The following is a 288,358-nucleotide window of genomic DNA, read 5'->3' as shown; positions in this document are numbered from 1 at the left end:
CAATCAGAGGCAATCAGCCTTTTGTGCGGCACCCACAGGGAAACCTTCAGCCTGTTAGTCCCCCTCTGGGAACAGAGATTTGTGTCCCTTTTCATAATGGTCCTTTGTTATGGTCCTTGTAACAGGAGCTACAATTGTTCCACAGCTTTAATCCAGAGAGAATGACCACCTTGAAGCATATTAGTTCTGCCTAACCAGCTTAACATTTCTAAACAGATTTGGTTCAAGTAAAAACCCTAGCTGTTTTGTGGGGAACAATAAAGTTGTTTCCCATTTATTCCAGAATAAAAGCAGCTTATCAAAAACAAGTTTACAGGGCAACTTCATTGTAAATAACTCCTTGATGTGCTTTCAAGATCCCAAAGAAGGGACTTAGGGAACAAAAAAAAAAACAACAGCAATAATAACAACAACAACAACAAAAAACCAGACCTCTTGCTAATGCCAATTTCTTTGCTTACAACTACAAAGTGATTTCTTTTGTTTATGGCTTCTCATCCTCTATCTGATTGATAGCTAATGAAAATCTAACTAACCCTTTAAAGCCCGAGTACAGTTTCTTTTGTGAAGCTTCCCCTCCCCAATCAAAACTGTATGTCATATTCTATAAAAATATTACATGACACTGGTAGAATTCTACCACCAATATAACCTGCCTTGGGGGAAATAAAGGTAGGTATTTAGGTGAGGCATGTACAGTTGACTATGCTTCCTTTTAGAATAGAGAACAATAAATTGGGGGTTGGGGGTACAGCCAGCTAAGCACACATAATACTACATGCAAAGACCCCCACAAGCATCCAGGTTCAAGCTCCACCTCCCACCTGCAGGGGGGAAGCTTCACAAGTGTTGAAGGGGGTTGCAGGTGTCTCTCCTTCTCTCTCCCACTCTATCTCCCCTTTTCTTTTCAGTTTCTCTCAGTCCTATCAAATAAAAAATAAGGTAAAAAAGAAAAAGAAATAAATAAACACCAGGAGTAGTGGATTCATAGTTCCAGCACTGAGCCCCATTGTTAACCTTGGTGGCAATAAAAAATAAAATAAAATCTGGGCAGATGACCCCACCAGTGTATCCTGGGGCCCCGCCTCCCCAGATCCCTGCCCCACTAGGGAAAGAGAGAGACAGGCTGGGAGTATGGATCTACCTGCCAATGCCCATGTTCAGCAGGGAAACAAAAAAGCCAGACCTTCCACCTTCTGCATCCCATAATGACCTTAGGTCCATACTCCCAGAGGGTTAAAGAATAGGAAAGCTATTAGGAGAGGGGATGGGATATGGAGTTCTGGTGGTGGGAATTGTACCCCTGTTAGCCTATGGTTTTGTCCGTATATCCATTTTATAAAATAAAATAAAATAAACACAAAATCTTTTCTTTCTTTGGAATCCACCTGCTGCAACATAATTCCACAACCTTTCTTGCTTCCTCTTCTTGGAATGGACTTCTCTTCCTCAAGGCCAGACCACTGGCCTAACCAGATTCTGTAAATTCTCACATCAGACTAAAATATCTTTGCTGCTGATTCACCACCTCTCAAGATGAACCCAGGGCTCCTCTTGATGCATTGTCCACCAGAATCTCCTTTACTGTAACTTAGTGAGTGAGATCATGATTGTCTGTGCAATGCTGGTTTTCACCATTGGGAACCCAAGACTTGTATGGACGGACCACTTTGAGCTCACGTCTGTATTGCAGTAGGCTGGTATGCAGTGAGCATCTTGTGTTATGGAATACTCTAACTGTACTGGAGCTAGCTCATCTGGTAAAGCACCCACATTACCATGCTAAGACCCCAGCTCTGACCAACCCTGACCATCACATGGAAGCACATGGAAAAGCTGAGAATGAATAGTGATGAAGTGGTGCTGTAGTCTCTCTCTGCCTCCCTTTCTCTGGAAAGTGGTAAGATGGTGCTGTAGTCTCTCCCTCTCTCTATGGATAGTGGTGAGATGGTGCTTTTGTCCCTCCCCCCTCTGGATAGTGGTATATGGTGCTACAATCTCTCTCTCTGGATAGTGGTGGAATAGTACTCTAGTCTCTCTCTGGATAGTGGTAAGGTGGTGCTGTAGTTTCTCTCTCTCTCTCTCTCTCTCTCTGGATAGTGGTGAGATCATGCTGTAGTCTCTCTCTGGATAGTGGTAAGGTGGTGCTGTAGTCTCTCTCTATCTCTCTCTCTGGATAGTGATGAGATCATGCTGTAGTCTCTAGATAGTGGTGAGATTGTGCTGTAGTCTCTCTCTGGATAGTGGTGAGATGGCACTGTAGTCTTTCTCTCTCTCTCTCTCAGGATAATGGTGATATGGTGCTGTAGTCTCTCTCTCTCTCTTTCTCTCTCTCCTTTCTGGACACTGGTGAGATGGTGCTGTAGTCTCTCTCTGGATAGTGGCGAGATGGTACTGTAGTCTCTCTCTCTCTGGATAGTGGTGAGATGGTACTGTAGTCTCTCTCTCTCTGGATAGTGGTGAGATGGTGCTGTAGTCTCTCTCTCTCTCTCCCTTTCTCCCTCTCTCAAGATAGTGGTGGTATGGTGCTGTAGTCTCTCTCTGGATAGTGGTGAGATGGTACTGTAGTCTCTCTCTCTCTGGATAGTGGTGAAATGGTGCTGTAGTCTCTCTCTCTCTCTCTCTCTCTCTCTCTCTTTCTTTCTCTCTCTCTCTCTCTCTCTCCCTTTCTCCCTCTCTCAAGATAGTGGTGGTATGGTGCTGTAGTCTCTCTCTGGGTAGTAGTGAGATGTGCTCTCTCCCTCCCTCCCTTCCTCTTTACTCCCCTCATTTCTCATCCTCTATCTGGTATTAAAAAGAAAAGAGTTTGCCAGGAAAAGTGGAGTAGCAAGGTCTAGAAGCCCTGGTGGTGGTAAAGTGTTTAAAAGCTGCATTATAGAGAACAGATTTCCATTCTTTCTAAAGGGAAGATGGGCTGGAGAGCAAATACAAACATGTCACTATAAGATAGTGTGTAGGACTGAGCACCTAGAATCTCTCTCAGAGGAGGGTGATTATCAGATGAGCTCACTGTGGACAGAACTTAGAGCCAAGATCAGAAAGGGGCACACAAGTGAACCTTGGATGGGGTTTGGGTATGAACTCTATGGAAGAAGGACAGGAGAGGGCGTGGTGGAGGGGCACTCTCCTGAGTGTGATGGTGAGAAACCACCCAAGTTAAAGGGGAGGAAATTTCACAGAAACCAACTATGGCAAGACATGAAACTGTGATCATGTGCTCACAGCTGTACTGTGAACATTAACTTCCCAATTGAAAGAATGAGTGAAAGAAGAAAGAGAGTAAGAAAGAAAGAGGAAGAAAGAGAAAGAAATGAAAGGAGGAAGAGAGGGAGGGAAGAAGGAAGAAAGAAAGGAAGGAAGGAAAATAGGAATCACATGTGTATCCATGATACGTGAATATGTTCATAGATGTGTGGAGGTAGTAAGAGAGACTGATAACAGCCCAAGAGGCCCATGCTGTCACCACCAGCCATGCTCAGCTACAGACAAAGGCCATAGGTGTGGCAGGAGAGGCAGCTGTGAGGGATGCTCAAGGGAAATTGCAATGAACAAAGAAGTTTCAGAACAAAATTTAAATCGAGATTTTTTTTTTTTTAATGAGAGTTTTTCCTGTGTGATTGAGTCACTGATCTCAATCACAGAGAGAACACATGAAATGGGGACTTTCTTTATAAATGTCAGTTTATCCCAAGAAAAGGGTAAGTTTCTGTTTTATTTTCAGAGCTTCTCTAGTGTCTGTTATGTCTAGAAAATAACCAGCTAGAAAGAATTGTTGTATCAAACAGAAATATTCTAGGATTGCTCATTCTGCTACCCTTAATTTGTTTTTTGCTTTGTTTATTTATAATGCACTGTTTATATGTCCCAGACCCTCTCACCATTCTTCACCAATAGCAGTTCACTTCCTCCTCAGAGCCCCCTTGCACTGCAGGGTGTACCATGTCCCAGCATTAGGAGTATCAGGATGAAGCACAGAAACACCATGGAACTTATTCCAGGTCTTGCAACTGGCCTGCCCCTGACGGCTGACAGGACAGAGGACGGTCAATGCCATCCTCATGATACTCTGTGTCAGTTTCCACTCGCCTCCAACCTAAAGAATCAATTTTTGGGAGGTCAGGCATGGCACAGCTGGTGGAGTGCACACATCAGCACGCACATCATACTATCTAAAGAGACTCATGCCTTTCATTCAGGAAAGGTAACTAGAGTTATGTGATATCCTCTCAAACTTTCTCAAAAACAAACAAATAACAGAGTTGACTCAGAGAGCACTTAACACTGTATACATAAAGGTGCCACTAACTTATTTTCTGTGATTTACAGTTACTTAGCTACATTGCTACCATTACTGCTTCCAGTCAAGTAGCTTGGGAACAATCACTTAAACTATCTGAATCTGTGAATAGGGTGATGGTGCAGTCCTTGCTACACCTGGCAGAGAGCAGGAGTTGGTGATGCCATCCCTACTGGCAGGCGGACTCATCAGAAGCTGGGAAACTAGTCTGGCCAGCACAAGCTATAGGACTCACTTCAGAGAGGGGAGTGAAGTCTGGTTTTATGCCAAATAGAGTTGAGGTGGGATACAGAGTTATCCATGTGTTTATACCCATACCTAGCCACTAGTAGATATAAAACAGGAACAAAGAACAGTGGCGGAATCTGTTGCATTTCAGTGTACGCTCTTCAGTCTTCCTGATTTTTAATATACATACATACATATGAATAGAGCTTTTATTATTATTATTTTTATTGACATCAGATATGTCACTGATGCTCTGTGTCTGCTCAGTGAATCCACAGCTCCAAATGACCTGAATTTCTTTCCTTTCCTTTTTCCTTTCTCTTTTTTCCTTTTTCATTTTTAAGGATTTTTTTTTTTAAATTATTTAATAGAGACAGACAGAAATTTAGAAGGAAGGGAATGATAGAGAGACACCTGCAGCACTGCTTCACCACTCAAAAAGCTTTCCCTCTGCAGGTGGGGACTGAGGGCTCAAACCCAGGTCCTTCTGCATTGTAATATGTGCGCTCAACCAGGTACATCACCACCCAGCTCCCTGTTTTTTCTTCCTTCTTTCCTTCCCTTCCCTTCTCTTCCCTTCCCTTCCCTTCCCTTCCCTTCCCTTCCCTTCCCTTCCCTTCCCTTCCCTTCCCTTCCCTTCCCTTCCCTTCCCTTCCCTTCCCTTTCTTCCTTCCTTCCTTCCTTCCTTCCTTTCTTCCATTTTTATTTCTTTCCTTACTATCTTTCTTTTCTTTCTCTCTTTCATTAGACAGAACAGAGAGAATTGAGAGAGGAGGGGGAGATAGAGAGGGAGAGATAAAGAAAGACACCTGCAGACCTGCTTCACTGCTTGTGAAACTCCCCCTGTGTAGGTGGGGAGCAGGGGCTGGAACCTGGGTCCTTGCTCATGGTACCTAACAAATGCTCTCTACAGGGAGAGTTACTTCCACCTTAGATCCTAAAGAAAGATTTTTTTTAAAGTATTACAAGAATCATGCATACCCATGAAGGGGAATGCACAATTGGGATACATATAACTATACATATTCATGCATCACATATGCAGAAAAATACAGACATCCACAGGGGCATTTTATGGTAATGGATGACCAATGACCACCAGTCAAGGAGGGTCTCTTTACATAGTCTCCATTGATCAGACTGAAGGAGAAACAGAGAAAGTGGGAGGGCACCACAGCACTGACGCCTCCTCTGATGTGAAGGGGGCTGGACTTGAACCTGGGTATTGAACCTGAGCAAACAGGGCCACTGTGTAGGTGAGCACCAGCCCTGGTCTTGCCCTTCTTGTCTTAGTCAGGATTAGTCTGTGTGCACCAGATTATGACCATAACCATCTCCCACCCTGTACAGGGACTTGATCCTATAGTGTATTAAAAAAGGCATATGGAGTCTGCAGTCCTTGACCTGAAGATGTCTCTCAGGAGACAATGATATCTGAGACCATTACGGAACAATTGTAAAGGTAAGGAGGGGGGAGAGTCCCATACATTCATTTCTCTTACTTGGCTGTAGTTGTAAGAGCTGACTAGCCTAGATGCATAATAAGGTGTCCTGGATAAACTGGGTTCTCTGGAACTTCCAGGCTACCAACTCTAATTCTGTTTATCTCATAGTGGTATTTTTCTTGATGCATTTTAATGGGAAGCATCATTTTTATTCAGGGTGACTCCAAAAGTATTAGCTAAATAAAACATAATCTGTGGCAGCTGTTTATAAAAGCACAGAAAGAAGACTGGAACTGCAGGTGCACACACACTCCTCGTATGTGGAAAGTGGTTTAGAATCCCCCTGGGAGTCAGGTCTGCAGGAACACAGTGTCACTGTGGGCAGCCTCTCCCCAGCTGTTCTGGGAGTCATGGGGTCAAGAAGTCATGGTGTTTTTCACAAGAGACAGACAACAAAATCATCAACACATTTTCCCTAGCGAGGAAAGAAGTTGTCTGAGACTCTCCTCTGGTAAGAAGGTGACATGACGTGACTGTGCACAATTTTTTCTAGGCCTCTGACAGTACAGAGTTAGTAGAGAAAAGTGCAGCACTCTCAAAGAAGCAGAGAAACTGTAAGCCCATTAGAGTCACTTAGAAAGCTCTTATTCTCTATGCAAGAGGGAGCATTGGCGAGTTCTGCATCTTTTTCTAGCCTTTGGGTCATGGAAGAATGAACTTATAACTCTAAGGATCAACTTGCTCTCCCCCTAAGATCTTACAGTCAGACAGGGAATGCAATTCAGGAGATCAACAACTCAGGAAACTGTAAAAGAGAAGCACACTCACCCAGTTAGATCTACACAGAAAAAAAAAAAAAAAGACTCTGAGAATGGTCCTGGGAATCACTGTAACAGTCTTCGAACTCATCTCCAGCATGCCTCCCACCTCCAAAGGCAGACAACCCAAGCCTTCTACTTCAGCAAAGCAGGAAGCAACAGGTGTTGGCAAGGTTGTGGAGAAAAAGGGACTTGTCTACACTGCTGGTGGGAATGTAAAATGGTAAAGCCCCTTTGGAAGACTGTTTGGAGAGCTTTAAATAAAAATGGAAGTACTGGGGCCAGGAAGTGGTGAACTGGATTAAGCACACATAATATGAAGCACAAGGACCAGCACAAGGATCCCGGTTCAGGTCCTTGGTCTCCCACCAGCAGGTGTTTCTCTTTCTCTCTCCCTCTCTCCCTCTCTATCTTTCCCTCCCCTCTCAATTTCTCTCTGTCCTATCCAAAAAAATTATCACAGGAGTAATGGATTCATAGGGCAGGAACAAAACCCCAGAGATAACCCTGTAAGCAAAAAAAAAAAAAAAAAAAAAAAAAGGAAATACCCTATGACCAGCAATACCACTCTTGGGCATTTACCCTTACCCAAAGGATACACAAACACTTATCCAAAGGGACACATGTGCCCCCATATTCACAGTGGCCAAAGAGTGGAAGCAGACTAAATGCCTATCCACAGATGACTAGCTAAAGAAGTTATAGGACATACACTTCATAGAATACTATTCTGCCATCATAAAAGATGGTATTGTGTGTGTCCTTTGGGACAAAATGGATGGAACTGGGGGTGATTATGCGTAGCAAAATAAGTAAAGAGATGTAAGACAACTATCAGATTGCTTCATTCAGAGATGGAATCTAGAAAACTGATACACAAACCTGCAAAAACAAGCAAAAACATCCCACAAACAAACAGAAGCAAGCAGACGATTTCTAAGACTTGTGAAAATTTTGGTGCTTACCTGTGAAAGGTGGGAGGGTGGGAACACAGAGCTTTGATGTTGGGTGTGGTGTGGAACTCTAACCCATAATTTTATGGTCTTTAAAAATTTTTATTATTATATTTATTTATTGGATAGAGACAGTCATAAATTGAGAGAAATGGGAAGTAAAGGGGAAGAGAGAGACACCTGCAGCCCTGCTTCATCACTTGCAGTTTTCTCCCTGCAAGTGGGGTAATTCTATAGTCCTGCTATACAGCATAACCACAAATAGAAAATTTTTAAAAAGAGATACCAAAAATCTTATAGACGTCATGTAAGTCACAGTAGATGCTCTATTGTCATCATGTCTATACAGACTCGCTTATGCTTCTGTCGCTATCTTGCTTATATTAGTGCTGTATTGCTTATATTATTTCTTATATTCGATTGCTTATATTGCTTATATTAGTGCTCTATTGCTTATATTAGTAAACACAGCCTCTGTGTAACATGACCAAGGCGCCTTTGATATGTATGACTTCAGATTTCTCAGTTCTCTCTCTCTCTCCCTCCCTCCCTCCCTCGTTTTTTTTTTTTTTTTTTTCTTCCAGGGTTATCTATCACTTGGGCTCAGTGCTGACATTAAGAATCCACTGCTTCTGTGGTCGTTTTCCATTTTGTTGTTGTTGTTGTTGTTGTTGCTGCCATTGTTGTTGGATAGAACAGAGAGAAATCAAGAGAGGAGGGGGAGACAGAGTGGAAGAGAAACATAGACACCTGCAGACTTGCTTCACCACCAGTGAGGCAACCCCACTGCAGATGGAGAGCCGGAGGCTCGAACCATGATCCTTACGCTGGTCCTGGTGCTTGATACTATGTGCCCTTAACCCAGTGTGCTACTGCCCGGCCCCTCCCTGGTTCTTTTCTTGTTCATGCCTCAGATGACTGGTTACTAGCACCACAGGTGATTTTCCATTTCCTTGTCTGCTTTGCCACCTTCCTCCCATTCCTGGGCCACCTACCTCCTCAGCTCACTCACCATGCTTCAAGTCCATCTCAAGAACTGCTTCCTCTGCACAGGTTGAATGCCACTGTTACCTAAAGATTGCACTAGTGTTTCATTTTGTGCCTGCCTGTCCCATTACCAATTTATCTTTTTGTTACCTTCATAACACCAGCTCCTTTTATCCTGCATTGTTTGTAGGACCAGAAAAGTTTATGTTAGACTGGAAAGACTGTGATCTAAATCTTACCTCTCCCTCTGGTTAGCTACATGAGCCTAGTTAATTTTCTTGACTGTCTGCAGAATGGACAACAAATTTGGTATTAGAATGGTAATAAAATTCATCTGTGAAAAAAACTCTAGCACCATTAAAATTCCATTTTCATCCATTTAAATTAAGTATCAGTGGATTCAGATCTAAATATTGGACCTTTTCAAGAGGAAGATGTGGTGTGAATTCAGAATATGCCACCTACTGGCAGGTAGACAGAACAGAAAGTCAAGACAATGGTAATTATGGCCCTAGAGAAGGTTCTCAGGGCCTTTCACTCCCCTTTCTGTCCTCTGTCCTCCTTAATAGATACCTGGCCAATTCAGTACCCAGTACAGAATGTTCTCACTCAGCTGTTAACTTGAGGTAAGTAGTCTGGTTTCAAGTGTTTGCAGAAGGAGATTGTGTACTCAGTGAGGATGCAAGTCAAGTCCTCTGATGCCCTTAAAACACTTGTAACAACAATGGTAGGGACTGCCCCACTCTTTGAAGGAGGATCAGTCAATGCACTATTTAGTCAATGGGTGCAGCCTAGAATGCTCCCAGCTATGACCATGGAGTGGGAGCTCAGACCTGTAGGAATGCAGAGGTTACACAGGCTCCTGTGCTGAATATGAGCACCAGAGCAAATCTAATGAGGTTTATAGTTAACAATGTTCATCTACTTTTCCCATATTTGGGAGCTACTTTCTGCCCTGATCCAGCTTTCTAGGCCTGTTCTCAACTCTGACACCATCTCCCCAGACAATATCCTTTGCCCACCTGCATGTTAGCTGTCAGGCTCAGGCAAAAATTACTAAAGTTATGGGCCTTTTGGAATATACCTAAAATAGACTTCTTAGCTTTTTCCCCAAATCTCATCTTCTTTATTCTTACCTTTAGGTTCTTGATTGTTAAACAATTTGTTCTGCTTTATATCTTAATGCTTTTCAGCCACCAAGTTGCAGATGGCACCATCTTGACCTCCCCAGGCAGACAACTTCACCAAAGTGTCCTGGAACCCCACCTCCACAGAGCCCTGCCCCACTAGGGAAAGAGAGAGATAGGCTGGGGTGTGGATCCACCTGCCAACACCCATGTCCAGCAGAGAAGCAATTACAGAAGCCAGACTCCAACATACTGTTCCCCATAAAGAATTTTGGTCCATCCTCCCAGAGGGATAAAGAATAGAAAATCTGGCAGCAGGTTAAGCACATGTGGCGTGAAGCACAAGGACTGGCTTAAGGATTTAATCGACTCCTGCAGGGGAGTCGATTCACAGGTGGTGAAGCAGGTCTGCAGGTGTCTATCTGTCTCTCCCCCTCTCTGTCTTCCCCTCCTCTCTCCATTTCTCTGTTCTAACAATAACAATAACTACAACAACAATAAAAACAAGGGCAACAAAAGGGAATATATATATATATATATTAAAAAAGAAAGAATAGGAAATCTTCCAATGGAGGGGATGGGATTTGGAAATCTGGTAGTGGAAATTGTGTGGAAGTGTACCTTTCTCATCCCATGGTCATGTTGTACACTGTGAAGCTTTACTTGTTATCAAACAGTCTGTTGGTTAAAATGTGACTATGCATTGTGCTGCTCTATGTTTGGGTTAATGGTTACCTAAACCTTCCCCAAGTTATGGATATATTTACCTGATTTTTCTTTCAATAAGCGAATTGTCCTACTGATGCTTTCCCAGAGCTGACTGCCCTGTTTCTCTGCACATGTTGCCCTCAGAGCGTGGAGCTACCCCAGGACCCCCAAGGGGCTCTGACCTCTGTCTCCCCAAGGGCCAGGAGAGGTGGGTGGGACCCAGAGTGGCTGGCCCCACAAGAGGAAGGCACTGGGAAGCAGAAGAGCTGGATCCCATCTATAAAGTTCTCTTTCAACATTTGACAGTTCTTTGTCACCATGTCCTCAAATAATAGTGGAGAATTCAACACTTCATGGAGGAAGCCGTAGTTCATATTGCTTTAATATCTCAAAACTTATCCTGGAGCAAAGCTGAACTTCCACACCCTGAAGTTTTTAGTCTTCCTGATTGAACCCTTTGGAGTCATACAGAACAAGTTTAGTCTGTCTCCCACCTGAAAATCCTTCAGAGATTTGAAGATGTGTTTCATGTCCGCCCCCTTACCCCAATTATTTCCTTTTCTGGAATAAACATCTCTGTGCCTCATCTCTTCCTCACATAGCCTGATGTTAAGCATCTTTACATTCTGAAATAGATTTCCATGAAGGCATCCTCCTTTGGCTATTATATACCGCTGAAGGGGAACATGTACTACAATAGACACATTGTGTACCAAAATGACTAAATAGTTATACTGAAACTGGTGCATTTTATTTAAGGCATAATTCAAAGTGCCTCCCGGAGTCTCACTACTGATATTTCTACCTCCTGGAACACTCCTGACACCAAACTGATCAGGAACCATAACCTTGCTGCACCAAAGTCTTGCTGACTAGTCACAGACAAAATCCTATCAGTTGATAACTAAGTCTGTATTACCTATTCCCAAATATCCTTTTTTTTTTCTTTACTGGAGGATTAGGTTTACAGTCAACAATAAAATATAGTAGTTGGTATAAATGTAACGCCTAATATCTTTAAAAAGAAAGCTTCAAAATAGAAAAAAAAATTTTTAAATTCCACATGACACTTCCTATGTTTTAAAATGGCAAGAGAACTCAAATATTACTTTAATTTAATTGTCAAAGAATAACTGTAAGTTAGTACTATTACTATCATTTAAATTTTAAAAAACAGCATAAGAGAAACCTATGTTGTTCAGTATTTCACGATTATCAAATGTCAGGTTTACAGTTAAAAAAAATCAATGGTCAATTAAGTCTGGAAAATGATACATATTTGTTAACCTCTTAAAACTCATGATGATCTTGAGGGTATTTAATAGTCTAAGAAGTTATTCAGAAGTCTGAGTGGATCAGCTCACTATATTTGAATTTTGAGCCTATTCTTTTGTAGCCCTTTGGTGAACTGATGATCGCATTAGTTTTTCTATTTATTTATTTATTTATTTTTATTTAAGAAAGGATAAATTAACAAAACCATAGGGTAGGAGGGGTACAATTCCACACAATTCGCACCACCCAATCTCCATATCCCATCCCCTCCCCTGATAGCTCTCCCATTCTCTATCCCTCTGGGAGCATGGACCCAGGGTCACTGTGGGTTGCAGAAGGTGGAAGGTCTGGCTTCTGTAATTGCTTCCCCGCTGAACATGGATGTTGACTGGTCGGTTCATACTCCCAGTCTGCCTCTCTCTTTCCCTAGTAGGGTGGGTCACTGGGGAAGCAGAGCTCCAGGGCACATTGGAGGGGTCTTCAGTCCAGGGAAGCCTGGCCGGCATCCTGATGGCATCTGGAAACAGGTGGCTGAAAAGAGAGTTAACATACACAGCCAAACAAATTGTTGAGCAATCATGGACCCAAAGATTGGAATAGTGGAGAGCAAGTGTTGGTTTTGGGGGGGTACTCACAGCAAACTCTAGTGTACTTCTGCTTTCAGGTATATATTTTGCAGTAGTTTATGGATATGTGTGAACATATGCTCTCTCTCTCACAGAACCTGGTCTATATCTAGGTTTTGGGACTTTGTTAGAAAGTGAACCACCTGGGATGGAATTAGAGAATACTATGAAAGGAAAGGTCTCACCCGAGTAATGAAGCTGAAGGGTTGTCATTCCACACCTGAAGTCTCTGGACACAGTCTAAGCTGAAGCATGTTGAGGTGGCAATCGTTGCGTTGATTGCGATTGGCAGATATTATTTGATATGGATTGGGAGAGGCATGCGGGAAAGTGGGCCCTATCCTAAGGTTCCACGACTGGGGGAAATATAGGCTCTATAATGGAGATGTTAGGTTCCTATGTCTTAGGGTTCCAAAAGACAATGGATAATTAATGTTATCATCACATTTATTGGTAATTCGGTTAACTTCGAAAAGTCCTTTTGTTAGAGTTTGCTTATACTACCTAGTATCTTGTATGTAGCTGTGCCATTGGTTGCTTCTGATCTACTTGGTCTAGGCTTTAGAGATAGTCCGCATATCAAATACACAGCCTATATATTTTTTTATATTTATTTAATTTATTTATTCCCTTTTGTTGCCCTTGTGGTTTTATTGTTGTAGTTATTATTGTTGTTGTCGTTGTTGGATAGGACAGAGAGAAATGGAGAGAGGATGGGGAAGACAGAGAGGAGGAGAGAAAGATAGACACCTGCAGACCTGCTTCTCCGCCTGTGAAGCGACTCCCCTGCAGGTGGGGAGCCGGGGATCGAACCGGGATCCTTATGCTGGTCCTTGTGCTTTGCGCCACCTGCGCTTAGCCTGCTGCACTACAGCCTGACTCCCCACAGCCTATATATTAAAAAGATAGTCTGTGTTTTAAAAACTTCGAGACATACAATTAATTTTCCCCCTCTCATATTAATTAACTAGTGATTTATATGACTACACTTTACTAGGGGTGTACATAAACACCATACCCACCACGAAAAGACTATGTCCCATCTCACCCACCCACCACCACCCCCCACTGGCCCAGGAAGCTGCATGTCTACCATTCACCACAGGGATTTTACTTTGGTGCCCTACTCCATATTTAGTCAAATCCTGCTTTTAGTTTCCCTTTCAGATCTTCTTTCTCAACTTCTGTTGATGAGTGGGATCATCCCATACTCATGTTTATCTTTCTGACTTAGCTCACTTAACACAATTACTTCTTGCTCTGTCCATGATGGGTCAGAGAAGGTGGGTTCATTGTTCTTGATAGCTGTATAGTATTCCATTGTGTATATATACCACAGCTTTCTCAGCCACTTATCTGTTGTTGGGCACCTGGGTTGCTTCCAGGTTTTAGCTATTATGAATTTTGCTGCTATGAACATAGGAGTACACACCTCTTTTTGGTTGGGTGTTATGGAGTCCTTGGGGTATAACCCCAGGAGAGGAATTACTGGATCATATGGAAGGTCCATGTCTAGCCTTGTGAGAGTTTTCCAGACTGCTCTCCACAGAGGCTAGACCAATTTACATTCCCTCCAGCAATGCAAAAGGGTTCCTCTGTCCCCACAGCCTCTACAGCATTTGTTGCTGCTGTCCTTTTTGATGTATGCCATTCTTACAGGAGTGAGGTGGTATCTCAGTGTTGTCTTAATTTGCATTTCTCTGACAATCAGTGACCTAGAGCAGTTTTTCGTATGTTTGTTAGCCTTTAGGATCTCCTCTAAGATGAATGTTTTGTTCATATCCTCTGCCCATTTTTGAATGGGGTCATTTGCTTTTTTGGTGCTAAGTTTGCTGAATTTGTCTAGTCCTCGATCTGAGGAGGAATGCTTTCAGCTTCTGTCCATTGAGTATGATGTTGGCTGTATGTTTGCTATATATAGATTTCACTATCTTGAGGAATTTCCCATCTATTCCTACTTTTGGTAGAGTTTAGAGCATGAACGGGTGTTGGATTTTGTCAAAGGCTTTCTCTGCATCTATTGAGATAATCATGTGGCTTTTGGCTTTGCTTTTATTGATGTGGTAAATGACATTGATTGACTTACAGATGTTGAACCAGCCTTGCATCCTGGGATGAATCCCACTTGGTCGTGATGAACAATCTTTTAGATGTGCTGCTGTATCCGGTTGGCCAAGATCTTGTTTAATATTTTGGCATCTATGTTCATCAGAGATATTGGTCTGTAGTTTTCCTTTTTTGTTCTGTCCCTATCAGATTTTGGTATCAGGGTGATGTTGGCTTCATAGAAGGTGGAAGGGAGTATTCCTGTTTCTTCAATCTTAGGGAAAAACTTAAGAAGTACAGGTACTAACTGTTTCCTGAAAGTTTTGTAGAATTTGTTTGTGAAGCCATCTGGTCTAGGACTTTTGTTGTTGGGGAGATTCTTAATAACGGTTTCAATTTCTTTGTCTGTGATCGGTGCATTTAGGTTTTGAAGTTCTTCTTGGTTCAGTTTTGGAAGGATATATGTTTCTAGGAATGCTTCCATTTCTTCCAGATTCTCTAGCTTGATGGCGTATAGTTCTTCATAGAAGTTTTGCATAATTTTATGGATTTCTGTGGTGTCAGTTGTGATATCTTCTCCATCGTTTACAATTCTATTAATTTGACTCTTCTCTCTTTTTTGTTTGGTGAGTCTGGCTAGGGGTTTGTCAATTTTGTTTAATCTTTCAAGGAAACAACATTTGGCTTAATTGAACTTCTGTATGGTTCTCTTTTCGATGTTGTTTATTTCTGCTCTAATTTTAGTGATTTCTGTCCTTCTGGTTGCTTTAGGGTTCCTTTGTTCCTCCTCCTCTAAGTCCTTGAAGTGTGCAGTAAGGTCGTTCATTTGAGCTTTTTCTTGTAGTTTAATATGTGATTGTATGGCTCTAAGTTTCCCTCTCAGTACTGCTTTAGCTGTGTCCTAAATATTTTAATAGGTTATGTCTTCATTTTCATTTATTTCCAGGAACATCTGAATTTCCTGCTTGAGTGACTCTCTGACCCAGTGGTTCTTAAGGAGCATGTTGTTTAGTTTCCAAATTCTGTGACATTTTATAATTTTCTGTTTGTTGTTAAATGTTAGTTTTATTCCACTGTGGTCTGAGAAGATGCTTGGGATGATTTCAATGCTCTTGAATTTATTGATGTTGTCTTTGTGGCCTAACATGTGGTCTATTCTTGAGTATGTGTTATGTGTATTTGACAAGAAGGTGTATTCCAGTTTTTTGGGGTGAAGGACTCTGAAAATGTCCAAGAGGTCTAGTCTGTCAATCTCTTCATTCAATTCTCTTGTATCTTTGTTGATTCTCTGCTTTGTTGATCTGTCTAAGTGTGAGAGTGGGGTAGTAAAATCTCCCACTATTATTGTATTATTATTGATGTATTTTTGAAACTCTTTCAGTAGGTGCTTAATGTATTTAGATGATCCCTCATTGGGTGCATAGATGTTAATAATTGTTTAGTCTTCTTGGTTGATTGGTCCTCTAATCATTATGTAATGTCCTTGCCTATCTTTTATTACTTTATTTAATTTAAAATCTATTGTGTCTGAGATGAGAATGGCTGTTCCTGCCTTTTTTTGTGATAGTTTTCCATCCTTTCACTTAAAGTTTGTGTTTATCGTGTTGTGTCAGATGGGATTCTTGCAAGCAGCATATGGTTGGGTTATGTTTTCTGATCCACCCCCTCACTCTGTGCCTTCTGATGGGTGAGTTTAAGCCATTGACATTTACTAATACTATGGATTTAATGCATTATAGTGCCATTTTTCAACAAATTTTTGATTGCTCTGATATTTTGCAAGTATTATAGTGATGATCTTGTTTATAAGAGGCCTTTTAGCACCTCTTTCAGGGCCAGTTTGGTGATGGTTGCCTCCTTTAACTGTTGTTTGTCTAATAAGGTTTTTATCCCTCCATCTAGTTTGAATGAAAGTATAGCACGATATATCATCCTTGGTTGAAACCCTTTTTCATTCAGGGCTCGATAGACATCTTGCCATTCTCTTCTAGCTTTTAGAGTTTGAGTGGAGAAGTCTGCTGATAGTCTTATGGGTTTTCCCCTGTATGTGACTTTTTGTTTTACTCTTGCAGACTTTAGGATCCTTTCCTTATCCTTACTTCTTCTCATTGTGACTATGATGTGTCTTGCTGTCTTCAGGTCTGGGTTGATTCTGTTTGGAACTCTCTGGGCCTCTTGAACCTTGATATCCTTTCTGTTATTCAGGTCTGGCAAGTTTTCTTGTATTATTTCCTCTAGAATGTTTGCTTCCCCTTCCTCTCTTTCTTCCTCTGGCAGGCTAATTATACGGATGTTACTTCTTTGGAGATCATCCCATATGTCTCTGTTGTTGTTTTCAGTGTCTCTCAATATATTTTTGAGCTCTTTCACCTCTTTATTAGTTTTCTCTAACTCATCCTCTGTCTGACTAATTCTGTTTTCTGCTTCTGTTAGTCTGCTTTCTCTTCCCTCAGCTTCTTTCCTCAGTTCTGCTATTTTAGTTCTCTAATTGCCTCAAGATAATCAGTATTTTCCTTCGGGGTCTCAACTGTGGTTTCCCTAATACTGCCATTCCTTTCCTCCAATGTTGTTTTCATTTTTGTGATTAATAAGTTTATTATTGCTTGCATACTTTTCTTATCTATGGATACTTCTGCCTGATTTGTAGTTTCTTCTGGGCTCTTGTCTTCATTCACTAGAGTAGCAGTCTTATATGTTTTCGATCTACCCATTTTTTGATTTATGTGTTTCTTATTTTTATGTTCTGTTGTTCCTCAGTTGCTGTGTTTTGAGTACAAGCAACATTGAATTAAATACCTTTATGATGAATGCAATCACCAACCTCAGGAATTACAATACCAACTGAAGCAAGGATTGAAGCAGTTTAATCACTACCAGTTAGCCAAACAATGTCTCCAGTCTATGAAAAAATAGCAACCAAGTCCAAGTAAAGAAGAAAGAGAAAGAAAACAGGGATATCAAGAATAGACAATTATGCAAATCTACCCTCCACTGTATATTCTAGGGGTAGCAACAGGAGAAAGGGAAGTAGAGCAGAGGTAAACACATAGAGAGTCCCCTCTGAGTTGGGTTTATTCCCCAAAATGATTCACAAATGAATATCAGTGAATTCAGAAAGACAAAGTAGAAGGAAGGAAGAAATGGCAGATAAGATAAAAAAAAAGAGAAAGAAGAGAGAATAAAGAAAAAAGATAAGAAAAAGAGCTGTAATAAAAGAGCAATGAAAGGAGAGTTGTTTTTTTCTTTTTTGGTTTTAACTTGTAAGCTTTATTAAGGCAAATTCAGGAGACTTCTTACAGTGTTTTATTTTTTATTTTTTTTTGTTTAAGAAAGGATAAATTAACAAAACCATAAGGTAGGAGGGGTACAATTTCAAACAATTCCCACCACCCAATCTCTATATCCCACCCCCTCCCCTGATAGCTTTCCCACTCTCTATCCCTCTGGGAGCATGGACCCAGGGTCATTGTGGGTTGTAGAAGGTGAAAGGTCTGGCTTCTGTAATTGCTTCCATGCTGAGTATGGGCGTTGACTATTCAGTCCATACTCCCAGTCTGCCTCTCTCTTTCCATAGTAGGGTGGGTCTCTGGGGAAGCGGAGCTCAAGGACACATTGGTGGGGTCTTCAGTCCAGGGAAGCCTTGCTGGCATCCTGATGACATCTGGAACCTGGTGACTGAAAAGAGAGTTAACATACAAAGCCAAACAAATTGTTGAGCAATCATGGACCCAAATATTGGAATAGTGGAGAGGATGTGTTAGGGGGATACTCACAGCAAACTCTAGTGTATTTCTGCTTTCAGGTATATATTTTGCAGTAGTTTATAGATACTTGTGAACATATGCTCTCTCTCACAGAAACTGGTGTATATCTAGGTTTTGGGACTTTGTTAGAAAGTGAACCACCTGAGATGTAATTAAAGTATACTATGAAAGGAAAGGTCTCACCCAAGTAATGAAGCTGAAGGGTTGTCATTCCACCCATGAAGTCTCTGGACACAGTCTGAGGTGAAGCATGTTGAGGTGGCCATTGTTGCGTTGATTAGGTTGTGATCAGCAGATCCAATATTATTTGATATGGAATGGGAGAGGCATACGGGAAAGTGGGCCCTATCCAAGGGTTCCAGGACTGAGGGAAGTAGAGGCTCTATAGTGGAGATGTGAGGTTCCTGCTGTCTTAGGGTTCCAAAAGACAATGGATAGTTAATGTTATCATCACATTATTTGGTAATTGGGTTAACTTTGAAAATCCCTTTTGTTATGGTTTGCTGTACAGTACCCAGTATATTGTATATAGCTATGCTTTTGGTTGCTTCTGATCTACTTGGTCTACGCTTTTGAGAGAGTCTGTATATCAAATACACAGCTTATATATTAAAAAGATTCAGTCTGTGTTTTAAAAAACTTCGAGACATACAATTAATTTCCCCCTCTCATATTAATTAACTAGTGATCTATATGACTACATTTTACTAGGAGTGTACATAAACACAGTTCCCACCACCAAAAGACTGTGACCCATCCCTCCTACCCACTCCCACCCCCCACTGGCCCAGGAAGCTGCATGTCTACCCCTCACCACAGGGAATTTACTTTGGTGCCCTACTTACAATTTGGTCAGGTCCTGCTTTTAGTTTCCTTTTCAGTTCTTCTTACTCAACTACTGTTGATGAGTGGGATCATCCCATATTCATATTTATCTTTCTGGCTTAACTCACTTAACATAATTACTTCTAGCTCTGTCCTAGATGGGTCAGAGAAGGTGGGTTCATTGTTCTCGATAGCTGTATAGTATTCCATTGTGTATATATACCACAGCTTTCTCAGCCACTTATCTGTTGTTGGGCACCTGGGTTGCTTCCAGATTTTAGCTATTATGAATTTTGCTGCTATGAACATAGGAGTACACATCTCTTTTTGGTTGGGTGTTATGGAGTCCTTGGGGTATAACCCCAGGAGAGGAATAACTGGATATATGGAAGGTCCATGTCTAGCCTTGTGAGAGTCTTCCAGACTGTTCTCCACAAAGGCTGGACCAATTTACATTCCCACCAGCAATGCAAAAGGTTTCTTCTGTTCCCACATCCTCTCCAGCATTTGTTGCTGCTGTCCTTTTTGATGTATTCCATTCTTACAGGAGTGAGGTGGTATCTTAGTGTTGTCTTAATTTGCATTTCTCTGACAATCAGTGACCTAGAGCAGTTTTTCATATGTTTGTTAGCCTTTTGGATCTCCTCTGAGGTGAATATTTTGTTCATATCCTCTGCCTATTTTTGGATGGAGTGATTTGCTTTTTTGGTGCTAAGTTTGCTGAGCTCTTTGTATATTTTGGTGATAAGTTTCTTGTCTTATGTATGGCATGTGAAGATCTCCTATTCTGTGAGGGGTCTTCTTGTTTGTTTAATAGTTTCTTTGTATGTGCAGAAGCTTTTCAATTTGATGTAGTCCCATTGGTTTGTTTCTGCTTTAGTCTTCCTTGCAATTGGGTTTGTTTCATCAAAGATGTCCTTGAGGTGTAGGTGGGAAAGTGTTTTACCAATGTTTTCCTCTAAGTATTTGATTGTTTCTGGTCTGACATCTAGGTCTTTGATCCATTTGGAGTTGATTTTTGTTTCTGGTGAGGTAAAGTGTTTCCATTTCATTCTTCTGCATGTTACAACCCAGTTTTCCCAGCACCATTTATTGAAGAGAGCCTCCTTTTTCCATTTAATCCTTTGGACCCCCTTATTAAAGATTAGATGTCCATAGGTGTGGGGATTTATTTCTGGGCTTCAATTCTGTTCCACTGGTCTGTGTGCCTATTTTTGTTCCAGTACCATGCTGTTTTGATGATGATGGCTTTATAATATACTTTAAGGTCTGGGAGTGTGAGGCCTCCATTTCTGTTTCTTTTCCTCAAGATGGTTTTGGCAATTCTAGATGTTTTCTGGTTCCAGATAAATGACTGTAGTGTTTGTTCTATTCTCTTAAAGAAGCTTGGTGGAACTTTTATGGGTATTGCATTAAATTTGTATATGGATCTGGGGAGAATATTCATTTTGATGATATTTATTCTTCCAATCCATGAGCACGGGATATCTTTCCATTTCTTGATATCAGTTTCTATTTCCTTGAGTAGTGACTCATAGTTTTCAGTATACAAGTCTTTCACTTCTTTGGTCCACTTTATTCCTAGGTATTAGATTATTAGATTGATTTTGCTTAAACAGTAAATGGGAGTAATTTCTGGATGTCTTCTCTTCAGATTTAGTGTTTGCATAAAGAAATGCCACTGATTTTTGTACATTGATTTTGTAGCCTGATACCTTGCTATATTGCCTAATAACTTCCAGTAGTTTTCTGCTGGATTCTTTAGGTCTTTCTATGTATACTATCATATCATCTGCAAATAGTGAGAGCTTGACTTCTTCTCTTCTAGTCTGTATTCCTTTGATTTCTTTCTCTTGACTGATTGCTATGGCATGAACTTTCAATGCTATGTTGAAGAGTAATTGTGACAATGGACAGCCCTGTCTAGTCTCCGATCTGAGGGGGAATGCTTTCTGCTTCTGTCCATTGAGTATGATGTTGGCTGTAGGTTTGCTATATATAGACTCCATTATCTTGAGGAATTTCCCATCTATTCCCATTTTTTGTAGTGTTTTGAGCATGAACGGGTGTTGGATTTTGTCAAAGGCTTTCTCTGCATCTATTGAGATAATCATGTGGTTTTTGGCTTTGCTTTTATTGATGTGGTAAATGACATTGATTGACTTACAGATGTTGAACCAGCCTTGCATCCTGGGATGAATCCCACTTGGTCGTGATGAACAATCTTTTAGATGTGCTGCTGTATCCGGTTGGCCAAGATCTTGTTTAATATTTTGGCATCTATGTTCATCAGAGATATTGGTCTGTAGTTTTCCTTTTTTGTTCTGTCCCTATCAGATTTTGGTATCAGGGTGATGTTGGCTTCATAGAAGGTGGAAGGGAGTATTCCTGTTTCTTCAATTTTAGGGAAAAACTTAAGAAGTACAGGTACTAACTGTTTCCTGAAAGTTTTGTAGAATTTGTTTGTGAAGCCATCTGGTCCAGGACTTTTGTTGTTGGGGAGATACTTAATAACGGTTTCAATTTCTTTGTCTGTGATCGGTGCATTTAGGTTTTGTAGTTCTTCTTGGTTTAGTTTTGGAAGGATATATGTTTCTAGGAATGCTTCCATTTCTTCCAGATTCTCTAGCTTGATGGCATATAGTTCTTCATAGAAGTTTTGCATAATTCTCTGGATTTCTGTGGTGTCAGTTGTGGTATCTCCTCCATCGTTTACAATTCTATTAATTTGACTCTTCTCTCTTTTTTGTTTGGTGAGTCTGGCTAGGGGTTTGTCAATTTTGTTTAATCTTTCAAGGAAACAACATTTGGCTTAATTGAACTTCTGTATGGTTTTCTTCTTTTCGATGTTGTTTATTTCTGCTCTAATTTTAATGATTTCTGTCCTTCTGGTTGCTTTAGGGTTCCTTTGTTCCTCTTCCTCTAAGTCCTTGAAGTATGCAGTAAGGTCGTTCATTTGAGCTTTTTCTTGTAGTTTAATATGTGATTGTATGGCTCTAAGTTTCCCTCTCAGTACTGCTTTAGCTGTTTCCTAAATATTTTGATAGGTTATGTCTTCATTTTCATTTATTTCCAGGAACATTTGAATTTCCTGCTTGAATGACTCTCTGACCCAGTGGTTCTTAAGGAGCATGTTGTTTAGTTTCCAAATTCTGTGACTTTTTATAATTTTCTGTTTGTTGTTAAATGTTAGTTTTACTCCACTGTGGTCTGAGAAGATACTTGGTATGATTTTGATGCTCTTGAGTTTATTGATACTTTCTTTGTGGCCTAACATGTGGTCTATTCTTGAGTATGTGTTATGTGTATTTGAAAAGAAGGTGTATTCCAGTTTTTTGGGGTGAAGGACTCTGAAAATGTCCAAGAGGTCTAGTCTGTCAATCTCTTCATTCAAATCTCTTGTATCTTTGGTGATCTGTCTAAGTGTGAGAGTGGGGTATTGAAGTCTCCCACTATTATTGTATTTCTATTGATGTATTTTTGAAATTCTTTCAGTATGTGCTTGACGTATTTAGATGGTCCCTCATCGGTGCATAGATGTTTATAATTCTTTGGTCTTCTTGGTTGATTGATCCTCTAAGCATTATGTAATGTCCTTGCCTATCTTTTTTACTTTATTTAATTTAAAATCTATTGTGTCTGAGATGAGATTGGCTGTTCCTGCCCTTTTTGGTGGTCTGTTAGCCTGTATGACAGTTTTCCATCCTTTCACTTTAAGTCTGTGTTTATCTTGTTGTGTCAGATGGGATTCTTGCAAGCAGCATATGGTTGGCTTATGTTTTCTGATCCATCCCCCCACTCTGTGCCTTTTGATGGGTGAGTTTAAGCCATTGACATTTATTGATATTATGGATAATGTATTTAGTGCCATTGTTCAAAATAAATTTTTGTTTGCTCTGATATATTGCAAGTATTATAGTGATGTTCTTGTTTATAAGAGGTCTTTTAGAAACTCTTTCAGGGCTGATTTGGTGCTGGTTGCTTCCTTCAACTGTTGTTTGTCTAAGAAGGTTTTGATCCCTGAAAGGAGAGTTTTTTAACTGATTAATTTATTTTTTATTTTATTTTATTTTATTAATTAGCTAGGCGGAGGGAGAAGGTGAGAGTCTGTAGAGGTGTTAGGAGTAATGAGACAAGTTCCTCTCACAATGAATAAGATGCCAGTCCCCTAGCAATGAAAGATATCCTAAGAGTTTATTCTGGTCAACCTAAAGGAGCTGGGGAAGATATACACCTTTATATAATATTATTAAGAAAATAGAGCAGGGTAAAATACCTGTCCCAGATTGCATCAAGCCTCCTGAGCAGAGGCAGCTGATTGTTTAGAAAGAAAAAAAAAAAAAAAAAAAACCTCAGGTCTAGATAAGAATAGCAGGAATAGACAGTTATGCAAATCTACTATCCACTGTATATTCTAGGGTTAGCTAAATTAGAAAGGGATGTAGAGCAGAGATACGCGCAGAGAGAGTCCACTCTGAGTCACATTTCTTCCCCCAAATAATTCCCAAATGTGAATCAGTAATTCAGAAAGCTGAAGGAGGATGGGAGAAAGGATGACAAGAATGAGAAAAAGAAGAAAAAAGAAAGAGAGAGTAAAAAAGAAAAAGATAAGAAAAAGAACAGGAATAAAAGAGCAGTGAGAGGAAAGAGTTATTTATTTATTTTTTATTATTTAATTAGCTATGCAGGGGGGAGGGAGAGAATGGGTAGGGGCAGTAAGAAAAGTGAAGTAAGTTATTTTAGCAGTGAATAAGACACCCAGTTCCCTAGAAATGGAAAATACACTAAGAATTAATTCTGGTCAACCTGAAGGAGAGGAGGAAAGGGGTACACGTTTATCTTGTATTGATAATAAAATAGAACAGAGTAAAAAACCCTGTTCTTTCTTCAGCTTGGATGACTTCATATTGCCTCAGGCCTCCTAAGCAGAGGCAGCTGATTGGCTACTTGAAAGAAAAAAGGCCAAAGGTTTCAGAAGGGAATAGAATTAGAATGAATGGCACCCCCTGGTGGGACAGGAATCTTGGTAAAGAAAGAAGCTCAGCTGGGGAGTCTTCTAGGAGCAGATCTCTGGTCCCCAGGGATTGGTTATGTGGGGCGGGGGTGGGTGGGGCATATGTGCTTTGGGAATAATAATTTAAAAGAAAAAAAAATTTTTTCCTTTCTTTATACTCTATTTTCTACCCCAAATTGAGTTATAGTCATCTCCTTGGTGTCATTGCTAGGACCCTTATTGACTGGCCTACTAAAGGCCAAAAATCCTACCTTTTCCAGTATGTGTTCGGAGCTCAAGCCACTAGCAGCTTCTCATTCCGCCATCTTCCGGAATCTGCGTTAGTTATTTTGGATGTTGATTCTTACTGATGACTCATGGGAACCTACATGATGAGTCATAGCATATGAGTCTCATCATGACTTTTATTATAAAAGATGAGCTTCTCTTCCTCACCCTTCAAATTGTGTGTTCTGAGCAGCTAGGAAAATGACTCAGCTGATAGAAAGCACTTGTCATGGCAGGAGAACCTGTTCAGTGCTTGCACTGCACAGGATGGAGTGGAACCTCTCTCTTTCTCTCACTTTCTCTCAGCACTCTTTTGACTTCATATGAAATAAAGTATTTATTTATTTATTTATTTATTTTTTACCAGAGCACTACTCAGCTCTGGCTTATGGTGGTGCAGGGGATTGAACATGGAACTTGACGAAGCCTCAGGCATGAGAGTCTGTTTGCATAACCATTACGCTATCTACTCCCGCCCATAAAGTATATATATATATATATTTTTAAAGATTTTTTTAAATTTTATTTATTTATTTTCCCTTTTGTTGTCCTTGTCTTTTTCTATTGTTGTTGTAGTTATTATTGTTGTTGTTATTGATGTGGTTGTTACTGGATAGGACAGAGAGAAATGGAGAGAGCAGGGGAAGACAGAGGGGGGAGAGAAAGATAGATACCTGCAGACCTGCTTCACTGCCTGTGAAGCGACTCCCCTGCAGGTGGGGAGCCGGAGGCTGGAACCCAGATCCTTATGCCGGTCCTTGCGCTTTGCGCCACCTGCGCTTAACCCACTGCGTTACCGCCCGACTCCCCATAAAGTATATTTTTAATAAATAAATAAACGTGTGCTTCATACATCTTGTCGGTATTACACATCTGCCAGCCTATGTAGTCATACTTTCCATTGGCTACATCAACCTCAAAGTGGCTAATCACAATCTTTACATTTCATTTAGATGTAGAGGTAGGGTTCCAGGACACATTGGTGAGGTCGTCTGCCCAGGGAAGTCAGGATGGAATCATAGTAGCATCTATAACTTGGTGGTGAAAAGTTATAAGATATAAAGCAAATTGTTTGATAAACAGCAACTCAAAAGTTGATCATTTTCTTTTTATTTAATTTTTTAAAAAGCTCTATAGACACTGAAAATCAGTAAAGGTTTTAGACTCAGCAGAGCACAGAGGTTTCTGTGACAGGTTCCTTCAGAGAGCAGCTGATATCTGTACTAGGGAGAACATACACTAGAGTCACGAATTACTAGTAAGATTTACAGTAACTTGGTAAACTATTGGAGGCTTCGAAATTAACCATTTAAGAAGGGAAATCTCCACAGGCCATAGTTTTAGGAGAATCCCTGCTTAATTGTGAGCATTTCATTTAGAACCAGACCAGATTCTCATGGGGAGGTCTGGGGAAAGTTCCCTGGTGGCTTAATGCAGCCAAAGACAAAGCCAGTCATTGGCAGTGCCCAGTCTTCTGCCTCAGGAAGGCATACTCTGCAGGGAGAGAGACTTTCCTTGGACTTATTCAGGCATGGAGGGTGTTCCTCCTACTCCACCTCTGCTGGCTGTCCTTTCTCAGATAAATGAGAACTTTAAAAAGCCAGTGGAAGCTGTATTGTTATGTGGAAATGTCATAAATGTACAAAATATTGTATTTTACTGTTGACTATAAACCATTAATCCCCCCAATAAATAATTAAACAAAAATAAATACAGAACGATTTAAAGGGGGAAAAAAAAAAAGCTTAACCCCTGGAGAAAACTGGTGATGTTCACATCCCACAGATACATATCCAAAGAAGAGAGTGAAATTGAATTATGCGTTTACATAATGTTTCCACTACTAAAGTGCCAGCACAGCATGGTGTTAAGTTATTGAGTGAAGAACAACAAAAGGAAAGTGAGAATTTTTCAAAAAAGAAACTAGAGGAATTCATCATAAGCAGTCCATTCTAGTCATTATTGTAAATGTGAAAGAATCTTGGGGGGAGGTGCAGGTGGTGGCCCACCTGGTTGAGTGCACATATTACAATGTACAAGGACTCAGGTTCAAGCCCCTGGTCCTCACCTGCAGGGGGGAACCTTAGCGAGTGGTGAAGCAGGCCTGCAGGTGACTCTGTCTCTTTCCCTCTCTATCATCCCCCTTCTTTCCTGATTTCTGGCTGTCTCTATCCAGTAAATAAAGATAATTAAAAAAAAAATGTGTCAATTCATCTAGTGGAATACTGATTGGCCTTTAAAAAAAAAAAAGGAAAACTGTTTTTTTTTTTTAAAAAAAAAAGAATCTTGGGAAGCAACATAAAGAAACTTCTCTTTAAGAAGCCCTCACTTATTTATTTATTTATTTATTTGTATTTATTTTTCACCACCCCCATCATCAAAGGTCTGTGTCCCCATCCTCACCCCCACAGATAACTACTGTAGTTCTCCCACAGTCTTGGAAATGGGTTGACATTTTGTTTTTGCACACTTATATATTCAATGTCTATATTTTACAAGTAAGTGAAATCATTCAGTAGTTGGTCTTCATCTCCTTACTGGCTTCACTGAGCATCATCTCCAATTCTACCCACTTTATCCCAAAGGATACAATATTATCCCTTTTATTGCTTCATAATGGCTGAGTATATGTCCCATAACATTTTTATCCAGCCATCTTTTGAAGGGAACATTGGTTGCTTCCAAGTTTTAGCTATTGTGAATAAAGCAGCTATTAACATGGGGTATATGAACATATTTCCCTTTGAATTAGTGTTATCTTTTTTGGGTAAGTGCCTAACAGTGGAATTGCTGGATCTCAAGGTATTGTCATTTGTAATTGTATAAGAATTATCCATACAGTTCTCCAAAATCCTTTGGTTAGACAAGTGAACCATCAACCAGTGAAGTATTTGGAGATGCATTCAATTCAATCCTCTCTTTGTTTTGAGTAGAAATCCCATGAAGGATTTTCCAAGATGACTGTGAACCATGAGATACACACATAACAGATACTTTTTCTTGTAAAAGAGCAGAATCCATCACTAACTTATGGCTCATGGTAAGATCTTTCTGGATTCTTTGTCAGTTTTATGAATCATATTTTTAATACCTCATTCTAGAATCCTGATCAGCACTAAAATAAAGCTGGAATAGTAGAACATACTGTTTTCTTGCTGTTGTTTCTCTTTTGCAGACATAAATATATTACTTCCCCATCTGTCTACACACCTCTAAAATAAGTATTTTCCTATCTTCTCTATCCATGCTTTGTTTCAGTAAATGATCCTAAAAGAAAAAGATAAGTAAACTATCAATATGGAGGGGGAGAAGTAGCCTAAGGGGTGAAGGTACTAGTTTAGCCTGGTTTTTATGTTTTTTAAACATTTTATTGAGTGGGGATGCTGACAGTTTGCATTTCAGTCATTGAAATGCAAGGGTATCATTACTCACCCCCATGTAATAGATGTCTGCAAAACATTTTCACCCCTAGCTTAAGTCTGTTTCCACACCATAGGTGCTACTCTTATGGCAATGAATGATGGTGTGACTATTCTGAAATCAAAAATAAAAACAAATGATATTGACCATCTGTCAGCTAGAATTTTAATAGCTATGTCAAGGGTTCAAGAAGATGAAGTTGGTCATGACACTGTCTCACTTTTTTGGCAGTAGAATATTTAATTGCAAAATTATTTATAAACAGACCACATTTGGGGTAGATAAAACTCACAAAGGTGACAATATGGGCAGTGCTAAGATCAATAGTTGATCAGGACTCTGATAAAGTTCATGTTATCAGCGTCTAATGAGCAGCATTCACTTCAAAATTTCTTACTCATCACAAAGATCACTTTACTGAGTTAGCTAGAGTTATTCTCAGACTGAAAGGTTCTTGTAATCTGAAGGCTAATCACATCCTCAGGAAGCTGGGAGGAAGTCTGGTAGATTCCTAACTAGATGAAAGCTTGTTGTTAGATTAAAAAATCAGAATAAATCAACCAAAATGAATTGAAAATGCTAACATTTATATTGCAAGAACTGGTATGAGTACAGACAAAATTAAAAATATATATTCTATAACAAAGTTGCTGAAACAGAAAACACAGAAAAGAAAACTATGAAGGAGAAAGGTAAATGCATTTTTATAATTATAGAGTTGTATGTGTAATAATCTGAGTGGCTCCTTGATGGTGCTGGTGTTGAGGCATCACACACATCTCCTGTGTGTGCACCATGTGTCTCTTGTTATGTGGTAAAATTGCCTCTTCCTCTGCCTGCCCAGACCTTGTGAAGCTTGCCAGACGCATGCTCATTGATGAAGCCATGGCTAGACAACACCCTCATTCACTTTTTTTGGGATAGTTCTCACTGAGGTTTGTACCATGGCTTTGTGTGGTTCTATTCAACAACTTTTTTATTTATTTTTTAAATTCTTTTATTGGGGTATTAATGTTTTACAGTTGACATTAAATACAATAGTCTGTACATGCATAACATTTCTCAGTTTTCCACATTACAATACAATCCCCACTAGGTCCTCTGTCATCTTTTTCCAGGGCCTGTATTCTCTCCTGACCCACCCCAGAATCTTTTACCTTGGTGCAATACACCAACTCTAGTTCAGGTTCTACTTGTGTTTTCTCTGGGAGCAGTGGATTCTTAGTATCAGCACCAAGCCCCAATAATAACCCTGGAGGGAAAACAACAACCACCTTTAGTTTAAGCAGAAAGATCTCTGCATGTTGTATTCTTGCCCAAACTGTGGATGATCCTAGAGCAATTTGCAGGTTGCTCTGAGATACCATGACTCCTGTCATAACACAAGAAACAGTTGCACTGTTTCTTCTGCTGAAGTACTGAGAGCACTGCTATCCTCTCTGGCCATGCAAGAATGTTCATGCAGACCTGGTGGCTCAGCTCCCAGAAAGCATCCACTCACCTGATGGGAAAGAAGGTCCCACTGGAGATAGTCTGTACTGGTTACTACAGAAACATCCCACATGAGACAACAAGTGATTCTGAATCCAGCTGCAGCAGCAATGGAGATTCTAGGTGTGAATAACAGCATCAAGGTGCAGCAAGAAAATATATGCAAATCACAGCCCCTGTTACATATGCCTATATGGGGGCCAGTCAATGGCGCAAAGGGTTAAGTGCAAATAGTACTAAATGCAAGGACCCAGGCTAAGACAAGGGTTCGAGGGGGCTGATAACAGGTAACAATGTACCAACACCCAGCCCCCAAGTATATTATTCTTATTTTAAGTGAAAATAAGATATTTGGGCCATCTTTGACTAGATTATAGCTTGAAACTCATTCTGGGCCACAGACAGTCTAAATCTGGTTATCAGACCCTTCCTTCCCTTTTACTGTTATCTTATATTTTTGACATAATTAACATGTATTTCCATCCATTGAATCTGAGGTCACTGAAGATCACAAAAACACTTTTTATACTGTTCTTCCCTCTCCATATGTGCACAGCACCCTATCCACAGACATATAAACAAAATCTACCTACCCGCCTGGATCTCTCTGGAAATAAATCATTACTAGAGACTGCACAACTCTCCTTTTTAAATATTTTAATTTATTTATTATTGGATAGAGACAAAGAGAAATTGAGAGGGGAGGGAGAGGTAGAGAGGGAAAGGGAGAGAAACAGAGAGACACCTGCAGCCCTTCTTCACCACTTGTGAAGCTTTCCCCCTGCAGGTGGGTAACAGGGGCTTGAACCTGGATCCTTGTGCACTGTGATGTGTGCACTTAACCAGCTGCACTGCCACCTAGCCCTCCACAACTCTCTAATTAATAAAATGCCTTATAAGATGATTGAAAAAGGGGAAATAAATTTTCTGTCACCTAGTAGAAAAAAAATGATAACCTTTATAGTTAACCACTTATATAGGAAAACTTAGTTAAATGAGTCACAGATAGACAAATAATGTATGAGATTACTTATATATGGAACCTAAAAATCCTGAAGTATGGGCCAGGGTGGAGGAGGGTCCATTGTCTGGGAAATCCAGGCCATTATCTCCATGAGAGTCTGAGAGGGTCTAGGGTCGACCCTGACCCCCTTCCTCAGAGGAGGGGTGGTTGGCAGGTCCCCATTCAACCCCATGGCTGGCAATGGAATTTTCCAGACTGGGAACTTTCTTGCACATAATTCCTCATTCCTTTCGAACAAAGGCCATTAATTATCGTATATAGCCAACTGAAACCCACCACAAATACCCTGGTTTTGCTTAACTCCTCCCTCCCCCCTGCCTTGAGGTGTTCGGTATTCACTTTTAGAGAGTAGCCTGCCTATTCAAGGTGAGCTCATGACCAGACTTTACATGGTAACTTCCCAGTAATGAACAAACTCCTGATTGGTCAAGCCTTATCCCTATATTGTGCGTGGCTTAATGATTACCTTAACCTCTTCCTAACCTTTGAATATATCTACCTGTTTGTACACCCAATAAATGAAGCTCTTCCAGAGTGGTGGTTTACTTCACACACTTGCCCTCATCAGCAGTCTCTCCAGGACCCCCAGGGTGGCCCGTCCCCCCCTCCAAGATCACTGGCTGACATGCAGAGGAGAACCGACCCCACACCCCAATAGTTCATTCAGAGAGTACACTTCTTTGCTGTGTCTGGGACCCAGGTTTGAGCCTGGAACCTACTGTGTTTAAGAAAGCCTCAGTGAGGGGCCAGGCAGTGGAGTACCTGGTCAAGAGTGCCTATGTTACAATGTACAAAGAAGTAGATTCGAGTCCACATCCCCAGGGGGAAAGCTTTGTGAGCGGTGAAATAGTACTGCAGGTTTCTCTCTCTCTCTCTCTCTCTCTCTCTCACTCTTACTGTGTTTCCTCTTGATTTTGACTGTTTCTGTCCAATGAGTAAAGATAATAATAATAAAAAAAATAGCCTTGGCGCTAGGGGCTCTTTCTCTCATGGACTCTATCTAAAAAAAAAAAAAAAAAAAAAAAAAAGATCTAAACTCACATAATGGTTTCCAGGGACTAGGGAACTAGAGGAATTGAGATGGTGGTCAGAGTTGCAACTTCCAGCTATATATCATGAGGATCTAATGCCATTATAATCTGAGAGTGATTATTATAGTTTGCAATACTGCATTTAATACTTGAACATTGTCACCTGATTGTAAATGTTCCCACTACACATGAAAGAAAGAAAGAGAGAAGGAAAGAAAGAAAGAAAGGAAGGAAGGAAGGAAGGAAGGAAGGAAGGAAGGAAGGAAGGAAGGAAGAAAGAAAGAAAGAAAGAAAGAAAGAAAGCTGGTAATTATAAGACAGGATGCAGGCCTCAGGGGGTGCTGTGGTGGTAGTCTTGCAGTGAAGAAGTGAACTGCATCAACACACTGAACCTTAAGCTTTCTCGATGCCTTTCTGTCAGCAATGCCTTGAAAAGAACTAGATCTTGAAATAATAGCCGTATAATTTGTAGTGTGATAATAGGCAGTATAGGCATAGTAAATAGAGTGATTTTATATTGTTTTTCCAACTTCAGTACCATTATATTGTGGGGATGTTGATTGGATGCTGAGGGCAGGATGGCTGTTGTCACAAGGGAACATTTCCACACTGTCCCAAGACAGGCGTAAGTCTATTTCAGCCTCTCTCACACCATCTCACCTAGGACTGTGGTTCTCAGGAACTGGAGATGTCAGGTCAGCATGCCAGTTCACATAGGCAGTGGGCTGCTTTCTTCCTAGCTGTGGCTCCTTCACTCTTTCTGCCTCTCTGCCTCCATCTAAAAAGACAAACACACACATACACCCTTACTGAAGCTTTATCTTCGACACAAGGGAGAATCTTTTAAGTTTTTGGTATTCTTGCTTTCAGAGCTGTAAAATTGTGCTAAGGAATGAGTGAGTTCCTTCTCAGAAAACTGAGAAGCTTTGTTTCAACAGAGCCCATCAGTGTAACCTTGAATGACTGGAGCTGTGAATATCCATGTTTGAAACATGGTGAATTTAGTGGTGTGTGGAAATCACATCACTTCAAATAATATAGTAAGAAAACAACTTCTTTCTCTCATCATAAGAACAGTAAGTCAGAAATGAGACAAATACAAGATGTTTATCTCATAGAAGAATACAAATAGCTACAGAAAAGGTGCTAAGAAACTACAACAAAACCAACTCTTAGACCTGGTGAAAAAGCAAGTTTATCTCTGGGGAGAGGGGAGACAACCGGCATCAGTCTGATAATGGGTGTGGTACCAGAACTTCAGACATTGCATGGCTGTCATATGTGTTCATCGATAAACCTATGACCACTCACTGAAGTCTTTTATTTGTTTGTTTATTACTGGATAGAGACAGAGAAGTTTAGAGGGCAGGGAGAGATAGAGAAGGAGAAAGATGGAGAGATACCTGAAGCCCTGCTTCACCACTTGTGAAGCTTTCCCCAGGCAGGTAGGCACCAGGGGCTTGAACCTAGGTCCTTCTGCATGGTACTGTAAGCACTAGACCAGTTCAGTCACCATTCAATCCCACTAATTTGTTTTTAAAATACGTCTCAGACTTCTATTCAACAAGCAATATGATTTATAGAGAATTTAATTCCATTATTTTATTTCAATCCTGCTTATTTTTGAAGTAGTATTCTATTTATGGTAAACATGATTTAGAAAAATATCAATTTATTTTTTCAAATTAACATAAATAAAAAATAAAATTGCATTCATTCAATTACAAGTAGACTACAACAAATAATGTGGAGTTTGTATATAAAAGACTAAAGAAATACACACCGCACTGTCACATTTCAGTATATGATGCTGTTGTTTTCAAAGAAGTTATATTCTTATTAATCATTATCAAGAAAAAGAATTCTTTGGAAATTTGGTTCTTAGTACATGCTCCTAAGCCTGATTCCCAAAGCTTCTTAAATAGAACTTTTGAAGAATTCATCAAGAAACAGTAAAAATGTACCTTGTGTTTGATATCTGAATTTTTTCTGGGTTAATACCTTACTCCTCTATCTAACCTAGAGTAATTAGCAGGGTGATGACTACAAAACTGTTGCTAGGTAATTATTCAGATCTGCTGAGCTAACATTTAAGTGCACCTAGCATGTCTGTGTTGAAGAAGGCATCAGCACTTCAACAACTCTGCTCTAAGTACTCCAGAGACCAATGCAGACCAGTTTCCACACCTGACTCCCACTTTCAGCTTGAATCATGGAGAAATGGAAGGAACCAGTATGATTCAAGGAATCTTCACTATGAGCTGACTCCAGAATAACTGGCAGTCCTCTGTCAACAGAAGGTCATGGATATGAGGCAATTAGGACAGGTTCTCTCCTTTGTGTTGTCTGTGTGCCTGACCAGTAAACCATCCCATCAGGTTTTTTCTGGTCTCTGTTAATCTCTGCCTCCCTATCGTCATGACAATAAATATCTTTGAAATCCTTTCTCAACAGTCTTACAGGACAGTCTTTCACCATGCCACCCACCCCCAGGGATCTCATCTGTGTCTGTGTTCTCTGCCTCTGGCCACAGAGAGTTTGATATGAGATACCTTAATGCTAGTTCTTCTTCTTCTAGCGTTTTCCCTTCTTCTGTAGCCAGTCAACAGCGTCAGGTTGAGCCTGATGTAAAGTTTCGAGACCTCCTTTGAATCTGGAGAGGTGGCAGTCGTTGACTATGTGGGTAAAAACCAATCACACTCTTTCATTCTATTACAAAGGCTTCTCAGCATCAAAAGGAAGACAAACTACACCCCCAAAACCTCATTTTGGAAGATGCTTAAATATTCAATAGTATTATTTGCCACCAATGTGCCTAAAATGAGAGTCAAAGGCTGTAGAGGAAGACTCATAAGATTGGGATCGAAAAGGCCCTGCTGTCACAGCTGAGGAGTTTAGTATGTCCTGCACTAACTCCTCTTGACTCTCTTCTCCAAGCCTGAGCAATCTTCTCCACTGCAGCTATGCTTGTCTTTTAGTTTAGACTCTTGGTCTTGAGGCCTTTACTAAAACATGGATGACAGCCAAATCAGCACAGTTGGTTGGGGTTCAGAAGTCATCTGGCATGCTGAGTGGTTTATGGAGCCTGGGTTCTCAGATCTTCAGAACATGGGGGAGTTGACTGATAAGTGATAACTAGCATTCCACCAGTCTTCCATCTGTCCCTAAGAAAGAATCTTCTGTAAATATTTTGTGAAGGACAAAGCTGATTTTGCCCTTTACAAATAATTTCTCATATCACTCTCCTAGCAGTCCAGCTAGATGGTTTCTCCATCTGCACAAAGTGGAGCAGTAACTCTGAGATGAGAGAATAGATAACTCAAGATCACACATGTGAAGGGCATAAGGTCAAATGTGTGTCTTTCTGATTACAAAATGCACTCTTTTGCCTGCTTAAGTCAGACCTATAGTAGTGTTGGTCTTTATGTCAATCTTAAAGGTACTTTAGAGAGGCCAGTGGTAGTGCAGCCAGTAGAAATCATATGTTGCAATCAACAAGAACTTGGGTTCATGCTCAGACTAAGCACCAGATCTCTATGACTTGAAACAAGAGACCAGCACATTGCCAAACAGCAAGTAAATACATTAGTACATGTTAAGAACATGTTAATGAAAATTCAGGAAGGGTATTTATTTATTTATTTATTTATTTATTTATTTATTTTTACAGAGCTCTACTAAACACTGGCTTATGGTAGTACAGGGGATTGAACCTGGGACCTTGGGGCCTCAGTCATGAGAACCTCTTTACATAACCATTATGCTATCTCCCCTGCCAGTATCATTCCTCATATATGTGGCTTTCTAGAATGTATCTGACTTCAGATCCATTCTCTACCTTCCCCTGCTCTCTACTTCTTGTGGTATATAGTGTATTTTTCTGTGTCAACCCATTTGCACAGATATGAGACCACTGTAATAGTAAGATGAACAAATAAAACAGACAAACACCATATTCTTCCTGCCCTTTGTACGTTGACCATCATCTCCAGGGGTTGTTCTGTTCTGGGAGCTCCAAATCCCAAGAGAAGCCTGCTGAGGTTGCACTTTCTGTTTCACATCCCATCTTCTGGGGCTTGGGGCTCCCAGCATACAAGCCTAATCCTTGTGGTCATAGGTTTCTGCTTTAGCTAATCTCTGAGTCACCTCACTACGTACTCTACTTTCTCCCATCACCTTTGTGACCAATAACTTGCAGAATCTTGTTTTTTGTTTTCAGTGCTCACAGGAGTTTCTTTTTTCCCTGTTGAAAATTGCTGTGGTGATGATTTCTCTCAGTCTCTTATCAGGTAATAAATAAATAAAATAAAAATAAATAAAAAATAAATTACAATAAAACTTACATCAACAATCTCTTTCAAATGACCAAGGGAAGGATGGCCACAAGTTGACAGATTATGACAAATTAAAACACCCACTAAGCTCTTGGACAATAACAGTAGAAGTATGTTGCTTTGGTCAGCAGAGGCTAAAGGGTGTGCAGAACTCTGGAGAAAACCTTGACAGAAAATGTTAATACATTGAAGAAAAGACAGTACTACTGATGAACTAAAAGTTCTGAGAGCCATGTCACAGGACACTCTGGGGAATTCATTTTTTTACTGATGTAAATATGTGGCTGTATTTTGGGGGTTGCCAGAATTTGGAGCTGCTTAGTGTGTATCTCCCTATGGTTGACATTGACATAAGGATAATGCTATCAGCTTTGCTGCTGTTTTTATTTATTTTATTTTATTTTTACTTTTTTATTTATAAAAAGGAAATATTGACAAAACCATATGATAAGAGGAGTACAACTTCACACAATTCCCACCACCAGAACTCTGTATCCCATCCCCTCTCCTGATAGATTTCCTAGTCTTTAACTCTCTGGGAGTATGGACTTTCTTTCTTTCTTTCTTTCTTTCTTTCTTTCTTTCTTTCTCTCTTTCTAGATCTTTGAATTAGAATATACAAATTAAAGTTACAAGAAATTAAGCTTAAGTTTAACACAGGATGTATATGCAGCAGTTTTAAAATGAGAAAGGGTCCACCAGGTACTGGGGTATTACCAAGATGCATGTTAAGAAAAGAAAAAAAAAGAAAGGAAGGAAGGAAGGAAGGAAGGAAGGAAGGAAGGAAGAAAGACTACTGTCTCTGGATCTGTGACAGAATCCAGCATTTCTGGCCAGCTAGAGCCTCCGAATTTTAACAACAAATGGCGCCCAACGTGGGGCTGACCTGCGCATCTCTCAGATAAGTAGCTGGCCGGGCTAGCTTCACGGGCGGGTAACAGAGACGACCAGAGACATACGGCTGGGCAGGGAAGCTGTATTTCTTTATTCAGGAACAACGATTCATAAACTAAACCAAACTAATCACCAAACAGAACTCTGCTGCCTCTTTGCTGCGGCGCAAGCACTCTCTCTAACTCTCGAACTCAGGAACTCTTCAACTCTCTAACTGTGGAACTGTCTAACTCAGGCGGGGTTCCTAGGGGCGGGGCCAAGCGGGCCCGCGAAACTAACTGGACTGATCCAATTTTTTTGGCAGGGGAGAACTACCCAATGTAAAGCATACAACAAGAAAGAAAAGGAAAAAAACAGAGAGAGGTGTCAATGGAGCAAGAAAGAGAACACCTCTGTAGCACAATTTGGCATGCAGGCCAGGCTAGAGCTCCTTTTGCAGCACCACCCTAGGCTGCTGAAAGCTACTTTCAGGAAACATCGAAATCAGAGCTCTGCAGAGAATCAGTCACCAGTTGCAGCTCATAACATCACATTCAGGCCTTCCTACCTCAGTCACTCATTTCTTTTGGCATTGTTTAGGCAAAACTGGAAATATAACCCAGGCTTTCCATATGTGAACTGGGCTCTGCTTTCTGTGTTGGACCCTACCTGGTCCAACTTTTATTAAAGAGAAATAGAAATGGGGGCCAGGCAGTGGGGCACCTGGCTGAGCACTCACATGACAGTGCACAAGGACCTGGGTTCAAGACCCTGCTCCTCATCTTCAGGGGGAAGCTTCACGAGTGGTGAAGCAGGGCTGCAGTTGTCCCTCTGTCTCCCTCTCTATCTTCCCCCTCTTGATTTCTTTGTGTCTTTATCCAATAATAAATAAATAAAAATAAATGTTAAAAAGAGAGAGAAATTGGTCATATAAAATACAAAATGCCAGGGAGAGGAGGAAGAGGAGAGAGACAGAGAAAAACAGACATTAAGGTGCTGCTTCATGGTATTCCACTTGTCTTTGTATCTGTTGCTTCCACATGGTGCTGGGGAATCACGCCCAAGCCCAAGTCTGCAAAACAGATGTTCTATTGCTGAGACAGATCCCCAACCTAACCCCTATTTTCAGAATATTTTTGATGGTTAATCTAGGAGCCATGCAGCAGCATTCCAGGCAGCCAAGATTTGAACTTTGTAGTAGGAATTTGAAATAATCACATTGTATTTGTCAAAATGTCTTTGCTGAGGTGAAAGAAATAAGAAAGAGAAAATGCCAGAAATCCATGTCTGTGTTGTAAGGATGATGCCCAGGACCCTTTGTACTTGCTGGAAAAATTGCTTGGGATCCAAGGCTCCGTCCTTGATGGATAAATATAATTGTATAGGATTCCCATGGAAAACGTTAGTCTGGAACTTATGACCCTTAGCATTTCAGTAAACAGAGTTTCACAGCTTTGTAAATGACGGTAGGTAATTTTTATGAGAAAATAATGAATATGGGCTTGGGTTGCAAAAAATTTTTCATAAATCTTTACTTCTCTATGCCCTGTGGTAATTGTCAGTCTTCAACATTATGACAGCTAAAATATAGTTAGCTTTCTTTAGTTGTGGAATTAGGCAGAAGAAATATCACAGTTCAGAACTCTATAGTAGACATTAAACTAATTCTTAACAGTCACAGAAGATATTTTGTCAAGGGGCATAAATAAATGAGTAACACTAGAGTGAAAATCAGAGGCACTGTTTCACTAAATGAATATTAATCTAGAACCTTTAGTGGGAAAATGGCCAAAGTAAATTGGATAATGGACTAAAGACAAACACATTATTTTTGTGTGATAGAAGAGTTGAGAATACATCTTCCTTTTTTATTAGTAGTATTTACTGTGGAGTGTGGCTTTAGTGGGAATCTGGAAAAAGGGCATCTGAAGCTTATCTGTGACTTCCAGCAGCTCTGCGGAGGAGCCATACACTATGGCCAGAGGAACATAACACATCTACTGACCAAGATGACCTGTGTCCACTCCCTACCACTTATCAGACAGGTGATCTTGGATGAGCTACTTCAGCTTTCAGGCTTCAATGTCCATTACTATGAAATTAAGATTCAAAAGCTTAGTCTCATACAGCTGTTAGAAATGAGATCACCTTAGACATGGGATATAATCTTCACATCTGACTCTCAGTACCTACACTAGTCTGTGCATCAATGTGCATTTACTGAAAGTTACCCTCAGGGCCAAGTGGTGGTGCATCTGGTTAAGTGCATGCATTACAGTGCACAAAAACCAGGTTCAAGCTCCTGGCTTCCACCTGCAGTGAGAAAGCTTCACAGGTGGTGAAGCAGGGTTATAGGTATCTCTCCATCTCTCCTCTCAATTTCTCCCTGTCTCTATCCCAAATAAATAATTTTTTTTAAAAAAAGAAAGTTACCCTCTATTCAAGAAACAAGAAAAACAAAGTTTTCATTTTCCTTTGAAATCCTGTATCCTCCTCTGTAATTACACCAATGTTTTTTTTTTTTTTTTCCTGTCACTGCAGGATCTTCATTGTTCCAGGGTGACATTTCCTGGAGAGAGGAGAGAAAGATAAAGAAAGAGAGAGAGAGAGATGAGAGAGAGAGAGAGAGAGAGGAGGGAGAAAGGGAAAGGCATCACAGTACCAAAGCTTTCTCCAGTGCCCTAGAGACACCTTCAGACTTGGGTCCCACAAATGAAAAGAGCTGCCCTCTCAGGTGGGTCACCTTACCTGCCCTGCACTAACGTGATTTATCAAGGGCAAGGGTTTACTGTCTCTTCATACAAGCACCCTTCATTCTGTCCCCAAAGGAGCTTAAGGGGGAGGATAAGGAGGTACCTACCATAAAGCATGTGTTAACATGATGGGCCATTTCTTGTCTCTCAACAGCATTTTAGGGGAGAGCAAAGGTGTTTAAAGAGAACCAGAAATGCGATTGTTTAAATGGAGTTTTGTTAGTTGCAAAGTCATGATCAAATCCACATACACTCAAGATTTTTCTTTTTGCAGCAATATCTTTTATTTTTCCCCTCAAGGGTTATCGCTGGGGCTCAGTGCCTGCATCAAGAATCCATTGCTCCTGGAGGCTATTTTTTCCCTTTTGTTGCCCTTGTTGTTTATTGTTGTTGTGATTGTTGTTATTACTGTTATTGTTGGATACGACAGAGAGAAATGGACAGAGGAGGGGAAGACAGAGAGGGGGAGAGAAAGATAGACATCTGCGGACCTGTTTCATCACCTGTGAAGTGAACCCCCTGCAGGTTGGGAGCGGGTGTTCAAACTGGGATCTTTAAGCCAGTCCTTGTGCTTTGTGCCATGTGCACTTAACCAGCGCTACCACCTGACCCCCCACTCATGAAGATTTTTAAGAGAAATTCTAGAACCAGTGAAAGGATTTCGCAAGTTCACCATATTCAAGTAAGTTGGGGAACAGAGAAGTCATCTATTTGACAGTTTTGGATATTTATCATTAACTAAATCCATAGGATGGAACAACCATAATGCTGATTTCATTTGACAAGCCACCAAGTCTGTGAGGTCCTTGAAATTCCTACCAATTTAAAGATGATGATACTGGCCTTGATCACACAATTATTTGACCTAGACATCTGATTGCAATTTTAAGTCTCCAGCTTCATCATGGTATGCTAGCAAATAGTCACAGCAGCTTCTCACTGAGGTTCCCACCCACTAAAAGCAGCCTCCTCTGGACTCAGGATGTATCATGTAAGGGTATGGTACTACAAAGGAGGAAATTTACCATTGAGTTCACTACGACAATTTTTACATATACTTTCTTAATTTTATCTTTATTTTTTCATCAGGGCATTGCTGAGGCTTAAAGCCTACACAAATCCAGCATTCTCAGTGGTCTTGTTTAGAGGGTGAGAGGGACATACAGAGAGAAGAAGAGATACCTGCAGAACTCTCCACCTCTCCTGTACCCCCTCCCCCAATGCATATCACAAGGCCGGAACACACTGTGACCTGTAATGAACAAGTACTGAACTAAAGCTGCTCATGACCCCAGTTCAGGCCCAGAGCTCAGATGCACATGTCTCAGAATCAAAGTGTAAACACACATCCCTTTCTTCATTCAAGAAGAAAGAATAAAGACCCTCTACTTGAGACTCACAACCTGAAGATACAGGGAAAAAATGAATTAAAGAGCAAGAACATAAAAAATCAAACCAAATAATATAGAGAAATATAAGGAAACTAACTATATTATCTATGCATCTACAAAATTAAAGAGATTATGCAATGTAGAAGAGATTCAGCTAACAACTACAAGTGACCAGAAGTACACTAGTGACCTGCGTTACTCTGGGTTAAGTCAATGAAAGCAATTGATAATATCATCACTTGTCTTCAGATATCAAAATAAATTAGAGATAATATAAAATAGTTCTATGCTAAGTCTGGAAGTTTGGTGATTGGTGTGGTGAGTCTATACTCACTATATTCCCAAAATATCATCACATTATAAAACAACATTAAGTCTATAAAAATAAATTAATTTGGGGGTAAGGCAGTAGTGCAGCAGGTTAAGTGCACATGGCACAAAGCACAAGGATCAGTGTAAGAATGCCAGTTTGAGCCCCTAACTCCCCAACTGCAGGGAGGTCGCTTCACAGGTCGTGAAGCAGGTCTGCAGGTGTCTATCTCTCTCTCCCCCTCTCTGTCTCCCCTCCTCCTTCAACTCCTCTCTGTCGTATCCAACAACAACAGCTGAAATGACAACAATAATAATGACAACAAGGCTAACAACAAGGGCAACACAATGGGGAAAAATGGCCTCCGGGATCAGAGGATTCATAGTGCAAGCACCGAGCCCCAAGAATAACCCTGGAGGCAAAAAATAATAATTTTAAAAAGGGGGATTGATTTTTAAATATACAAAAATAAAAATAGTACTAGTAAAGTAAAATTGAATGAAAAAATTGGAACTGTTATAAAATATAAGCTATCAGTAGCCAGGCAGAGACACAATTAATTAAGCACATGCATTACAGTGCACAAGGACCAAGGTTCAAACCCCAGTTCCCAACTATGGGAAGGGGCGGCTTTATGAGTGGAGAAACAGGCCTGCAGGTGCCTATCTGTCTCTCTCTTTTCTCTCTCCCTTTCCTCCCTCAATTTCTCTCTGTCTCTATCCAATAAAAATAAATAAATGTAAGTTAAAAAATAAGAATTATAAATAAATCAGACATAAGATAGCTTACCTGGCAGGGCTGTGGTTGCCATGGGCATAATCCAGGTGTGAGTCCTGGAATCACATCAGAGTCTCACAGCCCCAGCAGAAGTTTTGGTGTCCTGATGTCAGTCACTCTGTCTCTCTGTCTATGTCTCACTGTGTGTCTCTCTGAAGTAAAGAAAAAGTCAGTTCACAAGCTACGAAATAGGTATACTTGAAGTTCTGGTACCACAACAACTAGTAGATTAATTAATTAATAAGTAATTAGTAACATAGATAAAATATATGTTCAGAGAGATTGATATATGTCTCCCATTATGAACCCTGAAAGTTTTGTTTAAAAAATGTGGAATAAAAATTTCACAATAAAACAGTTTATCACTAAGTGATATTTTATTTTTATTAATTAAAAAAATTTATCTTTATTTATTGGATAGAGACATCCAGTAATTGAGAGAGAAGGGGAAGATAGAGAAAAAGAAAGAGAGACACCTGCATCCCTGCTTCACCACTCACAAAGTTTTCCCCTGCAGTGCACATTGTAAGATGTGCACTCAACCAGGTGTGCCACCACACGGCCCCTAAGTGATCTTAAAGAATCAGTAATAGACAGAAAATAATCTCTGAAACTTCTGAGTTGCAAGTGGTGGAGAAGGAAATTTAAATTGATGAGGTTAGTAAATGGAATATCTATAGAGTAATTGATGTGGTTCTGTTTAACGTGTATGGTTAGAAGACAGGATGGAAATACAGACTGATAGCATGCAAGATAAAGATAATCAGAAGTAGTGGATAATCCCTGTCCTCTCTTTAGAAGAAGAGATGAATTGTTTCTCTTCACTTCTAATATTGTCATTATTTGGCATACATGGTACAAGTTGAAGAGTTTCAGTCAACAGAAACAAGGGTCCAGAAGATGGCTCACACTTTGCAAGTGAAGATGCAGAAGGAGTCCTGCTGGGCTTTTGGGGGGCCTCTTTCCCTGGTACAAACTCCTGGCTTACCTGCTCTGTTGCACACCAGATGCAGGGGCCTAAGAGAATGTTCTGGGGCAGCCAGGGGTGGAGCCGTACAGGTCTCTCTATGCCCCATGCTAGTGTCAAGGCGAGAGAAAACCCAAGGATTTGTCTCATGGGCAATCTGTTTATTGAACAACAAATTAGGGCTTATAAGGGGTTGTAGGAGGAAGCAAGTTATCCATTACATATATGTTTTTGGAGAAGAGGGACAAAGAGAAATAAGGGGTTAAGAAAAGGTAAGAGTATCCCTAGTAAATGTTGAACAAGGGGTTTAGTTGATCAAAGGAATGAAAGAAGTAGGGTTATCAATAACTAGCAAACAGAGAGGAGCCTTAAGAGAGGAGACAGATCATGTAGGATTAGAAGGGCCGGAGGAGGCTGATGAGTAAAGAAGATGATCTTGGTTGTAGTTTGACAGAGCAGAACAATGATGTGTGTGCCATGTATGATCAAAGAAGATGGACTTCTATTAACTTCTGAGTAAACAAACCAACTGGTTTGAGAACAAGGAAATGGGCTGCAAGTAGGGTCCTTTGTGAAGCATGGAGGCTTACAGATGAGACATTCCCTGGTGGTCATTTTCCCTCCATGCTCAATCTCAAGTAGAGAGAGGCTAACAGGAAAATGTCATGCTATCAGACTCTCATATTCAATAGGAGGTCCCGCACCACGCTCAACCATATCTTCACAGTTTCCCTACAGAGTCCCAGCCCTGCAGAAGAGCAGCAAGCAAAAAGGGAGTTCCACAGGCAATGGAAGGTGGGGCTCTCCTCTCACAACTATGCTCTTCCTCTCTGTTGGACACTATTTATCTAAATAAATAACAGTCAAGGATGAGGTCACAGTGGTAACATTGGGGAGGGAGGGTGCAAGGAGAGGGAGGAAGAGAGAAAGGGAGAGAGGAGGAGAAGGGAAAGGAAACAATTTCAAACTCAGCCCAATACTGTAGAAAGCTGCACAAGAAATGTTTTTAATAAGCACAGACAAGGCAGCCTAATAGTACCCTATTAAAAATGAAAAAGTGAAATAAAATGATATGAATATGTCAAATGACAAAGACTTTTAAAGAATGGACTTTCAAAAAGCAATCTGTGTTCTGTTTACAAGATATGCTAAACTTGCAGAAAGAATCAAGAAGAAGGAAGTTTTAAAAGAGCAGAAATTAATGAAACAAAGACATAATACAATTCCTTAACAAAGACAAACACTTGTACTATACAGAGCAGTAGGTGAGTCTGCCAATTCTGAAGGGGAAATGGGGAAAGGACAAACATTAGGATTTTTTTTTTAAAGAGAACACACCTACTATACTTGTTTTCTTATGCCTTATAAATCAAAGGGACAGAAATCACAAAGAAATCTTCCCACCAAAGCTAGGTTCTGAGAAAAGTCGTTTAGGCAATACAGGCTAAGTCAACAGTGGAACGCAGTCTATCTCAGGTTATTTAGGGAATGAGAAGTGAACTAAACACCGATATGAAACAAGCTGTTGGTTTGGTCAAGGCTTGTTGTTAAAATTCGGAGGCTCCAGCTGGCCGGGCTAGCTTCAGGGGCGGGTAACAGAGACGACCAGACACACAGCTGGGCAGGGAAGCTGTATTTCTTTACAACAACAATTCATAAACTAAACCAAACTAATCACCAAACAGAACTCTTCTGCCTCTTTCCCCCGCGACGGCGCCAAGCACTCTCTAACTCTTCAACTCTCCAACTCTGGAACTCTGGAACCCTCTCGGGGTTCCTTGGGGCGGGGCCAAGCGGGCCGGCGAAATTAGCAGGACTGATCCAATTTTCTTGACCGGGGAGAGCTAGAACAACCCAATGGAAAGGCTGAAATGGACTAGCATCTACCTGGTGGAAAGTGAGAATGAGCCCTTGTGACAGCAATAATCCCACCAGTCAACATTTTTTGTTATTTATTTATCTTATTTTTATACTTTATTTTATTTTTTATTGCCTCCAGGGTTATCGCTGGGACTCAATGATAAAACTATAAAGCTACTGCTCCTGGCAGCCACTTTTTCCAGTTTATTGGACAGGACAGTGATAAATTGAGAAAGGAGGGGATATATATATATATATGTATATGCATATATATATACATATATATGAATATATATATATATATATACATATATATGTAGAGAGAGAGAGAGGAAAGAGGGAGAGAGATGAGAGAGAAAGAGTGACACCTGCAGCCCTGCATCACCATTTATGTAGCTTCCCCCTGCAGGTGAGGACCAGGAGCTCAAACTTGAGTCCTTGACCACTGTAACCTGTGTGCACTTAACCAACTCTGCCACCTACTGGCCCCCCTAAATCAACCTTTTTTCAATAAATGGATGCTGCAAAAAACATACATAAGTGATACTATGAATATCAAACTAACAACTTAAAAAATTTGGCATAACATAAACAGAAGCCTATCAATATATAATTCTTAAAGAAGTCTCAATACTTCTCGAATAATCCTGCAATTAATAAAGAAAGTGAAATCAAGTCACTGCTCTGTGTATACAGAGCCAAATTATGTACTAAGATTTAGCCAAGCTCCCCAAGGAAAGACCATGTCATTCTTTTCAAAAGTATCCAAGAGAATTATCATGCCATCAGAGCAGACAATCCTCAGTTGAATCCAAGATTCTCATGCCATCTTGGCAATCCACAAACAACAGGAGCAGTGGTAAGGATGACCCAGATAAGGAAGCTAAGCACCATGCTCAGTGCTAGAATGTGTTGGGTAGCTTTCCTTTTTCTCTTTTCTTCCTTCTTTATTATTTATTTATTTATTTATTTATTTATTTATCATTGCCAGAACTGCACTACTCTGGAGTGATTTTTTTTTTTATCAGATAGAAAGAAACAGATGAAGGGTGGGGGTATAGCAAAGAGACTTTCATGCCTGAGGCTCTCAAGTCCCAGGCTCAATCCCCCACAATGCCATAAGCCAGAGCTGAGCAGTGTTCTGGTAAAAAGGAAGAAAGAAAGAAAGAAAGAAAGAAAGAAAGAAAGAAAGAAAGAAAGAAAGAAAGAAAGAAAGAGATGAGGGCCCAAATAGTGATGCACCTGGTATGTGCACACAGTATAGCACAGTGCACAAGACCTCAGGTTCAAGCCCCTGGTCCCCACCTGCAGGGGGAAACTTCACAGCTTCACAAGTGATGAGGCAGTGCTAGAGGTGTCTCTCTCCATCTCTCTATCTCCAGTTTCTCTCTTTCTCTATTCAATAATGAATAAATAAAAATAAATTTAAAAAAGAAACAGATGAAGAGGCAGATAAAGATAGAGAAAAAGGCCTAAAGCTTCCTTCACTGCTGTGGGACCTTGGTCAAACCTGAGTTACATATATAAGACAAAGCACACTGTCCATGAGCTATTGTGCTGGTCCAAATTTTCTGTAGTGTTACACCACTTAAAGGACAGGGAGAATGGGGCAGAAGATGAGGTGTGACTGGGTGCCTGCAGCTAAGAGGGAAGCGAAATCAGGATCTCTAGGTCCATGCTCCCAGAGGGATAAAGAATAAGAAAGCTCCCTGTGGATGGGGATGGGACAGGGAACTCTGGTGGTGAGAATTGTACTCCTCTTGTCCTATGGTCTTGTCTATCATTATTAAATCAAATAAATAAAAAAAGGAAAAGAAAATCAAAATCAGGACCTTTGCCCTGAGCAAGGGTGAACACAGTGAATGGGGAATCTAATTAGGATATGATTTATATGCCAATCAGAAAACATTTTAAATATAATAAGTGATCACAGGTTGAAATAATTCAGTTTAAAATATTTTATTAATTTATTATTGGATTATTTTATTATTTATTATTATTATTATTATTTATTTATTATTGGACAGGGAGAAGTAGAGAGGGGAGATGGAGATAGAGATAGAGAGACAGAAACAGAGAGACATCTGCAGCCCTGCTTCACCTGGAGGCTTACTCACTAAGATGTATGCACTTAACCAGGTGAGAAACTGCCTGGCCCCAGTTTTTTTAAATTTCTAGATCTCAAAAATTAATTTTCATTTTAAAAATAGATAGTCCTGGGGGTCGGGCGGTAGCACATGGCACAAAGCTCAAGGACTGGCATAAGGATCCCTGTTGGAGCCCTGGCTCCCCACCTGCAGGGGGGTCGCTTCACAAGTGGTGAAGCGGGTCTGCAGGTGTCTACCTTTCTCTGCCCCCTTTGTCTTTTCCTCCTCTCTCTACTTCTCTCTGTCCTATACAACAATGACATCAACAATGATAAAACAAGGGAAACAAAAGGGGAAAAATAGCCTCCAGGAGCAGTAGATTAGTGCAGCAACCAAGCTCCAGCAATAACCCCGGAGGCAAAAATAAAATAAAAATAGGCAGTCCTGAAAATAAAAATTGAACTTGATAAATGAATCAGAAAAAAGAAAAGAAAAGAAAAGAAAATTGGGAGGAAAAGTGATCACATACTTTCAAACTAGGTGAAGTGTAAATGCAAGAAAATGATAGAAGAGCCAAATCAGAAGCAAGATCACAGGAAAATAGAAGTGAGGCATCACTGAGGTGAGAAAGGAAGGTCTGTTCTTTGGATTAAGAGATCAACCTCTCCACACCCTTCCCTTTATAGAGCTTCAGGTGGTAACAAACGGCAAAGCACACCTGAGGTCCTGAGGGGGCAGATGGGCACATGGTGGCCAGTGACTCCTCCACAAGACATAACCTGTAAAGGTCTCCCTGCATCCAAGATCTGCCTAGTCCCAGCTGTCAGTGTCATACTGTAAAAAATTAAATTAAATAGGCATTCTTTTCAGTGTGATAAAAGAGAGAGAAAGGCTGGTGGTGGCGCACCTGGTTGAGTGCACATGTTACTATGCACAAGGTCCTGGGTTCGAGCCCATGGTCCCCACCTGCAAAGAGAAAGCTTCATGAGTAGTGAAGCAAGACTGCAGGTGTCTCTCTGTCTCTTTCCCTATCTCCCCATTCCTCTCAATTTCTTGCTATCTCTATCTATACAATAAAAATAAAGATAATAAAAAATTTAAAAAACGAGATCAGTATAAACAAGTACAATAAGAAAACCATGCCGATCACACTCCTAGTTTAATTTATAGACAAAAAAGCAGTAATCCCAGAAATATATATATATATATTTTTTTTTTCAAAATACACTTTGGATTGTTTACCTGCAAACAAACACTGACTACCCTATTGAGAAAGGACGGTGACAGAAGGTAAAGAGTCCTGGCACAGTTCTCACTGAGAAAGCACAGTTGGTTTGCTGGATCAAAGAGCCATGGGCTGTGCTTCTAGGAGGCTTAACCGTCAAGTCTCAGATTACTACTTAGGGCCCTACTGAGGCTAGGCAGATATATTTAATGTTTGGACTTTTAGGTATTATAAATGGCACCTTAACATATAAATTATTTTAGAAATACAATTTAATACCAAAAAGCTCAAGACTCCGAAAATATCACTACAGTATTGATAATACCTCTGAGGAAATGAATGAGAGGTAACTGGGGATGGGCTTTATGTGACTTAATGAAAACGTGGATTTTGCCTGTGGCTGGCAGCTTTGCTTGTGAGAGCTCTCCTGAGTACACACTTTGGGAACTGGTTGGCTTCTGGGGAGTCCTGTTCCTTTTCTGGGATAGTGCAAGGGGGTTTTACTCTTGTAAACCTTTTTGGTTCCCAAAGAAACCCAAAGGGTACAACTGCTTCTAGTGCTTTCTAAAATGACTGCCAAGCTTCCATATTTTATGCATACAAAATGTTTTGATTTTAAGGCAAAAAATATAATAAACATCTATTGGACCATGTTACTATTTTTATTAGTTTCTTTTGAAGTTCAATTTCATTGAAGTAAATCTCTTTTGCATTGTTTTTATTTTTAATAGGTTTTTGAAATAAAAGCATCACTACTTGTTGATAGCAGATACAGTCCTTAAATGTGAACCACTGAAAATCAGTGTGTGTCCTGCCTTTACTTTGACTATGTTGAATCTAAAAAATTTCCCCTTAAATACAGCCAAATCATAGAAAGACACATGGAATTATTTTATCATCCTGCAGATAATAAAGTCAGCATAGACACTGAACATGATGGCATACTGACATTCAGTGATTTTACTAATATAGTTATCAGCAACTCAGCACTTGTTGGTCTGGCAATATATCATGACAGAGATGGGGAAACTATTTATTATAATTGGCATTTAGATTTTAAAATAGATTCTTCCAAGTCTCTTGAGCATCTAGGCATAATACACTCAAAGTCTACTGATGACTAGCAGCACTGGCTCCCAGCTGGAATCCAGATCAGCTGGCCTGAAAGCCATCACTACTGGATCACAAGATGACAAGGAAGAGAAGAGATTAGAAACACAAGAAACCAAGACAGTCTCTACACAACCCATGTAGGGTGCAGTCTATGGCAGGAAACAGAAGCCAAAAAGTAGTCAAACCAGGGCTGGGGAGACAGCATAATGGTTCCGCAAAAGTCTCTCCTGAGTGAGGCTCCGAGGTCCCAGATTCAATTCCCAGGACCATCATAAGTCAGAGCTGAGCAGGGCTCAGGTCTAGGCCCCTCTCTCTCTCTCTCTCTCTCTCTCTCTCTCTTTCTTTCTCTCTCTCTCTCATTCTCTCTCTCTCCCATTCTCTCTCTCTCTCTCTTTCAGTAAATATAATAAAATTCAACTTACAAAAGTAGACAAATAGCTTGCAAGGAATATACCTTGAAGTTAAGACTGCTAGTTGTTGGTTGTTTTTGCCTCATATCTGTGGAAGCCTGGGTGTGATCCTCAGCACTACAAGACAACAAGTCTGCAGCACTTTCAGAAGCTAAGACAAGAGTTCCAATGCCTATGACAAGCAATAATAGAATCCATGCTGATAGGAAAAATAATCAAAAGGCCAAGGATAGTTAATGTGTGAAAACATGCATAGACAGGGCCAGGTGGTGGTGCACCTGGTTAAGTGCACACATCACAGTGCACAAGGACCCAGGTTCAAGCCCCTGGTCCCCACCTGCAGGGGAAAACTTCACAGATGGAGAAGCAGGGCTGTAGTTGTCTGTCTCTCTCCCTCTCTATCTCCTCCTCCCCTCTCAGTCTCTATTCAATAATCAATAAATAAAACTATTTAATAAATAAGTAAAAAGTATACATAGAGGTGAAAAAGTCAAGAGAAGCCATGGGTATAATTGCAGGATGGTATGCCTAAGCATATTTGCATATGTGGACATTTTAAATGAAAGATTCTATTTATTTACATGAGAAAGAGGAGAGAGAGAGAGGAAGAATGAGAGAATCACTGGCACTTAAGTTGCTGGTTGATGGAGCTTAGGACTTCAGGCTTGAGAGTCTCACCACAAGATGCCTCTTGGACTTCTTTTTTTTTATGTCTTTTTTATTATCTTCATTTAGTAATTACAGACATCCAGAAATAGGGAAGAGAGAGAGAGAGAGAGAGAGAGAAACCTAAAGCCCTGCTTCAACACTTGCAAAGCTTTCCCCTTGCACTTGGAGACCAGGGGTCATGAACCCAGGTCCTTGTTCATTGTGACATGTGTACTCAACCAGCTGCGCCACCACTCAGCCCTGCCTCTCTGGCTTCTATGCATGAAAATTTTTAAAGAGTGACATTTGAAATGATTTATACATAAACAAATTTCATGAAATTATCATTGAAGTCCATGGGCTGTACATAAAAAAAAATCACATCAAAAAAGCTTGTGAGTGGAATGTGGGTGCAAAATTCAAATAGAAACCCAGGTAATTTTGACACATGGTTTATCAACTTGCTAAGTCTGCTAAATTCAGTTATTATTGAATGATACATAATGGGATACATTTTTCTTTAATCTATAATGTGCAAGAGTAGATTCATTCAGCAACATTTTGGCCTAGAATGTAGTACTTTTATTTTAGTATGATTATTTCACTGCTATTATACTGCAGTGTAGGTTATTGTCTAGAATACTTAGACCCAGTTTCTTTAAAATAGTAATGTTTTTAAAATGAAAGGAGAGTGGTCCAGGAATTAGCACAGTGGATAAAGCACTGGACTCTCAAGCACAAAGGCCTGAGATTGATTTCCTTCTAGTATTTTATATCACTAGGCTCAATTTCAGCAACAATTTTTGAGATAACAAGTACAATTAGGAACAAAAATAACACCATACTGAAAATCTGTAATTGCCTTGTCCTCAAAAGTTCAGAAGTAAGTTAATACCAGTATATTTTTTAACTTTGCACTCATTCAGTTAAAGGAGAAAATGAGAAAGAAATTAATTGACCATAAATGGCAGAGAATCTGATTAGACAAGACAGTTCACTATTATTTTTTAAATTTATTTTCCCTTTTGTTGACCTTGTTGTTTTTTTATTGTTGTAATTATTATTGTTGTTGTTAGATAGGATAGAGAGAAATGGAGAGAGGAGGAGAAGACTGAGGGGGAGAGAAAGACACCTGCTGACCTGCTTCACTGCCTTTGAAGCAAATCCCCTGCAGGTGGGGAGCTGGGGGCTGGAACCAGGATCCTTACGCTGGTCCTTGCGCTTCGCGCCATGTCCGCTTAACCCATTGTGCTACCGCCTGACTCCCTATAGTTCACTATTATTAAACTGTTCAGTTAAAATAATTACATACTTATCCATAAATAAATAATGTATAAGTAGATTTAAAATCTATATTTTGTTGTGTCCTGAACACCACAGCTCCAGACTGACATCTTTGAGGCAGAAAGAGTAAGACAGAGAAGATGAAAGGAGACCACAGCACTTCAACATGTCGAGGGCCAGGTTGAATCAAGACTGAGCACTTGGCAAAGCAACTCACTAGCCAAGTAAGTTATTTTTTCATCCCTAAAATATTTTAATTAAAAAATAAGGCAGATGGAGAGGTGGTTCAGTAGTATAGAACACCTGCCCAGAGTATCTGAGGCCCCAGGTTCAGTTCACAGTGCCACAGAAAGAACAATGAAGACAAATCCATCAGGACCATATGGATGGATGATGGAATAATGCTTTTTGTCTCTCTCTAGAAATAAGAGAAAATAAAGAAAAAAGAAAAGGGAAGAGGAGGCGAGGGAAGGGGAAGGAAGGCGAAGGGAGAGGAGGGGAGGAGAAGAGAGGAGAGGTGAGGAGAGGGGAGGGGATGGGGGAGGGAAGGGATAGGAAGGGAAGGGAAGGGAAGGGAAGGGAAGGGAAGGGAAGGGAAGGGAAGGGAAGGGAAGGGAAGGGAAGGGAAGGGAAGGGAAGGGAAGGGAAGGGAAGGGAAGGGAAGGGAAGGGAAGGGAAAGGAAGGGAAGGGAAGGGAAGGGAAGGGAAGGGAAGGGAAGGGAAGGGAAGGGAAGGGAAGGGAAAGGAAGGAAAGGAAAGGAAAGGAAAGGAAAGGAAAGGAAAGGAAAGGAAAGGAAAGGAAAGGAAAGGAAAGGAAAGGAAAGGAAAGGAAAGGAAAGGAAAGGAAAGGAAAAAAATGAGCTAGGGAGGTGGCTCAGTTTTAAAGCACATGAAAGCCTGGGTTCCCTTTCCAGCATCATATAACAAAAATTAAATAAATAATGCAAGAATTACTAAAAGGAGTCCCACAAGAAAAACTGCAACCAGACCACTACTTAACACCACACATCAAAATTAACTCAAAAATGCATAGAAGATCTGGATATTAGCCCTGAAACTATAAAATGCATAGAAGAAAAAAACACCAGGAAACATTTTAAGAACTTAACATCAAAGATGTATTTGGAGATGCAGCCCCATAGGAAGTGAAGCTAAACCAGGATTAACATGAGAGTAATGAGAAGCTTCTACAAGTCAAAAGAACATTCCACAAGGGCAGCAAGGCAACCCCACAATCAAGACAAGATATCGGCACATTTGACAAGAGACTGATACCAAACATGTACAAAATCGTACACTTCAGCATAATAATAATAAAAAAACATTTAACCTAATTAAAGAGTGGGCAAAAGGTCTGAGTAGACAGTTTTATATTGTGCCCTTCAGGACAAAGTGGATGGAACTGGAGGTGATTATGCTTAGTGAAGTCAGCCAGGAAGTAAAAGGCTTGATGGCTGTGCTCAGAAGTGGAATCTAAAAAATAGAGTGAGAAAACTGTCTCTCAGACTGTGAGAACAGTGGTGGGGAGGAGGGTACATAAATTTGGTGGTGGGTGTGGTATGCAACTAGACCACCATCATTTCATAATCTTGGAACCCACTGTTAAATTACTAATAAGCACTAAAGACAAATAAGTAACAGTTAATGATAAAATGTACAATAGCAGAGAGAGGGTGATTATGGGTATACATTTGATTCTAACTAGCTGTGCTTGCCACTAAGTGTGATGCTGTAACTTTAGCTTTTAAACTGTAGAGAGTGCCACTGATTAAAAACAGGATATGGGTGAATAGTCCTGGTGAGATGCTGGCCTTGACATGAGCCAACACCTTGTTAAAAGAACAGTCTTCAGACAGGGCTTCCTGGCTGCAGTCAAGCCACCCAGGAATTTGTTAAACTGAATATGGGCTGAGTGGCGGTGCACCTGGTTGAGTGCACATGTTAGAATGCACAAGGACCCAGGTTCAAGCCCCATCCCCACCTGCAGAGGTGTGGGGCTATGTGTAAGCTTGATAGAGCTTAGGGAAAACTCCCCCATCCTTGGATGGAGGTCTGAGAAGACACCCCCTTGTTAGTCTCTCTCACTGAGATGAGCAAAGGGGAAAAACAGTCTCTCAGACCTAGCGCTTCCCTTTCAGATTCTCAAGCCCACAGAGACCTCACTGCCTCTCCCCATTAACTGCAGGCCACATGGCTGCCTGCCTTAAGGTTCACTCAAAGTTCACATAGTCACCCAGAGTTCACACAGTCACCTCACTTTTGATCATACTCCATCAAACACCTCTCTGACATCAGTCAGTGAAACTCCAAACTTTATTTCCTTTTAGCTTTGATATCTACCATGCTCTGTTTATCTTCTCTCTATCTCACCCTGCTGGTTTAACCCCTATATTTCTTCTTTGGATAATTAAGTTGCTTGCATCATGGAGAATAATTGTCTTGACCTATATGTATCTTATCAATTCCTGTCATACCAGCCCCCTACCATAGGGGCAAGCTGACCTTTAAGAAACCTGTAATTTCTGACGTATTTGAAAATGTTCTTTGTTTAACTTTCTCTCTATATATCCAAGCCCACCCCCAAATAAACGAGAGTGTCCCACTTTTCCCCGGTGTCTCTTGTCTATATCGCGTCATCTCTTGAAGGAACAAGGGAAAACCGGTAGTTTGCCTTGCTTGCTGGTAATCACCTTCATATGAGCTCCAGCACAGAGGGAAAGCTTTGTGAGTGGTGAAGCAGGGCTGCAGGTGTCTCTCTTTTTCTCTCCCTCTCTATTTTCCCATTCCCTCTTGATTTCTGGTGGCCTCTATACAATAAATGAAAATAATAAAAAATAATAAATAAAATAACTGAAGAATATCCCTTCTGAGTTAATTTTGGTGTGTGGTATTAAGTAGTGGTCTGGTTGCAGTTTTTTTTCTTGTAGAACTTTTTTCAGTAATTCTTGCATTATTTATTTAATTTTTGTTATATGATGCTGGAAAATGAATGCAGACCACCACCAACACCTGGCTTGTTCTAGTCTGCCCACTGCCAATCTGTGAAGTTCCACTCCAGGTGTGGAGGAGTAACTTCCATCACCATGTCCGTTTGCCTGATCATATTCAAGTCAAGTTTACATGAATGCCAGCATGAATGGTGTATGGGCACTTCTATAAGAAACAGTCATTTTCACTAAAGTGCAACATTTACATATGATTTTTTTACCTTTAATTTTGCAGAACCAACCATTTTTCAAACCCCTTAGATCAGTTCCTACCTCTTCTACTTCTGTCAGTGGGATATTTTATCCATTAGGAATGTGACTCAATGGTCTTATCAAATTCTTGGTTCTACCCCAGGACTCCAGGACCTCTTCTAATTTGCATGCATTGAGTATTTCTTCCTGCCATCAAGTTCTATGGGTTTCCACTAATGCAGTGTCATGTACCCACAATTACAGTATCATAAAGAATAATTTTACCACTCATCTTCTGCTGAGGCTGCCTTAAAATAATTCCACACAGGGAGTCGGGCTGTAGCGCAGCGGTTTAAGCGCAGGTGGCACAAAGCACAAGGACCGGCATAAGGATCCCGGTTCGAACCCCGGCTCCCCACCTGCAGGGGAGTCACTTCACAGGCGGTGAAGTAGGTCTGCAGGTGTCTATCTTTCTCTCCTCCTCTCTGTCTTCCCCTCCTCTCTCCATTTCTCTCTGTCCTATCCGACAATGACGACAACAACAATAATAACTACAACAATAAAACAACAAGGGCAACAAAAGGGAATAAATAAATAAAATAAAATAAAATAAATAATAGTTCCACACACTAAGTGGCTCAAATATAAAAATCTATTTTCTATAGAAAAGTTTTACGGGGCCAGGTGGTGGCACACCTGGTTGAGCACATGTTACAGTGCACAATTATCCAGGTTCAAGCCCTGAGTGCCCACTTGGAGTGGGAAAGCTTTGTGAGTGGTGAAGCAGGCTTGCAGGTGTCTCTCTTTCTCCTCTTTCTTCCACTAGTCTCTTGATTTCTCTCTGTCTCTATCCAATAAATAAAGATAACAACTCAATTTTAAAAATTCTATATGCTGGAAAATCCAAGCTTAAGTTCCAGACAGGATTTGATTTCTGGTAAGCATTTACTGCTTCTTATTTGTTTTATTATTTTATCTCATTTGCTTTTTTGTTTATTTAGTCATATCCAGGGCTTCATCTCTCTGTCAATGATTTTTTCAGATAGATATAGATAGATAGATAGATAGATAGATAGATAGATAGATAGATAGACAGATAGATAAGATAGATAGACCACAGCATGGAAGTTTCCTTCAGTGTGATAGGATGCAGGTCCCAAGCTGGGCTGCACACATGGCAAAGCCCTGAACTATCCAGGTGAGCTGTTGTGCCAACCTGTCTTGCATGGCTTGAGAGTATATTGAGAAATAAAAGTGAGCTCTGTGGTATCTCTGCTGAAGCAAACACTAATTCTATGCAAAATTGCCTTCTTGATTTAATCAAATGTACTTTCTTACTTCAGACAAAGCCACACTAGACATGAGGGTTCCTACATATAAATGGGGATGGAGGGGAAGGCAACATTCCAGCCATGTACACTTTCAGCCTGCAGCCTCAAAATTCAAAATCCATGTCCTTTACAGCATAATAACTAAATCTCTCTCTCTGTGTGTGTGTGTGTGTGTGTGTGTGTGTGTGTGTGTGTGTGTGTATGTGTGTGTGTGTGTGTGTGTATTCCTTTCTAATATCCTCCAAAGTCGTAACTCATCAGCTATGAAGTCTACAACCCAAAGCCTTACTTTTAGAAATTGCTGCCAGGGTCTGTACAACAAATCCACTATCTCTCTTGTATTTATTTATTTATTTATTTATTTATTTATTTATTTATAGAGTCAGAGAGAAATTAAAAAGCAACAGGAAGAGAGCAAGAGAGAGAGATGATACCCTGCTTCACTGCTCATGAAGTTACCCACTGTAGGTGAGGAGCAGGACTTGAACCCAGGCTTTTTGCCCATGGTAATATGTGTGCTCTGCTGAGTGAACCACCACCAGGTCCTTTAATTCAGATAGATACAGCAGAGGAGACACAGTGAAAGTGAAAGATACCCCAGCACAGAAGTCTCCAGTGTGGCAGGGGCCATTCTCACACCTGGGTCACAGCCACAGCAAAGCAGTGCACTGGCCAACACAGTCTTAGTGAACTGCCAATACAGTGGTATAAATGAGCCCAAGTATCAGTATTCCTAGTACAAAGTTTTTCTGCTTTCAAAATAAGATAGAATAACAGGAAGAAGATAACCATTTTATTCCAAAAGGGAGTTGTGGAAGTGAAAAGAGACAGACCCCAAGCACATCCCAAACCTAGCAAAGTTGACCAGATTTGAGGATTCAAGATAAATCTTTTTGTTGTTGTTTTTTGTGGTTCCAGTCTCTACCTTCTGAACCCACTGGGGTAGGAGGCCTAGCTGCTGGCTCCATGGACAAGAATTCAGACAGTGTCAGTCAAACCTGCTGAAATTACGGCAGTAACTCTAGTCTTTAGGGCAGGAGAACCAGGCCTCAGATATCTCTGAGTCACCTTAGGGTTGCTTTCCTTTTTCCTACACTTGCACAGCAATATCACAAATCTCTACTGATCTGTCATATAGAGTTCAAGACATTCAAAACATCTGTTCTTGTCTCTTCCAAACATTCCACTTGGGATGATTTATCTGTTAACAATGTCTTCCCAGCTCTTTAATTTCCTTCTGAGCTGTTACTCCAATTTCTTTTCTTAGCAAGAGAACCAGTCAAATCTGGCTTTGGGTGGCACCGGGGGTCAAATATGAAACCTCATGCAGGCAGAACCTGTATCTATCAAGGCACTTTCTCCCTGGGGACCCATAGCAACTTTGAATGCCTACACTGAGATCAACATGCAAGCTAGAACCTCTCTACCATGCACCCAATCTGATCCCAAAGCTTCCTCTCCATGTTAAGGTATTGATTACAATAGCATCTCACTTCTTGGTGTCAAAATAGATACTAGTCAGCATGCCATCGTGAACACCACAGGTTGGGTGAACTACACTGTAGAAAACCCTTTGCCCATAGATCTGGAAATTAAGTTCAAGATCAAGGTTCTAGCAAGGATACGTTTCAGGTCAAAGCTATTTAAAGTTTTTTATTTTATTTTATTTTAATGTTTTAAAATTACTCTTGTTTATTGGATAGAAACAGCCAGAAATCAAGAGGGAAGGGGGAGACAGAGAGGGAGAGAGACAGAGAGAGAGAGAAAGACACCTGCAGCCCTGCTTCATCACTCATGAAGCCTCCCTTCTGCAGGTAGATGCTGGGGGCTCAAATCCAGATCCTTGTGCATTGTAACATGGGTGCTCAACCAGGTGTGCCATCACTCTGCCCCAAGATGGTACATTTCTAGGGCATCCAAAGAGAGAAAGAGGACAGGCAGACAGACAGCAGAAGAGCACCCCTAGGGAGACCATCCAGAGAGAAGATTGCCCTGCTCCTCTCCATGCAGGGTGCTTTTATAGGGTTCTCCATCCAGCACCCTTCCTTCCCCAGAGTCCAGCTGGATGGTGTGACTGAGTCAGCACCCTGGGGTTGGTACGGGCCCAGGCCAGGTGTGCACCAAGGTCTTTTCAGGTGTTGTCACCTAGGACCTCAAGAGGCCGGGTCAATGTGTGTGTGTGTGTGTGTGTGTGTGTGTGTGTGTGTGTGTGTGTGTGTTAGTGGTGGTGGTTTGGGGTCTCTCATGCAGGAGCTACAGTTAATGACTCAAGACTTGGGCCTAGTTTTGAGAGGCCAGGGTGGCTGACACTGGCGCATAGCCTGAAGAAGGCTGGTGTGTGCTGCAGCTCTGACCATGGGGTCTCTTGTCTTTGACTAGTTAGTGACAAGATTCACCAAAGAAATAGATAAAGTTAATAATAATGAAAAGAAAGAAAGAGAGAGAGAGAGAGAAAGAAAGAAAGAAGGAAGGAAGGAAGGAAGGAAGGAAGGAAGGAAGGAAGGAAAAGGAAGGAAGGAAGGAAGGAAGAAAGGAAGGAAGGAAGGAAGGAAGGAAGGAAGGAAGGAAGGAAGGAAGGAAGGAAAAGGAAGGAAGGAAGGAAGGAAGGAAGGAAGGAAAAGGAAGGAAGGAAGGAAGGAAGGAAGGAAGGAAGGAAGGAAGGAAGGAAAGTGGGCCAGGTGGTGGCACACCTGGTTGAGCACACGTTACAATGTGTAAGGACCCGGGTTTGAGCCCCTGGTCGCCACCTGCAGGGGGAAGCTTCGCAAGTGGTGAAGCAGGACTGCAGGTGTCTCTGTTTTTCTCCCTCTTCATCTCCCCCTTCCTTCTTATCTCTAGCTGTCTCTATCCAACAAATAAATAATAATAATAATAAATTATACCAAAGGAATTCTTTTTTATTTTTTATTGGATAGAGACAGAAAGATATTGAGAGGGAAGGGAGGTACAGAGATAGAGAGAGACAGGGAGACACCTGGACCACTTGTGAAGCTTCCCCACTGCACGTAGGCCCAGGGGCTTGAACCCAGGTCCTGTATACTATGCTTAACCAGGTGTGCCACTCTTGGGCCCAGGTGAAAGCTATTTGCCTGAATTGTCAGTCACTGGCTGTCTTGTCCTCAAAAGGCACGCACACAGAGCTCTGGTGCTCATAACCTCAAGTCTGAGCTCCTGGAAAGTATTGACTTCCTATTTGTCACCAGGGATTCAGGGCCTACACAGCTCCACCAGCCCTGGTGACCTTTTGGGGTTTTGTTTGTTTGTTTTTGTTTTGTTTTCTTTCTTTCTTAGATTCATACTTAAGTATTTCACTTTGGGTACTACTGAAAATGGTTGTTTTTTTTTTTTTTTACTTCAAATCCTAGCTGTTCATTGTTTGCATATAGGGAATCAACTGATTTTAGTAATTTCCATATGGAGGAGGATATTAAAATTGTTTTATACAGACAGCCATGTCATCAGCAAAGGAAGAATTCCTTCCTCACTTGCCAGTGTGTGTACATTTGATTTCCCTTTTGTGCTTTATTATGTAAGATACAACATTTAGTAAAAGGGTAAACAGAAGTGGTAAGAAGGGGGCTATGGAGGGACACACCCAGTGGAGTGAACACATTACCGCTGGCAAGGACTCAGGTTCAAAACCCTGGTCCGGACCTATGGGTGTGGGGCAGGGGAGAGCTTCAGGAGCAGAGAAGTAATTCTACAGATCTCTTTCTCTCTCTTCCTTTCCCTCTCCTTCCCCCTTTCTCTCTCGCACCCCCCCCCCAATTCGGTCTCAATTTTCATCTCTGACAAAAAGAAGAGGGAAAGAAAAAAAGAAAAAAAAATCTCCACCGGGGAGTCGGGCGGTGGCGCAGTGGGTTAAGCACACGTGGCGCAAAGCGCCAGGGACCGGTGTAAGGATCCCGGTTCCAGCCCCCCGCTCCCCACCTGCAGGGGAGTCGCTTCACGGGCGGTGAAGCAGGTCTGCAGGTGTCTATCTTTCTCTCCCCTCTCTCTCTGTCTTCCCCTCCTCTCTCCATTTCTCTCTGTCCTATCCAACAACAAAGCAACGTCAACAATGGCAATAATAATCGCAACGAGGCTGCAACAACTAGGGCAACAAAAAGGGAGAAAAATGGCCTCCAGGAGCGGTGGATTCATGGTGCAGGCACCGAGCCCAGCAATAACCCTGGAGGAAAATAAATAAATAATTATTTAAAAAAATCTCCACCAGGAATAGTGCAGTCATCATAAAGGCACAGAGTTCTTGAGATGACCATGGTGGCAACATTTAAAAAGCAAAGTGGTAAGAAGACATCTTTATTTTTTACTTGCTCTTCTTGGGGAAGCATTCAGTTTCTCCTCAATGGCGTTCTAACTATAAGGTTTTAATTTATTTTTTCTGCAGTTGTTATTGGTGAATTTGAACAAATCAGCCTCTATTCTTAAAAGGCACTTAATATTTTTGAAACTAGGGTTTTATCATTCAAACTATGATGATTTGATTCTACGCCAAATGGTCAATAACTTATTTTGTGCTCTGTAGCTTTGAGCATGCAAGCATTGTCCTGTCTGACTGCATTTCTGTCTTCTGCATATAGATAGCATAACCACATGGAAGTACCAGCACAGGATGACAATCACTCATTTCACTTCCAAACATTCAAACCTCCCAAAACAAACCTTGAAAATAAGATACTGTGTCCTTCGTTATTATTTTTTAAATATTTTATTTACTTATTTTGAATAGAGGCAGAAAAATACTACATGGTAAGAGGGATAGTGAGATACCTGCAGCCCTGCTTCAACATACCTGATACTTCTCCCTTACAGGTGGGGACTAGGGGCTTGAACCCTGACCTTTGTGCACTGTAAGGAATGTGCTCTACCAGGTGCACTACTGCCTAGCCCCTTTATTCCTTTCTTAAATTGTAATTATTTTATTTTAATGAGAGAGAGATAGAGACAGAGAGAAACACCAGGGCTCTGCTCAACTCTGGCTTATTGTGGTGCAGGGGATTGAACCTAGGAGCTTGGAGCTTCAAGCATGAAAGTCTTTTGCAGAACCACTGTGCTATTTCCCCAGCCCCTCCCTTATTTTCATTATTATTATTTTTTAAAGATTTTAACATTTCATGCAGCTGAAAGGAACAAATAGATGAATGACAGACTTGGATTTGTTTTTCTACTCACGTTTTTAGCCAAGCAGTCCAGACCAGATCCTTAGACTTCAAGGATCTTCCATCTTTGAAGAACAGTACACAGTTTCACGATCTACTCTGTCTTCACTGAGGAAATCAAGTCTGCACACAGTGTGCAAGTGCACTGGCCATGAGGTGCAAGTGAGGTCATTTGTGAAAGAATCCATTTTTAGTATAAATTGGATCTTTCATCAGTCTTTGAAGGACAGTTACTGTGAACAGTCACAGCCACTGTTTCTCTTTATCCAAAGAGTCTTAGAGAAGACTCGTCATGTTTGTGAGGCTCATGAACTCCGAAAAAGGTGTCATGGACAGATTCTCAGGCAGTCCCTAGACCTCCAACTCCTGACATTCATGCCAGTTGCTGTTTCTAAGTGAGGGTGGGCACGGTAATTGTGTGCACCAAACATAACATGGCAGAGGCTCTAGGACATCACCCTTGTAACTATGTTCTGCTATGTGGCAAAGGTGGTGGCATGCCACCCTGTGGTCAAAGTGCATAGTGAAGGTGGTCTTGCTTACAGATTCTCTCTCTCTCTCTCTCTTTCTCTCTCTCTCTCTCATTGTCTGGCTTTTAAAAATGTATTTATTTATTAAATAAGGACCAACAAGACTGTAAGACAAGAGGGGTACAATTCCCACCACAAGAGTTCCATATCCCATCCCCTCCATTGGAAGCTTTCCTGTTCTTTATCCCTCTGGAAACATGGATGGACAAATCATTTAATAATCAGGAATCTAAAGGTAAGACTATAGTCAATGAGATTTTGGTTCTCCATTTTAGAAAAAGCTAATAGGTCTATTTTAGGTATATTCCAAGGGGCTCATGACTTTACTAGTTTTTAACTGTTTACTAGTTAACATGCAGATGGACCAAAGGTATTATCTGGGAAGATGGTGTAAGAGTTGGAAAAAGGACTAGAAAGCTGGATCTAGGCAGAGAGTAGATCCCAAATATGGGAAAAGTATATAAACATTATTATGTGTAAACCTTATCAATTTAATCTGGGGCCCATTCTCAGCACTGGACAGATGACCTCATCAATGTGTCCTGGAACCCTACCTCCCCAGAGCCCTGCCCCACTAGAAAAGATAGAAACAGGCTGGGGGCTGTGGATCCACCTGCCAGCACCCAAGTCCAGTGGAGAATCAATTATAGAAGCCAGAACTCCCACCTCTGCATCCCATAAGCAAATAAACATGAATCCAGTAGACAGGAAGAAAAACATTATGTTAACAACTTAGTAGATTCTTCCTCAGTCAAGCCTCCAGGTGAAAGCTCAGTTCTGAGTGACATCTTTATTGTAACCTTGTAAAAAACTGAGCAGAGCCAGCTGAATTTTGCCCGTCCCATTGAGCACAAACACTTCTATGATGGTAAATGTCTGTTAATCCTCTAGCTTGCAGCAATCTGTTAAGCAGCTACCAAAGGTTAGTGCCAATGCAAACCACTGCTATACAGAAAATGCATTTTAAGAACTTCAAAAAATAGGTCACACAGATTCAAAAAACAAACAAACACATGAAGGGACTGGGTGGTGGTGCAGCCAGCTGAGAGTACATATTCCACCTGTAGGGGAGGAATGTTCTAGCAGTGAAGCAGGGTTGCAGGACATCTGTCTCTCCTGCTCTGTCTCTCCTCTCCTCTTCATATCTCTCTAACAAGTAAAAAAAGGGGAGATGAGGGAGTATCCAGCAGGAGCAGTGGATTCATCTTCCAGTCACCAAGCCCCAGGGATAAACTTGGTGGAAAAATTTTTGCTTTTAAAGCAACTATTTTATTATGGCAAGTAGAAAGAGTAAGAAAATAAAGTTCATATATCAGTTTTTATTTGGTATCTTATTGCTCTGTAAGGAAATAAATACAAAATGCCAGTACTTTCTAATCTGAAGGACTTAAGATGTTTTTAAATGTATTTTTACTATACCAGAATTGGATTCTTTCACCAATGATGTCATGTGCACCTCAAGGCCAGTGCACACCCTGTGTGCAGACTTGATTTCTTAAATGAAGACGGAGTAGCTCATGCAACTGAGGGAGTTTCAGTCCGGTTAAGGTGACGTTCTCCTTCACAGCCATAGCACATAGCAGCGATCCAGTCTGGCTCTGGTTTATGATAGAAAAAAAGCATCTCCACAACAAAGTATGAGCTAGTACAACTGACCAATATTGCATATTTCACATCTCCAGGGTTAAAGAAACCCTCATTTTTCATTTCCTTTCTCAGAAATTTCATCAACTTGAGTTACTGTGGGCCAACAGATTAAAACAATGAAATCTTTTAAATCCTCACTGAGGTCAGACTCAATCTAAAAGTTCTACTGAGAAGTCCACCCCAATTTCCAGTGAACAACAACAGATAGTCTTCTTACTGTGAGTATACCAAGCATGACATAACCTTCCTTCCTGTACACTGGCTAACAAGTACCTTTTTTTTTCTTTTTAATTACCAGAACTCATCTAGCTGCTGAATTTTCTCTACCACAGACTGCAGAGAAACTTACCCTGTCCCTTCCCCATGTCCTTTCTGGGTTTGCTGTTGACCATAATCCAAAAGTATGACATTTGTCACTTAAAGTCACAAGAGAAGATACTGATCTTTGCTCTGCTTTTCCAGATAGCCTATGTTAGTTCTAAAAGTATTGTTCATATTGTAGACTTCTTTTTTTTGCCTCCAGGGTTATCACTGGGACTTGGTGCTGGCACTGTGAATCCACTGCTCCTGGCGACCATTCCCCACCCACAATTTATTCAATAAGACAGAGAGAGAAAAACTGAAAGAGGAGCAGAAATAGAGAGGGAGAGAAAAAGAGAGACACCTGCAAACTTCATTCACTGCTTGTGAAGTGTCCCACCCGCAGGTGAGGGGGGCTCAAACCCGGATCCTTGACAAGGTCCTTGTGTTTATTTGTGTGCAGTTAACCAGGTGCGCCACTGCCCACTCCATCCCACCCACCATATCGCAGATTTTTTGTCATATTATAGAATTTTAAAGTCATCGTTCCTCAAATACAGATAAGGTCTCTCTCCTCTGGCCTTGTCTGATAAGCTGTATGCAGGAAATGCTATGCCTGTGTAAACAGGCCTTCAGCGTCAGCTGTAAGCAACACCAGTAATATCACAACCCACTTCCAAGCCCTTGTTGAGAACACATGTAGCTAACTGCAGTTATACATTCACATGCTTACATCTGAAAGCTTGCCTATGGAGGCCCGGAGAGAGTCACTCTAGGTTGATATTTGCTCTCATACTTGAGGAAGACATTCCCTTTATTCATGCAGTAACTGTGATTGTGCATGTCAGGTGTTTCTGTGGATGTGGGCTTATGGGGATAATTACACAGAAATGGCAGTAGAGCAAACATGCAGAGATGAGAATGGAGGCTAGACTCTGATGAATTCACTTCTAATCAAAGCCATTCCAATAACCATGGGAACTTCTTCAATTTCCTACTTCCTAATATGTGCACCTAACAGTTCTCTTCAGGATGGCAGCCAGCATGACACTAGTGTACTAGAATATATAGCAACCTACCAGGTTGTCACAAATAGCAGACAGCACTGATGGTAACTGTGTCTTCTATGTTTTTTATATGACTGAGTCCCAAACAGAGGCCAGGGGATGTTTCTGAGTTCCAGAACTAACAAAAAGCAGATCCTAAATATGAATCTTTAGGAGACTGTTATTTATTTCTGAGTGGTTCATTTTTTACTCAGTTTACTTGAATGCAGCTTAAGTCCAAGCTAACTATTAGGTGTCTCTGGACACAGTCTCACACACACACACACACACACACACACGCACACGCACACAAACACACACTTACTTGGTCCAGATTTCTTGCTCCAGAAGACAGATGCAGAGTATCTGCATTGTTAGCACAGAGAATCCAGATTCTTTAAGGGGCACAGAATGGTAACACTGTGGGGTTGGAGGGAGGCCCCAAATATTAAGAGCAGCTGTTGGCCCAAGGCCAATTATTCCTTGTTTCCACTTGTGCCCACCCTGTGATAACTATAAAAGGTGGAACGAGAAATGATCGGAGACGCAGACTCTCCCTTTGCTTGGAAGGGTGTCAGTGGCCCAAGCTTAAGCTTGATAATAAAGGCTCTTGTTATTGCATGTGATTCTGGTCTTCTTTGCATGAGATCAGGACTCGAACTTCTGGGCATAACATATGGGGGCTTGTCAGGGATCCCCATCTCACTAGAAGAATTCCAGCTTCACTGAGCCTTCAGGACCGGTCTGTAGGAAGAGACCCTTGGGAGTTGAAGGCAGACGCGCTGGGCAGCTCTGGGTCCAGGGTCCTGGGAGACGTCTTAGGCCCTGCTGTAGGGGATTGGATCCCCCTTGCAGGTTTAGAAGGGGAGAGTGGATCGCGCCCATGAAGCAACGAAAGGCTTTCCTCCCATCTGAAGGGAAGCGGCGGCTAGAGGATGTCCTCCCAGGGAGGCAGAATGAGAGGCTGTTCTCCATCTGTAGGGAAGCAGCAACAAGAGGCTGTCCTCCCATCTGTAGGGAAGTAGTGTGAGAGGTCATCCTCCCATCTGCTGGTTGAGTGTTGGCAGCTGGGCCGCTGGAGTTTTCTTTGAGTATGTTGTCTTTTTGTGTGTGCTGCTTCTGCATATTACTTGTGGGTGTTGTCTCTCAGTTTTGTGTTTAATTCCAAAATCAGGAGTCAGGCTATTTTGACTCTTCTGACTATGGTCCTGGGTCATTTTGGAAAATTTAGATACGGAGCTCATGAGTTGGGTCTACAGGTAAAACAGGACTGGATGATCACTTGTTGCCAAGGTGGGTGGCCAGCCTTCTCTGCCAATTGGTCCCCAGAGGGAGCCTGGGACCTGCCTGCTAACTGTGCCACCAAGGACTTCATCTTGGGACATCCAGGATACCCGGACCAGGTTACTTGTATTCTTGCTTGGCAGGATCTGGTGGAGAGGCCCCCCTCTTGGCTAGAGCTTTTTCTTCCTCCACAGGGTTCGAGACTCACCGTTTTTGCTTTATATTAGCCATTTTCCACTAGTGACCTTTATAATTGGAAAATGCAGAACCCTAGGTTTTCAGAAAAACCAGCAGCACTCATTATTTTATTAGATTCTGTTGTTTTTACCCATCAGCCAACCTGGGACGACTGTCAGCAGCTTTTACTTGTGCCTGGGGCAGATGGGAACCCTAACTTAAACCCAGCCCTGATAGATGAGTTTTCCTTTGATAGGACCTACCTGGGATTTTAGCTCACCTGAAGGTAAGGAGAAGCTACCAGACTCTGATGGGTGGTCTTCAGGTGGCAGCATGCTGGCCCAGTAATTTGGCCAAGAAAAAGATAGAAACCTCAGCTGATTTCTTAGAAAGAATTATGGAGGCAAATCAAATTTCCTGGCCTCGAGGACCAGTGGTTGTGACCACCAGCTCTATGCCAGTTCTTATCCTTGCCTTTAATTTGACTGATGAAGCTTCCTTGAACCCAGCTGCCTTGCTTCCTAACCCCAAATTGGATGCCCCCTTGCATGGCTGCTCTGGGATTCTGAGCTGTGCATCTAGCCTCTGGGAAGACCTGAGGGACCAGCCTTTGGAGGGAGCAAGGGTGAACTGGTATACGGATGGGAGCAGCCTCATCAGGGATGGGGTAAGGTATGCTGGGGCCACGATAACTACTGAACAAGACACTGTGTGGGCAGCTGCCCTGCCTGCAGGGACTTCAGCCCAAAAAGCTGAATTAATTGCCCTCACAAAAGCCCTCAACACAGGAAAAGGGAAAAGACTTAACATCTACACCGATAGCCTCTATGCCTTTGCCATAGACATCCACAGGGCTATATATCGAGAAAGGGGACTACACACAGCTGAAGGTAAAGCTATCAAAAACCAACAAGAAATATTGGACTTATTAGAGGCTATCTGGATGCCAGATGAGGTGGCTATAATACACTGCCCTGGACACCAAAAGGGAGAAGATCCTGTGACACGGGGCAACTGCCTAGCAGATGCCACAGTCAGACAAGTTGCATTGGAAAGAACTGATGAATTAGCCCTTTGTCTGCCAAACCCTGGAGAACCCATCCTGCCTGATGAACCAGAATATACATCAAATGAAGAGCTCCAGATAAAAAAGTTACCTTTCGCTGACAAGTGCGGTAATTGGTGGGTAACAGCTGATGGTAAATTCATCTTGCCCCAAGCCATGGTTAAACACCTACTACAGCATATACACAGAACTACCCACCTGGGATGAAGAAAAATGACTGAACTCTTACAAAAAGCCAACCTGAGAATTTACAACAAGAACCCAGTGATTAAGGAAATAGTTGCAGAATGCAAAGCCTGCAGACTTGTAAATGCTAGCAACCAGTCTAGAACTCCTGGGGTGCGTGAGAAAGGAACCAGACCAGGTGCCTACTGGGAGATAGACTTCACTGAGGTAAAACCTGGAAAATATGGGTATAAATGTTAGTGTTTGTAGACACCTTTTCAGGATGGACTGAGGCATTCCCGACCAAGAGGAAGACAGCCCAGAGAGTGGTGAAGAAACTACTTGAAGAGATTTTTCCCAAGTTTGGTATGCCCCTTCAATTGAGTTCAGGTGGTGGTCCAGCCTTGGCTTCCCAGATAACCCAGAACTTAGTGGGGCAAAATTGAAATTACATTGCGCCTATAGGCCCCAAAGCTCAGGACAGATAGAAAGGATGAATAAAACTCTAAAAGAGACCTTAACAAAATTAACTATGGAGACTGGCGTAGACTGGGTAACTCTCCTTCCCTTTTCCATTTGTAGAATAAGAAATACCCCCTATACTGCAAAGCTGACCCCATTTGAGATCATGTTTGGTCATCCCCCTTCCATAATCCCAGCCTTGAGATCAGACTTGCTCGCTGATATTAATGATCAGAACCTGCTTACATCCTTACAGATAATAGCTCAAATCCCAAAGTATGTGTGTCCAAGGCTAAGAGCAATATATGAAGCTGTACCCCCTCCAAACCCTCATCCCGGAGACTCAGTCCTGGTGAGACGCCACCAAAAAGAGACACTTGAGCCCCAGTGGAATGGACTGTGTGCTGTCATCTTAGCCACCCCCACGGCCCTGAGGTGGATGGTATCAGCTCGTGGATCTACCACTCCCACGTCTGTGCAGCAGAAACAGAAGAGTTCAAGACCAGATGGCAACTCAAGTCTGTTCCCAAACACCCACTCAAGCTCCAGTTGGTTTGCTCGTGACTCTGTAGACTCTTTCTCTGTAGACTCTGTAGACTGTGATCTTCGTTCCTGCTACTGCTGCCCCATTGATACCGGAACAGTAGTCAGAAACAGAGATTGGCCCAAGATTGGGCCCTAAAAGTTACAAAAAGACAAGCAGGAAATGTGGGGCTGGAGGGAGGCCCTAAATATTGAGAGCAGCTGTTGGCCCAAGGCCAATTATTCCTTGTTTCGTGTAGGTATTTCCACAAGTGCCTACCCTGTGATAACTAAAAAAGGGGGGACGAGAAGTGATCAGAGTCGCAGACTCTTCCTTTGCTTGGAAGGGTGTCAGCAGCCCAAGCTTAAGCTTGATAATAAAGGCTCTTGCTATTGCATGTGATTCTGGTCTTCTTTGTGTGAGATCGGGACTCAAACTTCTGGGCACAACAACACAACCAGAAGGGCACAAATAATTTGTTATTAATATGATTCCTAAGTCTCAGGACCACCAGTGCTTGAAATATGTAATATAAAGTCAGGGGTCATGTGAAACATTTAACGTTTACAAGAGAAATCTTTGTTGCCTTTTAGAATCTTAGGAATCTGTAACAAATAATAGTAATAATCAGCACAGAACTGCAGAGACATGAGGCTTCTAGACTTGCCATCAACATACAGACAGAACTCAAGTTTAACCAGGTAAAGTAATATTCCAGCCCCCACAACTGGGCAGCTTAGAAGCAGGCCACATATTAAATAGCATCTTTGCATTGGTCTTACAATACTCTAGAATCCTCATTTTATTTATTTATTTATTGACTCCAGTCACTGGGGCTCAGTGACAGCACTCTGAATACACTATTCCTAGCAGTTACATTTTCCCCTCCCCCTCCACCTCTTTCGCCTCCTCTTCCTCCTTCTCCTCCTCTTCCTCCTTCTCCTCCTCTTCCTCCTCCTCCTCTTCCTCCTTCTCTTCCTCTTCCTCCTCCTCTTTCTCCTCCTTCTCCTCCTCCTCCTCTTTCTCTTTCTCTTCCTCTTTCTCCTCCTTCTCCTCCTCTTTCTCTTTCTCCTCCTCCTTCTCCTCCTTCTCCTCCTCTTTCTCCTCCTCTTCCTCCTTCTCCTCCTCTTCCTTCTTCTCCTCCTCTTTCTCTTTCTCCTCCTCCCTCTCCTCCTCTCTTCTTCTCCTCCTCTTCTTCTGTTTTTCCCCATTTTTTTTTTATTGAATAGGACAGAGAGAAATTGAGAAGGGGGTGGAGACAGACAGGGGAGAGAAAGAGGCCTGCAGACCTGCATCACTGCTTGTGAACTGTCCCCCCTACAATTGGGTAGCTGAGGGCTTGAGCCCGGGTCCTTGCCTGGTGTCTTGTGTTTAACCTAGTACCTTGTGCACCACTATCCACCCCATCCATACTCGACTTTGAACTTCCTATTTTTTCTGCCAAGGAGGATGTGAAACATGCCTGCTGTGAATTTTTATTTGTAACCGTTCAGATATGAACAAGAATATGGCCTATTGAGGGAGTCCCCTCAAGGCAGCTGAGCTTAAAGTTTTAGAGCTCACTAGATAGCCTATGGAAAGTCATTCAACATAAGAATAATAATTACCTCCTAAAAGTTTCCAATGTTTCACACAGTCTAGAAAATAAATATGGCACCAGCCCCTATAGGCAGAGCCAAGTGAGCACACACTGCAAGGTTATCTGCCTTCTGATCACCGGGTCTCCTTAGCACTCAAACTGCTTTAGTTAAGTCATGATTTAAGAAGCAAAAACTATAAGTCAGAGCTGAAGTAAAGGTCACGGGGGCAATGCAGTCGGATGCCAGTTCTGTACTTTGCCCCTGCTGGATGGAGCCGGTCTCAGAGTCCAGAGAAGATTGTGCAAGGAGCTCATGCCAAAGGAACCAAGAGCCAGCCAGGCTGTCAAAAGCGACTCTCTTCCTCTTCCACAGCCCGGTGAAGGCCCGGGATGAACTTCAAGAGCTGCTTGCGGACACTCCCTCTTCTGCTTTTCCGAGGCAGGGTCCCAAACATACTGAAGCTGCCATCCCACATGGGGGACATGGACCCACTGCTGGTGGTGCTGATGCTCCGAATCCTCCTGGATGAAGACTGCTTGAGGAAACTGTCCCCATCCTTGGGGACAAAGCACTCATCGTCTGTGCTAGCCTGGCGGCTGAAGGTGCCCCAGCCCGAGTCCTCAGACATATAGGTCTGGTAACCATCTTCACTGTCCACAGTCATGGAGCTCAGACAGCTCTTACAGCTGCTCTCACTGGACAGCCGGTTCCGGTCCAGGAAGGTTGCATTCAGCCCAGGAAAGCTTCCAAACAAATTTGCTTCATCCATCTCCATGCTTTCAAGACTTGGACACTTGGCAGCATCACCTGTAATGCAGAGAACACAGTCAAGACACAGGCTTCTCAAAGGGCACAAGAAAGTGTTCAGGGTGGATGTTGTCTGTTAAGTTTCAATGTTCAGTACGTGCAAAGGTGACTGGTTATGAGTGTGTGCAATAAAGGCAGCAGCCCACTGTAGACTGGTTTCTGTGTTCAGGAGATGGTGATGTAAGAATCTCCACTTGAGAATGATTAAATTCATCTCATGACATATCAGCCTGACTTGCAAATCTCTTTAAAATACAGGAGGGAAAAGTACAAAGATGAAGACCAGGGCCCTGCTCAGCTCTGGCTAATGGTGGTGCTGGGGACAGTACCTGTGACCTGAGAGCCTCAGGCAGGAAAGTCTTTTGCAGAACCATTATGCTATCTCTCCAGCCCAAGCATTATTTTTTAATTGTAGGTGATCCTTCAGCTTTTTATTTCAATATTAAAGTTGGAAGACAGTTCAGAGGTAGTGTGTGTGTGTGTGTGTGTGTGTGTGTGTGTGTGTGTGTGCTATTTAAAAATAAAATATGGAAGACAGCTCACAGGTGTGTGTGTTTCCCATGTGTAGACTCAGATGAGAGTTCCTATACCACAAGGGAGGTGCTGCCAAAGCAGAAATCAATCTCCAATATTGTGGTGTCTCTCCTCTGCCTCCCCCACCCTTTTTATTGTCACCAAGTTTATTGCTGGGGCTTGGTGCCCACACTACCAATTCACTTCTCCTGGTGGGCTTTATTCTTATTATTTTTAGATAGCACAGCCACGGCAGTTCAGCCATTCCATTTTACAAGGCCTCACAACTACAGAGAGTGATGTAAAGCGTTCTCTTCATTCATTGATAGATATTTCTGGAAAAATACCTGTGAAGCCAGCTCGTGCCTTCTTCAATAAATGTGTTTGCCTGTGTGAATGAGCTGTTTTCGTGTTAGAAACCAGGGCTTCTCATTATATGGAATTATTTTATAATCCAGGCCTGTATTATATAAACACCCAGCCTTACATATTGTTATATGCCATTATAAGTTATATGGCATATAATTAGGGAAAGACAGGAACAGGCTGGGGGGTATGGATCCACCTGCCAACACCCATGTCCAGCAGAGAAGCAATTATAGAAGCCAGAACTCTCACCTTCTGCATCCCATAAAGAATTTTGATCCATACTCCCAGAGGGATAAAGAATAGGGAATTTTCCAATGAAGGGGATGGGACACAGAACTCTGGTGGTGGGAACTGTATGGAATTGTACCCTTCCTATCCCACAATCTTGTCAATCATTATTAAATCACTAATAAAAATCATACAATATGTGAGTCAGGCAGTAGCTCAGCGGGTTAAGCGCATGTGGCACAAAGTGCAAGGACTCCAATACTGCGTACACTAAAATTATGTTGGCCTGGTGCCCTCTCCATTCCAAAACCTTCCAAAAGAGGAGAAAATGCCTCCTTTGGAGTTTACAGAACTCCAGGTAGTACATGAACTTATCTGCCTTTCCAAAAAACTTTAGCCTTATATACTATATTTTCAAATTTAGTAGTAATATTTACTATTTTGTTCAAATTTCTGCCCCAGGTTAGGGTCACAAAGAAGCTTGTCTCTAGGTCCATATCACTTGCACAGTTCAACCAACAGACAGGAACAAGAACTGGGCAACCTTCCAACCTCAGTAGCTTTGCAGTCCCTGAACCCTGCATATCCTCAGAAATGGAATCCACTCACTGAAGTTGCAGGAAAGTTGTCAGCTGACACAGCAGGACAAGGATTCCCACTTTTCTTCTACAGTCTCCAGGTGCCTTGGACAAGACTGTGAGAGTGTGTGTGGGGGTGGGGGAGTAGAGGCAGGGGGTGCAGGGGTAGGTGTAAATGTGAAGAGCCTATTCACAGGGTGGGTGATGGTGCACCTGGTTAGGCTGGGCACACGTAGTACTAAGTGGAAGGACTCATGCAAGGAGGTTTGAGCCCCCCACCCAACCCGCACCTCACCTACAGGGGGATGCTTCATAAGCAATGAAGCAAATCTGCGGGTGTCTCTCTTTCTATCCCCCTCACTATCTCCTCCTCCCCTCACAATTTCTCTCTGTCCTGTCCAACAAAATGGAAAAAATGGCCATCAGGAGCTGGAGCACTGAGCCCCAGTATTAACCTGGGAGGCAAACAAACAAACCAACAAGCCTCTTTACTAGGTGTTAGGAGCAGAGGTTAGATTACACATCCCCCCTCCACAAACATCGTTCACTCCAGTAGCTGTGACAAAGAAGCACAGACTAGTGTCCTTAGTACCTGATGGACTGATTTTTCCTGTCATAATGATAATCTTAAAACAACTGAGAGGCAGAAATGCTAAGAGGATGAGACAAGTGCCTGTGGTTTGTGGGCAGGAAGTCACAGTTACCATGAAGCAGCCTCTGTTCCTGTAACTGCAGAGACCGGTACTCCACCCATTTCTTCTTTAGTGTTTGCTGTGAGAAAGAAAAACAGTGCTAATTATTGGGGAAACCTAGTGAAGACCGCAGTTTATTCTGGCCATTGCTTTTTTCTTTTCTTTTTTTGCTGTCACTAAGCAGCCCTTTTATTCACTCAAAAGAGATTTATCTTATATAACAGGAAATTTAACATATCACCTTTTCAAGCTATACCATAGTATTAATCAACAAATGTATTTTAAATAATAGAAATAATGACATGCATATAGATTTGTTCTTAAAATATTATAGGACTAGGTAAGTAACATAAGGTTTATTCACACAGAGGTGTGAAGCTATAAACTCAGAATGTTACAGTGTTGGAAACTCATATTAATTCACTAAAATTCATTTTAAAAAGTCTAAAGTTTTGGGATGGGGAGGGAGAGCACAGAGTGAAACGAGGACTGGACATGGAGTATTGCACCAAAGCAAAGGACTCTGGGGAAGGAGGAGAAGGGATGAGAGAAAGAAAACTTTAGGGGTCTGTCACATAATGAAATTGTCTGCATATTTCAATGACTGTATGTATATACACATATATATATGTATACACATATATATATGTGTATATATCTCATAAATCTGGATAGTAGAGTTTTCTATAGTTACTGGCTGTGTAGACAAAGCTTTGCATTCTAAGATTCCTCTACCTACATGATGAAAACAACAATGGAAAATCAATTCTGAGATTATTATGATTGACTAAACAATAAAATGGGCTGGGATACAGCATGGTGGTTCTGCAAAAGATTATCCTGCCTGAGGCTTTAAAGTTTCAGGTTCAGTCCCTGGCAACACCCACAAGCCAGATCTGTCAGTGCTGGGGTAAAAAACAAACAACAACAAAAAGTAAAGAAAACAATAAAATATAATATATTTAGGACAGCATAGTGTTTATGCAAAAAGACTCTCATGCCTGAAGTTACTAAATCCCAGGTTCAATTCTCTGCACCACCATAAGCCAGAGATGAGCAGTGCTCTATTAAAAAACACAGCACATCAAAACTACTATGGAAAATCTTGGTAATACCTATTGTGACCAGTGTTATCCTGTGGTTGTGATAAGGCCAGACTCAGGGACCTAAGGAATAATAGCAAGGATCTAGCATGTGTACTTATTCATTTATTTATTGCCATCAGCTTTGTCTCTGGGGCTTTGTACCAGCACAACAATTCCACCATTCCTGGTAGCTATCCCCCCCCTTTCTTTCAAATAGAGATAGAGAGAAAATGACTGAAAGAGAGAGGCCTGCAGCATGACCTTGGAGTGAAACCTCTCTCCTGTAAGTGAGGGCCAGGGACTTGAACCCAGGTCCTCACACATGGTAGTGTCTGTGCTATACATAGGACAGCAATGCCTGATCTCTACAGTCTTGCCTGAAAATATGTATGTTCTATAAGAGAACTAGAGTACAGGGAGAGAGAACAAAGGCAGGCTAACCATTTAAACAAAATACAGAAAGATGAGGAAGCTGCACTTACTACGCAGAAATACAAACTCAGGGGCTTAGTAAATAGTGAAATTCTGTGAAAATTAATGTTCTCAAATATCTACTCTCTAGATATGACCCAGTCATCTCAGTATGTCATCACTTATACCAAGAAAACAGTAGTGTAAAGAGTAGATATACCAAGTGACTCAGAGGTTTGGGTCTATAACTAAGCTGTCCTATTTTCTTCAGAGCCTGCTGCAGTTAGTGGTGGGTGTGGTGTGTCTTATATACATGTATAGGCATGAGATTAAAACTCTAAATGTATTAACAGGGCAGTCAATGTTGAATCGATTAAAATGATGAGGTCATCTCCTTTGCTATATCATGATCAGAACTTGAAGGCATTATGTGGAGGGAGCCAAGTCAGAAAAAAGAAAGACCAATACTGAATGATCTCACTTATAGATGGAACCTAAGAATACATGACAAAAGGTAAAACATGGACTGGGTGTGGGGTATTGCACCAGAGCAAAGGACTCTGGGGAAGGAGTCAAAGGGACAGGAGGAAAGGACATTGGGTTCCTGGGGTGTCTCCTAGACATCAGTCAGGGGGAGATTGGAGGCTGTGCCTATGTGTGCCTCTCCTTGAGACAGAAGCACCTGTCAGAAGACATGTGTTTACCTGTGTTCATAGCAGCACAGTCTGTGATAACCAGAACCTGGAAGCAACCCACATGTCCAATGTTATATGAGTAGCTAAAAACTGTGGTGTGTATATACATGAGTAGTAACTCAGCTATTCAAAATGACCAGATTCTCTCCCTTGCATCCTCTGGGATGAAACTTGAGGAATCATGTTGAGTGAGATAAGCCAAAAAGAGAAGGATGTAACACTAAATGATATCACTTATTAGGAGGACTTAATACAGTAGGGATGAGGAGGGAGAGCACACAGTAAGACATGGACTGGACATGGGGTATTGCACCAAAGCAAAAGACTCTGGGGAGGGAGAGCACAGGGTGAAACATGGACTGGACATGGGATATTGCACCAAAGTAAAGCACTCTGGGGAGGGAGGGATAGCACAGAGTGAAACAGGGACTGGGCAAAGGTATAGCACCAAAGCAAAGGACTCTGGGGAGGGTGGGGGAGGGGGAGAGGGAGAAAATTTGGGAGTCTGTTACTTAATAAATTTTTCTGCATATGTCAATGATTATACTGTAAAGCATTAACTTCCTCAATAGAAAATACTATAATGTAAACCATTAACCCTCCAATAAAAACTTTTAATTATATATTTTTAAAATTACCATGACAAGAGTATACCTGGACCAATCTAGTCTTTTGCCATTAAAATAAAGTGAAAGCACATATGATGTCAACTCTGTAGCATCACCTGACCTCGGTGTGCCCAGCTCAGTATGTGTCCACAGCAGCTGCCAACAGCATTAGCTGCATGGGTATGTGGATGTACAGCTCTCTGAAATATTGCTCAATTAACATGGGACAAGTTCCAGAGATGTTTCTAGTGTTTTAAGTCTAAAAACTAAACATATCCTTGGTGCTTTTACACTTTCATAGTGTCTTTATGGATCATATGTTTAATATCCTAACTGCCCCCAAAATGTCCTCAATTAGAAAATAAAGTTTCAGTAGCAAAATATTTCCCCAGGGATACAAACACAACAAATAACAGAACCACATTGAACACTAGCTCTCCCAGGCACCCTACCAGGTGGTCTACATTCCCATGAGACCTTTCAATCAAAGGTCATGGGAAAGAAATTCCCTGCAAGCATGGCTCTTGAGAAACCACCATTCTTTCTGTTTGACAGAGAACCTTTGAGGAACACAAGGCACACTCGCGTAAGACACAGACTAAATGTCACTGCATGAGGGGAAGCCAGCCCGACCTTGGTTAAATGTCAGACCCAAGCATTTCTTGCTCAAGAGATGAACTGAAATCACACAACTTCAAGATTATAAATGGGACATAAGTCCAAGAAGGATTCATTTCTCTGAATCCAAAGGTCTGCTGGACCTGGCGAAGCAAAAAGAGGTAGCTAGGAATTTGAATCTGCTTGAAGGGAAAAAAAAAAAAAAAAAAAAAAAAACCTCTTGTCTAAAACTACATCACCCTACACAGAAGACTGAAAAAAGCTGGTGGTTGTGGTTGTGGCTTATGGAGTGTTTGTAGCAAAAGGGAGGAGTTTCTATCTCCTAAATGAAGCCTCATGACCTGAGCCAAACAACATACAAACTCCAGAAAAGGAATTCAAATTGATGGAATTCAGCTCTAGGTTGGGAACCAGGCAGTGCTGAGAGAAGGCAATTGTAAAGCTACCCCACAGAGTAGGAGGAGGCAGTCTAGACTCTCTAGAAAGCACAGGAATCTTAAGTGCTAAGAAAGAGAGCAAAATCCACAGGGATTTTAGAGATTCTCTCCAAATGAAATGGCAATAGATGTGTCCAGAGAACACTCTGAAATAAGAATATGACCCTGTGAGTGAGAAATGCTATCAATACTCAGAGAATAATAAATTAGAAACAAAGAAATAAATTAGGTTCAGTCAGGTATAAAAAAACTATTCAAAATATTTACTTTTTAATTAAATAAGGAAAAGCACATTATGTACTGAACACAATGTTTCTGAAACTATTACTATAGTTGACAAGAAACTATACTATGGCTCACAAGGAGAGTACTGACTTGTCATGCCCATGACCCAGGTCCAAGTTCAGGCCCCAGCAGACTGGGGGGAGCTTAGGTGTTGTAGTCTTTCCCTCTTTCCCTCTGTGTCTGTCTGTCTCTCTCTTTCTACTTGAAGAATTCACCCTAGAGCAGTAAGTGATGCCCCAACAGTGACACAAAAATACTAAAAAAAAGTTTTAAAGGACATAATAAGGCTAAAATATGAAAGCAGTTACAAAGCATATGAGACATTAAATCTAAACAGGATTTCCAGAAATTAACAGAGGAAATGGTGGAGAAAGTATAGTCAAAGATATAAATTTAATCTTTTTTTCCAAATGGAAGTCATACATTTACATTAAAAAGGTATTGTGATTTCTAAACAGTATAAACATAAAAATTAATCCAGACTTGTCACATTCTGATTAACTATAGATCAGCAAAGCTAAAATGATATACTAAAAACAATCAGAAGAAAAATAAAAACAAGGATTGTCACAAATCAAAATACTAGATCTTCAAAAAGACTTAAGAACTAAAATAAACTTCTAATATCAATGAAAAATAAATAAATAAGAAAAGAGACTAAAATGGTCCAAATAAAAATGACAACTCAGTAAAATATCACTCAGAAAAAGAATAAAAAGAGAAAGAAATAGAGAAAGAGAGAAAAAAGAAAGTAATCATTCTTATAACAAAGAAACTGAAATAGTGACTTAGTAGTATTGACACCCTCCCAAACAAACAAACAAAAGAATAAGAGGAAGACAAAGTAGAATGTAAATCTAGATAATTCAGTTGGTGTAATAAGAATTCTACCAGAGAAAAGAAAAATAAACTATCCCTAATGCATGTTCATCAAGTAAACTTGATAGCAAAATTAAAGATAGTTTAAGAGACAAGTTCATCTACCTTCAAAAGTAAATCACTATGAGAAAATTACCAAACAAAGCCTGTAATTATATAATAAATTATTATAAATTATGACTAGAGTGGGTCTGTGAGAGATGCAAAGATGTTTGATATTAGGTGACATTTAAGTGTCTTGTCACAATGACAGACTTTTAGAGTAAGGAAAAGAAGAGAAAGAACATCTTATCCCATACATATTTTTTAAAATTTTAATAGATAAGCACTGTAAAAACTAAATATAAACTTGATATAGAACAGAACCCCCATAACTGGAGGTAGAGAGGATCATTATATTTTAGATTTTTATTAGTGACTTAATAGTGGCTTATCATACTATAACATTATGAGGGAATAGTTTCACACTGCTCTCATCATCAAAGTTCTGTGCACTCCCCTTTCCCCATCCCAAGCTCTCTACTCTTTCCTCAAAGAGAACCACCATAGCTTTTTAGAGTCTTAGAGATCATTTGACTGCATTTCTTTATTTTAACAAGTTCATAAATATCAATTCTTTATATTACACATGTGAGCAAAATCATCTGGCAGTGTCCCCTTGGAAATATAGGTCATTGTGAAACAGATATAAACTATAACAGCAAGAATCCACGAACATAACACCAAATTAAAGAACCTCAAGCTATGATATGTAATAAAAATGAGAAAAACCAACAAAAAATAGATCAAAGAAAAACTAAAAATTACTAGAAAGAAAATGATATCATTTAAGACATAGATAACTATATGCATTTAAGTGTGTTAGCTATAAAAGTATATTTATACTTCTTTATATAAAATAGCTCATTCCTAATAAGACAGAATTATTATGCTTCCCTGAGCAGCAACCTCACTGGTGTGTCCCAGAACTTCACTTCTCCAGAGCCCTGCCCCACTAGGGAAAGATAGAGACAGACTGGGGGTCTGGATCCACATGCCAACACCCATGTCCAGCGAACAAGTAATTACAGAAGCCAGAACTCCTACCTTCTGTGCCCCATAAAGATCTTTGGTTCATACTCCCAGAGGGATAATTAATAGGAAAGCTTCCAATGGAGAAGGTAGGGCATGGCAAGTTGTTGGTGGGAATTGTATCTCTCTTACCCCACAGTTTTGTGGATCATTATTAAATTACCAATAATGAATTAAAAAAGAGTTCAAAAAACACAAATCAGAACTTGGGCTGGTTTGGTGATTGTACCAAAGTATAGATTTCTGGGGTGAAGGGGAGGTTTCAGGTCCTGGAACATGATGTCAAAGGATCTAGAGGGGGCTGAATTGTTATGTGGAAAACTGAGAAATGTTATATATATATTCATACATATATATATATATATATATATATATATCATTGTATTGCATTTTTGTTGCTGTATTTTATTTTTGACTGTAAACCATTAATCCCCCCAATAAAAAAGAAAGAATTAGAGGAATTCCTTTTCCACTTTACCCCAGTAAGAATGTCATACATTAGAAAAGGTAGCAACAATAAAGGCTATGGGAACAAAGTAACCTTCCTGCACTGCTGGTGGGAATGTATATGGATCAAACACCTGTGAATAGCAGTCTGGAGAACTCTCAGAAGGCTAGAAGTGGAGCTACCCTATGACCCTGCAATTCTTCTCCTGGTGATATATCCTAATAAAACATCCAAAAAGATCTGTATATACGTATGATTATAGCAGCACAGTTTGTAATAGCCAAAACCTGGAAGCAACCTAGGAGTGGCTGAGCAAAGTTGTGGTCCATATACATAGTACAGTTAGTAAGAAAGATGAATTCACTCTCTTCATCTCAACTTGGATGGAGCTAGAAAGAATCATGTTAAGTGAGATCACCCATAAAGAGAAGCATGAAATGGAATTATCTTACGCATGAACAGAAGTTGAGAAATAATAACAGAAGAGGAAACACAAAACAGAAGTTGGACTGGGGACAGAAAGAGTGTTCAGATCATAGGGTGATGGTAGAGGAGAACCTGAGTGGGGATGAAAATGTTCTATAGAAAACTGAGACATTTTAGGGCAGGGGTAGATAGCATAATGATTATGCAGAAGACTCTCATGCCTGAGGCTCTGAAGTCCCACATTTAATCCCCACACTACCATAAGCCAGAGCTAAGCAGTGCTCTCGTAAAAAAGAGAGACAGAGAGAGAGACGGGGGGGGGGGGGGAAACTGAGACATTTTACAGATGGACCAACAACAGCATTTACTACAAATCATTAATACCCCAATAAAAATTCTAAGAAAACATTTTTTAAAAAAATAACTCCCTTTAAAAATAAGAGAAGAGGTAGTTCAGTAGAGATCATGTAGGATTTGAACACATGAGTTCCTGGATTGATATCCAGTAGAGTAAAAGCCAAAGTGGCACTCTGATCTTTCTCTCTTTTACTTTTTCACTTATAAAGTCAATCAATTAATCAATTTTTATATTCATAAAATAAACTAGTAACAAGGTGTTTTTCTCTCCTCTCCTCTCCCAGGTCAACTAGGAATACCAAAGGAGATCATCTGGGACCACAATGAGACAGGACTAGAATGACTTCAGGACCCCACCAAACCACTGCTGACTGCAAATACTTGTGGATAATGGACAGGGAGGAGCCTAAGGAGAGATTAAGCAGATGGTAACATTTCAGCAGTTTACCAGTTGAGACACCACCTCCAGTCTGTTTCACAAACAAAAAGATGGCTGAAGGGAAGAGAGGACTCCCCTAATACTCACCAAATGCAACTGTGAGTCTCCATTGCTACTGCCTTCAGAAACTAGAGCAGCAGAGGGAGGCCCTGTGCTGACACACATGGGACAGAGAACTAACCAGGAAACTCAGGAGAAGATATATACCTCTGTGACTAGCAGTGGGGCTGTGGGAGTCTCTTTGCATAACCACTGTTTTATCTCTGCTTTACCCTGCTTTATCTCTTGATGAGGAGTGAGGGATTCAGCTAAGAAGCCTACTTAGAGTTTAAAAGCCTTGAGGCTCCCATAGCCTACAGGTAAAAAAAAAAAAAAAAAAACACCTCTGTGCTCCAACTCAGGCATTGAAATAATATTGAAACAACTGTTAATTTCCATAACTGTGAACTCTTTAAGCACCTTACTTAGACACAGGTCAATCCAGGCAAGAGTGATAAGTAATTTGAAAAGTACTGAGAGAGGGACCTCATAACATACTATATAGAAGAGTTAAACCAACAAGAAGAAATATTGGAGAAATAAACCAGGTCAAGAGTCCAGCTAAAAGCTCCCCAAAGGTTGAAGCACAAAATAATGAGATCAACATCCAAACACTAGTTAAGGAAATACTCACAGGAGTGAGTAAAGAGTTTGAAAGAACTGTCATCAGAAATGCAGAAACAACAAATGAGACTCTGGAAGAAAACACTAATTATCTCAAGGTCATTAGAAAGCTGAAAGCTTAAATATCTAAGCTAAGAACACAACTAGCTGAACAAGGTAAAACTGTATCAGAACAGGGTAACAAAATAGATGAACTGCAGAAAACAGTAGAGGGGAGAGAGAATAGAATCAATGAGGCTGAAGAAAGAATTAGCAAGATTGAGGATGAATTAGAGACAACTAAAAAAGAAGGAAGAGATCTCAAAAAGAGATTAAGAGATACTGAAAACAACAACAGAGACCTATGGGATGACTTCAAAAGAAATAATATACTCATTACTTGCTTACCAGAGGAATAAAAGAGGGAGGGGAAGAAAGCATTCTTTAGGACATAAGAAGTTCTCTAGGCTAGAAAACATCAAAGACATAAAGGTTCAAGAAGCCCAGAGGGTCCCAAACAGAATTAACCCAGACTTAAAGACACTAAGACAGACCATATTTAGAATGGAAAGGAATAAGGATAAAGAAAAGATTCTGAAGGCTGCAAGAGAAAAAACAAATACAGTCAACAATATTTATACACCTTTCCCATGTTTGGGAGCTACTTCTATTCCCTGGTCCTGCTTTCTGATCCTTCTGCCAGCTATGACATCATCTCACCAGACAATAATTAGAATTCACCTGTATATCATATTTCAGGCAAAAAAAAAAAAACTAGTATAGCCACAGGCCCTTTGGAATATAACTAAAATATGCCTACTAGCTATATACAAAATGGAGACCCCTCTCCCCCAACAAACTCCACATGTACACTATTCCTGCCTTTAAGTCCATGATTAGTCAACAGTTTGTTGGCTTTGTATGTTAACTCTCTTTCCAACCACCACGTTCCAGATGCTAACATGATGCCAACCAGACTTCCCTGGACAGACAACCCCACCAATGTGTCCTGGAGCTCCACTTCCCTAGAGGTCTTCCTCACTAGGGAAAGAGAAAGACAACCTGGGAGTATGGATGGACCTGTCAATGCCCATGTTCAGCAGGAAAGCAATTACAGAAGTCAGAGCTTCAATCTTCCACATCCCACAATGAACTTGGGTCCATACTCCCAGAGGGTTAAAGAATAGGAAAGCTATCAGGGGAGGGGTGGGATACAGAGTTCTGGTGTGGGAATAATGTGAAGTTTTACCCCTCTTATCCTATGGTTTAGTTTCTTTCTTATAAATAAAAAAAATTTTTAATTATTAGCATCTATGCACCCAATGAGAAACCATCTAAATACATCAAACATCTACTGAAAGAGCTACAGCAATATATTAACAGCAACCCATTCAGAGTAGGGGACTTCACCACCCTACTCTCTCAGCTTGATAGATCTTCCAGGCAGAAAATCAATAAACAAATGAGGGAGCTAAATGAGGAGATAGATAAATTAGAACTATTGGACATTTTCAGAGTTATTCATTCCAAGAAACTGGAATACATATTCTACTGAAGTCCCCATGGGTCATTCTCAAGGACAGACCATATGTTAGGCCACAAAGACAGCATCAGCAAATTCAAGAGCATTGAAATCATCCCAAGCATCTTCTCAGACCACAGTGAAATTAAACTAACACTTAACAATCAACAAAAGAGTGGTCTGGGTGGTTTTGCAGTTGATAAGGCATTGGACTCTCAAGCATGAGGTCCTAAATTCAATCCCCAGCTGCACATGTACTATAGTGATGTCTGGTTCTTTCTCTCTTGCCCATCCTTTCTCATGAATCAATAAATAAAAATCTTAAAAAATAAAACAATAAAAAGAAATATGAGTAATAGTCCCAAAATGTGGAAGCTCAACAGTACACTACTCAACAACTACTGAGTTAAAGAGGAAATAAAGGAAGAAATCAAAATGCCTTGAGAGTTCAATGAAAATGAAGACACAAGCTATCAAAATATTTGGGATACAGTTAAGGCAGTACTGAAAGGGAAGTTCATATCCATACAAGCACATATTAGGAAACAAGAAAACACACAAATAAACAATGTGGTTGCAGAAGAAGAAGAAGAAGAAGAAGAAGAAGAAGAAGAAGAAGAAGAAGAAGAAGAAGAAGAAGAAGAAGAAGAAGAAGAAGAAGAAGAAGAAGAAGAAGAAGAAGTAAAAGGGTAGAAATAGCTAAAGTTAGGGCAGAAATCAATAACATTGAAAATAAGAAAACCATACAAAAGGTCAACGAAAGTAAATGTTGGTTCTTTGAAAGAGTGAACAAAATTGACAAAACTTTAGCCAGACTCACAAAACAAAAAAAGGGAGAAGACCCAAATATATCAGATTGTGAATGAAAGAGGAGCTATCACAACAGACACAGCAGAAATTCAGCATATCATGAGGGGCTTCTATGAACAACTATATGACACAAAGCTAGAGGATCTGGAAGAAATGGATGATTTCCTAGATAACCACTAACTTCCAAAGTTAAATGAAGAGGAACTAGATAATATGAACAGGCACATCACAGCGAATTGAAGTGAAACAGTTATTAAAAACCTCCCAAGAATAAAAGTCCTGGACCACATAGTTTTACAAAAGAGTTCTACAAAATTTTCAAGGAAGAGTTAATACCTCTGCTTTTAAAAGTCTTCCAGAATATTGAAGACACTGGAATATTCCCTTCCAGCTTCTATGAAGCCAACATCACTCTGATACCAAAAGCAGAGAGAGAGACAACCAAAAAAGACAGTTACAGACCAATATCTCTGATGAACATAGATACCAAAATATTGAACAAAATTCTAGCCAACCGGATACAGCAGTCTATTAGAAAGATTGTTCATCATGACCAAGTGTGGTTTATCCCAGGAATGCAAGGTTGGTTTTACATACTTAAATCAATCAACGTGATCCATCATATCAATAAAAGCAAGACCAAAAAACCACATGGTCATATCAATAGATGCAGAGAAAGCCTTTGACAAAATACAACATCCCTTTATGATCAAAACACTACAAAAAATGGGAATAGATGGAAAATTCCTGAAGATAGTGGAGTCTATATATAACAAACCTACAGCCAACATTATACCCAATAGTGAAAAACTGGAAGTATTTCCCCTCAGATCAGGTACTACACAGGGCTGCCCACTATCACCATTACTATTCAACATAGTGTTGGAAGTTCTTGCCATAGCAGTCAGGCAGAAGCAAGGAATTAAAGGGATACAGATTGGAAGAGAAGAAGTCAAACTCTCCCTATTTGCAGATGACATGATAGTATACATAGAAAAAACCCTAATGAATCCAGCAAGAAGCTTTTAGAAATTATTAGCCAATGCATTAAGGTGTCAGGCTACATAATTAACATACAAAAATCAGTGGCATTCCTGTATGCAAACACTAAGTTATAAGCAGATGAAATCCAGAAATCAATTCATTTTACAATAGCAACAAAAACAAAAAAAATATCTAGGAATAAACCTAATCAAAGAAGTGAAAGACCTGTATACTGAAAATTATGAGTTACTACTCAAGGAAATTGAAAAAGCCACAAAGAAGTGGAAAGATATTCCGTGTTCATGGGTTGGTAGAATTAACATCATTAATATGAATATACTACCCAGAGCCATATGAAAATTTAATGCTATCCCCATCAAGATCCCAACCACATTTTTTAGGAGAATAGAACAAATGCTACAAAAGTTTATCTGGAACCATAAAATACCTAGGATTGCCAAAATAATCTTGAGAAGAAAGAACAGAACTGGAGGCATTACACTCCCAGATCTCAAATTGTATTATAGAGCCATTATCATCAAAACTCTTTGGTACTGGAACATGAATAGACACACTGACCAGTAGAATAGAATTGAGAGCCCAGAAGTAAGGCCCCCACACCTATGGACGTCTAATCTGTGACAAAAGTGCCCAGACTATTAAATAGGGAAAGGGGAGTGTCTTCAACAAATGATGTTGGAAAAAATGGGTTGAAACATGTAGAAGAATGAAACTGAACCACTTTATTTCACCAAATACAAAAGTAAATTCCAAGTGGATCAAGGACTTGGATGTTAGACCAGAAACTATCAGATACTTCAAGGAAAATTATTGGCAGAACTCTTTTCTGCTTAAATTTTAAAGACATCTTCAATGAAACTAATACAATTACAAAAAAGAGTAAGGTTAAATATAAACCTGTGGGACTACATGAAATTAAAAAGCCTCTGCACAGCAAAAGAAACCACTACCCAAACAAATAGACCCCTCATAGAATGGGAGAAGATCTTTACATGCCATACATCAGACAAGAGGCTAATAACCAAAATATATAAAGAGCTTGCCAAACTCAATAGCAAGAAAACAAATAACCCCATCCAAAAATGGAGAGAAGACATGGACAGAAATTCACCACAGAAGAGATCCAAAAGCCCAAGAAACACATGAAAAAAATGCTCCAACTCTTGGATTGTTAGAGAAATGCAAATAAAGACAACAATGAGATACCACTTCATTCCTGTGAGAATGTCATACATCTGAAAAGGTAGCAGCAACAAATACTGAAGAGGTTGTGGGGTAAAAGGAACCCTCCTGCACTGCTAGTGGGAATGTAAATGGGTCCAACCCCTGTGGAGAGCAGTCAAGAAAACTCTCAGAAGGCTTGAAATAGACCTACCCTATCATGATCCTGCAATTCCTCTCCTTGGGATATATCCTAAGGTACCCAGCACACCCATCCAAAAAGTTCTTTTTACACCTATGTTCTTAGCAGCACAATTTGTAATAGCCAAAATATGGAAGCAACCCAGATGTCCAACAACAAATCAGTGGCTGAGCAAATTGTGGTCTATATACACAATGGAATACTACTCAGCTGTTAAAAATGGTGAATTCACCGTGTTCAGCCCATCTTGGATGGACCTTGAAAAATTCATGTTAAGTGAAATAAGTCAGAAACAGAAGGATGAATATGGGATGATCTCACTCTCACACAGAAGTTGAAAAACAAGATCAGAAGAGAAAACACAAGTACAACCTGAAATGGAATTGGCATATTGCATCAAAGTAAAAGACTCTTGGGTGGCTGGGGGGAGCAGAGGGTGGATAGAGGTCCAAAAAGGATGACAGAGGACCTACTGGGGGTTGTATTATTATATATAAAACTTGGAAATGTTATGCATATACAAACTATAGTATTTACTATCGAATGTAAAACATTAATCCCACAATAAAGAAATTAAAAAATTAAAAAAATAAATTAGTAATAAAAAAAGATGCCTAAGCTGTATCCAGATGGTTGAATAGAGGGGACTTTTTATCCCACCTCTTGTCATCCACTCACAAAGCAGCCATGCATGGGAAAACACTGCTAGAAGCAGACTTTAACAGCAAGAGGCAACAAGTTCAGTACCCAGGAAACAAAACACAGGAAAAGTCTGGCTCTGAAGAAAATAAAAGCACAGCCACTTGACAAGCCAAAGGAGAGCTATAAAAAGTACACACCACTAAAACAAGATAGTAAGAGTGTGCATTAAGACTTCCAAAGAAAACATTCAGGGTCTGGTGCTGCACTGGGTTAAGCAGATATATTACCATGCACCCGGGTTCAAGACCCCACTCCCCACCCACAGCGGAGACACTTCACAAGTAGTGAAGCAGGTATTCAGGTGTCTCTGTCTCTCCCTCTCTATCTCCCCTCCTCTCTCACTTTATCTCTATACTGTCAAATAATAACAAAATAGGAAAAAAATAAGGAGAAAATTAAAAATGGCTGCCAGGTGTGGTGGATTCACAGTTCTGGCATTGAGTACCAGAGATAACCCTTGAGGCAAGAAGAAGAGAAATGAAGAAGAAGAAGGAAGAGGAGGAGGAGAAGGAGGAGGAGGAGGAGGAGGAGGAGGAGGAGGAGGAGGAGGAGGAGGAAGAGGAGTCTGGCAGTAGCGCAGGGGGTTAAGCGCAGGTGGTGCAAAGCTCAAGATCTAGCTTAAGGATCTCAGTTCCAGCCTCCAGCTCCCTACCCGCAGGGCATCTGCTTCACAGGCAGTAAAGGTGTCCCTCTCTCTCTCTTCCCTCTCTGTCTTCCCCTCCTTTCTTGATTTCTCTCTGTCCTAACAACTAACAATGACATCAATAACAACAACAATAATGACTACAACAACAATAAAAAATAACAATGGCAACAAAAGGGAATAAAGAAAAATTTTTTTTTAAAAAAGAACATCATCAACAATAACACATTCAAGGATGAGAAAACACTTAGTCATGTAATATGTGTGTACAAGACAGCACTTTATTTCATGGAATACAAGTCTATATTTTTCACTTAAGTTTTAAGTACTTAAAACCAATGATTTATTTTTACATTTGCTTTCTTTTTTCTCACAAAAGGCTAGGGAAAAAATCCAGTTTGTTTTTTGAAATGTTCACTAAGACTGTACTTCTTCTGCAAAACAGTAAATTTTGAAGAATTAAGAGCTTAAATATAACATAAAATACCACTTGTTACAGATATTTAATGATAAAAATGTTGAAAACACTCCTTTTAATGTAAAAATAGGACTGTTTCTAGTAAAAAAAAAATAATGAAAGGTTCCAACCAAATCATAAAAGAAGAAAAAATAAAGCTGACTTATTAGGGCTAGGGGTGAAGCTTTATCTGAATATAGTGTTATATCTATATATACATAATAAAATCCATAGACATATTAAAAGTCAAGAGGATTTGGCAAGACTATTGGACTTCATGAGACATCAAAGTAGTAGCTACGGAGTAAAGCACATGTTCTTTATGCCTGAAGACTTAGATTTAATTCTAAATAGAGGATAAAAGAGAAGCAAAGAAGGGGGCAGGCAGTAGAGCAATGGGTTAAGTGCACATGGCCCGAAGCACAAGGACTGGCATAAGGATCTGGTGTGAGCCCCACAATCCCCACCTGCAGGGAGGTCACTTTGCTAGCAGTGAGGTAGGTCTGCAGATATCTGTTTTTCTCTCTCCCTCTCTGTCTTCCCCTCCTTTCTTGATTTCTTTCTGTCCTATCAAACAACAACAATAAACAACAAGGGCAACAAAAGGTGACAAATAACCTCAAGGAGTAGTGGATTGTTAGGTAGTGCAGGCACCCAGCACCAGAAATAACCCTTGAGAAAAAAAAGAGCAGCAAAGAGAGAAGGTGTGTGACTCCACAGATGACAAACCAGTGCTTTGTTCTCTTTCATTCACTTTCATTCTCTCATCATTAGTGTCTAAAATCATAAAATGATAAAACAAAAGATGAACCCAGGGGCTGGCTCAGTGGTAGAGTATATGCCTTACATGGAATGTGATTCTGAGTTTGACCCTGGCACCAGATTTAAAAAACAAAAAATGACTACTGTATCTACAGATGTGCACAAAAATCAATAATAGTAAGTGCATGAAAATATAAATATAATTTACATTAGCAAGAAAGACTAGAAAGTAGTTTTATAGCTTACTGTCTTTATATCTTTGCATTTGATTTATATCTTACTGCCTTTCAGCCACCAAGTTACAGACACTACCATGACACCAACCTGACTTCTCTGGGTAGACAACCTCACCAAGGTGTCCTGAAACCTCACCTCCTCAGAGCCCTGTCCCACTAGGGAAATATAGAAACAGGCTGGGGAGGTGGGTCCATCCGCCAACACCCATGTCCAGTGGAGAAGCAACTGCAGAAGCCAGAACTCCCACCTTCTACTCCCCATAAAGAATTTTGCTCCATACTCCCAGAAGGATAAAGAATATGGAAGCTTCCAATGGAGGGGATGGGACATGGACCTCTGGTGGTGATAACTGTGGAATTGTACCCCTATTATCCTATAACCTTGTTAATCATTATTAAATCCCCAATAAAAATGTTTAAAAAGTAACTAAAGCAGGCTGTGTATGGAGGCATGTTTTTACTGTGTCACCTTGTTGCAAATCAAATGTTCCTTGTTCCTTTCTCTTTGGCCCTCCTTTCAGTAACTGTTGCAAGGCAGGGTTCATGGTGGTGAACTACTATAGTTTTTGCATATCTTGTATTGTGTTTAATTTTTCCTTAAGAGTTGAATGACAGTTTTGCAGGGTAAAATGTGTAAGACTGAAAAGATACTGAAGAAAACACAAAAACAAAATCCCAGGCCCTCAGAGAGAGAGCTCACTTGGGCAGGTGCCCACCCCATCCCCAAGTTTGAGCAACTGTACACAACATGGGAATCATATGGCATGGGCAGAGCAACTTTGGAATCTAGTGTCTCTCCCTCATTTTGTCGCTTCTTTCTGGAAAAGTCAGCCCAGAGCATTGAAGTCCCAAGACAAAAACAGCAGCAACAGCAACACCAACAATATGTCAAGGTCCTCCTACATGAACTCAATCAGCACTTGGGAAGATGACAATAAGCCAACTCCTCACTCTGGGTTTTCATTCAGAATAAATCTCAAATCAAGGACAATCCCCAATACACTAATGAAAAATGTTTCAAGCAATATGCCTTCCTGTTGCCCGTCTGATCCTCACAGACAGAGGAAGGAAGAAGGTAACTGCAGTGGTGTGTGGCATTTAATATCCCTGCAAAAGTAATTAGGTGGATCTTGCTAATTCAGAAGTTTGTATTCATCATGACTTTTCATTCTGAAGGTTATCACAATGCCTCAACTAGATCTTCACTCTACTACTCACACATTCTGGAATGAAAAAATGGGTGTCACTGTCTTAAAATTCAATTACCTTTAAATTTTGCAGCTTTGCTTCAAGCTCTGTTCTTTTGAGAATCATTGTTCCATTAAGAGTCTCTATCCTGTTTCAAGATAAAAAGGGTGGAAGTGGAATAGCATGAATGTTCACTCAAATAAATTACTGCTAGAAATATCACCACATAATAATGTTCACATGACTCAGTTTTAGACTTTATAAATTCAAATCTTACAATTCTTAATTTAATGGTGGACTTTTCCTTCCATCACAATGCCCTTCAAAAAATAAACTTGACTTACCCTCTGTAGTTTGATTTGCTTTGTACATTCAAGTTAGAGTCCTTTGTTTTGACTACTTTGTCATCAATCTGAATGGAATATCAAATTGTATATGTGGGTCCCATGCCCAAACATTTGTAAAGTGCTGGTTCAAGTACCTCTGAGAAATCAGGTGTAACTCCACAAAAATGCAACATCTTTCTCAAGACGGTAAATGTAATAATATTAATAAGTGAGATCAAGTTTTCTCTGTTGCTAATAGCATTATGCCCAAGACAATGTCAAGCACTTTCATACTGCTGATCTTGACTCTGAGCAGTAGCGACAACACTTTTAAATCTGTCTCATTTGTGTCTGTCTGACTTGCTCAAGAAATACATGTCTATAGATAAAAATAGTTATACACTGACAACACTCTTCTGTCTTGGTACATACTATCTCTCATATTTCTGATGTTTGAATTCCCCATTGTCTCCACCCATTATTACTTAAGGTTGCCCTGTTAATCTACTGGGAACTTATCTTTCTGATTCTAACTGCAAGTACTTTCTATTAGTTGGTACAGGGTTCCTATCATCTAGTATTTATTCTCTGGAGATGAAGATCAGCCTCAATCTTTACCCTTCATTCATAGAATCCACAGAGCTGGGTCACCAGACAGCTTTCAGAACTATGCACTGGTATAGCCAACACATTCTTTGAAGTTTCAGAGTTGGGTGGTTTAAGAACATCCAATGTGTTTTCTTGCAATGAGCAGACTGTGTAACTGAAAAGGGCAAATCCTGATATCCGAAGCAGGTGGCCAAAGCCCAGCTCTTTCAACCATACCCTTATTGGACCCTAGTGTGGTCTTTATGTAAGTCATCTCATCTATTAATAGGGATATATCTAACCTCATATGGTGGCTGTAAAAATGAATGTGATATCTAAAGGCCGGAATATTGCAGATGAAGATTTTGTAGGTAGTTAGTAAGCCTATTTTAGTTATACTCCAAAAGGCCCATGACTATACTAGTTTTTTTAATTTTCTTCCTGAACCTGAGATCTGATTATGCAGAAGGATCCAAGTTATTGTCTGGGGAGATGATGTCATAGCTGGAAAAGGACCAGAAATCTGGATCAGGGAAGAAAGTATCTTCCAAATATGGGAAAGGTGTATAAATATTGTTGACTGTAAACCCCATCGATTTGATTTGATCTGGGGCCCATATTCAGCTTAGGAGCTTATGTGACCTCTGCATCCCTGTAGATCTGGGCTCACATTCTGTAGTCATGACTAGGAACATTCCAAGGTGTTCCAATTTCAGGACCTATTTTCTGCAGGTGGAACATAGAGTATCTTGTCCAGCCTCCCTTTGAAGTTTGAAACATTCTCTGCCATTTTTGGTCCATATTGAGGGCAAGGTCTTATGGGGGCCCACATAGGGGTCTATTGTGTTATTCCTCATAGAGATGACCAGTAACAATGGAGAGAGGGATTTATTCAAGGTCTAGGTCCATCATGTCTGTTTGGGAATATCAGGACTCCCCAACTAGGGCCCCAGCTGATGGGATGGCCTGATAGTGACTAAAGAGTCATCCTTAAAGTATGCCAGTCTCTTTCCCTTCCTTATTAAGCTTTTGCAGTTCTTACTTTGATAAGATTAGCTTTGGAGTGAGTGAGGGAAGTATGATAGAAAGTAGATGAGGAGGGTATCTAAGTCTAAATAGACACTATTTCATTATGAACTTTATGGAGTCCTTTTAGGTCTTTCTACTTGCTTGCTTGCTTATAGTGACTCACTGCAGACTATTGTGCACTTTTGCTTTCAGGTGTATATTTAATCAACAATTTGTTTGACTTTATATGCTAACTTTTTTTTTCAGCCACCAGGTTCAAGATGCTCCATGATGCTAACCTGACTTCCTTGGGCAGATGACTCCACCAATGTGTCCTGGAGCCCCATTTCCTCAAGGCCCCACTCCACTAGGGAGAGAGACAGTCTGGGAGTATGGATTGATCTGTCAATGCCCATTTTAAGTTGGGAAGCAATTACAGAAGCCAGACCTTCCACCTTCTGCAATATGGGGTCATAATGACCCTGGGTCCATACTCCCAAAGGGATAAAGAATAGGGAAACTATCAGGGGAGGTGATGGGATACAGAGTGGTGGGAATTATATTGATTTGTACCCCTCTTATCCTATGGTTTTTGTCAGTGTTTTTTTTTAATAAATATATTTTTTTGTAAATGAATGTGAGGGGGTCGGGCGGTGACGCAGTGGGTTAAGCGCATGTGGCGCAAAGCGCAAGGACCGGCGTAAGGATCCTGGTTCGAGCCCCCGGCTCCCCACCTGCAGGGGAGTCGCTTCACAGGCGGTGAAGCAGGTCTGCAGGTGTCTATCTTTCTCTCCCCCACTCTGTCTTCCCCTCCTCTCTCCATTTCTCTCTGTCCTATCCAACAACGAATAGCGTCAACAAGGGCAATAATAATAACCACAACGAGGCTACAACAACAAGGGCAACAAAAGGGGGAAAAAATGGCCTCCAGGAGCGGTGGATTCATGGTGCAGGCAGCGAGCCCAGCAATAACCCTGGAGGAAAAAAAAAATGAATGTGATAACATAAGATCTAGTTGAATCGAATAAAACCCCAGCTACCTAGCATGATTGATGAAAGTCATCTCCCATCCCTGGCCATCTCTGGGTCCTTTCTCATTATGCCTCCCGTGATCTGCAAGCCACCTCTTCTGTCCCTCCCATGCATCAACGCCATTCTGAGAATTCAGATGCCTGCTTCTTCAGCTGAAATGCACTCATTGCAAGTTCACGAAATCCTTCTTTTTCTTCATTCTAGTGGTCCACTCCATTCACAGAGGTCCACTTTTAATGTTGTGCTACAGAAGCACCCTCTTACTCAGTGTTCTCCACACTCCCATGCTACTTTACTCATCCCAGCTGGCAGTAATTAAAATACCAAAAAGACTTATTTTTGACAGGTTATTCTTACCTCTCTACTTCCACAGACATCCCAAAACAATCCAAAAATTGTTTTTTTCTCTTTTGATTTTTTTGTACATCTTGGCATAAATGTGAAATGTTTAATCCTAAAAACCGTATGAATATGGGTGGGGTAGATAACATAATGGTTATGCCAATGATTCCCATGCCTTAGGCTTCTAACCATGGTTCTTCTATTGAGCTTATTCTGTTTAAACAACCTTAAAAAGTTTTGTTTCACAAGTAAGTGAATTATAGCTGTCGTCTTCACATGAAAAAAAATCTGCTCAAATGGAACCCCCAGAAATCCATTTGGACCCCTGTTCTCTGACATTGCCCATAAGATAGCATGACTATAGCAGTCCCCCGAAACCAATGGTGTGACCTGGCACAACCTGAAGAAACTGATTCACAATCTCCAAAGCTCACTCTGGACAGAAAAGTGGAATTACAGTGGTTGACCTTCCCCATCGAGACAGACGTGCATCGTTTCATCCCCTGGCATTTCATCCGTCATCATCTGCTTTGGACTGACACTTCTTTTGGACTTACTGGTACACCTCTTGGACAATTTACACAACTTTACAGCAGTTTCCCTTTATGCTGCTGGGTTTCTCAAAGACTGACCGCAGCAGTGCATGAACTTTGCAGCCAGAGCCTTGGGACTCTATAGGCCACGCTCCTTCATCTGCAGGCTCTGCCTACAGAGGCAGGAAATGCCCTTTGAGGCATGAAATGCCCCCAGAGGCAAGAAATGCCCTTTCGCCTGATAGGCCTTGCCCTTTGAGGCAAGAAACACCCCCTCAGGACTCCCCTTGGCATCACACTGGTTCTTGCTGCTCTCTTACTTGTTCCTCCATGTCTTCTGCCAGTTCTTTTGAAAATGCCTGTACGATATAGGTTTCTGTTCACCCCACACTCCTGATACTATGGCCATTAGTTAAAAAGAAAGGGGGAAATGCTTCTAAATTCTGCTTCTAAGACCCCTTCTGTTTCATTGGTTTAATCACCCCTGATTACCACTGTATTCTATTTACATAACCACTGTTAACTAAGTACCACCCTGCCTCCAGGGCATTGGTTTAATCCTCACTGTTTTGCATGCTTTTTCCTTCTCCCCACTCCCTATCCTACGTACATCCTCTTCGGACCTGACTCTTCCACCTCAGGATATATAAGGACAAGATTGTGATTAGAGATAGCTTAGATTTTGCTGCGTTCCACATGAATAAAGACTGAACTGCGTACCACTCAGCCATGAGTCCCTGGTCATCTCTCTCTCCTGCCCGTGAAGCTAGCCCAACAATAAAGTACTAGAAACAAGGTGGCATCATCTTAGCCTCCTGTGTCATTCCCAAAACTGGAAGAATTTTCCTAACAAATATCATTTCAGGAGGCCAAGAGGTGGTGCGCCTGATAAGTGCACAATAGTACTATGCAGAAGGACTCCTGCCAGGACCAGGGTTCAAGCCCCTGCTCTCCACCTACAGGGGGACGCTTCACAAATGGTGTAGCAGTCTGCAGGTATCACTCTTTCTCACTCCCTCTCTGTCTTCCCCTTTCCTCTTAATTTCTCTCTGTCCTACCACATAAAAATAGAAAGAAAAGAAGGAGAAAGAGAAAAAGAAAAAGAAGGAGGAGGAGAAGAAAATGGCTACCAGGAGCAGTAGATTCATAGTACTGGGACCAGGACTCAGTGATAACCCTGGAGACTATATATATAATTTCAGTGAATGAGTCAATTCCATCTTAACTGCTAAGGTCTAGCCATGCTTTGAAGGAAAAGTCTGTTCAGTCTCCAACCGGGAGACCATTGTTACATGAGGAAATATGGAATATCTGTAGGTGTGTGCAGGACAGAGAGGTGGAGCAGACATTGTTTTTATTTCTTAATGGAGCACTGTATGCATAAAAACAAATGGCTTGAGGTGTAAGAGGAAAAGGTTCAGCCTTTCTAACCTTTCGTTTGTTCTAACTACAAGATTATATCAACCATGGAAACTGGACCAGTTTCTCTCTGTCCAAGGTGAATGTGTGCCAACTTAATTGAATTTCACATAAAAAAATTAAAATTCTAAGTGCTAGTCTTCAGACATTTGGGCTATTAATATCTGTTGACTTCAGATGTCGACAATACACTCAGGTTTGAGGAAATCTTGCGAAAAAAAGGGAACTGATAGAAATGTCTGTAGCCAGTTCCCAAGCTCTGGTGAACTGCCTCCCTTCTTGTGATCCTGAACAGAAACCTATACATCCACTCAACAGGCAGTGCAACAATTTTTGGGCCCAATGGGAAGCAGATGGATAATTACGTAAGCAGGCTTCCTGATGATCTGATCAGGTCAACAACTTGCTTGTGGGTAAAGCCTTCTGTGCTCACACCGTTGATATTTGCAAGGACATCACCTGGGAGATGCAGAGAAACATGAATGTTGAAGCAGTGAAGTGATCCCTCCTGGCATACCAATGAAGCAAAACAAGCAAACCAGACCTTAGCAACATAAAGAGGATAAGAACATGCAAGGCAACAGTCACATCCTGGCCTTCACTATCAAAAAAAAAGTTTCCTTCCTTTGCTATTTAAACAATATCCAGCATGAACAAAGAGGCACATTTCTTACCTGCCTTCAGACCAGCACAGTGTGCCGGGCTGTCCTCCTGAATCTTGCAGACCAGAGTGCACAACTCCCAGGAGCAGGTGTTTGAGGTCTGGAGCCTGTACGTCTATCAATATCAAAGTGGTACATGCTTACTATTCAAAAACATTCACAAGCTATGTGTCAGGAAGTACAGTGCTATCAGTCACCTGAAGTGCCGTGATACTGGCAGATGCATGTGCAAAGAGCATTCTGAAAGGCTTCCCTGACAGCTAACCAGATCAAAGGAACTCACTCTGCATATACACTAGACAATTCATAGAATAAAAATCTGGCTTGAGAAAGAAAGTGGAGAAAATCATGCTCAGACTTTGTACACTTAAGCCTAAAAGGCCACCTCCTGCTATCATTACTTCATTTTTAAATGATGGAATAAAATAAAGGCATCTGAAAGCAAAACCAAAAACAAAAATACTTCTCCATGTGGATGTCCTAGCTAAATCACTCGTTATAGGAGTGCTCAGACAATACACATCCAGCAAGGAAGATGTGTCAACAATAATTCTTTTAAGCCAGAGTTCTGCAAATAATGACAATATGCCCCGTATTAATTCCAAAATAACTATAAATGACTCAGTTACCTTCATTTCTGAGCATTCTTCAGTATGCCTGCCTTGAATACTCATTAGTTACCCAACTAAATTAGAAAATGTTATGCTTTGCTTCTTGTTTTAATTTGGCTAAAGCAGGTTGGTTGTGTGTGTGTGTGTGTGTCTCCAAATTCTACCAAAAACACTGCATAGATGTTTGCTGTGTAGGGTGAGCCAATGACATATAACTAGCATGATGTTCTTTTTCACCTACTGAAGTCATGATCTAATTTCACATAGAATCAAACTTAGCATTCTTAGTTAAATATTTTAAACATGATTCCCAGAACTAAACCACATTACAGCACTACTTCCCTGTGGAAAGTTAATGTCTGGTGTTGACACCTTATTTTACATGATTATAGGTTCTAGAACCATGTTAACTTCTCCCCTGTACTCATTCTGGATGACATTTAGAGTCCTAGTCCCTTCAAAGTAGAAAGGGGGTGGGAGAAGATAGACTGCACCATGGAATTGATCATAGAAAGCATACAGCATATATCACTAAAGAGAGAGTATACTATATATATAGAGAGAGATCTTTATAGCTATATATTTACATATATTTCAGATATACATGAAAAGGTCATATAGAGCATTCCTTTGTAGAGATAACACACTAGGACATATTTCACGTGACTGGAGAAACAGAGAGAGGACTAAGTAAGAGTTCAGAAGTTATTTTTTCTTCTATGGCTGCCTCTCTGTTCACTGCAATTAGCATTCCATTTTCTTTATTCATAAAACATATTTTACTTGGCAGCTTGCTTTTCCTAATCTCAAAATACACACCGGCTTTCCAAATGTGGGGCTTACATCTAGCCACCGAAGTTTCTGAAAGCAACATCAAAGCTGAGATCACAAGCTGTGTATATTGCTGAGGAGCTGGTTCAGGGAATTCCTTGCATCATGGAGGCCAGGCTCCCCCTGGATTCTGCATGTGCAGTTGTGTCTGTTTCTCTCTAGCTCTCATGAAATCGGTAAACAAAGAACTTTGAACGAGTATAAAATATCGATACAATGATGGGCTATGGGGTAGAACAGTTGTTATACAAAGGCTTTCATGCCTGAGGCTCCACTTTCAGCCAGAGCTGTCTGTTTATGTTGTTCTCCATCTCTCTGTCTCTGTCTCCTCTTTAAAATATGATGAGAATAAAATAAAAATTGATGTGCTTTTCTCTGTCCTATAGAGTAAAATAAGGGGGAAAATGGCTGCCAGAAGCAGCAGACTCATAGTTCCAGCGAGACCCAGTGATAACCCTGGAGGGGAAAAAAATAATGTGCAGTATTTATATGATTATGCAAAATTCATCTAAAAGAAATGCAAAGTCAAAGAAAAATAAAAATAGGAATTCTTTTTCAAGATTGGTTGATTGTGTGTGTGTGAGAGAGAGAGAGAGACGGAGGGAGGAGGCAGTGGACTAGGGCACCTCTCAGCTTTGGCAGAAGGATTGGCTCTAAGGCTTACAGGGCTTCAGGCACACAGATTAGTTCACTAATAGGACAAGCCATCTCCCTGCCAGAAACAGTAATTCTTATGCCACTATTGTTGCACTCAAATGGACTAACTTAACTCGTCCATTTAACTTATCCAGCTTAACTTGTCATCTTTCACAAATATAACCATGAAAAGGTTGACAGCAAATAAGAAATGTCTTAGATAGTTACATATAAACTTACAAAAAAAGAGAAAACTTTTTTAGAATATGAGGAGTCACATGAACAGGACCAAATGTTCTTATGTTACAAAAAGTTAATTAAGAAAATAAGGATGAATTTCTCATTATATCCAATATATAATCTTTAGGTTTCTCAAAAATAACAGGCTATATATATATAATATATGCAGGCCACAGATCCATGCTTTCAAGTATATTCTGAATATCAAAGTAAAGATTTAAAAACCTTGGGATCAGGAGGTAGTGTACCTGATTAAACACACTCATTAAAGTTTGCAAGGACCTGGGTTCAAGCCCCTGATCCCTACCTGCAGGGGGAAGTTTTCACAAGTGGTGAAACAGGTGTCTCTCTGTCTCTTTCCCTTTATATCACCCTCCCCTCTCAATTTCTCTCTGTCTTTGTCCAATAATAAATAAAATAAATAAAAATATAAAAAATATTTAAAAACCTGATATTTAGTATGAAAAATCAGACTATCAGAAGTGAAAACATATGAAATAGTCATCTATCAAGAATTACTTTCTCTCTTAATCCCTTATAGATATCAAGCATTTTTTCCTTTATTTCATTTTCTTACACATGAAACAGATAGTTTCATGATACAGAGAATAAAGAAAGAAAATAAAGAATCTACAACTCACCTTGAGCACATAAAATTCTGGGGATCAAACTGGGAACTTCTGACATGAGTGTCTGCTATTTATTCCTTCTCAATATCAATAATTTCTTTTTTATCATTTTATTGGGAAGTTAATGATTTACAATACAGTGTTGACACATGATAAAATTTGTCATCTCCCATCTCACCACCAATGTAAGACCTATTCCACCATTATGTACCAGGCCCAGTCTTAGACTTCAGTGAAGATATGAAGCAACTAAGAAGTGATAGGCTAGTATATCACATAGGGTTCACTTATCTGTTCCAATGCTATCTTTCTTTAATGATACCAGTAACACTGAAAAAACTACCCCAATCAACCAAACATTAAATAAAGTATATAATCACCATCATACTCGAATCCTGGCTTCATTGTCTCCTTGCAAATATCATGACACTACCACTGTCACTTTTCTTTGTTGAAAGTCTGGAAAATTAAACTGTGGGGGCCAGGCGGTGGTGCGCTTGGTTAAGTGCACACATTACAGTGCACAAGGACACAGGTTCAAGCCGCTGGCCCCCCCACCTGCAGGACAATAACTTTACAAGTGGTAAATCAGGGTTGCAGGTGTCTCTCTGTCTCTTTCCCTCACCTTCTCCTCCTCCGCTCTCAATTTCTCAATGTCTCTACCTAATAGATACATGTATAAATCATATAATAAAAGTACGTAAAAAATTAAAGCCTTTAAGAAAAAAAAATAGAATGTACTGGGGTCCTAGTATATACTGGTGGAAAAGTGTTTGTAGATAACTGTCATGGAAAGATGAGAAATTTTACCTATGTGTCAGAAACTGCACAATAGACCACTAGCCTCCTAATAAAAATATTTAATAAAAACAAAAAGGCTGACCAACTGTGCTGGGTGAGAGGATTCCCATTGGAGTCTGAGATGGGGGCTTGACTTTTGGCTTGAAGATATCAGACAGATGCTCTGATTGTTCTTTTCTCCTCTCTCAGATATTAAAATGTAGTCAATGAAGGTCAGACACACTTGGAAACTACCCACCTGAATTTCAAATCCAAATGTCCCATTGTCTTGCTTTTCCACAGTAACAAGTTTTCTGTAATAAAAATAAGTGGCCAGCCATGAAAATCAATAGCACATGCTTCCCAGTCAACTTAACTGACCCCACTTGAAAGTAGATGGCTCTGTATGCGTGTGTGAGAAAGAAAAACAACACTAAGAGCTGTATTTCTAAATACATTGGTGAAGACTAAAAGATAAGCAAATCTCTTTACCTTTGAGACCAGGAAAAGTCACCTAGAGAACTTGATCTCGTCAAAGCAAGCTGAAAAACACAAGAAGTTATAAAACACACAGTTAGCATAAGGTCTCTAAGATACATCTGCTAAATGTTCTAAGTTACAAAGGACCTTGTCATCACCTCTTTGGCCCAGTTCCTGGGAAATTGTTAAGAAAAGGCAGTAATTTCCATTCTTTGGTGAAAGGAGAATTGTAGGGAAAGGAACTTTCAGACATTCCATTTAAGAGAGTAAGAGGTAAATCACTCTCAAATCACTAACCCTCAAATAAAGTAATTTAGAAAATATTCATATTTTAAAGATTTCAAGAGGTTCAGATAATAATTCACAGAAGAGTGTAATGTGGCAAGACCGTAAAACCTTCAAAGGGAACATGATATCTGATCTCTATTTAGAGTAGCCTCTGAAAGACCAATAATAAAAATTATAATAACACTGGAATCCAAAAAATAAGTATAATAACACTGATAGCAAGGTGTAGAAACCCCAATGATTGGTAGAATGAAAGGATGGTTTATTCTACTACTTAGTAGAATAAAATAGTCATTAAAGAAACAAATTATATAAAGAAAATAGCTCAGGTGAAACTGAGGGATCTCAACTTTGTTTATTTGTGTAATTATATTGGAAGAGTGAAATGTGATTTCAACTTAGGAAAGAAAAGTAACTTCAGGTACTTAATGGGGGTTGTATGTTACACATGTATGAACCATTGTATGTATTATGACTGTAAAAGATTAATCCCCCAGTAAGGAAATTAGAAAAAAAAAAAAAAGTAACCTCAGAATAGTTTAAACAATGCCATTTTCCTATTTATGCTTGTTTTGGAAAAAAATATATATAGAGATATAAACTTCCAAGGCATATAAGCAAAGTTAACAAAAGACAGCATCTTTTATTTCTGGAATTGAACCCAGGACCTTTTGCCACTCACAGAACAAGCTTTTCACCCAAATAGAGATGGCTTGAGGAGGCCAGCTGGAGAAAAGCCTGGATCACTGTAAGTAGTGTGAATTACCAAGATATTAAAACCAGCACTTTCCACAATGTTTTGGAATTGCCAAAAGGTTCAGAATTTACCCACTGTTCTGGTGATGGAGAGCTGATCCCTTTCTACCAGCTTGATGTAAATGAATGACATCTTCCTCTCATTACTTATGGACTTTACATCCTTAATATTTTCATGAAGACTACATTAGGGGAGCCAGCTGGCAGAGCACCTGATTGAGTGCTCATATTGCATTGCACAAGGACCTGGGTTCAAGTCCCTGATCCCCACCTGCAGGGGGAAAGCTTCACAAGCAGTGAAGCAGTGTTGCAGGTCTCCTCTCTCAATCTCTCTCTCTCTCTCTCTCTATCTATCTATCTATCTATCTATCTATCTCTCCTGTATCGCTTAACCTTCTCCTGTATCTTTTCTAATCCCTCTAGATTTCTCTCTGTCTCTATCAAATAAATAGAGTGTTTTTAAGAAGACTACATCAGGAAGGCTTAACTCCAAACAGAACCTCAAGGGTAGTTATTGAAAAGCAAGATGAGAGACTGGATGGTGGCTCACCTGGTTGAGCATTCATGTAACCATGCACAAGAATCCAGGTTCAAGCACCTGAAGGAGAAAGTTCATGACCAGTGAAGCTCTGACTCTCCCTTTCTATTTCTCTGTCTCTTACTCTCTAAAAAAAAAAAAAAAATGTCTGCCAGTGGGCCAGGCAGCAGTGCAGTGGGTTAAGAGCACATAGTGCAAGCACAAGGACTAGCGCAAGGATCCCTGTTCGAGGCCCTGGCTCTCCTCCTGCAGGGGGTCACTCACTTCACAGGTGGTGAAGCAGGTCTGCAGGTATCTATCTTTATTTCTTCTCTCTGTCTTCCCCTCCTCTCTCAGTTTCTCTCTGTCCTATCTAGTAACAACAATAACAACAACAGCAACAACAAAAATATAAGAAATGGCCTCCAGAAGTAGTGGATTTGTAATGCACTGAGTCCCAGCAATAATCCTAGAGGCAAAAAGGTAAATAAATAAAAGTAAAATAAAATCATTAAAGTAGACAGGACAAATCCAAGATATGTGTAGAGGGGGAAAAATCCTTGCCTTCTTCTTACTAACCTTGCTATAAACCAAACTGACTAGCCAAAAATGAAAATCTTTGCTGTAAACCAAATGAGATATGTAGAAGACATCCTACTGTTGTGGACCAGCTGGTTTGGTTGTCACACTGAAACACACAAGACAATCAGCGAACGTCCAGTTAGAAATTGGTTTCCAGTATGGATTAGCATTGACACTACAGGGGAGTACCAGAGACCCAAGAGAGGCTTGAATGCCTTGGTATCTCTCCCTGTGTCTGAGGCAACAACATGTTGAAATCAATCAGACACCATCAAATTCTCTCCCAGTCTTGGCACAAAGCCTCACTTGTTCACGATTGGGGCTATCAGACTCAGGCTGTGTGGAGAGCTCTCCTCAGGGGTCACACCAGACTATCTGCTCACATGATAGGTCAGCAGAGGAGCAATTACAGAAGCCAGAACTCCCACCTCCTGCTCCCCCTAAACAACCTTGATCCATACTCCCTGCAGGGGAGAAGTGATAGGATGAAGCTCTGAATTCCAGCTCTATCAGCACCCAGAGACAGAGAGAGCAGGAAAAGGAGAGGGACACATGGAGGTAATAATGTTGTCATGAGTGGCTGGGGGGGGGGAATTGGATCAGGAGAAAAAGGGGCAACTTTGTATAAATGTAGATATATAGTTGTAGAGATGTTGGTTGGCCCATGTCTACAACCTTAGGTTACTGTGGTGGATTGCAGTGAGGAGAGTGAAGATTCAGAGCTCTGGTGGTGGGAATGGTGTGGATTTAAACCCCTGTTGACATGTAGTTCTGTAAAATAAAGTAAAATAGTGTGTCAATGGTTTCAGCAAAGAAGTCACACTTCCAGAAAGTCTCCTGGCAGGCTTGTCTCTAGAAGGAGCAGGCCCACCTAGGGGCTCACCAGCAGCTTCTCCGACCCCAGACCACTCTTTGGTGAGTGGGTGGCTTTTATCAAGGTGCACCTAAGGCACCAGCACTCCTGAATGAAGAACTTGCGTGCAGAGAGCGCCATATGTTGGCAACAGCTGTCTTTTATTACACATTATCTAATATGAGAAATCTAGGCCTGAAGACTTGGCAGTTCTGCCAGTGACATATTCAATTAGGACTCTGCTGAACAGACAGAGCTCCTTAACCCCTTGCTAGCCACTAGGAGGAAGATACCTCCTTTGGGGCAACTTAATCCCCCAGCCACACCTTACTTTGAGTCAGATGATTTAAAATCTTACATATTCATATTCAAAATGAAGTCTTTGCTGCAGTGCATCAATTCACAGCATCCCTCCTAAGGGGAGCCCAACATCAAAAGCTTCAGAGGGCTGCAGAAGGGAGCTCAAAATACAATGCTACTTGTGGTTACCTCCTGGCCAGCAATGGGCACTCATTTCCTGAAAGTGTTGGGGAGGTGGCAGGGCAAGATGCTTCTGCAAAGATGATTTCTGTTGTTGTTGTTCCTTTCAAAAGTCTTTTCAGTACTCTGCCTCACTTTGCCTTGTTTTCCCTGAATTCAACAGTTTTATTAGTGATTTAGTTGTGATTAACAAGATTGTAAGATCATAGGAGTACAATTTCACACAGTTCCCACCACCAGAGTTCCATGTCCCCTCCTCTCCACTGGCCAATTCCCTAGTCTTTATCCTGCTGGGAATATGGATCCAAATTCTCTATGAGGCACAGAAGGTGGGAGTTCTCCTTCTGTAACTAGTTCAGGTCAGGGATAGCTGGCTCTCTACTTGACTGGGACTATCTGCACCATTCTAAGATTCAGTGTAACCATGAAGCTGGATTTAAACTAAGTTCCCAACTTATAAGTAAGTGCCCTAAATTAATCTGCAGAGAATGTTACAGCTTCCCAGTGAGGCATGCCTGTGAGGTTTTAAGAAAGCTCTTTCTCAAGATTAAGTGCTATTAACTCCTAGCATACCATGATATAGATAAGAGAATACATCCACATTCTCTGGTGGCCTGGACATAGGTCACAGGGTAATACACACAGACCCTGGACTGTGCACATGGCCTGCATTCCAACCCCAGTATCACTGGGGCACTAGAGCTAGCACCAGGGGAGCTCCATGGGTGGTGGAGTAGCCCTGGCCAACTTGCCTCCCTATCTCAAAGAAGAAAAAAGGAGGGAGAGGGGGAGGGGAAAGAAAGGAAAGGGGAGGGGAGGGGAAAGAAAGGGAAGGGAAGGGAAGGGAAGGGAAGGGAAGGGAAGGGAAGGGAAGGGAAGGGAAGGGAAGGGGAGGAAGGAGGGGGTGGAGGGGGAGGAAGGGAGGAAGGAAATAAGGAAGGAAGGAAGGAAGGAAAGAAAGAAAGAAAGAAAGAAAGAAAGAAAGAAAGAAAGAAAGAAAGGAAGAAAGAAAGAAAGAAAGAAAGAAAGAAAGAAAGAAAGAAAGAAAGAAAGAAAGAAAGAAAGAAAAGCATGGGACCATGGAGGCAGCTCAGCAGTATTTTGCAGACATGAGGCCAAGGGCTTATTCTGCAGTTCTGCATTAAAACACATGTTATTCTACAATAATATTAATATAGTTTCTAGCCATAAGTATTTACTAATTTTTTCAAATTATCTCATTACAGTTATTCTGAACTGTTACAGCCTAACTTGTGGTTTTGGTACCAAATAGGTGTACGATCTGAAAAAATTAGTCCAGCACAGAGTTCACAGCTGAGATGCCTGTGTTATAGAGTTGGGAGCACATTACTTCCTATCTCAACACTGAAGGGAAATGGCTTTTCCAGAAGTCACCTACTTAATAATAATCCAGCAACTAAAAGGACTGGCAGGGATAGTGTGGGGAGACCCTAGCTCACATTCAGCCTTCTCACCTGCTTATCACCTACCTCCCCTGCCTTCTCACTATACCCTGGAGAAAACTGCTTTATTTTTATGAATTTACTTTTTATTATCACCAGGGTTATTGCTGGGGCTCAGTGCCAGCACTGAGTCCACAGCTCTAGGCAGCTATCCCCCCCCCACCTTTTTTTTTTCTATTTTATTTGATATGACAAAGAGAAATGGTGAGGGAAGAGGAGACAGAGAGAGATGGAGAAAGAGAGACACCTGCAGCCCTGCTTCCCCTGTGCACCACTTATGTGTGTAGCTGGGGGTGCCACAACACTGCCCTGGAAAGACTGCTTTTCAGTAGTCACCTGCTCCCCTGATGGAGGGGCAGAAAGCCACTGTAACTACTCCTTTGACAGAAGTGTGTTCATAAAGATGCACTTACCTTCCTGCAGTGTCCCACCATACAGCTATTTTTCCTAAAACTACACCCAGCAGCAGGAGCTATACTGAGGAGTCTGACACCTCCTACAAATACAGGTATCAAGACAGTACACACACAAGGAAATCTATTTTAAACAACTCAGTGTAAACACCCAGAGGACTTTGGAGAGTAATCTGAAACTTCATACTAAACAGATCAGCTTGGCAGAAACTAGAGCCCACAATAATGAGAAGTGTGAATTCTTGACGTCATCCACAAAGTGTTGAAAATAACAGTGGGCAGAGAAACACCTGCTTGTGTGGTTGCTTTACAGGGATCTTGTTGCCTGCAGTTCAGCTGTTGCCGAAGGGGACTATTCTCTAAAAAGCAGTTCAGGTGATTGAACATACATCTGGCAACTTCTGAATGGTTGGGATAAGCTTCCATCAGGTCTCATTGACAATTATGGTATCCAATGTGTATATCCAGTGCAAGAGGTTGTTTGATTTTCTTAAATTAATTTTCACAGCAGTAAGGAAAAGTCATGGAGAAGAATCCAAGAAAAAGAAAGAAGGCAAAAAATATGAAAAATTTTAAGTTAATTGTTATAGAAATGTGTGCATATGGTGGTCCAGGAGGTTGTGCAGTGGGTAAATCACTGGACTCTCAAACATGAGGTCCTGAGTTCAGTCCCCAGCAGCACATGTGCCAGAGTGATGCCTGGTTCTCTCTCTGTCTCTCTCTGTCTCCCTGTCTCTGTCTCTGTCTCTCTCTCTCTCTCTCTCTCTCTCTCTTCCTATCCTTCTCATTACAAAAGAAAGGAAAATGGGAAAGAAAAAGAGAGAGGGAGGGAGGGTGGAAGGAATAAAGAAAGGAAGGAGGGAAGAAATGTGTGTACATGCATGCTACCTACAGACACAAACATGCCCACTTTATGTCTGAGTCTCTCATAATCTTTCATAAACACAGTCCCTTCTGATAACTGCTCTCAGCACATGCTATAGTCACTTGATCTTACAGCTAGAAGTGACTCCTCCACCTTTATTACCTTTATATTCATGTCTTTTAGGCGCCCTCCACTCACTTCTTTACTCTTTCTCCAGCTACTGTGAAAGCTGGCTCCTTAGCACAAGTTCCTCCACCTTAACTCACACAACACATTTCTAGAACAATATTATTTTCTTTATCAGTGATTTAATCATGTTTAACAGAATTGTTAGATAACAGGCAGAACTCCACACAGGTTTCACCACTGGGAATCCCTGTCTCATCTCCTCCAATGGGAGCTTCCCTATCATCTTTTTAAAATTTCTTTTGGAGAGGGATAAATATTTTACAGTCAACAGTGAAATACAATAGTTTGTACATGAGTAACATTTTCCAGTTTTCCACACAATAATACAACCCTCACTAGGTCCTCTGCCATCCTGTTCCAGGACCTGAACCCTCCCCACCCAGCCCAGGATCTTTTATTTTAGTGCAATACACCCTATTCTCTTAACACATTCAGTGGCTCCCTGTGCTGGTCAAACTACTGCTTCCTTTGGAGAAGTGCCCAACTGTGATATATATATATATATATATATATATATATATATATATATATATATATATATATATCCTTCTCTTAACTCCACACTCACCTCCCACATGACCGCTGAGACCTTCTGGCAAAAAACTGTTCTTACCTAAACAAATGTTGCAGGCCCTAGAGCTGTGTTTTTCCATGGTCCTTATTCCTTACTTGAGAATGCCCTTCAATATTTGGAATATCTGTCCTTCATGGCTGTATTTTAAAACGAACATGTATGGAAGTAGGGTGTTTATGCTGTTTTTCCTCGTATGGAGGCTATTCTCTTCCTGTTGAGTTGTAAACCTTCAGGGGCAGGAAATATGACCTTTCTATCTTCTTACTATCCCCATAAACACACACACACACACACACACACACACACACACAGAGCACTCTATGTCTGAAAACTGAACAAAGTATTTGATACTTCTCACACAGTTATTTCACTTCAGATAGAGAGTACATTGATAGATTTGTTTGATGCAATAGCATTAAATTTAATGTCATAAAAGCACTTAGGGATATGAGAGACCAGAAAAACCAAACTATAGTAAATTATGCTCTTATATTCACTGTAAAATTAACAAGAAATCAATAGTATACATCGCTGAAAACTATCATGATTCTTCCACTGTGCTATAACTTTTTAAACTAAGAAGCTAAAGAGGATCACTTGATATACTAGCAAGATGTCCGTTAAAAGTCTGCAGGTCTGCAGGTGTTTCTCTTGCTCTCCCCTGTCTATCTCCCCATCCTCTCTCAATTTCTCTCTGTTCTAATAAAAAAAAATTAGGAAAAAAAAGATAAAGAAAAACTGGCTGGTGGGGGTGGTGGATTCCTAGTGGCAGCACTGAGCCTCAGCAATAACCCAGGGGGCAATAAAAAAGTCCTGTTTCAAAGTAATTCTATTTTCTGTAGAAGCATTATATCACAATTTACATGTGCATATTATAATAAGCTATATTACAATAACAACAAAAAACTAAAATATTTTTTTCAAATGTGTAAATTGTAGAAATTCAAAATAAAGTAAGTTGGGCTTAAAATGCTCCAAGTGTCTTTTTATCTCTAGGGAAATAGTTTGCAATACAAGTAAAAGCTAATAGCACAGTAACTGAGCAGATCTGACCTGTCAACCAGACTGCTAGTAACTACAAGTCTGCCACACATAATGTGCAGCAAAGCCTCATCTTATGGTGGTTCATCACTATCTCCATTTTAGAAAAAAGACTGAATCTTAGAGAGGCAAGTGACTTGCTCAAGGCCCCACACTGTCACTATCTGACCAAGCTGGCACACATTTATCAATACACCTAAGTGATCAATAGGAAGAACTGTGTGCCTGTCACCCAGAGCTGAAGAGAATTTACCCCAGCCAACAAAATGTTTCTTGAATAAGTTCTCTCAACTAATTTTAAGCTGAAATAGTCACCAAAAACTGTGAGTGATCCAGGAAAGAAGGGAGAGGGGGAGGGTGACCCAGAGAGAAAGGAGAGACACAGAGAAGAATGTAATGAATAAATCTCCAACGGTTTGTGTCTATGTAAAGCATCTTTAAGTTTGAAGCACTTAATGATTTTCATTTTGTCTGAACAACTCCTAAAATGAGCAATTACAGAACTTCCACCTTCTGTACCCCATAAAGATCTTTGATCCATGCTCCCAGGGGGATAAAGAATAGGGAAGCTTCCAATAGAGGGGATGGGACAGAAAACTCTGGTGGTGGGAACTGTGTGGAATTGTACCCCTCTTGTCCTACATTCGTGCCAATAACTATTAAATCAATTTTTTAAAAAGAAGGCAGAAGAAGTGAATGACAAAAAAATGAACAAAAGTAATTTCATTTAAACTTTGTCTTAGGAAGAATAATCTCCAGGTAGTCTTAATTTATTAATGAGCTACCACACTTTCTGGGCTCCTGGCTCCCTTTCTCACCCATACTCCTAGTTACAAATCCCTTGAAGATTCTTTAGCATATACAGTAAGATAGATGTCACCACAGTGCTCTCACAGAGGATGTGAACACACTGATAAAAGTACCAAATAGTAAACTAGTAAGCACACCTGCTTCCGAGACCGAGGTAGAGTAGCCACAGTGTCTGCTAACATTTGGATCCTCCTGTTGTCATCCATGGGAAGAACACCTGTAATCATCGGGTAGGAGCTGAAAGCTGGGCCCACACTGACATCCACCACGTTGTCATTGCTGGTCCGCTGCATGAGTCTCTGTAGAGACATTGTGAGTAAAGGCTACAGCAGCTAGCACATGGCTGAGCAGCCTCGGGTACAGGAACCAAATAGCATGACACCCCCCCTCCCCCGGTCACGTAATCAGAAGTAGCAAAGCAGAAAGAACCCATGTGACTTCTGTGGTTTGAGGTTCTTGCTACACAAACTCTATTTTGCAGTTATTCCCATTTCTTTGGACTTTTCTCTAAGCCCCTGGGAGAACCTTAAGCCAGTTTTCAGTATTTTTTTTAATTGACTTTTCTCCTCCTTCAAAGCCAAAACTCTTGTGCTTTCATGTGCTACAGAAAATTTTGTTTAAAATACCATCTGCCTTTTCTTTTGCTTCCTTTTTTTTTAGAAAAAAAAACACCCCCCAAGTTCTGCCATGTGTTGCCAGTCCCCCTGCTTATGTAGTCTGAGCAGTGCCATGTGGAAGTCAGGACACGTGGACAGATAGTCCCTGTGAACATAAGCAAGTATTACGAGGTCTGTTCACAGTGTTCTCTCCTGAAGTCCTGGTTGTGCACATCTCAAGGTACACTTGTGCTCACTGATATTAAAAAACAAAACAAAGCAAAACAAAAAAACATTTAATCTGCTGCTTGGACTATAACTGCTCAACATTCCTGTGGTTTTCCCTCTACTTTACCCTGACTAACTTTACCCATCATCTTCCCTGAGGAGAGAAGATCAGCATATGTGGAAAACAGACACATACACACACACACACACACACACACACACAAACACGGGGAGAGAGAGAGAGACATACACAAAATCAGACATATACACAGACTCATATTCAGAGACATACACAGAGAGACACACAGAGTAGACACACATACATAAACATAACATGGTGGACACATTTTATATTGGATTATACATTATACAACCAGTTCTCTCCAGAGAGGTGAAATGGTGAACCAGGAAGGTAAGTGAGCGTATCACAAGTAAATTGCCAATTGGTTGTGTGTGTGTGTGTGTATGTGTGTGTGTGTGTGTGTGTGTGCTGACAGGAAGTCCTCAAGATCACAGACTTTGTGAATGGTGTGAGTAAAAGACTAGCTTCTGAGGGAGCTAAGAAGGAAGAACCAAAACAAAAATGGAAGAAAAAAAATTTAAATGACACAAAAATCAATTGATTTTCAGTCATTTTGAAGACAATTAGTGGTAATTTTAAAAGCTAGAAACTCCTTGAAGTAAAATAAAAGTCAAGGAGAATTCAACTCAAACAGAATTTGGCAAATGTAAATACACAGACAGCAAAATCTTCTGTATTAACAGTGCTTCAATAGATGGAGTCAATTATTTTGTTTGTGTGTGTGTGTTTGTTTGTTACCAGGTGTATTGCTGGGGCTCAGTGCTTGTAAAATCACTTGGTGATCAGTTTTCAGTTTTTTTTCTTTTTTATGTTATTTTGATAGAAAGTTAAACATAAATAGATAAAGGAGAAATATAGAGAAACCAGCAGCACTGCTTAATGGCTCTTGAAGCTTCTTCTCCAAGAGCAGACCTGAGGCTTAAACCTAGGTCCTTGTACATGGGGACTTGTGTGCTCTACTGGGAGTTCCACCACCCAGCCCCCACAAAAAAAAATTTAAACACCATCACACCAACATTTGTGACCACTGAAATAGATTACAACATAAATTAAATGGCATTTCAAAAAAGCATAAAACTCTAAATCACAAATTATAAATGCATATATGCCTCAGGAGTCACAGGGAAAATAAATATAACATTATATAAACCGCATAACAAACATAAGTGGTAGAGATAATTTTTCAACTGAAAAGTATGACACAAATAAGAATGAACATTGGCAGAGATTCTGTGAGAAATTATATGGAGAGTCATCTTCTGGAGGTGGGGCTACAGAGCAGCAACAGTTGTGACTCTCTCCTCTCCCGAGTCAACTAGGAATACCAAAGGAGACCACCTGGGACCACAACAAGGAAGGTCTGGAAGGACTTCAGGAACCCACCAAACCACAGGTGAGTGCAAACATGTGTGTATCATGGACGGGGAGAGCCTTAGGAGAGATTGAGCTGCTGGAAACAGTCCATCAGTTTACCAATTGAGACACCATCTCCAGTCTGTTTCACCAACAAAAAGAAAGCTGAAGGAAGGAGAGTACTCCCATAACATTGCTACTGCCTTCAGAGGCTGGAGCAGCAGGGAGGAGGCCCTGTCCTGAAATTTGTGAACAAAGAACTGACCAGGAAATACAGGAGAAGAGCTACACCTCAGTGGCCTAGCAGTGGGACGGTATAGTGGGAGCCTTTCCATATTTTTCTCCTGATAACATGATGAATAATTGCCTCAGAACCTACAGACTACAAATAGGACTTGTTTAGAAACTCACAGGTCCCACCAGTGCTGTCCAGTTTGGCAGAGAAGCTGAACTGAGCCTAGAGCTTTGGATCCTTGGAGTGTGAGAGTCTTTGCATAACCACTGTTTTATCTCTGCTTTACCCTGCTTTATCTCTTGATGAGGAGTGAGGGATTCAGCTAAGAAGCCTACTTAGAGTTTAAAAGCCCTGAGGCTCCCATAGCCTACAGGTAAAAAAAAAAAAAAAAAAAAAAAAACACCTCTGTGCTCCAACTCAGGTATTGAAATAATATTGAAACAACTGTTAATTTCCATAACTGTGAACTCTTTAAGCACCTTACTTAGACACAGGTCAATCCAGGCAAGAGTGATAAGTAATTTGAAAAGTACTGAGAGAGGGACCTCATAACATACTATATAGAAGAGTTAAACCAACAAGAAGAAATATTGGAGAAATAAACCAGGTCAAGAGTCCAGCTAAAAGCTCCCCAAAGGTTGAAGCACAAAATAATGAGATCAACATCCAAACACTAGTTAAGGAAATACTCACAGGAGTGAGTAAAGAGTTTGAAAGAATTGTCATCAGAAATGCAGAAACAACAAATGAGACTCTGGAAGAAAACACTAATTATCTCAAGGTCATTAGAAAGCTGAAAGCTTAAATATCTAAGCTAAGAACACAACTAGCTGAACAAGGTAAAACTGTATCAGAACAGGGTAACAAAATAGATGAACTGCAGAAAACAGTAGAGGGGAGAGAGAATAGAATCAATGAGGCTGAAGAAAGAATTAGCAAGATTGAGGATGAATTAGAGACAACTAAAAAAGAAGGAAGAGATCTCAAAAAGAGATTAAGAGATACTGAAAACAACAACAGAGACCTATAGGATGACTTCAAAAGAAATAATATACTCATTACTTGCTTACCAGAGGAATAAAAGAGGGAGGGGAAGAAAGCATTCTTCAGGACATAATAGCTGAGAAGTTCTCTAGGCTAGAAAACATCAAAGACATAAAGGTTCAAGAAGCCCAGAGGGTCCCAAACAGAATTAACCCAGACTTAAAGACACTAAGACAGACCATATTTAGAATGGAAAGGAATAAGGATAAAGAAAAGATTCTGAAGGCTGCAAGAGAAAAAAAAAAAAAAGAGTCACCTATAGAGGAAAACCCATAAGATTAGCAGCAGACTTCTCCACACAAACACTACAGGCCAGAAGAGAATGGCAAGAGATCTATTGAGTGTTCAATGAGAAAGGCTTTCAACCAAACTACTGTATCCTGCTAGACTGTCATTCAGACTAGATGGAGGCATAAAAACCTTCTCAGACAAGCAACAGTTGAAAGAAATAGGTTTAATCATTGATATCAATAAATCTCAATGGTCTGAATTCACCTATTAAAAGCCACAAAGTAGGAATATGGATTAGGAAATACAACCCAACAATATGCTGCCTACAGGAAACCCACCTAATTCAACAAGAAAAACACAGACTCAAAGGGAAAGGATAGAAAGCTATCATACAAGCTAATGGCCCACAAAAAGGTCAGGAACAGCTATTCTCATATCTGACATGATAGACTTTAAAATAAATAAAATTTAAAAAGATAGTGATGGACATTATTTAATGCTCAGAAAATCAGTCAATCAAGAGGACTTAACAATTACTAACATCTATGCACTCAATGAGAAGCCATCTAAACACCTCAGACATCTACTGAAAGAGCTACAGCAATACAGCAACACAGTCATAGTAGGGGACTTCAATATCCCACTCTCTCATCTTGACAGATCATCCACGCAGAAAATCAATAAAGAAATGAGGGAGTTAAGTGAGGAGATAGACAAACTAGAACTATTGGATATTTTCAGAGTCATTCATCCAAAGAAACTGGAATACACATTTTAGTCAAGTCCACATGGGTGATTCTCAAGGATAGACCATATGTTAGGCCACAAAGACAGCATCAACACATTCAAATGGTGTTGAAAAAAAATGGATTGAAACATGCAGAAGAATGAAACTGAACCACTATATTTCACCAAACACAAAAGTAAATTCCGAGTGGGTCAAGGACTTGAATGTTAGACCAGAAACTATCAGATACTTCAAGGAAAATATTGACAGAACTCTTTTCTGCATAAATTCTAAAGACATCTTCAATGAAACAAATGCAGTTTCAAAGAAGTTAAGGCAAGCATAAACCTATGGGACTATATAAAATTAAAAATCTTCTGCACAATAAAAGAAAACACTACCCAAACAAAGAAACCTCTCATAGAATGGGAGAAGATCTTTACATGCCATACATCAGACAAGAGGCTAATAACCAAAATATATAAAGAGCTTGCCAAACTCAATAACAAGAAAATAAATAACCCCATCCAAAAATGGGGAGAAGACATGAACAGAATGTTCACCACAGAAGAGATCCAAAAAGCCCTGAAACACATGAAAAAATGCTCCAAAACTTTGATTGTCAGATAAAGGTAAATAAAGACAATAATGAGATACCACTTCATTTCTGTGAGAATGTAGCAGCAACAAATACTGGTAGCAGCAACAAATACTGGAGAGGTTGTGGTGTCAAAGGAACCCTCCTGCACTGATGGTGGGAATGTAAATGGGACCAACCCCTGTGGAGTGGAGTTTGTAGAACTCTCAGAAGGCTAGAAATGGACCTACTCTATGATCCTGCAATTCCTCTCCTGGGGATATATCCTAAGGAACCCAACACAATCATCCAAAAATATCTGTGTACACCCATGTTCTTAGCAGCACAATTTGTAATAGACAACAGATGAGTGGCTGAGCAAGTTGTGGTCTATATACACAATGGAATACTACTCAGCTATATAAAAATGGTGACCCCACCATGTTCAGCCCAACTTGCATGGAGCTTTAAGAAATCATGTTAAGTGAAATAAGGTAGAAACAGAAGGATGAATATGGGATGATCTCACTCTCAGGCAGAAGTTGAAAAACAAGATCAGAAGAGAAATCACAAGTCGAATCTGAAATGGAGTTGTTGTATTGCACTGAAATAAAAGACTCTGAGGTTGGTGCAAGGGAGAGTACATGTCTAAAAAGGATGACCGAGGACCTAGTGAGGGTTGTATTGTTATGCCGAAAACTGAGAAATGGTATACATGTACAAACTATTATATTTAGTGTAGAATTGAAAACATTAATCCCCCAATAAAGAATTTAAGAAAAAAAGAAATTATATGGTGAATCCTTCAAAAACTGAATTGAAAAGGTGGAGGTAGATACCATAATGGTTATGGAAAAAGGCTCTAGTGCCTGAGGTTCCAAAGTCCCTGGTTAAGTCCTCCAATACTAAATTGATCAGTGCTCGAGGTAAAAAAAAAAAAAAAAAAAAAAAATATATATATATATATATATATATATATATATCTCACAACCCAGAAACACCAATACTCAGTATTTACTCAAAGACTATGAAAGCATTGCTGTGAGAGATAGACACTTACTATGTTCACCATGGCATTATTCATAGCAGCCAGGGCCTGGAAACAACCTAAATGCCCACAGATGACCAAATGGAGAAGCTGTGGTATAGATACAAGTAGGATACTCTCGGTTATTTGTAAATGTGAACACTTATCTTTGCATGAAGGGAATTTGAAATGATCATACCCAGAGAAGTACCAGAAGGAAGGCAAAAACATTAGTGAATCATAGTGGAGATACTAGGGTGAGGATGATGTGATCGCTGACAGAAGGGGAGGGATTCCAGGCATTCAGTAGAATCCAGCTGGACGGTACAAATGGCACAAGAACTTGGGTGCTGAGTATGCTGAGATACATGTATCCACAAAACTTATCTAACACTGCAAGTGTACTGCGAGGCAGTGAATTTTAAAAAAAAATATTTATTTATTTACTTTTGTTGCCCTTGTTTTTTATTGTTGTTTTAGTTATTGTTGTTACTGATGTCGTCATTGTTGGATAGGACAGAGAGAAATGGAGAGAGGAGGGGAAGACAGAGAGGGGGAAAGAAAGATAGACACCTGCAGACCTGCTTCACCACTTGTGAAGCAACTACCCTGCAGGTTGGGAGCCAGGGGCTTGAACTGGGATCCTTAAGCTGGTCCTTGTGCTTTGCACCATGTGTGCCTAACCCACTGCACTGCCTGACTCCTGGCAGTGAATTTTTAACAAAAATGTGTCAATTATGAAGACTTGACTTTAATACATGATATATATATAAATTTCAACAACACCCCAGGTTACGAAGGTAATGATTCATCAGTAAATCAGCACTACTAATTCAGTACAGCAGGCTACCTGCCCCCTAAGAATTTTATAAGGTTAGATAAATTTTTTAGCATTCAAAAAGGCCAAATAGGAATTCTGGGTTTGCTTGATATAAAGTCACAAAAGTCAACTGACAACCAATTTTTATAGATGGCTACTAAAACTATACTGTTTGTATTTTAATCTTAATATCAAACTAACATAAATTGTAGGAAATTGATTAACTTTACAGATTGGAGGTGTCAAAGAAATAGTTGAGTCTGTTAGAATGCCAGTGTGCATGTCAGGGGCTTCGTAGGCTGTAGGTTTAGCCCCTGGTATGACCTTATGTTGGACAATGCCTCTCTCTGCTCCTCTCTCTCTCTCTCTCTCTCTGTCCCCCTTCTCACTTTATTTCTCTCAGGATTGTCTCTTCCTTTATGTCAGAAAGATGTTTCTGAAAACAATTCAGAGCAAATTATATACCTATTCAAAAAATTTCAGGGGCAGAGTAATGGTGCACCTGGTTGAGCACACACATTACAGTGCACAAGGACCTGGATTCAAGCCCCTGCTCCCCACCTGCAGGAGGAAAGCTTCACAAGTGTTGAAGCAGGGCTATAGGTATCTGTCTGTCTCTCTCTTTCTTCCCCTCCTCTCTTAACTTCTCTCTGTCTCTATTTGATAATAAATATTTAATAAAAGAAGATTTCAACAGTGCTTCATATACAAAAGATAAAATCAACCATAGATTTTCAATGTTTTATTTGATTTCATTCTCTGAACTGTCCTATCACAGTTTTATATATTTTTTGAGACTGAGCTTATTATATAGATTATAAACAAAGCTTTTTATTTCTCTCTACAAGTGCCATCTCTCAAATTTGACCTTATGGAGCGTGGTGGTGATACACCTGATAAAATGCATATGTTATCTTGTTCAAGTGTCTGGGTTCAAGCCTCTGTTCCTCACCTGTGAGGAGAATCTTGATGAGCGGTAGAGCAGTACCGTAGTGTTTTACTTTCTCTTTGCCCCATATCTCTCACCCTGTCCTCCTCCCTCTCTAATTCTCTCTGTCTCTATAGTAAAAGAAAAAAAATACCACTGGGATGAATGGAGTCATGCAAAAATCAACCCCAGAAATAAGGAGATAACTCTGTGGTGAAGAGTAAGAAGGAGAAGGAGAAAACCAAACTCATGCCATTTGTACATAAATTGTTAAACAGACATTTCAACTTTTAAAAAAAGGAAAATATAGAGCAGTAGATATTTACCAAGCTTGAATTAAATATATTTTTCTTATGTATTAAAAATGAAAGACCAAACTACTAGGAAAAGGCTGTGATCATACACTACCAAGATCTTCAATCTTTAGTAAGAATGAGAACAGAATTGCTTTAAAATACAGACAGAATGTTTTCCAAAACGAATGTCCCAGCTTTAGAGGAGACTCCTCTTCCTTGGGGTATTTTGTTTCTCAATATGCAATCACTCTTAGGAAGAATTGTCTCTGTACAGATGAGATAAGCCCTGATGTTTGTGGGACACAGGGAGGAGTGTGTCAAGGCAAGTACAGACTGTAGAAACCAAGGCAGGGGGTTTAGAAGAAAAAAACTGTCTAATTTATTATCATCATTTTTTGTTAATCAAAAGATTTATTTACCTATTTATAAATGAGAGAGGTAAGGAGAGCCCCTGCACGCCACTGGCAGGACGTCATTCCAAAGATGGAGCTCTGGACCTTACATGTTGCCCTATTGTCTGTTCTTTAGTCAACAAACACACCACCCTCAGAGACAGGTCTAGTAGGGTGGCTAATAGAAGTTCTTTTGGCAAAATACTTGGATTCAAGTCCTGGCCCTGCTGCCTTAAAGGCAGTGTAACCCTGAAAAACTAATCAGCTAACTTCTCTGCTGTGAGCTGAACTTAACCCCTCAGAAGTCACTTGTAAAAGCCCTGGTCACCCCCCTCTACCGGGGCTATAGTTGGAAACAGGGTGTATATAGTGAAGACTGAATGAGATATATCCCAAGGGTGAAGCCATTATCTAATGCATGACTAGTATCCTCATAGAAGATAACAGAGAGTTCTGGTGTTCTTGCTTGTGCAGTCTCTCTCCATCTCTTTCTCTCTCCCTCTCTCTCTCTCTCTCTCTTTCTGTCATAACACAACTAGCTAGACAGACAAACAGACAATAGATAACTTTCTCCAGGAAGGCAATAAACTAGTGACTTGATTTTTGTTTTAACTTTCCCACTTCTAGAACTGTAAGAAACTAAATTGCTCTTCTGTAACCTAATTAGTCTATGGTATTTGTCATGACAGGCAAAGCTGGCTAACTCTAGTTTTCACGTAGTTAAAAATCAACATTTTGCAGAGAGGCAGAGAGGAATGGATAAGGTGACCTCCACAGTGCTCTTGGTTGGTGTAGTGAAGTAGCACTATCAAGTAGGATTTTAAATAATAAGAACTCAAAAGGAAACACTTTACAGAAATATACTTCTATGTGTACTACCCTATGCACAAGCCAACATTCACCCATTCTGCTAAGATGCCTCCTTCTGGAGCAGTCTAGTGACTGGCTACATACATCACAGTGTGTGTCCTTGCTTTATCAAGGAAGGTTCAGTTGTGAAGTATTCTCAGAGTCAATGTCTGTAATAAAACCCTTTGTTATTGCTTAGCCCAATTAAGACAGTTGTAGGGTAGGGGTAGCTGCTTCCTTAAAGAAATAAAAAATTCCTGCGTGGCCTTCTGTTTTTAAGATAGTTGTTGGATTGTTTATTTGTTCACTTTATTTTGGCTTTTGGCCTTTATTTGCACAAGAGGCCTTTATTTGATTTTCTGGAATATTCAATGGCTTGTTATGTTTTTTTTTCTAGGTTTGCTTACTCATTTTATTTGTCCTTTGCATAGGAAGTCTTAGTACCTAGACCAGTGTTGGAGCAGAGGTAAAGTGACCTTGGTAATGTTGGAATAGTTTTCATTGATGCAAGAAAAAGTTAATTTAGCCCAGTGACTCTTTTTTAAAAATCTCTTTTAATTTATTTTTTATTGGATAGAGACATAGAGGAATTGAGAGAGGAGGAAAGATATAAAGGAAGAGAGACAGAGAGATACCTGAAGCCCTGCTTAACTGCTCGTGAAGCTTCTCCTTCTGCAAGCAGGGACCAGGGGCTTGAGCCCAGGTTCTTGCACACTGTAATGTGTGTGCCTACCCAGGTGCTCCACTACCCTGCCCCAGGCGACTCTCATCTGTGCAAGAATTGTGAAACAAGAAGGAATGTTCCAGTGCCTTGTGACACAGAACTGCAATGATGAAAACAGGGCACAGACCAGTCAAGTGAATACACTTTACCATGAGTGCACATACCAGCTTAAGTTTCCATCCACCATGTGGGACCATCTGCACAGGGGAGCTTTACAAGAATTGGGGCACTGCTGTGGTGTCTCTCCTTGCTTTGTCTCTGTTTCTCTTTATCTAAAAGAAGAAGAAGGAGGAGGAGAAGAAGAAGAAGAAGAAAAAGAAGAAGAAGAAGAAGAAAGAGTCTATAATTAGGAAAGACATTGTGCAGGTATGGAGCTTCTGATGACTTTTAAAAAAAAGGAAGAAAAGATAAAGGAAAAGAAACTCAGTGATTTACAGGCAATTAAAAAACATACAACCACAATGTGTTAAAAACAATATGGTACAGTTATATAGGTTCCCATACTTGCTTACACATACTATTGAGAATTACTTATCTATTTATGGTATGTTTAGTATTCGTTTTTAGGCTAAGCTTTTGTTTTGTTTAATGTTGTAAGGAATTCTTCTTTTTCTTTTCTTGATGCCTCAAAAATGCACTATTTCACCACTCACAGATGGGCATTTTCATTCTTTCTTATTTCAGAAAGCGAGAATCTTCCTAGGTCTTCCTCTAGTGCCATGGCACTTTCACATGGTGCAGGGTTTCATATCCAGGTCACACACCTAGCAAAGCATGTTTCCTACCAGGTGAGCTCTTCCAATCTTCATATTCCTGTCCTGTTTTCTTCCAACCAATAAAGGTTTTCTTCCAGACAAACTGCTGACACCACCTCAAATTTAAAAAGGAGTCTAGCACATCCATGGGTCATCTATTTTCCATGGACTTCAAAGGTTTTGGTCTGGTCTGCTGAAATCCACTGTTTGTTGATCATTAAATGGCAGCCATCCATTGTCGAACTTATTGGCCACTTGTCATTTCTTCTTCCTGCACCATATACACACGGTTCTATTTCAAAATCCTAATCCTTCATTCAAAGTCAACACACAACTGACTCTGCCCCATCTGTCTCCCCTTAGCCAACAGCATGGCCTGTATCAGCCTCAGAGCTCAGCTTGGACTGAATTTACCTCACGGCGGAAGCAGTGCCTTGTGACAGAACTGGAACATGAGAGTTTTCAGATAACTTCTTAGAAATCAAGGAACTAGAATTTCATATAGTTCTGGGATCCAGGAAACACTAATAAGAAATTTTGCCCAGCCTCTTAATGAAATCCAGCCGGTCAGACTGTGATTCGAGGTCCTTCACATTCCAGTGGCTCTTGTGACCTCATGCCACTTTGCACCCTGGATGCTGGCCTTCCTTCCCACCCTCTGGTAGAGTGTTGTTCCTCTTCATGATCCTGACACCCACCTCTCCTTCTGCCAAAAGCAATAGCCAGCCCAGCCCCCCCACATCAATCTTCACCCTTATCTAGTTCACTCTCTATCTTGAATCTTAGCTCATCATTATCTAGCACAGAGATACTGATTGTGCAAAGGACATCAAGGGGACATTGTGAAATGAGTGGTTTAGCCCAAGATAGGCAGCAGCTGGCCTTGTCCCTCACACGGGAGCCAGGGGAAATGGCCATGAAGTTTGGAACTATTTGCTGCCCAGGAACACTGGCCTCCTGTGCTAAACACACCGCCTGACCAGACTTGAGTTCCTGTCACCCCTGACAGTAAAGAGCAAACCATTCCAGGAAGATCTGTGAAAAAGAAGACTGAATGCACAACTGTAGCACTGGCCTCGAGAAGGTCTTGTTTGCTTTCCCCATTATGCCACAAACTAGCCCTATGGCTGAGGATGGCAAAGTCAGTGCCCATTTGGGGGTATTTTCTTCTGTATTCTCAACACATGGAGAAATTGACATCATTATGAGGATCAAAACAAATGGCATTGGAAATGAAAACAACAACTTCTTTGAGAATGTAAACACCTACAAATCCAGGTTTTATTATAGCTTAAATCGCTTTATTGGGGAAATGATGGTTTACACAGAAGTTATCACCTGTGCAAAGTCCCAGAAGGATGCTAGAATTTGCCACACAACCTACATTCTCTGGAGTCACACTCCTAAATCCCATCGAGGTCTGAGTCCACAGCTGCTCACTGTAACAGTGGTGATATGGTATTGCGAATCCATTGGGGGGCACCACTCTAGCCACAGGATAAACTTCAGATTTGTTCCCTTACTCAAACACAGCCCCAAGATGGAGGAAATCTTGTGGCAACAGCTAGGAATCAAGTCAGGGTAGAGGGCACCACCTAGCAAAATGGACAGAGACTAGCCAGTTGATGCTAACTCACCTGAGACCCTTGGCCTATGCTAGCAACTACAGGTGCCTATTCAATATCACTGGGACCAAGTCAACAAAGCATCTATTCTCCAGTCTAAGTTTATTTGAACTGATCATTCACAACCAACAGGAAGGAATGGATGAGGGAGGAAGAGGGAAAAGGACACATACCCAAGAGTCTCTGGACTTCTCTGTAGAGCTTCCTGCTCTTGGCCTATACACTTCCTTCCCTTTAGGAGGGTATGATCTCTTATTTCCTCTTTTACTTACCCCTTTTCCTCCTGCTTCTGCCTAATAAATTTCTGTTTATCTGATACAGCCCATTTGGAAGACTATATGGAGGGCCCTTAAACAAATAAAAATGGAAGTGCCTTATGACCCATAAATACCACCCTTGGGCATTTATTCAGTGGACACTCAAGTATTAATGTGAAGGGACACATGCACCCCTGTGTTCATAGCTGCATTATTCACAACACCCAAACAGTGAAGCAGCCTAAATGACCATCCACAGAAGTTATAATATTCCATGGAATAATACTCTGCAATAAAAAATTATATTTTGTCCTCTGGGACAAAAAGGATGGAACTAGAGGTGTTATTCTTAGCAAAATAAGTAAAGAGATAAAAGAAAACTACCAAATGGTTTCACCCATGGGTAGAATCTAGAGATATGATTTACATAAACTTGTAAAAAAATCCAAATAAGACAGAAGCAAGAAAACTGTTTGTAAGATTTGTGAGAACTCCGGATGATGATCTTTGGGAGGTGGGAGGGTGGAGGTACAGAGCTTTGGTGGTGGGTGTGGTGTGGAACTGTACATTTTGATAATACAATCTTATAACAAACATTAATAACAAATAAAAATTTAAGGAATTCTATTTATGTCACTAGTTGAATTGAATTGGTATCCTAAAATTCTTTTTCTGAGATACAAACAGGACCTGAAGTGACTTTTGGAGGGGTTGAGTCCACAGCAACACCCACATGACTATGTTCCCCTTACTCCCCTGTACTTAGGAGAGGAAGAAGGTCAACTGGCTCAGTGCTTAGGCTCTTAGAAAGAGCCCTCAGATACAAAACAGGACCACTTAGGCCACACTTGCACAGTAAGTGCTTCCTGCAATCACTGTGAGCATTGTTCTCAGCTTGCTCTCTAGCTGTATTGATGCTATGTTCTTTGAATATATTGGGTGGTTGAGAAAGTCAAAAATGTATTTTTCTTTTTTAAATTTTCATTAGTGATTTGATAATGATTAACAAGATTCTAAGATAACAAGAGTACAATTCCATATAGTTCCCAACACCAGAGTTCCATGTCCCATCCCCTCCATTAGAATCTTCCATATTCTATCACGAGAATAATTCCACTTTCATGTATTTGTGACCCTTAAAGAAAAAAGTTTTAAAAAAATCACATCTTAGTTTAATCAAAATTAGATTAAAGTGTGTCAGATGAGCAGATAAGATTTCGAGGACAGAAGCTTTGTCTGACTGGGTGTTACACGGAGGTGGCTGAGGCCACACTGAGCGAGTCTGCACACACACAAGGTATTGAAATGAAACATGCCTCTCCAGACCCTTCAAGCTCCTATCCAGCGAGACATGGGCAAATGTGGCAGAGCCATACTAAGCATGTTGAAGGATCCACTAAAGGTCAAATAGCTCTTGGTCTGAACAGTTTCTTCTTATTTAGACCAAGTAAACCAATGTAAAATGGAAACAATACAGACTTAAATACACTTGGAACTGAGGTAGAGGAGAACAAGAATGTATATAAACACATTTTAGGTCAACAAAGTCAGAAAAAAATTAAAGTTGTCATCATTACTTTACAGGAGAGGTAAAGAAATAAACCATTTTGCTAAAGAGAAAAAAAATCTTTCATGTTTTCCTGATGGTGGTTCAGCTTCATATGACCAGCCCTGTCACACAGAGACCTCCAGCACTGTCCTGACTGATCACCTTGGAGAATAAATATTAAATCTGCAGAAGAGATGCACCTGGGTGGGGTGGGTGCCTGTGGTGGTGCACCTGAGGCACTCACATTGCAGTGTTCAAATCCCTGATCCCCACCTGCAAGGGGAAAGCTTCAGGAGTGGTGAAGCAGGGCTACAAGTGTATATCTCTATCTCTTTTCCTGTCTACCCTTCCTCTCTCAGTTTCTCTCTGTCTCTATCAAATGAATAAAGTTAAAAGAAATGTATCTGAAGAGAAACAAAAGTTATTGGACAATTAAATTTCTCACTGGGATCTCAAGGAAGCAGTGTTCATGGCTAAGCAATGAAAGAACAGCCTAGTGTGTGTAACTTGATGAACAAAGACAGGAAAATATATCACTGGCTTCTGGCCACATGCTAAGGAACTGACTGGAGGAGAAGCCAGATTGCTAGGCTCTGTCACTCCCATGGGTGATGTTCAGCTCCTGCACTGCCTGTTAAACTGACTGATAAGATTCCCTGCTCTCCTTTAAGCTGCCATGGCTGGCCTCCCAGATTATAGCTGTTGTAAAAGGAAAGGTGTTGGTGTCATATCTTTGTCTTTCTCCTATCACCTGGCAAGATGTTCTGTACTGTGACAGACAAAGCCATTATTGAATTGCAAATGTCTTCTTCTCTGCTCATCTTAGAGTGCAGACCCAGGGTTTTGTCCCCAGAAAAGGGCTAGAGACACCTCCTCCCTTCCTCTGATTTTAAGATTCAGGAATCATGGGTGCAGTGGGGTTCACTGTCATGAGCTTTGACTTGTTTTCCAATCAGTACAAAGTGTTTTTGAAGCGAAAAGTTTCCTAAATTCTTAAACGATACGTAGTCCATACTAAGTGTTCTTGCCACCCTCCACTGTGGTCCTCACTTTTTGTTATTCCCCACTCCATGGCTCAGTGATGACTCAAGGCTAAAGGGCTGGCCCCCTGTATCTGGAAAAGCAGAAACACCTACATCAGAGAACACTCCAGGAAGAAACTCCACTTCTGTGAAATGGGGAGTGTCCAGGGGCCCACTGGGAGGTAACACAGCTATTGCCATTTTTTCAAGTGAACCACTACTGAGTGTAAACTTCCCTTTTCCTCCACTTTTGAAATGTGTTTTCCCTAAGGGCACAAAGCTTGTCACATCAGGGGACTTTGGATTTCACAGAACTTTGAAGACGGTCTTGTTCTTACTCAAAGCACTCTGAAGCCCTCTTTGTCATTCTGGAAGTGTGTATGTAGCATTGAATTATTTACTTGATTTTACAGGCTTCTGGAGGACTTAAAAGCAAAGAGAAATACATTTCTGTGTTGTTTCCAGATACGTACTAGGAATCGGTATTAAGTTTGCAATTGCTTTGTTTCTTTTCCTTCCTTAAAAAATTATAACAATGGGGCTAGGTGGTGGTGCACTTAGTTGAGTGCACATGTTACAATGTGCAAGGACTTGGGTTTGAGCCCCCCAACTCCCACCTGCAGGGGGAAGCTTTGCAAACGGTGAAGCAGGTCTGCAGGTGTCTCTCCATCTTTCTCCCTCTCTATCACCTCCACCTCTCTCAATTTCTGTCTCTATCCAATAAATAAAGATAATAAAATTATAACAAGGTTTGTAGCAGACCATTAAAAAATTGAGATTGCGAGCCAATTTTAGGGGGAAGAAATGTTGAGAACAAACCAGTGGACTTCCCAGAAGTTATCTGACTTGCATTCATTTTTTTCTTTCACTTTTTTTTAAGCTGGTATTTGAACACTACTAAGAATAAACAAGATACAATGGACTTTACAGAAGGAAGAAAAAGAAGATAAGCACTGAACTAAATTCATAGGCTGGGAGTCAGAGCTTACCATACATTGAATACAATTTCTCCCTAGATTTTTACTCCACAGCTTTTAAAAGCACTGCACTTTTTTTTTTTTTCTTTTTCCCTGCAGAGGGTACCTCCATACATTCCCCACCTCTTATTTGTCATTCCTGTCTATATGAATGGTCAATGAGAAGCCATTTGCAAAGCTTGAGTTGGAGGACTTTCAAACTTACCTAAAAAGTTAATGGCACCATTTTACTGAGATAGACAATGTGACACAAAATAAAACGACCTGCCTGGGGACATGAGGGTGGTTAGCAAGAGCTGTAGTGCAAGGCTCACAGCTCCTTCATGGATAAACACTCTCCTTCCAAACTATACTAAAGTTTACGAAAAGAGTATCATTTGAATCCCTTTTTCCTGTCCTTCCTCATAACTCCAGCCTTCTAAGCTTTTATTTTTGTGCTTTATTTTTTAATGAAAGCTATACTTTCAATGTAGCTTACCAGGTATCTTTCCAATAAATTATAATCAATTCATTTGTTGCTAATGGCATCAAGATTTTAGGCTCTCCTGCCTGATCATTCTTCTGTTCCTCCTGGTAAAAATAACTCATTGCTGCTATTTCCTGACTTTAGGCCTAATTCTCACACACATTTCTGGCTTTGCTGTTATCCTGCTCCTTCTCATATGCTGTAGATCAGATGGCTCTGAGTTCTGAAGCCTGACACAAGAATCATTTAATACTCAGTCCTGCTGCCTACTGCCTGTCATCCATCCATCACTTCAGAAATGAATATGTAAGTATGTCTTTCACAGTCTTGGCAGAACAAAATTTTTAAAGACGGACTGATTTACAACATTTTACCAATTTGCTAGAAATATATTCTGACACACACAGAGGGGGAAAAAAGCAATACTAAAGCAAAACTATAGGAAAGCAAAGAGAAAAAAACATTCTATTCTCATTCTTCAGGTACTTTGGAAACAATATAAAGCAACACTAGCAAAACACTGGCTTTCTTTTTTCTTGTTATTTGAAATTAAATTAATCTAAATTTTTTTTAACTTTGTCATTTGGGCTAGGGTAAGAAAATAGAATGTAGATTCAATAATGGTATGAAATCTCATTTTTAAACAGTAAAAATTCACTGTGCTAAATGTGCCCATTGAATTAACATGCCCATTTTTTAAAGAATGAAAAATGTTATGAATATGAAGGTGACTATATGCTAATAGTCTTTCTCCTGAATTCCTGCCACCTCAGGCAAAGGTAATTTTACAGATAAGTCACAGAATTTTAAACTCACATGGACAATGGCTTCAGTTTTTTCATCTTCAGTCTACATAACAATAGCAATTGAGGTGACTCAGACAGTGGCATGATTAATAAAAGATGGGACCCTCAAGCATGAGACCCAGAGTTCCATCCCCCAGGCATCACATGTGCCAATGATACTCCAGTTCCCTCTTCCTCTCTTTATAAATATACACACATAAATCTATCTTTAAAAAGAAGAATTTGTAATAGTCATTACAACTATATCGTAAGTGTGGAAATTATTAATTTTTTCCTCTAGGAGAATAAAGTGCAAAGAAACAGGAAAAAGGAGTATGAGAAGGAAGATGAGGAAAATAAGAGGTGAGAGAAGATAAAGCAGTGGGGTGAAACGGTGTGGAAACAGGTAAAGCTCTTTCTGACTTAAGTGATAACAGAGTAAGGTAGATGATGCTCCAGTCTGACTAAAAGTTATTTTCAGCTTCATAACTCAAGACATTCTGTCCAGCTATCCTGACAAATGATGTTTCTATTCGGGGGGGGGGGGGAGGCAGGTAGTGGCGCACCTGGTTGAGCGCATGTATTACAATGCACAAGGACCCGGGTTCGAGCCCCTGGTTCCCACCTGCAGGGGGAAAGCTTTGTGAATGATGAAGCAGGGCTGCAGGCGTCTCTATGTCTCTCTCCCTCTCTATCATCCCCTTCCTTCTTGATTTCTGGCTGTCTCTATCCAATAAATAAAGATAATTTAAAAAAATTTAAATGATGTTTCTATCCACAAGAATGTTTGTCTAGAACCCCAAAATGAATGAGCATATAGAGTTAAACAACACCCTCCCTCAGCTTCATGCTATAGAGAAGAGAACTTAGTAGAAATAGGCCTTTCAGTCAGCCCAATAACACATAGAATATTGTCGTAAATAAATCAAAACAAATAAATCCATCCTAGATGAACACCAACAAATGTAAGGATTGGGTTGGCAGGAGACAGTGCTCTCTATGGTCTCAGCAGTTATCCATAGGTGGGTGTCTAGAAAAGGTGCACTGTATCCTCACATATACACAAAACCACCAGAGTTTGGAGAATTGAGAATGTTCTTTTGTTAAAATTTGACACATGAGCATCTGATTGATCCTTGGGTTTCTTAGGTAGAAGGGCTAAGGTCGAACAGATTGGTAAAATGCAAATATTCTCCACTGGGTTTGTCACATAAAAAAACTAAATGTGGGACCTAACTTTAGCATAAGCAGTTCCTGAGGACCCAGGTTCAATCCATCCTACTGTCAGTTGGCAACTTTGAGCAGTGATCTGGTCTCCATAAAATAAATAACTCTTACAGGAGAGAGAAAATTCATGGCTCATCTTTTTCTAAAGCTTGCAAGCTTAGGAAGCCATCTGAGGAAGAAAGTCACTCACATGTGATTCAGTGACTACACACAAGAACCTCATCTCACCATGCATTCACCTTCCTCTAACAGTTTAAACAGAGAGTTGAGAATACAGGAAAAAGGAAAATATACCCTAGTGTCTCAAAATTAAAAAGTAAAAAAATATATAGAAAGAAGAAAAGAAAATGTTCTGGTCTACCTCTTAGCCATTGCAGAAGGGAACACATTGAATTTGGAAGAAGTAGGAGAAAGAGGAGGAGGAGAAGGAGAAGAAGAAGGAGAAGAATGCTTGCGTTTATGGGGCCATAGTTGCTGCCAGTGTGACCTAGTTGTCTTTGGCTCCCTTTTCTTCTAGGTGGATGTGGTGAGAATGACTGATGTTCTTAACAGCATTTACTGCTGGTGTTAAATATAGATATTTCACAAAAAGATTCTTATCTGTGAGGAGTGGAAAACACAGTTACACATGATGAAAGACTCAGGAAGGGTGGGACGTGGCCCCCCTTCTCCACACACACTTCATCTGTGAACAAAGCTCCCACTGTTTGCAGAGGAAAGTCTGTACCCAAAAGCAGTAGTCAAATGTGTGGTGGAGACTGATAATCAGCTCCATTATGAATAATGTTAGCAAAAACAAAAAGTATATCTTACCTGAAGGCATAACGGAAAAATGACACCCTATTCAAAACTGAAAACAGGATACACAGATATTGTTATAGGGCACAAAGAGAATTGTCAGTTCTGAAGTTCTGAACACCATCACCTTTGGCACAAGATACCAAAGATTTGGAGCAATGAGCAAGGGCTTTTGCTTCAAAAACAGCAGTTATACGGCTTTGATATGCAGCTTTCTGTACAATTTGGATCTTGTCATTTAAGACCAACATGGAAAGATAGAAAGAAAGGTTGGCGGTCTCACTTCTCATAAGCGTGGCACGCAAGAGTTCACCACTCCACAGTGACACTTAACAAAATACGCCATGGCCTCTTACACCAACACTTTGAGTAAACATCTTTGGCTTTGCTATGAAACAGGTTTGAGTCTCTAGGAATTGAGTAGAGGAAATCATAGTACCTTAATTTGTGAGAAAACAGCCCACTGGCATTCCTTCTCTTGAAAGGCTTGTATTTAATTATGATTTGATTTTTTTATGTAAAAAGCAGGATCTTCTGGGTCAGCAAGGTAGCTCACTGAGTAGGGTGTGTGCCTTGCCACATTCAAAGTCCAGATTGAGCCCACAACCACGTGGGCTCTGCTATGGCATCTGGGCACATCAGTCTCTCCCTCTCTGCCTCTCTCTGTCTCTGTTTGAATGCAAAGGGTGGCCCTGCACAGTGAATCTGAATTTTTGAGAGGTCCCAGCTCCACCAAACAGATAAAGAACATGTAAGCAGAGCAATTGGGAACCAAACCAATCACTCATCTTAGAGTATTTTTTCATCTATCTCTTTATTTTTGCAGCACTGTGGCCTCACACCTCACGTGTGCATGATACCACTGTCTCTGATATCACTTCTTTATCCTTTTATTCCAAATAGAGACAAAAAGAGACAGCAGTAATGTAGCACCATCATTCTAGTCTATAGAGCTTACTCCAGCATTGTGGTCCTCTCGTGATGCCACGGTTCAAACATGGGATGTTGCACCACCCACTGCACCATAGTTGTCTTATGGAAAAATGGAATGAATGGTCTCAATTAAATCAAGCTATTTTTTAAATTTATTTTTATTTATTGGGAGGGGGACAGCTGACAGTAAAATACAGTAGTTGTTACATGTGTAACATTTTTGTGTTCCACATAACACTCTCACCCCCCTACACACCTAGGTCCTCCTCCACCATCATGCACCAGGACCTGAACCCCACCCCACTCCAAAGTGGAACTTTAATGGAACAGACCAAACTTACTCCAAGTTCTGCTTTCTGTTTCCCTTTCTGTTCTTATTTTCAGCTTCTATCCATCCTTCTCTTTCTAACTGATCTCACTTCACATGTTTCCTTCAAGCTCCGTCCAACAGAAGGTGAAGAAGGTGAACTTAACTATCTTTTTTTTTCTCTCAGAAAGACTGTGAAAAGTATATGCAAAATAGCTATTGAGAAAGGCATACTATACTGTATGTCTGGCTTTAATAAAAGTGAGGCACATCTTACCTCTGTCATACAAGGTCCCATGCTATGGGACAGTGACATTCTCACTTTCACAGAGTACAAAGTACAAGACATGAAGTAATACAACACACTCCAAGAAGACAAAGCAAAGAGACGAAATCTTGAGGCAGGGCTAGGAGTTTCCTCTGACAGAGGGCCAGTAGGTTAATGACCAATGTAACCTCAGTGGTTAGAGATGTTGCCCTAGGCAAAAATCAACTTCTCACGTGTGAATGAAAGTATATAAGGAGAGTAATGAAAGAAAAAAACACAGATAACTGGTCAGAGATGGGAAGAAAGAGATGTGTACCACAGGTGTGTGTGTGTGTTCTTAGTCAGAACCACCAAGCAGCTCACCTGTCTGGGTGAGTAATAACCCTTATCTGCTGCACTCAATGCTTTGGTCTTAATTCCATAATCAGTGGGAAATCACCATTGGATTTTTTGAAGAGGCATAAGCTTACTAGGGAATTTAGGAAAAATTACTTGACAGGGTTGTATAAGATAACTGTAGACCAATTTATGTTATTCCAATAGAATTGGGCAATAAAGGTTCCGAGTAGAACCAGTGGAAAATAAATAAATAAATAAGGAAAGATCTGAAAATATACTTCTGTGAAATAAATAAAAAAAAAAATTAAAGGGCCATGCAATCAGCAAACACTGTAAAGACCCATGTGAATGAGAAGCCCTGGTTTCTAACACAACAGCTCCTTCAAGCAGACACATTTATTGAAGGAAGGCACTAGCTGGCATCACAAGTATTTTCCAGAAATATCTATCAATGACTGAAGAGAACTCCTTACAACACTCTCTGTAGTTGTGAGACCTTGTAACATGGAAACACTGAACTGCCATGGCTGTGATAAACCTACTGAGGTCTAACTGGAGACTGCAGGGAGTCCTCAGAGATTCAAGGCTCACATTAAGCTCCCTGTAAGGAAAGACCCTGCGTATTTACAAAGGTAGAAGTAGTGGGGTTCCCTCAGGGGCCAGGTTGAATGGATTTGAGGTGATCTGTTCAAAAAAAGCTTCATAGGTGAAAGACAAAAGTCCAGTGAGGGGAGGAAGCTTGGTCTGAAGCCCAGTATAGAGAAGATCATCTAAACACACTCTATGGCCTTTCACTCTGTTTCCTCTCTCTCTCTTAGGCAGGTCTTAGTTTGTTTGGTTTGGTCAGAAGTGCTCTTCCATAAAGTTTAGCTGAGATTACAAACCTGATTTCAGTCTCTAAGAGCCAACATACATACAAGCAATAGTAATAATTATGTCTAGCAAACCCAAGATGCAATAAGAAGCAAACCTCACACTTGGATTTATCTTTTCTACTTTGAGCTCCATTTTCATACTAATTTAATCACTGCCAAACACACAAGACTACTAAGAAAATCAGGTGTTTTACTTAAAGGGTTCAGTGCTTCTTTCATTGACTGTGGTACTTAGAAGATGCACAGTGATACTGTACCTGCTCACATGAAACTCAGAAAAGCACTAAACAATTTCCCCTTCACAATCAAAATGGTCCACCAGAAACCTCCAGGCTGAGGAAATAGTTCAAAGACATCTGCTAGTTTACACAGGAAGTTAACCTAATAGCATCATTTTCTATAACCCAGCAGCTACTCCTGGTGACAGCCCGTTCCCTTAACCACTGTAGCTACTCCTGGTGAGAGCATATTCCTTGAACCACTGCAGTTACTCCAGGTGAGAGCCTATTCCCTGAACCACTATAGTTACTCCAGGTAAAAGCCTGTTCCTGTTCTCTGAACCACTATAGGTACTCCAGGTGAGAGCCTGTTCCCCGAATCACTATAGTTACTACAGCCAATCTGGGGAAATGAATGTATCTCTGATAATGAGAACACAACAAGGCATGTCATAGTACTTCTAGCAGTCCACAAATCAAACTAGATATCTTTGCATGTATGTGCCTGAGTAGTTATTTCCAAGTTTATGCACAGGGAATTCTAAATGCATGTGAAAACTAACAATATTTACCTCTGGAGAGTGATCACTGGGTATAAGGAAAAGGTGTTTGTGTGTTAGTTGGTATGCCCTAATCCTCCCTCATACATGTACTTACTTCTAGAACTTCAGAAGAAAAGCTAAACTTTACAAAATAACGGTAAATCAAGAGAGGTGAACAAGTCATGCAGATATCCCACAAAGATGTTATACAACCAAGGTATCAACTGTCACTATATTTTCTGTCTTTTTGCCTTAGCTTTTTCACTTCTGTATAAAGATGGTACTAGACCAGCCAAAAAGCCCACCTGGAACATGATGCCATCTCTGTCAGGCTCACAACCTGAGATTGTGTATGACACCCACTTCATTGCAGGAAGCTTTCACGCTAGGGTATCGTCTATCTACCATCTACCTATCTACCTATCTATCTATCTTAAAATGTCAGGCCTGGGAGAGTCAGGCGGTAGCGCACCGGGTTGAATGCAGGTGGAGCAAAGGGCAAGCACCCGCGTAAGGATCCCGGTTCAAGCCCCCAGCTCCCTGCAGGGGAGTTGCTTCACAGGCGGTGAAACAGGTCTGCAGGTGTCTATCTTTCTCTCCCCCTCTTTGTCTTCCCCTCCTCTCTCCATTTCTCTCTGTCCTATCCAACAACTACGACATCAGTAACAACAATAACTACAACAATAAAACAACAAGGGCAACAAAAGGGAAAATAAATAAATAAATTTTCTTTAAATATCAGGCCTGGTGACAAGAATAAAAGCAATAAAATAGTACCTACCCAGGATTTTGTCAAGATTATAGTACCTAACACAAAAATAAGTATCCATAAAAAAACTAAACTGGGAAATGTCATGCATGTACAAACTATTGTATTTACTGTTGGCTGTAAAACATTAGCCCCCCCCAAAAAAATTAAAAAATAGAAAAATCCTAGGGCCAGGCAGTGGCACACCTGGTTGAGCTTACATATCACAATGCACAAGGACACAGGTATAAGCCCCATCCCTACCTACAGGAGGACAGCAGGTGTCTCTTTCTCTCTCTTTCCCTCTCTACCTTCACCTTTCTTCTCAATTTCTCTTTGTCTCTATTCAATAATAAATAAATAATTTTTTAAAAAATGAAAAATGCTGAGCTGTTATGCACGGGTATGGCATGTGGATACATCACCTCAAATAACAGAATCATGCTTTTATTTTTTTTAGCAAAATTACTATTCCCTCTGTTACTTTTATTAAAGAACAAGCAGGAACTAACTGTAAGGCGTAATTGCAAGAGTATGATGGCCTTGATAACAAGATAAGGACTTCTGCAAATGACACATTTACTTATGTCTGCCATGTGTTCAAAGACCACTAAATGAGAACCTTTCACCCCACTTCCCCATTCTGCTTCCCTTTCATGGTTTTCACTGGGCGTGACAGGTTGTCTGCATATTACAAATGACTGCTGTACACAAGATGTCAAGGAGATGAGTGTGTACAGTACTGTAGCTAATGTAGTTTCCAAAGTTTAGAAACTGGTTTTGGGGAGTCGGGCAGTAGTGCAGCAGGTTAAGCATAGGTGGCACATAGCGCAAGGACCGGAGTGTCTATCTTTCTCTCCCCCTCTCTGTCTTCCCCTCCTCTCTCCATTTCTCTCTGTCCTAACAATGACAAAATCAATAACAATAACAATAATAACTACAACAATAAAACAAGGGCAACAAAAGGGAATAAATAAATAAATATTAAAATAAATAAATACAATTTTTTAAAAAAGAAGAAAGAAACTAGCCCTGGTCTCATTTTGGCCAAAAATACAGGGATCTTTGCACTTGTTCTCATACACAGTCTTCTCGTCAAATATGTAAGACAGGGCAGGTCACCTCAAAGGTAGACTGGAGGACATTGTCACCTTCTCCACTGGAGTCATCCATCTTCTGTCAAGTTTGTGAAAACATGATCTCCAGAAATTTGAAATATTTGAGACATTTAAGGGAAAAGGTAGAATGACCCATGAAATTGCAAGATGAGAGAATGAGTGAGTGAGTGAGTGAGTTTTTTTTTGTAACTGGCAATCAGTCATCTTATGTTCTATAAATGTCAGTGCAACTGCCTCACACTGTGACTGCAAAGGTGAGCTACAAGCAGTCCCTCTCTTATTCAGACTCTTCTTGCTTCCTGTTTAGTTAACTTACCCAGGTATCTTAGAAATAGATAAAGCCTCACTTCAGCTCCTGATAGCTGGTTGGTCTTAGACTCATTTCCCTTTATTATATGTCTCACCTCATCTGCAACTCTTGTCTCATTTTTTTTTTTTAATTTAGAGATGACACTAACTTGCAAAGCTTCTCTCTCTCTCTCTCTCTCTCTCTCTCTCTCCTCACAATGAATTAAATAAGCAAAAGAAAAGTCTTCTGAGAAAAAAAGAAATCATACCAACTATGGTCAAGAGTCAACTTGTCGGCTTTCACTAAAATTTAACCACTTTCAACACTTTTGCTATGAACTGGAGTGAGGTTAAATAGACCAAGAGACTGAAGTAAAAAGCAAAGAACACAGACATGGATGTGGATATATATCACTGTGAATATGAAGCAAGGACTGCTTAATTGACACTTGATGTTCTCACTGGTACATGGGCTGGTTTTTAAAGGGGCAAGAAGCATTCCTAGTTGCGAAATTCTTCAGATAAAAATGAAGCAGTAACTTTCTCTGATATCATCCAAACAGACTTGGTCACAAGTTATTAGCACTGGGGTCATTCCAGGAAGAAGGCTACCAAGTATATGATAGGGAGCTCTGAACATCCAGTGTGCTGCGTGGAACTACTATTGGTAACACTCTTTTGTATGATTAAAGTGTTTGATGACAGTGGATTTTAAAAGTTCTCACCAATACTTTAAAAGGCAATGAGGACATGTTACTTAAATTGAAGGGGGTCCCTTCTGCAATGTGTGTGATCACTTGGAAGATCTTCCATGGAGAGATGAAGACTACAAGAATGACAACACTTCAAGTCAGCAAGAAGCAGCTTCACTAATCCTTGGTGTATGGCAAAGTCTAACTCCTGCTCTCCACCCCCAGACCATGCTCCTCTCCACTGCTGAAAGGAAAGGGCCTCCTCAGCCATCTAATTATATAAGCCTGCTAATCTGCTCTAACCATACCAATACTTGGTGAGGCATTTCTGTACATTCTTACTCATCTACACACACACACGCACACGCGCATGCACACACACACACACACACTCCTTACCTAGTGTAGAGAGTAAAGTAAAAAATGTCTCTTATGTGTTCTTCCCCTTGTTGACACACTGTGATATACTATCTGACATCTAAATATACTGCAAACTGATCACAGTGACACATCTAGTTGCCATCCACCCCAATACATGGCTGTAATTTTTTTCTTGTGGTGAGATCTCTTCAAGATTTACGGCCTTGTCTAATAATAAAGCCTTTATAGTGTGGCAAAGAGGCATTATATTTGCAGGGTTGTTGTGACCCCAACAGGAGTTTGGGACTGTTAGCATACAAATGATGTTAGCCTGAGGCGGGATATACAGAGAAGGGAATGTATAAAAAGCACAGATTTGGAGAAGCTCAGGCTCTTTGGATGCTGCTTCTTCTCCTAGTCAGAAGTATCTCAGCAGAGGTGCTCCTGTCATGGCTGGCTACTTCTACTGGGAACTGAACACGTGCGACTCTGCTGGTCGGTAAACTTTTAAACCCCTCTATAGCCATGAGCAACCTATACCTCAGCTGATAATTGTTCATTTTATGAGACTAAATTTGATATACTCAGACTTTATAGACCTAGTGTACTCTTAACCCCTGATGATAATTGCTTTTTTAAAAAATCTTTTATTTATAAAAAAGGAGACATTGACAAAACCATAGGATAAGAGGGGTATAATTCCACACAATTCCCACCATCAGAACTTCGTATCCCATCCCCTCCCTTGATAGCTTTGCTGTTCTTTAACCCTCTGGGAGTATGGACCCAAGGTCATTGTGGGGTGCAGAAGGTGGAAGGTTGTCGGGGTCTCTGGTGGGGTTGATCTCCAGAGGAAAGGTAACAGACAGGTTCTTTCTCGCTCGAGACAGGGGACAACACGAAGTAAAAGACACCGGGGAGACCTGCAGCGTGCTCAGACCTCAGAACTCAAGTCTCAGGTCTCATTTATTAGCAGGTGGGCAAGGTTTAAGTAGAAAACCAAAGAACATTATTCAAATTTGTCAGAAATTACAGGTTTCTTAAAGGTCGGCTTGCCCCTATGGTAGGGGGCTGGTATGACAAGAATCGATGCAGATACATAAAGTTCAAGATAATTAGTCTCCTGATGCAGGCATTTAATTACCCAAAGGCATTTGAGGGGAGGAGAGGGGTTGAACCAGTTAAGGCAAGGTAGAGAGAAGATAAGCAAGGTTTGATGCAAATTGAGGACATCAAAGGGCACTGCTAGGAGTGTGTGATAAGGTGTGTTCTCCTCTGTGAACTTTAAGTAAGTGAATCTTAAAGTAGGCGGCCATGTGGCCTGCAGTTAATGGAAGGAAGTATTGGGGTTCTGTGGGCTTGAGAGACTAACTAGGCAAGCTTAGTCTGGGAGACTTTTTCCCTCTTGGCTCACCTCTCTGATGAGAGAGACTTACTAGCGGGGTGTCTATCCAGACCTCCATCCAATGATGGGAGAGCTTCCCTATACTCTACCAAGCTATCACATAGTCCCAATAGAAGGTCTAGCTTCTGTAATTGCTTCCCCACTGAACATGGGCATTGGTAGGTTAATAATTGCTTATTTTGCCTATTACCCACCTATTACCCACTATTATTCACCCTAATAAAACCTTCTATTGTTGAAACCTGTTCTCAGCTCCCTTCTGTGAATCCTTTTATGTGCTGCAGCCCCAAGCCCCCTTTAAGTTAAATTACAACACAGGGCTATAGAAGGCTAACTGGTGTTAGTTCAGAATCAGATACTAAATAGCTTACATTAATTTTTCAGATGTGTTCCATACACTGAGAATAATATTCAGTACACCAAATAATCTTGGTCTCTGAGTCTCTGAGGTTAGTAACTTCACCTATAAAATGAAGATAATATATATTTTCAAAATTGCTAGCAGGATGTGAACAAATATCCAAGAGAATATCAAAGTGATATAACCACTTTAAAAAAAAAAAGAGAAAGTAAAATGGAGGGAGAGGAGACAGTGAGAAAGGAAGGAGAAAAGAGAGAGAGAAAAGCTCTTAACTGGAGCATTTGTAGTAGGTGTCACCCTGCACAGGTAGGGAGTGCGCTAGTCAGGCAGCAGCAGCAGTGTTAGTGACATGAATGGGTCTGTTTGCAAAGGGCCACAAGGGATGAGCAAGTCATGGTCTAGGGCACTGAAGATGGATCCAGTTACAACACTAATCCTCAACAGATTGGAATCAGTGGCACCTACTTGGAGCAGAACACAGAAAACTACATCAACTCTGTAAGATGGCAACATGGAATCAGCCTTGCCAGGTAGTGCTGCCAGTGATGTTCTCACAGTGCCAGGCCAAAACAGCCTCCACAAGCACTGAGCCTGCATGCAAAGCACCAGGAGAAGCCATGGCTCATCAGGGCACATTCAGCATTGCTGTTCACAGAAGAATACGGGGTTCTGATTGTGGGAATTCTGTGGAGTTGTACCCCTCTTATCCTATGGTTTCTGTCAGTGTTTCCTTTTTATAAATAAAAATTTAAAAAATAACAAAAGTCAAAAAAAAGAATGTGTGTGTGTGTGTGTGTGTGTGTGTGTGTGTGTGTGTGTGTATGTGTGTATCACAAAACACAGGACACATGATAGCATTAACTACCACTGAGAAAGAGTTACTGATTGGTTTGAACCAGAGTCCTGCTCAACTCTACCATATCATATGCTATGGATTGAACCTGGGGCCTCTGAGGTTGTAAGCATGAATGTCCAGTGGATTCACAATGAGTGCTATGCCTCCTTTTCTTTACAGCAAAAAGAAGCTAGGAAGATATTCTTATTATTAGTGGCTTACCTAACTGAGCACATGTTACAGTGCACAAGGACCCAGGTTCGAGTCGCCAGTCCTCATCTGCAGGGAAAAAGCTTTGCAAGTTGAGGAACAGGTCTGCAGGTGTCTATTTTTCTCTAGCCTTATCTTCCCCTACCCTCTAGTTTCTGGCTGTCCCTATCCAATAAATAAAGTTATTTTAAAAAAATTTGGGGGGAGTTGGGTGGTAGCGCAGCAGTTAAGCGCAGGTGGCGCAAAGCACAAGGACCGGCGTAAGGATCCCTGTTCGAGCCTCCGGCTCCCCACCTGCAGGGGAGTGGCTTAACAGGTGGTGAAGCAGGTCTGCAGGTGTCTGTCTTTCTCTCCCCCTCTCTGTCTTCCCCTCCTCTCTCCATTTCTCTCTGTCCTATCCAACAGCAATGACATCAATAACAATAATAACTACAACAATAAAAAACTAGGGAGGCAATAAGGAATAAATAAATATTTTAAAAAATTCTTTAAAGATATTCTTATTATTAAACACAGCAATACAGGGTAGCTTCTACAGGTTAGCTTCTACAGGCTTCTTTCCTACAAAAAACAGTACTCAGAATATAGTATCATGAAAAACTTGATTTTAAGACTAGCTGACTTTCAATTCTATCTTTAATTGAATGAAATTAAGCAAATAACATATTATAAAATTACATTTTTGGGCCAGGCAGTGGCACACCTGGTTAACCATACACATTACAGTATACAAGGACAGCAGTTAAAATCCCCATTCTCCACCTGCAGGGGGAGAACTTTGCAGGTGGTAAAACAGGGTTGCAGGACAGAGTTGCAGGTATCTTTCTGTCTCTCTTCCTTTCTAGCTCCCCCTTCCCTCTCAATTTATTTCTGTCTCTATGCAATAAACATTTTAATAAATAAATATTTAATTTATTTGATAAATAAACATTTTTAAACTGTTTAAATATATTTTTAAAAGAAGTCACTAAAGAAATCATAGTGAGATTACCCAAAATTAGTCAAGTGAGATAAACCAAATGAGAATAAATACCAGCTGGTCTCACTCCTAGGTGGAACTTAAGAAATAAAAACTGAAAGGGAAAACAACAAGTTGAACTTGGACTGGATTTAGTGTATTGCACCAAAAGCAAAGCTCTGCCGTGGAAAGGACATGAAAGAAGGAAAGAATGAATGAAAGGAGGGAAAGGGAAAGAGAGAGGGAGGGGAGGGAGAGAGGAAGGGGGAAGGGGACTTTGGGGTCCTGGTGTACAATAGTAAAAGAAGACCTAAATTTGAGCTGAAAATGTTTTGCAGATGCCTATCACAGAGAGATGAGAGGACCACCTGGTCCCCTTCTGACTCTTCCAAGACATTCTAACACATCTAATTGAAATGAGGGCAAAAAAATATGAAAATGTCTGCATACAACAAAAGTATTGCAAATAAAAGTCAACAGCTAATAGACAGGTTCTACCTGCTTTTGCTACTTCTCAATGGCCTGGAATTCATGCAGTAGAGTGAAGTGGAGGGGTTAGGCATTAAGGACCCATTGTTCATGTCTGAGCATGCAGGTTCTAGTGCCAGTCATCACAAGGGCGCATGTGCACGGGAGCAGCCTCACAAGTGATGAAGCAGTAGTGTAACCTCTCTCTCTCTCTCTCTCCCTCTCTCTCTCTCTGTTTCTCTCTGTCTCTCTCTCCCCCTCCCCCCTCTCTATTTCTCTCCCTCCCTCCCTCCCTGCCTATGTAGAAAATGAAGATAAGAAGTATAAGAAGAAAAGGGTCTTCCAGTGGAGGTGGAATAGTGCAAGCAAAGAGCACTGTGATAACACTGATGGTGTGAAGGGGTAGAAAAAAGAATGAATCGGAAACTTCAAAAACTTATAACATAGATGGGCAAAATGGCTCAGTGATAGTGTTTGCTTTGCCAACCTAGGTATGAGCCGGGCTGACAGCACTGAGCTAGCTTTGGCAACAGCAGTGAGGGAGCTTTTGGCCTCTCACACACACTCTCTTTCTCCCCACCTCAATACAAACAAACAGTGAAACAAAACAGAAGTCCCCAGGAAATGTTAGAAACTGAATCCCCAAGTGTGTTCCTTTGAAAACATCATACTAGGCACTTAGCAAATGCTGGAAGATGTACGGGACATCTGTGTTTGGCAGAAAACTGGTTTACTTTAGAGGTAATACTGACTTTTTCATCATACCCCAGGGTGGCTGCTCTTCCCAGGAGTAGAGAGAGGAGTCCAGGTCTGCCCTGGGAGCCCTTCTCCTGACTCAGATCTCCCAGAGGAAGGAGAGGCCACTAGGTGCTGCAAGGGCTTTATACTCCTTCACCTCCAATATCGGGCTCTCCAATGCAGATCTGAGACTGAGACTATGTATGCCTCGTCATCTGCAGAGATCTCTTGCTCTGTCCCTGAGTGACACCCTCCCTGGTTTTTTCTTGTTAAAATAAGTCTCCCTATTGCTGTCTGTCATTAGTAGCTTGCAAATTATAAGCCCCACCATCACCAGTAAGTCATGATATTGGCCATTACTCTTCTAGTCTTTTGTCCTCACTCTAATTTTAGCTAAATGGGACAATTGTGCAGAAGACATCTCGTATCCTTTCTTGTTACCCTCAACTTGCTCTCTGATGACCTTTTTCTTTCTTCAATGAGAACCACTTACAACTCGATGTAATTGTAGTGTGCTAGTCTTCCAGTTATTAGCAACTAATCCAATTGTACCAAAGGTTTACTTGCTTCTTTGTTTCTTGTAAAAAATTAAACACAAATCTTTATATTTTCTTAGGATAAGTCTTCATGTAAAAAAATATTGGTTTGAGGGGCTGGGTGGTGGCGCACTTGGTTGAGCGCACATATTACATACAATGCGCAAGGACCCGGGTTCAAGCCCCCAGTTCCCACCTGCAGGAGGAAAGCTTTGCAAGCTGGAAGCAGTGCTGCAGGTATCTCTCTGAATCTCTCCCTCTCAATCACCCCTTCCCTCTTGATTGCTGGCTGTCTCTATTCAATAAATAATAAAAATGTAATAATTCTTAAATAATACATAAATAAGATAATTAAAATATATATTAGTTTGAAAACCCTGGTGTTTTTTATCACTTTGCTGAGTCCATGGCACTTAGTAATGCTTATGATTACCAGGTAAAGCATATGTGCTCTGTGCTAATTTTGTTCTGATTTGGATTTTTGAAAACTTGCCTTTTCTGCATTCCAAAACAGAATAAGTATATTTCATATATTGTAAAGTACCCCTGTCCTCTGCTTTGCGGGTTTCCTAAAGTATGAATTCCTTGTTTAATCTCTTTAACCCAGAAGTTCTTCAATGGCTACCTATCACTTTTTCCCTCTCTGATTTCATTATTTGCTTTTAACTTGAAACAAGGCTTTTCCATCCAAAGGGAAAATGAATATTCATCTATACTTCTTCTAAGTTATTTTGGTTTCATTATTTAGATTTAATCCTTTGATATGTTTGGAATAAAATTGTTAAATTTTTTGTTGAGGGATAGATACAAAGCTATTTTTTATTGAGATAACCAATCTCCCCAAAGAAGCATAAAAATGTAGCCATAGGTGATGTTGGTGCTATATAGTGTTTGGGGGCATGGTAAATCTTTCTGTAGTCTCCTTTATACCCAGTCTGTCTACCTTCTGTCATTTCATTACAATAATAGCTCTGCTCTTCTCTTTTTCAGGATCATGATATAGAACATGTGCCATACCACTTCCAATCCATCTTTTTTATCCTTTCTATGCTGAGAAGAGAGTTATGAGATGGAGAGGTAGAAACACCACATCACTGATACACTGTAGATGAAGCTTCCCTCACTGCTGTGGTGCTACCATGTGGTGCTGGGGCTCAAAGCCAGGGCAAGTGCATAAAATGCCACTGTGTATATTCTAAGACCTATATGTCTCAACTTTATCTGCTACTACTTAACCCAGTAGACTAACGAAAAATTCTACTTGGGAGTACTTGTTCTACATACTTTTAATTCTATTTCTACAACCTAAGAGTGGATACTAATTGTAACCCTATAACTCACTTTCCTTATCTGTGAAACAGGCAAACCAACATCATACCCTCATAAATTGTTTTGAAGACTGAACTAGTTTAACAAAGGCATGCACAATATTCACAACAACCAGAGAGTGGAAGCAGCCTAGATGCCCATCAACAGATCACTGGCTAAAGAAGTTATGGGATGGATGTATACTCCATAGAATACTACCCTGAAATGAAAAACATGTGTCCTTAGGAACAAGATAGATGGAACTGGAGGTGCTGATACTTAATGAAATAATAGAAGACAACTACCAGATGATTTCACTCATATTTGGAATCTAGAGATTTGAATTATATGAACTAGACAAAAACAAACAAACAAAATCCAAACAAAACAAAAGCAAGCAAAGTGTTTGTAAGACTTGTAAGAACTCTGGTGATTCTCTTAGGGAGCTCAGAGGGTGGGGACACAGAACTTTGATGATGGGTGTGGAACTATGCATTGCAATCTTATAATCTTGTAACAAACTATTAATAACAAATACAAATTTTAAAAAAGCATGCACAACAGTGTGGGCATACAGAAATGACTACATTAGTGTTAACTGTTATTGTTGAGGACAAAGCTATGCAGTTCTCACTTTGCAAAATTTTCATGGCTACTTTACCTATTTATCTTTCCTTTGAAAACTATGAGTGCAATGTTCCTATAATGATAAAAGTATATATACATTATTTTAGATAGCTCATTGAAATGGCAGACCATGGCATGACAAGAGAAATGCATTCTCAATTTGCTGGAAAATGTTTAAGCATTGACTTCCTTAGTTGTGCAAAATCTCTTACTCTAATAGAAGACAGTCAAAGAAATCAAGACACAGATTGGATGTCTGTGGCTAACCATAAAAGAATAAAGGAATAGACAAATGTCATATTTAACTAGATGGTTGCATTTCTCGATTTTTTCAGAGTCATACTATATCTAATCTGTCCCCTTCAATTTGGTCTATGTGTCTTATACCTGACTTAATATCAAGCAAAACTGTGAACAGGAAGAAAAAGAAAACATTATCCTAAGAAAATAGAATCTCGACTTTGGGGACTGCTATTTATTCTCAGTTAATAATGAATCATTACAGATTTGCATCATCTTGAACCAATTATTCTCTGCACAGATGTCTGCAGCCTCAGGAGTATCTGCCCCATCAGAGACAAGCCTTCCTGCAAGAAATGCCTCTCCTCCCCAATCTGTGCTCCTGCCTCCTTATCTCAGGATCAATACCTAAGAATGTGAAATAGAGAGGGGGAGAGAGAGAAAGAGAGGGAGGAGTTGAGGAGGGAAAAGAGAAAGAGGAGGAGAGAGAGAGAGAGAGGGAGGAAAAGAGCAATTGCCCTATGCTTTGTCCAAAGGGTGAAGTCATATAACAAAAAAAACTACTTGGTCCCATGCAAAAGTAAAGTCTATTTTCATTTAGAACGTAGATTTCTCTACTTGGCTACCTGTGATTCTTTATGTGAATAGTGTAAGAAAATTCATTTTAACAGACTTTTACAGTGGCACTGATACCAATGTTCCACATCCACCTCTGGCTTTTTGTGTTCAGATTAAAGTGAAATTTGACTACAATTTAATTGGAGGAAAGTTCCACCCCATATTTGTTTGAACAAAGCACATGATATACTTGCTTAAGGATGCTCAGCTACAGTCAGACTAATTTTTATTCTGAGGCAGCACAGACTTTGCCTGTGTGCTAGCATTTGTACCAGAGAGCCACAAATCACCTTGTTCCTGTAACACCAGACCCACTCCAGCCTCTAGAAACAACTTACAGAGAGAACAAGCCAGTTGCGTGTGCAGTCACTAACACGTGAATGTGGATCATGGAAAACTACTGCCAGCTCCCAGAGACAAGTTTATGATTCGATCTGGAAAAGTCACCTCAAAGTTGTGGGAGCAGAGCCTTTTCTGGCTTCTCAGGTGAAATTGCCCAGGGACAGGTATTCCGGTTAGACTTGCATTTGCAACCAGCTCTGCCGTTGTCGGGAAAACTCACTATGATCGTCAGCTGATGGTTAACATGCCACAGCCTCAAAAAGAAACAATCATTTTCCCCAAATGTGTTAATAATGGACAGTCACTCTTAACAGAAAGTGACCCTTGTTTCCCAAATCACATTGGAACTCTTTAAAGCTACTGAGTTCCTAAAAATAAAGGCAATTTTTACAGCATAAGCCACAATGGTAAACATTGCTATTTCTGATTACTTCAGACACAGAACCCTTTATGGTCTTATTGAGCATTTATAAAATCAATTAATTAAAAAAAATGATGAGGGAGTAAAGCATAATAGTTCAGATTCTCCTTATATAAAAAGAGATATGAGTTGTCTTACAAGTTCCTTCTAACAAGACATATGTGTGTGTGTGTGTGTGTGTGTGTGTGTGTGTGTGTGTGTCCAGAAATGTCTGCATTGTGTGTGAAGCCATACACTGCTTAAAGGTGGACTGCACTATCACTGGTTGCCTACGTGGTTCCCTCTACTGGCACTCCAGGGTTGGGTGTGAGGTGTTCAGACAGACTAGTCTGTCTGTCCCAAAGCTACTTGCCTGGCTGACAAAGAACCAACATCCCTCCTGGACACTAGTCACTCCAAGTCATTAGAATCAAATCAAATTTCCTTACCCCAGGGTTTCTTGAGAGACATCATGAAAACCTCCCTGGAATTTCTCTCTGTCCCTGCCTCTCCTGTTAGAGACACTGGAGCACTGTAGCCGCCCTCTGGGAGATGCCGGCTCTCCACAGAGCTGGGGGAGGGCACAGCCCCAGCAGCTGGAGGAAGAAGAGGAGGCGTGATTCATGGGGCCACTGCAAACATGACACAGTGCCAACAAAAACACCAATCTCTTTCCTACGGAGTTCAAAGCTTTTTGCAAACATTAACTCAGAAGCCGAAGGAGTCCTGGAACAATTAAGGGTTTCTTATGCCCTTAAGATAGCCACTGTGGGCAAAGTCATGAGGACGTGAAGTCTGTGCACTGGTTCACTGGGTCTCAGATATTTACTGAACACCTACTACCTGCCTGGTACTGGAGGTGGAAGAGTGATTGAGAGACAGAGCTCTCCTCCCACAGAATGTCATGCTAACCCAGATTCTGTTTTTCTGTTGGAGCATGAAGTATGTGACCACACAAATTGTCGTGCTTATTCACACTTCATTTTTTACCACATTGTTTGATGGACTGTTTGATGATCCGTTCTTTGGAATGTTCATTGTGTGTTAAGTGTAGGGCAAACACTAAGAGCACAGCATAAGTTCTACAAGAGAGGAACAGAGGACTATCAGCTCCTAGTGCTTACTCTGAAGACACCCTTAGCACAGCTTTTTTATTTTTTAATTTTTATTTATAAAAGGAAACACTGACAAAAAAACATAGGATAAGAGGGCTACAACTCCACACAATTCCTTCCACTAGAACTTCGTATCCCATCCCCCTCCCCTGATAGCTTTCCTATTCTTTATTCCTCTGGGAGTATGGGCCCAGGGTCATTAGGGGGTGAAGAAGGTAGAAGGTCTGGCTTCTGTAATTGCTTCCCCACTGAACATGGGAACTGACAGATAGATCCATACTCCCAGCCTGTCTCTCTCTTTCCCTAGTGGGCCAGGGCTCTGGGGAAGCGGGGCTCCATGACATATTCGTGGAGTCATCATTCGGGAAGTCAGGTTGGCATCATGGCAGCATATGGAACCTGGTGGGTGAAAAAAGAGTTAACATATAAAGCCAAACAAATTATTGATAAAATATGAACCTAAAGGCTGGAATATTGCAGATGAAGATTTGGGGTCTCCATTTTGGAGATAGATACTAGGCCTATATTAGTTATATTCTAGAGGATCCATGACTATACTAGTTTTCCTGAGCCTGACCTCTAATATGCAGGTGGACCAAAGTTGTTGTCTGGGGTAATGATGTCATGGCTGCAAAAAGGGCTGGAAGTTGGATCAGGAAAAAAGAGTATCTCTCAAATATGGGAAAGGTGTATAAATATTGTTGACCATAAACCCATCAATTTGATCTGGGAACTATATTCTCACATTTAGTGGCTGCAGTCAAGGGTTCTCACAGAAACTATTAACTCATTCCCACTTAAGAGCAACCTTTTAAGGTATTGAATTTTACAGACAAAGATACTGAATCAGATTTAGTGTCATACAGAATTAACTTATAAATACTCCCATGTAGCCTGACAATAGCTCTGAAAATTGTCGCTGTCACAACACAGTGTGTGGGTACTTAAAATATGTTCATGGCATATTCACCAGAGCAAAGGACTCTGGGGAAGAAGGGAAGGGACAGAATGAAAGGACACTGGGTTCCTGATGTGTCTCCCACACACCAGTAAAGCAAGGTGAGTGGCCATGTGCATGTGTTAAGGATGAGACTGGAAGCCCTTAACTCCCAATATAATTTTTTATATTTATTTATTCTCTTTTTTGTTGCCCTTTTTTATTGTTGTAGTTATTATTGATGTTGTTGTTGGACAGAGACAGGGCAGAGAGAAATTGAAAGAGGTGGGGAAGACAGAGAGGGGGAGAGAAAGACAGACACCTGCAGACCTGCTTCACCGCTTGTGAAGCGACTCCCCTGCAAGAGAGGAGGCACGGGCTCCAACCAGGATCCTTACGCTGGTCCTTGTGCTTTGCTCCACCTGCGCTACTGCCTGACTCCCCCAATACAATTTTTAAAAGATGTTAGACATGCAGTATTGGTTCTAGAAGGGGCAGCCCTGCATATGGAGCAAAGAGGGAACACAGTTTCCCTGGATAGCTGAACATTTCTTAAGAATCCAGATGTCATTTAAGGGATATAGGTCCTGATACATTAGACTTAAATGAGCAAGCAGATCATGATTTTCAGATAACTGTTATTAGAAAAAAAACTACAGACTTGACAATCATCCTTGAGCCCTTAGCACACAGTGTGGAGACATTCTCCCTGCAGATCCATGATCTGACTCCATAGTACACAGTGTGGAGGTAGTCTCCCTGCAGATCCATGTTCTGACTCCTTAGCACACAGTGTGGAGACTTTTTCCCCACAGATCCATGACATGACTCCTTAGCACACAGTGTGGAGACATTCGCCCTGCAGATCTATGATGTGACTGACTCCTTAGCACACAGTGTGGAGGCAGTCTTCCCCCAGATCCAGCAGAGGGCAGAGCTCTCCTGCCAACTGCCAGCCAGCTAGTGCCCAATCAAAGCTGCACAATTCAACTATCCCTGAGGGAAGTGCCTGCCAGGAACAGGCCCAGCTCACTGTGGTAAGTATTAAGGCAACAAAGCAAGCTCCCATAATATATCATCTGTCTCTCTGTCTGTCCTTCCCTCCAGCCATCTATGAATCCACCTATGCATCCATGCATCTACCAATCTATCACATATCTATCTATCTATCTATCTATCTATCTATCTATCTATCTATCTGTCTGTCTATTTATCTATCTGAATACAAAGGTGATGGGATTGTGTGTTTGTGGAGTCCCAGTTCCAACAAAAATAAGTAAGCAAATACAGAAGTGAGTGAGTAAGTGAAGCAGTCATCAGTTTCCTCACCCAGATATGGCTTTGAGCTAAGACTGGGATTACGTGATGTAGCCAGAGAAATGGCGGGGAAAGTTTTGGTTTGATGGATGTCTGTGGACTGCCTGGGATTGGATCTTTGAATGGGACCTGAATCAAGTTATGAATTGACCCAGCATTCGAGCTCTGAACGTGCAAGCATGAGGTTCCTACATTAATATGCCAGATCTCTCTCTCTCTCTCTCTCCCTCTCTCTCTCTCTCTCTGTCTTTCTCTCTCTCCTGTAGAGGTGGCAGATAGGTGACCACATAAAGCTTCCTCACGCTGGGCTAGCTTTTCCAGAGAGAAACACAGAGGCAAACAGACAGAAAGAAAGGGAAAGGTACCACAGCACCAATGCTCCCTGCAGTAGGAACTGGTGAGTCTTATGTGTGACAAAACAGGCTCACTGTCCAGGCCTGCCTGCCTGCTCCCCAAAGAGACAGTTTGATCAGGTGCTTCCCCAGGGCTCCTGTGAAGCACCAGCCTCTTTACTTCGGTGTGTCACTGGGGTGTGCACTCAAGTACTGGAGAGGCCCCTGGAGCCACTTTTGTGCTTTTTTTTTTTCCTTATATAAAGTCTGTGGTGTTTTGTTGGTGTTGTTGTTTTTTGTGGGGGGGTGTTTTATTTTTTATTTTTATTTATAAAATAGAAATATTCACAAGACAAAGAGTAGGAGGGGTACATTTCCACACAATTCCCACTCCCAGAACTCTATATCCAATCCCCTCCCCTGTTAGCTTCTCTATTGTTTATCCTTCTGGGAGTATGGACCCAGGATCATTGTGGGGTACAGAAGGTGGAACATCTGGCTTCTATAATTGCTTCTCCACTGAACATGGGCAGGTGGATACATAGCCTGACTTTCTCCCAACTGTTAAAGCATTGTTATTTATTGTATCCAAATCAGTATTAGGTCTCTGGGTCTGGCCTCAAGTTAGGGAGTTTAAGTTAACTCTGAGTTTTACTTCACTTACTTTCCTTTGTTTTCTTCTTCTTCTTTTTTTAAATTTAGAGAAAGGACTGAAAAGTAATAGACAGGGGCAGAGGGTAGATAGCATAATGGTCATGCAAACAGACTCTCATGCCTGAGGCTCCAAAGTCCCAGGTTCAATCCTCCATACCACCGTAAGCCAGAGCTAAATAGTGCTCTGGTAGAAAGAAAGGAAGAAAGAAAGAAAGAAAGAAAGAAAGAAAGAAAGAAAGAAAGAGAGGAAGGAAGGAAGAAAAAAAGATAGGATTATGTGCTCAGCTGACATGGGACTAGGACTGGGTCAGTGTGAGGTGTGATGTTTCTTAGGGAGGCTGCATCTCTGACTCACCAGGTCAGCTCTATGTGCTCCTTGTGTCCCTTCTGTGGAGAAGCTGTTTAGATTACCCTCAGGCTATTCCAGACAGAATTTTTCCATCAGTAGCAGTGTTGTTGAGTCTATAGGAGGTGGTGGTCCCAGGATCTCTAAATCTTTTTTAAATGATTTTTATTATATTTATTTACTGGATAGAGACAGCTAGAAATTAAGAGAGAAGGGGGAGGTAGAGGCACAGAGACAGAGAGAGAGAGAGAGAGAGAGAGAGAGAGAGCCCTGCAGCCCTGTTTTACCCCTCCTGATGCTTTCCCCCTGCAGGTGGGGACCAGGGGATCCAGTGCGGGTCCATGTGCACCACCACCCAGTGCCCGGCCCAGGATCTTTGTATATGGCCATGCTGAACCCCCTTTGGCTTAAGGCTCAGTTGATACTGGAGGCAGTAGTAGCTGCAGATGAATACCAAGCACATGCTCTAGCCACCTGTATTCCCTTTCTCCAACTCTCTTGATTCAGAGTCCCACTTTCCTGCCATTTCCTGAAAAAGTGAATCAAATGCTTATTCAGAACACCATGCAGTTACACACTTCACTCTGTGAGTCTCTGCCCCAGGGGTCAACACATGGCGCAGAGAAATGCTCTTACAGCAGCTGCAACCCAAATGGACTGAAACCACCCTGCCAGAAGCAAGAATAGTGGGATCCTCTCTCTTCTCTCCTCCTCCCTCTTCCTCGTTCTCCCTCACACAAATACTAGTAGTGACCATTTTAAGTTCATTAAACACTAAAACATGCCAGGAGATGATGGCAACATGGGAGAGTTATGCCAGGTACCCACAGTGTCAGAGAAGCTGGTCATAGGTCATGGGCTCTTACCTGTCCCAATCCATCTGCTACTCAGACAGTATGAGAGCTGTGTATGAGTGTGTGTGAGTGGGGGTGGGGTGGGGGAGGTGTCACAGATCGTAAATGAAGTCCTAGTGGCACCTTTTGGGATAGAGAACATTTTCAAAGCAGCTTTCAGGATAATTTTTTCCTTTATATCAGAGGAGAGAGAGGAGGCCAGGAACTCTGGGAACAAAACTGCCTCTCCTGCTATTAACAGTTAGACATCCACAGTTGGCTGAGCTGTTCTTTGAAACTGCAAAGGGCCCATAGGGTTAACCCTCAGTTGCACCTGAATATCACTAAACAGATAAGCTGTTCTTTTTAATGTGTAAAGGACTCTTTGGATTAACCCTTATTGCACCTGAATATCATTAAACAGATAATCTATCCATTTGAGCTAAAACTCCTGACTGAAAAGTAAATGGCAGGGAAAATTTAAGTGCCCAAACAGCTAAGGGAGCGCATGACTGGCAAGTCAGCTATGTAAGAAATACTGAAAGCATGTATACAAGAGGGAAATAGAGGAAGAACTCACCCAGAGGGGTCAACAAACAAAGTAAGGAAAACAAGCTGGTTCATTGGAGACAAAACTATGGACTGGATGACAGAAAGGAAGTTAGCAAAGGGAGCTGGGAGAGGACAGGGCTGCAGTTCTGGGTGGGGAAGATGAAAAGGCCTTTGATATTTTGATAGTGACTGTAGTATCCTATATGGAAGAGGATTGAAACTACTTCTTTATTATTGATTTAATTATTTATGATCAATAATACTGTAGGATAACAGGGGCACTATTCCACACAGTTCCCACTACCAGAGTTCTGCATTCCATCCCATGCCTTGGAAGCTTCCCTATTCTTTATCCTTCTGGGAGTATGGACCCAAATTCTTTATGGGCTGCAGAAGTTGGGAGTTCTGGCTTCTGTAATTGCTTCTCCACTGAACTTAAGTGTTGGCAGGTGGATCCATACCCCCCCACACCTGTTTCTATATTTCCCTAGTGGGACAGGGCTCTGGGGAGGTGGGGTTCGAGGAAACATTGATTTGTTTTTCTGCCCAGGTAAGTCAGATTGGCATTATGGTAGCATCTGCAACTTAGTGGCTGAAAAGCACTAAGATATAAAGCAGGACAAATTGTTTAATTTTAAAATTGTTCAGGAAGCTGGGAGTCGGTGGTAGCGCAGCGGGTTAAGCACATGTGGCACAAAGCTCAAGGACCAACATAAGGATCCTGTTTTGAGCCCCCGGCTACCCACCTGCAGGGGAGTCGCTTCACAGGTGGTGAAGCAGTTCTGCAGGTGTCTATCTTTCTCTCCCCCTCTCTGTCTTCCCCTCCTCTCTCCATTTCTGTCCTAACAACGATGACATCAGCAACAATAAAATAACTACAACAATAGAAAACAACAAGGGCAACAAAAAGGGAAAAATAAATCATCAGGAAGCTAAAGGTAAAAGCATAGCATATGAGATTTGTGGTCTCCATTTTGGAAAAGGCTAGTAGGTCTATTTTAGTTATATTCTGAGGGGCCCATGTCTTTGCCAATTTTTGCCTAAGCCCAGCAGTTAACATGTAGTTCAACTACAAGTATTTTCTGGGGAGAAATACTACTTTTTAAAAATTTTTTATTTAAGAAAGGACTAATGAACAAAAACATAAGGTAGGAGGGGTACAATTCCACACAATTCCCACCACCCAATCTCCATAACCCACCCCCTCCCATGATAGCTTTCCCATTCTCTAGCCCTCTGGGAGCATGGACCCAGGGTCATTGAGGGTTGCAGAAGGTAGAAGGTCTGGTTTCTGTAATTGCTTCCCCGCTGAACATGGGCGTTGACTGGTCGGTCCATACTCCCAGTCTGCCTCTGTCTTTCCCTAGTAAGGTGTGTCTCTAGGGAAGCTGAGCTCCAGGACACATTGGTAGGGTCTTCAATCCAAGAAAGCCTGGCCAGCATCCTGGTGGCATCTGGAACCTGGTGATTGAAAAGAGAGTTAACATACGAAGCCAAACAATTTGTTGAGCAATCATGGATCCCAAGCTTGGAATAGTGGAGAGGCAGTGTCAGGGAGGTACTCACTGCAAACTCTAGTGTACTGCTTTCAGGTATATATTTTGCAGTAGTTTATGGGTATGTGTGAACATAAGCTCTCTCTCACAGAAACTGGTGTATATCTAGGTTATGGGACTTTGTTACAAAGTGAACTACCTGAGATGAAATTAGAGTGTACTATAAAAGGAAAGGTCTCACCCGAGTAATGAAGCTGAAGGGTTGTCATTCCACACGTGAAGTCTTTGGACACAGTCTGAGGTGAAGCATGTTGAGGTGGCAATCGTTGCGTTGCTTAGGTTATGATCGGCGGATGCAATATTATTTGGTTTGGATTGGGAGATGCATACGGGAAAGTGGGCCCTATCCAAGGGGTCCAGGACTGGGGGAAGTAGAGGCTCTATAGTGGAGATGTGAGGTTCCTGCTGTCTTAGGGTTCAAAAAGACAATTGATAGTTAATGTTATCATCACATTATTTGTTAATTGGGTTAACTTTGAAAAGTCCTTTTGTTATGGTTTGCTGTACAGTATCCAGTATCTTGTATATAGCTGTACTATTGGATGCTTCTAATCTGCTTGGTCTAGGCTTCTGAGAGAGTCCGCATATCAAATACACAGCCTATATATTAAAAAGATTCAGATTGTGCTTTGAGAAACTTTGAGACGTACAATTGATTTTCCCCCTCTCATATTAATTAACTACTGATTTATATGTCTACATTTTGCTAGGAGTGTACATAAACACCATTCCCACCACCAAAGGACAGGGACCCATCCCTCCCACCCACTCCCACCCCCTACTGGCCCAGGAAGCTGCATGTCTACCCCTCACCACTGGGTTTTTACTTTGGTGCCCTACTTACAATTTGATCCTGTCCTGCTTTTACTTTCCCTTTCAGATCTTCTTAGTCAACTTTTGTTAATGAGTGGGATCATCCCATACTCATCTTTAATTTTCTGACTTAGTTCACTTAACATATTTTCTTCTAGCTCTGTCCAAGATGGGTCAGAGAAGGTGGGTTCATTGTTCTTGATAGCTGCATAGTATTCCATTGTGTATATATACCACAGCTTTCTCAGCCACTCATCTGTTGTTGGCCACCTGGGTTGCTTCCAGGTTTTAGCTATTATGAATTGTGCTGCTATGAACATAGGAGTACATACCTCTTTTTGGTTGGGTGTTATGGAGTCCTTGGGGTATAACCCCAGGAGAGGAATTACTGGATATATGGAAGGTCCATGTCTATCCTTGTGATAGTTTTCCAGACTGCTCTCCACAGAGGCTAGACCAATTTACATTCCCTCCAGCAATGCAAAAGGGTTCCTTGGTCCCCACATCCTCTCCAGCATTTGTTGCTGCTGTCCTTTTTGATGTATGCCATTCTTACAGGAGTGAGGTGGTATCTTAGTGTTGTCTTAATTTGCATTTCTCTGACAATCAGTGACCTAGAGCAGTTTTTCATATGTTTGTTAGCCTTCTGGATCTCCTCTGAGGTGAATGTTTTGTTCATATCTTCTGCCCATTTTCGATGGGGTCATTTGCTTTTTTGGTGCTAAGTTTGCTGAGCTCTTTATATATTTTGGTGATGAGTTTCTTGTCTGATGTCTAGCATGTGAAGATCTTCTACCATTCTGTGAGGGATCTCTCTGTTTGTTTAATAGTTTCTTTGTATGTGCAGAAGCTTTTCAACTTGATGTAGTCCCATTGGTTTGTTTCTGCTTTAGTCTTGCTTGCAATTGGGTTTGATTCATCAAAGATGTCCTTGAGGTGTATGTGGGAAAGTGTTTTACCAATGTTTTCCTCTAAGTATTTGATTGTTTCTGGTCTGACATCTAGGTCTTTGATCCATTTGGAGTTGATTTTTCTTTCAGGTGAGATAAAGTGGTTCAATTTCATTCTTCTGCATGTTTCAACCCAGTTTTCCCAGCACCATTTATTGAAGAGAGCCTCCTTTTTCCATTTAATCTTTTGGGCCCCCTTATCAAAGATTAGATGCCCATGGGTGTTGTGATTTACTTCTGGGCTTTCAATTCTGTTCCACTGGTCTGTGTGCCTATTTTTGTTCCAGTACCATGCTGTTTTGATGATGATGGCTTTATAATATAGTTTAAGGTCTGGGAGTGTGATGCCTCCATTTCTGTTTCTTTTCCTTAAGATGGTTTTGGCAATTTTAGGTGTTTTCATGTTCCAGATAAATGATTGTAGTGTTTTTTCTAGTCTCTTAAAGAAGCTTGGTGGAACTTTGATGGGTATTGCATTAAATTTGTATATAGCTCTGGGGAGAATATTCATTTTGATGATATTTATTCTTCCAATCCATGAGCATGGGATATCTTTCCATTTCTTGGTATCAGTTTCTATTTCCTTGAGTAGCGACTCATAGTTTTCAGCATAAAAGTCTTTCACTTCTTTGGTCAACTTGATTCCTAGGTATTTGATTGATTTTGCTGAAACAGTAAATGGGAGTGATTTCTGGATGTCTTCTTCTTCAGATTTAGTGTTTGCATAAAGAAATGCCACTGATTTTTGTACATTGATTTTGTAGCCTGATACCTTGCTATATTGCCTAATAACTTCCAGTAATTTTCTGCTGGATTCTTTAGGTCTTTCTATGTATACTATCATATCATCTGCAAATAGTGAGAGCTTGACTTCTTCCCTTCCAATCTGTATTCCTTTGATTTATTTCTCTTGCCTGATTGCTATGGCAAGAACTTCCAATACTATGTTGAAGAGTAACGGTGACAGTGGACAGCCCAGTCTAGTCCCCGATCTGAGGGGGAAGGCTTTCAGCTTCTGTCCATTGAGTATGATGTTGGCTGTAGGTTTGCTATATATAGACTCCACTATCTTGAGGAATTTCCCATCTATTCCCATTTTTTGTAGAGTTTTGGGCATGAACGGGTGTTGAATTTTGTCAAAGGCTTTCTCTGCATCTATTAATCATGTGGTTTTTGGCTTTGCTTTTATTGATGTGGTGAATGACATTGATTGACTTACGGATGTTGAACCAGCCTTGCGTTCCTGGGATGAATCCCACTTGGTCATGATGAACAATCTTTTTGATGTGTTTCTGTATCCGCTTGGCCAAGATCTTGTTTAATATTTTGGCATCTATGTTCATCAGAGATATTGGTCTGTAGTTTTCCTTTTTTGTTTTGTCCCTATCAGCTTTTGGTATCAAGGTGATGTTGGCTTCATAAAAGGTGTAAGGGAGTATTCCTGTTTCTTCAATCTTATGGAATAGCTTAAGAAGTATGGGTATTAACTGTTTCCTGAAAGTTTTGTAGAATTCGTTTGTGAAGCCATCTGGTCCAGTACTTTTGTTGTTGGGGAGATTCTTAATAACGGTTTCAATTTCTTTGTCTGTGATTGGTGCATTTAGATTTTGTAGTTCTTCTTGGTTCAGTTTTGGAAGTGCATAGGTTTCTAGGAATTGTTCCATTTCTTGCAGATTCTCTAGCTTGGTGGCATATAGTTCTTTATAGAAGTCTCGCAGGATTCTCTGGATTTCTGTGGTGTCAGTTGTGATATCTCCTCCATCGTTTACAATTCTATTAATTTGAGTCTTCTCTCTTTTTTGTTTGGTGAGTCTGGCTAGGGGTTTGTCAATTTTGTTTATTCTTTCAAAGAACCAACATTTGGCTTCATTGATCTTTTGTATGGTTCTTTTATTTTTGATGTTGTTTATTTCTGCTCGAACTTTAGTGATTTCTGACCTTCTGGTTGCTTTAGGGTTCCTTTGTTCCTCTTCCTCTAAGTCCTTGAGTTGTGCAGTAAGGTCGTTCATTTGAGCTTCTTCTTGGTGTTTAATATGTGATTGTATGGCTATAAGTTTCCCTCTCAGTACTGCTTTAGCTATGTCCCAAATATTTTGATAGGTTGTGTCTTCATTTTCATTTGTTTCCAGGAACATTTGAATTTCCTGTTTGAGTGAGTCTCTGACCCAGTGGTTCTTAAGGAGCATGTTGTTTAGTTTCCAAATTCTGTGTCTTTTAATAATTTTCTGTTTGTTGTTAAATGTTAGTTTTACTCCACTGTGGTCTGAGAAGATACTTGGGATGATTTCAATGCTCTTGAATTTATTGATGCTGTCTTTGTGGCCTAACATGTGGTCTATCCTTGAGTATGTGTTATGTGGATTTGAAAAGAAGGTGTATTCCAGTTTTTTGGGGTGGAGGAGTCTGAAAATGTCCAAGAGGTCTAGTCTGTCGATCTCTTCATTCAATTCTCTTGTATCTTTATCGGTTCTCTGCTTTGTTGATCTAAGTGTGAGAGTGGGGTATTGAAGTCGCCCACTATTATTGTATTACTATTGATGTATTTTTGAAATTCTTTCAGTAGATGCTTAATGTATTTAGATGGTCCCTCGTTGGGTGCATAGATGTTAATAATTGTTAAGTCTTCTTGGCTGATTGATCCTCTAATCACTATGTAATGTCCTTGCCTATCTTTTATTACTTTATTTAATTTAAAATCTATCGTGTCTGAGATGAGAATGGCTGTTCCTGCCCTGTTTTGTGGTCCGTTAGCCGGTATGATAGTTTTCCATCCTTTCACTTTAAGTCTGTGTTTATCTTGTTGTGACAGATGGGATTCTTGTAAGCAGCATATGGCTGGGTTATGTTTTCTGATCCATCCCCCCACCCTGTGCCTTTTTATGGGTGAGTTTAAGCCATTGACATTTATTGATATTATGGATTTAATGTATTGTAGTGCCATTATTCTAAAAAAAAAATTTGTTTGCTCTGATATATTGCAAGTATTATAGTGATGCTCTTGTTTATAAGAGGTCTTTTAGTACCTCTTTCAGGGCCGGCTTGGTGATGGTTGCCTCCTTTAACTGTTGTTTATCTAAGAAGGTTTTGATCCCTCCATTTAGTTTGAATGAAAGTCTAGCAGGATATATTATCCTTGGTTGAAACTCTTTTTCATTCAGGGCTCGATAGATATCTTGCCACTCCCTTCTGGCTTTTAGAGTTTGAGTGGAGAAGTCTGCAGATAATCTTATGGGTTTTCCCTTGTATGTGACTTTTTGTTTCTCTCTTGCAGCCTTTAGGATCCTTTCTTTATCCTTACTTCTTCTCATTGTGACTATGATGTGTCTTAGTGTCTTCAGGACTGGGTTGATTCTGTTTGGTACTCTCTGGGCCTCTTGAACCTTGATATCCTTTCTGTTATTCAGGTCTGGGAAGTTTTCTTGTATTATTTCCTCTAGAATGTTTGCTTCCCCTTCCTCTCTTTCTTCCTCTGGCAGGCCAATTATACGAATGTTACTTCTTTTGAGATCATCCCATATGTCTCTGTTGTTGTTTTCAGTGTCTCTCTATCTCTTTTTATGCTCTTTCATCTCTTTCTTTGTTTTCTCTAACTCATCCTCTGTCTGACTAATTCTGTTTTCTGCTTCTGTTAGTCTGCTTTCCCTTGCCTCAGCTTCTTTCTTCATTACAGCTATTTCAGCTTTCAGTTCTCTAATTACCTCAAGATAATCAGCATTTTCCTTGGGGGTCTCAACTGTTGTTTCCCTAATACTGCCGTTCCTTTCCTCTAATGTTGTTTTCATTTTTGTGATTAATAAGTTTATTATTGCTTGCATACTTTTCTTATCTATGGTTACTTCTGGCTGATTTGTAGTTTCTTCTGGGCTCTTGTCTTCATTCATTGGAGTAGCAGTTTTATTTGTTTTTGATCAACCCATTTTTTTATTTATGTGTTTCTTTTTTTTATGCTCTGTTGTTCCTCAGTTGTTGTGTCCTGAGTAAAAGTAACACTGTACTAAATACCTTTATGACAATTGCACTCACCAACCTCCGGAATTACAGTAGCAACTGAAGTAAGTATTGAAGTATTTTAATCATTACCAGTTAGCCAAACAATTTCTCCAGCCCATTAAAAAATAGTAACCAAATCCCAGTGAAGAAAGAGAAAAGAAAGAAAGGATAGCAAGAATAGACAGTTATGCAAATCTACTATCCACTGTATATTCTAGGGGTAACAAGAGGGGAAAGGGAACTAGAGCAGAGATACACACATAGAGAGTCCACTCTGAGTCAGATTTCTTCCCCAAAATAATTCACAAATTCAGAAAGGCAAAGAAGAAGGAAGAAGTGTATGACAAGATTAAAGGAAAAAAAGAGAGAGAGAGAGAGACAAGAGAGAGAAAAGGGAGAAGATAAGAAAAAGAGTTGTAATTAAAGAGCAGTGCAAGGAAATTCCCAAATGTGTATCAATGAATTCAAAAAAGCTCCCTGTTTGGTGGTGTGGGGTATCCTGCTAGGAGCTGGTCCCCAGGGACTGCTTATGGGGGAGTGGGAAAGGAGGTATGCTTGAAAATTAAAAGGAAGAAAAAAGAATTTTTCCCCCTACTCTAATTCTTAACCCAAATTAAGTTATATTCACTTCCTTGGTGTCACCGCTATGGCCCCTTATTGGCTGGCCTGCTAAAGGCAGAAAATCCTACTGTTTCCAGGGGATGTGTTCAGAGCTCAGCGGTTAGCACCTTCTCAGTCCGCCATCTTCCGGGAAACCCCCCCCTCCAGACGTTTTTAAAGGATTTCTCGAAAATGAAAACTAGCTCCAAGTCCTTTGATCCAATGAGAGCTATACTCAAGAAGTCTTTGGATCCACCCTCAGGGTAGCGGTGGTCCCTGGAGACTCCCAAGAGAAAGCCCCTGAGCTATAGTGCTCCCTCCAGGTCCTCTGCCGGCCGCCCAGCAGCGCTCTGCAACTGGGGGAGGAGCCGCCTTCCCGTGCGGAGGACAATGCCCGGCGCACCCGCCTTGCCCGCCGCCGCCTGGGAAGTCTGGAGCAGCCCGCCCGCTAGTCCGTGCTGCCTTTACTCTAATTCTTAACCCAAATTTAATTATAGTCACCTCTTTGGTGTCACCACTAGGACCCCTTATTGACTGGCCTGCTAAAGGCAGAAAATCGTACCGTTTCCAGAAGATGTGATCAGAGCACACGCTGCTAGCAGCTTCTCAGTCCGCAATCTTCCTGGAACCCCGAGAAATACTTCTTTCAGAGTTGGAAAAATAAGACTAGACAGCTGGATCAGAGAAGAGAGTAGTTCCCTAATACGGGAAAATTATATAAAGGCCATTGACTTTAAACCCCATTAACTATAAACCCCATTATTCTGGGGCCCATATTCAGCACGGTAGCCTGTGTAACCTCTGCATACCTATATGTCTGAGCTTCCATTCTGTGGTCATGGCTAGGAACATTCCAGGCTGCACTAATTTCAGGACCAGTCTTCCTGGAGTAGCAGAGTATGTTGACCCAGCCTCCCTTTGGAAAATGGGACAGCACCTACCATTGTTGTTTCACATTGAGGGCAAGGTCCCAGAGAGGCCCACAAGTGGGCCTATGATGTTATTCCTGATGGAGATGACCAGCAACAGTGGAGAGAAATATCTGTTAGAGGTCTAGGCTCATCATGTCTATGTCGGAATCCCAGGATTCCCTGACTAGGGCTCCAGGTGAGCCCACTTCTAATACATCTATAGGCATAGGTTGGCAAAATTGCCCCTCTGGGTAGTGTTCCTGCCTCATCAGTGTGTGGCCCATGTCCTATTCTGGCCCTTACCACACTATTGGGAGCTTTGGTGCTACGGTGTGTCATTCCTTCCTCCTTTTGTCTACCTGAAAAAGACAACCCAGAGCAGTGAACTCTTGGTGACAAAATAAATAAATAAATACATACATGCATACATACATACATAAATAAATAAATTATGGTCTTAAGAACCAGGGTTATTTAAAAAAGAAGAAGAAGAAGAAGAAGGAGGAGGAGGAGGAGGAGGAGAAGGAGAAGGAAGTGAAGGTGAAGGTGAAGGAGAAGAAAGAAAAGAAAAAATAAATATAAAAAAGAAGTAAAGGAAAAGCCAAAGATATGCCCAGTAAGTGCGAATCTGAAACTCGTGGGGAGTTACAATGTGGATGTACAGGAAGAACCAGTAGCTCTTATTTCTCCACAACAGTTTTTTTAACTGTTATACAAAAATCATAATCCTTATAGCTTTTTTTTTCAACAGTGTATCATTATTTTGCTACTAAATATATTTGCAAATAGATATTTACTATCTTGTGCAAGGCCATGCCAAAGCCCATAAAGTAAGAAGAGCTGGATTTCATCATAAGCGGTTTCTAACTGCAAGACATACCTCATTTTCAAGGAAGGCCTCTGCACTTAGCAGACTACATAATCTCATCTCTCTTCAACAGAGCTCAGTCATTTCACACTAACGTTTAATGGGCTTTCAAGTTCAACTGGATGTCTTTCTGGTCACACTATGGCCTCCTAGAGGTGAACATGGGGCAAAAAGGACTGAAGTTCTGAATTGGACTCCCTTGTATGCAACTCTCAGCTCTACCATCTACAAGCCTTGTGGCTATCAGCCTCTTCTTGTTTGTAGTATAGATATGTAATGCACAGTATTCTTGGTGGTGGCTTCAGATACCTAATGTGTCACATCAAATTACCTAGCAATTCAGTGGCTTTAAGATTTCATATCACTTTACTCATAGTTCTGTCATCTGAGTACAGTGATGCCTCGGTTTTAGCACTTAGTGTGCTTCATAAATACAACTCCCCAGCAAAGCTCAAACATTGTAACGTGCTTGTATCTTTCCATAATGTCACACTCTACCCACTCAAGACTGCACAAAAACAAACAAGTGGATTAGTTTCTAACTCATGCAATCAAGCAAGAGGTTCAGAGAACAAGGGTGACTTCAAGCAGTTCCGTTTCTATAGCCACTTCAGGGATGGAAGTTCAAAGTCTTAGCAGGTAATTATCATCTCACAAGAAACACCTTGTGACTTTGGTAACAGTTGTATTGACAGCAGTCTCTATGCATGCTCACACTTGTTTACAATTTAAATTTCAAGTCCTCCTAAAAAAATGTTAAGTTTCAAAGTGGAGTAAATTGTGCTCTCTACGGAGTGTTACTCTTCCTGTTCTGTAGACATAAGAAATGAAGAGATGATTCACTTACTACTCACACAAGCATGTCTGAAATACAAAACTTGATGGAGAGAAACATTAAATGTATTAACACTCACAAAAGGCAGAATGGATGAAACACCTCAGTTTCTACAGGCTGATAACAATTCTGAAATACAGGTAGGTGCATTTTACCAGTTCTTTGTTAGGAATTTACTACTAAGGAATTCTCTGTGGCTTTTTGTTTTTTCTTTTGAGCTGTTTACAACATTTTAGCTTTTCTACTACAAGAGATGTTATTTTGCCATCAAATCTTTTTCAAATCTCCTTCTGCCCACAGATTTTTGTTTTTAGAAGGGGGTCCAAACTTCTTTTAATTCAGCACTGTCTCAACTTTTTTCAGTACAAAGTGATAAAATCCCTTTAAATATTTTATGGATTTCTTATGAATCAATTAAAGAGATTTTCAAACTTCACTGAGATAGCCTTCTAATTTTAAGGATACCTTTCTTGAAATTCTTAGAAATTAGAAATCTGTCCACTTAAGATCTTTAAGGGAATTTTGTCTTTTTTTTTAATGACCAGTAAGACACTATCTTAAAAACTTTGTGTGGTCTTAACAAAAGGTTTTATATTTAGACTATGTTTTCCTGACAACTACCAGAATTTGATCTCCTCTCAGAAATGATTTCTTAATTTTAGCATCATTTGCCATCTGGAGAGGCTGGGAATGAGAAGCAGTTTTCTTTTCGAACTCAGCCAAGTCCTGGAGACTTAATATATAACGGTTCTTTCTTTAGCTCATCTCTGTTCCTTGCATTTTACTACAGAGAGCTAGCTAGACAGAAAGCTAAGCACTTTCAACCCTTTCTTTGTACATTTCCATATCTAGAAAGTAAGTTTTTTCTCATTTCCCACCTTGTGGCAGGAGGTGTTTTTGCTAAACTTTCTATCTCTCCATAAAGGAGCCCTCTTTTCTCCATTTTCGTATAATATGTCTCACTCTTTTTGTTACACTTTCATCAATATCTTCTTTTTCTAGGGCTGTGAAACTCCTTCCAGTCTTCATGGTCCCTTTCTGGTTTCACTGTCACTTTTCTAAGATGTTGATCTCATCTACAGAAGCTCTTTATCCTCCACTTGGACTTGTGGGGTCAGTGTGGCTGTCTAACTGAACAAACTGCCCAGAAATCATACATGACTTCTCGTGCTAACTCATGGATGGTAGGACATATATTTCCTGACTCACAATTTCACTAGAAATGTTCACTGTTGGAGTCCAGCCACCAAGTTTTAAGACATCTCAGGATACACAGAAGGATTATGTGTAGGTGTTTCAGCCAACAACCCTCATTAACTCAACCCAGCTTCTGATTCTGAAGCCATTACCATGTATATTAGGTTTAGTTTTGACTGTACCTACTTCCTCAACCAAAGTATGTTCCAATTGTTTTTTTAAATTTTATTTATTTATGAGGAAGTTAGGAGAGAGAGAAAGAACCAGACATCACTCTGGTACATGTACTGCTGGGGATTTAACTCAGGACCTCATGCTTGAGAGTCCAGTGCTTTATCCACTGCACCACCTCCCAGGCCACACGTTCCAATTCTTTATTGCTGCATACAAAATACCCCCAAAACTCAATAGATTAAAATAATGTCACTTATTTTGTTCAGAAATCTGAAATTTGAGAACCATTCTGTGTGGATTCCTCATATCTATTCAGGTTAGCCTTAGCAAGGGTAAGTAAAAAATTGGGGACAAAAATTCATATTTTTGTCTCTGGTCTGTGATGTGTTTGGCCTCAACTAGTACATTTAGAGCCTGTGAATAACTTGGAGGCAGAAATAATCGGAAGACCTGCTAAATAACATGTCTGATGATTGATACTGGCTGCTGGCTAAAGTATTTACTGGAGCTGTGGTTCAAATGGAAAAAAATAACTTCCACAGATGGGAAAGTGGCATGATTCTAGAAGGGCATGTGTGACTTCTATCCAAGATGTACATTTTTCTTCTATCTTCATCCAAATACCACCATAACATGTATATTCATGGTCTGTAAAGATACCTGATATTGCAGGTAAGATTTTTTGAGTGTATGTAAATTTTAATTTTTTTACTTTTTATTTTTTTATTATATTTTACTTATTTATTGGATAGAGGCAGTCAGAAATTGAGAGTTAAGGGTAGATTGAGAGGAAGAGAGACAGAGGGACACCTACAGCCCTGCTTCAACATTTGTGAAGCTTTCCCCCTGCAGGTGGGGAGTGGGGGTTGAAGCTGGGTCCTTGCACATTGTGATGTACACTCAACCAAGTGCATCATCTCCTAGCTTCTGTATGTAATATTTTATATGGAAAGAATCCATAAAATTCTTGAGGTCTCAGTGACACGAAGATATAGCCATATACAATTGCTACAGTCTACGTTATAGAAGGTAATATTTAAAATATTATTTTGGTGTGGTCAGGTGGTAGCATAGCAGGTTAAGTGCACATGGCACAAAAGCTCAAGGACCGGAATAAGTATCCCGGTTAGAGTCCCTCAGCTCCCCACATGCAGGGGGTCACTTCACAAGTGGTGAAGCAGGTCTGCAAGTGTCTATCTTTCTCTCCCCCACTCTGTCTTCCCCTCCTCTCTCCATTTCTCTCTGTCCTATCAAACAGTAATGACATCAATGGAAACAATAACCATAATGACAACAAGGGGCACAAAATGGGAAAAATGGCCTCCAGGAGCAGTGGATTCATGGTGCAGGCACCAAGCCCCAGGGATAACCCTGGAGGCAAAAAAAAAATGAAGAAAAGAAAAATAAAATATTATTTTTGGGAATATCTATTTCCTATAACACTGAAGATCATTTTGCAGATGTTTTAATTCAGAGAAATTAGCAGAAGAAAGAAGCATGGATTTTTTAAAAGTTTAATTTGTGGCCACTTTTATAATCCAATCAACACCTTGCATATTCCTAAGTAGGCACACACTGCCTCTTTGCTTCTGCCTACTCTTAACTCTCTCATTTTGGGTTTCCCCAAATCAATGGGCAGTAATTCTGCATCATTAGAGTGGGCTTGATCAAAAGGGGCATTCTGATATTCCTAGAAGTCATTGGGGACTGTGTCATCTTGCCTTTAGTGTTGTTCTTCCTCAATTTTAAATGAACAAGCTCTGATTTCATGACTGAAACCTCAAAAGAGTTTAGACTTTTGTGGGTTTCCACTTAGAGGTTATCAAGTCATGTAATGGAAGTAATAAAATAAAACTCTTCTAGTTTGATCCTCAACACTGGAATCCCCTTCAAGTTTTAGCCTATATATGTTGTTTTCGATGGGTTATGTTGTTTTTGCCAGGCTGGCTTCACGGGCGGGTAACAGACGACCAGGGACTCATGGTTGAGCTGTAGGCAGTATCTCTTTATTCATGCAGGACGCAGCACAATCTAAGATGAGCTAAGTTAAACTCAAAATACAGTACCCTAAAACTCACAATGCTGTCTTTATATATACTTGCCAAGTAGGGTGGAAACAGGATGTGACATAGAGAGGGTGGAGAGAAAAGTGACTGGTGAAAATCAGAGTGTGACAAAGAAGGAGCAGAGCAGGGGAGAATCCTATCACTGAACCACAATGCCCTGGAGGGAGGGTGGAACTTGTTAACAGTGGTTATGTAAATAGAATAGTGTTAAGTAGGGGGGATTTAAACCAAATGAAACAGAAGGGGTCTCATGCATACCAACATATATAGCTTACTGAGTAACCAAAAGTACAAAATGAAAAGTATATACAATCAAAAAGAAAAAAGAAGACAAAAAATTTGTATATGTCCACACCAGATTAATTCAATTTGGCTTAAAATTGGAAACATCTAAGTGCTGGAACCTGGATCACCTTCATGCAAAACAAGTGCACTATTCAGGTGAGCTATTATGTGGCCTTAGAAACATTATTTGTGCATGAGTCTGAATTAACCAGGGCACATCCAAGAGAGTACATCAGATGGTAGCTAGAAATTAGGACCTGAATGTTAGACTGAATTCTGAAAGATGTAGGTAGGTTTGTTTGAAAGGAGAGTATAGATGAGATCACCAAGAAGAGACTTTAAGGATGAAACGAGTCAAAATCAGAACCTTGGATAAATATTAACATTTTGAGGAACAAAGAAAGAAAGAAAAAAAAAAAACATGAGGAACAGCAAAAATGGGGGAATGTGAGAGAAGAGTGATATTTTAGAAAATAAGAAAAATAATTCCAGTAAATGACACAGCATGCCAAAGACTCCAGTGGCATCAAGAAAGGAAAGGACAGAGTGATCTTTGCAGGAGGTGATTTTTGAGCAGAGTGAAGGTGATCATGCATGGAGAGCTAGAGGAGGGTTGTGAATAGAAAAAAACAGAGGTGTGGACAGAGAATGTACCTGACTTCCACAATATTTGGTTTTAGAAAAGAAAGAAGAAATGGTTCTCAAAAGCCTATGTATCTTCTCTCCTCATTCTACCAATTTTAAGTCTGGGATACTTCCTAAGTACCTCACAACAAAATGAATAGTTGGTAAGAGGTTCTTGATATCACCTATGTATTTCTGATAAGGGAAAATCAATGAGAAAAGTGCATTCATGATCTATGTCATCTGTTCTATGAAGTCAGGAATCCAGTGTGTGCTGTAGAGTTGAAATGTGTAAAGTCCTGGTTTTTTGCTGTGTGTAGAAAAGCACTAGGCTATAATACCCTGTTTTGGTTTCTTGGGGGCTGGACCCACTGCCTGGGAAGTCCAGGCCATGGTTTCCATGAGAGTCTCAGTGGGTCAACCCCAGACCCTGCCCCCCATGGGTTTAAATATGGCAGGTCCCGCCTGACCTCTGGAATTTATGACTTGGGCTCCCAGACATGGGTACCTCTCTACACATGCCACCCTTCATCCCTTTTAAAACAAAGACCATCAATTACTGTATATAGCTAACTTGAAAACTACCAGCAAACATTCTGATTGCTCAGCTGCCTCCCTTCACCCCCTCCTCATCCTAAAGTGCCTGAAGTCTACCTCCAGAAAAATATACATTGTGAAGCTTGTGATCAAGTCTTGTATGGTAACCTTTTATTGTGATCAAATAGTCTGTAGGTCAAAATGTGACTATACATTGTGTTGCTCTGTGTTTGAGTTAATAATTACCTCAACCTCCCCCCCAGCAATGGATGTATTTGCATGCCTTTTCCTCCAATAAATGATTTGCCCCCCTGAGGCTCTCCCAGAGCTGACTGCTTGTCTCTCTGAACACTTTGACCCCATAACACAGAGCCACCACATGACTCCCAGGGGGGCTCTCTGACCATTCACTGTCACTGGCCAGGGGGTTGGGGACCCAGAGCGAGCCTGCAGTGGTTCACTTATGTCTCATGTGGTTTTGTTACCTTGGGTTTTCTCACTTAAAAATCAAAGGCAAACTCAGGAGTTCTTTCCCGTGCTTGGGTAGTTAGCACATTAAAAACTTGAGATGGAAAGTTATAGAGGTAGTCGAATGCTCCCTCACAGGGCACTAACTGCCTTGGAGCCAGTTCTCCTTTCAGGAACCAGTAAGGTCAGACCATTGACCAAAGAAGGACAGCCTACAAAAAAAGAGAGGTAAGCTGCTATTCAAAGGGCAGAAGTGTGTTGTGCTGGGAATGTTTTGTGTAAATGTTAAACAGCACTCTACTTTTATCCACCTGCTTCTTGTTTAGAAGAGTTCAAATTAAAAATTTCAAGCACAATTGGGTAACACTCAAATGAAAATGCTATGTAATTTCCCAAGTTGCTGAAGCAAGGTTTCTGTGAAGGATTCGATGAAGTCAGCAGTAGTACTTCTAAACCTAGTTGGATTATATATATTTGAAACTGAATATACACAGTTCGGTGGCACCTGAAGATATCTTCATGTGGGATCAGTGACTGGATAGACCTCCAATGAAGCCTCCCCTTTCTGCCCTTTTCTCCTCCTCTGTGTATGTTTTTCACTTACCCTGGTCCATATTTGTGACATGGGTATATTTATTTAGAATGGAAGTATTTGATAATCTTTCATGATTATCTTTCTTTTTAATTTTTTTTTATTTATAAGATGAAAACACTTACAAGACCATAGGATAAGAGGGGTACAATTCCACACAATTCCCACCACTAGAACTCATATCCCATCCCCTCTCAATAGCTTTCCTATTCTTTAACCCTTTGGGAGTATGGGCCCAGGGTCATTAGGAGGTGAAGAAGGTGGAAGGTCTGGCTTCTGTAATTGCTTCCCCGTTGAACATGGGCATTGACAGATCAATCCATACTCCCAGCCTGTCTCTCTCTTTCCCTAGTGGGCCAGGGCTCTGGGGAAGCAGGGATGCAGGACACATTGGTGGGGTCATCTGCCCAGGGAAGTCAGGTTGGCATCATGGTAGCATATGGAACCTGGTGGCTGAAAAAATGAGTTAACATATAAAGCCAAAAAATTTGTTGACTAATCATGAACTGGAATATTGCATATGAAGATTTGGGGTCTCCCTTTTGGAAATAGCTGGTAGGTCAATTTCAGGTATATTTCAAGGGGCCCACAACTTTAGTTTTTGCCTTAGCCTGACATCTGATATGTAGGAGGACCCAAATTATTGTCTGGGGAAATGGTGTCATGGCTGGAAAAAAAAAAGGCTAGAAAGCTGGATGAGAGAAGAGAGTAGCTGCCAAATATGGGAAAAATGTATAAACATTGTTGACTGTAAACCCCATCAATTTCATCTGGGACCCATATTCAATTTAGGAGCCTATGTAAACTCTGCATCCCTATAGGTCCAAGCATGATTCTCTTTCTTTGCTTTAAGACACATTTAAAAAGTGGGAAACACACACACATCAGATAAAGACATCACAGCTTGTTTTGAAATGTTTTTCTGCTGCTCTAGATATTCACTCATTAGATGAAAGGTTATGGTGGGATCCTCAGGCTTCTTTGCTAAATCCCACAAGGTGAATCTTACTGCCTTTATTAAATACCCACTTCACATTATCATTCCTACATCAAAACCTTCAGTAACCCTCAAAGGCAGGACCAATTTGAAATGTGTTACCATAAGCCTTATACTCATTCTCCATTTTAGTTCTATAACATGTCTGCTCCCAGGAATTCTTCTACCTTTGCTGCACATAACATGCATATTTGGGACTAGGGTTTTTTCCCTGTCTATCTCATGTTTATAAATTCTTTGAATGGTAAGGTCAGAGAGATAGCTCAGCTGGAATTGTTTTACCTTTGCTTGGCTTCCTAACAGATTTCAAGGTTAGATTCATATATTTTTTTTAATTTCAGGGGTAAATGGTTTACCATGTAGTCTTTTTTTTCCCCACCAAAAGATCTCCCATCATCAGAGGTCTGTGTCCCCATCCCAACTCCCACTGATAACCACCACAGTTCTCTGACTGTCTTAGATATAATTTGACATTTTTTCCACATTTGGTACTCACTTCTTTGTATTCCACATATGAGTGAAACCATCCTGGAGTTGTCTTTTACCTCCTTACTGGCTTCACAAAGCATAATCTTCTCAGGTTCCATCCACTTATCCCAAAGGACACAATGTTATTTTTTATTACTCATTATTATTACATTTTTATTATTGTCATTATTCATTGAGTATATGTCCCATAATTCATTTATCTAGTCACCTGTTGAAGGGAATTTTGGTTATTTCCAGTTTTTTGCTGTTGTGAATGAAATCACTATGAACATGGGGTGTGTATATCCCTTGAAATCAGTGTTATTTATCTTTTGGGTAACTGCCTAGCAGTGGAATTGCTGGTTCATATGGCATTTCCATTTTTTTTTAAGAATTCTCCATACTGTTCTCCATAACTTTACCAGTTAGCACTCCCACCAGCAGTGCAGTAGAGTTCCTCTCTCTCCATCCTCTCCAACATTTCTCTTGTTTTATTGGAGCCCATTCTCACAGGTGTGAGGTGGAATTTCAGTATGGTTTAATTTGCATTTCTCTGGTGGTGAGTGAATTGGAGAACCCCTGCATGTCTGTGGGCCATATGTAGATCTTATTTAGAGAACTGTCTATTCATATCTTCTGCCCACATCTTCATTGGGTTGTTCTTTTTCTTTTTTACTGAGTTGTAGGTATTCTTTATAGATGTTTGATGTCAGCCACTTGTCTGAAGGTAATGAGCAAATCTCTTTTCCCATTTTCTGGGTTTCCTGTTTATCCTTATGGAATTTTCTTTTTAAATTTTATATAATCCAATTTATCCATTGTTGTTTTTGTTTCTCTTGCCCATGGGGTGGAGTGTCCAAATATTTCTTTAATGTTAATGTCCTGAAATGTTTCACCAATGTATTCTTCCATGTAGTTTAAAATTGCAGGTCTAATATCCATATCTTTGATCTATTTTGAGTTAATTTTGGTGCATGGTGTTTGGTGGCACTTTAGTCTCATTTTTCTACATGTTATCCAATTCATTCAACACAACTTGTTAAAGAGACTTTCTTTTCTACATTGGGAGGCTTTGGCCCCTTTATCATATATACTGTGTCTATACATGTATGATTTTAGATCTGGGTTCTCTATCCTGTCCCATTTGTCCATATGTTTATTTTTATTCCAATACCACACTGTTTTAACTACAACTGCTTTGTAATATAAACTAATGTTAAGAATTGTGATGTCTCTATTTTTCTTCTTTTTCCTCAGGAGTTCTCCTGTTATTTGTGCTTTTTTAAAAGTCTCATATGAATTTCTGGATAAGTTGTTCAATATCCTTGATGTATGTTATTAGGGATTTAATAGGGATTACACTGAATCTATAAATTGCTTTTGGAAAGATTGCCATTTTAATGATATTCATTAAAATGAATTCATTATTCATTCCCTGTTCATATATTCTTGCAATACATGAACAGGGATGTTCTTTCATTTCTTTTAACAATGTCTCATAGTTTTTATTGAAAAAGTCCATCACCTCCTTTGTTAAATTTATTCCTAGGCATTTTATCTTTTTGGATTCAGTTGTAAATGGGGTTGCTTCCTTGTGGTCCCTTTCCTCTGGACCATATTTTATGTAGAGAAATGCCACAGATTTATGAGTATTGATTTTGTAACCTGCAACTTGACTGAATTTATTGATGATTTTCAGTAGCTTTTGGTAGTTTCTGGGGTCTTCTAGGTATAACAACATGTCATCTGCAAATAATAATAATTTAAGTTCCACTTTCCCAATATGAACTTTTTTGATATCTCTTTCTTGCCTGATTGTGATGTTGAGGACTGCTAGGACTGAATAGAAGTGATGAGAATAGACATACTTGCCTGGTTCCTGATTTTTTTGGGGGGGGTGGGGGGTGGGGAGAAGGTAGCTTTCAATTTTTCTTTGTTGAGCATGATGTTAGCAATGGGTTTGTCATATATAGACTTTATTTTGTTGAGGAATTTTCCTTCTACTCTCAATTTCTTGAGGGCATTTATAGTATATAAGTATTGGACCTTGTTGAATGTTTTTTTCTGCATCTATTGATAAGATAATGCGATTTCATCTTTCTTTTTGTTGATATGGTGGACTGCACTGATTGATTTGTGGGTGTTGAACCATTCCTATTTCCCAGGGATAAGTCCTACTTGGTCATGATGGATTATTCTCTTAATATATTGTTGGATATAATTAGCCAAAAAAATGTTTGGGGATTTTTGCATCAATGTTCATCAGGGATATAGGATCTAGAGTTTTATTTTTTAATAGAATCTTTTTCTGCTTTAGAGATGAGAGTGATGTTAACCTCATAGAATGTGTTTGAGAATGTTCCCTCTTCTGTTTTCTGGAAGAGCTTGAGAACAATAGGTGTCAGTTTTCTGAATGTTTTATAAAATTTGTTAGTACAGCTATCTGGACCTGGGCTTTTGTTCTTGGGGAGTCTTTTGATTACTTTTTCAATTTTGGCACTAGTGATTGCCTGTTAAGTTTATCTACTCCTGTTTGCCTCAAGGTTGGCTGTTGGTATGACTCTAAGTATGTGTCCATTTCTTCTAAGTTGCTAAGGTATATTAACTATTTATGTTCATGCCTTGTCTTAAGTAAATTACTATCTTAAATGCAGGAGCTTACTGCCTATAACCACCTCCCCTGATGACTGTTATGATACTATGCATTTAACAGCAATGATTGAGAAAGTTGGTAGCTAATGTTTAAGGGAAATATAATTTATCCTACTTTAATAAAAAAGTGACTTAAATTTCAATTTTGTTAACCAAAACAAAATGGTCTCTTAGAAGCCAGGCCTTCCATCTTCTGCACCACAAAGGAATTTAGGGCCATACTCCCAGAAGGATAAAGAATAGGGAGGCTTCCAATGGAGGAGATGGGACACAAAACTCTGGTGGTGGGAACTTGTGGTGGAATTGAACCTCTGTAATCTTATATTCTTGCTCATTATTATTAAATAACTATTTTAAAAAATCTATTTAAAAAAACTATTTAAAAATAAAAAATGTCTCAATAGATTTAAATTATATTCAAATTAATGTTTTAACAATTCTATCTAATATAAAATAAATACAAAATATTGAAAAATAAAAATTTTTAAAAAGCCAATAAGGTAATTTGGACTTACTAATGCCCCAATATGTAGTAATTTGTCTCAAGGTAAAACTATCCAGGTTTAAGTGTAAATGTATTGGCATGAATGTTTGTCAACTTGTACAAACACATACACACACAGGAGTTAAAAAGTCAAGCTATTACACTTGTAAATTACTATTGCTGATGTCAGTTGAAACTAAAGCATTTATTTCATTTCATTCATGAGCTTCACTATCTAGACTTAAAATAAATATTTTGCAGACAGGGCTTGTTTAGAAACTCACAGGGCCCAGCAGTGCTGCTGGGCTTGTCAGAGAAGCTGAATTGAACCCTGAGCCTTTGATCCTTGAGGTGTGGAAGTATATTTGCTCACCCTCACCCTGTTTTATCTGTTGGTCAGAAGTGAGTGAATAAGCTTAAAAAAAAAAAAAACCTACTTATAGAGAAAAAGTCTTCAGGCTACCACAGCCTACAGGGGAGAAAAAGAACAAAGAGGCTTTAACAACCATTGTGCTTCAACTCAGGGATTGAGATAACATTGAAACAACTGTTAACTTCCACAACTGTTAACTCTTTAAGTACCTAACTTAGACACAAGCCAATCCAGGCAAGAGTGATCAGCTGTCTGAAAAGTGCTGAAATACCTATTTATATTCCCACCAGCAGTGCAGAAGGGTTCCTCTGTCTCCATAGCCTCTCCAGCATTTGTTCCAGCATTTGTTCCAGCATTTGTTGCGCTGTCCTTTTTGATGTATGCCATTCTCACAGGGGTGAGGTGGTGTCTCAATGCTGTCTTTATTTGCATTTCTATGACAATCAGTGACCTGGAACAGTTTTTCATGTGTTTGTTAGCCTGTTGGATCTCCAAGTTACAGGTGTTGATTCCATCCTGACCTCCCTGGACAGAAGAACTCACCAATGTGTCCTGGAACCTCACCTCCCCAGAGCCATGCTCCACTACGGAAAGATAGAAACAGGCTGGAGGGACAGATCTACCTGCCAACACCCATGTCCAGTGGAGACGCAATTACAGAAGGAGAACTCCCACTTTCTTACCCAGTAATCATCTTTTGTCCATACTTCCATGGGATAAAGAACAAGGAAGCTTCCAATGGAGGGGATGGGACACAGAACTCTGGTGGTGGGAACTGTGTTCAATTGTACCCCTGTACCTATGTATCATCAACTGTATTGTAAACCACTAACCCTAAATAAAGTGATAAAATTTAAAACTACAAAAAATATTCTTAAATATGACACATTTTTTATTTTTATTTAAAATAGAGCTCTATATGCTTCACAGAAATAAATGCATGGAATACTTAATACCTTTGCAACGTTGCAAAATGTTTATGTATTCCAGAAAATACATAAAATATAACATTTAGGCAGGTAAGTACATACATAAAAATATAACACTTAGGCAGATAAGTATTTACCTCTAGAAGCAGCTGAGGTTATCATACAATATAAAGAAGCTTTCCAAAAGCTTTTAGCATTTACTGCTAGCAAAGTTAGCATTTTGATATGAAGACAATTAGTGAGTTTTTTGTAAATTCTAAAATAATTCTAAACAAATAGGCATGTTATATGAAATGCATGTTTCAAGACTAGAAATTAATGAAATATCTGAATATTATGTCTTTGGAATTTGGATTTCTCATCAGCTTGAACAATTAAATTATGAGTTCTAAAATTTCCATCCATGTATTTTTATACAGGTTAACATCAGACTCTCATTTTAAAATATGAATTATCTTTCATATTCCTTATGTACATTCTTTTGGGCCTATCTATTAAAAGGTAGTATCTTTTTTCCCAAAATTTAAATATCAGCTACCTTACAAATAGTCTTTACAACAGTAATTCTTTTCACAGTAGTTCAAGAGTTCAAGGCATATTTTGCAATGTTAAAATGCAGTGGTTTTGACATTTGTAATATGTTCTCAGGTATAAGAAAAGGCACACCACCAGAAGAAAAATATAATTAGTATTAGTACTTTGAAATTCAATCTAAAAAAATAGCTAAATCTGAATCTAATTTTCTCTGTTTAGGACATTTTGAAACCTGATGAAATGCAGATTAAGCCTGAATAATTGTCACAAGTCTAGAATCAGAAGAGTATAGGAATCTAACACTAGTCATTGTGGAAATAAATGAAAAGGTAACTTTTTGGCTCAGATAATCTCATTTTAATGAAGTGGGGGTAAAGTTAGTATTGAAAAACATTTAATTACCATTGTTTACTGGAGGGGATGGCAAGTCTCATTCTTTTGTAAACATCAACTTACAATATTATAAAGATTTTGGAGTATAGTTTCACACCCACATAGATACATAAGACTTATTCCAGCCACAGCTAAACTCCATTTTCATCCCAACAGGTGAATCTGGGTCTATTGCAACATGACAGACAGACAACTACCTCCTTGCAGGCAAAGTCAAACAGCTTTGTACAAGGAATGAAAATCAGCAGAGCTGTCAGAGTAGGGGCTGGTTCCCATGGCAAATTACATAGACTGTAGAATCCAGTAGGGATGTAACCAAACAGGGGAAAAGAAATCCTTTTCTGTGTAACAAAACTTAAGCTTTTCAGCTTCTATTCACCATAGTTGCTGATTTTATTGTAATACTGTTCAAATAATGATTCACTTGCTAAAGAACAATCTTGATTGTTTAAGAAGTCCAGGCTTTGAGAAAGCTGACAAATATTTTCTGGCTGGACAGGGCACATTGGGAATTCCTATGTCACCCTGCAGCCACTTAACAGGCTCCATGACCTGAAGACTGTAGAGAGGCCTCTCTGCTACTGAATCGCTGGCATCAGCAGTGTCTGCACTTATGAGGTCTATCTGAAACACTTCCTCATCCACAAACTCCTTACTCCTTACCATTAGAAAAAATAAAAGGAGAAGAAAAAGAAAAACTGCTCAACAAAACTAGACAAAACGAGATGTGAGGTTGTGTTGGGGAGACAAGAATTTGACCTCTCCTGAGGGTGGCTAACATTTCTAATTTAAACTCATTTTCCTCTAGCCAATAATCTTTGAATATTGGCTAGTGACTGCCATACATAGCCATATATAGCCGGGGCACTCAGTAACAAGGAGGCTGAATGTATAAATTATTTTTAGTTTTGACAATAAGGTAAAATCTAAAATCTGTTTTATCCTTGGCTCGCTGTTCATGTTGTGGATGTCATGAGCCATTTAGAATTTTAAAATCTTTTCTTATACATGTATAGGCAGAGCCAATATTTTTTTGTTTTTCTTAACACTGATACAGAGAGGTAGAGAGAGAAAAGCTTTCTTCAGTGTAGGGGAAGGGGGAGGCTGGGAATTAGGTGATACATTTGGCAAAGCAAAACAGTACTCAAGGTAGCCTTATATGGACCCATAGAGGGCCACCTTAATGAGATATAGAATCGTGGGGGGCCAGATGGTGGCACAACTGGTTAACTGCACACACTACAGTGCGCAAGGGGACAGGGTTTGAGCCCCTGGTCCCCACCTGCAGGAAGAAAACTTCACAAGTGATGAAGCAGGGCTGCAGTTGTCTCTGTCTCTTTCCCTCTTCCCTTTCAATTTCTCTTTGTCTCTATGCAATAATAAGTAGATTACAAGATTTAAAAAAAGGTATATTGATAAAAGTGATTCACTTAAAAATATATAAATGTTTCTAAGTGGAGGAATGAACTGCAAGTTGGATTTTGTTTGTGTCTTTGAAGTAACTGAAGACCGCCAAGGGCTTCTTTTCCATTAGCACCTAAGTATTAGAAAGATTAAATTAAATAGTAGCTACTTGTTTTTAAGTTAGGAACTAAAAAACATTTTTGGAAAACAGTGAGCAAATATTTTTCAAGGAGTTGAGGAAAATAATAAAACATAAAAAGCAAAAGAGAGGACTCAACTAAAATGTGCACAAAATACTATGAAAAACTGAAGTACAGACATTCTATTTGATATTAGTATTTTAATATAATTCTGTGATTCTGGCTGATGTCGTTTTTGTGTTGAAGAAGCTCTGGGGAGCAATCTGATCACTGTCTTCCTCTACAGCATATAAATAAATCTGCACAGCTATCAGCTTATGAAGGAAGCTAGAATGTCAATCGAAAGCAACATGCTTCCCAAAGAAAAGATAGCTAGAATATCTTTGAGAACCACACGACACCATTTTCAGATACTAAGTCCTAAGCATTTCCTAGCAACAAAAAGTGCTTTGCTGTTAAGTTTATTTCAAGGAATGGTCATTGAGGACAACTGCTATAGACTTCACTCTTTTCTGACTCTTCCCTCAACTAGTTCATGGAAAATAAGCAGCCCATGCTTTCAATAAGTTAATATAAATAAGATACCTTTCTATGTTTATTTTAAACAATCAACTAAGTTGACTACTCCCTGTCAAATAATTTGAATTTAAATTTTCTTCGGTGGCAAATTTAGAACATCTGTTTTCAAATGATTTACTATGGACATATAAACACTTCAAAAAATAATATTCCTGTATTTTCTCTGTCCCAATAAGTTACATAGTGGCAACATTATATAACAATAATTGTTTTGTTTTGTTTTATTTAATTATTCTACTATAATAGAAATAATAAATTATTGTGGAATATCTAATCTAATGGATGTGCTGTAAATTTTTATTTTAAAATGAAAGCTGCTTTTTGATTCTTCAGAGACTTCCATCAGGTTACTATTTTCACACAACCATGGAAATTTAAAATGCAAAGTTAATTGAAAGTATAAAGATGAAAAGAAAGTTATGCGCCTAAAATAGTATATGACATAGTCATGTTTCACTTAACTCTCAAGTCAGAACATAAATTTAAAAATCTAGATGTGACATGCCAAATATTCTAGACATGGAAGAAAGAACCCAACAGACTGTCTTTATGCCAATTGCACACTTAAGCTTTTTTTAAAGCATAGCAGATAAGGTAACAAGTTCATACTAATATGCTGAAAGCCACTACTGTTGTCATAAACTAGAGTTTGCCCAAATTTTATACTGTGTCCAAAGCCAAACTATTTGAAAGGAGCAGAGGAACTGATATTTGGATCTAACTTTTTTTTTTTTGCTTATCACACAATTCAAAAGAAATAAATATTACAAAATAAAAGCCCCATAGTCCAGGAGGTAACGCAGTGGATAAAGCACTGGACTTTCAAGCATGAGGCCCTGAGTTCAATCCCTGGCACTACATGTACCAGAGTGATGTCTGGCTCTTTCTTTCTCTCTTCCTATATTTCTCATTAATAAATAAATAAAATATTAAAAAATAAAACAAAAGCCTATCAAAGTCATATAATTGAAAGCTTAACAGCAAAAGTATACAAAATAAAATCCCCTTATGTTCTGAAATTTATACTATTTTTGTCAATAAGTATTTTTTATCTGTAATGTTAAGAGCTAAGAGAAAATCAGAACTTTGAAAAATTTCATTACCACTTTTCTAGATCTACCCCTTTTCTTAAAAAGCATACTTGGGAGGGGGCAACTTGGAGGTTGCTGCTGGCATGAGCACTGACAACAGCTGCTGGATAGTGTAGAATATCAGACTGTCAGCAGGAGGGTGAATAAGGGGTCCTAAGTGATACCAAGGAGGGGTCCTATAGCTCAGTTGTGGGTTGGAAAATGAAGGAAAAAGAAAGGAAATCTTATGATTATTCCTGAAGCGCACCCCTCCCCCTACCCTATAACCAGACTCCATGGGCTGGAGAGCTGCTCCTAGCAGGCTCTCCGCTGAGTTTTTTTCTTTACCAAGATTCCTGGCTCACCAGGGTGTCATTCCAATCCTTTTTCCTTTTTGATTTCCTTCTCTCTCTCTCTCTCACTCTCTCTCTCTCTTTCTTTTTCTAGGTAGCTGGAGCTCTATTTGAGTGACAAAATATCTGACCAATCAGAGCCACACTCCTGCCTGGGAAAGACTACCTGGAGGATTTTTTTTTTTTTAAACAATTGGCTGTGTTTGCTCAGGCTGCCTGAGCTAATCCACAGCCATCTAAGCTGCAGACTGACTGTTAGGGTTTTTTACTCTATTCTATTTTATTATTACTATTATATATATGGATGTCCCTCCCCCCTTTCATCAGGTTGACCAAAATTAACTGTTACTGTTTTCTCCATTGCTAGGTGACCAGATGTCCTATCCATTGTGAGAGGAACTGGTTTTACTCTACCTCTTCCATCTACTCTCCCCTTTTTCCCTCTTCCTAACTAATTTTAAAAAACACACACATTATTCTTTCACTGCTCTTTTTTTTCTTTTTTCTTGTTATTGTCTGATTTACTTCCTTCCTCCTTCTTCTGCTTTCTGAATTCACTGATACTCATTTGTGAATTATTTTGGGGGAAGAAATCTGATTCATAATGGACTCTCTGTGTGTGTCTCTCTTCTCTACTTCTCTCTCTCCTCTGCTACCCCTAGAATTTACAGTGGACAGTAGATTTGCATAATTGTCTATTCCTGCTATCCCTTTTTTCCTTTCTCTTTCTTTTTCATTTGGATTTGGTTGCTATTCTACCTTGGACTGGAGGTGTTGTTTGCTAACTGGTATTGGTTAAAATGCATCAATCCTTGCTTCAGTTACTATTGTTTTAATTTCTGAGGTTGGTGACTGAATTTCTCATAAAGGTATTTAGTATAGCGTAGCTTGTACTCAAAATACAACAACTAAAGAATAACAGAAGAGAAAAAAAATCACTAAAAAAATGCTTAAGGCAAGAGCAAATAAAACTGCTACTACAATGAATCAAAACAGGAGCCAAGAGGAAACTCCAAATAAGTCAGAAGTAACCATAGATAAGAAAAGTATGCAAGCAACAGTAAACCTAATAATCACAGAAATGAAGACAACTATGGAGGAAAGGGCTATCAGAATTAGGGAAACAACAGATGAGACCCTCAAGGAAAATACTAGCTACCTCAAGATAATTAGAAAACTGAAAGCTGAAATGGCTGAGCTGAAAGGAAAATTAGCAGAAAAAAGCTAATACTATAACTGAACTGAAGAAAGAAGCTGAGGGAAGGGAAAGCAGAATAACAGAAGCAGAAAACAGAATTAGCCAGACAGAGGAGGAGCTATAGAAAACTAAGGTAAAAGAACTCAAAAAGAGATTGAGAAACACTGAAAACAACAACAGTGACATATGAAATAATCTCAAAAGAAGTAACATTCGTATAATTGTCCTGCCAGAGGAAGAAAGAGAGGAAAGGGAAGCAAACATTATAGAGGAAATTATAAAAGAAAACTTTCCAGACCTGAACAACAGAAAGGACATTAAGATTCAAGAGGCCCAGAGAGATTAAACATAATTAATTAAACAGAATTAATCCAGACCTGCAGACACCAAGACACATTATGCATACAATGAAAAGAAGTAAGGATACTAAAGGTTGAAAGAGAAAAACAAAAAGTCACATACAGGGGAAAACCCATAAGACTATCAGCAGACATCTCCACTCAAACTCTAAAAGCCAGAAGAGAATGGTAAGATACCTTTTGAGCCCTGATTGAAAAAGGGTTTCAACCAAGGATAATATATCCTGCTAGGTTTTCATTCAAACTAGATGGAGGCATCAAAACCTTCTCAGACAGACAACAGTTAAAGGATGTAACCATCGACAAGCCTGCCCTGAAAGTTTCAAAAAGACATTTTATAAACAAGAATATCACCACAGTACTTGCCATATATCAGAGCAAATAAAAAAATTGTTGAATAATGGCACCACAAGACATTAAATCCATAATAAAAATAAATGTCAATGGCTTAAACTCACCATTATAAGGCACAGAGTTGGAGGATGGATGAGAAAACACATCCCAACCATATGCTGCTTGCAGAATCCCATCTGACCCAAGGAGACAAATACAGCCTTAAAGTGGATGGAGAACTATCCTACAGGCTAATGGATCACAAAAAAAAAAAAAAAAAAATGGGAGTAACAGACATTCTAATCTCTGACACAATAGACTTTAAATTAAATTAAGTAATAAAATATAGGCAAGGCCATTACATAATGATTAGAGGATCAATCAACCAAGAATATTTAATAATTATTAACATCTATGCACCCAGTGAGGGACCATCTGAATACATCAAACACCCACTGAAAGAACTACAGAAATACATCAATAGTAATACAATAGAAGTGGCAGATGTTAACACCCCACTCTCACACTTAAACAGATCAACAAAGCAGAGAATCAACAAAGAAACAAGAGAATTAAATAAAGAGATGGACAGACTAGACCTCTTGGACATTTTCAGAGTTCTTCAACCCAAAACACTGGAATAAACACTCTTTTCAAATCCATACAACACATACTCAAGGATAGACCACATGTTAGGCCACAAAGACAGCATCAACAAATTCAAGAGCATTGAAATCATCCCAAGTATCTTTTCAGACCACAGTGGAGTAAGGTAAAATTTAACACCAAACAGGAAATTACTAAAAGACACAGTATTTGGAAACTAAGCAACATACAGCTTAAAAACCACTGGGTCAGAGAGACACTCAAGCAAGAAATTCAAATGTTCCTGGAAACAAATGAAAATGAAGACACAAGCTATCCAAATATTTGGGACACAGCTAAAGCAGTACCAAGAGGGAAACTCATAGCCACACAATCACATATTAAAGAATACAAAATAGCTCAAATAAATGACCTTACGGCAAACCTTAATGACTTAAAGGAAGAGGAAGAAAGGAACCCTAAAGCAACCAGGACAGGAATCACTAAAATAAGAGCAGAAATAAACAACACTGAAAATAAGAGAACCATACAAAAGATCAATGAAGTTCAAATGTTGGTTCTTTGAAAAATTAAACAAGATTGACAAACCCCTAGCCAGACTCACTAAAAAAAAAAAAAAAAAAGAAGAAGAAAAGAAAAGGGGAGAAGACTCAAATAAAAGTGAATTGTAAACGATAGAGAGTAATCACAACTGACACCACTGAAGTCCAGTAAATCATGTGAAACTTCTGTGAAGAACTATACACCACCAAGCTAGAGAATCTGGAAAAATTTAAGAATTTCTAGAAACATATGCCCTTCCAAAACTGAACCAAGAAGAACTAGAAAACCTAAATACACCTGTCACAGACAAAGAAATTGAAACAGTTATTAAGAATCTTCCCAACAACAAAAGTCCTTGACCAGATGGCTTTCCCAAACAAATTCTACAAAACCTTCAGGAAACAGTTAATACCTATACTTCTAAAGCTTTTCCATAAGATCAAAGAAATAGGAACACAACCTTCCACCTTCTATGAAGCCAACATCACCCCGATAGAAAAAGCAGGTAGGAAAAAAAAGAAAAGAAAAGAAAAGAAAATGCAGGTATGGACACAATAAGAAAGGAAAACTACAAGCCAGTATCTCTGATGAACACAGATGCCAAAATATTAAACAAGATCCTGGCCAACCGGATACAGCAGTATATCAAAAATATCGTTCATCATGACCGAGTGGGATTTATCCTAGGAATGCAAGGCTGGTTCAGCATAGGTAAGTCAATCAATGTCACATCAATAAAAGCAAAACCAAAAACCACATGATTATCTCAATAGATGCAGAGAAAGCCTTTGACAAAATCTAACGCCCATTCATGCTCAAAACACTACAATAAATGGGAATAGATGACAAATTCCTCAAGATAGTGGAGTCTATATATAGCAAACCTACAGCCAATATCATACTCAATGTACAGAAGCTGAAAGCATTCCCCCCTCAGATCGGTGACTGGACAGGGCTGTCCACTATCACCATTACTCTTCAACATAGTATTGGAAGTTCTTGCCATAGCAATCAGGCAAGAGAAATAAATCAAAGGAATACAGATTGGAAGGGAAGAAGTCAAGCTCCCACTATTTGCAGATGACATAATAGCATATATAGAAAAGCCTAAAGAATCCAGTAGAAAACTACTGGAAGTTATTAGGCAATATAGCAAGGTGTCAGGCTACAAAATCAATGTACAAAAATCAGTGGCATTTCTTTATGCAAACACTAAGTCTGAAGAAAAAGTCATCCAGAAATCACTCCCATTCACTGTTGCAACAAAATAAATAAAATACCTAGGAATAAAGTTGGCCAAAGAAGTGAAAGACTTCTATACTGAAAACTATGAGTCACTATCCAAGGAAACAGAAAATAATACCAAGAAATAGAAAGACATCCATGCTCATGGATTGGAAAAATAAATGTCGTGAAAATGAATACTCTCCCCAGAGCCATCTACAAATTTAACAGGATACCCATCAAAATTCCACCAAGCTTTTTTAAGAGAATAGAAGAAAAACAACAATCATTTATCTGGAACCAGAAAACACCTAGAATTGCCTAAACAATCTTGAGGAAAATAAACAGAAATGGAGGCATCACACTCCCAGATATCAAACTATATTATAAGTCCATCATCATCAAAACAGCCTGGTACTAGAACAAAAATAGGCACACAGAGCAGTGTAACAGGACTGAAAGCCTAGAACTAACCCCCCACACCTATGGACATCAGATCTTTGATAAGGGGGCTCAAAGTATTAAATAGAGAAAGGAGGCTCTCTTCAATAAATGGTGCTGGAAAAACTGGGTTGAACCATGCAGAAGAATGAAATTGAAACATCTTATCTCACCAGAAACAAAAATAAACTCCAAATGGATCAGGGACCTGGATGTTAAAGCAGAAAATATCAAATACTTAGAGGAAAACATTGGTGGAACTCTTTCCCACCTAAACCTCAAGGACATCTTTGATGAAACAAACCCAATTGCAAGGAAGACCAAAGAATAAAAAAACAAAACAAACAAACAAACAAAAACAGTGGGACTATATCAAATTGAAAAGCTTCTGCAAAGCCAAAGAAACTATCAAACAAACAAAGAGACCCCTCACAGAATGGGAGAAGATCTTCCAATGCCATACATCAGACAAGAGTCTAATAACCAAAATATACAAATAGCTCAGCAGACTTAGCAACAAAAAAGCAAATGACCCCATCCAAAAATGGACAGAGGATATGAACAGAACATTCACTATAGAGGAGATCCAAAAGGCTAACAAACATATGAAAAATTGCTCCAGGTCACTGATTGTCAGAGAAATACAAATAAAGACAACATTGGGATACCACCTCACTCCTGTGAGAATGGCATCCATCAAAAAGGACAGCACCAACAAATGCTGGAGAGGATGTGGGGACAGAGGAACTCTAATGCATCACTGATGTGAATGTAAATTGGCCCAGCCTCTCTGGAGAGCAGTCTGGAGAACTCTTACAAGGCTAGATATGAACCTTCGATATGTCCCAGTAAAACCTGTCCTGGGGATATACCCCAAGGATTCCATAATGCCCAACCAAAAAGATATGTGTACACCTATGTTCATAGTGGCACAATTCATAATAGCTAAAACCTGGAAGCAAACCAGGTGCCCAACAACAGATGAGTGGCTGAGAAAGCTATGGTATATATACACAATGGAATACTATTCAGCTATTAAGAACAATGAACCCACCTTCTCTGATCCATCTTGGACAGAGCTAGAAGGAATTATGTTATGTGAGCTAAGTCAGAAAGATAAAAATGAGTATGGGATGATCCCACTCATCAACAGAAGTTGAGAAAGAAGAACAGAAAGGAAAACTAAAAGCAGGATCTGACTAAATTTGTAGTAGGGCACCAAAGTAAAAACCCTGGGTGGAGGGTGAGGGTGGATGTTCAGCTTCATGGGGCAGGAGGGGGGGATGGGATGGAACACAGTCTTTTGGTGGTGGGAATGGTGTTTATGTACACTCCTACTAATTTGTAGTCATATAAATCACAATTTAAGTAATATGAGAGGAAAAAACTGAATGTCTCAAACTTTTTAAAGCACAGACTGAGTCTTTTTAATACATAGGCTGAGTCTTTGATATGTTGACTCTCTTAAAAGCTTAGTCCAGGGAGAACAAAAGCAACCAGTGGCATATTATGCAAATAATGTCAAAGGACATAAAATATGGTGATGGTGTATATGATACAGCAAATCCTAACAAAGTGATTTTTCAAAGTTAACCCAATTGCCAAACAATATGATTATTGCAATAACAATCTATTGTCTTCTTAAACCCTAAGACAACAGGAATCTCCTGCTTGCTCTATAAAGCCTATGTTTCTCCCAATCCTGGAACCTCTGGGGTGGGGATCACTTCCCTGCATGTTTCTCTCAGGTCATACCAAATGATATTACATCGGCCGGTTCCAACATAAATCAACAAGTACCATCTCAGCATGCTTTACCTCAGACTGTTTACAGAGACTTCATGCATGGAATGCCAACCCTTCACCTTCATTACTTGGGTGACACCTTTCCTTTCATGGTATTCTCTAATTCCATACCAGGAGGTTCACTTCCTAACAAAGTCCCAAAACCTAGATGTAGACCAGGTCCCATAAGATAGAGCATATGTTCACATGTATCCATACATTAGGGCAAATATTTGCTCAACAATTTGCTTGGATTCATATGTTAACTCTGTTTTCAGTCACCAGGTTCCAGATGTCATCAGGATGCCAGCCAGGCTTCCCGGGACTGAAGACCCCACCAATGTGTCCTGGAGCTCCGCTTCCCCAGAGACCCACCCTACTAGGGAAAGAGAGAGGCAGACTGGGAGTATGGACCTACCAGTCAACGCCCATGTTCAGCGGGGAAGCAATTACAGAAGCCAGACCTTCTATCTTCTGCAACCCACAATGACCCTGGTTCCATGCTCCCAGAGGGATAGAGAATGGGAAAGCTATCAGGGGAGGGGGTGGGATATGGAGATTGGGTGGTGGGAATTGTGTGGAGTTGTAACTCTCCTACCCTATCATTTTGTTAATTAATCCTTTCTTAAATAAAAAAGAAAAAAAATTAGGGCAAATATATACCTGAAAGCAAAAATACACAATAGTCTATAGTGAGTCAGTATCAAGTTCATAATGAAATAGTGTCCACCACACCTATGGACGTCTAATCTTTGATAAGGGGGCCCAAAGGATTAAATGGAAGAAGGAGGCTCTCTTCAATAAATGGTGCAGGGAAAACTGGGTTGTAACATGCAGAAGAATGAAATTGAACCACTTTATCTCACCAGAAACAAAAATCAACTCCAAATGGATCAAAGACCTGGATGTCAGACCAGAAACAATCAAATACTTAGAGGAAAACATTGGTAAAACACTTTCCCACCTACACCTCAAGGATATCTTTGATGAATCAAACCCAATTGCAAGAAAGACTAAAGCAGAAACAAATCAATAGGACTACATCAAATTGAAAAGCTTCTACACAGCCAAAGAAACTACTAAACAAACAAAGAGACCCCTCACAGAATGGGAAAAGATCTTCACGTGCCATACATTAGACAAGAAACTAATCACCAAAATATATAAAGAGCTCAGTAAACTTAGCACCAAAAAAGCAAATGACCCTATCCAAAAATGGGCAGAAGATATGAACAAAACATTCACCTCAGAGGAGATCCAAAAGGCTAACAAACATATGAAAAACTGCTCTAGGTCACTGATTGTCAGAGAAATGCAAATTAAGACAACACTAAGATACCACCTCACTCCTGTAAGAATGGCATACATCAAAAAGGACAGCAGCAACAAATGCTGGAGAGGTTGTGGGGACAGAGGAACCCTTTTACATTGCTGGTGGGAATGTAAATTGGTCCAGCCTCTGTGGAGAGCAGTCTGGAAAACTCTCACAAGGATAGACATGGACCTTCCATATGATCCAGTAATTCCTCTCCTGGGGTTATACCCCAAGGACTCCATAACACTCAACCAAAAAGAGGTGTGTACTCCTATGTTCATAGCAGCACAATTCATAATAGCTAAAACCTGAAAGCAACCCAGGTGCCCAACAACAGATGAGTGGTTGAGAAAGCTGTGGTATATATACACAATGGAATACTATGCAGATAACAAGAACAATGAACCCACCTTCTTTGACCCATCTTGGACAGAGCTAGAAGGAATTATGTTAAGTGAGCTAAGTCAGAAAGATAAAGATGAGTATGGGATGATGCCACTCATCAACAGAAGTTGAGTAAGAAGATCTGAAAGGGAAACTGAAAGCAGGATCTGACTAAATTGAAAGTAGGGCACCAAAGTAAAAACCCTGTGGTGAGGGGTAGACATGTAGCTTCCTGGGCCAGTGGGTGGTGGGAGTGGGTGGGAGGGATGGGTCACAGTCTTTTGGTGGTGGGAATGGTGTTTATGTACATTCCTAGTAAAATGTAGTCATATAAATCACTAGTTAATTAATATGAGAGGGGGAAAATTAATTGTATGTCTAGAAGTTTTTTAAAACACAGACTGAATCTTTTTAATATATAGGCTGTGTAATTGATATGCAGACTCTCTCAAAAGCCTAGACCAAGTAGATCAGAAGCAACCAATAGCACAGCTATATACAAGGTACTATACAGCAAACCCTAACAAAAGGACTTTTCAAAGTTAGCCCAGTTACCAAATAATGTGATGATAACATTAACTATCCATTGTCTTTTGGAACCCTAAGACAGCAGGAACCTCACATCTCCACTATAGAGCCTCTACTTCCCCCAGTCCTGGAACCCTTGGATACGGCCCACTTTCCCGCATGCCTCTCCCAATCCATATCAAATAATATTGCATCTGCCGATCACAACCTAACTAACACAATGATTGCCACCTCAACATGCTTCACTTCAGACTGTGTCCAGAGACTTCACGTGTGGAATGACAACCCTTTAGCTTCATTACTCGGGTGAGACCTTTCCTTTCATAGTATACTCTAATTCCATCTCAGGTGGTTCACTTTCTAACAAAGTCCCAAAACCTAGATATACACCAGTTTCTGTGAGAGAGAGCATATGTTCACACGTATCCGTAAACTACTGCAAAATATATACCTGAAAGCAGAAGTACACTAGAGTTTGCAGTGAGTACCCCCCTAACACTTCCTCTCCAGTATTCCAACCTTTGGGTCCATGATTGCTCAACAATTTATTTGGCTTTGTATGTTAACTCTCTTTTCAGTCACCAGGTTCCAGATGTCATCAGGATGCCGGCCAGGCTTCCCTAGACTGAAGATCCCACCAATATGTCCTGGAGCTCCGCTTCCCCAGAGACCCACCCTACTATGGAAAGAGAGAGGCAGACTGGGAGTATGGACCAACCAGTCAATGCCCATGTTCAGCGGGGAAGCAATTACAGAAGCCAGACCTTCTACCTTCTGCAACCCACAATGACCCTGGGTCCATGCTCACAGAGGGATAGAGAATGGGAAAGCTATCAGGGGAGGGGGTGGGATATGGAGATTGGGTGGTGGAAATTGTGTGGAGTTGTACCCCTCCTACACTATGGTTTTGTTAATTAATCCTTTCTTAAATAAAAGAAAAAAAAAGAAAGAAAGAAATAGTGTCCACTTAGACTTCCTCCTCACCTATTTCCGATTACAGTTCTCTCACTCACTCCAAAGATAACCTTATCAAAGCAAGGACTGCAAAAGCTGAATAAGGGCAAGAGACTTACATACTTTAATGATGACTCTTTAGTCACTATCAGGCCATTCCACCAGTTGGGGCTCTATTCAGAAGGGAAGGGAAGGGAAGGGAAGGGAAGGGAAGGGAAGGGGAGGGGAGGGGAGGGGAGGGGAGGGGAGGGGAGGGGAGGGGAGGGGAGGGGAGGGGAGGGGAGGGGAGGGGAGGGGAGGGGAGGGGAGGGGAGGGGAGGGGAGGGGAGGGGGGGAGGGGAGGGGAGGGGGGGAGGGGAGGGGAGGGGAGGGAAAAAGGGAAGGGAGGAATGGAAAGGAAAGGAAAGGAAAGGAAAGGAAAGGAAAGGAAAGGAAAGGAAAGGAAAGGAAAGGAAAGGAAAGGAAAGGAAAGGAAAGGAAAGGAAAGGAAAGGAAAGGAAAGCATTTGTCCTATTCTAAGAAACATATCCAGGAAACAGTCTTTCTAACAAGACAGTATACCATGCAAATCCTTTCACCAAGTAGAATTGCACATTTGAGGGAAATATTTAGTATCTACACACTAGTAAATAAAGACAAAATTATCACCAGCCTTCTTTACCCAGAAATTCATTCTGAAATGGACATGCAATATATACTCACAAGTACTGATATCTCCATAGGATTCAGTTGTTACAATTCATTTAAGGATGTTCTTTAAAAAATGTTTATTTATTTTGAAAGAAAGGGGGAAAGCAAGAGACCAGAGCACTGCTCAATTCTAACACAGTGATTGAATCACTCACCTTTGGAGCCTCAGGAATGGCAAATGGGAATTCTAAAAGCCTGAGCTATTATCCCACTCTAAGTTTTCTTAATTTATCTCAGAGCATTTCCCAATTGTCTCTTCCTTTCCTGTTCTCTGTCTATATATACATAAATAGTACTGGGAAAATAAAGACTGCTGTTTAAAGACATTATCTAACAGTAGATCCTTATTTCTGTTTAACTTCTAGAAGTATTCACAAGAAATAAATACTCATTTAACAAACACAGAGCAACTATGAAATTTCTGCCAAGGGTATGCCAGTGGCTATTGTCCTAAGAATCTAAAGCAGGGTTATTATAATTCTGCAAAATAATTCAAATTTCCATGCTTAAAAACCAACTAACATAATGAAAAGGGTTGTTTCTACACAGGGAAAAAGTACTGTTGGGGATCAAAGAGTAAGGAGGAAGACAGCTGACCCTACAGTGTGGATTATCAAAACCTTTTAGACCCTGTATTGTTCTAGCTCTAGCTGTGAGTTTGGACTACATTTCAGTAGTTCAAGATGTCAACTGTCTTACTGTAAATGAAAGGAAGAAACATTGCTAAATCTCACTCAAACTATTTGCCTCAGGGTTGCTGCAGGTGGATTAGGAAGCAGAAGGGAGTGGGGAAGGGAGACCTAGGAGTAAGACTTCTACCTTGCTGCCGTCATCAAACCAAACTCCATGTTTATAAGTTACAGTTAAGGGAAAACTGAATATTTTACAAAAGTGTTGATTACAATTTTAAATCAGGAAAACCACAGATCCCACAATCTAAAATTATTTTCAGACATAATATACTAAAATTCACATTTTAGTGAACCTTTTCACTTATATTCATTCATTCATGTGCTCTTGGTTCAAGTAAAATAAAATCTTAATGACTTTTATTAGTTTTACACAGCTTATTTTACATATTTATAATATCTTTCTTATTAAATAAAAAAGATGAGTGAATGTGTTAATTTTTAAAGTTAAGACAACATGAAGAGTGAATAAACTCAACTCCTGTCCATGCTTGACATGAGAGATTATTTCTCATGCTGCTTTGGGCACTTCAATACTGTACTGCAATATCTCTGAGGTAGAATAAAAACAAAAAGGCAAAAGCATTCACATAAAGAGGGGGAGAGACTGTGAGCAGTTGGGTTTTTGTTAACACAGTTGTCATCTTAGGCTTTACAATCTTCCTTGATGTAAAGCTGGGAAATGGTCTTCTTAATGCGAAGGGCAGTTAGGCGAGCCGCCCCATTGGCATACCAGCACTCCCGCATGATTCTTCCCATGACCCTGAGTGCCTGAGGAAGAACAACACCCAAGTCTTTACACATGCAAGAAATGAGTGACTACAAAAGCCAGTGGTTGAAGCTAAACTCTCATGAGAAATGGTAGACTTAAAACATGCTGTTTTTTTTCAACAACTTCTTTAATATAATGTTACAGTCCACACTCCCAGAGGGGGGAGAATATTAGGGGAATATAACCAGAGGGCTATTAACTCCAAGTCCATCAGGAACCAGAGAGAAGAGGATAAAGGGAGAGCCATTTGGATGTAGTAGCAGGTATAGGTGTGACTTGGAAAGGAAGAGATGATGGGAACCCCCCCCAAAAAAAAGGCCAAATACAGACAGACGGTTGCAGAAACAATAGTTAACCCAATCTCAGGAGAACTGCCATAGCTTCTAATGGAGGCTTTGAGGATCCAAGACTTTGGTGGTGGAAATGGTGCAGAGTTGTATCACTGTTATCTTGTAATTTTGTAAATCAATATTAAATCATTTATTTAAAAAGGCAAATAAAAGATATTATAGCATACTAAGGCATGCTAAGGCATGAGGATATAGATTCATATGAAGAAGAATAGAAACAAGTTTAATCTTTTTTTGTCTTTTTTTCTCTATGATTTAATAATGATTAACAATATTTTAAAATAATAGAGATACAACTGCAAGTTCAGTTGTATCTCTGAAAGGGACTCAGAGCTCACACAGGCTCCTATGCTAAATAGGAATAGACAAGGGCCCTGGGTCAGATCTATGGAATCAATAGTCAGTGGTATATAAAGACTTTCCTCATGTTTGGGAGCTACTTTCTGCCCTAATCCAGCTTTCTAGGCCTATTCTCAACTCTGACACCATCTCCCCAGAAAATATTTTTAGTCCACCTGCATGTTAGCTGTCAGGCTCAGGCAAAAATTACTAAAGTCATGGGCCTCTTGGAAAATACCTAAAATAGACTTCCTAGCTTCTTCCCACAAGAACAAGTTTAATCTTAACCTTCCTCTTGGTAACCAGTGCTATAGAGAATATGAGTGTATTCTGTGGTGTGCCAATTCCCTCTGACAGCATTCTCTCAAGTCTTTGAAGACAGCATCACAGTTTTATAACAGACAATGCTGTGATCCGTTAAATTAATCTTCAAACTAAATAATACAAATATTTAAGAATTATAATTTTCCCTCCATAGTTGCTTTAACTCAAATATAATAAAAGAGGACTGACTATATTGGCAGAGTGCAAGGACCTGGCTTAAGGATACCGGTTCCAGACCGCTCCCCTCCCCATCTGCAGCGGCGGCTACAGACAGACTATGACCCACATAGTCAACGACTGCCACCTCTCCAGATTCAAAGGAGGTCTCGAAACTTTACATCAGGCTCAACCTGACGCTGTTGACTGGCTACGGAAGAAGGGCAAACGCTAGAAGAAGAACAGGTGGTGAAGCAAGTCTGCAGGCGTATATCTTTCTCTCCCCCTCTCTGTCCTCCCCTCCTCTCTCTATTTTTCTCTGTCCTATACAACAATGAACAACATCAACAACAACAATAATAACCACAACAAGGCTACAACAACAAGGGTAACAAAAGGGAGGGAAATGGCCTCCAGAAGCAGTGGATTCATGGTGCAGCCACTGAGCCCCAGCAATAACCCTGGAGGCAAAAAAAAAAAAAGAGGACTATATTAATAAGAAGGACAGTGACAGCCAGGTTGCTGGTCCATTTTTGACTCTCATGAGTAGGGTAGCTGTGCACACAAAGATTCATGTGCTCTTCTGAGTTAGTCTTAGCACGTCCTCTGGCTATGTGGTAGGAGTGATATTGCGAGATTAGAAGGGTTTCCTTAAATTTTTATTTTCATTTTTATTTCTTTAAAAAGTGGTAACCAAACTACCCGTGAGGCTGTGAATTTATAGCCCTAAATCTTGTAAAATCTTGTAAAACTGTACCAGATCACTAATGAAAAACAAACATTCAGAAATGATACTAGGATCAAACTGTGTCACCCTTCTAGAGGCCAGGTTTTCTTTAAAAACTCAATCTATTGATTTCTAGGAACATAGTAGAATGACTACTTTTTATTTTACTTTTACTAGTGATTTAATGATTATTTACAAAATTACAATAGGGATATAATTCCACACTCTTTTCACCACCAGAGTTCTGTATAAGTACCGTGCGCTGATTGCGCCACTGGAGCTCCTACCACCACCAGAGTTCTGTGGAATGACTAATTTTTTTAAATTCCCTAAAAAGAGAAATAAAAGTCAAAAAAAAGATATGGGTTTAATTCAAAATTCTGGTACATTGGTCTGGTTTACATATCTGAAGATATATGTCTGATATACAACATAAAAGATTCATTGAGCTTTATATTGAGAACTAAACATTACTACATTTATAATTTGCACAACAATAAAAATGCTAAGGCTCCTGAATTAAAATATCAATATATACGAACTGGTAAATAAGAGAGAGAATTTCAGAAGGGAAAACACTTCAGATGTACACTGAAGTGTTTGTACTTATCTAGGTATGCCACTGCCTGGCCCCTGAATATACAGTTATCTTCATGAATATTGGTAGAAGTTCTCAAGAAAAGCAAGGCCACACTAGCTGTAATGGTAGTGACTCAGAGGGATGAGGACTCCTTGAAGATTCTACAATCATTTTAATTTTTAGCTTGATGGTAAACCTAGTGGTGTCCATTTTAATAACTGTGCTTTTAACTTGACGTATGTACTATTTCTTTTTTATATAATTTTAAATCTTTATTTATTGGATAGAGACAGTCTGAAATCAAGAGGGAGGGGATTATAAAGAGGGAGAGAGACAGAGAGACACCTGAGCACTGCTCCACCCCTCACAAAGCTTTCCCCCTGCAGGTGGGGACTGGGGGTTCAAACCCAGGTCCTTGTGCATTATAATACATGTGCTCAACCAGGTGTGCCACCACTCGGCCCCTACATATGTACTATTTCATTTCATGAAATGATTGGAATTAAGAGACATTTAATTTAATGTCCGTGCTCATATAAATATCTCAAATCTCATTTCTAAAGGAATTAGGTAGGTATCCACACAAAATATAAATACCAGGACATAAATCTGACCTTTAAGAGTTAAGTGAATTACAAATGGGGGGGGGGGGAATGCAGAAAGAAAGAGAGAAAAAAAAACAAAAATAACACCTATGACAAGTCAAACTAAGAGATGTCACTTGACAAAGATCTTCAACATTAAATTTTAATATGGCAAGAGATAAACAACAGAAGCTGGGGTCTGAGGAGAGTGACATGTTCTAATAGGAGTAGAGGGAGATAGATGCTAGGCACTTCCTACCTGTCCTGCTTCCTCCCTGTGGAAGCTACAAACACTTTGAGCTTCAAATAAGGGGGAACACACATGGAAATAACCCTTTGTTGTGTATGTACTGCATGGTTGACATGTCATTACATAACTGAGGAGGAAGAGGTAAAGCATGATCTTTGACAGAAGGAAGGTTTTCTGGTGACAGAGAATAAATTCAAACTTCAGCAAATTAGGGGTTAAACTATTCACTGAAGATGAAGATGTCATATCCCGTGTGGCATAGAATTCTCACATGCTTTCTCCACTTTTCTAGTCATTGACTTTGAGGTGGGACAGTGGGACTGTTTATGCTCTGTGGACCATGAGCAGTCCTCTTTTCTCCTGACCTAAACTCCTAGGACCTAGGTGTTGAGATAGCAACATCCCAAGGTCACAGAGATGACTAAATCACAACAAGAAACACAGATGCCATTGAGAGTTCTGAAGTGTCAAGGGGACTTTGAATTGCAAGAAATAAAGTCTCCTGTAAAGCTTCAGAAATTTCAGAGTTTGCTGATGTCATATAGCCCAACACTGTGTCTAAACTCAGCAAAAGGAATTAAAACCCTCCTGAAGACTTATGCAGAGATGCACCCTGACAGAGAAAGAATTGAATGCCTAGATTAAGAGACAGCTATTGGTCTCTGATACTTACCTCAGAAATACATAAAGAAACTAAGTATGTAAGAAAATAGCCTTACTTCACAGCTCTGCCACTGGTTTGGAATATTTGGCCGAAACTTCTGTTCACAAACAACTTTCCTCATGTCCTCTGTTGAGGGGTCTGAAGGCACCATGTCATAGTAGGGCAACTGGTACTCCTCAACAATTCCTACAACAGATTTGCAAAATGTCATGGTGAACTTAGTACGTCAGTATGCTGTAGTAGACCAAATGTGGATTTATAGTAATGCATACTTGGGATTTATATAATGCCATAATGTCTTTTAATTTAAAAAAAAATAGGGCAGGTCAGTGACAGTTGAGGATACAAGCTATCATGTTTTAGGGCCCAGGTTCAAGCCTCTGGTCCATATGTGCAGGGGGGAAGTTACATGAGAAGTGAAGCAGTGCTGTTGATATCTCTCTCTCCCTCCCTCCTTCCCTCCCTCTCTACCCCTCTCAATTTCTCTATTCTATCAAAAGAAAAGAAAGATAAGAATGGCCAGCAGGAGTGATGGATTTGTTGTGTAGGCACCAAGCCCCATTAATAACCCTAATGTCAGCAGAAAAAAATAGGCTAACTTTGTATTCATCTAAAAAAGTATATTTGTATAACATATTTCTCAGAAAGAATAATAAAAAGGTGCTTATTTCAATATAATACCAATTAAGTCTTCTAAGACAAAGGACATTGTAGAAAATTCTGGAATGTTAGATTTATTAAAAATTGCACCATCATGAAGTCAAGAATATAAATTCAAAACACTTAGTTGAATAGTTATTATATACAAATGTTATCTGAAATTTTATAACTTTGATAATATAAAACAAAATATGATTACTTTATACAAGTTAGAATTTATGTAATTATCATATGAGCATATACCATTCATGTATAATTATCCTATTATAAGTATATAATTTTAATAATTATATAGCTTTTCTGTTAAATCATGCAAAATGTGGCTAACAAATGCCACTGTGTGATTAAAGAGGAACTACTAATCTTACTGAACTATAAACTTTATATCAATATCACTACTGTTTTATAGCAGTTTTAGTGAAAGTTTTCCTCCATCATAGAAAAAGTTAATTTGAAAAAGAAGAGGGGACAGGTGGTGGCGCACCTAATTGAGTGTATGTTACAGTGCACAAGGATCTGGGTTTGAACCACCAGTCCCCACATGCAGGCTGAAAGCTTCACAAGTGGAGAAGCAAGGCTGCAGGTGTCTCTCTGTCTCTCTCCCTATTTCCCCATTCTTCTCAATTTCTGGCTGTTTCTATCCAATAAAAATAAAGATAACAAAAAATTTTAAAAAGAAAAAGAGGAAAAATAATCTTTTCAAAATAAAACATCTTTTTCTGTTTTAATTCAATTTATTTATTATTGAACAGAGACAGAGATAAATTGAGAAGGAAAACAGAGAGGTAGAGAGACAGAGAGATACCTGCAGCCCTGCTTCATAACTCATGAAGCTTCCCCCCTGCAGGTAGGGACCAGGGGCTTGAACCTGGGTTCTTATGCACTGTATTGTATGTGCTCAACCAGGTGCACCACTGCCTGGCCCCTACATCTTTTCTTTTGAAAATTATTAAGCGGTAATCCCTTTAAACTTTAAACCCTTAATTTCAATTTAAGAAATATTACACCTGAAATTCTTTCAGAGAAATAGGCAAAGGGATTCTTTAAAGACATTTGAACATGTAAATCAATATTTAACAGGTCTCAAATGCAAAAAGAAAGACTGGTTCTTTATCACCAGAATAATAACTGAATTTGAGAATTTTCCTAGTAAAATCATTAGTAAACTATAGTCCTATTCATTTCAAATGTTTAACATGTGTCAAAATATTTCAAACCACAAATCCTTTTAACCAAGTGACTATTTTGACAGCAGAAGAAAATCTAAGGACACAGTACAAAAAATAAAGAAAGAAAAATGTCAATATAAAAAATTTAAATAATAAAGTTTATTTAAACTGTAAAAAATTAAAAACAGAACAACAAATATCCTTGAATTGTGCTATCTATCAAACAGGTATCCCAACATATTACCTGTTTCTATAAAATGAAGAAACCTTAGCAGAGTGTCATCAGACTGTTAAAGACCACACAGTAAACAGAAGATCCTGGAGTTAACCCCTTATTTAGGCCTTCAATGTCTGTGCTCCAGGTCATTACTACCTCTCTAAGTAAGTGGTTCTATATTCCCTTATGCCCTACAGTCTTATCGGTGAAGAAAAGAAATCACAGTATGTTCTTTCATTCAGATACAATTTAATCTTGGAAATTTTTGACTTTTTAAAATGAGATTGGTGTGGACTGTGGAGATACTCAAAGTTAGAACACTAAGCTACATGCCTGAAGCCCCAGAACCTCTGTGTTTAATTTATTTTTTAATTATTATCTTTATTTACTTATTGAATAGAGACAGTCTGAAATCAAGAGGGGAAAAGAGATAGAGAAAAAGAAGGAAAGAGAGACACCTGCAGCCCTGCTTCAGTGCTCGTGAAGTTTTCCTCCTGCAGGTTGGGACCAGGTGCTTGAACCTGGGTTTTGTGCCCTGTGATGTGTGTGCGCTCAACCAGGTGCACCATCACCTGGCCCCTTCCATGTTTAATTCCCACCACCACCATATGCCAGCCTCTCACCTTCTCTTCAGAAATGAATCAGTAAATCTTTACAATGAGGTTGGAGTAAGTAAAGCACAGTAGTATCAACATCTAATGTAAAGCTGGCAATGGCTTAACAACATGTTCTTTCATAGGAAGTGTACTATCTACCTTCTGCATCCCTCAACGACCCTGGGTCCATGCTCCCAGAGGGATAGAGAATGGGAAAGCTATCAGGGGAGGGGGTGGGTTATGGGGATTGGGTGTTGGGAATTGTGTGGAGTTGTACCCCTCCTACCTTATGCTTTTGTTCACTAATCCTTTCTTAAATAAAAAATTAAAAAAAAAAAAAGGAAAAAAACTAAAAAGAAAAAAAAAAAAAAAGAATTGTTTGAATTAATTGGTTAGCTCCTTGAATACTCAAAGCCCAAGGAGGAATGAATGAATATCCTCACAGCATAGGTGAAGAACGTGGCACAAGGTGACTTGTCCAAGAGTCAGAAATTTGGGAAGTTGCTAATCAGTGGGGTAGCCCCAAGTTGGATTCACTTAAAGGTGAAACTTTAAAACATCTCCCAGCATTTAACACTTTTCCAAGGTTGGAGTAATATCAGCAGCCTGGATTGGTGTGTGGGGGGGGATTTCCTCTCCCAAATTATTTTTCTCATTATTAACCTCGAGACTACCAGGAGCACTCAACTCATAAGTTAATTTCTGTTTTTTGTTTGTTTGTTTTTAATTTATTTATAAAATGAAAACAATGACAAGACCATAGGATAAGAGGGATACAAGTCCCATCACCAGAGCAGTGTATCCCATCCCCTTCCCTGATAGCTTTCCTATTCTTTAACCCCGTGGGAATATGAACCCAAGGTCATTATGGGGTACAGAAGGTGGAAGGTCTGTCTTCTGTAATTGCTTCCCCACTGAAGCCTCCACCACCCAATTGCTCATCATCATGAAGAGAAAACCAGAAAAGTCTGAGAGCCAGCTTTCATTCCAAGTCCTATTCCTTGAACATCACTTCCTTTATTTGGGCCTTATTTCTGTAGGGTGTGGTCAGTGAGACAGCATAATGGTTGTGCAAAAAGACTTTTATGCCTGAGGCTCACAAGCCCCAGGTTCAATCCCCTACACCACCCAAAGCCAGAGATAAGCAGTGCTCCTATCTGTCCTTCCCTTTTTCTCCCTCTCTCTTTTTCTTTCTTTCTTTCTCTCTTTCTTTCCTCCTCTCTGTCTCTCTTTGAAATAAAAATAAAAAAATACATTAAAGTAAAGTAAATTTAAGATAAGGCTGTATACAAACTCAAGTAAGGAAAATGCCAAATGTTTCATAAAGTATTTTCTCAAATTCATGAAATAAGCAGTAATCCCAGTATAAAATCCAAGTATCTGTAGGATATTTTTGTTGTTGTTGCCACTGGGAAATATTTAGGGAGTTTCCTAGGTATTTGGAAATGATTCAGTGTAGTGCTTGAAAAAAGCACAAAGACAGAAAATAAAACCTTGTCTTCAGATGGCCAGGAATGGCAGACACCATGGATTTCCACAGTCTTACCTCCAACTGAACACCTTCTGGCTATCTCCCAGTAGACCAGCCCAGCAGAGTAGATGTCAGCACGTTTGAAGGACTCGAAGATGCTCACGTTCATTGTGTCATCAAGCATTTCAGGAGCCATGTACCTTCACACACACACACACACACACACACACTTCAGATTCTGTGTTTGACTTGCAGCGCATTCCAATAGAACATAATCATATATCTTGACATGAAATAGAAATCAAATGACTCACTTTGATTTTACAGGTGGATGAGCACCACTAAAATAGAGCACAACTAAATGACCTTGCTGTGAACTCCTGAGCTCATCTTACTCAGTGTGGGAGCCTCTGTGGCAGCATCCCAACACTTAGAAAGCACAACCAGAGGGGAATCCAGGGCCTAAAGCATTCAAAAAAGAAGGGGAGAATAAATTCTACCAGTGGTGTTTCTGCAGAGAGCTCCCGAAGGGAAAGGGAATGCCTTATCCATCAGCATGATCCAGGTGTTCCAACATAGTCCTCAGGCCCCTCCCTCAAATCTCTGAATGAACAGTTCCATCTGCATTGCTTCCAAGAAATCTATGCAACATGGATGACTACAATGCCTCACTGATATAGGACCAGACTGAAGATATCTACAACCCCTGTGATCTTATAGAGCTGCCCTGGAAGATGTTTTTTTTTTTTTAATTTTCCAGAATAGTAAGATTAGAATTCAATACCTTCCCAAACTCTTAAAAACATCAGAACTGGGCTGGGGAGATAGCATAGTGAGTATGCAAAAGGCTCTTGTGCTTGAAGCTCTCAAGTCCCAGGTTTAATCCCCAGCACCAGCATAAACCAGAACTGAGCAGTGCTCTGGTCTATCTCTTTTTTTTTTTTTACCAGGGCATTGCTCATCTATGGCTTATGGTGGTGTAGGGAATTGAATCTGGGACTTTGGAGCCTCAGGCATGAGAGTAACCATTATTCTATCTACCCCCCCACCTCTATCTCTATCTCTATCTCTATCTCTATCTCTATCTCTATCTCTATCTCTATCTCTATCTCTATAGTTCTCCTGGTATCTCTCTAATTGAATACACAAATTAAATAAATAAGGTATCTGAACTACTGGAAGAACCCTGGATTCTGCATTTCTCTAAGGGTTCTTACTATGAGAAGTCAGATGAGTAGGCTGAACATGCTTTTCTAGGAGAAAAGGCAAGTCCCCTTGGATGTACAGTTCCATGAACTAGCCACAGTATTACTGGGACCTCCCTGAAGCTCCTCAGGAATCAAGAGAAGCACTGAGAGGAATCACCCTGAATCTCTAATATTCCGTAGGGAGCTAAGACTGTGGCTGAAAGATTCTCTACTCTCTCGGGATTTTAACAAGCCCAGAAAAATGTTTGGATTGTTTGAGACTTCAAGGTCAAAAGCCCTGGAACTATGCCAGTGTAGCACATTCCTATTTGGAATTCAAATAAAAATAATAGCAGACCAGCCATGTCCCCATAAAAAAAGAAAGCAAAGAAAAAAGCAGAGATCTCATTACTTATGAGTTTGTCCATATATATAGATAGAGATAGAGAGATATAGATATATGTACAACAGCCTCTGTATATACAGTCTTGCTCTTAAATTTCAGAGATTCTGTTTCTTGAAAATGAGAATCATGTCCAAGTTCATTATCTTGAAACACATCAATTAGGTATGACTTTTTAACTAGACACTTGCTTATAAGGTAGTTTTGAATAGCGGGAGATATAGTAATGGGAATGCAATGACGTACATTCCTATTTATTCAGTTGAGTTCCTCACTCACATACTTGAATAGACTGCATAAGTGATGTTTAGAACCTGAATAAAGGCTTTGGTTATAAGCTGCTATTTTCTTTCTTCTATCTATAGGAAAACATTTTCAGAACTTGTCGTGCTAAAAATAGTGTCACCTCTTTTCTCCCATTCCTCTTCAAAAGAAAATAATTACTGCCTGACTAAATGGTGGTAAGCAACAGGAGAACTCTTCTTGACTTGTAACCTCTGTGCCCCTAACTGCTCAGTGACCCAGAGAAGAGATCTGAATTTTTTTTGAGCTTTATGATTCCCCATTTGTCTGACCAAACCCATCTCCCCTACCCAATATGCAGAAACACCTTTGCAACCATTCATGTTTACAGGTAAGTTGTGAACATTAGTCTGCTGTCTGGTAAATTATCCTGGGCCACAGCGTTGGTGCACCTGGTTGAATACATGTCACCATATACAAGAGCTCAAGTTCAAGCCTCTACTCCCCACCTGCAGGGTAGGAAGCTTCATGATCAGTGAAGCAGGACTGCAGGGGTCTTGCTTTCTCTTTCCCTTTCTGTCTCCCTACCCCTCTTAATTTCTCTCTGTCTTAACAAATAAAAAGGAGGAAAAATGGCCTCTGGATCAGTGGATTCATTGTGCGTACACTGATTCCCAGTGATAACCCTGGTTATTTAAAATAATAATAATAATAATTTAAAATAAAGAAGAAGAACAGAAAGTAAGTCAACTTACCTTTTGGTTCCCACCTTAGGATTCTGAGGTATATCAATAGTGTTGAGCATTGAATCATGCTTCACGGCCAACCCCAAGTCAGCTATAACACAAGTTTCACACTTTTTCACTAAGATATTTTTTGATTTAATATCTCGGTGAGCAATAGCAGGCTTACCTGTGAAGTGGAAGAAAAGCTTACTCAGGTGGAGGGTAGACAGCATAATAGTTATGCAAACAGACTCTCATGCCTGAGGCTCCAAAGTCCCAGATTCAACACCCCCCCACCCCCGCACCACCATAAGCTAGAGCTAAACAGTGCTCTGGTTAAAAAAATTAAAATAAATAAAATAAATAAATAAATAAAAGAAAAGCGTACCCAGTGTTTGTTCTTGCTACTGAAAACTGAATTACTGAGAAAGGAATCATTTAGAAGACTTGCCCTTGCAGAATTGTGCATCTAAGTTTAGTGTCCAGCTTTGCCCTCCTCACAGTCCTTGCTAACTATGTTAGCTCTTTCAGATCCATTAGCCACTACCTGTCTCTCTCAACTACAACTACAAGTGATCTACAGAAGAACAATGATACCAGATGAGGCATCTCTATGCCTTCAATACCTACATCACCAAGTGTCATTTGGCCATCTCCAGTGAACATCTGCTGAGTAAACGAAAGCAGAATTGACACTGATATGTGTACATCATAACAAAGGACATGTTTTCTTTCAAGCTGTACATCTCTGCTCTCCTAGCACAGTGGTTCTCATACATGCAGGTCTTTGAGATTCACCCAACTGTGCGTTTCTGTGAAGTCACCTTTTTCTACATATTTAAGCCAAATTACATAGTAAGCTGAATAAAGAATGAAGTGGTCTGGGAGGTGGCACAGTGAATAAAGCATTGGACTCTCAAGCGTGAGGTCCTGTGTTCAATCCGCAGCAGTACATGTACCAGAGTAATGTCTGGTTCTTTCTCTCCTCCTATCTTTCTCATTAATAAAAAATAAAATCTTTAAAAAAAGAATGGATATGAAAACCCTGACATAAAGCCAGATGTTGAAGAGATTTGCAAAAATACAGGACAAAATCATTACTTTCACCAGGTTATATTGTTGTACTACAAAAAAAAATGATGTCAATATCAAACTGATATTTCTATTAGTACGTAACTGGTCAATTATACATTCTTATGTGAATTAATGAATACTTTAAAGTTTCTTATTTCTGTACTATGGTAAATACTTATAGCTAGAATGGCACACAAAGAAAACTGAATTCCTCAATAATTCTTATGAGTTTAAGAGGTTCATGGGATCAAATTTGAGAACCACTACACTGTCTAAATAATAACTTCCTAGAACTAATTCTTTAGTGGTTTCATAAATAGAAAAATACCATTAGGTATTATTTGCCCTTCAAGAACTTGATATATAATTTTATTACCCACAGCCAATTACTTTAATTACTGATATTCTTTGACTATGTGGCACTTGACAGTAAAGCAGGTTCACATATGCTGAATAGACATAACCATTAAAAATAAGAGTATGTCAGGGGAAGATGACCAGAGGGCTCTGAATGCCAACTCCATCAGGACCTGGAGAGAAAAGAGGGAAAAATAGAAGGACATTCAAGAGTAGTAACAGGTGTAGGTGTGACTTAGAAAGGAAGGGAAAGCAGATCCATAGGGGGGAAACAGGGATGTGAGAGTGATCTGGCTGTTACATATGTCACTCCCTGATCATCAGGATTGGTTCAACTGATCTGGCTGGCGAGGCGGGTGGCCCCATCCCTCACTGCTTCATGTGCGTCCCCCTCCTGAAGCTGTGTTCTGGGTCGAAGAGGATGGTCCTCCCTAAATAGAAACTGACCAGTCTTCAGTTGAAGGTAAACGAGTAGCTGCGCTACCCTGCTAGAACCTCCAAACAGACTCTCAAGGAAAAAAATGTCAAATAAATATAAATATAGATAATTACAGAAATAATCGTCAACCCCATATGTGTGACCTTGGGAGAACCAGTGCAGTTTCCAATGAAAAGAATGGAGACACAGAACTCTGGTGGAGGGAATGGTGTGGAATTATACCCCTGTTATCTCATAATTTTAAAAAATATATTATTATCTTTATTTATTTATTGGATAGAGACAGTCAGAAATTGAGAGGGTAGGGGAAGACAGACAGGGAGAGAAACAGAGACACCTGCAGCCCTGTGTCATCACCAATGAAGCTATCCCCCTGAAGGTAGGGACTGGGGGCTCGAACCCAGGTCCTTGTACAATGTAACATATGTGCTCAACCAGGTGTGCCACCACCACCCCTTAGCTCATAATTTTAGAGCAATATTAATTCAATAATAAATTATTTAAAAAATACATATCTAAATTTTAAAAAGAATAAGAACATTACTATAAATAATCTGCAAAATGCAAGTATGTAGTTCAGAGTTGACTTTATCATATAGTTTCAACCTTATGAAGAATCTCTAGTGTTTCTTGACATTTGATGTTTTATAGTGAATAAAATAAAACTGAGTGCTGAACTGCAACTTCAGAGTCTCCACCCTCTTATCAAGCAGCAGAGATAGAAATGAAGTGCGTACGCACCTTGTGTGCCCACAATCTCCATGTGAAGGTGGGCCAGGCCACTGGCTATGGAGAATGCCAATCTGACCATCCCGGCCACTGTCACTATGTTTCTGTTCAAGTAGTCATACAGGGAGCCCAGTTCATGGTAATCAGAAACAAGCCACAGCTGAGTCCAAGTTCCATTATCTAACGAGAAAAGTATTTGATGCTGTAAATATTTGTTGAGAACAAAGTCAAAATGTTTAACAAATATTGGTGTTTCTTAAGACTCTGTAGTGGTGGGGAGATACCTAGCTTGTTGGCCCACAGATGGAGAAGGACTTCTGAGCTTCTCCTCTCCCACCCCCCTCTCTTTCCATATACGTATGTGTGTGTGTGTGTGTGTGTGTGTGTGTGTTCATATACACATAATACTAGAAAAGATCAATAACATTACTATAATTTACAAGATAGCAAGTATGTAGGTGAGAGTTAACTGTATCATATTAGTTTCAGCATACATGTGAAAAGCATGCCTGGAAGTGGTGGATGAACCCTGTGTAGCTAAACAAAAGTAAATCTATATCATTAAAAAATCCAAGTCAATTTCTTCAGTGATAAAATGCTCATTCTTACAGTTTAAGCTGGTAAAGCAAAGCTTCCCAATTAACTACTGCAGATATTGCTGTATTAGGAACCTGTTACACATAACCCATCGCTGTAGGTGGCTGTGAGATGGTAATTCTGATGGCTAACAACCAACCTTCATCTTTCCATCTTTCTTTCTTTTTTCCTCCCTCCGTCCCTTCTTTCTTTGCTGCACAGAATGAACCCAAGATCTTATGCCCAGGAGTAGCCTCTGCTGACTGACCTCCCCAGACAACTGTTTGTTTTTTTTTCATCCTTTAGGGAGAGAGCAAGATTGGGTGACTGAAAGGGAGAGGAGAGAGAGGGAGACACAGACAGACAGAGAAGAGAGGATGAGCCTTGGTGTCACTTGATCCGTACAGCTCCTCTTCTACCCACTGGCTCCCAGTGCCCCACCCCGTGGCAGTGCTGGGCTGGGCCCTGCACCTCACAGATGTCTCGGCAGTTCTCCACCAGGTGTTACAGCCCAGTGCCAGTGACTCCTTGTTAGCCTCTCCTTGCCAGGACATTCTAGTAAAGACAGCCACATTACAAGAAAACTACTGAGAGCTGCACTGCAGTCCAGTGTTCATTTCTAAATCACTTAAAACTGTGAAGAAAGATGGTACCAGTAAAAATAGAAATACAGACTGTACTGTGACTAGAGTCAAGTGCTAATATTCTACAAAATCTTTGTTATTGGGACCAGGTGGCAACCCACCTGGTTAAGCACTCACATTATAGTGAGCAAGGACCCAGGTTTGAGACCCTGGTCTCCCTCTGCAAAGGGAAAGCTTTGTGAGTGGTGAAGCAGGCCTGCAGGTGTCTCTCTCATTCTCTAACTCCCTCTCCCCTCTCTGTCTTTATCCAATAACAAATAAATTCAAATATATTTTTAAAAATTTTATTATTCATTTTCAAAATAAGGAAGTCAATGATCCCCCACCCCCAAAGTTTATATCAAGAGCCAAACATAATTAATAACCAAAAGCTAATCCAATCTATAAATTTTTAATTTTAATATTTATATTTATTTACATTGGATAGAGAGAAACTGAGAGGGAAGTAGAAAGTAGAATGGGAGAGGGACAGAGAGATACCTACAGCCCTGCTTCACCACTTGTGAGGCTTTCCTCCTGCAGGTGGGGGGACCAGAGGCTTGAACCTGGATTATTGTACACTGTAATGTGATTGTGCAATCAGGTGCATCACCACCTGGCCCCTATAAAATATTTTTAGCAGGATAAATATCATTTTCAGCATTTGTATAGGTATTAGAGTCTGTACGGTTAGCTGTGACTCTGGGGGCAAAGTGTCTGCAGCAGCCCCAAGTTGTCCCAGCCATCGCTAATGCTGAGGGACAGGAAACTATAAAGAACACTTGCTACCCATTGTTCTATGTAGAAAAGCTTCGAGTGTTGGGAGTTGGATGGTAGCGCAGGGGGTTAAGTGCACTTGGTGCAAAGCGTTAATGGATCGGCTTAAAGATCCTGGTTCCAGCCCCTGGCTACCCACCTGCAGGGGAGTCGCTTCACAGGCAGTGAAGCAGGTCTGCAAGTGTCTGTCTTTCTCTCCCCCTCTCTGTTTTCCCCTCCTCTCTCCATTTCTGTCTGTCCTATCCAACAATGATGACATCAAGAACAACAATAATAATAACTACAACAATAAAACAAGGGCAAAAAAGGGAATAAATAAATTAAATATTAAAAAAAGAAGAGCTCCAAGTGAGTGAACTAAATATTTAATCCAGGCGGTGGAAAACAAATCACAGGAATGCAAAAATCAACAGGGCACAATAAGTTCCGCTTATAATCTGACGACATTTAAAACTAACACTGACTCACAACTCCTAGTCTGCTAACACTGGTGGTTATCTTGGACCTAGAGTCTTTATAAGGAAGGTGACTAAAAACTGAAATGAAAAATGATGCAAAAAGACAGAGATGCATCAAATCAAACAAAAACCTCTAACAAGTAGGTCATTAGCAAAGGTAGACCAGTTCAGTAGAAGAGAAAAACAAGAGGTGCATGTCTATAATTCAGTAGACATCATAAGTAGTAGCTCCACAAGATGGTACACACAGGTTATTACTGTGGTAAAATGTTAACAATTAATTCACCAATAGGCTAGTCCAACCTTTGTGAGAGCTAGCTCTTAATATGGCTAAAAGTCTTTATATATCTTCAAAACATATGTATCTAAGAATTTGTGGAAAAGGGCCTAGGAGACAGCATAATGCTTCCGTAAATGGTTTTCATGCCTGAGTTCCCAGGTTCAATCCCCAGCACCCCCTAAAGCCAGAGGTGAGCAGGGCTCTTGTTTGTCTCTGTATATCTTTCTCCGTACATCGCTCTTATAAAACATAAATAATTTTCTAAGGAAATTATCTGTGAAAAAAATTAAGGTTAGGGATTCCGGAAGATGGCAGAATGAGAAGCTGCTAGTGGCTTGAGCTCCAACCACATCTACTGGAAACAGTAGGATTTTTTGCCTTTAGTAGGCCAGTCAATAACGGGTCCTAGCGGTAACACTATGGAGTGACTATAACTCAGTTTGGGTTAGAAAATAGAGTAAAAAGAAAGGGAAAAAAATTTTCTTTTAAAATATTATTCCCGAAGCACTCACCCCCTCCTCCACCCCCCCCATAATCAGTCCCTGGGGACCAGAGATCTGCTCCTATAAGACTCCCCTGCTGAGCTTCTTTCTTTACCAAGATTCCTGTCCGACCAGGGGGTGTCATTCATTCTAATTCTATTCCCTTCTGAAACCTTTGGCCTCTTTTTAAAGTAGCCAATCAGCTGCCTCTGTTCAGGGGGCCTAAGGCAATCTGGAGCCATCCAAAATGAAGACAGGAAAGGATTTTTACTCTGTTCTATTTTATCATCAATACAAGATAAAAGCACCCCTTTCCCCCTCTCCTTCAGGTTGACCAGAATTAACTCTTAGTGTATTTTCCATTGTGAGGGGACTGGGTGTCTTATTCACTGCTAAAATAACTTTCTTCACTTTTCCTACCGCCCCCACCCATCCTCTCCCTCCCCCCCCATAGCTAATTAAATAATAAATAAATAAATAGACTCCTTTCACTGCTCTTTTATTACTGTTCTTTTTATTGTCTTTTTCTTTTTTCTCTCTCTCTTTTTATATTCTTTTTCCCATTCTTGTCATCCTTTCTTCCTTCCTCCTTCAGCTTTCTGAATTCACTGATACACATTTGGGAATTATTTTGGGGAAGAAATGTGACTCAGAGTGGACTCTCTCTGCATGTATCTCTGCTCTACATCCCTTTCTCCTTTAGCTACCCCTAGAATATACAGTGGATAGTAGATTTGCATAACTGTCTATTCCTGCTATTCTTGTCTAGTCCTGAGGTTTTTTTTTTTTTTCCTTTCTTAACAATCAGCTGCCTCTGCTCAGGAGGCTTGAGGCAATCTGGGACAGGTTTTTTACCTTGCTCTATTTTATTATTAATATTATATAAAGATATATATTATATCTTTCCTCTCCTCCTTTAGGTTGACCAGAATTAACTCTTAGGGTATCTTTCATTGCTAGGGGACTGGGCATCTTATCCATTGTGAGAGGAACTTGTCTCATTACTCTTACCTACTCTATAGACTCTCCCGTTATCCCTCCTCTGAGCTAATTAATAAAAAAATAAAATAAAATAAAAAATTAATTAATCAATTAAAAAACTTTCCTTTCACTGCTCTTTTATTACAGCTCTTTTTTCCTATCTTTTTTCTTTTCTCTCTCTTGTTTCTCTTTTTTTTTATCTTGTCTTCCATTTCTTCCTTCCTTCTACTTTGTCTTTCTGCATTCACTGATATTCATTTGTGAATTATTGGGGGAAGAAATCTGACTCAGAGTGTACTCTCTATGTGTGTATCTCTGCTCTACTTCCCTTTCTCCTCTTATTACCCCTAGAATATACAGTGGAGAGTAGATTTGCATAATTATCTTTTCTTGCTATCCCTTCTTTTCTTTCTCTTTTTTCTTCACTTGGACTTGGTTGATATTTTTTCACAGACTGGAGACATTGTATGGCTAACTGGTAGTGATTAAACTGCTTCAATCCTTGCTTCAGTTGCTACTATAATTCCTGAGGTCAGTGATTGCATTTGTCATAAAGGTATTTAGTACAGTGTTGCTTTTACTCAAGACACAACAACTGAGGAGCAAAGGAACATAAAATAAGAAACACAAAGATCAAAAAAATGGGTAGATCAAAAGAAAAATAAAACTGCTACTCCAATGAATGAAGACAAGAGCCCAGAAGAAACTACAAATCAGCCAGAAGTAACCATAGATAAGAAAAGTATGCAAGCAATAATAAACTTATTAATCACAAAAATGAAAACAACATTGGAGGAAAGGAATGGCAGTATTAGGCAAACAACAGTTGAGACCCCCAAGGAAAATACTGATTATCTTGAGGCAATTAGAGAATTGAAAGCTGAAATAGCTGAACTGAGGAAAGAAGCTGAGGGGAGGGAAAGCAGACTAACAGAAGCAGAACACATAATTAGTCAGATAGAGGATGAGTTAGAAAAAGCTAATAAAGAGGTGAAAGAGCTCAAAAAGAGATTTAGAGACACTGAAAACAACAACAGAGACATATGGGATGATCTCAAAAGAAGTAACATTCGTATAATTGGCCTGCCAGAGGGAGAAAAAGAGGAAGGGGAAGCAAATATTCTAGAGGAAATAATAGAAGAAAACTTCCAAGACCTGAATAACAGAAAGGACATGAAGATTCAAGAGGACCAGAGAGTTCCAAACAGAATCAACCCAGACCTGAAGACACCAAGACACATCATAGTCACAATGAGAAGGAGTAAGGATAAAGAAAGGATCCTAAAGGCTGCAAGAGAGAAACAAAAAGTCACATACAGAGGAAAACCCATAAAACTATCTCCAGAATTCTCCATACAAACTCTAAAAGCAAAAAGAGAATGGCAAGATATCTATCAAGCCCTGAATGAAAAAGGGTTTCGACCAAGGATAATATATCCTGCTAGACTTTCATTCAAACTGGATGGAGGGATCAAAACCTTCTAAGACAAACAACAGTTAAAGGAGGCAACCACCACCAAACTGGCCCTGAAAGAGGTTTTAAAAGACCTCTTATAAACAAGAACATCACTATAATACTTGCAATATAGCAGAGCCAACAAAAATTTGCTGAACAATGGCACTACAATACATTAAATCCATAATATCAATAAATGTCAATGGCTTAAACTCACCCATCAGAGGCACAGAGTGAGGGGATGGATCAGAAAACATAACCCAGCCATATGCTGCTTGCAAGAATCCCATCTGACACAACATGATAAACACAGACTTAAAGTGAAAGGATGGAAAACTGTCATACAGGCTAACGGACCACAAAAAAAGGCAGGAACAGCCATTCTCATCTCAGACACAATAGATTTTAAATTTAATAAAGTAATAAAAGATAGGCAAGGACATTACATAATGATTAGAGGATCAATCAACCAAGAAGATTTAACAATTATTAACATCTATGCACCCAATGAGGGACCATCTAAATACATCGAACACCTACTGAAAGAATTTCAAATATACATCAATACTAATACAATAATAGTGGGAGACTTTAATACCCCACTCTCACACATAGACAGATCAACAAAGCAGAGAATCAACAAAGATACAAGAGAATTGAATGAAGAGATCGACAGACTAGACCTCTTGGATATTTTCAGAGTCCTTCACCCCAAAAAACTGGAATACACCTTCTTTTCAAATCCACATAACACATACTCAAGGATAGACCACATGTTAGGCCACAAAGACAGCATCAATAAATTCAAGAGCATTGAAATCATCCCAAGTATCTTCTCAGACCACAGTGGAGGAAAACTAACATTTAACAACAAACAGAAAATTATTAAAAGTCACAGAATTTGGAAACTAAGCAACATACTCCTTAAGAATCACTGGGTCAGAGTCACTCAAGCAGGAAATTCAAATGTTCCTGGAAACAAATGAAAATGAAGACATGACCCTTCAAAATATTTGGGACACAGCTAAAGCAGTACTGAGGGGGAAACTTATAGCCATATAATCACAAATTAAACAACAAGAAAAAGCTCAAATGAACGACCTTACTGCACACCTCAAGGACTTAGAGGAACAAAGGAACCCTAAAGCAACCAGAAGGAAAAAAATCACTAAAATTAGAGCAGAAATAAACAACATCAAAAAGAAGAGAACCATACAGAAGATCAATTACGCCAAATGTTCGTTCCTTGAAAGATTAAACAAAATTGACAAACCCCTAACCAGACTCACCAAACAAAAAACAGAGAAGAGTCAAATTAATAGAATTGTAAACAATTGAGGAGATATGACAACTGACACCACAGAAATCCAGAGAATCATGCGATACTTCTATGAAGAACTATACGCCACCAAGCTAGAGAATCTGGAAGAAATGGAAGCATTCCTAGAAACATATGCCCTTCCAAAACTGAACCAAGAAGAACTACAAAACCTAAATGCACCAATCACAGACAAAGACATTGAAACCATTATTAAGAATCTACCCAGTAACAAAAGTCCTGGACCAGATGGCTTCACAAATGAATTCTACAAAACTTTCAGGAAACAGTTAGTACCCGTACTTCTTAAGTTTTCCATAAGATTGAAGAAACAAAAATACTCCCTTCCACCTTCTATGAATCCAACATCACCCTGATACCAAAAGCTGATAGGGACACAACAAAAAAGGAAAACTACAGACCAATATCTCTGATGAACATAGATGCCAAAATATTAACAAGATCTTGGCCTACCGGATACAATAGCAAACCAAAAAGATTGTTCATCAGGACCAAGTGGGATTCATCCCAGGAATGCAAGGCTGGTTCAACATATGTAAGTCAATCAATGTCATTCACAGTATCAATAAAAGAAAAGCCAAAAGCCACATGATTATCTCAATAAATGCAGAGAAAGCCTTTGACAAAATGCAACACCCATTCATGCTCAAAACTCTACAAAAAATAGGAATAGATGGGAAATTCCTCAAGATAGTGCAATCTATATATAACAAACCTACAGGCAACATCATACTCAATGGACAGAAAGAAAGAAGCTGAAGGCACTCCCCCTCAGATCGGGGACTAGACAGGACTGTCCACTGTAACCATTACTCTTCAACATAGTATTGGAAGTTCTTGACATAGCAATCAGGCAAGAGAAATAAATCAAAGGAATACAGATCGGAAGGGAAGAAGTCAAGCTCTCACTATTTGTAGATGTTATGATAGTATACATAGAAAAACCTAAAGAATCCAGCAGAAAACTACTGTAAGAATTAGGCAATATAGCAAGGTGTCAGGCTACAAAATCATGTACAAAAATCAGTGGCATTTCTTTATGCAAACACTAAATCTGAAGAAGAAGACATCCAGAAATCACTCCCATTTACTGTTTCAGCAAAATCAATCAAATACCTAGGAATAAAGTTGACCAAAGAAGTGAAAGACTTATATACTAAAAACTATGAGTCGCTACGTAAGGAAATAGAAACTGATACCAAGAAATGGAAAGACATCCATGCTCATGGATTGGAAGAATAAATATCATCAAAATGAATATTCTCCCCAGAGCCATATACAAATTTAACGCAATACCCATCAAAGTTCCACCAACCTTCTTTAAGAGAATAGAAAAAACACTACCATCATTTATCTGGAACCTGAAAACACCTAAAATTGCCAAAACCATCTTAAGGAAAAGAAACAGAAATGGAGGCATCACACTCCCAGATCTCAAACTATATTATAAAGCCATCATCATCAAAACAGCATGGTACTGGAACAAAAATAGGCACACAGACCAGTAGAACAGAATGGAAAGCCCAGAAATAAATCCCCACACCTATGGACATCTAATCTTTGATAAGGGTGTCCAAAGCATTAAATGGAAGAAGGAGGCTCTCTTCAATAAATGGTGCTGGGAAAACTTGGGTTTTAACATGCAGAAGAATGAAATTGAACTACTTTATCTCACCAGAAACAAAAATCAACTCCAAATGGATCAAAGACCTGGATATTAGACCAGAAACAATCAAATACTTACCACCTAAACGTCAACGATAGCTTTGATGAAATAAACCCAATTGCAAGAAAGACTAAAGCAGAAATAAACCAATGGGACAACATCAAATTGAAAAGCTTCTGCACAGCCAAAGAAACTATCACACAAACAAAGAGACCCCTCACAGAATGGGAGAAGATCTTCACATGCCAAACATCAGACAAGAAACTAATCACCAAAATATATAAAGAGCTCAGCAAACTTAGCACCAAAAAAGCAAATGACCCCATCCAAAAATGGGCAGAGGATATGAACAAAAATTCACCTCGAGGAGACCCAAAAGGCTAACAAACATATGAAAAACTGCTCTAGGTCACTGATTGTCAGAGAAATGCAAATTAAGACAACACTGAGATACCACCTCACTCTTGTAAGAATGGCATACATCAAAAAGGACAGCAGCAACAAATGCTGGAGAGGCTGTGAGGACAGAGGAACCCTTTTGCATTGCTGGTGGGAATGTAAATTGGTCCAGCCTCTGTGGAGAGCAATCTGGAAAACTCTCACAAGGATAGACATGGACCTTCCATATGATCCAGTAATTCCTCTCCTGGGGTTATACCCCAAGGACTCCATAACACTCAACCAAAAAGAGGTGTGTACTCCTATGTTCATAGCAGCACAATTCATAATAGCTAAAATCTGGAAGCAACCCAGGTGCCCAACAACAGATAAGTGGCTGAGAAAGCTGTGGTATATATACACAATGGAATACTATGCAGCTATCAAGAAAAATGAACCCACCTTCTCTGACCCATCTTGAACAGAGCTAGAAGGAATTATGTTGAGTGAGCTAAGTCAGAAAGATAAAGATGAGTATGTGATGATCCCACTCATCAACAGAAGTTGAGAAAGATCTGAAAGGGAAACTGAAAGCAGGATCTGACTAAATTGAAAGTAGGGCACCAAAGTAAAAACCCTGTGGTGAGGGGTATACATGCAGCTTCCTGGGCCAGTGGGGGGTGGGGGTGGGTAGGTAGGTTGGGACACAGCCTTTGGTGGTGGGAATGGTGTTTATGTACACTCCTAGTAAAGTGTAGTCATATAAATCACTAGTTAATTAATATGAGGGGGAAAATTAATTGTCTCAAAGTTTTTAAAACACAGACTGAGTCTTTTTAATATATAGGCTGTGTATTTGATATGCGGACTCTCTCAAAAGCCTAGACTAAGTAGATCAGAAGCAATCAATGGCACAGCTATATACAAGATACTGGGTACTATACAGCAAACCCTAACAAAAGGACTTTTCAAAGTTAACCCAATTACCAAATAATGTGATGATAACATTAACTATCCATTGTCTTTTGGAACCCTAAGACAGCAGGAGCCTCACATCTCCACTAAAGAGCCTATATTTCCCCCAGTCCTGGAACCTTAGGATAGGGCCCACTTTTCTGCATGCCTCTCCCAATCCATATCAAATAATAATATTGCATCAGCTGATCGCAACCTAATCAAGACAATGATTGCCACCTCAACATACTTCGGCTCAACTGTGTCCAGAGATTTCACGTGTGGAATGACAACCCTTCAGCTTCATTATTCAGGTGAGACCTTTCCTTTCATAGTATTCTCTAATTTCATCCCAGGTGGTTCACTTTCTGGCAAAGTCCCAAAACCTAGATATGTACCAGGTTCTGTGAGAGAGAGCATATGTTCACACGTATCCATAGACTAGTGCAAAATATATACCTGAAAGCAAAAGCACACTAGAGTTTGCAGTGAGTACCCCCTTAACACTTCCTTTCCACTATTCCAAGCTTTGGGTCCATGATTGCTCAACAATTTGTTTGGCTTTGTATATTAACTCTCTTTTCAGATGGCACCAGGTTCCAGATGCCATCAGGATGCCGGCCAGGCTTCCCTGGACTGAAGACCTCACCAATGTGTCCTGGAGCTCCGCTTCCCCAGAGACCCACCCTACTAGGGAAAGAGAGAGGCAGACTGGGAGTATGGACCGACCAGTCAACGTCCATGTTCAGTGGGGAAGCAATTACAGAAGCCAGACCTTCCACCTTCTGCAACCCACAACGACCCTGGGTCCATGCTCCCAGAGGGATAGAGAATAGGAGAGCTATCAGGGGAGGTGATGGGATATGGAGATTGGGTGGTGGGAATTGTGTGGAGTTGTAACCCTCCTACACTATGGTTTTGTTAATTTATCCTTTCTTAAATAAAAAATAATTTTAAAAAAAAAGAAAAAAAAGAAAAACATCACCAATAAGCAGAAAAAAAAATTAAGGTTAACTCAGCATTCATACTTATGGACAAACATTACAATAATGGCAAGTCTTTATCAACTAGTTGATAGAAACTCTTCCATAATCAAACTTACATTAGATCAAAATAATCATGGGATTTTAAGTTCCACAGAAAACTGTAGGTCCCTGGTGTCTACAGATAATTAACCTTTGTAAAAGAGGAAAATTAAAGGGCGGGTGAGACAGCATAATGGTTATGCCAAAAGATATTCAAGTATGAGACTCCCAAGTCCCAGGGTCAATCCCCAGCACTACTTTAGACCAGAGCTGAGCAGTTCTCTGATGAAAACAAAACAAAATATCACTTAAAGAGATATAAGTTAAGTCTTTGGGAAGCCGGGTGGTGGCGCTCCTGGTTGAATACCCATGTTATAGTGAATAAGGACCCGGGTTCGAGCTCCCAGATCTCACTGCAGGGGGAAAGCTTTGTGAGTGGTGAAGCAAGGCTTCAGGTATCTCTTTGTCTCTCTCCCTCTCTATCACCCCCTTCCCTCTTGACTTCTGGATGTCTCTATCCAATTAAAAAAGATAATAAAAAATAAAATAAAAAAGAAGTTAAGTCTTTGCCAAGCCCCAATTCCTCCTGTTACTATTTGGACCTTTCTCCGCTACCATCCTAGTTGTAAGTGATCATGGAACCCGAGTACTGGAGGTGAGGCCCTTAGACATGAAAAGCATGCTCCTGAAAAAAACAGACAAACACTCATCAGTCTGCAAAATTTAGTAAAACACTCAACTATTTCAGCCCTGACTGGTTCACAGCTAGTAATCAAAACTACCAACGACATTCTTTTGTCCTAAACAGCCAAAGTGGCATAACCCCATAGGTACCCCCACCAAAGCACAAGTCTTCCATGTACTTCTGGAGCTTGTTATGATGAGAAAGGTCAGACCCAGCAATGAGCTGGCAGAATTCTAGGCCACAATGCTACAGCAGTTGAAGCTTCCACTTTAACAGGCTATGTGGGTCCTGTGCCATGTGGGTCCCAGCATGCTAGATACCAACTGGACAGTGAGCATGATTTCATATCACTCAGATGCCCTGCTTTACTTTATTTCACCACCAGAGTTATCAGTGGGACTCAGGTCCTGCATGGCTCCATCATTCCTGGTGAATAGTTTTTTTGTTGTTGTTGTTTCTTTTATTTCTTTCTGACAGAGGGTAGAAGACAGAGAAAGAGACAAACAGAAGAGTGGGAAGGAAAGAGGGAGAGAAGCTGAACCATTGCTCTAGGGTATGAAGCTTTCCTCAGCAGACAGGCTTGAACTTGAACCCAAACTCAAGAGCATGGTAATAAATTAGCTCCATAGATGAGGCACCCCTGACCCTTCAACTACCTTGCTTTACTGTATGATTATGAGCTTTAATCTATGAACATTGAAGAAGCCTTTCTTTTCCCAACAGAGAAAATACTCTGTGCAGTGGTGCATCCGGTTAAGTGTACTTAGAGATAAGCACAAGGACCAGCAGGAGGATCCCAGCTCAAGCCCCTGGCTCCCCACCTGCAGGGGGGTCAACTTCACAAATCGGTGAAGTGGATATAGAAGTGTGTCTCTGTCTCTCTCCCTTTCTATCTCCCCCTCCTCTCCCAATTTCTCTCTGTCCTGTCCAATAAAATGGGAAAAAATGGCCTCCGGGAGTAGTGGATTTATATGCAGGCACTGAGCCCTAGCGATAACCCTGGAGAAAAAAAAAAAAGAAAAAACTTTTATGCAGATTTTATTAATATAAAAAATGTTGGTTATTTACAGCCAACAAGGGGCATGGAATTTTCACTGGCTGAACCCACTCAGATGGACAGTACCTTTGTTGTCAGCAGCAATGAAGCCGAGAATGTTCTCATGTCTCAGCATCGCAGTCTGATAAATCTCTGCTTCACGAAACCAAGATCTTTCATCTCTGGAGGAAAATATCTTCACAGCCACATCTTCTCCACACCATCTTCCATGCCAAACCTCACCAAATCTACCTTTACCCACTAGTTCTTGAAGTACAATTGTCCTGGCAATTGTTCTTTGGACCAACAGAGGTAGACCTAACCAAGGAAAAATTAAGATTAGTTATCAGAAACAAGTGTCAGAAAGAGCTATCTTGCTAGTCATTCTGTTCAGATAAAAAGCTAACATTTCAATGACTTTAGTCATCCTAATATACAGGTACCAGTATTATTGTATTGTTAGGATGTATTCCCCTTATCCTATACACACATAAAAATATCTAGGTTAGGGAGTCGGGAGGTAGTACAGCAGGTTAAGCACACATGGCATAAAGTGCAAGGACTGTAGTAAGGATCCTGGTTCGAGCCCCCAGCTCCCCACCTGCAGGGGAGTCACTTCACAAGCAGTGAAGCAGGTCTGCAGGTGTCTATCTTTCTCTCCCCCTCTCTGTCTTCCCCTCCTGTCTCCATTTCTCTCTGACTTATCCAACAACAACATCAACAACAACAACAACAATAATAACTACAACAATAAAACAAGGGCAACAAAAGGGAATGAATAAATAAATAAATATTTTTTTAAAAAAACATCTTGGTTAGCCCATTGCTATGGATTTTTTATTTTTCCAGAATCATGGTACATCTCCCTGATTTGAACTAAACACACAATAGTTATACACACCCACAGAGACATGATTTTTAAAAAACATTTATTTATTTATTATTGGATAAAGATAAAGAGAAGTTGAGAGGTGAGGAGGTGAGACAGAGTAGAGGGACAAAGAGACACCTGCAGCCCTGCTTCATGACACCTGAAGCTTTCCCCCTGCAGGTGGAGACCAGAGGCTTGAACCCAGGTCCTTACACGCTGTAGTATGTGAGCTTAACCAAGTGCACCACCACCTGACCCCTAAGAGAGAGACATGTTGTTAACTTCCTAGTGACTGGGAAACTACTTTTGCAATGTTGAATGAAAATGGCATCCTAAGTTCTAGTTCTGAGATAATAATATGTAACTATTCAAAGGATGAGCAGGAAAAAAATGTTAACAATATGTTACATGCAATGATGATTATTCTGAGGTTATTCTATGGCATTCTATGTAGTACAATCACAATGAACTGATGATAAACTGATGGACAAAGCCAGACAACAGCATCTACAATGGTCAGTGCAAACAAGTCAGGATGTTCAAATCCAATGACAGTCGCTTCAGAGCCTGTAAAACTACCCAAAACAATCTGAGTAATTCTCCAGTTAGACATGATATCCTGATGTGCACACTGAGGAGTACTGTACTCTCAGTCCTCTCCAGGTCTCCACTGGTGTGTCTGATGTGTATATGTAGACAAATAATTAACTCAGGTTTCAATCTGTCCTTTCTCTGACCCTGAGAAATTTTTATGTGAAGAGAAATGAACTTTGCTGTACAGAAAGGCTCATTCATGCTGTTCCCTGGAGGTGAAGCTTCTGCTGTTGTGAGAAGGACCCTCCAGCAACGTCACCATCTGGCAAACATGGGATATGACAAAGCCAGGGTCAACCCCTTCTCCTGGGCACCGCCTGGGATGCAGCCACCACCAGACAATGCCATAAAACACCAGTCCATTCTGCTCCCTCGCTGGCTTCAGATCTTTTTGAGATCTTTCCCTGACCCAGACAAGGATCTTTTCCAATGGATTCTTCTGCATCTGGCACAGCTTAATGCTGAGGGTAGATACTAAGGCATCCATATACATATATAGTATTCCTCTGTCAACTGCCATTGTGGATATTCCTGTATGGAGGCCAGGATAATGTTCCTTCCAAAGAATATAAAGGAACCAAAACTTTCCACTGGGAAAAGAAAGTCTCTTTAATAAATGATGTTGGGTGAGCTGGACAACCACATGCATAAAAATGAAACTAGACTACCACCTAACACCATGCACCAAAATTAACTCAGAATAGATCAAAGATCTAAATATTAGACCTGAAACTATAAACTACATACATAGAAAAATACATCGCTGAAATATTTCAGGACCTTAACATTAAAGATATATTTGGAGACTCCACCTCATGGGCAAGAAAAAATAAAAAATGGATAAATGGGGGAGTCGAGCAGTAGTGCAGTGGATTAAGTTCATGTGGTGCAAAGCATAAGGACTGGCATAATGATCCCAGTTCAAGCCCCCAGCTCCCCACCTGCAGGGGAGTCGCTTCACAAGTGGTGAAGCAGGTCTGCAGGTGTCTTTCTCTCCCCCTCTCTGTCATCCCCTCTTCTCTGCATTTCTCTGTGCCCTATCCAACAATGATGGCATCAATAATAGCAATGATAGTAACTACAACAATAAAACAAGGGCAACAAAAGGGAATAAATTAATTAATAAATTTTAAAAAATGATTAAATGGGACTATTTAAAATTAAAAGGCTTCTACACACGAAAAGAAAATTCCATAAGGATAGACAGGAAACACAGAAAATGGGAAAAGAGATTTGCACACTACACTTCAGACAAGTGGCTGATATTAAACATCTTTAAAGAACTCTTACAGCTCAACAAAAAGAAAAAGAACTCAATTAAAAAGTGGATTGAAGACATGAATAGATGGTTCTCTAAAGAAGAGATACACATGGCCCACAGACATACGTGGAAATGCTCTAATTCACTCATCACCAGAGAAGTACAAATCAAAACTACACTGAGATTCCTTGTCACACCTGTGAGAATGCTCTGCTGGGGGGAGTGCAAACTGGTGCAGCCACTCTGCGAACGGTGTGGAGAATCCTTAAACAAAGCTAAAGGGTGTGCAAGGTCTACATCAGAGGCCCACGCAGGCTCACACAGGAACATGCCTGGGATGGGAGAAAGAAGCCCCTGCCAGCCATTTGGGGACTTGGTTATTTATAAGAGAAACTGTTCTGTCACCAGAAATGAGATTGACTCTATAGCCCTCACAGCAAATGGCAGCACAAGAATGCTGGGCTGGTGTTTGTCTTTCATGTCTACAATTTGAGAACAGATTCTGGAGTTAAATCCAAGTCCATGCTGTATTCACTGTCACAACATCTGGGGAGCTGACAATGGGTCCTGACACCCTGCCTACAATCACCTGATCTAAGACACTACCTGACATAACTGAGGTCTTCCCTGCAAGCCCCCCACCTCCAAGCTCAAATCCCTGTTAGATGAATCCTTTCAGGTCATTGCCATGAGATTAACAATGACGGTTACTAATCATAATTTTGGAAAGGGCAAAGAAATTTCCTTGTCTCAAAATAAATTCCAAAGGACTATAGATGTCGGAATCTGGAGGCCTAAAGACAGAAAGACAGCTGAGACAGCTCCAAGTGCAAGACATCAGCAGACAAACAAGGGCAGAGGCACACCTGGCTGAGTGCACATGGTACAGGGTGCAAGAGCCCAGGTCTGAGCTCCTGATTCCCACCTGCAGGGGGAACGTTTCATGAGTGGTAAAGCAGGGATGCAGGTATCTCTCTGACTCCCTCTCTATCTCCTCCTCACCTCTTGATTTCTGGCTATCTCTATACAATAAATAAAGATAATAAGAACATTTTTTTTAAAAAAAAGAGCAGATAACTAGAAAACTTGGATCCACCTGCATATCAGATTTCAGACTTGGGGGAAAAAAACTAGTATAGCCACAGGTCCTTTGGAATAAAACTAAAATATGCCTACTAGCTATCTATAAAACAAAGATCCCCTCCCCCCACAACTCTTCATCTGCACAGATCCAGCCTTTAGGTTCATGATTAGTCAATAATTTGTTTGGCTTTATTTGTTAACTCTCTGTTCAGCCATCAGGTTCCAGATGCTAGCATGATGCCAACCAGACTTCCCTGGACAGACAACCCCACCAATATGTCCTGGAGCTCTAATTCCCCAGAACCCTGCCCCACTAGGGAAAGAGAGAGGCAGGCTGGGAGTATGGATCAACCTGTCAATGCCCATGTTCAGTGGGGAAGTAATTATAGAAGCCAGAGCTTCCACCTTCTGCATCCCAAAATGACCTTGGGTCCATACTCCTAGAGGTTTAAAGATTAGGAAAGCTATCAAGGGAGAGGATGGGATATGGAGTTCTGGTGGTGAGAACTGTGTGAAGTTGGACCCCTCTTATCCTATGGCTTTGTCAGTGTTCTCTTTTTTCTAAATAAAAGAAAAGAAAAGAAAAAAGAAAAAAATGTAATATCTTAACTCTTTAAGTTATTACAGTTTTTCCTATTTCACTATTTACTGTGGACATTATTTTCCAGATAGTGGATGGAAAAGAGGAAGCAAGGGAGTGGGAGAAAGAAATAAAAGAGACATCACAACACCACTTCACTATGTATGAAGTTTACCCTTTTTGTGTCGCTCCCATGTGGTGGCTGGTGCTTGAACCCAGTTCCTTGTGCATGACAAAATGTACACTCTCCTGGGTGGACCATCCCAGGCATTCAGTCGTTTCTATTTATTAAATCTTGAGGAAAATTCATACACCAAAGCTTACTATGCACCATATCAAGCATCTGAAAATATGGATTCCCTATATGGGTCCTCAAAAATAAAAAAATAGATGCAGTTTGTTGGTGTATTGCACCAAAGTGTGGTAGTGGTGGGGGGGGGGGGGCTCAGGTCCAGGAACAGGATGACAGAGGACCTAGTGGGGGTTGTATTGTTGTGTGGAAAAATGAGAAATGTTATGCATGTACAGACTATGGTGTTTACTGTAGATCGTAAAACATTAATCCCCCAATAAAGAAATTTAAAAATAAATTCTCAAAAAAATAGATGCAGTTCATATGACTTGGGTCTCTTTTCACTAAAAAAAATAAATGCTTTAATTTGTCTTAAAATGAGAGTTGCCTCATGAGGGATGGACACATACCAGAGCCAGAGCCGGATGCTGTCGTGTCATAGATCAGGTCTTTCAGAGTTTTTCCAGCATTTACCAGGTTGCAATCAGATAGGGCTTCCTCCACGTTCTGTCTCCTTCTCTTTCTGTCTCTGTACTGTCGGCCTTGGCATGCCCACATGGCCAGCACCACGGCTGCCGACAGAAGGCAGACTGGCACAGTGATAACAACCGTCAGCTTTGTGGGTCCAAGCGTGGGGACATTTGGTGATGCTTAGTTTAAAAGAAGAAGAAGACAAAGAAGTAGAATAAAAGGACCATTAATCAAACCACTGAGAATCCTGTTGGAACTGCATGGGCTGTCACCAAGGCTGGTAAGTTACTACACCATGCACCTTCATGAGGGCTGGAGGAGGCTCCCTGTTGCGACCTTACACAGAAGAAGTGCTGGAGTCAACAATGGCTGCACTAGAGGGGCCAGGCTGTGGCGCACCTGGTTGAGTGCGCACCTAACAGTGCACAAGGACCCAGGTTCAAGTCCCTGGTCCCCATCTGTGGTGGGGAAGCTTCACAGGTGATGAAAGACTGGAAGTGTCTTTCTGTCTCTTTCCCTTTCAACTTCCTCCTCCCTTCTCAACTTCTGTCTCTATACAATAATAATGATAATAATAGTAATAATAATAATAAAAATAACTATACTAGATAACAGTGGGAGGTAACGAATTAGATAATGGGAAGTACTATGACACGGAGTCCTTCTGGAGACCTCCAAAGCATTTGCCGTTGTTTGTAACTAATTTTATTCATCCCATTTTTTTCCACAGTCCAAACTTGGAGCATGCTTATTTCCTAGTGCCCTGAGTAAGCACTGAGCCCTTGCAATATGTCACCACAGTTCAGGTGCTGGAGACCCAGGGGTGTGAGTGACAGCCCAAATTCTGACTCCTCTGGCACTTTAAGGTCTCCTATACCCATGAAACAGAATATATGCCCTACAAAAGCAAGTGATCAGGACTCTGAACAAAACTTAGGCTGACGAGGCAGCTAGAGTGAGAGTGGGATGCTATATTTTTTGCTGCAGCAACAGTGCATCATAATGACATGCAGGTTTCAAGCACACTTCACTGAAACAAGCATATATGTATGCCCCCTCTTTCTGCTTTTCCTCTCTGGTAAGTACCAACTGGTCTTATAATCCAAAAACTTTTGGTGAATTTAGTGCATATATATATATATATATATATATATATATATATATATATCATCTATGAGTGTTAGGTTCATTCCTTTGCGTATGGCTGTTCAAATTTCAGAACACCATTTATTGAAAAGACTTCCCTATTCTATTACAAGCTTTTGATTACTCTGTCATAAACTAGTTGTCCAAATACATATGATTTTTATTCTGGGCTTTCAAATCTACCCCATAAATATGTGTGTCTGTTTTTTTTAACTATTATCACTACATTTTAATTTTATTTAACACCAAGATTATTCCTGGGGCTCAGTGTCTGCAAGGTAACTCCCCCACTCCTGGTGGTCATTTTTTTCTTTTCTAGATAGAAGTTGAAAGAGGGATAGAGACAGAAGGAGAGACACTTGCAGTAATGCTCCATCACTTGTGAAGCTTCCTCTGTGAAGGTGGGGACCAGAGGCCTGAGTCCCAGGATTTTTAGTAACCCTCTATAGTACAGTCTGGACTTGGAATGCATAATGTTCATAGGTGTGTTGCTTCTTTCTCGGGAGTGTTTACTGTTTGAAGTAGTTCCAGACATTTCAAAAGGTTTGTTCCACTTCTGTGCATATTGCCACTGGAATGTGTGTAGTCATAAAACTGTACCTGCATATGACTTTAGGTGGTCCAGTGACTTAAGTGTGTTCCATCTCCCATTCCTTGAGCACAGCATTTTCCCAACACCATGTAGCTTCCACTTCTGCTAATGGTATCTTCAGGTTTTCATTGTATGGGCCATCTGCTCCTTGTTTAGACTCATCCTAAGGTACTCAGTATTTTCAATATAAGTGTAAATTCCTGATTTTTCTTTCTGTCAGTTCACTCTTTGTGTGTACAAGTGGGACATTTTCCCATATGTTAACTATGCAGTAGTCTGTCATTCTGCCATATTTAGTTATTCCTAATAATGCTTATTGAAACCTATGGAATGTACTATGTATATGAACTATCAACATGTACTGGTAGTTTTAATGCTTCCTTTCAGTGTAGATACTTTTTATATTTTGTTGAGGAAATAATAGTTTGCAAAATAATATTCTAAGGGGTAGATAGCATAAAGCTCCAAAGTCATAGGTTCAATTCCCCACACAGCCATAAACCAGAGCTGAGCAGTGCTCTGGTAAAAAAATAATAACTAATTAATCATTATCATCATCATCATCGAGCTTTTGCTTGGACTTTCAAGAGTACAGAGAAAATGTTTTGGAGAAAAAGGATCTCTGTTACATTGTTGGTGGGGATACAAAATAGTGCAGCCCCTTTGGGACTATGTATGGAAAATACTTAAACAAGTAAAAGGTAGATTACAATTTACCTCAGACAATTTAAAGAGATTTTAAATATATGTAAAATTCATTGTTCCAGCTGAGAATTACATAAATTGTTAGATGTAATCAAAATTGCCTCCAGACGTCTTCCCAAACACGGAGCTTTATCAGTTGAAATATGGAAAGAAATTGGCAATGCTTTCTATAGAAATATTGATGTGGTCTCAGCAAAACAGCTTCAGACCTATAATCTCTGCCTGTCTGCTCTGAAGCAACCGCAGGCTTCTTTACAAAACTATTCCCTAAAACCTCCTTCTGCTGTTTCCAAACCCACTTTCCTTTCCTCCTCCACCTCACAGACAAAACATTTCTGGCATGCCTGAAACCCAAATGTTCTCATATTTTTCCACTGAGTCAAAGCAAGCTGCTTTGTCTGTATGTCTTACAAACTTGTCCATGCCTGGCTATCCACAGCTTTAGGAAAGAAAGGGGCAAACATGGTCTGACACCATTTCCAACTCATGGAAAACCTTTCTCTAGACCCTCCTCTCCTTCCTCCCCTTCTTCCTCTGCTGTTCCACCTCTTCCTGTGATGTCAGACTCCTTTCCACAACCACCTCATCTTACATGCACATTATTCACTCAACTCTTTCTAACTCCTGTTCCTCCTCATTCTCCCTTGATTTTACCCACTACAGACTCAGACTTGCCTGCTACCAGTGGGAAAAACAGAAAAATTGCTTTCAAAAGTGCTGTTGAGTGATGATTTGAGGAAGGACTTAAGCAAGATGGCTTGTCTGAGCTTCATGCTTTTCCCATGCTCCCTACAGGAGAAGGGATGATGGAATATAAAGCTTGTTCAGATCAGCTTCCTAGAGATATCTCACCTAGTCAGTTAGTGGGTGAGGGGGCTTTTGCCTCTCTCAGTGGACAAATGAAAGGAAGAAGTGTTTTTTTTCCCAAGTATATTCCAAATGATTGCAATGAAAATTATCAATAGCTTTTGGATGGTAAAGTCACTAAAGTTCTATTAATTTTCTCTTAGTAAGTGAAGGACAAGATTTTTATTTTGTCCTAGAAAACCAAATACAATAACTGAAACCTAGGGAATATGGATAGAATTAAATTATGACTTTAATTTTAAGGAACATAGTGAAAGTTAATCAAACTTAAGAATCTTTTTTATTTGTAGTTTAGCATCTTTCCACTTTATTTGGGGTTAGTGATTTACAATACAGCTGTTAATAAAGAGTGTAGCTATCATCTCCCCATATATAATTGGTGTCTGCAAGACTCTCTTCCTGAAACTAAGTCCTTTTCTACCATCATATTATACTAAATCTTTTCTTGTAATTGAGAAAAAATAGTAACACATTAAAAAATCGTGACAAATAGTTCCTATGTTCTTCAAACAAGTTATTCTGACAGCTTAAATGAACACATGGTTCTTTTCATTCACTAATGAGTCACCAAGAATTTAATTTTACTCTAAGAATGTTGTTTTTTGTTTTTATTGTATTTACAGAACATTTGATAGAATCTGGGAATATAGTAGGTATGACAGATAGAATGTGCTGATCTCAAACACCAACCTGCAATAGAAGAGTGTAGACCTTGGAGGAAAAGGAGTTTGCTTCTCATCACAGGTTTCAACTGTCTCAACCCGTAATTATTTATACTGTGTGTAAAGGGCACTCTCTCTAGCTGGCTCTGCTCTGGTTAACAAGAGAGTTAGAGGTGATGCAAGGAAAGTAATAGCACACGCTGGCACCTGAGAGTCTAAACAAATGACAGAGAGGTTATTATATTAAGTACATTTACATTCTGTTTGCAATTCCTCATCCAGAAGGTATGAATATATTTTGTAAACAAATATCTTTTCCATCTATAAAGAAAGGTATCAGACTCCTCAAAAATGTGTTAGTGAAAAATTCATTCTAGTTCTAAATGTATAATCTTTCCACTACCAATAAATAAGAAATTTTAAATCTTAAAGGAATTTTGTAAAAAAAACATAGCATAATTTTCTACCTTTCTTAGTGAATTTTGGCAGCTAACCAGCCATCTTTCTGTGTATTAAATATTCCTCTAAAATCAACCAAGGTTCTAAAAGTGCACAGAAGGCTGATTTGGCCTTCAGTGTTCTTGTGAAAGGTATAAAAAGAGTTCTTTAATTTGCCACTAGATATCATTAACTATGGTACTGTGATTTCTAAACTCTGTCATTATAAAAAGTTTTATTTTTCATTGCATAATGATCTTTGAAATCAACATTTCAAGTTGTACCTCTATTTACCCTCACAAAAATATTCTAAGATGTCTAATTAAGACACAGAATGCACTAAATGACTTGCAACTTATATAAATAGCTGTTGAAGTATTTTTTTTACTAGTCCAGATCATCTTTTCTATCACACTATACAATTCTGTTTCTCCCTTGAATTTTCTACAAGAGCTAGCCGGGAAAAAAATTCGACATGCCTGAAAGTCAAGACGGCAACTGTCTAAGGGCTCCATGACTATTCTCTCCAAAATAGAGACAACAAAACATCCATGTATGGGAACCATGAGAACCAGCAATAACTGCAGTAAGTTGTAGCCACAGAAAACCCAAAAGCAGAGGAAGAGAAGCCCAGGGAACCCCAGAGCAGAGGGAAGAGGAACTAAAGATCTAGATTGCTCCCTCATGGGGTAAAGTGCCCTAACAGCCATCTGGCACCCAACCATAACTACAGCATCTAAGACTGCACTGGAAGTATTTCCTGCCCTCCCTCCCCACCCTGATGGGCTGGTTTTCTCCCAGCCACGAAGTACACAGTCTCCCCAGAGAGCTACCCAGGTGGTCTGGCACCATAATAATCCCTGTCTAGAATCACTGGCCCCCATCTATTGTCTGGTCTTTGTTCCCCCAAAGCCCACCGGTTCCTGAGCAGCCCACATGGCTTAACCAGGTGTGGTAGAGCCCGACTCTGGGGAGCTCCAATGAATAAAGATTTGCATTGTTTTGCTACAGTGACCATCTCTCCTGGATCATTTCTCCCTCTCATGATACTAGCCCAACAGCACCCCAGTCCTCCAGCCAGAACACTCAGCGAGATTCCTCATATCCCACTCACCACCACCACATATGCCATCCAGGTGTTGGGGGTAAGGCTTCTATGAGTCAAGGGAGGGAGCTGGCTACCCACTTGGCCTTGGAGTCAAGCTGCACTCACCTGGGGCTTCTACAGGCCACTGAGGGATATAGCTATCCCTCTGCCTATATTATAGGCAGTTTTAACCCAAGTTTTTACACACTAGTTACAAAACTCTATTTAGATAAACAGGTAGTACTACTTACATAACTGAGAGGATAAGGATTTACATGATGTAAAAATCCTCAGTTCAGAATTGACTATAAAATATTTTTAATTCCCACTGCATTCCTAGGAACAATATTTTATAACTTAAATCAGTGTTTCTCACTGATCCTTGTTTCTTGAGACAAGAAATGCTTACAAGTGGTCCATGAAGTGGTGCAGTGGCTAAGGCACTCAAGCATGAGGCCCCGATTTCAATCCCCAGAAGCACATGTACCAGAGTGATATCTGGTTCCTTCACTTTCTCCTATATTTCTCAAACTTTTTAAAGCACAGACTGAGGAAGATGGGTCCTAAAATTGGGGTACCTTGGAATGTTCCTACTCATGACCACAGAATGTGAGCTCAGATCTACAGAGATTCAGAAGTCACATAGGCTCCTAAGCTAAATATGGGACCCAGACCAAATCAAATTGATGGGGTTTATAATCAACAACATTTATACACCTTTTCATATTAGGGAGCTACTCTCTTCCCTGATCCTAATTTCTGTTCCTTTTCCAGCCATGACATCATCTCCTCAGACAAAAACTTGGATCCACCCGTATATCAGATTTCAGGCTCAGGGGAAAAAAAGAAAACCTATGATAGCCACAGACCCTTTGGAATATAACTAAAATATGCCTACCAGCTATCGAAAAAATGGAGTACCCTTAACTCTTCATCTGCACTATTCTAGCCTTTAAGTTCATGATTGGTTAACAATTTGTTTGGCCTTGTATGGTAACTCTCTTTTCAGCCATCAGGTTCCAGATGCTAGCAGGATTCCGACCAGACTTCCTTGGACAGACAACCCCACCAATGTGTCCTGGAGCTCTGCTTCTCCAGAGCCCCACCCTACTAGGGGAAGAGAGAGACAGTCTGGGAGTATGGATCGACCTGTCAATGCCAATATTCAGCAGGAAAGCAAATACAAAAGCCAGACTGTTGTTTTCGACGGGTTATGTTGTTTTTGCTGGGCTGGCTTCACAGGCAGGTAACAGACGACCAGGGACTCATGATTGAGCTGTAGGCAGTATCTCTTTATTCATGCAGGATGTAGCACAATCTAAGCCAAGCTAAGCTAAACTAAAGTACTGTAAAACTCACAATGCTGTCTTTATATATACTTGCCAAGTAGGGTGGAAACAGGATGTGACAAAGAGAGGGTGAAGAGAAAAGTGATTGGTGACAATCAGAGTGTGACAAGGAGGGGGTGGAGCAGGCGAGAATCCTATAACTGAACCACCAATGCCCTGGAGGGAGGATGGTACTTGTTAACAGTGGTTATGTAAATAGAATGAAGTGGTTATGTAAATAGAATAGTGTTAAGCAGGGGGGATTTAAACCAAATGAAACAGAAAGGGTCTCATGCATACCAACAATTCCCCCTTTCTTTTTAACTAATGGCCATTGTGGGGTGAACAGAAACCTATATCATACAGGCGTTTTCAAAAGAACTGGCATAAGACATGGAAAACAAAATAGGCGAGCAGCAATAACCAGTGTGATGCCAAGGGGAACATTTCTTGCCTCAAAGGGCAAGGCCTAGCAGGAGAAAGGGCATTTCTTGCCTCTGGGAGTGCTTCATGCCTCTGGGGCCATCTCTTGCCTCAAAGGGCGTTTCCTGCCTCTGTGGGAATCTCTTGCCTCTTGGGGCGCTTCATGCCTCTGTGGGCATAACCTAATAAGGAGGGGGAGTTTTCTGCCTCTGGGACAGAGCCTGCAGGCGAGGGGACATGGTCTATAAAGTCTCAAGTCAATTGGCTGATGTTAGTCTTTGAGAAACACAGCAGTGTGTACCAGTAAGTCCGATGGAGGTGTCAGTCCAAAATAGCTGACCACAGAAGAAAATGCCAGAGGATGAAATGCTGCACATCTGTCTCGATGGGGAATGTCGGCTACCAGAATTCTGCTTTTCTGTAGAGAGTGAGCTTTGGAGTCTGTGAATCTGTTTCTTCAGGTCGTGCCAGGTCTCATCATTGGTTTCCAGGGGTGTGTTGTAGTCATTCCATCTTGTGGGTGATGTCAGAGAACAGGATCCAAATGGATTTCCAGGAATTCCATTTGAGTAGATGCTTTTTCATGTGAAGACTTTGACAGATGAAATTCACTTACTTGTCAAACAAAACTTGTAGCAGATTAGAAGTTTACTATAATTGACAACTCCATTATAATTGGAAGTCCTTTCTAGTATGATTTTAAGGTTGTTTAAACAGTTTAAACTCAATAAAATGTGGAAAGGTAAACAGAAGAACCACGGTTAAAAGCCTCAGGCATGAGAATAATTAGCATCATCTTTGCACTATCTGCCCCACCCATAACTCATACAGTTTTCAGGATTAAACGTTTCAGATTCATGTTAAGACATAAAAGAGAAATCAAAGGAGGGAAAAAACAATTTTTTGGATTGTTTCTGGATGTCTTTAGAAATCATGGCTGTGTCCAGCATTTTTTTTAAGTCAATGTCAAACAAAAATTTAGTCATTCAAATCATTCTCTTATGAAACACAACTTGAACCAGATTATCAAGATCTCACCATGTAGGATTAAGAGTCCCCAGAGGGCGTCCTAGTCCAAAAAGCTCCTCGAAATTCCATTTAGGGTGCTTCTGACTGTTCCTGCTGGATTGCTTCAGGCACCCATTTTTAAAAGCATCTTCCCATCGAAGAAAGAATCCAATCAGGAGAGTAGAACTATCCACGTGTCTCCATTCTTGGGAACTGCCAGGGTACTTGAGAATGTTCTTCAAATTAGAGTAGTCCTTCTCCATGGGAAACATGTGAGAAGAAGTCCAGAAAGTCCCAGTGGAAATCTCTGTGCATATCCCAAGGTCTATGATCACAGTCATAAAGAACCAAATTGTGGCCTGGAGCAAAATGTAGTCCTTTTCCTCAGGAAACATCAGAGAGGGAATCCAGAAAGTCCAAGGAGAAATCTCCATGCATCTCCCAAGCTCTATGATCCCTATCATAAGAAACCAAAGTTCCCGGTCAGGGAGCCGAAGTGTGGCCCAGAGAAAAATGTTCCAGAGACAGAGAAACTGTCTCATAATGAAACAGTAGAGGCTTTGGCAAACCTCTTCATAAGTAGAAGAGAAGACCATAGTGCATAGGTAGGCAAAGTCTTCACTTATCTGGGAGTTGCGCAGGTCCAGCCCCACGTTGGGCGCCATATGTTGTTTTCGACGGGTTATGTTGTTGCCGGGCTGGCTTCACAGGCAGGTAACAGACGACCAGGGACTCATGGTTGAGCTGTAGGCAGTATCTCTTTATTCATGCAGGACGTAGCACAATCTAAGCCAAGCTAAGCTAAACTAAAGTACTGTAAAACTCACAATGCTGTCTTTATATATACTTGCCAAGTAGGGTGGAAACAGGATGTGACAAAGAGAGGGTGAAGAGAAACGTGACTGGTGACAATCAGAGTGTGACAAGGAGGGGGTGGAGCAGGCGAGAATCCTATCACTGAACCACCAATGCCCTGGAGGGAGGGTGGTACTTGTTAACAGTGGTTATGTAGATAGAATGAAGTGGTTATGTAAATAGAATAGTGTTAAGCAGGGGGGATTTAAACCAAATGAAACAGAAGGGGTCTCATGCATACCAACACCAGACCTTCCACCTTCTGCATCCCACAATGACCTTGGGTTCACACTCCCAGAGGGTTAAAAAATAGGAAAGCTATCAAGGGAGGGGAGGTGATACAGAATTCTGGTGGTGGAAATTGTGTGGAGTTTATTCCTCTTTTCCTATGGTTTTGTCAATGCTTCCTTTTTATAAGTAAATAAATAAATAAAATAAAATAAAACGGAACAGAAAAAAACAAAAAGAAACTCTTACAGTATGTACCATTTTAAAAGTGGACTTTCATATGCTTATATTTCACAGCACTTTCTAAAAGCATAACACCTTTCAGTTGTAAACCTGTCTGGCACACTTGTCATATGTATGTTGAACCCTCAGAGAATGGGCTATAAAAGGATTTGTTCATATGATGGCAGAACAATTCCACAATGGGTCCCCTGAGTATCTCTCAGCATGTTGATGGCGCCTTACACTGATTGGAACAAGGAGTTTATATTTAAAATATAAAAGCCACAAGAAAGTTAGGAAACAACAATGGATGGCTTAAAGGAATGATGAGAACAAGAACTTTAAACTCTCTGAAGAATAATATTCATGATCTTAATCTGCAGATGTCATTATAGCAGTCTTGAAAACTATTTTATCTTTAGTAAATACTAACATTTAAGCAGTTTGTCTTTCTTTGGAAATAATTATTCAGTTTGGTTAAATTAAAGTCTAAATTAGATAAGTATCAAATTTATATGCATTGCTTACCTACCCTAATTAATGTCAATAATTTATCTTTTTCTTCACAACCATGAAAAGTGAATATTACACTGTTAAAAAAACTATTTTAGCAGGCTACTTTAACAGTATGCATATAGTTCATTCACTAAAACAAACTGTTTTGAATTTTCAAGAATATAGCATTATTAAAAAACTATTCAAATCTGAAATTATTACACTTATCCTTCCAAATGCCAGAAAAATGGGGACAGAGATGACTGAAACCTGAATGTTTCTGATGCACAGTCTATTGGGGTGGCCATAGAGTAACAGGGACCAGACTAGATTCTTCCCCAAAATAACAAATATCTACAACTATAGAGCTTAACAAAATTCACCCATATCATCAGAAAGACACCGTCTCAGGTGAGTGCTCATGTGCTCATGTTGGGGTGAGAGAGGGTGTGGGACTGAAGCCAAATACCAAGAATGTAGGGTCGCAGCACAGCAAAGCACCATTTTCCCTCTACACTCAGCAGTATTCAAGGCAACACACAATGCTGAAAGAAGGGAATTTATGACCTTTTACTTTGTGAACCCAGAGACATTTCCCTACTAATTATAGGCAAAGGAGCATTTGTGACCAAAGGAAGCCCAGTCTGTCACCAAAGCAAAAAATTGATTTTCAGCAGCTAGAAATGGATAAATAGTAAAGCTCTGCTTCTATGCACACTGATGAAGCCCAGCATCAAACCCCTGAGGCTTGGTTTTAGACTGAAACCATACATAGAAGAACACAGAGTGCAAAACAGCTCAAGAAAACAACAAAAAACATCTAACGCCAGACCCCATCCCTCCACCACACAACATACAAACAAAGCAAAGCCCAGAGACCACAACAAAAGCACCACCTGCTGGCTAGCAATAATCAGCACAGTAAATGTATAAATATAAATACTGCAGAAACAAACTACCAAACATGCCAAATCAGACAGAAAGAAATGAAACAGAAGGACTCTATGAAAATGCAGACACAGAGGCACTCTTAGAGAAAGACTACAGAAAGCTCATTATGAGGACTCTCCAGGAATCTAAACACAGTATACAGAAAAATGCTCAAGAGTTGAAAGAATATTTCACTAAGGAGTTACAAAACGCAAAAGGAGAGCTCTGAATAGAGTTCTTTAAGAAACTAGAAAACATGAAAGAAGAAATTCAGAGTTCACTAAGCAGTTAGAAAGCATGAAAGAGAGACTTCAAACAAGGGGCCAGGTGGTGGCACACCTGGTTAAGCACAAACATTAAAATGCACAAGGATCCAGGTTCAAGCCCCTAGTCCCCACCCATAGGGGGAAAGTTTCCTGAGTGGAAACATTCTCTTTCTATCTCTCTCTCTCTCTCCTCTACCTTTCCTTCCCCTCTCAATTTATCTATGTCTCTATACAGTAATAAATAAATAAATAAAATTTTTGAGAAAAAAAGAGAAAAACAGAATTGCAGGAAATGAAAGACATTTTGAGCACAGTAGCTCAGTTATCAGGCTTAGGAAGTAGGCTCACTCATGCAGAAGAATAATATATAAACTATAAAATACAATTAGCACACTCTTTTAATTTAAAGATGAGAGATAGGAAAGACTTAGAAAGAATGAAGTGACAAAAGGTTGAATGTACAAGCAATAGGGATTCCAGAGGAAGAGGACGGGGTTGACAGACAGAGACCATATTCAGTGAAATTTAGCTGAGAATTTTTCTCACATAGGCATCCTCAGAAGATATTTATTCAAGAGGCAGTATGAACATCCAGGTAATGAATGTAAAATGACCACTACAAAGACATATCATTGTAAAACTATCAAAAAATCAATGACAAGAAAAAAAATCTTGCAGGTTACAAAGAAAGAAAATAAGTGACATACAAATGTAGAGTTAACAGGCTTTGATTAGATTTCTCTTCACAAAAGCTAGAAGCAAGAAGAGAGTGGAATGGCATATTCAAAGTGCTAAAAGAGAAGGAATTCCAGCCAAGGTTCTTGTATCCTGTGAAATTATCCTTCAAACAAGAGAGAGAAATAAAGAATTTCTCAAATATCCAAAAACTAAAGGAATTTGCCATCATCAACCCCACCTTACATTAATTACTAAAATGAGTCCCACATGAAAAAGGAGAAGCAAAAAATGAGTACTATAACCCACTCTTGGTTGGCAAACAGAGGCCAAAAGACAAAGAAAAGAAAATCTTTGGCTTGACTATTTCTGAATTCACCTCCCCCCAAACCATAACCAGTCCCCACAGGCTGGACAACTGCTCTTATCAGGCTTCCTGTGGAGCTACATATTTTACCAAGATTCCTGGCTAAGCAGAGGTGTCATTCCAAGACTTTTTCTTTTTTATTTTCATTTTCTTTTTGAGGAGGGATGGAGCACTATTTGAGTGACAGAATAGCTGACCAATCAGAGCCTCAGCCCTGCCTGGGAAAGACTAGCTAATTTTTTTTCTTTTTTCATATTTCTTATAATTGGCTATCTTTTCTTGGTTTAGGAAGGGGACCAGGGTACATGCAGCCAATCTGTAGCAGTTCAAGCTGCAGACTGACTGTTAGCATTTTTTATCCTATTCTATTTTATTTTATTTTTACTATTATTATATACATGAGTCCCTTTTCCCTCCTCTTCAGGTTGACTGTTGCTATTTTTTCCATTGATAGGAGATTGGGTGTCCTATCCATTGTGAGAGGAACTTGTTTCTCTCTCCCTCTTCCCTCCACCCTCCTTTTTCTCTTCTCCTAGCTAATTAAAAAAATCTTTCCTTTCACTGCTCTTTTCTTCTCATTCTTACACTTTTTCCTCTTCTTCTTCTCCTTATCCTTCTCCCCGTCCTCCTCCTCCTCCTCCTCCTCTTTCTTCTTCTTCTTCTTCTACCTTCATTTGCTTTCTTAATTCACTGATACTCATTTGTGAATTCTTTGGTGGAAGAAGTCTGACTCAGAGTGGACTGTGTGTGTGTGTGTCTATTCTACTTTCCTTTCTCATCTTGCTGTCCCTAAAATTTATAGTGGACAGTATATTTGCATATTTATCTATTGATTTGCCTTTTTTCCTTTCTTTTGTTTTTTTTCTCATGGACTGGAGGTGTTGCTTGGATAACTGGTATTGGTTAAACTGCATCAATCCTTGCTTCAGTTTCTATTATAATTTCTGAGGTTTGTCACTGCATTTGTGAAAAGATATTAGTATAGTGTGGCTTGTACTCAAAACACAACAACTGAAGAATGACAGAACAGAAAAATACAAACCACATAAAAAAAATAGTTAAATCAAGAGAAAACAAAACTGCTACCACAATGAATCAGGACAAGAGCCCAGAATAAACTCCAAATCAGTCAAGCGTAGCCATAGGTAAGAAAAGTATGTAAGCAATAATAAACCTAATAATCACATAAATGAAGACAACTATGGAGGGAAGGCTATCAGAATTAGGGAAACAACAGATGAGATGCCCTAGGAAAACATAAGCTACCTCAAGGTAATTAGAGAACTGAAAGCTGAAATGGCTGAGCTGAAAGGAAAATTAGCAGAAAAAAGCTAATACTATAACTGAACTGAAGAAGGAAGCTGAGGGAAGGGAAAGAAGATTAACAGAAGCAGAAAATAGAATTAGCCAGACAAGGATGAGAAAACAAAGAAAGAGGTAAATGGGCTAAAAAAGAGATTGAGAGACACTGAAAATAACAACAGAGACATATGGGATGATCTCAAAAGAAGTGACATTTGTATAATAAGCTTACCAGAGGATGAAAGAGGGAAGAGAAAGTAAACATTCTAGAGGAAATAATAGAAGAAAACTTCCCAGACCTAAACAACAGAAGGGACATTAAGATTCAAGAAGCCCAGAGAGTCTGAAAAAAAACCAACCCAGACCTTTAGACACTAAGACATATCATAGTTATAATAAAAAAGAAATAAAGATAAAGAAAGTATCCTAAAGGCTGCAAAAGAAAAACAAAAAAGGCAAATACAGGGAAAACCCCGTAAGATTATCAGCAGACATCTCCACTCAAACTTTAAAAGCCAGAAGAGAATGGCAAGACATCTATTGATCCCTGAATGAAAAAGGGTTTCAGCCAAGGATAATATATCCTTCTAGGCTTTCATTCCAACTAGGTGGAAGGATCAAAACCTTCTTAGACAGACAACAGTTAAAGGAGATAACAATCACCAAGCCTGCCCTGAAAGAGGTTCTAAAAGACCTCTTATAAACAAGAATATCACCATAATACTTGCCATATATCAGAGCAAATAAAAAATTGTAGAATAATGACACTACAATACATTAAATCCATAATATGAACAAATGTTAATGGCTTAAACTCACCCATTAAAAGGCACAGAGTGGGAGGATGGATGAGAAAACACAACGCAACCATATGCTGCTTGCAAGAATCCCATCTGACCCAAGGAGACAAACACAGCCTTAAAGTGAAAGAATGGAGAACTATCCTACAGGCCAATGGACCACAGAAAAAGGAAGGAACAGCCATTCTCATCTCTGACACAATAGACTTTAAATTAAATTAAGTAATAAAATATAGGCAAGGCCATTACATAATGATTAGAGGATCAATCAACCAAGAAGATTTAACAATTATTAACATCTATGCACCCAGTGAGGGACCATCTAAATACATCAAACACCTACTGAAAGAACTACAAAAATACATCAATAGTAATACAATAAAAGTGGCAGATGTTAACACCCCACTCTCACACTTAAACAGATCAACAAAGCAGTGAATCAACAAGAGAATTAAGTCAAGAGATGGACAGACTAGACCTCCTGGACATTTTCAGAGTTCTTCAACCCAAAACACTGGAATAAACACTCTTTACAAATCCACACAACAGATACTCAAGGATAGACCACATGTTAGGCCACAAAGACAGTATCAACAAATTCAAGAGCACAGAAATCATCCCAAGCATCTTCTCAGACCACAGTGGAGTAAAGCTAACATTCCACAACAAACAGAAAATTACTAAAAGTCACAAAATTTGGAAACTCAACAAAATGCTGCTTAATAACCACTGGTTCAAAGAGGTACTCAAGGAAGAAATTAAAATATTCCTGGAAACAAATAAAAATGAAGACACAAACTATAAAAAAAAATTAGGACACAGCTAAAGTAGTACTGAGAGGGATACTCATAGCCACACAAGCACACATTAGAGAACAAGAGAAAGCTCAAATAAGTGACCCTACTGCATGCCTTACAGACTTACAGGAAAAGGCACAAAGAAGCCCTAAAGTAACCAGGAGGACAGAAATCACTAAAATTAGAGCAGAACAAAACAACCTTGAAAATAAGAGAACCATACAAAACATCAATGAAGTCAAATGTTGGTTCTTTGAAAAATTAAACAAAATTGGCAAACTCCTAGCCAGTCTAACTAAAAGAGAAAAAAATGGTGAATACTCAAATAAATTTAATTGTAAACAATAGAAGAGATATCACAACTGACACCACAAATATCTGAAAATTATGTGAAACTTTTACAAAAAACTATACACCACTGAGCTAGAGAATCTAGAAGAAATAGAAGAATTCCTAGAAAGATATAACCTTCCAAAACTGAACCAACAAAACCTAAATGCACCAATCACAGACAAATATATCTAAACAGTTATTTAAAATATTTCCGAACTAGGAATACCAAAGGAGACCACCCGGACCGAAACAAGACAGGACTAGAATGACCACAGAAACCCAGTAAATCACCCGTGAGTACAAACACGCGTGGCTGGTGACAGAGAGGAGAGAGGGGCCTAAGGAGAGATTAAGTGACTGCTAACAGTTCGACAGTTTGTCAGTGGAGACACCACCTCCAGTCTGCTCCACCAACAAGGGGACAGCTGAAGGGAGGAAAGGACTCCCCAGAGACTCACCAAGTACAACTCTGAGTCTCCATTGCTACTACCCTCAGAATCTGGAGCAGCAACAGGGAGGGACACCAGGGCACAGAGATCTAACCGGGAAACTCAGGAGAAGACCTATACCTCGGTGGCATAGCTGAAGGGCTGTGAAAGTCTCTTTGCATAACCACTGGATTATCTCTGCCACACCCTGCTTTATCTCTTGGTCAGGAGTCATTGATTAAGCCAAGAAGCCTATTGATAGTTTAAAAGCCCTCAGGCTACCATAGCCTACAGGGGAAAAAAAAAAGGCTTTTACAACACTGAACTCGAACTCAGGGATTGAAAAAACTGTTAACTTATATAAAATGGTTAAAACAACAAGAAAAAATAATGGAGACTCGAACCAGGACAAGAGTCCAGCTAAAAGTCCTCCAGAGGGCGAAGCACAAAACAACGAGTTCAACATCCAAACATTAGCTAAGGAAATAATAACAGGAGTGAGTAAAGAATTTGAAAAAATTGTAATCAGAACAGCAGGAAGAAGAAATGAGAATATGGAAGAAAATTCTAATAATCTCATGGTTATTAGAGAGCTGAAAGCTGAAATTGCTGAGCTAATAAGGCAACTAGCTGAACAAGCTAAAACAGTATCAGAGCAGGGCAACAAAATAGATGAACTCCAGAAAGCAGTAGAGGGCAGAGAGAATAGAATCAATGAGGCTGAAGACAGAACTAGCAAGATTGAGGATGAATTAGAGACAACTAAAAAAGAAGTAAGAGATCTCAAAAAGAGATTAAGAGATGCTGAAAACAACAACAGAGTCCTATGGGATGACTTCAAAAGAAACAATATACGCATTATTGGCTTACCAGAGGAAGAAAGAGAAGGGGAGGAAGAAAGCGTTCTCCAGGCCATAATAGCTGAAAATTTCTCTAGTCTAGACAACACCAAAGACATAAAGATTCAAGAAGCCCAGAGGGTCCCAAACAGAATTAACCCAGACCTAAAGACACCAAGACATGTCATACTTAGATTGGAAAGGAATAAGGATAAAGAAAGGATCCTCAAGGCTGCAAGAGAAAAACAAAGAGTCACCTACAAAGGAAAACCCATAAGATTAGCAGCAGACTTCTCCATACAAACACTACAGGCCAGGAGAGAATGGCAAGATATCTATCGAGTGCTCAATAAGAAAGGCTTTCAGCCAAGAATACTATATCCTGCTAGATTGTCATTCGGACTAGATGGAAGAATCAAAACCTTCTCAGACAAGCAACAGTTGAAGGAAGCAACCATCACCAAGCCTGCCTTGAAAGAAGTTCTGAAAGGTTTCCTATAAACAATCAGACCACCACAAATAGAACATATATCAAAACACTCTAAAAGTCTACAAGAATGGCGTTAAAATATCTTCAATCTTTGATATCAATAAATGTGAATGGCCTGAATTCACCTATTAAAAGACACAGAGTAGGAAGATGGATCAGAAAACACAACCCAACAATATGTTGTCTACAGGAAACTCACCTAACGCAACAAGACAAACACAGACTTAAAGTGAAAGGATGGAAAACTATCATTCAAGCCAATGGCCCACAAAAAAGGGCAGGAACAGCTATTCTCATATCTGACATGATAGACTTTAAAATAGATAAGATTAAAAAAGATAGGAATGGACACTACTTAATGCTCAGAGGATCAGTCAATCAAGAGGACTTAACAATTATTAATATCTATGCACCCAATGAGAAGCCATCTAAATACATCAAACTTCTACTGAAAGAGCTACAGCAATATATTAACAGTAACACAATCATAGTAGGGGACTTCAACACCCCACTCTCTCAACTTGACAGATCATCCAGAAAGAAAATCAGTAAAGACATAAGGGAGCTAAATGAAGAGATAGATAAACTAGAACTATTGGACATTTTCAGAGTCATTCATCCCAAGAAACTGGAATACACATTTTACTCAAATCCACATGGATCATTCTCAAGGATAGACCATATGTTAGGCCACAAAGACAGCATCAGCCTATTCAAGAGCACTGAAATCATCCCAAGCATCTTCTCAGACCACAGTGGAATTAAACTAACACTTAACAATCAACAAAAGATTAGTAACAGTGCCAAAATGTGGAAGCTCAACAGTACACTTCTTAACAACTTCTGGGTCAAAGAGGAAATCAAGGAAGAAATCAAAATGTTTCGAGAGTTCAATGAAAATGAAGACACAAGCTATCAAAATATTTGGGACACAGCTAAAGCAGTCCTAAGAGGGAAGTTCATAGCTATACAAGCACACATTAGAAAACAAGAAAAGGCACAAATAAACAGCCTGATTGCACATCTTAAAGACCTAGAAGAAGAACAACAAAGGAACCCTAAAGCAACCAGAAGGACAGAAATCACTAAAGTTAGGGCAGAAATAAATAACATTGAGAACAGGAAAACCATACAAAAGATCAATGAAAGTAGATGTTGGTTCTTCGAAAGAGTAAACAAAATCAACAAACCTTTAGCCAGACTCACAAAACAAAAAAGGGAGAAGACCCACATAAATCGGATAGTAAATGAAAGAGGAGATATCACAACAGACACTGCAGAAATTCAACATATCATGCGAGGCTTCTATGAACAACTATATGCCACCAAGCTAGAGAACCTGGAAGAAATGAATGACTTCCTAGATACCTACCAACTTCCAAAACTAAGTAAAGAGGAAGTGGATAACATGAACAGGCCCATCACAGCTAATGAAATTGAAACAGTTATCAAAAATCTTCCCAAAAATAAAAGTCCTGGACCAGATGGTTTTACAAATGAATTGTACAAAACTTTCAAAGAAGAACTAATACCTCTACTTTTAAAAGTCTCCCAGAAGATTGAAGACACTGGAATACTCCCTGCCAGCTTCTATGAAGCCAACATCACCCTGATACCAAAAGCAGACAGGGACACAACCAAAAAAGAAAACTATAGACCAATATCTCTGATGAATATAGATGCGAAAATATTGAACAAAATTCTAGCCAACCGGATACAGCAGTATATCAAAAAAATTGTTCATCATGACCAAATGGGGTTTATCCCAGGCATGCAAGGTTGGTTTAATATACGTAAATCAATCAATGTGATCCACCACATCAACAAAAGCAAGACCAAAAACCACATGGTCATATCAATAGATGCAGAGAAAGCCTTTGACAAAATACAACATCCCTTTATGATCAAAACACTACAAAAAATAGGAATAGATGGAAAATTCCTGAAGATAGTGGAGTCTATATATAGCAAACCTACAGCCAACATCATACTCAATGGTGAAAAACTGGAAGCATTTCCCCTCAGATCAGGTACTAGACAGGGCTGCCCACTATCACCATTACTATTCAACATAGTGTTGGAAGTTCTTGCCATAGCAATCAGGCAGGAGCAAGGAATTAAAGGCATACAGATTGGAAGAGAAGAAGTCAAACTCTCCTTATTTGCAGATGACATGATAGTATACATGGAAAAACCTAAGGAATCTAGCAAGAAGCTTTTGGAAATCATCAGGCAATACAGTAATGTGTCAGGCTATAAAATTAACATTCAAAAGTCAGTGGCATTCCTCTATGCAAACACTAAGTTAGAAGAAATTGAAATCCAGAAATCAGTTCATTTTTCTATAGCAAAAAAAACAATAAAATATCTAGGAATAAACCTAACCAAAGAAGTGAAAGACTTGTATACTGAAAATTATGAGTCACTACTCAAAGAAATTGAAAAAGACACAAAGAAGTGGAAAGATATTCCATGCTCATGGGTTGGAAGAATTAACATCATCAAAATGAATATATTACCCAGAGCCATCTACAAATTTAATGCTATCCCCATCAAGATCCCAAGCACATTTTTTAGGAGAATAGAACAAATGCTACAAATGTTTATCTGGAACCAGAAAAGACCTAGAATTGCCAAAACAATCTTGAGAAAAAAGAACAGAACCGGAGGCATCACACTGCCAGATCTCAAACTATATTATAGGGCCATTGTCATCAAAACTACTTGGTACTGGAACATGAACAGACACACTGACCAGTGGAATAGAATTGAGAGCCCAGAAATGAGGCCCCACACCTATGGACATCTAATCTTTGACAAAGGGGCCCAGACTATTATATGGGGGAAGCAGAGTCTCTTCAACAAATGGTGTTGGAAACAATGGGTTGAAACATGCAGAAGAATGAAGCTGAATCACTGTATTTCACCAAATACAAAAGTAAATTCCAAGTGGATCAAGGACTTGGATGTTAGACCAGAAACTATCAGATACTTAGAGGAAAATATTGGAAGAACTTTTTTCCGCATAAATTTTAAAGACATTTTCAATGAAACGAATCCAATTATAAGGAAGACTAAGGCAAGTATAAACCTATGGGACTACATCAAATTAAAAAGCTTCTTCACAGCAAAAGAAACCACTACCCAAATCAAGAGACCCCTCACAGAATGGGAGAAGATCTTTACATGCCACACATCAGATAAGAGTTTAATAACCAACATATATAAAGAGCTTACCAGACTCAACAACAAGACAACAAATAACCCCATCCAAAAATGGGGGGAGGAATTGGACAGAATATTCACCATAGAAGAGATCCAAAAGGCCGAGAAACACATGAAAAAATGCTCCAAGTCTCTGATTGTCAGAGAAATGCAAATCAAGACAACAATGAGATATCACTTCACTCCTGTGAGAATGTCACACATCAGAAAAGGTAACAGCAGCAAATGCTGGAGAGGGTGTGGGGTCAAAGGAACCCTCCTGCACTGCTGGTGGGAATGTCAATTGGTCCAACCTCTGTGGAGAACAGTCTGGAGAATTCTCAGAAGGCTAGAAATGGACCTACCCTATGACCCTGCAATTCCCCTCCTGGGGATATATCCTAAGGAACCCAACACATCCATCCAAAAAGATCTGTGTACACATATGTTCTTGGCAGCACAATTTGTAATAGCCAAAACCTGGAAACAACCCAGGTGTCCAACAACAGATGAGTGGCTGAGCAAGTTGTGGTATATATACACAATGGAATACTACTCAGCTGTAAAAAATGGTGACTTCACCGTTTTCAGCCGATCTTGGATGGACCTTGAAAAAATCATGTTGAGTGAAATAAGTCAGAAACAGAAGGATGAATATGGGATGATCTCACTCTCAGGCCGAAGTTGAAAAACAAGATTAGAAAAAAAAAAAAACACAAGTCGAACCTGAAATGGAATTGGGGTATTACACCAAAGTAAAAGACTCTGGGGTGGGTGGGTGGGTGGGGAGAATACAGGTCCATGAAAAATGATGAATGAAATAGTGGGGGTTGTATTGCTAAATGGGAATCTGGGGAATGTTATGCATGTAAAAAAAAAAAAGAAGTAGAAACGCAAAGCAGAAATTGACTGAGTTTGGAGTATGGCACCAAAGTAAGAAAGCAGAAGTATACTAGAGTTTGCAGTGAGTACCTCCCTAATACTTCCTCTCCACTTTTCCAAGCTTTGGGTCCATGATTGCTCAACAATTTGTTTGGCTTTGTATGTTAACTCTCTTTTCAGTCACCAGGTTCCTGGTGTCATCAGGATGCCGGCCAGACTTCCCTGGATTGAAGATACCACCAATGTGTCTTGGAGCTCAGCTTCCCCAGAGACCCATCCTACTAGGGAAAGAGAGAGGCAGACTGGGAGTATGGACCGACCAGTCAACGCCCATGTTCAGCGAGGAAGCAATTACAGAAGCCAGACCTTCTACCTTCTGCAACCCTCAATGACCCTGGGTCCATGCTCCCAGAGGGATAGAGAATGGGAAAGCTATCGGGGGAGGGGGTGGGATATGGAGATTGGGCGGTGGGAATTGTGTGGAGTTGTACCCCTCCTACCCTATGGTTTTGTTAATTAATCCTTTCTTTAATAAAAAAAATTAAAAAAATATATATTTCCAACAACAAAAGTCCTGGATCAGATGGCTTTACAAATGAATTCTACAAAACCTTCAGGAAACAGTTAATACCTATATTCTAGAGCTCTTCCAGAATATCAAGGAAACAGGAACACTCACTACCACCTTCTATGAAGCCAACATCACCCTAATATCAAAAGCAGAAAAGGACACAACAAAAAAGGAAAACTACAGACTAATATCTCTGATGAACATACATGCCAAAATAATGAACAAGATCCTGGCCAACTGGATACAGCAGTATATCAAAAATATTTTTCATCACAACCAAGTGGATTTATCCCAGTAATGCAAGTCTGGTCCAATATACATAAGTTAATCAATGACATTCTCCACATCAATAAAAACAAACACTATATGATTATCTCAATAGATGGAGAGTAGGCCTTTGACAAAATCCAACACCCATTCATGCTCAAAAATAGGAATAGATGGAAACTTCCTGAAGATAGCCAACCTACAGGCAACATGATACTCAATGAACAGAAGCTGAAAGCATGCCCCGTCAGATTGGGGACTAGACAGAGTAGTCCGTTATCACCATTACTCTTCAACACAATATTGGAAGTTTTTGCCATAGCAATCAGGCAAGAGATAAGAATCAAAGGAATACAGAATGTAAGGGAAGAAGTCAAGCTCTATTTGTAGATGATATGATAGTATACATAAAAAAAAAACTAAAGAATCCAGCAGAAAGCTAAAGAGAGTTATTAGGCGATATAGCAAGGTGTCAGGCTACAAAATCAATGTACAAAAATCAGTGGTATTTCTTTATGCAAACACTAAATACAAAGAAGAGGATATCCAGAAATCACTCACATTCACTGTTACAGCAAAATCAATAAAATATTTAGAAATAAAGCTTAACAGAGAAGTGAAAGACTTGTATGCTGAAAACTAAGGAAATAGAAAGTTGTACCAAGAAATATAAAGACATCCCATGCTCATGGATTGGAAGCATTATTATCATCAAAATGAATATTCTCGCAGAGCCATATACAAATTTAACACAATACCCATCAAAGTTCCAGCTTCTTTTAGAGAATAGAACAAAAACTACAATCATTTATCTGGAGCCAGAAACACCTAGAATCACCAAAACAATCTTGAGGAAAAGAAACAGAAATAGAGGCATCAAACTCCAGATCTCAAACTATATTACAAGGCCATCATAATCAAAACAGCCTATTACTGGAGCAAAAATAGGCACACAGACACAGAATAGAAAGCCCAGAACTACCCCCCCAGACACTTATGGACATCTAATATTTGATAAGGGGGCCCAAAGTACTAAATAGAGGAAGGAGGATCTCTTCCATAAATGGTGCTGAAAAAACTGGATTAAAACATACAGAAGAATGAATCTGAACCACTTTATCTCACCAGAATCAAAAGTCAACTCCAAATGGATGGAGTCTAACATCAAGGACATGGATGGTAGACCAGGAACTATCAAATACTTAGAGGAAAACATTGGTGGAACACTTTACCACCTAAACCTCAAGGATATCTTTGACGATACAAACCCAATTTCAAGGAAGACTAAAACAAAAACAAATCAATGGGACTACAACACATTGAAAAGCTTCTGCTCAGCCAAAGAAACCGTCACCCAAACAAAGAGATCCCCAACAGAATTGGAGAAGATCTTTAGATGCCATACATCAGACAAGAGACTAATAACCAAAATATACAAAGAGCTCAGTAAACTTAGCAATAAAAAATTATAGGACCCCATTCAAAAATGGGCAAAGGATATGAACAGAATATTCATTCACTACAGAAAAAATCCAAAAGGCTGACAAACACATGAAAAATTGCTCCAGGTCACTGATTGTCAGAGAAATGCAAATAAATACAACAGTGAGATACCACCTCACTCCTGTCAGAATTGCATACACTAAAAAGGACAGCAGCAACAAATGCTGAAGAAGCTGTGGGGACAGAGGAACCCTTCTGTACTGCTGTAAGAATGTAAATTGGTCCAGCCTCTCTGGAGAGCACCCTATCACAAGAACTATGACAAGGCTAAACATGGACCTTCCATATGACCCAGTAATTTCTCTCTTGGGTATATACCCCAAGGACTCCATAACACCCAACCAAAAAGAGGTGTGTACTCCTATGTTCATAGCAGCACAATTCATAATAGCTAAAACCTGGAAGCAACCCAGGTGCCCAAAACAGATAAGTGGCTGAGAAAGCTATGGTATATATATACACAATGGACTACTGTGCAGCTATTAAGAACAATGAACCCACCTTCTCTGACCCATCTTGGATGGAGCTAGAAGGAATTATGTTAAGTGAGCTAAGTCAGAAAGATAAAAATGAGTATGGGATGATCCCACTCATCAACAGAAGTTGAGAAAGAAGAACAGAAAGGGAAACTAAAAAGTAAGATTTGACTAAATCTTGAGTAGGGCACCAAAGTAAAAACCCTGGGGTGAGGGTGAGGTTGAAGCTTCCTGTGGCGTCAGGGGGTGGGGGTGGGTGGGTAGGATGGGACACAGTTTTTTGGTGGTGGGAATGGTGTTTATATACACTCCTATTAATTTGTAGTCATATTAATCACTATTTAACTAATATGAGAGGGGAAAATTGATTTTATGTCTCAAACTTTTTAAAGCACAGAGTCTTTTTAATACATAGGCTGAGTCTTTGATATGTTGATTCTCTCAAAAGCCTAGACCAGGGAGAACAGAAGCAACCAGTGGCACAGCTATATACAAATAATGTCAAATGACATAAATTATGGTGATGTTGGGTATTATACAGCAAATCCTAACAAAGGGATTTTTCAAACTTAACCCAATTACCAAATAATGTGATTACAACAATAACTATCTATTGTCTTCTTGAACCCTAAGACAGGAGGAACCTCACATTTCCACTATAGAGCCTATAGTTCCCCCAGTCCTGGAACCTTTAGGGTTGGGCTCATTTTCTTGCATGCTTCTCTCAGTTCATATCAAATGATACTGCATCCGCTGATGCCAACCTAATCAATGCAGTGAGTACCACCTAAGCATGCTTCACTTCAGACTGTGTCCAAAGATGTCAAGAGTGTAATGTCAACCCTTCAGACTCGGATGAGACCTTTTGTTTCATAGTATTCTCTAATTCCATTCCAGGCAGTTCACTTCCTAACAAAGTCCCAAAACCTAGATATAGACCAGGTCCCTTGAGATAGAGCATATGTTCACATGTATCCATAAATTAGGGCAAAATATATAACTGAAAGCAAAAGTACACAATAGTCTTCAGTGAGTATCCCCCAACACTTCATCTGCACTATTCCAGCCTTTAGGTCCATGATTGCTCAACAATTTGTTTGGCTTTGTTTGTTAACTCTATTTTCAGCCACCAGGCTCCAGATACTAGCATTATACCGACCAGACTTCCATGGACAGATGACTCCACTAATGTGTCCTGAGCTCTGCTTTCCCAGAGCTCCGACCTACTAGGGAAAGAGAGAGGCAGGCTGGGAGTATGGATCAACCAGTCAACACCCATGTTCAGTGGGGAAGCAATTAAAGAATCCAGACCTTCCACCTTCTACATCCCACAATGACCTTGGGTCCATACTCCCAGAGGGATAAAGAATAGGAAAGCTATCAGGGGAGGAAATGGGATACGGACATCTGATGGTGGGAATTGTGTGGAGTTGTGCCCCTGTTATCCTATGGTTTTGTTAATGTCTCCTTTCTTAAATAAATTTTTAAAAAATTAAAAAGAATAAGAACAAAAATTTTAATTGTAAATAATTAAAAAATAAAATGAATATATATTGGTTTATAAATGCTTAATTCTGCAGTCACCTTTAACTATTTTCTATTCTCTACAACATTGCCAAATTTAATTCATTCATCTTTAAACTCAGAAGAATCTTTAGCTATAATTATTGTCTGATAATGTGAAGATAAGAAAATTGTGTGAGCCATTTCTACTGTGTGTGCTCAGACCTTGTGCTCATGCACCTGTTGCCTTGAATCCTTGTGCACAGTGGTATTATTCCTCACTGTATTGCTCATACTCTTACAAATGTGCCTGTGACTTTCTTTAAAGTCTAATATTAAAGTATCTTCTTCCAAAGAGATGGTCCTGTCTTCTGATAGGCAACTGTGTCACTAACAATCTCGAAGACTTCCCACTAGGAAATCACTACATCACTCAGGCATTGAAATGTCAGAACTACAATCCCTGCAATCCTTGTGGCAAGGTGATGTTCACAGCTTCTGGAGAATAAGAATTCACACTTGCTTTCAGGGCTTGCTTGCTTTCAGATTATTTTTCTTTGTTTTGTTCTGACCTGAGTCAAGCCTAAGTGCCCTGTGAGGGTTACAAGGAGTTAGACTGGCAACAACTTGAAACTTTCACTAGACAACTTTTGACATTTCTGTCCTACATTGGGGCTTCAATGTATGCTTCACTAAAGCAAACCTTTTTTCTTACCTTTTTTTTTTTACTTAGACCTTATGCTTCCCTAGTTTAAAATGCAAAATTTTCCATATTAAAATAAATCAGACACCACGAGGGAAATGTATCAGATTAAAGAGTGTCATGAAGTTATATGGCAGTGTCTTTGACCATAAGGACATTCATTGATTCACCAGAGGAAAACTGTAACAGGTCAGTGATATTGCTGCATCTCTCTGTTAACTAATTACAGAAACAACCTACTTCCAGATGCCCTGTGAATATTGATGCAATCAAATCCTAGGTTGCTAAAATATAACTACATAAGCCCCGGATTGCCTTAGTTAAAGAAAACATCCTGGCTGGTGACTGATAAAGCATTCCATCTAGGTTTAGTCAATCCGATAGGTGGACAGACACTCTCTTGTTCTGACTTGCATCTCCCAGACTACTACAACTGGTACTGAACACCTTCACTTCTTGACATCTTTGAACACTGTTCTCTGTGAAGATTTTGCATTTATTTCCCATGCTTCCTTTAATATTTCCCCCTCTTCGTCTTTTTTTTCTAGTCTCTCTCTTCCCATACACACAGAATAGCTTTCAAATAGCTACCTTATTTCCAGTCATTCATACTACCACACACCTAATACACAGATTCATACTATCACACACTATTCATCTCTACCACACACCTAATTTATCTTTCAGTTTTATTTAGATTATCTCTGATCATTCGTTGTTATTTTAGCTTGAATGTACTCAATGATATCTGTCTTTTCTTTTTATAGCAGTTGGCTTTCCTGTCTTATTTAAGAACATCTTACAGACCATAAAGTCATAAAAATCTTTTTTTCTCAATTTTCTCCTGACATTTAAATTGTTTTGTATTTCACAATTAGATGTCTTGCCACACTGAAGTTTATTTTTGTGTTTGGGATGACATTGTGGAATGGTCCTGTTTTCACCAGATGGATAGATAACCACACCAGCATCATTTCAAAAATAAACCTTTCTGGAATTCCCACTACTGCCAAAGTATGTTCTAGATAGCCAGAGAAACCCCTCCTACTATAGCACCCACAGAAATATTCTGAATAAAATATAGATGGAAGATCATGGTTTCTCCTTTATGTTAAAGCTGATGGGAAAAAATTAATGAATTGTTCAGCAGCCAAAAAAAAAGGTTCAAGCCCAAAGAGGTATTTAAGCTTGTGAGGACACTTTCTTGCAGATATTTGCCCATTCTTGGTGGCTAAGTGCTTAGTTTAAGAAAGTGTATCACAGATCAGATGAGAATTGTAGTGCACCCAATGAGAATTGTAGAGCACACGTTACTCATGCACAAGGGTCTGAGTTTGCTCCCAGTGCCTCATAGGTGGAACCTATTGTAATAGAAAGTGGACAGGTCACCCAAGTGGTAGTGAGATAAGAAGAGAGAACTTTTATTGGAATGCCAGCATGGTGGTAGGTTTATGAGTGTACCTATCTGCCCAAGGTCATCCTACTGGGAAGGTTAAGTGGTTCAGTTCCTGGAGTCTCTGTGACAGCATTAAGTCATCAGGTAGTCAAAAGTCATGCTAGACAGAACCCAACTGCAGGTGAACCACCAGTGCTCCAGGAAAGTACGCTGCTCTAAAAGCACTGTCCTAGATCCCTACTGACTGGCGGGATGTGATTCATTGTTGAAAAAACACATCAAAGAGGTCACTGTCACAGACCAAAGAGAAGCCATCTATTTTCACCCCCACCCCACAACTCCCCCTTTTGTATCAAGAATTGGGGGCCTTCATCAAGAATCAAGAATTGGGGCCTTCATCTCAGGATACCTCTGGGCAACAAATTACTGAGGCTAAAATGTGAGGGCGGTGTAAACAATATGCCAGAGTAAATAAATACCAGATCACTAGAAAACCAAGGAGTCCTATATGCTATGAAAAATTGTCATGCAAAATCCCCAAGACTACAGGGAACTTCACAAGATAAAATATGCCAAGCACAACTTGAGATGCTGCACTATGCAAGATAGTGCCCAGGAAGAGTTTTTCCCAAAGACTACAAAAACACCCAGTCATGAAACATGAGATGATGTTAGCGCTTCTTAAGAAGAATGGGTCCAGGAATTGGGCAGTAATGCAGTGGGTTAAGTGCACATGGCACAAAGCTCAAGGACTGATGTAAGGATCCTGGTTCGAGCCCCGGCTCTCCACCTATAGGGGGGTCGATTCACAGGCGGTGAAGCAGATCTGCAGGTATCTATCTTTCTTCCTCTCTGTCTCCCCTCCTCTCTCCATTTCTCTCTGTACTATCTAACAATGACAACATCAATAACAACAACAACAACAAAAAACAAGGACAACAAAAGAGAAAACAAATTAAAAAAAAAAAAAGATCCATACTCCCAGAGAGATAAAGAATAGGAAAGCTATCAGGGAAGGGGATGGGATATGGAGTTCTGGTGGTAGTAATTGGGAATTGTATGGTTGTGTCAGTGTTTCTTTTTTATAAATAAAAAAAGAAGAATGGGGCATTCAATCACATCATGATTTCTTCTTTAGTTCCCTAAAGCTTTCTGATCATTTATCTTAGAGCCTTATTGTATGCTAGTATCTTTAAATTCAATCTTTTAAAAAAATTTAATTATCTTTATTTATTTATTAGAGACAGCCAGAAATCTAGAAGGAAGGGGGGGTAGAGAGGGAGAGAGACAGAGTGACACCTGCAGCACCTGCTTCACCACTCATGAAGCTTTCCTTCTAAAGGTGGGACCTAGGGCTCGAACCTGGATCCTTGTACACTGTAATATGTGCACTCAAGTAGGTGAGCCACCACCCAGCCCCTAAACTCTTCATTCTTCACCCCTTAAGACAATAGGAAAATGCAAAACAGCTAACAGGAATGCATTAGGTATTTTCATCTACTTATTTGAATTATCTTCTACTTATGGCAAATAAACTAGGTTTTCATTTGTGACAATAGTGTATAAAGCAATTTTTTCATTTACAATAGGAAAGTTAGTTTATTTAAAATATATTTAAAATATTTCAGTGGAATATGGATATTGATAATATATATAGCTGATATTGCCTAATGGTAAATTAAATATTAATTTTTAGAGAACTGCATACATCTGCATATAGATATTAATGTATCAATAAGTATTAGATAACTATTACATTAATAAATACTAAAGAAAACTCACCAATAGGACATTTTCACATGGTAAATACATTTTCAGATTCTAGATCATTGATTAAAGCTAGGATTAAGATTTTCAGGATTAAGATAAAACATGGTAAGGCAGAAAGGTAGCTAAATACTGAAGGGTCAAATTCCATTTTGTCTCAGTCTTTCTGAAAATGAGTACTCTCACTTGAGCGTGGGCATATGGAGAAACATGCAGAACATACCTGTGAAAAAAAAGTGTTCTGTCTCCATAAAAACTGCCAACCTCCTATTTTTAGTTTTGTTCTTTCATCTTTTTTCTTGGCATTACATTTCAATTTCTTTTGTATACAAGAATTCTTAAAAATTCGTATTTTACTTTAGGCCCATTAATAGCTGCCAGGCTAGCTTTGCAGGAAGGAGAGAGGATCCAGTGACTCGTGGCTGAGCAGGAACACAATGCAGTGCCTTTATTGATCAGAGAAAATGCCTTTATATCTTGGAAACCAGAAGTGGCAGGTCGGAAAAGGAATTGGCTAGGAGAAGGGGTGGAAAAAAGAAGAGTGCAAAGGTAGAAAGCTTCCATAGCAGCTGTTGTGAAGGTTCTAACCAATGGAATAAACCAATAACCCTGCAGGCAGGACGGGTCTCAGGCAAAACAATGATTATGTAAATAGACCATAGTATCAAATAGAGCAGGGCGTAATACCCAACATCTCCCCCTTTCTTTTTATCTAATAGCCATAATATCAGGAATGCGGGGCGCTTTGTGAGGCAGGGAGTCTGATAGGAGGAGGCATGCCTTTGGGGTACTACAGTCCCTTCTTGCTCAACCTCTTGGTAGAGAGAGAGACTAACCGGATTGGATACACCCCTCAGATTCAAGCCCTGCCAAGCTCAGCCATATCCTTACAATTTCCTGACATCTCCCTCTTTCTAAATGGCCATATATAAATTGAGTTTGTAAAAGACTCAATTTCTGTCAGAGGAATAGCAGTGTAAGGGCGAACAGAAACCTATATCGTGCAGGCATTTTTAAAAGAACTGGCACAAGACAGGGAGGAACAAGTAGGAGAGAAGCAAGAGCCAGTGTGATGTCAAGGGGAGGCCTGGTGGATGAAGGGGTGTTTCTTGCCTCGAAGGACTTTTCCTGCCTCTAGGGGCAGGGCCTATCAGGTGAAAGGTGGCATGCTTCCTGCCTCTGGGGGTAGGGCCTGCATGCAGGAGGAGTGGCCTGCCAAGCGAAGGGACTATTCGGTGCTGTAGAGTCCCCAAGACAGCTGGCTGCAAAGTCCATGGACTGCTGCTGGTCAGTCTTTGAGAAACCCAGCAGCATAAAGGGAAGCTGCTGTAAAGTTGTGTAAAGTGTCTAAGAGATGTACCAGTAAGTTCAATAGAAGTGTCAGTCCAATGCCAACGACCAGGGGAGGAAATGCCAGGGAATGAAATGCTGTACATCTATCTCGATGGGGAAGGTCATCCACTGGAATTCCGCTTTTCTGTAGAGAGTGAGCTGGAACCACCAAAATGTGACAGGTGAAGCAGAAGCAAGAAGGGAAGACAGTGATGAATGAGAGAAAGGCAGTAGGAAAGTTTTGTCCTTTAGAGTCTGTGAATCAGGTTCTCCAGATCGTGTCAGGTCACATCATTGGCTGTAGCTGTGGGCAATGTCAGAGAACAGGGGTTCAAACAGATTTCTGGGGATTCCATATGAGCAGATGCTTCTTCATGTGAAGGCTTGACATAGTTGTAATAACTTACTTGTGAGGAAAAAACTTGTAACAAATTAGAAGTTTACTATAATTGATAACTCGATGATTATAATTGGTTTAAGTACTTTTATAATTTTGGAAATACTTTCTAGTAGGATTTTAAGGTTGTTTAAACAGTTTAAGCTCAATAAAATGTGGAAAGGTAAATAGAAGAACCATTGTTAGAAGTCTCAAGCATGAGAATCATTAGCATAACCATTGTGTGATCTATCATTCACCTGGGTTGGTTCTACTTCTTTAATTTAGAAGGTGTATGAGAGCTTTACATATCAATAGCATCTTTTCTACCTTTTGTTACACCCGTTTAAGATGGAGACATATCCTAGGTGTGCACAGGATCTTCAAACCAGATTTAGTTAAAATATATTGATTTTTAACTAATTTTTTCCTTAGACTTTAAACAAACTCAGGTTAACTTAGAGAGTTAACACATGCTAGTGACAATGTTTTTCTTTTTCTTTTTCTTTTTTCTTTTTTTTTTTTTTACCAGAGCACTGCTCAGCTCTGGATTATGGTGGTGCAGGGGATTGAACCTGAGACTTTGGAGCCTCAGGTATGAGAGTTTCTTTGAATAACCATTATGCTATCTTCCCTGCCCATATTCATACAGTTTTCAAGAATAAATTTTTCACATATATACCAAGACATAAAAAAATCAAAAGAGAAAAAAATTTTTAGGATTGTTTCTGGACATCTCCAGAAGTCATGGCTGAATCTAGCATTTTTTTTTTGGCTCTTTGAAGCATATTTTTCAGATTTCACTGTTTCATTATAGTCCTGGAGGGCATCCTACGTCAAAAAGGGCCTCAAAATCCCAGTTAGGCTGGTTCTAACTGTTCCTACAGGATTGCAGCAGGCACCCTTCCCAAAAATGTCTTCCTATAGAAGAAAGAATCAAATAAGGAGGGTAGAATCAACCATGTGTCTCCATTCTTGGGGACTGTCAAGGTACTGGAGAAGGCTCTACAAGTTAGAGTTGCCCTTCTCCGTGGTAGACATGGGAGAGGGAGTCCAGGAAGTCCCATAGGAAAACTCCATGCATCTCCCAAGCTTTACGATCACAGTCATGAGGAACCAAGGTGTGTCCCAGAGCAAAATGTTCCAGAGACAGAGAAACTGTCTCATGAAAAAAGATTAGAGGGTTTGGGAAACCTCTTCCTAAGGAGGAAGGTCATCCATGGTGGAGGGGGTCTCAGAAAAATAATAAGAGGGAAAAACATAATCACAGTGCCTTCATAAAACACGAGGCTGCAGAAAGCCAAGGCCATATACTTATCTAGGGTACCTTCGTACGTCTGCTACTTGTGTGTGAAGGCGGGGGGTAGGTTCCTGTTCGGGTGCCAGAATGTTGGGATAGCTTTGTGGGTGGAAGAGAGGATCCAGGGACTCGTGGCTGAGCAGGAACACAGTGCAATGCCTTTATTGATTAGAGACAATGACTTTATATCTTAGAAACCAGAAGTGGCAGGTCAGAAAAGGAAATGGCTAGGAGAGGGGGTGGAGAAAAGAAAAGAGCACAAAGGTAGGAATCTTCCATAGCAGCTGTTGTGAAGGTTCTAACCAATAGGATAAACCAATACCCTGCAGGCATAGTGGGTCTCGGGCAAAGCAATGATTATGTAAATAGACCATAGTATCAATGATGGAGCAGGGAGTAATGCCCAACAAATAGCTTCAAAAATCATGTGGACTAACTTTTCCAAAATTATTCTGCTATTATCTATATTTTGCCACTCCTGTAAAATTAAAAATAACTCCACCACTTCAACTGATTCCAGGTCCTCTTACCAACTGGCAGAGAGATAAACTGTAAGGCACTTTTTTAAATATATATATTTTATTTATTCATTAATGAGAAAGATAGGAAGAGAGAGAGAGAGAAAACCAGACATCACTCTGTTACATGTGCTGCTGGGGATTGAACTCAGGACCTGCTGCTTGAGAGTCCAGTGCTTTATCCACTGTGCCACCTCCCAGACCACCTGTGATGCACTTTTTAAAAGAAACCCCAAACAATTTGATGGGTGACATGTCTACTCATTACCACAAGGAAAATTGAACTTGAAGGAACCAAGAGAAGAACCTTACCTTTTGGGAGGTGCAGTGTTTTGTTGTTGCAAAAGTCTGTGTAGCAGCACTCTGTTTTGGTGACATTGTTGGAACTGTGACAGAAGACCTGAGCATTCAGCTCAGTGAGGGACACACAGGACTTTATCACCTGTTCTTTCCCATTGGAGAGCATCACCGAGGCCCAGCACGCACCTTCCGTGTGGCAGGTGAAGTTTGAAGAGTCACACAACAGGCACACACATTTCAGCCCTGCACAGTGTAAGGCAAAGGCAGCATGAGGTACAAAAGACACCATGCAAATTTCCTTTGTAACGTATTTGCAGAGAAACTCAGTTTTCCTGAACACTGATGGAGGAGCTGAATAGACAGCCTTGATCAAACATAGGCCAGGTTGTTTTGTTAAGCCTGCTACCAGTCACCACTTACTATCATATGCAATTTGACAATTTGTATAGAGACAGAGAGAATTTGAGAGGGAAGGGGAGACAGAGAGGAGGAGAGAAAGAGAGACACCTGCACCCCTATTTCACCACTTATGAAACATATCCTGGAGCTGGGAACCTAGACCTTGAACCCTAGCACTTCCTCATGGGAGGGTGTGTTCTCTACCAGGTGGGCCACTGTCTGGCCTGAGCCATTGACTGCTACTTGTAATTTGATGGGTTTACTCAGCTATGTCTATATTTTATTTTTATTTATGTTAATTAATTTTAATATTTTATTTTTTTGGTTCAGTCAGGAAGTCAAGAGGTAAGAGGAAGCTAGAAAGGGTGAAAGATAGAAACCTGCAGCCCTACTTCACCACTTACTAAGCTTCCCCTCTGCAAGTGTGGACTGAGGACTTAAACCCAGGTTCTTACACATTGTAATATGAACACTCAGCTTGGGCACCACTCCCCAGCCCTAACTACTACATGTTTAATGTACTTTTTTCTTTATTGGGGGGATTAATAGTTTAAGTCAACAGTAAAATATAGCAGTTGGTCCATGTGTAACATTTCTCAGTTTTCCACTTAACACTCTAACCCCCCACCCAGGTCTTCCTCTGCCATCATGTTCCAGGACCTGAACACCCCCAATCAAACTAATACATTTTAAAGCCATTTCTCATTCTCATTCTTAACCTCTCCTTCAGCTTCCAGGTCACTCCTAGATCTGTTGCACCTATGAAATTCTTCGACAGGTTAACAGTGACCAGAGGATACTGTCAGTGTCACTTGGAGGACTCTAAGGAGTGATGGTAGCAGCTGTGAAACTAAACAGTTGAGCCTGGTCTGTTCACTTATGCTTTCCCTGTTAACATTTCAAGTAACTACAGGAAACACAAAGCCATAGAGACTCTTAGTTCAAAAATGTGATTCCTTCCATGTACATATGAAGATATTTTAATTATATTGTCATTGTCGTTGGACTTTAAATATATTGATAATTATTCCACTTCCCCTCCTCAGTATGAAGCACATCTGAGAATAAGAGTAAGAGAACAGAGGCCTGACCATTATTCAAAATTCTGTGAAGAACAAACACATCCACTACACAAAGCCAAACGAATGAGCAGCAGAATTTAACATATTCTTATCAAGAGACTTTCAGAAGTGAGGCTCTAAGGGCAGCAAAATAGTTCACAGAGACAGCAGCCTTTCTGGCCATGAACACAACCCAAGTCCAGCCTTGGTTCCCAGGACACTGAGGGAAGCTTCTGTGCAGAGACATTTTCTCTTTCTCTCTACCAGAAAAAGTCAGCTTAGCTGAATAAGGGCAAGAGACTGGCATACTTTAAGGATGACTCTTTAGTCACTGATAGGCCACCCCATCAGCTAGGGCCCTGTTAGGAGAGCTCTGAGATTCCCAAACAGACATGATGGGCCTAGACCTTGAATAGATCCTTCTCTCTCCACTGTTACTGGTCATCTATATCAAGAACAACACAATAGACCCCTTTGTGGGCCCTCATAGGACTTTGCCCTCAAAGTGAATCAACAATGATAGAGAATGTCCCATCCTCCAAAGGGAGGCTGGACAACATACTTTATCTACCACCTGAGGAAGATGGGTCCTAAAATTGGGGCACCTTGGAATGTTTCTACTCATGAACACAGAATGTGAGCTCAGATCTACAGAGATTCAGAAGTCACATAGGCTCCTAAGCTAAATATGGGCCCCAGACCAAATCAAATCAATGGGGTTTATAGTCAACAATATTTAAACACCTTTTCATATTAGGGAGCTACTCTCTTCCCTGATCCAGCTTTCTGGTCCTTTTTCCAGCCATGACATCATCTCCCTAGACAATAACTTGGATCCACCTGCATATCAGATGTTAGGCTCAAGGAAAAAAAAAATAGTATAGTCATGGGCCTTTTGAAATATAACTAAAATAGGCCTACTAGCTATTTACAAAATGGAAACCCCCAAATCATCATCTGCACTATTTTAGCCTTTAGGTTCATGATTAGTCAACAATTTTTTTTGGCTTTATATGTTAACTCTTTTATCAGCCACCAGGTTCCAGATGCTACCATGATGCTCAGCTGGACTTCCCTGGGCAGATGACCCCACCAATATGTCCTGGAGCCCCACTTCTCAGAACCTCACCCCACTAGGGAAAGAGAGAGACAGGCTGGGAGTATGGATTGACCTTTCAATGCCAATATTCAATAGGGAAGTAATTATAGAAGCCAGACCTTCCACCTTCTGCACCCCATAATGACCCTGGGTCCATACTCCCCGAGGGATAAAGAATAGGGAAGCTATCAGGAGCAGATAGGAAATGGAGTTCTGGTGGTGGGAATTGTGTGGAGTTGTACCCCTCTTTTCATATGGGTTTTGCCAGTGTTTCCTTTTTATAAATGAAAATTTTTTAAATTGCATATAACAATATTTAGCTACCTTTATTATTATTATTATTCCATTTCCCTCAAGGTATATGAGCCCATACTCTGAGTTATGTTTTCATGTATATTCATTTCAGCCATTTTCTATATTAAGGCATAACTTAAGAGTATGGGCTCATAACTATATCACAACAAAGTCCTCAAGAGTCCTTAGGGGCTCACTTGTCAGATACTTTTATGCCAATCCAGCTATTCACTGATATGATCAGATGTGATAAGGAATAGATAACATTCAATCTAGAAACAAAAAGAAACTATCCAAAGTAAGAAGCTGTTTAACTAAAAATAGTATCACAAGTGAAGAGTTGAAAGGGGAATAAGAGGGCAAATCACTAGAAGGAACTTTTTTAACTTTTTAAGACTGATGCCAACAAGGTCTCTTTCTAAAAGTGAGTCTAGGGCTCAAAGAACAACTGAAATAATACAAAGGGCTCAAGTGCAGGCATTGAAATGACAGCAATATCTGCCCCTCTATTCAATGAAGATGGGTAAGAATGGGATCTGAGTAGTAGGACATGGATATTTTAAACCCATAAGTGTGTGAGAGTGTATGTGTGTGTGTGTCTGCCTCTCTCAGACTCCTATGGATTAGTTTGGCTTCAGAAGAAGTATATTAAATGGTTTCTCTCTGCAACTCTATTTTCCTTTCCTTCATCAAATTATTATTAAACAAAGTAACTTGATTTTATTTTTGTATTGATAGGTGTATTGATGTTTCAAGACAAAAAAATGAAGAAATATAGAAACTAAAGGACTTTAGATAAGTCTGAAAGAATTTATATTAGCCAAGAATATCCAGGCTGGGCAAAGGGACACCCAGCAGATCAGTCACCTGAACACATGTGCAGCCTTTCATTCAAGCCCAGGCAGCTTATGGGAACAGAATGCACACAGTCAAGAGTTTCATGGAGTTTTGAGTAGGCAGATGATAGGAAATCCAAGAAAGGCTACCATGTTGGAGTTTTACTGCTTCTATTGCAATAAGAGAAAGGAGCACAAGGGAGGCAGACAAACTCTAGTGGTATTACATAGGTTGTCGACTAATCTAAAGAAAAAAAAAACAAGGGTGGGCTTTGGAAGGGACTATAACCAGGAATGTGGAATCTAGTGCTCTGTTATTTCTAAAGAACTCCTCTAATTCCCTTTTCTCTTCCGTAAACATAATGCAAACCTAGAATAAATAATAAACCCAAGTTAATGATCTCTCTGTACCTTTACCTCTATCATCTTTTGTCTTGAAGGCATAGAGCATTACTGACCACCAAAAAAAATCAAGAACATGTCCCCTCCTTACACTGAGTGTGGACTCATACTGAACAAAATGTTCCTTTTAACCTGACTCCACAACACAAATTTTGTGAATGCATCAATAAGCCTGCATGTCAAGTACAGAGGGGAGAAAATTCTCCTTAGGCAAACTTACTAACAAGAAGAGTCCAATCCATGTAAATGGTCCCCTGGAGGTGATACATGACCTTTCCAGCTGAACCAGATACCTTCACAGAGGTGAGAAACACTACCCTGACAATTGGCTTCATCTACTTGTGGATAATATCCCCCAGGTGAAGTTTCCTTTTGTGGGACTATGTGAAAGCTTGGTAGAACTGCTTAGGGGAGCTCTCCCATCCTTGAATGAGGTCTGGAAAGACACCCCACTTGTTAGCCTCTCTCCTTATAGAGATGAGACAATAGGGAAAAGTCTCCCAGACTCAGTTTCTCCTTGTTAGTCTCTCAAGCTCACAGAAAGCCTACAAGCCTCTCACACTTAGTTTCCCCTGCTAGCAGCAGGCCAAATGGCTGCCTGCTTTAGGGTTCACTCAGAGTTCACACATACTTCACCTTTTGATCATAAAGGAGAACAAACTCTATCATACACCTCGCCAACACCAGGCAGTAAGACACCAACTCCTACTTCCTTGTGCCCTTTGATATCTGTGATTTACATCAAGTTTTGTTTTTCTTTTTCTCTACCTTACTTGTTTAACCCCTATGCTTCTCTCAAATACCTTTGGATAATTAACTCACCTGCATCATAGAGACTAATCATTTTGACCTTTATGTATCGCATCAATTCTTGTCATATCAGCCAGCCCCCTACCATAGGGGTAAGCTGACCTTTAAGAAACCTGGAATTTCTGACATATGTGAAAAATGTTCTTTGTTTAACTCTCTATAAAAACCTGTACTCTTCTTCCAAAAAAACAAATGTTCATAACAGAATATTCCCCGATACCTACTTTCTAAGTTATGCAGCCCCTTGAGCTGGTGAGGCAGGGTTGGAGGTTTACCTCCTGATTGGAGCCACTCCACATGAGCCAGCATCCTTTGCTAAGAAATCAGAAATTCAAGCCAGCAAGTAAAAAAATGGGGCATTGATCCTAAATTGATTTCTCTTGTAGCCACTTTATGCCACGTTACAGGCTGAAGACAACACACACACAATTTTTTAAATACACACAAGCAGTGCATAGGACATAGCAGAAGTTGGGTGCTTCAACTTTCAAGTATCTTTGCTTGTATAGTGAGCTGTATAGCTGCATTTAATTTGAAAAGAGGGTAGAAAGTACTGAAATTAACAGCAACAGTTTATAGCCCACAACTCCCCAAAATCACTTCTCAGAGGTAGTCACTTTATTTTTATTGTTTATCTTAGGACTTTAAAACATTTATCTTACTTTAAATCATTTATCTTATTTATCTTATCACTTTATTTTTGTTGCTTATCTTAGGACTTTAAAACATACAGTTGTTATTGATTCATCAATTAGAAACATTATCTACTGACTTACTGACTTTTAAAAAATATTTTATTGGTGATTAATAATTTACAGTAAATACAACTATCTGTACATGTGTAAAATCCCTGTTTTCTCAATCCCAGATGAGGTCCTCCTCCGCCATCAGGCACCAGAAACTGAAAGCCCCTCCTCCAGCCCAGAGTCCTCTATTTTGGTGAAGTACACCAACTCCAGTCCAAGTTCTGCTTTGTGTTTCTCCTTCTGTTTGCACTTCTCAGCTTCTGTGCATGAGTGAGATCATCCCATATTCATCTTTCTCTTTCTGGCTAATCTCATTTCACATGATTCCTTCAAGCTCCATCCAAGATGAAATGAAGAAAGTGAATTCATCCTTTTTAGTAGCTTCATAGTATTATGTTGTGTATATAGACCACAACGTTCTCCACCACTCACCTGATGTTGGACACGTATACCTGTGTATATCTATGTTCACAGTAGCACAATTTGTAATAGTCAAAACCTGGAAGCAACCCAGGTGTCCAATAACAGATGAGTCATTTACTGATTTGTAGAATTCTTCACTCACATACATTCTCTCCAATTTGGGGAGGAGTATCATGTTAATGGAGTTGTAATCTGCATATTGTAGTATTATTTTTAGTATTCAGTTTATGAGTTTTGACAAATACAGTGCTGTCACCCTTCCCCTCTCCTCATATATTCTTTCATATGGCTCTTCCTACCGCCCCTGCCCAGAACAAGTAATACTGTTATCTCTTCCTTCCCCAGAAGGTCACATGAATTAAGCCTTTTGACTGACTTGCATCATTTGCCTTAAGTCATTTGAGATATATTCCTCCTGTTGCAGAAAAATACTTCCTTGAATGAACAGTATGCAATAGATTCCGTTTTGACTTATGTCCAAGTCTATGCTGCTTTGGAATAAAACTACAGTAAATATTAACATGTAAATTTTGTGTGACTAAGTTTAACTTCTTTTCATAAATTAGAGATAACTACATTTTAAATAAAATATTTATTTTATTTATTGATTCCCTTTTGTTGCCCTTGATGTTTCATTGTTGTAGTTATTATAGTTGTTGTTATTGATGTCGTTGTTGTTTGGATAGGACAGAGAGAAATGGAGAGAGGAGGGGAAGACAGAGAGGAGGAGAGAAAGATAGATACCAGCAGACCTGCTTCACCACTTTTGAAGAGACTCCCCTGCAGGTGGGGAGCCATGGGCTCGAACCGGGATCCTTACGCCGGTCCTTGCAGTTACCCCGATGTGCTACCATGCGACTCCTGATAACTACATTTTACAAACTGTATCTGCTAAACTTTATGTAACTTTCCATCATTTTCCAATGTAGCTCTGTCATTTTACATTCCTAACAGTAATGCGTGAAAGTTCCAGTTACTTAGCATTCCTGCCAGAACTGCTGTTGTCATATTTAGGTTTTGTTGCTTTATCTGTTGTTTAACCACTAGGGTAGGAATACTATGACACATTTATTATAGTTCTAATAAACATATTCTCTCTAATGACATTGGCTTTTTGCATCCATACACAGTATTCTATCTGTGTTATATGTTCTACCCATTCTGTCTGTGTTCTCTGTTTTCTTATTGCAAAATCTTTATATATTTGGATTTAAATGCTTTATTAAAATGTATCTTGAAAATACCATCTCCCATTTGTGCATGCTTTTTCATTCCTGTTTAAACCATCTTTTGGGTAATAGGAATTATTAGTTTTCATAAGATCCAACTCATCTCTCTACATGTTAGCTGTCAGGCTCAGGAAAAAAATCAGTAAAGTTATGGGCCCCTTGGAATATACATAAAATAGACTTTGTAGTTTTTTCTAAAGTGGAGAACCCAAATCTCATTTGCTATATTCTTACCTTTAGGTTTATGATTACTAAACAATTTGTTCTGCTATATATCTTATATCTTATATCTATGTATCTTTTCAGCCACCAAATTGCAGATGCTACCATGACACCATCCTGACTTCCCTGGGCAGACAACCTCACCAATATGTCCTGGAACCTCACCTCTCCAGAGCCCTGCCTCACTAGGGAAAGATAGAAACAGGCTGGGGGTGTGGATCTACCTGCCAACACCCATGTCCAGCAAAGAAGCAATTACAGAAGCCAGGCTTCCCACCTTCTGCACCCCATAAAGAATTTTGGTCCATACTCCCAGAGGAATAAAGACTAGGGAAGCTTCCAGTGGAGGAGATGGGACAGGGAACTCTGGTGGTGGAAACTATGTGGAATTTTACCCCTCTTCATCTACAGTCTTGTAAATAGTTCTTGTGGGGTTGGAGGGAGGCCCCAAATATTGAGAGCAGCTGTTGGCCCAAGGCCAATTGTTCCTTGTTTCATGTGGATATTTCCACCTGTGCCCACCCTGTGATAACTATAAAAAGATGGGATGAGAAGTGATTGAGGTTGCAGACTCTCCCCTTGCTTGCAAGAGTGTTGGTGGCCGAAGCTTAAGCTTCCCAATAAAGGCTCTTGCTATTGCATGTGATTCTGGTCTTCTTTGCATGAGACCAGGACTCAAACTTTTGTGCATAACATATGGGGGCTCATCCGCGATCCCCACCTCACTAAAAGAACGCCAGCTTCATTGAGCCTTCAGAACCGGTCAGATTTCAGGTATCTGTAGCGAGAGACCCTTGGAGTAGAAGGCGGACACGCTGGGTGGCTCCGGGTCCAGGGTCCTGGGAGACGTCTCAAGCCCTGCTGTAGGGGATTGGATCCCCCTCACAAATTTGGAAGGGGAGAGTGAGTCATGCCCAGGAAGCAGCAAAAAATGGTTCTCTGTGGCGAGAGGCTGTCCTCCCATCTGTGAGCCTTCAGAACCAGTCAAACTTCAGGTATCTGTAGCAAAAGACCCTTCGAGTTGAAGGCGGACGCGCTGGGAGGCTCCTGGTCCAGGGTACTGGGAGATGTCTCAGGCCCTGCTGTAGGGGATTGGATCCCCCTCACAAATTTGGAAGGGGAGAGTGGGTCGCACCCATGAAGCAGCGAAAGGCTGTTCTCCTATTTGTTGGTTCAGAGTGTTGGCGGCTGGACCGCTGGAGTTTCCTTTGAGTATGTTGTCTCTGTATTTTCTTTGTGTGTATTGTCTCTATCAGTTTTATGTTTAGGTCCAAAGTCAGGAGTCAGGCTATTTTGATTCCTCTGACTATGGTCCTGAATCATTTTAGAAAATTTAAATACAGAGCTCATAAATTGTGTCTAGAGGTAAAACAAGACTAGATGATCACTTATTGCCAAAATAAGTGGCCAGCCATCTCTACCAATTGCCCCCCAGAAGGAACCTGGGACCTGCCTACTATCAATGCCACCAGATATGTCATCTTAGGACACCCGGACCAGATTTCTTATATCCTTACTTGACAGGATCTGGTAGAGAACCCCCCTCTTGGCTAAAACTTTTTCTTCCTCCACAGGGTTTGCAACCCACCATTCTTGCTTTGAAGGATTTTCATCATTGACCTGCTGCCCCCTCTGTTCCCCTTCTTACTTCCCCCTCCTACCCTATTCTCCAAGGTGGTCCCAAAGAAGACCTCCTGGAGGACCCTCTTCCCTACCAACCTCAACTTCCCGCAGTCCCACAGGAACCCCCAGTAGCAGGCCAGGACTTATGGAGCCCTCCTTGTATGGGAGCCCATACAGCCCAGAGAACTCCTGATTCGGTGATCCTGCACCTCCAAGCCCTAGGACCCCCAAATAAGAATGGCGAACAATTAATGTAGTACTGGCCATTTTCCACTAGTGACCTTTGTAATTGGAAATTGCAGAACCCTAGGTTTTCAGAAAAACCAGCCGTACTCATTGATTTATTAGATTCTGTTGTTTTTGCCCATTGGCCAGCCTGGATGACTGCCCGCAGCTTTTGCAGATTCTTTTTGCCACAGAGGAAAGAGAAAGGATCCTCTTGGAAGCCAGAAAACTTGTACCTGGGGCATATGGGAACCCCACCTTTAAACACAGCCCTGATAGATGCAGGTTTCCTCTGATAAGACCCACCTGGGATTTTAACTCACCTGAAGGTAAGGAGAAGCTACTAGTCTATTGCCAGAGTCTGATGGGTGGTCTTCGGGAGGTGGCATGCCAACCCACTAATTTGGCCAAGGAAAAGATAGAAACCCCAGCCGCCTTCTTAGAAAGAATTAGAGGCATATCGAATGTTCACTGCCCTAGATCCAGAAGCTCAAGAGAATAAGTCAGTATTAATTTTGGCTTTTGTAAACCAAGCTGCCCCTGATATAGCAGAAATGTCTTTATAGGAACTATTGGCAGTAGCAGCAAAGTCTTTAACAATCGAGAGACCCCTGAAGAATGCCAATTGTGAACAATAATAGTAGCTAGTGAGCGACAGACTCGCAACCTCACTAAGGTATTATTGGCAGCTACTGCAGAATTCCCTTGGTGGAAAGGCCAAGAGGCCCATCCTCCCCAAAGGTTTGAAAAAAGCAGAGGTAAATATGGGGAGGGAAAAAAGAAGCTCCTTGAAAATCAGTGTGCATATTGCAGGGAAATGGATCACTGGGCCAGAGAGTGTCCGAGAAGAAAGGGGAGACAAAAAGACAATAGAACAAAAATCCTAGAACTGGGTGACTAGGGAAGATGGGGTTCAGGTCCCCTCACCGAACCCAATCCAGGGTAACTTTAACAATAGAAGGGAAATCTGTTAGCTTTTTGGTAGATACAGGGGCTCAACATTCAGTGTTAACCCAATCCATGGGAAAACTATCCAAACAAAAACCTGGGTACAAGGAGTGACTGGCATGAAACAATATTCCTGGACTACTCGGAGGACTGTGGATTTGGAGAAAAGACAGTATCTCATTCTTTTATGCTTGTTCCTGAATGCCTCTACCCCCTTCTTGGGAGAGACCTGCTTTCTAAGATGGGAGTAACCATTGCTTTCCAACCCCAAGGACCAGTATTTATGACCACCAACTCCATGCCAGTTCCTATCCTTGCCTTGAATTTGACTGATGAAGCTTCCTTGAACCCAGCTGCCTTGCTCCCTGACCCCGAATTGGACGCTCCCTTGTATGGCTGCTCTGGGATTCTGAGATGTGCATCTAGCCTCTGGGAAGACCTGAGGGACCAGCCTTTGGAGGGAGCAGGGGTGAACCAGTGTACTGGCAGGAGCAGCTTCATTAGAGATGGGGTAAGGTATGCTGGGGCAGCGGTAACTACTGAATGCGAAGCTGTGTGGGCAGCTGCTCTGCCTGTAGGGACTTCGGCCCAAAAAGCTGAATTAATTGTCCTCACAAAAGCCCTAAACCTAGGAAAAGGGAAAAGACTTAACATCTATACCAATAGCTGCTATGCCTTTGCCACAGCCCACATCCACAGGGCTATATATCAACAAAGGGGACTATTCACAGCTGAAGGTAAACCAACAAGAAATATTAGACCTTTTAGAGGCTATCTGGATGCCAGATGAGGTGGCTATAATACACTGCCCTGGACACCAAAAGGGAGAAGGTCCTGTGGCACGAGACAACTGCCTAGCAGATGCCACAGCCAGACAAGTTGCATTGGAAAGAACTGATGAATTAGCTTTATGTTTGCCGGACCCTGGAAAGCCCACCCTGCCTGATGAGCCAGAATATACATCAATAGAAGAGCTCCAGATAAAAAAAGTTACTTTTCACTGACAAGTGCAGTAATTGGTGGGCAACAGCTGATGGTAAACTCATCTTGCCCCAAGCCGTGGCTAAACACCTACTACAGTATATACACAGAACTACCCACCTGGGATGAAGAAAAATGACTAAACTTTTGCAGAAATCCAGCCTGAGAATCCACAATAAGAGCCAACTGATTAAGGAAATAGTTGCAGAATGCAAAGACTGCAGACTTGCAAATGCTAGCAACCAGCCTAGAACTTCCGGGATGCGTGAGAAAGGAACCAGACCAGGCACTTACTGGGAGATAGACTTCACTGAGGTAAAACCTGGAAAATATGGGTATAAGTATATGTTAGTGTTTGTAGATACCTTTTCAGGATGGACTGAGGCATTCCCGACCAAGAGGGAGACGGCCCAGACAGTAGTGAAGAAACTACTTGAAGAGATTTTTCCCAGGTTTGGTATGCCCCTTCAATTAAGTTCAGACGGTGGTCCTGCCTTTGCTTCCCAGGTAACCCAGAACTTGGTAGGTGTCCTTGGGGCAAAATGGAAATTACATTGCGCCTACAGGCCCCAAAGCTCAGGACAGGTAGAAAGGATGAATAGAACTCTTAAAGAGACCTTAACAAAATTAACTATGGAGACTGGCATAGACTGGGTAACTCTCCTTCCATTTGCCCTCCATAGAGTAAGAAATACCCCCTATACTGCAAAACTGACCCCATTCAAAATCATGTTTGGTTGTCCCCCTCCCATAATCCCAGCCTTGAGGTCAGATTTGCTCACTGATATTAATGATCAGAACCTGCTTGCCTCTTTACAGATAATAGCTCAAGTTCAAAATCATGTGTGGCCAAGACTGAGAACAATGTATGAAGCTGCACCCCCTCCAAACCCTCATCCCTTCCTGTTGGGTAGTTGCCATCTCCCCCTGGCTTCTGCTTAACCATATGCCTATATAGGGATTTTACTGATCCAAAGCTTTGGTCTATTTACATAAATCACTTTTACATAAAGCACTCCAGGGCATTGGTGGTTCTATGATAGGATTCTCTCCTGCTCCACCCCCTCCTTGTCACACACTGATCCCTTCTTTGTCACACTCTGATTTTCACCAGTCACTTTTCTCTCCACCCTCTCTATATCACATCCTGTTTCCACCCTACTTGGAGAGTATAAAAACAGCTGCTCTTCTGATTAAAGACACTTGGAAATTGCTTTCCGGCTCCGAGAGTTCCAGAGTGTATCTCCTGCGGAAGTTGGTGCAGCACGAGTTCCTGATCCCTCTCCCACACAGCAGCCTAGATCAGCTCCAGTTGAGTTCTCTCCAACCCAGAGAGCACTAGCTCGGGAAGAAGTACCCTCAGGCTATCCCGGCACCTTCCAGCCCAGAGACTCGGTCTTGGTTAGACACCACCAAAAAGAGACACTTGAGCCCCAGTGGAAAGGACTGTATACTGTCATCTTAGCCACTGCCACGGCCCTGAAGGTGGATGGTATCAGCTCGTGGATCCACCACTCCCATGTCTGTGCAGCAGAGACAGAAGAGTTCAAGACCAGACACAACTCAATCTGTTCCCAAACACCCACTCAAGGTCAGGTTGGTCTGCTCGTGACTCTATATACTCTCTCCTGGTGACTCTAATCTTCGTTCCGGCTACTACTGCTCCTCACGCCCCACTGATACCGGGACAGTAGTCAGAAACAGAGATTGGCCCAAGATTGGGCCCTAAAAGTTACAAAAAGACAAGGGGGGGATGTGGGGCTGGAGGGGGGCCCCAAATATTGAGAGCAGCTGCTGGCCCGAGGCCAACTGTACCTTGTTTCATGTGGCTATTTCCACCTGTGCCCACTTTGTGATAACTATAAAAAGGTGGGACAAGAAGTGATCGAGGTCGCAGATTGTCCCCTTGCTTGGAAGGATGTCAGCGGCTGAATCTTAAGCTTCCCAATAAAGGCTCTTGCTATTGCATGTGATTCTGGTCTTCTTTGCGTGAGATCAGGACTCGAACTTCTGGGCATAATAGTTATTACATCATTTTTAAAAATATATCAGCTACAGCTTACAATGTAGCACTGATTAAAGTGGTAAGAGAGGTATCCTTGTCTGGTTCTCAATTTAGGGAAAGCACACAATTCTTCTCAGGTATGATTTTCTAAGGAAGTTCTTTATCACATTAAGAAAGTTCACTTCTGATGTTAGTTTGGTCAAGAGGTTTGATCACAGATACTTAATGTTGTTATCTGGTCCCCCATGCATCTGTTGATAAAGTCTTTTTTTGTTTGTTTGTTTTGTTTTTTTAGCCTAATGAACTGGTGAGCTTCAATATTAGACTTTTAAATGTTTTATTAGTCTTGAATTCCCAAGATAAACCCCACTTGGTTACTATATATTATCCTGCCATTATATTATTGAACTTTGCTGGCTCAGTTTTCCAGAGGATTTCGGTGTCTCTTGAGAGAAATTGGTGACTTATTTTCCATGGGAATATTTTTACTTAGTTTTTGTCTCAGTGTACAGCTGGTTATAAAATGAGTTGGAAAAGGTTTTCTTTAATTCCTTATTCTGGAAATGTGTTTAGAATAGATATTATTTACTTATTTATTTATTTATTGCCTCCAGGGTTATCGCAGGAGCTTGGTGCTAGCAGTACTAATCCACAGCTCCTGAAGGACATTTTCCCCCCATTTTCTTTTCTTTTTATTGGATAGAACTGAGAGAAACTGAGAAAGGAGGGGAATATAGAAAGGGAGAGAGAAACACATCTAAACCTGCTTCACTGCTTGTGAAGAGACCTCCCTGCAGGTGGGGAGCCAGGGGCTCAAACCAGGATCCTTGTGCTGGTCCTTGGGCTTCATACTATGTGCCCTTAGGCCACTGTGCCACTGCCTGACCCTCTAGACCAGATATTTCTGGCTAAATGTTTTCTATAGAATTCTCAAGTGAAGTCTCATGAGACTGAATCCTTTCACAGAGATTTTCACAATCTGGGTTGTGAAATTATAATAATAAAGTAGAGAGAGAAGAGTCTTAGTACTCCTTGAATGACCTTTGACATTTTTGACTTGTTAAGGAATTTGTTCATTTTGCCTAAATTCTAATTTGGAACAAAATTTTGCTGTAAATGTTTCCTTGTTTTTACTTATGTGGGGTGCAGTGGTATCCCTCCTCTCATGTTCAGTATCGATAGTCTGTGTCCTGCTACCTTTCGTTAAGTTCTGCTGGAAGGCAAAGCAATTCTCAAAGACTTATATTTATTAGGAAGAAAAGTTTCACTTTATGGGACACTCATACTCAACAACAATGTTTTCTAATGTTTTTTTTAATTTGTTTATTAGATAGAGACAGAAATGGAGAAGGGAGGGAGAGTTAGAGAAAGAGACAGAGAGACAGCTGCAGCCCTGCTTCACTACTCCTGAAGCTTTCTCCTTACAGGTGGGGACCAGGGGCTTGAACCTGGGTCCTTGCACTGTTAAACACACACTGTAATGTGTGTTTTAATCAGGTGTGCCACTGCCTGGCCCCAACTTTAGAGTTATTTTTTATAACATCCTGTAAGTGAACAGTGATCATGTCTAACTACACAACTATGACTGGAAGACTTACATGTAAGGCAAAGCTGGTCCTGTCATTCTCAGAGCTGGAACTTCCATGATGGACTCTAGCAGAATTCTCCTACTTGGCAAAGCACTTTTGGAGGCATCTATGTCTTTCCTGCTTCCTGCACCAGAGATCCCAGGCTCAGAGCCAACACTTCTAAAGCGGTAGAGAAATAACATAGGCTACCAAGAAAGCAGGGCTCGTCTACCACATGCTTCTCTTTCATGTGACCAACCTATTTGTTCTTGGAAAATCCCCATGCAGCCCCCTATAATATAAATTATTATTTCTAATGTTACTGTACTTGGATCTTTTGATTATTTGCTTCTCAGTGTTCTTGTCTGAAACAATACTCATAACTTCTTCCTCTATGACTTTACCTTAAGTAGTTTATAGGCTAGGTCTCACTGCCTTTGACACTAGCTGACATCTACTAAACACAGACTTCAGCACATAACATGTTCTCAATAAAGAGTTGAATCAATTGAGCTACAAATCCATCCTGGCTACACAAAAAGAATGCAAGTTTTCTAGGTGAATTTTGTCTCTTCTCTTTAAGCACTGTATCCTTGGCATCTAGATTGATTTCTAGTAAAAAGTAGGTCCTTAGTAACTATCTTGAGGTGAATCATTTCTATTGATCTTTTAGAAAAACTATTTTTGGGTTTCCTTCACTTTCGTTTCTAACTTCATTGATTTTCAATTTTTACTTTTATTGTGTCACTCCTTCTCTCTGCTTTGAGTTTATCACCTCTGCCTATGAACTCACTCTAGTCCTTTTTGTCAGTATAACCCACAATTTTATGTTTTCAATAAAAATATTGCTTAATTTTCTTTTGATTTCTACTTTTACAAGAGTAGAAGTGTGTTTACATGTTTCTTAATTTCCAAACATTGGATGATTTCCAGGTAAGTTCCCATTGTTGATTTCCAATTCATTTTTTTTATTTTATAAGAAGGAAATACTAGCAAAACCATAGGATAAGAGGGGTACAACTCCACATAATTCCCACCACCAGATCTCCATATCCCATCCCCTCCCCTGAAAGCTTTCCTATTCTTTAACCCTCTGGGAGCATGGACCCAAGGTCATTGTGAGATGCAGAAGGCGGAATATCTGGCTTCTGTAATTGCTTTCCTGCTGAACTTGGGCATTGACAGGTCGATTCATACTCCCAGCCTGCCTCTCTTTTCCTAGTGAGGCAGGGTTCTGGGGAATCAGAGCTCCAGGATACATTGGTGGGGTCATCTGTCCAGTTCATTTTTATGATGTTCAGAAAAAATACCCTGTGATTAAAATTGACTTAGAAACAGGCTGGGGGGTATGGATACATCAGCCAACACCCATGTCCAGTGGAGAAGTAATTACAGAAGCCAGAACTCCCACATTTTGCATTCCATAAAGATCTTTGTTTCATACTCTCAGAGGGATAAAGAATACAGAAGTTTCAAATGGAGAGGATGGGACACAGAACTCTGATTGTGGGAACTGTATAAAATTATACCCCTTATCTGTCTAGCTTTGTGGGTGGGTGACAGATGACCAGGGACTCATGGCTGAGGTGTACGCAGTATCTCTTTATTCATGCAGAACGCAATACAATCTAAGCCATCCTAAAACTAAAACTGAACTAAACTGAAAATCCTGTCCTTATATATACTTGCTACGTAGGGTGTAAACAGGATATGAAGTAGAGAGGGTGGAGCAAAAAGAGACTGGTGAAAATCAGAGTGTAACAAGGAGAGGGGGCAGAGAGGTGAGAATTTTACCACTGAACCACCAATGCCCTGGAGGGAGGGTGGTGTTTAGTAAACAGTGGTTTATGTAAATAGACCACAGCTTTAAGTGGGATCAAACCAATGGCATGCAGGCATGCCAGTGCTTAGTTAACAGTGGTTATGTAAATAGAATACAGTGTTAAGCAGGGGGGATTAAACCAAATGAAACAGAATGGGTTTTTAGGAGCAGAATTAGAAGCATACCAACAACCCCTGTTACCTTACAATCTTGTTTTTAATTATTAAAATTACTAATAATTTCAAAAGAGAATACTTTTGTTCTCTGATCAATAATATGGTGTGTCTTCATTAATATTTAATGTGTATTTTAAATTAATTCATATTCTACTGGTGGTGGTTTGGATGTCACAAAAATGTCAATTAGATGTAGTTGATTATAATTATTTTCCAGATCTATATATCCTTACTAATCTATCATCCATTATTCTCACCATTGTGAGAGTAGTGAAATTTTAAAATGTAATTATGGATTTGTCTATTTCTTTTTAAAATTCTTTTTTTAAATTTTTTTATTTTTATTTTTTTTTAATTTTTTATTTAAGAAAGGATTAATGAACAAAAACATAAGGTAGGAGGGGTACAACTCCACACAATTCCCACCACCAATATCCATAACCCACACCCTCCCGTGATAGCCCTCCCACTCTCTAGCCCTCTGGGAGCATGGACCCAGGGTCGTTGAGGGTTGCAGAAGGTAGAAGGTCTGGCTTCTGTAATTGCTTCCCCGCTGAACATGGGCATTGACTGGTTGGTCCATACTCCCTCTTTTTAAAATTCTAACAATTGTTATTTCATGCACATTATTAACTTGTGGTTAGGTGTATACACAGTTAAGATTATCATATCTGCTTGGTGAAGTGAGCCCTTTGCTGTTATAAAATATTCTTGCATCATTTCATTTTCTGAAGTCTTATTTTGTCAGTTGTTAAAATGGTAACTCAAGCTCTCTTACAACTAGTGTTTGCATGTTACAACTTTATTCATATTTACTTTTAATTAATTTCTATTTTAGTGTACATGTTATATTGAAAGTGAAGTATAGCATGTAGTAAAGGTAGATTTTTATTCCAATCTAACAGCCTTGATTTTTATATTTCTGTTTAAGCTACTTTTACAGTTGGAGTTCTCAAGAATGACTTCAATGTGGAAGCATTTGATTCTTCCCAATGTTAACACGCAAGTTGGAAATTTCAACAATCTTCTCTCAGTAACTCACAAATCAAGAAGACAGAATACAAGTAAAAATACAGAGATTTAAATTATCCCGCAAAACAATTTGACCTAATAACATTCGTAGAACACTCCACCTAACAACTGGAAAATGCCCATAATTTTCAGTCTTCCTGCTAGTGTACCCCACTGCTATGTTTTTTGGCTCATCCACTGTGATCTTAACCTCACTGGTTTGTTATTTCTTTCATATCACACATTTTCTGGCTTTGTTAAAGCTTTCTCCCACTGAATTCCTCATTTCCATCAGCATCCTTAGGAGCACAGTCTTGGTGTGCTCTTAAAGAAGTTTGCATAGTTCATTTAATTCGGGGTTTTCTTAAATATGCTGTTTTGTTTCAACAATATAGGTATTTTACTCTGCTTATTCATTGTTTTGATGCTTCATGAAGAACTTGACCTGAGTCTAGACTTGGACCTGGATATTAATAGTGACAATTCTATACATGGAATTGGAATCTGGACCTGAAAAGTCTTTGTAAATAAAATTTTATTGAAACACAGTAACATCTATTTGTTTATGAGATTTCTTTACTTATTTTTATATAATAGCAGAATTAGGTAGTTGTGACAGAGACTTTATGGACCACAAATCTAAACTATATACTATCTGCTTCTTTAAGAAAAATTTTGCCAATGATTTAAAGTGATAATTTAGGGAACTAGAAAAGCAAAGAATGAACAAAATGCAAATAAGTTGAAGAGAAGAAATAACTGAAAATAATTCAATAAGACTAAAAGCTGTTTATTTGGAAGAAAACAGTAACATTAACAAACCTCCAGTTAAACTGACCAAGTGCAAATAAGGAAAAATCAAATCCTCAATATCAGAATCAGCACTAGAAATCCTATAGATATTAAAAAAGTAATAAAGAAGTAATTCAAAAAATGATGACAATATCTTTGAAGAAGAGTTGAATAAAGGCATTTCTAAAGGAGCACCTTCATCTACCTTTGGCTAAAAATACTCAGTACTATTCAAGAAGTCCATCTGCAGTAACAAAGTCTACTTTCTTCTCCATGCAAATAGAACACCTCACAAAATAGTATAGCTAGAAAACACTTGAAATATTTCTTCAGTTACATGTATTTCTTTTTCTCTAACCCTGCTTTCGACCACTAAATAAAGTATTGATTTTAGTCAATCATTGCACTGAATGAAAAATTTGATAAAGTGAACCTAATCAAAGATGTAATATCTATTTCATCTCTCTCTCTCTCTCCTCATCCCAATATAAGGGTGACAAAACAGATAGGAAGAAAATGTATATGTTTCAATTTCAAAATTATAGCATCCTAATCATTTTCCCAAAGTGAAAAGTTCAATGAAAAAGTAGACTGATCTAATTTGGGATGCTTAAGTCACAGGAAAATTTAAATTATTTTTTAAAATGTAATAAGCCAAGCTCTTGAGTCATATTGAATGATTCATCCATGAATTCATGAGAGGATTAATTTAAAACAGTTCCAAAAGAAACTGTATCTTCACATACCTACTCGGAAAAAATAATAATAAGAGAACAACAGAAAAGCTAATTCCAGAAGAGAAAAAGTCAAGCATCAGGACAGAGCGAAGGCTTATTAGCCTACTGACTAATGCAAGCAGATGCCTCCAAGAGGCAGCTAAAAAGCCAGGGAGCATCCCCTAACCAAGAGCAGAATGTGGAACTCCATGAAAATCAAGTCTCCTTGTCTGCTTCACACTCCATACTCCTACTCACCTCCTTCCTTCTTTCACTTTTTTTTTTTTAATTTTTTATTTAAGAAAGGATTAGTGAACAAAAGCATAAGGTAGGAGGGGTACAACTCCACACAATTCCCAACACCCAATCCCCATAACCCACCCCCTCCCCTGATAGCTTTCCCATTCTCTATCCCTCTGGGAGCATGGACTCAGGGTCGTTGAAGGATGCAGAAGGTAGAAGGTCTGGCTTCTGTAATTGCTTCCCCGCTGAACATGGGCGTTGACTGGTCGGTCCATACCCCCAGTCTGCCTCTCTCTTTCCCTAGTAGGGTGTGACTCTGGGGAAGCTGAGCTCCAGGACATATTGGTGGGGTCTTCAATCCAGGGAAGCCTAGCCAGCTTTCCCACTCTATCCCTCTGGGAGCATGGACCCAGGGTCATTGTGGGTTGTAGAAGGTGGAAGGTCTGGCTTCTTTAATTGCTTCCCCACTGAACATGGGCGTTGACTGGTTGGTCCATACTCCCAGACTGCCCAGAGAGTAATTCTTATCTCTCTCACGCGTCTATTTTTGTCGAAACTCATGGTAGGTACACATCCTTCTACATATACCTCTCAGTCACTTTGGAAGCAGCTGACATATTCTGAGCAGAAAAAAATGGGAGTGACCCACTCACAGATGCCTACAAGGATAAGAAGAGCTTGAATAAATGAACTTCTAAGAAACAAGGACAAGGGCTGGGCTGTAGTGCACTGGAAAAGTGCACAATTACAGGGTGCAAGGACCTGGGTTCAAGCCTTCAGTCCATCCTTATATGCAAGGAGAAGCTTCATGAGCAGTGAAGTGGTGTTGCAGGTATCTCGCTCTCTCTCTGTCTTTCTCAGGTCTCTCTCTTTATTTCTTCATCAAGGAAGCTTCCCTTGGTTTCTCTCTATCTCTATCCAATAAATAGTTTTTTAAGTTTAAAAAACAAATAAGGACATAAAAACAAGTCTACACTTCTGCTTCTAATGAACAAGTCAAGAACAGATGCAACAAATCTCACTATACTATCTCTCTCCTTTAAGACATATCATATTTCTTAGGAAAATAAGTTTTGGGGGGCCAAACAGTGGTGCACCTGGTTGAGCACACACATTACAGTGCAAAAGGACCCAGGTTTGAGCCCCTGGTCCCCTACAGGGGGGAATTTTCATGAGTGGTGAATCAGGGCTGCAGGTGTCTCTCTGTCTCTCTCCCTCTCTATCTCTCCTTCCCCCTGATCTCTGGCTGTCTCTATCCAATAAATAAAGATAATTTTTAAAAATTAAAAAAAGAAAAATAGGTCTTTGCACATATAGAAAACAGAGATACTCAGTATGAAAGCATGTGATGTCACTGGTTGAAGCCACTATGCTATACTTACTTACCTACTTATTTTATTTATTTTTCCTCCATAGTCATCTCTGGGGCTCAGTGCTAGCACCACAAATCCACTGCTTCTGATAGCCTTTTTTTTCCATTTTACTGGATATAATAGAAATTGAGAGGGGGAGGTTCACCACTCGTGAAGCATTCCCCCTCCAGGTGGGGAACAGAGGCTCAAACCCAGGTCTCGCATGGCTCTTTGAGATTAGTACTATGTGCACTTAGCCTGGTGTATGAATGACTGGCCCCACCACTGGATTTCCTTAATGTTGGCTTGCCAGATAACAATCAGAATGTTCCTCCAGTTAAATCATGTTTAAGCTGTAATTGATTTTTAATATATATGCGTCCCACATCTTATTTGTAACATACCAAAGATTATCTGTTTGTCTGAAATGTAAATCTAAGTGAATGTGTTGCAATTTGCTAAATGTGAAAACCTACCAATTTTTTCTTTAAAATCATCTGTAAATGCCCTTGATTTCCCTTTTTTTTTTTTGGTTCTTCAGTGTAGATTTATCCCCATCCTCCAGACTCCTAAGCCCACTACTTATATGGCATCACCTATCCCAGGTTACCAGCGGGGAGAGTCAACTCCACACGCTCAGAGCTAAGCACCAGCAACCTGCCTGAACCCTGTTGCTCCTGGGCCTGGGCCTCCAACAGCCAGTCACACTAGCTAAGGAGCAACCCTTGCAAGACAGCTCAGAAATGTGGCATGACCTTTGTTCCTCTTTCTCTTATATCTCAAATTTTAAAAAATATATATTTATTTCATAAGAGTGGGGGAGGGGCAAGAGAATGGCAGAGGTCAAATAGCACTCATGTATTTGCAGTGTTATGGATCAAACCCAGGCCTCAATGAGGCCTGCTCCCTGTCACAGAGCCACCTCCCCATCTCCCCCAGTGCTCACATTCTTTGTTCTCGTACATGTATAGCTGAAGGAACTCTCTAATTAATGCTTCTGTCTGTTGGAAGCTAGGTAAATTATCCAGGCAGAAAAGTCAGTGAAGAAATAGAGCCTACAAGGATGGGTGGTGACACACCTGGTTAAGTGCACTTATTATAGTGCACAAGAGCTCAGGTTCAAGCCCCCGGTCCCCACCTGTAGGGAGAAAACTTCCTGAGTGGTGAAGCAGGGCTGCAGGTGTCTCTCTGTCTCTCTCATTCTCTATCTTCCCTTCCCCTCTCAATTTCTGTCTGTGGCTAACCAATAAATAAATAAATAAATCTAATAATAAAAATTTAAATTAAAAAGTCTATTTCAACGAAAGAAAGAAAGAAAAAGAGAAAGAAAGAAAGAAAGAAAGAAAGAAAGAAAGAAAGAAAGAAAGAGAAAGGAAGGAAGGAAGGAAGGAAGGATTACCACCACCCCCAACTCCTAGGTTGTTTCTGCTGTGTTGAAGGAGTCTCTTCCTGGAACCAGGGCACCTCTGGCCACAGTTAGGTAATATCCACCAAGAGACCTGCTCTCCAGGAGGGCAAAGGTGGCAACAGCTCCACATTCTCAGCCCAGTCATCTCCAAGCTTTCCCTTTCACTCCCACCACACCTTCAAAGCTATGAGGGATGTTAGCTAGTGGGATAGGGAACCTTCCTGCCTGGAACACCCACTGTGGTTCTGACATGAAACAGCTTTTCACTTTGATTCCAGTTCGAGATTCTCAATCCTAACTCTCAGCCAGGAAACAATATGAAGTGAGTAGAGAATGCACACTACAAACCTATATGATTCCCACAACCCTGCTCCGGAGTTGAGACAGTTTCTGGAATGTCTGCGGCACCTGGCAAATGTTGGAAGGGCACACCAGGTCTTTCTTGCCAGACACAGAGGAACCAGGTGGCCACACTGATGCAGCCTATTTGTTTTTAAAGCTAGTCCAGACCAATGAATATTTTCTTTTTAAGTTTCCAGCAAATATTCCTCTCTGAGACTCCAAGTTGCTCACCAACGAACATGGTTTTCTACTCTGCTATTAGTAAGGCAGGCAAGATAACAGAGGAGCCCTGGAAGAACAAATAGGCTTGTTGACTGGGTCCTCTATGTCTTCAGGTAGGGCCAGTCGAAGGTCAGAAGCTCAGCAGAAGAGACACGCTGTCAGGTGGTTTCCTGTCTTTCATTTTGCTATCACTGTGTCATGGACAACTTCTCACCTAACATGTCAACAAGGACATGCTCAGGACTTCAAAGATGGTTAACTGTGTTAACTGGTTAAAAAAATAAATAAATAAATAAATAACTCAAAAAATGTAACTTAACACATGATAAAAGCTATCAAAAAAGATGAAATAAATATACTACCTCAGAATCCTCTACCAAATGATTATTTGTATAGAGAGGAAGATCAAAACATGCAGACAGCAATAAATATTGCTCTGTAAGACGAGAAGTATGTTTTCATTAAAATAAAATTAAATTGAAAATTAATGCATTCAACACAGAAAAAGTTTTACTGAGCACAAAGTATGCATGCCTGAGCCACCCAAAACCAAATCTAATCCCTGGCACATAAATCTCTCAAAAAGCATAGAACATCTCATTGTAAAAATTCCATTTTAATAAGTATTTGTCTATACTCTTGCCACACTATCTCCAACTGAGGCATTTTCAACATTCACAACTTGAAGAACACCCAACAAAACTTAAGTGGCTGATGCATTTTCCCCCACATTTGAACATCTAGAGTGCTGGAGCCTTCTAAAGAAATAGATGGGGGTAGCAGAAGTTGCTATGACCAAGGCACCTGAAATTCCCTTAAGCTTTTATCTTTTAATAATAAACAGACCTTTCAAGCCAGGTAAAAGATTTTACCTATTTTTAAATGTCTGCAGCTAAATTATTTGGTTCCCTAAAGTATAAAAAAAAAAAAAAAAGCCCACAGGCAACATGCAGGGTGAGCTCAGTTACAACCATGTTATGTACAAGGCTTGCTCCCCACTCCCCATGTGCCCTCTAAGACCAGCAAGAACACATCTGAGTACTGGGACTTCCTGGAATTTCTCTGGTATCTTATAAAGACTTCCCATTGATGAATTTATTAACTCTAGGAACAAAATGTTCACTCTAGCCTATCATCTTCCTGAACTCTCTGGGTAATCGCTATCCTGAAAGGCTGTCTTTTCAAACGTACTTGAAATATTTTTACTGGTTATCAGTTGATCTCTTCTGACTTTGCATATTGATTTAAAGATTCTCTCCAGAAATCTATTTACACATGACATTTAAAACACCCCCTGCATGTGCCACTAAGAAGGAAATTGCCGCCCTGGGTTACTGCTCTGAATGCCAAACAAATTGTCACCTAGGAAAACAGATGTCCATCACAAACAACTTGGGGCAAAGTACAGCCTTACTGAAGAATGCCACGTTTTTGTTTGCAACTATCCTCACCCTCCCGCTTGCTTGCAATGTTTAAAGACACTTAGCAAGGGGCCTCATCTTGGTGTCCTTTACCCAAAGTGAAGATGTCTAAGTGGAAAGAGCTTTACAGTTAAGGGATTTTTTCATTGCCACCTACCCTGCTTTCCTGTTAAATTGTGTAAAGAAACGTGTGGTGTCTAGCTCGAGGGCAAGGCTCTATTTAACCTATCAAGGCACAGACCTGTTATAAACTCTGGGGCGCTTGCCAGATTATTTCCCCCCTGCAACTCTTAATAAAGTCAGTACCTCGAAAGCAACCTGCTTTGCTAAGCCCAGAGACTTCCGCTCCTGCCCTGCCTGCAGAGCTTGGCACCCAGCTTTTGAGGTCCCCTGGCTTCTAGGAATCTCCGGAGCCTTGCTCCCCCTCCTCCCAGGCCACCAGGCCGCTGAGCGTCCCCAGAGCTCCTGCAAAGAGATCCCACCACTGACCCCCAGCCTCACGCAGCCGAGTGCACACCAGACACTCGGCCCAAACTGTCACCCAACAGATGCTCAAAGCCCCCACACCTGCCTGCCTCTCTCTCTCTCTCTCTCTCCCCCCCCCCCGACTCCCTCCCCCCCTCTTCCCTCTCCCTCTCCCTTTCCCTCTCCCTCCTTTTCCCTCCCTCTCACTGTCTCCCTCAGTTAGTTTGGAGTACCCTCTTTCCAGTGCCCAGTGCACCCACAGAGTCTCCAGACTCCGCCTGGGCCCTTCCTACCTGCCGAGAGGGCAGCGGACCCCGCGAGCAGCAGTAGAGCCGGGCAGAGCGCGGCGCCCAGGGAGCGGGACATGGCGCAGGTGGAGCTGGAAACCCTTGCGGGGCTGCGGGGCTCCCGCGATGCTGGAGTCCCCGGGATTCGGGAGTTTCAGGGGTGCCAGGATTTCCAGGGTACTGTCCGGAAGTCCCCGGGGTGCAAAAATATCCAGAGTCTCTGCGGTGTGGGTGTCGCGGTGTGCAGGGGTCCCAGGGTGCAAGGTTTCCAGAATGAAGGGTGCAGAAGTCCAGGAGTCCAGAAATGCAGGAGTCCCGGAGTGCAGGAATTCCAAGGTGTGAGCGTCCTGGGTGCAGAGTCAGGGTGCTGGAGGCTGAGCCCCGCCCTCCAGAACTGCGCCGCGATTCTGGTTCTGACCCTCCTCCGCCCCCCCCCCCCCCCGTGGTGTCCCTCCTGTCACCCGCCTTCAGCCTCCCTGGAGGAGGGATAGAAGGGCAGAGCCCGCCCCTGCCAAGCCTCCGCCCTGTTCCAGGGCCCTCACCTCCCCTCTGCGCCCTCCTCACTCCCCCCACCCCAGCTGGGAAGACTGCATAATGGTTCTGCAAAAGCCTCTCCTGCCAGAGGCTCCAAGGTCCCATGTTCAATCCCCTGCACCACCACAAAACAGAGCTGAGCAGGGTTCTGGCCTATCTCTCTGTATCTCTCTCTCATTAAAATAAAGTAGAGTGGTGCCTTTCGGGGTCTCTCTCTGGTTTGGGGTGATCTCCAGGGGAAAGGTAACGGACTGGTTCTTTCTCGCTCACGACAGGTGTGACACGAAGTAAAAGACACCAGGGAGCTCCTCAGCGTGGTAACTCAGAACTCAGAACTCGTTTATTAGCTAGGTGGACATGAGTTAAATAGAAAAACAAACGAAGGGAATATTACTGAAATATGTCAGAAATTATAGGTTTCTTAACGGTCGGTATGCCCCTAAGGTAGGGGGCTGGTATGACAGGAATTGATGAGATACAAGACAGTTATTCTCCATGACACAAGCAACTTAATTATCCAAAGGTATTTGAGAGAAGCATAGGGGTTAAACCTATAGGGTGAGACAGAGAGAAGATGGATATCAAAAAGCCATATAGTTTGGAATTTCTGTTGTCTGGGGTCTGAGGTGTGTGATGAAGTGTGTGATAAGGTGTGTTCTTCTGTGATCACAAGGTAACTTTGAATAAGTGAATCTGCGGCCATGTGGCCTGCAGTTAATGGAAGGAAGTACTGGGGTTTCTGTCAAGAAGGAAAGAACCAAGTCTGAGTTTCGCCCCTTATGCTCACCTCGGTTGAGAGAGACATACCAAGAGGTTATCTTCTCAGACCTCCATCCAAGGACAAGGGGTGGTTCTCCCTAAGCTCTATCAGGCTTACACATAGTCCCAACAGGTGCCAGGTGGTGGCAAACCTGGTTGAGTACACATGTTTCAGTGCACAAGGACCCCAAGCCAAGCACCTTTGGGGATGGGAGGAAGCTTCACAAGTGGTGAAGTAGGACTGCAGGTGTCTCTCTGTCTTTCTCCCACTCTTTCTTCCCATATCCCTCTTGATTTCTCTGTCTCTATCTAAATAAATAAATAAATAAAATATTAAAACAAAAGAAATCTTTAAAAAGAAAAATGAAAAACTATAAGGGTAATGTTACAAATTAAGAGAAAGTAGCATACATTCAGTTCACATATATAGTCTTGCATTAAAAAATAAATGGGATTATTTTAACGTGATGAAAAAACAAACTCAGAATCCAGTACTGGTGTGACTGTGACTGACTGATAGGAGGCTCCCTGAAAAGCGGCCATGACTGTCAAAAATTGTTTTGGCTTTTTCTCTAAGTCTTTCTGAGCACCAGGGTGAGGGTGGGCTGCATCACAGAACTGGGGTGGTGGGTGAGGTGTCAGATGATACCCTATAATGTCATAATCTTGTAAACCACTACTAAATGAACAATAATTAAATCACTAACTTAAATGAACAATAATTGCTTCTTTTCTTGGTTCTTTAAATATACAAGTGTTCTTTCTGAGGTCCATGAATTCACCTCAGGTGGAATGATGTTTACAGTTGACTTTACCATCAGAGAATGTTGATATGCTTCTAAAAACCCCTTCTGTTTCATTAGTTTAATCCCCCCTGCTTAACACTATTCTATTTACATAACACTGTATTCTATTTACATAACCTCTGTTAACAAGCACCACCTTCCCTCCAGGGCATTGGTGGTTTAGTGGTAGAATTCTCACCTGCTCCACCCCCTCTCTTTGTCATACCCTGATTTTCACCAGTCACTTTTCTCTCCACCCTCTCTGCTTCGCATCCTGTTCCCACCCTACTGGGCTAGTATATTTATAAGGACAAGATTGTTTGTAGTTTTAGTTTTAGCTTAGCTTGGTATAGATTGCGCTGTGTCCTGCATGAATAAAGAGATACTGCATACAACCCAGCCATGAGTCCCTGGTCGTCTGTTACCTGCCCGTGAAGCCAGCCTGGCGAAAACAACAAGAGAATCCCAGGATTTGGAGAGGAGTACTTGGTGCACTTGGATGCATGATGGTAAGAGTCCCAATGATCTCAGCAACATACCCTCACCATTTTTTTTTACTTATTTTATTTTATTTATTATTGGATAGAGACAGAAGTTGAGATGGGAGTGGGAGATAGAGAGGGAGAGAGACACCTGCAGCCCTGCTTCACTACTCATGAAGCTCCCCTCCTGCAGGTGGGGGCCAAGAGACTTGAACTGAGGTCCTTGCACACTGTAATGTGTGCACTCAACCAGGTGCACTACCACCTAGCCCCCATACCCACACCTTGAGAGAGTAAAAAGTACCTAAGCATCAATCAAAAGACTTAATTCTCATTTTTTTTCCTAATCCATACCCACTCCCCATCAAAAGAATGTGGGACCTTCCAGATACTTCCAGAAACCTTCAGATTTCTTCCAGATACCTTCCAGAAACTCACAACAGATGCGTTCTTATTTTTCAAAATATGGCAAGAAACTACTAGAAAATTGGTTGTTTATGATTTGGTAACTGCACTTAGACTTGGGATCCACCACTGGGTGAGGGAACTGGGACCCTGAGGAGCAGGATTCAGTATCCTCTCTGGTGCTGCTTCCCCGGAAGTAAGGAGAATTCCATCTCTGTCTGTTCCCAAGGGTAGTCAATGTGAAAGCGCTGTTAAACCACAAGACAGAAAAGGCATTTACTCTGCACATATATATTTGTCTCTTACACAGTGAGAAAAGTCCTGACAAATTAGGAAGCTCTTATCCTCTAAGAATCCATGATTATTAGCCCAAGAAGTCCATTATTGAATAACATCAGTGTTTTGAGCAAACTTGGTGCTATCCTCTTAGTTTAATAGTGCACTGTCAATATGGTACCCATTTGTCACATGTGAGAATTCAGCATTTAAAATATGTCAAGTCCAAATTTCCATGCATTGTAAATATAAAGTACACACTAGAGTTTTTAATTGTCTTCTTTTATGGGGGTGGGGTTTCATGGTTTCAGTATTTAACCCATAGTAATGATCACTAACACCCCTTGACAGGTATCTAGGAGACACAACGTGATGGTGCCTCTCATCCTGTCCCGTTCCCTCCTTCCCCAGTGTCCTTTGCTTTGATGTGCTTATACTACACCCAGCCTGAGTTATGCCTGACATACTTCCTTATTGTCCTTCCTCCCTAAGCTCCACCTACAAATGAGGTCATTTGGTATTGATCTTTCTCTTTCCAGGTAATCCCATTTAATTGCCAAGGTGATGAGCTCAACTCTTACAACAACTACATGGTATTCTACTGCATAGTATATGCACCACAGCTCCCTCTGTCACTCCTGTCTTTGGGCATCTGGATTGCTTCCAAGTTTGGGCTGTTACAAACTGTGCTGCTGTGCACATTGGTGGGCAGAGGTCTCTACAAATGTGTGTTTTTGTTTTCTCTGGGTGTATACCCCTGGAGAGGGATTGCTGAGTCCTAAGGCAGGTCCATTTCTAGAATTTTGATGATTCTTCAGATCATTTCCTTAGGGGGTAGATTGACTTACATTCCCACCAGCAGTGTAGGAGAGTCCCCCTTGTCCTACAGCCTCTCCAGCTGTTGGTATTTCTGTCCTTTCTGATGTATGGCATCCTCTCCAGGGTGATATGGTATCTCATTGTTGATTTTATTTGCATTTCCCTGATCATCATTGACTCTGAGCATTTTTCATATATCTATTGGCCCTTTAAAGGGTTCTCTTCCTTGGAGAAGATTCTGCCCATGTCTTCCTCCCATTTTTTTCAATGGGGTTGTTTGTCCTTTTATTATTGAGTTTGGTGAACTGTGTGTTTTTATTATCAGGCTTCTGTCAGATGTATACCTTCTGTCAGATGTATGTCACATAAAGACCTTCCCCTACTCTGTGTGTGTGGGGAGACGGGGGGAGAGGTTCTGCTATGGTGGTGAATCCCTTTGCTGTGCAGAAGCTTTCAAGTTGATGTAGTCCCAGTGGTTTATTTTTGCGTTTGTTTTCCTCGCAATTAGATTTGAATTAGCAAAGATGTTCCTGAAACTTACTTGGAGGTTTTCTGCCTATGTTAAGCTCTAAGTATTTGATGCTTTCTGGCCTAACATCTAAATTTTTCATGCATTTGGAGTTAACATTTGTAGATGATGAGATTTTGCTGTCCAGTTTCATTCTCCTGCATGTTTCAACCCAATTTTCCCAACACCATTCATTGAAAAGCTTTCCTTTTTCCATTTGATGTTTTGGGTTCCCTTATCAAAAACTAGATGCCCATAGGTGTGTGTGTGTGTGTGTGTGTGTGTGTGTGTGTGTGGTGTGTGTGTGTGTGTGTGTGAATTTCTGGGACCTTAACTCTGTTCCACTCATCTGTGTGTCTGTTTTGGCTCTAAGACCAGGCTGTTTTGATGATAGTGCCTCTGTAGTAAATTTTGAGATCAGGAAAAGTAGTGTCTCCATTTTTGTCTTTTCTCTCGGGATTTCTTTGACTATCCTGGGTATTTTATGTCTCCAGATAAACTTTTATATCTTTTTTTCTTCTCTCTTGAAGAAACTTGTGGGACCTTGGTAGGAATTTCACTAGATCTATATATAGCTCTGGATAGAACAGCACCCTAGGTTTAAAAGTCTTAGTGCAAAATAAGAATGTTTAAATCTACTCTTGATAAATTCTATATTGAATATGTTGAAATGATAGTAGTTTGAACATTTTGGTTAAATAAAAATATTTTTAGACTTCACTAACTATCTCTTTTGGCTTTTTTGTAGGACTATTAGAAAAAATAAGTTATAAATTTGATTCTCATTATACTTATTAAACAGTGCTGGTTCAATGAGCCATCCTCAGATGACAAGAAGCATTTCTTTCCTCTTATTCACAGTAAAGTAAATAAGGGCTTAGGGAAGGAGATAGTATCAGAAGACTAGATGTGCATTTCTGAAACCCTGGAAACAAACCCAAGTACTACAGTATGCCAGATCTGAGCAGTACTCTCACCCTTGTAAAATAAATACATCTTTTAAAAAGTCAAAGAGAGTGTCCAGAAGGTAACACAGTGGATAAAGCCTTGGAATCCAGGAATGGGGTTCAGAGTTCAAGTGGCAGCATCCCGGTGCCACAGTGATGTTCTGATCCCCCTCATCAACAAATCCATGACTTTTTAAATGTCAAAAGTGTTGTCAGATACCTTGTAAGTCAACATGTGACCAGTCAGTGAAAGACTAGAGATTTTTTTGTATTCTTGGTGCACGTTTTTGCAACATAACAATAGGAAAAGGTTAGTGTGCTTCTTAGGCACACATCTAAGAAAGTCAACCTGCTATGACTCCAGCAGCTTTCTAAGTTGGCAATGGTGAAGGGGTTATGTCCTTTTTTTAAAAAAGCCTTTGACAAAATCCAACACACATTCATGCTCAAAACACTACAAAAAATGGGAATAGATGGAAAATTCCTCAGGATAGTGGAGTCCATATACAGCAAACTTAAAACCAACATCATACTCAACAATGGACAGAAACTGAAAGCATTCCCCCTCAGATCAGGAACTAGACAGAGCTGTCCATTATCACCATTATTTTTCAACATAGTATTGGAAATTCTCACCATAGCAATTAGACAATGTTGGTATGCTTCTAGTTCTGCTTCTGGGACTCCTTCTGTTACACTGCTTGACGTTGTGGTCTATTTACATGGTCATTCTGTTACATTGGTTTGGTCTCGCTCCCCCTACCTCCGGGAGATTTTGGTTTAGTCCTTGCTGATTTTCACTCTTTTCCTTATCCCCGCCCCCTATGGTATGTATTCCCTTGGTTCCTGATGCTGCCATGGAGGAGAAGGATGCGGAAAGAATGGGGTTGTGGTTAGATTAGATTAGTTTTTTGAACAGTATACCCACTCGCTTGTGAATAAAGAAATACTGCTTCTCCACTCAGCCATGAGTCTCTGGTCATCTCTGTCTCCCACCCATGAAGCCAGCCCAGTGAAAACGACAAGGCAAGAGAAAGGAATCAAAAGAATACATATTGGAAGGGGAGAAATCAAACTCTAACCATCTGCAGATGATATTGTAGTATATACAAAGAAAAAAATAAGGAATCAACAGAAAGCTACTGAAAATTATTAGGCAACACAGTAAGGTATCAGGCTATAAAACCAATGTACAAAAATCAGTGGCATTTCTTTATGCAAATACTAAGTCCGAAGAAAATGATGATGCCCTTTGGAAAGCACCAATGACAAAGGCCCTCAGAACCATGATGGTGGGATACAGAGACTACGGCAGCAACACTGCCAGAGAGGACACAGAGAAGCAGGACACTGGAGTGGTGGTGGGGATGTGAGTAGATCCCCCTGCATTGGAACAATACAGAGATTCTTCCACATATAGAAAATAGACCTACCATGGGGTGCATTCCCTTCTCTCCTAGATGTCAAGCTGCAGAACACAGGATCATTTGTCTGAGCGCCTTAGTGCACACCTGTACTCACTTCAGTCCTTCATATTCTAACCAAGTGTCCAAGGACAGATGAGTGGATAAGGAAGTTGTGGTGTGTGCACAGAATAGAGGGGCTGAGTGGTGGTACACCTGGTTGAGTGCGCATGTTACAGTGCACAAGAACTCAGATTAGAGACCCTGCGCCTTCAGTCCCCACCTGCGGGGGAAGCTTTGTGAGTGGTGAGGCAGGGCTGCAGGAGTCTCTCTGTCTCTTTGTCTCTCCCCCTCTCTACCTCCACCTCCGCTCTCGATTTCTGTCTCTATTCAATAAATAAATATGATAAAATTATATACGCAATGGAGTGCAACATAGCTCTAAGAAAAGATGCTATCTTTTCATTTGTGACAACCTGAAAGGAGTCACGCTAAGTAAAATCCAGAAGAAAATAGACAAATGCAATATAAACTTATCCATAAATGGGACTCAAATGAAGCTAGGGAACATATAGTGTAAAGTACTAAGTCTCCTGGAGTAGATCTCAGAAAATGTGATGATTCTCACAGAAGAGAGTGATGAAAGGGCACAAAATGCCCAGCTCCTCCAGATGGAGATGACACCTGTGGATGACTGACATGCCTCAGCACTTATCTGGGGGAAATGCCAAATTGTACCTTTATTACATGTATGTAAAACAGCATTGCATCAAGAAAAATAAACTAATAATTAAAAAATAAAATAATAACAGAAGTACATATGGTGACTATTTTGTTTAACATCAGTGATGCAAATATATTGTTCAAACTCTGACATGTTGGCACTTGGAGAAGTGTCTATGGGTAGGGTTCAAGAACTCTGGGTCAAGCACCTTGCCACCACATGGGACCATTTCAGGAGATGTGGAGGCACGCTTTCTCTCTCCTCCACTCTCTCTCTCTCTTTCTCTCTCTCTCTCTTTCTCCAGGGTTACCACTGGGGCTCAGTGCTATGAATCTACTTTTTCTGGCAGCTATTTTTTTCATTTTATTGGATATAACAGAGAGAAATTGAGAGGGAAATTCAGAGAAGAAGAAAGAGAAACACCTGCAGACCTATTTCACTGTGTGAGAAGCACCACCATTGCAGATGGGGAGGTGGGGCTGGAACCCAGATCTTTGCCCTTACTACTATGTGTACTTAAGCAGGTGCACTACTGTCCAACCGCCTTCACTCTCTAACTAAAAAATAAAATGAAATGAAATAAATTTTTAAAAGCCTGCCAGAGCCCAGGTGAGCATCCTGGTTCAAAAGTGCATCTGTCTTTCATATTTTGGGGACGTAAGTCATCTGTCTTTTGGATTTCCCCAGAAAGAAACTGGAAATGTGTCTCCCCCTCCCATTAATCATCTGTTTGCCTGTATCATCATCATGGCAACATTGTATCAAGACTCCTGGATTGTCATAACCAAAAGAAATCAATAACAATGAAACAACAAATAACCACAGAGTTCAAAACCAGTCAGAAAAAAAAATAAAATTTTGGGTGACTAAATCTTACATAATAAAGTGAAACCAATCTATGGTCTTTAAATTTTAAGTCTTGGCTCCATTTGCAAAATAAATTCCAAATTAACAAGCTAAACAAAGGTGTGTCATGCTTGAACTTTGAAAATGATTATTTATATGGCACAGTTATTGGAAGGGTTTCCATCCTGCATGTTTCTCTCAACTTTATCTTCTCCAGAAGTGCCACTACCTCACATGTTAATTTCTCATTGAATCCTGAAATGTGAATTTATCACAGGATGAGCATACAGTGAGGAGGCATATTACACTGGTCTGCTATATACTGGCAGTTCAAAGTCTGATCTCTTGTCATTTTGCTGTGCACTGCCACATTTTTTTTTACAAAAGAAATTCAACTTTATTTTATTTTTAAGTCTTTTATTTTTTTAAATTTATTTATTGGGGAATTAATGTTTTACATCTGACAGTAAATACAATAGTTTGTACATGCATAACATTTCCCAGTTTTCCATATAACAATACAACCCCCACTAGGTTCTCTGTCATCCTTCTTGGACCTGTATTCTCCCCATCCACCCACCCCAGAGTCTTTTACTTTGGTGCAATATGCCAATTCCAGTTCAGGTTCTACTTGTGTTTTCTCTTCTGATCTTGTTTTTTAACTTCTGCCTGAGAGTGCTATCATCCCATACTCATCCTTCTGTTTTTGACTTATTCACTTAACATGAATTTTTCAAGGTCCATCCAAGATCGGCTGAAAACGGTGAAGTCACCATTTTTTTATAGCTGAGTAGTATTGCATTGTGTATATATACCACAACTTGCTCAGTCACTCATCTGTTGTTGAACACCTGGGTTGCTTCCAGGATTTGGCTATTACAAATTGTGCTGCTGAGAACATATGTAAGTCTTTTTTTGTTGTTGTTCAACACTCCTGTCACTGAAGTTTTGTGCCCCTATCTCCACCCCTACTGATAACCACTCTAGTTCTCCTACAGTCTTAGATAAAGGTGAGATTTTTTCCCCACATTTATTTTTTCAGCATTCTGTATTCTAAGTATGAGTGAAAGAAAGCATGCTGTAGTTGTTACTGTTCTAATTTTTTAGATGTCCAGTGTGTCAGATATAAGTATGGCTCTCCC

At 40.2% G+C, this 288,358-nt stretch overlaps 2 protein-coding genes across 8 annotated transcripts; both read right to left on the bottom strand.

The window, feature by feature from the left end:
- Window positions 1-68,749: 68,749 nt before the first annotated feature.
- CYTIP (cytohesin 1 interacting protein) lies at window positions 68,750-144,944 on the bottom strand. Of its 3 annotated transcripts, XM_060177907.1 has the most exons (10): window positions 144,808-144,944; window positions 124,660-124,796; window positions 109,192-109,353; window positions 100,236-100,285; window positions 100,003-100,057; window positions 96,029-96,131; window positions 95,720-95,813; window positions 90,185-90,254; window positions 73,030-73,096; window positions 68,750-70,637 (listed from the first exon to the last, which is right to left on the bottom strand). In XM_060177907.1, exons 3-10 carry the CDS (start codon window positions 109,345-109,347, stop codon window positions 70,174-70,176), a joined length of 1,059 nt encoding a protein of 352 aa, XP_060033890.1. In that variant the 5' UTR covers window positions 109,348-109,353; window positions 124,660-124,796; window positions 144,808-144,944; the 3' UTR covers window positions 68,750-70,173. The 3 variants fall into 3 exon arrangements, with proteins under 3 accessions (XP_060033890.1, XP_016044134.1, XP_007524361.1); XM_016188648.2 differs by lacking the exon at window positions 124,660-124,796; XM_007524299.3 differs by lacking the exons at window positions 124,660-124,796; window positions 144,808-144,944 and having other exon boundaries at window positions 109,192-109,365.
- A 308-nt stretch (window positions 144,945-145,252) lies between these two features.
- Window positions 145,253-279,100, bottom strand: ACVR1C (activin A receptor type 1C). Of its 5 annotated transcripts, XR_009545969.1 has the most exons (10): window positions 278,735-279,100; window positions 253,613-253,843; window positions 220,159-220,398; window positions 215,155-215,385; window positions 202,364-202,531; window positions 199,783-199,939; window positions 197,270-197,394; window positions 193,137-193,267; window positions 191,260-191,332; window positions 189,023-189,106 (listed from the first exon to the last, which is right to left on the bottom strand). XR_009545969.1 is itself a non-coding variant. In XM_060177905.1 (9 exons), the coding sequence occupies exons 1-9, from the start codon at window positions 278,805-278,807 to the stop codon at window positions 145,393-145,395; spliced, it is 1,404 nt and encodes a 467-aa protein (XP_060033888.1). In that variant the 5' UTR covers window positions 278,808-279,100; the 3' UTR covers window positions 145,253-145,392. The 5 variants fall into 5 exon arrangements, 4 of the variants coding, with proteins under 4 accessions (XP_060033888.1, XP_060033887.1, XP_007524358.1 ...); XM_060177905.1 differs by lacking the exons at window positions 189,023-189,106; window positions 191,260-191,332 and adding an exon at window positions 145,253-145,440; XM_060177904.1 differs by lacking the exon at window positions 191,260-191,332 and having other exon boundaries at window positions 188,679-189,106.
- Between the last annotated feature and the right edge of the window lie 9,258 nt (window positions 279,101-288,358).

The sequence above is a fragment of the Erinaceus europaeus genome, chromosome 18, assembly GCF_950295315.1.
Source record: "Erinaceus europaeus chromosome 18, mEriEur2.1, whole genome shotgun sequence".
In the NCBI taxonomy this organism is placed as follows: domain Eukaryota; kingdom Metazoa; phylum Chordata; class Mammalia; order Eulipotyphla; family Erinaceidae; genus Erinaceus; species Erinaceus europaeus.
The sequence above is the reverse complement of the archived record's forward strand: the minus strand, read 5'-3'. Positions and strand labels throughout refer to the sequence as shown.

Coding starts and splice junctions, on each gene's coding strand:
- ACVR1C (XM_060177904.1), bottom strand. CDS start 278,807: ATGTCCCGCTCCCTGGGCGCCGCGCTCTGCCCGGCTCTACTGCTGCTC. Junction 215,386..220,158: donor AGCATCCGGCTCTGGCTCTG/GTATGTGTCCAT, acceptor TTCCTTGGTTAG/GTCTACCTCTGTTGGTCCAA. Junction 197,395..199,782: donor CCTAAGGTGGGAACCAAAAG/GTAAGTTGACTT, acceptor GTGTGTGTGAAG/GTACATGGCTCCTGAAATGC.
- CYTIP (XM_007524299.3), bottom strand. CDS start 109,365: ATGTCTCTACAGAGACTCATGCAGCGGACCAGCAATGACAACGTGGTG. Junction 95,814..96,028: donor CTGTGCTGGTCTGAAGGCAG/GTAAGAAATGTG, acceptor TGCATCTCCCAG/GTGATGTCCTTGCAAATATC. Junction 70,638..73,029: donor GGAACAGAGGCTGCTTCATG/GTAACTGTGACT, acceptor TCTGCATTACAG/GTGATGCTGCCAAGTGTCCA.